This window comes from Patiria miniata, unplaced genomic scaffold (assembly GCF_015706575.1).
Source record: "Patiria miniata isolate m_02_andy unplaced genomic scaffold, ASM1570657v1 HiC_scaffold_10, whole genome shotgun sequence".
Taxonomy (NCBI): Eukaryota; Metazoa; Echinodermata; class Asteroidea; order Valvatida; family Asterinidae; genus Patiria; species Patiria miniata.
Window position 1 is genome coordinate 21,107,355 of NW_024037048.1, and position 288,358 is coordinate 21,395,712.

A 288,358-nucleotide genomic window follows, 5' to 3' on the forward strand; every position below is an offset into this window, starting at 1 on the left:
TGTCAATCACACATCACCGACTCGCTTCATATTAATGATATGAAAGCAATGTTAATGTCGTTGAGGATAAAAACTAGTCACCGAGATTGAAATGGCCGCTTCTTATTGGTGGATATTGTATGGATGTCGGTGACACATCCAAATATGGAATTTATGATTGACACACACAATCTGTCAGTCACAGACCACTCACTTGTGGTCACCGACTTGTCGTCACCAACTTGTCACCGACAAACTGTGATTGGTGGATAGACAAGTGACGTATACACCGGCCGTGATTCATTCAATGTACAGTTGGCGCTTCAGTCTATTAAATTGTGTGGATATATTCGGGATTATGAGGAATTAAATCGTACTCAAGCCAGCGGAGAAACTTGGGTTTAACTTGGGGTAGAGCACCTGAGGTGCGTGTTTTTTTTTCAAAGGCTGCACTAAATGCAAAATAAACGTATTATTACAGCTTACAGTGAATGTTTTAATTCAGGTTTTCAAAATGGGGCGGGGGAGGGCTGGGGCCGGCTTCCACAGGGGGTGGGGTATATGCCCCGTGTCCCCGTAGTTATGCCCCTGAGGTAGGCTTTGCTCATTGATTGGGACTTTGAGGAAATAAAATACAGTTAAATAAACTTCCATGAACTTTACGCATCATATACGGCCCGTGTATAATCGTGGCCTTCTAAATGTGGAAAAGGTTTTTACACTTGAATATCTCCCAGTTCGAATAATCATTTCCAGAAATGTTAGAATGTATGACCGGTGATGATGGACTTAAAAAGCAAACGTTCACTACCTAAAGTAATGACACAGTTCCAATAAAGCATGTTAAGTGATTTAAACGAGAAAGGCTTGTATGGAACGACCAGACTTCCTACATTTGCTAGTTTGTGGCCTCCGCATAAAGCGCACGATTCACCCTGAACTAGCCCTGGTGATATCCGGACAAATCATACCAGAGTTTGCCATTCTGTATTGCGAACCACCTCGATTTATAATAATCTCTGAAGCAATGACGTAGCGACGATGGGGGTGGGTGGGATAGTTGAACGACCACATGCCCCCCTTCCCCCTCCCCTCCCCCATACCAGTGGGACCATACCATACAAGTAAATGACAAAGCCACTTGTCTGGGGCCTTACATGGCCTTGTTCCGAAGCCGGGCACGAAGCCTATGTTTACAAAACGACCGAAAGTCATCGAGGTCATGAGACATACCGGCGTTTCTCAAACTCCGGCTTCGTTCCGTAAACCGGTTTCGGGCATGCGGCTTGGCAATAGAGCTGGATCCGGTATTGGAATGAAGCTAGGATTTGGAAAACCTCGCTTGTAGCTCACTCGACGTGTGTCAAGTGTTCAAAACGCCTCGCTGTTTCGTCCCTCGGTTAACTGCCGGCGCTTGTCAGGATGACCTTGTGGAAAGGCTACAGTTAGGCCTCTTGACCAGCAGAGGCAATCTCTTGTTCATATTTGCGGAGCCACCAACTTGGAAAGTTTGAAAAGCTGGGGTGGAGGGGGTTGGGCTTAGACGCTACCTGTCTATTGAGGGCACTGTTCCAAAATGCATGTATACATACCCGCGTACTATAGCTATAGTGGTAGATAGTGGTAATGACTTGAAATAAAAGACATTCTTATTAAAAATAACACTCAAAATATTTTTGATTTTATTTCTAGAAGATAACATGCTTTATACTTGGTGCACATAATCATGGTCTCAAGACGTATCTGCGTCGTTTGGAATGCATTGCGTAACCAATGTGTCTATGTCGAAAATTGCACAACGAACAATGTCCAGCTTTCGTTTCAGGTAGATTGCGAAATCAGAAATCGTTGCTTTTCGTTTGATAAAACTGCGCAAGAAAAGAAGGGGAAACAAAATAATTCCTTACCATATAAGGTTATATGTGGTTGATATTTAAAAAACAAAATGGGTCGATGAATGTTGATCGAAGCTTCTCCTACTTTCCAAGGAATGTTTGCATAATTGTTTTGGAGAAAAGTTTTTGTTGTTTGCCAAATTGAATTAAAAATATGAGGCTAAGGCCAAAAAAAAAGTCTCCGGTTTCTGGTATGCGCGCGTCGCCGTAGCCATGCGCGTTGGCAAAATGAAAAAGTTTTTTTTTTTTGATGAAACATGATGTCTCAAAACCGCCAAACTCCATTACGGACACACTCTCGCAAAATGTGGTCCAGCAGCTTTCTATACAAAAACCTCGTTGTCTTGGGGTTTTGTACGTAAACCTTATCAGTCAGCCGATCACGCTCAATTGACTTCGGCCAAACCGCAGTCCCATCATAAGAAATAAGTTAACAATGTTATCCGAACCATTTTTTCCGAGAGTGTGTCTCTAATTGTTGATGGGCTTTTAAAAAGAACTTTTGCAAATGGGAAAGACACTTTGGAAACATCCAATCAGTTTGAATATGCTTCATGAATTTCTGAATAAACGAGCACATTTTTTAACAGTATTTAATTACCATTATTTTTCGGTGTGGTGGGGGGGGGGTGGCTGTGGGGGGGGGGGGGGGCTAAACAGAAGATATATCGGAATGGCGCAATACGACCAACAGCGGGCGCAATAAATTTGATTAGGGTTTCAAAATTTCTACGCGTCCGCGTCGTTAATTTGCATAAAAAGTGCCCCCCCCCCCCCACAATATTTTGCAAAAAACGAGACCGTCTTGTTTAAAAATCGGTGGAATCGTGCGAATATAGCCGAGGATCATCTCCCTAGCTTTTGGGCTATTATCTAAGAGCAGATTTGATAAAATTAGGGTCCAAAATGGGTCCTATTTGCACGAGAAAATCATGTAGGAATGACACTGGTAACTTTAGCAGTATGCAGGCTCAGCATTACCGGCAGGCTTCAAGCATTACGGACACACTCTCGCAAAATGTGGTCCAGCAGCTTTCTATACAAAAACCTCGTTGTCTTGGGGTTTTGTACGTAAACCTTATCAGTCAGCCGATCACGCTCAATTGCCTTCGGCCAAACCGCAGTCCCATCATAAGAAATAAGTTAACAATGTTATCCGAACCATTTTTTCCGAGAGTGTGTCTCTAATGTCACTGGTTTGACTTGAATCCTGCTGCTGCACAATTTTAACGTGTTTTTAGATTGGGTTATGGTCGAGAATAAGCTTTATGTGGCCTCTCTGGACTCCCATATATTTACACTAAGTTTACTCGGGCACCATTTGCAGTCATCAGCCGACATTTGAACCAAAAAAATCAGGTAAAAAAAAAAAAAAAAGCCGCGCCGCCGCACCACTTTCTGGGCAAGCTCCATACCAGAAACCGGAGACTTTTTTTTTTGGCCTAACCTCTTGTATTTTTTTATTGAGGAAAAAAAAAATCTAAATTGCCTCAAAGTTGTTGGAAAACTTGCAAAGGGATCCCGGAATACATTCTAACTTAATGCAACAGATATTTCTTCAGTTATCTTGTGGAAACCGAGTGTGAAAGTTGACTCAAAATTGTCCGTTATTTTTTGCGTTAAACCCACCTACATTTTGTGGATGGAAATTTGTGTCCTGGACGAAAAGATAATCTTGATCAAAATCTGTAGCAAAATCGCTACATCAGCGGGAAAAAAAAATTCAGTGTGTGTGGAAGCATTGAGCGTCTGGCCGTACTACAGAGCTTGCGATAGTACTGTACGGCCAGACGCAGTCGGGCTAGACTTTGACTTCAGTTTGCATGGACAGTCCCTAATTTTCGGGCTAGGTTCAACTAAGAAAACACGCCCAGCAAATAGCAACTCACTGTGACTTTATTTATGTAATACAAGTGCCTTTCTGTCTGTATCCTATGGTTTTTAATAGAAATTGATGACGTGCATGCCATGAGCAGCCAGTGATGCAAGACACAGAGTCAGAGGAATGCAGCATATGATGCAATTGATGGCAGTACAGATAGCAGGTTGATCTCCAATGGGGAGCAGACATGGAAAGAATGTTGCAACCTGACGCCACTTCAGCGGTACAAAGTCTATGGTGAGTCAAGAAAATTGAAGTATTTCCTAACATTGAAATTGGGAATGTTTCTTAGTCCTAGATTCATGTCTTATCATCATTTTTTCAATGACTGTCCTTCATTGAGATGATATATGAAGAAAACGGCAGTGTCAGGTCGCAAAATTGTTTTCGCAGGTTTATGCTTGTCCGAAAATTTGGGACTCTCATCAATACTGTGTTTTGCATGTTTCAGAGCACTCCATGCCAGGTCCCAGTAGTGTGGGTTTATTATAGGACTGCAGGGTATGTTGGCGACACAGATTTTATATTTCGGTTCCAAAAAGTTGATCAAATGAGTGGGTGCGTTCCGGGCTTTCAAGAAGCTTTTGAGGAAAAAAACTACGTACGCTTTCTTGACTGGAAGTCGAACCAAATAGCTGACGCCTATTATTGCAACTCTGCAACTTGAGTATCATGCTTGTTGGAGTTGTTGGGACTGTTTATGAAGCTCGATGGAGGTATTTTTACTAAAACCCTGAAATATATGTTACTGTCCCTGGGGAAAACTTAGTCTGAATAAAGCAAAGATGTCAGTGATTTTTTTTGTCAAAACGAAGATTCACATATTATAAATTATTTCAGAATTATTTTTTTTTATGATGTATTTAATCATCAGGATTCATTTGATGACTGAGCCGCCATAGCAGCAGATCACTGACAGAACAGCAGCAGCGATACAAGGGGTCTCAGCTGTCCGATACAGCAGAGAGGAAGACAAGCTGAGACAAAAACAAAGACAATGACACAGGATGAGTATCTACAGTTGTGTAACAAGGTGCTTAGTGCAAGTCTAGGGACAGTAGTTGACTCAGCTGGGATCCATGGAGGACATGCCGTGACTGTTTCATCATGGCAACTCAGTCTCAGACAAGATTGTTCCAGGGGCTGATGCGTTACATTATGTTCAGCGAGGATGCTGCCGAGCTGTGGGGGTTTGTACGCTCCGCGCAGCTGCTGTGGCATCCAGACTGTTTCCTGCAGAAATTTGATCAGCAGGTTGGTGGAGACAGACAGGATAAGATCATCGAGAGGGTCACCCAGCTATCACAGGTGCTGAACCATGGATACTGGATTGCAGATGCTGAACCTGTTAGGATACTGGATTGCAGATGCTGAACCAGTTAGGATACTGGATTGCAGATGCTGAACCAGTTAGGATACTGGATTGCAGATGCTGAACCAGTTAGGATACTGGATTGCAGATGATGAAACAGTTAGGATACTGGATTGCAGATGCTGAACCAGTTAGAATACTGGATTGCAGATGCTGAACCAGTTAGGATACTGGATTGCAAATGCAGAACCAGTTAGGATACTGGATTGCAGATTCTGAACCAGTTAGGATACTGGATTGCAGATGCTGAACCTGTTAGGACACTGGATTGTAGATGCTGAACCAGTAATTAGGATACTGGATTGCAGATGCTGAACCAGTTAGGATACTGGATTGCAGATGCTGAACCAGTTAGGATACTGGATTGCAGATCCTGGACTGAATTGGACTGGTCCTGCCTTCAATAAACATCCATGCGGTTTAGATTGTTTTGCATGTTTAGTAACTCAGAGGAATGTGGTTTGGTTATTCACTCAAATATTGTGCTCCCTGTAATTCCTTTTACCAAGTTTTCAGTTACTTGCTTACAGGCAATAAACAGTCATTGAATGATGCAAGGTTGGGTATGGGTGCATCGTACCCATCGATTGAACACAGCCTCAATATCTCTCACTTGAATATAATTTTAAATTAAAGTCTGAGAACAGTTGAGAAGAGTCGTTGTCATGCCCTTTGTTGGTCCATGCGATCCTGGGTCAATGTTAGCTGTTATTTCAGTATATTTCAGTAATCCTATTTCCTTAGTAGGCGTCTACATACATGAAATTTAGATTTTTTTATAACCACAGTCTGTGCAATTACTGAGACTCCGACCCCCAAGAAAAGTTCTTTATTGCTGTATATTCAAACAATACAAAAAGTATGCACTTTTGCATGAGAACAACAAATTTGGCCCATATTTGGTTATGTAATATACTTAGATTGTCATTATATGTAGCCCTAGAATAAGTCAGTTCTTGTAGGGAAAACTGGTTCCCGATATCCCTGTCAGAAATGATAATGCAGGCAAACAGTCTCGTGTACTCAGTAGGGAAGGGGACCTGTTTGCATGAAAAAGCTACCAAATTAAATGCTACTTGTTCCGAGGGTTTTAAATGTCCCAAAACAGAACAAAAGAGTTGTTTTCTTCTGTTAAAATAACAAAAAGATGGAAAATTGGTAATTGGAAAACAAAATAATTTGTTGATTTTGGACAATGAGTCATCTTTAATGCCAAAACCCAGTTACTAGTCCTTATCATTGGTTCTTTTAAACTGTACGCATGCAGTACTGACATGCGTGAAATGTTTTGGTTAAAGGGAATGTACAACATTTGCCTTTGCTGCAATTTTCAAAAATAAATGGATTTGGAGGATTATTATGTTATAGCAAATATTGTTCAACTGACTTGTTTCACGTTTTGGGCTTGTATATGCTGGAAAACCAAGAAAACCAGTCATGTTCATGTAAGTCTGGTTCCCTGAACCACTTAAGATGAAGCAGAGCAATAGGTAGACTTTGGGGAATTGTAAGGTCAGAGAATAAGTTTAGAAGGCTTGTACCCTTTCACCATTGTGTAATTCAATTGCAACGATAACGCGAATTAACTAAACATGAAAAATTAGGAACTGTTTTTAAGCCACTTTTTTCCCAATGCTGGTTGGCTAACCAGTTTTGGAAAAATACACTTTTTCTTGAAAAATGTCAGCACACCAGGAGCCATGATTTACAGGATGCTAAGCTTAAGACTTTCATTCCCTAACAATCCAGTGAAGTATTTCGTGAAAATTTGACCATGTCGTTTTTTATGCTTGGAAATGTTGTATCTTCCCTTAAAATATGTTTCATTTTTGCAATAAAATGCTCTTCAACTATTTCAATAATAACACAGTGCAGTGATAACTATGTGTTAAGTTTCATATAAAGTGTTAAACGCAGTTGAAAGAATTAAAAATAAAATAATTTTCAGAAAGAAACTCCAAACTTGTCTCTCCTATAGTTTTCAATTTCATGGATGGAGGATTAAGTATATATTAAAAAAAAGAATATAACTAATGCAATTTTAGTGTTTATATTTTTGATGTATTTGATTCTGAAAAACAAAACTTCACTTTTGTTAAAAGATAAGTTCGCTAATTGTTTGGGGGGAAGGGAAAAAGTAAAGAGAAAATTTAGTAACAATATAATCATGGTGGGATTCGAACCTGAGTCGCCTGATCGAGAGTCCTACGCCGGTCCAGCAGACCATTAACGCGCTCAAATGCACTACTAGATCTTTTTAATTATAACTGTAACATAGGCTTATCGTGGCTTTTCACGTTGACGCCCATGCACGCTTAGACGTACATCGCAGCCTGACGATGTAAATCTGCTCGTTTGATTTGGAGTGTAGCTGTTCAAGTTGATCGAAATTTATTTGTTAAAGGGTAAAGGGTGTCAACTGAACTAAAATCGTGAACTTCAATGAAATAAAACTCGTACAATCCTTGGTTTCAGTACGAAACACACGTGCTCAACGGATGCAGAGAAGCCCATTTCCTTTGTTAAATTCCTTTGTTGAATCTGGCGTTAACAATAAAATGTTTCCATTGAGGCGAAAGGATTAAACGCCGCGATCTTTTTTCACGCTTGAGTGTCTCTGAATGGGGAATATTGAAGCGGAAAATCACGAATTACAGCACTTAGGCAGCATTTTATCCCACATAATGATACTTTTTGAAGAGGAAATTGCATACTAAATATAACTATAGTTTCAAAATTAAAAAAATCGCCGTATTTAAAAAGTCGAGGTAATTTTGTTGGAAAAATTTCACCAAAACTTTCCTCGTCTTAACGTAGGCGGCGCTATATATATTTCATTCTCGCACGTGCACCGTATTCAGAGTTGGCTAGCGCATTAGCGTGTGTGTATGGCATTGCAAGGGGATGGGGGCGGGGCTGGCTGCCTGTTTTGTATACATGTACGGTTTATAACCCTTTTATTTAAAAAAAAATATTTCTCCACTTACGACTTTTAATAAATATATTTCGCTTGTTCCCCCTCCCCCCCCCCCCCATCTCATACGACAAAACAATTCCCGCCTCCCTCTTGCTCATGTGTATACCGGGGCCCTTTTATTAATATCCTTATACGCGTCTCTTTTGTTCCATTAAAGTTGACTTTTATTCAGATTGCATTTTCATTTTTTTCACTGACTTTAATTATCTATTGTTATAGTTGTAGACCTATTCAAATTTAATTCGTGAGATAAATTAAAATTGTGATGCTAGGATAAGATTGGGTAAACGGGTGATACACAGATCGGGCGGCGGCTATCGCGCTAACAATGCGCGCACTGAGAATGAAATATATATATAGCGCCGCCTACGTTAGGATGAGGAAAGTTTTGGTGAAATTTTTCCAAAAAAATTACCTCGACTTTTTAAATACGGCGAATTTTTGCATTTTGAAACTATAGATGTATTCAGTATGCAATTTCCTCTTCAAAAAGTATCATTATGTGGGATAAAGTGCTGCCTAAGTGCTGTAAATCGTGATTTTCCGCTTCAATATTCCCCATTCAGATGCACTCAAGCGTGAAAAAAGATCCCGGCGTTTAATCCTTTTCCCTCAATGGAAACATTTTATTGTTAACGCAAGATTCAACAAAGGAATGTAACAAAAGAAATAGGCTTCTCTGCATCCGTTGAACACGTGTGTTTCGTACTGAAACCAATGATTGTACGAGTTTTATTTCATTGAAGTTCACGATTTTAGCTCAGTTGACACCCTTTACCCTATTCCAATTAAATTTAGATCAATTAGAACAGCTACACCCAAAATCTAACGAATGTTTTACATCGTCAGACTGTGTTTTACGTCTAAGCGTGCATGGGCGTCAACGTGAAAAGCCACGATAAGCCTATCTTACAATTGTAATTAAGCAGAACTAGTAAAACATTTGAGTGCGTTAATGGTCTTGTGGACCGGCGTAGGACTCTCAATCAGGCGACTCAGGTTCGAGTCCCACCATAATTATATTACTTTTTTTTTCTTACCTTCCCAACTTTTTATAGCTCCATGCCCAAACATAAATTTACTGAACATATCTTTTAAATAAACTGAAGTTTTGTTTTCAGAATCCCAAACAAACTACCAAGAAAACAAACAAAACAATAACAAACAGGTATTTTTTTTCACTTTTATTTATTGTGATGATTTAATCATCCCTTTATTCAAAGAACTATGCACAGCATTTCAACAATATTTTTAAGTACACATTTACTTTTAAAATTCACCTACACAATATTTACACTGCAAGATAAGATTTATCGGACTTGAAGGGAATGTACAACATTTGCTTTTGCTGCAATTTTCAGAAATAAATGGATTTGGAGGATTAGTATGTTTTAGCAAATATTGTTAAAATGACTTTTTTCACGTTTGGGCTTGTAGATGCTGAAAAAGCCAAGAAAACCAGTCATGTATTTGCAGTCTGGTGACCCCATTTATAAGATAAAACGGAGCAATTAATAGACTTGGGGAATTGTAAGGTCAGAGAATCAGTCTAGCAGACTTATACCTCTTCACAGGTGTGTAATCAATTGCAAAGAAAATGCGGAATAAATAATTATAAAACAATTGGGAGAAATTTTTGAAAAATAGCCAGTTTTCTCCAATGCTTGTCGGCTGACCAGCGTTGGAAAAGTACCATTTTTCTTAAAAATGTCAGCACATTAGGAGCCACAATTTTACAGGATGCTTTAGACTGTCATTCCCCAACAATCCATTAAGGTATTTCGCGTTAATTTGATCATTTCGTTTTGTGATGTTTGCAAATGTTGTATCTTCCATTTAAAGAAAGGCAGTAAACATTTAATGTTTTTACAGATGAAATAAAGAAATGAAGTCAGAATATCACACAATATTGGCAAAGAATGTTGCAACCGATTGAGCTGTCCGCTTTGCTTTCGAGACGGGAAATGGGAATCGTTATTCGTTTTCCATTTTGCTTTCGAATAGGGAAGTGGGAATCGTTATTCGTTTTCCGTTTTGTTTCGAGTCGAGAAATGGGAATCGTTATTCGTTTTCCGTTTAACTGTCGAATAGGAAAGTGGGAATCGTTATTCGTTTTCCGTTTGGCTGTAGCTGTCGAGATAGGATTTTGGATTCGAAGTCCGTTATCCTATTTTGCGCGGGAAATTGGAAATATAGTTATCCGTTGTTCTTTTTGCTTAGGAATTGGGAAATGTGTTTCGTTATCCGTTTTTCTTTTTGCTTCGGAATAAGCCATTTGCGAGTTAAATTTGAATAAAATCTGGAACGCTGACTTAATACAATGCTTTGCACGTTTTAACCTAGCATTCTCCTGACCAAAGAGACTGTTACTATATCACATGATTCGGGGCAAGCCTTACGCTAGCAACCCCCAGCTCCGGCATGGTCTGGTGTCTTTGTACCATTCTCACCCATTGTGAACAATGTACTGTAACTATGCAAGAGCTTGCCCCGAATCACGTGATTAGCAACAGTGTCTTTGGTCTGGAGAATTCAAAGTTAAAATGTGCCAAGCATTCTGAGCAAGTCAGTGTACCACATGTTTTTCAAATGTAAATCCAAAGGGTATAGGTTACTCGCAAATGGCTTATTGGGGAAATGGGTTATTAAAAATTAAGAATAAGGGTTTTGAGAATGTACCGTGTACCAATAATGTTAATTAGATATCTTTTTTTTAACAATTCCCCCCCCCCAATAAAAATCATGTTGCAGGCCTATTGCGCTTTTAATTTGAATGCGTTATTGAATTTAAGTTCTTTTTCTTTGATGACTTAAAGACATAAAATGAAAACAGGAATAAACTTTTGAAGGAGAACTAATACTGGGACAAAGGAATTATGTTGTGACGTCATTTCATTCAAATATATAAAATGTTTTATTTCTAATAACATATTCACATAAATTTAAAACAAGAAAGTAATAAAATTAACCTCTGGTGGTCTTTAAGCGATTTGTAAAATACAGGGGCAGTAAAACAATTGCAATTAAGCAAATTAGCCAAATTCTTCTTCTTGTCAAGTGCAATAAATTGGCCGGCAAAACTCAAAATCGGCATTTTTTGGATTTTGCAGGCTTTTGTCACCTCGTGAAAACATTGTCGATTTGTTATACACCATTCTGCGGTTTTCTTACATTTCTCATTCATAAAAACGACTACACTTCCAAGTTGCTCTAGTGGCTTATTTCCGGACCATTGACGATGGGCCTACACGGGCTTAAGATTTTATTTTGTCTTTCCCCCCCCCCCCAAACAAATATTTTAATGCCCCCAATTCCCATAACTTTTTTGTTTAGAGTCTCTGAGTCACCCTGTATAAACCTAATGCTTTCCAATGCTTCATGAAGTCATAAAAAAACAGGCTGATACAAAAAGATAAGAAAAACAATTCGGTTTATAGGCCAAATTTACACCAAAATATAGCATATAAGGTGATTTTTTGCTTTTGTTTTACAATTTTGCCGTTAAGATGATTTTCTTTGTATACATGGTTATTTACTCCTATAAGAATCTGTTGCTTATTATTGAAAGCTGAACTGCGTTGCTTGGAATTCACTTCATGAATATTCATAACCCGGGAATATCAGCCCGGGAATTGGCCGCCATTTGCCAGGAAACTTCTCCCGAACCCTTGTCGGGGTTTAGGATCTGGCATAAACCCCAACCGACCCTGCCCACCACCGACCTTCCCCCCGCCCTTAAACCTTCCCTTCCCCCCGCCCCCTCCACCCCCACCGGATGGCTTCTGGAACTTGAACTGATTCAAATTAGTAGTCTGGTGTCCGGCTCCACTGTTGAAGTTGAATCCGTTTGAGGCGTTGTTGCTGTCGCTTCCGTCGTTGCCTTTTCTCTTGTTGGATGCGGCGCGGACACGTTTACTCTTCGTTGGGTTGTTGTTACCTTCGCGTTTTCTCTTGCGCGGCGCTCGTTTGGACGATCGGCTATCTGTGCCGGCATTTGTGGCTGTGTTAGCGACGGTGTTGTTGAAATAAACCGAAGAGGATGGATCAGAGCTTGCAAAATCATCTTCCTCTGTAAACCAATAAAGTATGCAAATAAAAAGCGAATAAAATGTGTGCTCGGCAGGTTTTAATCACTCGTTTTAAGACCGCTTGGAGTCTGGGTGCTGATAATTACCCGAGCCGAAGGCGAGGGTAATTATCAGCACCCAGACTCTAAGCGGTCTTGATTAATACCAACCAAACACATATTTATTCCCATTCATAAATACCTTTTCGGTCAAAAAAATCTAAAGTTTTCGGTAAAAATGAACCCCGATCTTGTTCAACAAGTTCACTTCATGTTTTTAGAAACACCCCTCTAGCTCAATAATGGAGTGTCCAGCTGACGAGTAAGATGTAAACAACTCCTTTGACATCACAGCAACAGCGCCGAAAAGCATGGACCATTTTAAATGTTTAAAGAAGTGCACTTTTCGGTAAAATTCACCAAAAAGGGATGCCAATAAGTTTTCAAACACTTCAGAAGATTAGAAAGGATCCGAAAATGTGTTCCTAAGAAAAAAAAACACTTCTGGGCCCTTGAAGTACAAATAATCGCAAAAAAAAAAAGTATCCCTCATCAGAATTGGTCAGTGTTTGATTGATTTTCAAATTACACTCAACCTAGCTTACCTTGTAACATATCCGGCAGGTATTTGGTGATCGTCTCCAGAAATCGCTGGCCGAAACGAGTGGCTTTAGGAACGGTCACTCCGGTCAGCTCCACCAGTTCCTCTTTGGCCATCGGCAGCTGGTCAGCCATCTCTCTCAACGTCTCATCTGACAAAAATAAAAAATCACAAGTAAATAATTGACTCGGCGTTAGCCCGCCTGCTTTTGGGTTATGTACATTTTTCACTGTGATTTCTGACCCTTTATATTATCATTTGTCATAATATTTCTGGTACTGAAACAAAGGATTCCTCCAAAGCGCCCTAGGCACTGTAGCTCGCAAGCCTGAAGAAACCTGTGGAGAGAAGACAATGAGAAGAAATTACAGTTTTTAGAAGTGGGAGGAAAAGCCCAGGAGAACATTCTGAGGAAAACCCACGGAATCAGGCAGGGACTGCAAACCCAATCCACATGTTGGCCCAGGCGGGATTCGAACCCGGGTCACAGCGGTGGAAGGCGAGGAAAGTACCGCAACGCCAACCTGACTCCCCCGAGTTTGCCCACGGTCACCTGATCAGATGCAGTGATCTGATTGGTCAAAGCGTATTGTTTGATTAATTGATTGATTGATTGATTGACAAGTATGCATGGTTCACTATGACTAGTAGACCCCTGGAAAATTAAAACCGAAATTTAATTTTGTTTTACCGTTGAAGACGTTATCAGGGTTCATGTTGCTTTCCACAGCTATCTGCCTGCGGATGACTCGTAACTCATCCAGGAGTTTCTGTCTCGGTGCGTTGAGGGCCTCGTTTGGAACTTGAGTGGACATCTGCAAGGCTTTGGCGGCTTTGGCGTTGGTCAATTTTAGTTCCATCTGAAGAAAAAAAAATGGACATTTTTTATGTCTGAAGCGATAAAGTTGCTCAAAATGTCAAGTGCACGATAACTTGTTGAGGTTTCAGCTCAGGGATACTAGTATTTTGAGAAAAAGGCAAGATGTCTGCAGGGTTCGTGAAATCAGCTGCCCGACATCCAGGGACAACAAGAATATTTGGTCGGACAACCAAAAGTTCAAGGTTGCCAGCCCGACGTGCAACTACTTTTTTCACCAATACTCACACATGTTTAGTCCATGGAATTTTCTAAAGTTCCAGAATCCCATACATCGACCAATAATCATGATAATATCAACATTTTGTACTCAAAATTGGTTGGTGAAATACTGAGGAACTTTTCTTTGCCCCATGAAAGTTTTGGAGAAATTTGCTGGCTAAAGAGTGAGTGAAGTCGGCCTGATCTTCTTTTGCATCGTTTGGAGCACTTAAGGTCTGTCCTGCTTTATGTAGGCAGGGACAACTCGGTCGTTAAAAACAGTCGCTTGACTGATTTTGACTGACACGACAACTTGGCGCAGAATGCATGTTTGCATGAGAACATTTCTGCATTTCATCAAGGTTTTAAAAAAGTATCTACGAGAAGGCTTTGAAGGCGCACCTTTGAACGTCCAGACAGCAAATCGAAGGCCTTCGGTCCGACTTTGACGTAACACAGCGCCTGATCGTGAGCTCCGATCACCAACTCTTCCCGCAGTAGTCCATCTAGGACCATCTTACGAAGAAGTCTCTCGCAGTCGTGACGCTGATAATCCCGACCCTTCATCAGGTTGTAGATCGGGCTGCTGGCGTGTCCGTTCTGAGTGACCTTGGCCGAGTTACTTCCTGTTGGGGTAAGGAAATCAAACAAAAGTGCCGTAACTGCTTCCAATTTCACTGGGGTAGTCCTTTCGACACTGGGCGGTCAACTCGATGCACCGCATCGGCTCAGTGAGTAAACTATAAAGTAACCTCTGTCACAAGCCAATGTGGCCGCGCCCATTTCCGGTTTCATAATCATGAAATGACTGAGGATATTTCTATTGCCCCTGGATGAGATGCTTGTCCATCGCAGGTTACTCCCCAGCTAATGGCGGTACCCATTTATATTCCTGGGTGGAGAGAGGCAAGTGGGGTGAAATGGCTTGCCCAAGGACACAACATATGGCCAGGAGACTGAGAATATTTCTATTCCCCCTGGATGGGATGCTAGTCCATCGCAGGTTACTCCCCAGCTAATGGCGGTACCCATTTATATTCCTGGGTGGAGAGGGGCAAGTGGGGTAAAGTGGCTTGCAAAAGGACACAAAATATGGCCAGGAGACTGAATATTTCTATTCCCCCTGGATGGGATGCTAGTCCATCGCAGGTTACTCCCCAGCTAATGCTGGTACCCATTTATATTCCTGTGTGGAGAGGGGCAAGTGGGGTAAAGTGGCTTGCCCAAGGACACAACATGACCAGCAGCTAGATTTGAAGGCGATTTTAACATAAACTCTTTTTTTGCTGTCCCCACATTGAGGGCAAGGTGGGGCGGGGGAGGGGGAGTTGGATTTTTTTTTTTTTGGGGGGGAGGTGATTTGGGGGGAGGGGGCAAGGGGTAGGTGATGGGGCGGGAAGGGGGGTATCGTGGTGCTGTTAAGCAGAAATGAGGGAATTCGTGCAGTAAGCACAAATAAACTTGGGACCAGTCAAACACAATAAACACTGCATGACACTATGGTTGGAACCCGTTTTGTGCTTATTTATTTTTTCCCTGTTTAGCAACTTTCTACGATAAGCAGGAATTGTTTACCCATGAGTACATCAGCGTAGTGATTGAGGGTGAACTGGGGGGCGTATCGTCTCTTGTATCCCCTGCCTGATGATGACGGAGCTCCATCGATCTGCTTAGCAAACTCCACAATCTTCTTAGCGATGCTGGTCATGTCAACAGTGGAGTAGGCACTCTGAATGAAGGGAAAGAAATGTGTTTATTGCAACTGGTTGTGAAATTGGATTAATTAACCACAGGTATCATGGTGCCGTAGAGTGCAGTACTATTCAATAAGTCCATCACAAGTCCATCACAAGTCCATCACAAGTCCATCACAAGTCCATCACAAGTCCATCACAAGTCCATCACAAGTCCATCACAAGTCCATCACAAGTCCATCACAAGTCCATCACAAGTCCATCACAAGTCCATCACAAGTCCATCACAAGTCCATCACAAGTCCATCACAAGTCCATCACAAGTCCATCACAAGTCCATCACAAGTCCATCACAAGTCCATCACATGTTCATCACACGTCCATCACAAGTCTATCACAAGTCAACCACAAGTCAATCACAAGTCAATCACAAGTCAATCACACGTCAATTGCAAGTCCATCACAAGTCAATAATAATCATTCACAAGTTAGCACACATCCACCACGAATCAATCTCAAGTCAATCACAAGTCCATCATAAGTCCATCATAAGTCCATCACAAGTCCATCACAAGTCCATCACAAGTCCATCACAAGTCCATCACAAGTCCATCTCAAGTCCATCTCAAGTCCATCACAAGTCCATCACAAGTCCATCTCAAGTCCATCACAAGTCAATCACAAGTCCATAACAAGTCCATCACAAGTCCATCTCAAGTCCATCACAAGTCAATCTCAAGTCCATCACAAGTCAATCACAAGTCCATCACAAGTCATTCACACGTCAATTGCAAGTCCATCACAAGTCAATCACAAGTCAATCACAAGTCCATCACAAGTCCATCACAAGTCAACCACAAGTCAATCACAAGTCCATCACAAGTCCATCACAAGTCAATCACAAGTCCATCACAAGTCCATCACAAGTCCATCACAAGTCCATCACAAGTCGATCACAAGTCAATCACACGTCAATTGCAAGTCCATCACAAGTCAATAATAATCAATCACAAGTCAGCACACATCCATCACAAACCAATCTCAAGTCCATCACAAGTCCACCACAAATCAATCTCAAGTCCATCACAAGTTCATCACAAGTTCATCACAAGTCATCACAAGTCAATTATAAGTCAATCACAAGTCATCACAAGTCCATCACAAGTCAACCACAAATCAACCACAACGCATCACGAGTCATCGCAGGTCAATCATAAGTCAATCACAAGTCCATTCTAGTCAATCACAAATCCATCACAAGTCAATCACAAGTCATCACAAGTCAATCACAAGTCATCACAAGTCCATCACAATTCAACCACAACGCATCACGAGTCATCGCAGGTCAATCATAAGTCAATCACAAGTCCATCACCAGTCAATCACAAGTCATCACAAGTCAATCACAAGTCATCACAAGTCCATCACAAGTCATCACAAGTCCATCACAATTCAACCACAACGCATCACAAGTCATAACAAGTCAATCACAAGTCATCACAAGTCCATCACAAGTCAATCACAAGTCAATCACAAGTCATCACAAGTCATCACAAGTCAACCACAACGCATCACGAGTCATCGCAGGTCAATCATAAGTCAATCACAAGTCCATCACAATTCAATCACAAATCAATCACAAATCCATCACAAGTCTATTACATGTCATCACAAGTCCATCACAAGTCCATCACAAGTCATCACAAGTCCATCACAAGTCCATCACAAGTCCATCAAATGTCATCACAAGTCATCACAAGTCCATCACAAGTCCATCACAAGTCCATCACAAGTCCATCACAAGTTCATCACAAGTCCATCACAAGTCAATCACAAGTCCATCACAAGTCCATCACAAGTCCATCACAAGTCAACCACAAGTCCATCACAAGTCCATCACAAGTCATCACAAGTCCATCACAAGTCAATCACAAGTCAACCTCAAGTCATCACAAATCAATCACAAGTCACGAAAAGTCAATCACAATTCCAAAACAAGTCATCACACGGCATCACAAGTCATCACAAGCTAGTCTTATGATCATTCTGATTTGACCTATGATCACTTGTGACTTGGGAGTGACTACCGATTGACTAGATACTACTCACCCCAGACAGACAGTTATCGCAGGCAGTCTGTCGATTCTGCAGACACTTTTCCTTGGTGTAAGTTGTTTCTCCGAAGTAATTCAACAGCTGCACGCGTCGACAATCCACGCTGTTCTCGCAGAACTGCACCATGCGATACAGGTTGTCCAGATGGACTTTCGTCACTTCATAATTATTGTCTCTATCACCTGTTGCGACAAAAGAAGGGAAGTTGACCTCCAAACACAAGTACCCCCTCAACGGTAAGAAAGGGAGAGTTGGGGGAGACCACTGGGAGAGACATTTGTAGGCAGTGCCAGCCACGCGTTAGCTCACGCAAAGACGTGAAAAAAACAGAATTAGCCGTGCATACTTCGCGCCATATGCGCGTGAACCAGTGTGCGCACGCGCTGTGTCACGCCACTTTCAAAAATGGTCAATAGCGCCCTCTTTTGTTCGCGTAAGGAGTGTATGCGTCAGCATTGTCCATGAGTCCATCACAAGTCATCTAGTCCTAAATAAAGTCAGCAAGTTCTTCAAATGAACTTGACAACGGGATTCCTTTGTTATTGTTCGTCCAATGTTACACGATCCAAACTGTGATTGGACTTATGATTTTTTGACAATGGACTGATTGTTTGTTTTTGAATTGTTTTTTTAAAGGGAACAAATGTGTGCTTGGCCAATTTTAAACACTCTGTTTATGACTGGTTGGAGTCTGGATGCTGATAAATCTTCGGCGTGGGTAATTATCAGCATCCAAACTCCAACCAGTCTAATAAAACCAAAGTTTAAAAAAAAAGAAGTAAAATATTAATAAATTTTCAACAATTCTGTTCAACAAATCACCCCTCTAGCTATGGAATGGAAAGGCCCTCTGGTAAACAACTCCTTATATGGAGATTGGCGCACATGTTGTGCGTACTGCGTGATGCCGCGCAGAATGCAAATTTACCAAAATTTAGTGTGAATTTAGGACTATGAAATACTGACTCACTGGTAGTATTGTGCATGCCTACGTGATGATTGTGAACGTTCAACCAATAAAACGGTGCTGGCACCAGATTTCATAGGGGTCCGAATTTCATGTGACACTAGAAAATTGTTTAAGACCGACCAGCCGGTCTTTTTCAACTGTTAGAAACTGGCCACGTGACGGGCTCTTGACCAATAGGTAATTCATAAATGTGGATTCAAAACAGCAGGCTTTTGAATTTTTTAACTTTGAAAAAAATGTTGTCCCCCCCCCCTCAAAAAAAAAGTAAAAAAAACAACAACAATTTGATTAGGTCAGGACAAAAAGTTGCCTAATTAAAGGGGAAAAACCCAATATTCCTCTTCGAAATGAACTAGCAGGCCATAAACAACACAAAGGGTCCCATTTATAAAAGTAAATTAGCAAAACAGATTATTAGGCCTTGACATTCTTAGGATTAGGCCCCCAAAAAGTCTCTGGTTTCTGGTATGGAGCTTGCCCCAAAAGTGGTGAGCAGCATCCCCCCCCCCCCTATTTTTTTCCTTCCAATGTCGGCTGATGTTGCAGATGACGCTTCGATCCCCTTAAAACTCTCAAAAATAGCCTTCGGGGTGGAGCTTGAGGTGACCTCAGTAAGGCCATAAGGCTTGAGAATTTTGCACCCACTTACGATCTCGACCGACACAAACATTCTTTGGGAAATTTAGATAGTCAAGACAAAAATCAGAGAAAACAGTAATGCCAGACCATACAGCGACATCGACATCGACATCGTGCACGTGCTGCCCGGCTGCTCATTAGTCTGCTCCCTTACATATTGCGCTAATTAAAAAGCGTTTACAGGTTCCAGATACAATACCACCGCTCCCTCAGTCTGGCTTCCAGATGCACAATTACAAAATTACAACACCGTCTGCAAATGGCGCCCGACTAAATTTATAGTGCAAAATATCGGAGCCCAGAGAGGCCACATAAAGCTTACACTTGATCGTTACCCCATCTATACCAGGGATGTGAGTAACCACTGATAAAATATAGCTGAAAACAGCTGAAAGCGGTGTAAAAAAAGCTGAACTTTGGAAATCTCCTATACTTTTGTACACAGCAAGTGAGGGAAAAAAGCTGAAATCCAAAACAAAAAAAGCTGAAATCAGCTTTTAAGCTGAGATTTCCCACCCTGCTATACGTCAAAAATTGTCCAACAGCAGGACTCCAGTTAAACCACTGAGTTTGGCGCTTTTTTATACATCATCATCTTACATGGCTACAGCGATGCGCGCGCAGACCAGAAACCGGAGATAAAATGTCAAGCGAAATGTTGAAGTTTGCTGTAGCATCAAGCGAAAGAAATCCAAAAAAAACCCAAGAAATTTGTGAGTTGGAGAAGAACTGTTTGCTATGTTTTTGTGGGAATCCAAGACCGTAGAATTCAACAACGTACCTTCCACCATCCGGCGTAATCTGGTTACGTCTTGATAGGAGTAATACAAGATACACTTGGCGAGCTCTCCATCTCGACCTGCCCTCCCGGCTTCCTGGTAGTAGCCTTCCATCGACTTGGGTAGAGAGTAATGCATGACGAAACGTACATCCGGTTTATCTATCCCCATACCGAAGGCTATGGTAGCACACACAACCTGCAACGAAAAACGATTGCAGTCACGGTATCAGCTTTAAAAGGGAACTGACCTATCGCCGTTTGTGAGTTAGCCACGCCCCTTGCACAAACCTGTGGTGTTTCTGAACACTCAGTTTCGTTTGTCTCAGATTTTGTGCGTTCCGCGTCCATTTGTATATCTTGTAATTGGACAATATTTCACAAGCTGCGTTGACGCGATTCTACCCAGGCATGCAACTTTTCCTCGGATCAGCTGATTTCCTCTTTTTTCACTTCCCATGTGTGCCATTGAAAATAGAAAAACACTGTACAAAGTCTTGGAAAGATTTGAATTTGCTCTTTTTTGTGACTTCCCAGTTGCATGCCTGCCTTACCGCGATAGGTAAATAGGCCCATACAATGTTTGCTTTCCCTGTTATTTTCAGAAATGGATGGATTTCGGGGGGTTCGTATTTTTGTAGCAAATATTGTTACACTGACTTCTTTGACATTTTGTGTTCGTAGATTCTGGAAAAACCAAGCAAAACAATCATGTTCTTGTAGTCTGGTTGCCTGACCCCACTTAAGATGAAACTGAGCAATTTATGTACGTCAGGGAATTATGATAAGGTCAGGGAATTATAACAAGGTTGGGAACCAGTCTACCTGTCTTGTACCCATTCATAGGCGTGTAATCGATTGCAAAAAAAATGCAGACTCACTAAATATGGTAAACTGGGAGCAGTATTTGAAAAATGCCAGTTTTTTCCCAATGCTGGTCGGTCGACCAGCATTAAAATTGATACAAAAAATTAAAGCATTTTTCTTGATTTCATGATTTCACAGGATGCTTTAGACTGTCATTTACTAACAGTCCAGTAAGGTATTTCACAATAATTTGGTACTTTTGTTTTTTTGATGTTTGCAAATGTTGTATATTCCCTATAAATCACTTACAAATTTCTTAACACAAGTTTGGGAGACGACTTTGAAACTAGTTAGGTTGTCTTATAGCATCTCATTGATTTTGATCACTTTCAATAGTTAAACCACTCAAAATCCAAAGAAGACTGTTCAATACCTGTTTGAAATTTCAGCTCAGTGGATATAACATTTTTCAGGAAAAAGTGACAAACACACAAGCTTTTGGTCACAAATCATTATTTTGTTAACCACTTCGAGCCGGAGGCCGTGATAACGCGCACTGGCTGTTTTTATACACAGGCACGGCTGACGGGTTAAGACGTCAAGATTGCCTCGACTCGCCTCCGGGTGACGTCTAAACACGCTAATCCCTCGTGCCTTTTGTACACACATACATAGTCTGTGGAGGCGGACCGTGTGTTGATATTGAACTTGAATATGAGGTTGCGGTAAGCAATATCGTGCAAATACTGCTCAAAATGACTCTTGCGAATCAGTATTTGTGGCGTTTGGCTATATATCAAAAGTTGCCTGCTATATTTTGCCTATTTCATAAATCAAAATTTGGCGGCAAAAATAATCTTGTTGCCCAATGGTTAAAGACCATTTACTTTTAATCTTTCTTTTCTTCATTTACAATAATAACACCACTCAAAATCCAAAGAAGAATGCTTAAAACCTAACCTGTTGGAGTTTCGATCAGTTCAGTGGATATTAAACCTTTTTCCACCCCCCCCCAATTTTTTTTTTTTTAAATGCACGACCTTTTGATCACAAAACAAGATTTTGTTAACAGCTCATTTTATTCTTAATTTCACTGGTTCCCTGCCAGCACTGGTTCCATGCCTCCTACAAACCTTGAAGTTTCGATCAGTTCAGTGGATATTAAACCTTTTTTCCAACCCCCCAAAAGTTGTAAAAAAAGCAAGACCTTTTGATCACAAAACACTATTTTGTTAACAGCGCATTTTATTCTTAATTTCACTGGTTCCCTGCCAGGACTGGTTCCACGCCTCCTACAAACCTTGTATTCATCGCTGATCCATTTCTCCTGTACCCTCGCTCGGTCCGAGTCACTCTGGCCGGCGTGGTAGGGACACGCCTTGATTCCGTTCCGGCATAAATCTTCGGCCGTCTTCTCGCATTCTTTCCTAGGAAAATAAAAACGAAATATGGTGAACAAAATACCGAAGACAAAACAATGGATACAACACTGGATTTATTCAGGATACTAGTGGCCCCTGAACATGGTTTGCAGTTTTGCAGTAGCTGTGGGAACACTGAAATCCTAACTCAACAAGATTAGAACTGCTTCTATAATTTCCATATTGCAAACAGCAGTTGTAACTTGACACACAAGTAATGATACCAGATTGACCATGACTGGCCCCTAAACATGGTTTTATGTCAATTATTATTCACAACAAAAACTTTCTTTTTTTCCCCTACAAATGTCACACATGAAACAGCGGTATACTTTCAGATAATATGGTAATGATACCAGATTGACCATGACTGGCCCCTGAACATGGTTTGTGCCAATAAGCCAGTTCCGCATTCCAAAATAGTCTGGTGCACAGCAAGATTCCACTTTTTTTTTTCGGGATAAACGCGGCAGATGAATGCACACAAGGCTATGGGGGACGTGGTAACCAAATCTGCATTCTATGTAAATTTTCGTGCAATCAAAAACAGATGGAAATTTTCGTTTGTAGAAAAGTTTGAACACACAAGACACCTAAAAACACTTCGCTGTCCAAACTTTTTTTGCAAAATGTTACTTCAAAACACGATGATCTCTTCAATTTTGCTGGTACATATACCTCGATATGCTTTTGCACGCATACGATGAACTTTTTTCCCGAAAGAAAAATTGGCAAGTCCTGATGTGCACATGCGCAGATTGACCATGGCTGGCCCCTGAACATGGTTTGTGTCAATTATTAATTTTTTTTTATGTTCTAAAAATGCCACACATGAAACAGCGGTGGTACCTTGAGAAGCAGTAGATGATGCCTGACTGGCCCCTGAACATGGTTCGTGTCAATTATTACTCACAACAAACTTAATTTGTTCTAAAAATGCCACACATGAAACAGCAGTGGTACCTTGAGAGGCAGTAGATGATGCCTGACTGGCCCCTGAACATGGTTCGTGTCAATTATTACTCACAACAAACTTAATTTGTTCTAAAAATGCCACACATGAAACAGCGGTGGTACCTTGAGAGGCAGTAGATGATGCCCGACTGGCCCCTGAACGTGGATTGTAGTAGCTGCGTGATGTGCTGAATCAGTTTACGAGGCTCTTTCTTTTTGACAGAAAACTGGAGATTGCTCCGATCAAAACTACGAGTGAATCTGAACAAATAAAAGAGACAATAAAATACATTAAATACATCCTTGGAAATGCCCCTTTGTATCCCATTTAACCTTATTTGCAATTTTCGTTTTGCCATTTCCAAGGGTATTTCAGGCATGCAACTGCAAATTTAGAAAAAAAACGAGTAAATTCCAAACCACACAAGACTTTGTACAGTGTTTTTCAATTTGTAATGGCATTCATGAGAAGTAAAAAACGAGGAAATCAGCGGATCCGAGGAAAAGTTGCATGCCTGGTATTTTGGTGCCTGTTTGATTTTTATGCAAATGCAAATTTCCATATTCATGAGCAAAAGTGGATGTCATTCCAGGCAGAAACCCCAATGTTACATCTATTTCAGCATCAAATGTCAGAATTTTTGGATATTTTGCTGTCGTAAAGTGTCTTTGCTTTTGCTTTGGTGATTCGTTGTTGTGTCACTAATAATAATAATAATGATAATACCGGAGTCTTATATAGCGCACATACATGTATCTACCAACAATGAGGTACTCAAGGCGCTGGAAATTGTGTCCATTATTAATGACAGGTAAATGAAGTTTATGAGAAATATGAGACCCATTATGTAGCACCTTTATAAGGGGTTTACAAGCTTATGTGCTGCGGTGCATATTGCAGCCACTGCCAGAAACACCGGGGCAAACCCCTTCTCTTAGCGATAAGTGTTGCTGGGTTCTTTAACGTGCATTACACAACACACGGGACCTACGGCTGTACGTCCCATCCGAAGGACGAAGCAATAATGGTAAAGTGCCTTGCTCAAGAGCACAAGCACCATGTTCCCACGGTCAGGATTTGAACCCATGCACCACGGCACACGAGTCGAACACCGTAACCATTGGACCACAGCACCCTAGTAAACAATGAGCAAACTTCACACAAATGTTTTTCAATGAGCAAATTTTTGGGTTCACATTGTCAATGGATACCCTTAAACTGAGTGTCTACCTGAATTGGCATCACAGTTGGCCGCAGTTGTCCGGAAAAGCACGAACATTTTAAAAAGTGCATTTTTCAACCAAAACGGGATGTCAAATAGATTTCATACATTTAAGAGGAGTAGAAAGTTGCACAAAATGTGTTAGTGTTTATAGCCCAGTCCATCACAAGTCCTCAAAACGCTATCAAAAGGTCCCGTCACACTGTCGCATTCTGGCAATTGAACTGAAAATTGACTGAAATGCGGAGGGAATGCAGATGACGGCGTGGGGACTCATTGAAACTAGTTGAAGACTTCAGAGGAACTCCAAGGGCTTCGCTGAACGCCAAACTGCGGCGTTCGTTTTGGACATGCACAAAAACAAACGCCGCGCCTCGGCGTTTTGACCAGAACGTGGTAAGGACCCTGCACAAACTCCTCGCAAACGACCGTGACATAATGGCAACGCGCAGGCAGATGGGAGCGACGTCGTGAGAACTCCACGGATGTGCATGCATCAGGATCGACTGCACGTCTCCTCGAAGTCTCCTGCATCTACGGCGTTCAAAATGTGAAGACTCAATGACAATCGCCAATTTTGGCCCGAGTATCAATACACGCCGTGCTTCTGGCTGCTGACGTCACACATACATTTGAAGGTTGCATCAAGCGCGCGATAAGGACTCCAAGAACTTCGTACAAACTTATTGGACGCCATGAGGACGTAGGGAGGATGCAGAGGACGCCACGAAGACTTCAATTTAGTCTTCAATGGAACTCATAGAGAACACCGCAAGGACGCTGAATCCTACATCTTAGTGGCATTTTGTGGCATTTTAAACAATTTCAACAACGCAAAATGAACGCCATGCATGGACGTGACAGTGTGACAGGGTCTTTAGTCATGGCTATGGCTTACATCTGTGGCTTTGGCATTGCCAGCTGGTGCAGTATATCCTTCTGTACTCTTGGGGTAGCCGTAGCCGTTAAAGCCATGACGGGGACACCAGGGAACTTCTGGCGCAGCTTGCACAGTTTCTTGTAGTCTGGGCGGAAATCGTGACCCCACTGCAAAATTGAAATGACAAATTCCGAGATTTGAGGAAAATGATCCTGCAACTATTTCATGACTTCAAAATTTCAATGAGCGTCATCAATTAGATGACGTAATTCCACTGACATACAATTGAACTTGGCTTCATGCGTCATAGTTCAGACTTCTCATCACATCTGCGACTAAAACACTGTGGTTTCTTTAGGGACTAAGCTGTCATGTCTGTTTGTCTTGTTTGTTGATGGCTGTCTGTCTGTCTGTCTTGGCTGTTTGTTAGTTGGTCTGTTCATCTGCTTACTTGGCTGACGCAGTGGGCTTCATCGATGACAAATCGAGCAAGCATCTTCCTGTGATACAGATGCTCCATGGCCGAGATGAGCTTGGTACTTGCGCTGATCTAAAATCAAAATCAAAATCAAATCAATCAAATCAATCAAATCAATCAAATCAATCAAATCAATCAAATCAATCAAATCAATCAAAATCAAAATCAAAATCAAAATCAAAATCAAAATCAAAATCAAAATCAAAATCAAAATCAAAATCAAAATCAAATTCAAATTCAAAATCAAAATCAAAATCAAAATCAAAATCAAAATCAAAATCAAAATCAAAATCAAAATCAAAATAAAAATCAAATCACTCTTGTTGCAATGGTTAGCCTTTGATCCTAATACAATAATGATTAGGTTTCCTGTCATTGGAAAAAAAAGATAATGCAAAAATGTTAACAGTGGATTTTACTGACATTTGTTGACAGTTAAAATTTGCAGGATCAGTGGTTTACCTTCTCCGGAGTGACATAGAGCAGCTTGACTCCTGGGTCTCTAAGAGACAACTGACGGTAGATGGAATCCACAAAATCCGACTTCAATTCACCAGATAAATGCGCAGCAGGAATCTAAAGAAACAAGCAAGAAATCAATGACAACCCTCCAAGTGTTTGATCAGTCACAGACAGTCAAATAGTCCTTCCACTTTCCAGCCATGCATTTGACTTGTGAAAACCCGTCAGATCACATTTGTGTAAACACTGTGACTAGTCAAATTCCATCAACGGACAAAAGATGTATCTGGTAGGTAAAGCTGGTATATCAATCGCAACCAGTCAAAGCACGGCTGTATGAAATAAGCCTCTGTACTGTAATTTTCAAGTTACGGCTTTAAACACAACCACCGTTTTAAAGTTCTGTCCATGGATCACAAAAAGCTAAGTGTTCTTTCAGCAAAACGAAACCAAATCACATAGGGATGTGAGTGAATTGTTTTTGTTTTGCTAAGAGAATTTTTTTTTGTGACCCGTGGACAGAACTTTAAAATGGTGTTAAAATTCTGTAACTTGACAAGTTTTGAATGATTCCTGTACCAAAAGAAAGCTTATGAATTGGGCTTTCATATCCTACATTTTGAAAGTGGTACGTGCAGAACTTCCCAACATTTGGCATTCCTTTTTTTTACTCGCCCTGTATGTGCGTAGTAATGATGTGCAAACCCGACCCGAAACCAAAACCGACCCGACCCGAAACCGACTTCGGTTTGTCCATCTTTTCAGTCGGGTCGGGTCGGTTTTGGTTTTGCATTTTCATTTTCGGGTTGGGTCGGGTCGGTTTAGCCATCTTTTGAAAAAAACGAAATAAACCAAAACATTTCAGAAATGTAGGTGATGCAATATTATTGACAGTCACTGTGACCGCAGCCCATAGTGTGGTGTGGCCACCGAGCGCACTATCAAGTTCCCACGGTATTAATTTCCTCAGTCGGATGGAGCTGACAGTGAAATAGATACATTGTAACAGTTTTCATGATACCGCGTGATGATACCATGTGTTTGTTCAATAAGCGGAGTTACTCTCGATCAACCCACCGAGTGTGACAGAGAGAGAGAGACGATGGTTTTGCAAAAGAATTCATGCCACGTGGGTAAGGGCAGGCACAAAAAAAAGATCACTTTGTCCAAGCCAGGTATTCGGGGGGTTTTTTTCGGGATTTTTTCGGGTCAGGTCGGTTCGGGTCAGTTTTACCTTATTTTTTGTCGGGTCGGGTCGGGTCGGTTTGAGGGAGTTAAGATCGATTTCGGTTCGGATTCGGTTTATATCTCTAATGTTTCGGGTCGGTTTGGCCTGGTCGACCCGACCCGATGCACATCATTAGTGCGTAGTTGTCTGGTGTGCGAACATTCAAACTGTCAAAAAGCGATTTGAATTTTAGGACAGGCCTAAAGTTTGGTTGAAAGTTTACCTCCAAGGAGACGAGTCGCTGGACCTGGTCTTGTATGAGTGACTTGAGTGGGGAGACGACGAACGTTACACCGTCCGTTAAAACGCCCGGCAACTGATAAGTCAAACTCTTGCCTCCACCTGACATCAAAACAATAACAACAAAACAATAAACAAATACGCCGGTGAAGGGCAAAACCTAATTTGATTTACATCACCCAACGCAAAATTCCATCTTACGAATAGTTAATGCGGTACCCGCTGCTATGTACATCAGATTCGAACCGGCCACCCGATCCCGTTAGCTCGGTGGTCGAGTGGTAAGACATCTGCACTAGAAAGCAGGAGGTCGTGGGTTCGAGTCCCACCCGAGTGATTTTTTTCCAACTTTTACTCGGGAGGTAACACTGTGAGTATACAGTGTTTACATGTATATGTCAAACCTCATTTGAAATGATGAATTTACTGTACAAAACTGATTTTATTTTTATGTTGATTGGTAAGATGGAGAATTGAAAAGGGGCATGGCATGTGCAGGAAAAAAGGGGGGGCTTGGAAGATGCTGACCTGTTGGCATGAGAACGAAGCAATCTTCACCGAGCAGCGCGGCGTTGATAGCTTCGAGTTGCTCAGGACGGAACTGATGCAAACCAAACGTCTGACGGAACACCTTGAGCAGTTCCTTGGAGTGGGGGAAATTGGTTCCACTGAAACGACTGTGCCGAATGGAGACTGAACAAAGAGAAATACATTCCAATCATGAGGATTATCCTCATGTGATCAATTTGGGAACAGGAAATTGGGGAGGAGTCAACTTATCTGCATTTTACAGATTTTAAGAAAGAGTGGATCGTTTGTGCGTATGTTTCGTTTGAAGCAACAAAAGTGCTCAGAATCTAAAGACGGTGCTTAACAACTAACCTGATAAAGTTTTAGCTCTGTGAATGCTGTATTCCGTGAAAACAATTATCTAAGATGTCAATTTCAATTTAAAAATCACCGAGTCCACAGAGTCAGATTTTGAATTGTGCCCGAAATCAGCATGCGGGACACGTTCTCATTCAGCTTATTGCTCTACGTGATATCACGCACTGAACCGACGAATAACAGTAACCACGCGCACATGTGCGTCGTGACAATGTTGCGCACACCCATTCACGGATTCGCCCAATTACAAACCAACTACATGTACTAACGGACATTTCCAAAAATGCGTCACTTGACACATCTTTGGAAATGACCTTCTTTGATTGTTTCTTCAAAATGACAGCGTGCCAGAAGGAATAATTTCACAGGGAGTTCAGTGCCATTACTATCTTTGAACAATAGTTTGGCCAGTGAGTTTATAGATAGCTGCAAGACTCTACCATTAACCCTCCTGCTATTTAAACAGTCACAGACAGTCAAAATTTCCATCCACTTCCCCTGCCATACTTTTAACACCGGCTAGTCACCAACAGTCAGATCATGTCAAGCAAGCGCTGTGGCCAGTCAAACTCAGTCAACAGACCATGAACAGACAAAGCTGGCAAGTTGTGGGCACAGCTGGCTTATCAATCACCCACAGCTAAATCCTAGCTGTGCCAAGCTACATAAACAATCACAGCCAGTCAATCCTGCTTTATGTACTGGCAGGCTGGGAGCTCTTAACTGTTGAAAACAATCACTTGATTGGTTTTGACTGAAAGGACAACTCCGCACAGAATGAATAGCATAGGAGGGTTGATGGAATATATCTGACAAGAACCAACCTTCAGTTGACAAGAGATCAGACGCCCTTTGTACAGTACTTGGTTTGAATTTGTGGTGCTGTTTGACCAGTTGTGGTTGGGGTCTCTTCTCTGAAGAAAGTTCGAGAGGTTTCTTCTTGTTCCCAGTAGTGAAGTTTGGTGCTGTGGTGTTAAAAACTGATGCGGTTGGCATGGCAGGAGAGTCGTCATAGAAACCGTCTCCGCCAAAACCGGCATCGGGGGAGGCAAATCCGGGGCTTATCTTACTGATGGTGCTGGGAAGCGTCCTCTGGAGTGGGGTGGTTATCACGTCTTGTTTAAGGGGGTTCGTCACCTGGGGTGGGGGTACCGTGCTGAGGGTTCTGTTAGTTGTGTTTAAAGGCGTCACTGAGTTCTTCCCGGACGAGTTGCCAGTTTTCGACTTGAAACTGAAGGCGTTTTGGTTTGGCATCCTGGTGTTGGACGTGTTTGGCGTCTGGAAGGGGAGACTAGCGTTGGAGGGGTCAGGAGGTCGCGACCTCGCATGGATGATGGGGATCGCGGATTCTTGGTTGGTTAACGGGCTTGTTGAAGTCTGGCGATTGGTTCCCGTGCTGAGTTGTCTAAGCTTGGCTTCGGCTTGCTTCTGTTTGGCTTTCATTCGTTTCCTTTCAACAACAACAAATTCTTAAAAACTGATCATCAGGACAAACTTTTTGAAAGTACAGGGCGAGTCAAACAAAGTGAAACCCAAATGTCCGATTATTGTTTTAGTGAAGTTCTGCATGTAGCACTTTCAAAATCTAGGACATGAAAGCCCAATTTATAAGCTTTCTTTTAGTACAAGAATCATTCAAATCACTCATGTACTTTTCATAACACAACCAAGTTTTGAAGTTCTGTCCACGGATTACAAAAAAAAGTGTGCGTTCTTTCATCAAAACGAAAACAATTCACATGCACCCCTATATGATTTGTTATCATTTTGCTGAAAGAACACTTACCTTCTTGTGATCCGTGGACAAAACTTTAAAATTCCGTAACTTAAAAAGTACATGAGTGACTTGAATGATTCTTGTTCTAAAAGAAAGCTTATGAATTGGGCTTTCATATCCTAGATTTTGAAAGTGCCACATGCAGAACTTCACTAAAACAATGGTCCCGACATTTAGGTTTCATTATTTTGACTCACCCTGTATATTTTTTATGAGAATCATCAACTACAAGGCAAAGGGCTTCTGAAGTTGATGACAACGAGCAAGACTTAATTTAAATCTGCTTCTGATATTTTTTCATCTGACTTGGCTACATTTTTTTGGGGCTGTTCTTCTCGGATAGTGCTGGGGGCGAAACGCTAAGACGCGTCTTAGGAAGGGTTACTCGTCTTAACTCACGACTCGTCCTAGGATTGATTTCACCAAACCTAAGACATGTTCAACACTTCCTTAATTCCTTAGCAACACGGCTGAACTTGTCTTAATCTAAGATCAGTCTGAGGGTCGTCTTCTCTCATTAATGCATGTGTTAATTTGTATATCGTCTGGAAATCCTTACCATTAACCCTAACCCACCTCACTCCTCCAAAATCCTCCTGGCGGTTTTGGAGGATTCTAGAGGATTGAGGATGAATGGTGATTGAATCAAATGAGGATTCTGGAGGATTGAGGATGAATGGTGATTGAAGCACAAGAGGATTTTGGAGGATTGAGGATGAATGCATTTTGAGGCAGGACTGTCTGATGATTTTGAAGGATTTGGCGTTGGTTATCCTTCATTTAAACACGAGTGCAAAGTTTTGGGATGAGGAGGATTTTGGAGGATTGAGGATGAATGCATTTTGAGGTAGGACTGTCTGACAATTTTGAAAAATTTAGGCGGAGTTGCAAAATTTTGGAGGATTTTGGAGGATTGAGGATGGTTGTAAGCAACAAGGGCCTAGGGGGTTAGGGTTAATTAACGATGAGTGTAGGCCTACAGTTACAGTTTCAAGAAAAAAAAAACGTTGTAGAAACAGATCTAAAAAGATTTCTGATAGGTGGGTACTTTAAAAAAAAAAATAGCTTGTTTACAACATTTATTATACGATTATACGCCGATACCCAGTTGATATTTCTATATAGAGTGATGAAATGGGGAGCAAGAATGACTCTATCGTATCTTGTGTAGAACTTCCTTGCATGTGAAATTGATTGAGGAGAGTCACTTTTTTCAGGCGAAAGTTGGTTTGAGCGTTTCTTTTCAACAACTGTTTCAATAAGCGGTAAAAACAAACATGAAACAGCCATCGAATTGGTAGTTTTGATGCGTCTTGCTTAAAATGGGTTTAGTGAAATCGGTCTCAGGACGTGTCTTAGCTAAGATCAAGCTCAGAGCGGGGATTCATCTTAAGTCCTAAGATGAGTCGCAAGATAAGATGAGTTTCGTGAAACCGGCCCCTTGTCATTGAGTGTTTATAAAACAACACTGGTGAAGTGAAAATCCACTATTTTGCATCATTCTAATGTTAAAAAAAATGCTTTCCAAATATGTTACGATTTTTTTTGGAAGACTTTTTTGAAAACTTTGTAATGAACAAATAATGAAAAATGAAAAGTACTGAATAGTATACCTGAGTGATAATAGAGGTTTGACGTGATCCAGTCTGCCGCCCTCTGTTGGTGAGACTAAGGCAGTGTCTACGTTGTCGCATATCTGCTCCATGACGCCAAACATAAGTTGCTTTAGGCTGTTGAGCCGTTCCTGTAGACTAGCCACTGAAATCTATCAGGATTAACAGATTTTTTAAAAGGCTAGAAGTATACAGCGCATCTTTAACAAAATATAGCACTAGCAGTCAAATTTTTTTTTTCAGAGGAAACTACATTTTTTTTGTAAAACTATTTTCCATGAGATGATAGAGGGCTGCTTCACCCTTGACAGGGTTGTTGTTCTGTGTGATTTGGACCGTTTGTTTCAAACTTACAGCAAAGCTTGTAAAGACTGTCAAAATCTGTTTGGGCAACTTTCATATTTCTCACAACATCTTTTGGTACTTTAATGCCTTTCATTAGATGCCACAGAATCTGAAAAAGTGACCCAACCCTTCAAAAGCAAGTTAGGGTTACTTAACCCTTTCGTGCCCACATTGTTTATTGACTTGGCTCTCCCCAGGACCAAATTGTTTGCTCAGTCCTGCGGAAATCACTAGAGCGTGAACAAAATGACCACAAGTCCAAAACTCACTTTTTTCAATCCAGATTTTCACTGCCAAGGAGTGATTTAAATCATAGGTGTTGTGTGTAAAGTTTGTTCATTGAACTTTACTCTTTTATCTGATGTAAAAATGAAGTCCACATGTGTAAATATAAGAAAGTTATGCCTGTTTGTTCATCTGGTTCCATTTATCAAACTCCAAGCCATTTTACCACATGACCAAATGGCACTCCATACCTCAATTTGTGAGTGGATACTTCTAAAGCACTTTTCTCATTTTTTTGTTATGGCAACACTATGAATAAACTACACCATTAGAACGATCCGAAAACACTCTTTCAGCTGGTATATGGTTGATGTATGGACGGCCAAACATATCAACATGCCGCCTTTCTGAAAAGTAGTGAATATATCTGTGTTGAGGGTGCTCTGTGTGTGGTTTCCTGGTCGACTAAAGTCGCCCATGGGAACCAGCAGGGGGGTACTTCTTGTCGACAAAAGTCGCCCATGGTAACGAAAGGGTTAAGCTCAAATTCCAAAATGGAAATTAAAAGATAGATAAAATCATCTGTCATTTGTGTATTTGTTTTGTTTGAAGCAACAAAAGTGCTCCATATCTAAAGACGGGTGCTTAACAACTAACCTGATGAAGTTTTAACTCTGTGAATGCTGTATATTCGGAGAAAAACAATATTCTAGGATCTCGATTTCAATTCTAAAGTTGCCAAGTCATGTTTTGAATTGCGCCTGAGATCAGCGTCCGGAACACGTTCTCATTCAACCGATTGCAGCTACGCGATATCACGCACCGAAACCGATGAATAACGGCAACCGGGCAAGGGTGTGCATCGTGTTAAAGCTTGCGTGCAGCCATTTATGGATTCGCCGAATAACAAACCGACCACACATTTCCAAAAATGTGTCACTTGACAGATCTTTAGAAATGGCCTTCTTTCATTGTTTTCTTCAAAATGACAGCATGCCAGAAAGAATAATTTCACAGGGAGTTTATTGCAAACCCCGTCTTTAAACCAAGTAAGGTTTTCAACAATAATTTGGTGAGTTACTTTTTGGATAGCTGCAAAAGATCTACTCTACCTTTAAAGCAAAACGTAAACAAACAAAAACGAGTGTTACCTCTGAAGGTAATGGCTGCATCGTTGGGTGACTGGTATAGAAGTTCTCATCATGAGAAAAGCTGAATCACATAAAATTAAGAGAATTAACAGCAGATTAACGATCTAAATTTGTGTAGTTTTTAGTTATTCAGTCAGTTATTTGGTTTATGCTGATTCCTTTAGGCCAAAAAAAAAAGTCTCCGGTTTCTGGTATGCGCGCGCGTCGCCGTAGCCATGCGCGTCGGCAAAATGAAAAAGTTTTTTTTTCAATAAAAGATGATGTCTCAAAACCGCCAAACACACCGGTTTGACTGGAATGCTGCTGCAGCACAATTTTAACGTGTTTTTAGATTGGGGTATGATCGAGAATAAGCTTTATGTGGCCTCTCTGGACTCCCGTACATTTTGCACTAAGTTTAGTCGGGCACCATTTGCAGTCATCAGCCGACATTTGAAGCAAAAAAGTCAGGTAAAAAAAAAAAAAAAGCCGCGTCGCCGCACCACTTTTTGGGCAAGCTCCATACCAGAAACCGGAGACTTTCTTTGTTGGCCTAATCATGCATGCAACTGGGAAGTCACACAAAACAAAAAAATTCAAATCTTTCCAAGACTTTGTACAGTGTTTTTCTATTTTCAATGACACACAGGGGAGGTCAAAAAAGATGAAATCAGCTGATCCGAGGTAGGCTTGTACGGTATTGCCTTGTACTATACCGTGGTATACCGTGACAAAAAAACCGCGATATTCACTAAAACCGCGGTATTATGTTAAGTGGGGTATTAGTTACGTCATTATCAGAAGAAAAAATAACTAACCACCAGGCACCACGCGCCGAGTTGATAAGCCGCCGGCGCAGCATAAATCACGCAAATGCTTCACGCCGCAAATCTCCTACACTAAAAGTGTCTTGGTTTCATTATCAGTCCATTTGTTTGTAAAAACAAAATATCATTGTAACAGATTATTAAACACGGGAAGCTTACTTTTTGTGGTATTGCATTTTCGAATTTGTAGGTCATTGACTTGACAAGGTCCACTAAAAAATAATGCAGATCGTCGACCGATGCCAGAGGCCGACCACGCGACGATCCCCAGATCCTAGCGAACGTATGCTTTTCAGTTGGTATCCATTGTGAGTGACTCAAAAGGCTCATGCAATTTATGCCGGCCACCAGCGACTCCTTACGTGCTTCGCCGGTGTCATGTGAAAATCGGACTCCTATAAAAAATATCGTACTCCTTCTCACGTGATCGGTCCGTGATTGATAATAGTAAACATCACAACGTTACGCATGCGCAATTGTGGACGCTGAAATATGAAGTTGTCGGTGCCGCGACCTTCATAACGAACGGACCAATCATTCCAAAACATGAATGGAAAATGTTTCGAGCGCCGTTTTAGATGGCCAATCAGCTTGATCTACACAGTGCGTGGGAAAAAGCACGTGCAATTGTGCTTGAGGGGGCGCGGCCCAGCATGACGGGCGTAGCTTTAGGTGTGATCGTGCGGGCATTACGGGGGGTTTTCCCACGGTGAGAAATCATGGCTCTTGTATTACGCTTTCTTTTGGAGTATTTTCTTTTCTGGATTTTTATCTGGACGACTCGGCATATTCAGGCGAGTCCCTTGCCTTTGAACGTCGGTACCGATGAATAACTAACGGACCAATCGAACCAAAACATGAATGAAAAAATTGTTCCGAGCGTGGATTTAGATGGCCAATCAGATTCTTTTAAAAGGGTGTTTGACCATTTTTCATCTCACCATCGTCGCGTCTCGGTAAAACCTTCCAAAAAAAAGGCGAGTGCGGACACGGCTTTAGATCGATAAATGCAGTGGGTGGGGAAAAGCACGTGTTCCGACTCTCTCTGTGCGGAACCAGTGTGGGACCACGTGTATGCGTATCATGCACTGGCATGTACGGCCACGCACATGACGCAGGAGTATTCGGGGAATTTCGTAAACACTAAAGTGTACGCTTCCAGATCGTACAAGAGTTTTTACCCACGATGAGAAATCATTCGTTGGAATATTTTCTTTTCTTAATTTTCCCGGACGGTTCACACTCGCTGCATCGTATATTCAGGCGAGTCCAGATTTTTTTTCCTTTTGCGCGTCGGTGCCGACACTGCTTGATTGTACATTTATTCCCCAGGCCCATGAGACATCATGATGGCTTTGATATTGCGATTTCCTTGAAATATTTTTTCTCATTTTCCCCGGATCGGACGGCTCAGCATTGCATGTGAATCCAGGCGTCCCTTCCCTTTGCACGTGCATCTCGCACGCATATAGCACTAGACTGAAGCCTGCAAGTTTTGGCGGTCATATAACCAAGATTGACACGGTTTTTTTTCTTGTTGCTGATATTCTTTGCAAAAATTACGCATGATGATGTAAGATTTCTCTGAAACAACCACGGAGAAACAATTAAGACGACCAGTTTTTGTCACGACCGTCAAAACATTCCCATGTGTAAAACATTGTTTGAACTTTCAGTGAAGACACTTTACACACAAAGAAAACCGCAAACACGGCGGCGTTAGCAGAACTTCAAAGGCCTTTGTGGTATTGCAGCTGCCGAAGTATCAGGTTTTCTAGTAGAGCTTGACAATTGTGTTCAATCTGTCAACGGTAATTGACAATGCAGACATGAAACTGGATGCCTGAAACCACAAAGAATGGAATCAAACATGTCAAGGAGGTTGCTTGTCTTTCTGTTTGAAAGGCTTTTGCGAAGATTCTGAACACTAAGGAAGAACACCGCGGTATTGAAATTCCATACCGAGTTCACCGGTGTTTCGGTATTCATGAATCATTAGTCGGTGTTAGTCGGTTATTAAAAAAAACCTTGACTATCCGGTTATACCGAAATACCGTCCAAGCCTAATCCGAGGAAAAGTTGCATGCCTGCTTTATTCTTATTGGAGAAACCAAATGAAAAATCAAATTTGTGACGTAAGTAAGTATTAAAGTATTCAAGCTGCGAATTCGCAAACAACAGAAAACATTTTGCAGTGAACGATTCCCAATATCAAATTTGCTATATAAACTTTTCATAAACTTCTTTCCGAAGTATCGGAATTGATTTTGTTATTCATTTTTTTTTTAAATTAAATTTGGTAGTTATATTTGATGAGAAACCTATGGGTCTTATTTTGGTCAATTTTCGGGGACAGATATACAGACCGACCGTCCGACCACCAAGTGACAAGCAGAAGTTTCTGCCACAGATTAAAAAGGAAAATCGGTGTCAAAATTTGGATGCAAAATCCTGAAGAGCACATTCAGGTAGAGGCAAAACAATTTTTGGATTTATAATCCACAAAGTGGCTCTGGCAGGAATCGAACCAGGGACAACTCACCAAGCTTTTGAGTCAGCAGCTGCTGGCGTTTCTGTTTCTCTATCGCCACTGAAGGATCCAGCTGATTCTTGATTAATCCTCATCTCTTGAAGCGACTGCCTCGGAGCAAGGGCGCCCTCTGGAGTCTGCGATGGGAATTCCTCCATGAAGTAGTCGTCCTCTGGTTCGGTGGGATCCTGAGCAGTGAATGATGGGAAGGCATCGTCTGGATCCGAGTAAAAGTCGTACTCCGAGGGCGGGGGTGAGGGGCTCGGAATATCAATCAGATCGTCGGGGTCCTGGGTAACTGCCTCATTTTGCGTCTCCTGAAAAAACATCCCAATAAATTAAAGTTGATAAATTCAAATAATTTAAGGGCCCATTTCATGTAATTTAATTATGCAATCCTTGAAATTGCACCTTTGTGTCCCATTTAACCTTATTTTCAATTTTCGTTTTGCCATTTTCAATGGTATTTGGTGCTGTTTTGGTTTTTTGTGCTAATGCAAATGTCCATATTCATGAGCAAACCTGTGATGTCATTTCAGGCAGAACTTCTATGTTACAGCTATTCAAGCACAAAAAGTTGCTACAAATTTTGATATTTTGCTGTCATAATTTTTCTCGATTATATGTTGTGTAAGTACATGGAGTCCAATGAGCAACCCTTTCGCACACATTTTTTCAATGAGTACATTTTGGGTTCACGATTTGAACAGAAAACCCTAAACTGAACAGTGTCTTCCTGAAATGACATCACAGCAACAGCGCCCTCAGTTGTCTGGAAAAGCATGGAACATTTTCAATTAAACAAATAGTTCCCTACATTTAAGGGGAGTACAAAGTTGCACAAAATTTGGCAACTTTCATTTTCTTGAACATAAAACTGGAAACACAGTTTTCAGGGTTACCACAAAAATCTGAAAACCAAATTCCATGACTTTTGCAGGACATTCAAGGACTAAACTATGATAATATCCATGGCATTTAGCGCCATTTAGCAGAGACAAGTTGCTTGGTATTATTACATCAAAAGCGGCCCATCAAAAATAATCCTTGTTTGCTCTGTATATATTTATGACTTTTCCATGACTTTTTTATTGTCCCCAAGTTTCCATGACTTTTTTATTGTCCCCAATTTTCCATGACTTTTTTATTGTCCCCAATTTTCCATGACTTTTCCATGACTTTTTTATTGTCCCCAATGTTCCATGACTTTTCCATGACTTTTTTATTGTCCCCAATGTTCCATGACTTTTTTGTCCCCAATTTTCCATGACTTTTCCATGACTTTTTTTTATATTGTCTCCAATTTTCCATGACTTTTCCGTGACTTTATTGTCCCCAATTTTCCTTGACTTTTCCATGACTTTTTTATTGTCCCCAATTTTCCATGACTTTTCCATGACTTTTTTTATTGTCCCCAATTTTCCATGACTTTTCCATGACTTTTTTCATTGTCCCCAATTTTCCATGACTTTTTTTATTGTCCCCAATTTTCCATGACTTTTCCATGACTTTTTTATTGTCCCCAATTTTCCATGACTTTTTTATTGTCCCCAATTTTCCACGACTTTTCCATGACTTTCCAGGGCTACTTCTTTTTCCAGGACATTCCATGACTGTGGGATGCCTGATACTTTACTTTTTTTGACGTGTTAATAACTGTGAACCTTAAACAGTCATAAATTGTCAACGGAATGCCTGACTGAAGTGCAATAAACGTTTTTTACAAGAATGACTTTCTCTTTCCTAATACCTGCAAAGCTTCACTTCAGCCTCTGCACGATTCTGTCCTATTTTACGTCCCACAAGTTATCTTTGCAATAACCCTACTGATTCCTAATGTACCAAAATACAACACCTCAGACTATGATTATGATTATGATTTTGATTGATTGATCGGACTTACCGTAAAGAATTCACAGGTGTCTGGCATAAACTTCAGGGTGTTCGTTGAGTATCCGTGCAGAGCTGGGTCGCAATCCATCTCGTCTACAACATCAAGTTTAGTTGCATAAAAGTGACAATGCTCAGGCTGAACAAATTCTTCTTGCAAGAAATTACACAAAAGAAATTACATGAAAATGAATGAAACTGCTGAAAACTGCTCACTGACTGGATTGACCTGAGATATACATGTACAAATCAAGAAATTGAAACGGCCTGATATTTTAACCTTAGCACATGTAGCAAGGGCTTCTTCAAAGGCAAACGGCTTTTGGCTCAAGAAGGTCCTGCTATTTAAGACTGAAATATTTGGCCATTTAAATTTTTTGAAAAGAAACTACACACAGCAATGGGTCAATATCGGCAATTCCCAACACAGGTGCACCACCAAGAGTTTGCCCCGGAGAGTTCATTTTCAAATAAACAGTCGACAAAAACATGGCCGTGATTCGAACAAATGTCAGTAGACAACTTCAGGAATTTTTTTTATAGATCGGGGCAAAGCATTCTGTCACCTCACAGAAAAAAAAAACACCATTGTGATAAAAAGAAAAGAAAACAATAGTTGAATCATAAGCTTATGAAACAACTGACTGGACAAACTAACAAGTTTAAGTGTCACGCGCTGCGAATGTGTCGACCTTCTCCCACAATGCACTGTGAATAATGAACGCTCCGTGGCAAACTCTTGGTGGCGCACTGTATTGGAAATCCCCCAAACTGACGAAAGATATTGGCAAATAAACCAACAGTTTTAAGTGTCCCGCGCTTGGAATGAGTCGCCCGTCTCCCACAATGCACTGTGAACTGACTCTGTGGCAACTCTTGGTGGCGCAATTGGGAATCGCCGTATTGACGAAAGAAATTGGCCAATGAGCAAACTGGTACGAGGAAAAAATGATACAATTTTCGAGTGACTTACTATTCTCTTTGTTTTCATCTTCGTCGCTCTCGTCTGTTATCAACGCTGCTTTGTGTCGTCTGCTGAGTCGTCTGGATCGGTTGATTGGTTTGTCATCTATATATTGAAACAAAAACTCAAATCTCAACAGGTTGAACAACATATCTTTCGCATGATGCTCGTATCCCCAATTCTAACAGACATCGTCAGCTTCTTTGAAATTACTGGATTTAGAAGGGCTATTAAGGTTAAACTGAAGAAAAGGTTTGGCTTTTTATAGAGAGTCTCACAAGTTGGAGGGTAGTAATGTTCAATTCAACGGCCCACGTAATATAATTTTTTTTAAGGCAATCTTTGAAAATGCACCTTTGTGTCCCATTAAACCATATTTTCAATGATTGTTTTGCCATTTCAAGGGTATTTTGGTGCTTTTTTATTTTTATGCTAATGCCAATTTCCATATTCACGAGCAAAAGTGTCATTTCAGGCAGAAACCTCAATGTTACAGCTATTTCAGCACCAAAAGTTACCAGAATTTTGGATATTTCGCTGTCGTCTTTTTTCTATTCTTTGGTGATTCATTGATGTGTCAGTACATGGTAGTAAGCCAATGAGCAAACTTTTCTCATAAATGTTTTTAATATGCAAATTGTTGGGTTCACAATTTGAATACAAAACAGTGTCTTTCCTGAAATGACATCACAGCAACAGCGCCCTCCATTGTCCTGATAAGCACGGAATTCTTAACAAAAATGGTTTAAAGAAGTGCATTTTGCAATAGAATAACCAAAATGGAAAATAGTTTTCATAAATTTTATAAGAGGAATAGAAAGATGCACAAAATATGTGATGCGATCAAGCTAAATGAGTCGTTTGTCGACCCTGGTCAATTTTTATTTTTACACTTTTGAACAGAGCACAATCTCAGCATTACTGCTGTGAAAACCGCATGCTGATACCATCTTTAGTTCAAAAATTATGGAAGTCTGAACACCAAGAGATGTGATGAAGTGATGTGATGTAGTGGCCCTATTTTGGCCTGAATTTCCAAATGAAAGTTCCCGACAAACAACTCATTTAGCTTGATTGCACCAAATATGATCCTAAGCAAAATTCACTTCATGGATCCTGAAGAAAATTCACCTGCACTTAGGACCTACACAACGTTAGGCATTAAGAACAGCGGGAACCAGTTGCAAGCTATATACATTGCATAACATTTTAACTGGTAACCTATTTTGCTAAGTGAACATACTCTGCGCTTACCAAATTTCTTTGGTAAGCAATTCTATGATTTTTTTTTCGAAGGAATGGGCTGTATTTAATAACGACAGCAACAAAAGAATTCAAAATTTTCGTTTTCTAACCAGCGTTCTCGTCACAATCCGACAGCTCCCGCAAGTAGTCCGGACTAATGGTTGTCACTTCTTGTCTTGTAGTTTGTCCTGCGGGCTTGCCAATGCTATTGGTCAAGTCGATGCATTCATAACCGTTCCAATCTCCGGCTTTCGTTCCTGATGAGGTTTTAGGGTTCCAATCTTTACTCTTGACAGCTTTTGGACTGTGCTTCTTCTTTTTATCTGTAAATTGGAAATAGCGCTCAAGTATTGCGAGGTGACAATGTACGGCAAGATAAAGACAAGTTGAATTTAGGGATGAAATGTCGTGAATAGTAAGTTAAGTCTGTCACGAGCCAATATGGCCCATCAGGCCGGCGTTTATCTGCAGTTTCAGTAGCATGAAACGACTGAGAATATTTTTACTCCCATTGATGGGATGCTAGTCCATCGCAAGTTACTCCCCAGCTAACGCTGGTAAATTGTATACTCCTGGGTGGAGAGAGGCAAGTGGAGGTCAAGTGGCTTGCCCAAGGGCACAACATATGGCCAGCAGCTGGATTCGAACCCCTGACCCTCTGATCATGAGTCACGAATCCTACCCACTAGGCCACACTCCCCAACAGTCCTGAAAGAGTTTTAAAAATTCCGTTTGAATTCCGCTGTTCAATTTGGATTTTGAAAATTGACCAAATCAACTAAAAAAAAAAAAAAAGGCCTTCCATTTTTTGTGACACAAGGTAAAGTGTTAAAATATTTGAAACATACACTAATTTGGTCCGAGTCTGCATTTACTTGCTAGTGGTCTTCTTGGTTCGTGAAGGGGCTACCCATTCAACAGAACGGGGAGTTCCAACCAAGTTTTTTAACCGTTATAGTTTTTGTAAAGGCCCAGTGGTCACTGAATCCTGCAAACTATACCCAGTCATTGGGAGGGCATTGCATGTGGCACCTCACCCGTCACTTTTTGTTGGCATGACTGTGAGCTGGATGGGAACTTTCATTGAAAATCGGATAACCGTTATTCAGTTTGAAAAAAAAACTTAGGAGAACCAGATTTAGAAATGTCTGATACTCTGATTCTCCCACATATAATCCTGAAGCAAAGTAAAGAAATAATTTGATAAATGTAAAAAATAGAAAGAAATATAAACCATGACAAGACCAGTTTAACAAGACCAGTTTAACTGGTCTTGTCACGGTTTATATTAGTAGCAAGCGTTGACATTGTCTTTTGCGCCTATCGATTTCAACCAAACTTTGTCAAAAGTATCAGTAGCCCAGCCCAACATCTCACATGACACAACTGGGTCAGAGGTGAGAGAAATGATAGCTCCATCCCATTCAGAGAGGCCTCTCCTATAGATTGGCTTGTGAATAAAGAATGTGCGTAGGAACAACACATTGAGTTATTCGATGGTGTGACATTGTGTGGTTCATTTCTTCAATTGAGACACATGAGGGGGTCTTCAAAATTGGGTAGAAATAAGAGGGAGAAATCAAGGGAAGTTTTGACCGTAGCCAAGTTTACCCAGGCAGTGGGGTGGGTTAGGTTTTACCTGAGGGCAATAGCGGGAATGCATTTTCGTCCCTTCGGGGACTCATCAGCCGCTAGATTCAAAAGAATCCGTAGGTATGGGTCAGTGAGTTAAAAGGAACTCACTTGGAGGAAATTCCGTCAAAATTTGTCTGATAAGTGACACTTACAACTTCATTTGGATGAGATTGGTTCATCCAAGAGTGAAATTAGGATGTCAAAAGTATTGTCGTTCTCAGATAAGTGGAAGACTGGTTGGTATAGCCGGGTTGGGAACAAAGTTGGATCTTGTTCTTACCCACATTCTTTATTCACAAGCCAATCTATAGGAGAGGCGTCTCTGAATGGGATAGAGCCATCATTTCTCTCATCCATCCTGGGGTCACTGGGGTCAAAAGGCTGATATTTTTTTATTTTTTTTTACGCAAAACACTACTCCTGCCAGAAATTACATAGCACAATCACGCGACTCAGGCATCAACACGAATTCGTTGGCCCGCAGCTTCCGAGATATTTCCGATCCAGCCAGTAAAGCAACACTTGGATTTTATACAACACAGGAATATTTTCTATTTTCCAACCTGTTAAAGGGGATTCGAGGAAATCATCCAAGTCATCGAAATCATCGGGCAGCGAATCTTCAATGATGAACAAGTCGTTCAGACCACGGGACTTTGAAGAATGCTGATCAGATTGTTGCCTGTTATTCCTAGGGTTTTCCAAAATAAAAATAACCAAAGATAAATTGAATGTGCTGAGGCATATTACAACAGAAAAATTGGGGTGCAACTTATCAAAAGCGAAACGGTTGTGTCGAAATAAACCAATATGCTTACTCTATCTGTTCGTACCTTCAAGTGTTCAAAACGGCGATTATAGCAATAATCAAATACATTAAAGCTGCATGTACCTGTGCCCTAACAAGCATGAATATTTTAAAGAGGTTGTGGAATGCTCGAAGACATTTCCGTCATTTTTCGAGTATATGTAGCCTAAGGTGTGATGAAATAAAAACGACTATTGTTTCTGTCATAAAATGAGTACAAAAGGTACTTTTGAGAGCTGTTTTTCAAGTCCTGTTATGCCTGTTTCGACCCGAACTAGCAATTTGTGTAAAAGTCGTCGTTGCGGGCAGCAAACAAAACACAGTAAATCGTGACGTAATAAACAGGACTCCCGATACAGAGTAGCATAAACGAGTCCTGTTTATTACGTCACGATTTACTGTGTTTTGTTTGCTGCCCGCAACGACGACTTTTACACAAATTGCACGTTCGGGTCGAAACAGGACCTGAAAAATAGCTCTCAAAAATAACCTTTGTACTCATTTCATGACAGAAACAATAGTCGTTTTTATTTCATCACACCTTAGGCTACATATACCCCAAAAATGACGGAAATGTCTTCGAGCATTCCACAACCTCTTTAAGGGGATTTGTATTTTTGGTAACAAAATTTACTTTTAATAGCACTGAATACTCCCCTCAATGTGTGTTTACTAAAAATCGTAGAGATTGTTGCAACCTGACGCCACTTTCTTCATCATAAATTATCTCAATGAAAGTCAGTCATTGCAAAACTGTTGAACAGATATGAATCTGGGACTGAGAAAGTTTTCCCATTTTGTTAGAAAAAAAAACATTGAAAATGCACTTGACTCTTTGTAGACTTTGTACACAACCAAAGAAGTGGCATCTGAATTATGGATCTCCTACTGTCACAATTTTTTATTTGTTTTTAACAAAACAAGGTTTTCACATTTTTTCATTCTAGAACTGGTTATGACAAGTGACTGCACTACATAACGGAAAGATTTCCATATACGAAGTTCACTCAACACTCTGTGTACAAACCCTATGAGAGTGGACTGAACAATTCTAAGTGTTTTCTAAGAAAATGCTTGTATTTTCTCACTGCTCAAATTGACTTTGATGACATGAAATTGCTATCCGGGGGCTTGTTAGTCAATACAGAGGAAAATTAGTGAACTTCGCATATGGTAATCTTGCCAAATTGTATGACCACATGGCGATCGTGTACTGTAGGACCCCGTTCCCTACAAGAGAGCAAAATCTACTTTAAATTTATTTGACTTACCAAACTAGTTGGCGACATTAAGAATAAACAGGTCCATAGATAGAGGGCAGGATTGTGAATATTTGAGCGCAATTTGGGGGTAAAATAGCAATGAGGACGACAAAACGCAACACGAAAATAAAGCTGGCACTCATTGCCATGACATCGATGTACCGTGAACACGCATTAAATCGCATGGCACCAACCGTAAACCGCGTATGAAAATTGCAATTTCTACCCCAAGAAACTCTTCAAATTTACACAAAACAGTGTCAGTAAGGATTGAGAAAGTCTGCTTTAGGCTGAAAAGTTCATTTTTGAATGATAACGAGCACACTTGACTCTTACTTGATCAAAACTAAAGAGGGGTCTTCACTACACGATGGCCAATCACGTTATCATTGCTGTACGATTTACCTCGAGTTCTGAGGTGTATATGGTTGAACAGACGCAACAGGTTTTGAAGTCTGTGGAGGGGATGTTAGAGCATCGGACGATACAGGCAGCTTGGGTAACGCTGAACCCGCAGCCAAGCTGGAATGTTTAAACTCTGTCGCTTTCCCAAAGTTGTTATTGGTGGACAGGGCTTTAAGGGGGTGGGTCATGGTTGCTTTAGAGGGGGGTTGGAACCACGACGTTAAGGAGGCCTGCGTTGTGGAACATGGTGCCTGTGTGGGGGGGATGACTCCTGATAGGGGCGTCTCACTGGAATTGTTCGCTTGTTCTTGCTTCTGTCTTGCGCTACGGGAAAGCTTGAATTTGAAATTTCTGCAAATGAAACAAATACAAAGGAATAGGTATTTGAAAAGACAAACTTTCTGATTCTTAACTGTCTTTATTTGGCAAAGCATCATGACCTAGGAACATTACAATGACCAAAGTTTCAAATATAAAAAAAAAGGAAGTGGCTATCGTTAGGACAGCTGTACAAAGTTGTAAATATTGTCAATGGTTTATACAGCATTGTAAAAACACAATCCAAAACCAGCCACCCAGAATGCTTCGGTAGCTTGATTGGGTCATGGTTTATACGTTTAATGAGCTGGGGTTTTTAAATATAAAAAAAAAAAATGTGTTGTACATGTTTATATAGACTTCTTAACTTTTATGTTTTTAATCAACACATTCGTTTTATTAAAGTAGATTTCATTTTCTTCTTCGTATTAAATCTGTGACTTTGAGTGAGTTTGGAAGATTTTTTTATTAATAACTCAATCAGTCAATAGCCTAAGGGAAATCAAATCTGAGAACCATTCGGTTGAATGACAGTCTGCATGGTTCCGGTCTGGAACCAGACAGTTCGTTAAATGAACATAATGAATGATACTTCATAGCGCAACTAAAAGTATCATGTAAAAATCACGTGACGGCTGCCATCACGGCCATACCTGATTATGACGATAGCCACTGCAAACAAAAACAGCATTTTTATCCATAAACATGATTAAAGGTAATCCTTACTTTTAGGACCCGTTCCTATATAAGGTTACAAGACTCACCAAAACAGCTGGCTAAATGACTCTCAAAAGTGACATTCTGATATTTCTTGTCTTATATCTGAACAGTAGGCCTACATGGCCTATATCAGCAGGTTTGTTTGTGGAAAGAGGCTGGCAGGGCTTTGATTTATGAGGGAAATTAGGGGGGTAAAACACGGCAATGACACATTGACAAACAGTAAACAGACTCAAAAACCAAGATGACAAACTGCAAAAAAGGTAGGAAATAGTCACATGTTCTTTGAAAGTGATTTCAAAATTACAACGTTAAAACATTCATCAGAAGATAAGACTTCTTTAGCCTGCAAAAGTCACTTTGGTACTACTGGTCAGTTTATTGCAAAAATGCAAAATTCAGTTTTGAACAGAACTTGTGAAAAATAGAGGTGTCCTAATTCTAAAGATAAGGATTAGGACTATAGTACCATGATAAATTGTCACGAATGTTTCCAACAATTTGATTGAAGATTATGTTGTATTTACTCATAATTTAGTTGGCAAGCAGAACTTCCCCTCCCCCCCCCCAAAAAAAAACAACAACAAAAATACATAAGGGGCGAAATTAGTTAAGTTTAGGCTACAATATCGAATAGGGGGCGAAGTGTCAAAAAAGCACGAAAAGAATTTTCAAATTTGGCGCTGTGTGAAAGCAAATTTAATCGAGACTAGAAACAGATTCTAAAGCCCATTTTTCAACTGGAAAGTATCTAAATTGATGCATTAACAATACGTTATGTCATTCAAAACTACCTTATTAGTAAACAAGACAACATTTACCCAAAAATTTCAAATTGTAATGAGGACACGGCAAAAACATACCTCATGTTGACGAAAATTTAGGCGCTATGTTTCACAAGTCAAAGGTCATTTCCCACAATGCTTCGTAACTTCCTTTTCGTGGGTTGCCCTCAAAATACCTCAGTAAGAAATGTGAACTTGACTTTAAAATCCGTCGATTTTCTTTCAATCCTTTGATATTTGTTCCTTAAAATGAATCATATTTAAAATTAAGTGTATGCACTTCTATAGAGTCACAGTTTTTATCCATTTTCCTGTGTATTCTTGTGATTAATTTAATTTTGTTGTGAACGTTTTGGAGCCGATATGTGAACGAAAATTATCGTTAAGCATTTACGTGATCATCAATCAGAACTCCAAATGTTGTGAATTTCAAACTATTTGCACGGTTACCAAAAAGAAGTTTTGTTTCATTATTGTGAAAACACTGTAAAAATAGATTTAACGGTACAAATTTGCCCTGGAAAAGTGGATGTCCGGATACTGGGCATGCTAGGCAAATTTGCAGCCAGCGCCAGTGTGCTCTTTGCAGCAATTTATTTGGCTATAGGCCTAGGCCTACCTAATTAGTATAAACCATGAGGCCATGCTCGCTAACGGGGCTTGTGTATTGGAAAACAATCCTTCATATTGTCAGCTGTTATTTTTACAACCTATTTTTTTTCTTTGATCATTCATGATGAGTAATTTTTGGGAGTAATTGCAGAATACCCCGCCACTCGGAAATACACCCCTAAAATCACTGGCTACGAGGTTGGAATCACTGCAAAAGAAACAATTCAAGTCCATTGCCAGCTACGCGGAAACTGAGTGGGGGTCCATTATTTGAGAACGAAGCAACACAAAATGAATGGGAGTTGCTTGCTGAAAAAAGTCCAAACCAACCACCCTGTTGGCGGCTACGACTAAGTACGAGGCTACGGAGTGGGAGTCCCCTTGAATATGCTTGAGAACGAAGCAACACAAAAGGAATGGGAGTTGCTGAAAAAATTCTAAGTCCAAACCAACTACCCTGTTGGCGGCTACGCGGTTACGAAGTGGGAGTGCAATGGAGCATGACGCATAGTACATACAAGTAGCGCTGAGAATGTTTATTGAGGTCAATCAACCGTGACCTCGTAGCCGGCTACGAGGTGGATAGATCGAGTGGCGGGGTATCCTGCAATTGTGCCAATTTTTGTTTAAATGGGAGGGGGGGGGGGGGACGTGGTGTGCAGGTGTCGGGAAAAAAATGTTGCAAATGTTGCCTACCTACCGGGGCAAGAATGTTGCAACCTGATGCCACTTCTGCGATTGTGTACAAAGTCTATGATCATGAATTCATGATACTTGATGGAGAGTCAAGAAAATTTTCTAAGTTATCATAACAAAATTGGAAATTTTTTTCAATCCCAGATTCATGTCTTAAATCTTAATCTTATCATCCTTTTTGCTATGACTGTCCTTCATTGAGATGATATATGAAGAAAAATTGTGGCGTCAGGTTGCAACATTCTTTCCAATATAAAATGTTATTACGTGTGATATATAGGCCAAATGAATTCATCCTAATTGAATTGTAATAAATTGAATTATTTTGATTGTAGATATGGCAATCCGGCATGACATGTGTGTTGGCCTCAGCAAAGGCTTCAAGACGACCAAAAATGTAGTCAAACCCAAGAAAAAGGGGGTGAGTGTACTTCGTCATTTGCAGCTTTGATGCAGTGTCACACTACATTAAAGGGAATATACAACATTTGCAAACATCGAAAAATAAAACTACCAAGTTTTTAAGAAATACCTTACTAGGATGTTGGTAAATGAGAGTCTAAAGCATCCTGTAAAATAATGGCACCTGGTGTGAAGTCATTTTCAAGAAAATTGTATTTTTGTATACATTTCCAACGGTGATCGGCCGACCACCGTTGGAAAAACCTAACTATATTTCAACTACTGCTCCAAATTTACCTTTTTTCAGTCCAAATTTTGTTTGGTATTGGTTACATGTTCATGAACGGGTGCAGGCCAGCTAGACTGGTTCCCTTACCTTACAATTTTCTGGCAACTATAAATTGATCCATTTCATCTTTAGTGGAGTCAGGGAACCAGACTACTTAAACAATTTTGTTTTTCTTGGTTTTTCTAGCATTTTTGAACATAAAACTTCAAACATGTCAGTGTAACAATGTTTGATCTATTATACTAACCCCTCAAATACTCCATTTCTGAAAATTACAGCAAAAGCCAATGATGTACATTCCCTTTAATAACGGAGGATTTTTCAGGCAGTGGTCACCCCTCCAAGGACCACATTCAAGAAATAACAACTTGGATGCAACTTCACTCCTGCAAAATCATCTGTTATTTTTCTTGAATGTGGTCCGTGGAGGGGTGACCACTGCCTCAATCCTGCAAAATCCTCCAGCAATCACTGTCAATATGTTAGGCAGAGCCAGTGACATCCTGGAGCAGTGCGGAGGATTTCATGTATAATCTAGGCCTAAATTTATGCACGGCTGAGCATAAACAACACAAGGTCCGGCCCAAGACCTTGACACAGTGCATCCTCCGAAATCGGCCACATTTTTGCCATATCGCCTCAATCCTGCGAATTCCTCCATTTTGCAAAAAGAATTTTGGAGGATTTGAGAAGATTAGGGTTAAAAATATACAATGGTACATATTTTTTTTTAGAAAGATTTCCATTATACGAAGTTCACTCAACACCCTGTGTACAAACCCTGTGAGATTGGACTGAAAAATTCTAAGTGTTTTTCTAAGAAAATACTTGTATTTTCTCACTGCTCAAATTGACTTTGATGACATGAAATTGCTATCTGGGGGCTTGTTAGTCAATACAGAGGAAAAGTAGTGAACTTCGTCTATATGGAAATCTTTCCTTAGGAACTTCAATTTCACGAAGGAAATTATTGTTTTGTTGCAGCCACGCAAGCACGTCAAATTTGTACGTGATCTGGTTCGTGAGGTCTGTGGCTTTGCGCCGTACGAGAAGCGCTGCATTGAATTGCTGAAAGTCAGTAAGGACAAGAGAGCGCTCAAGTTTTGCAAAAAGAGAGTAAGTGACTACAGTATTTTGCAAAGCCACGTCGGAATTACGTGACTACGGCTTGCAAAAACACATGCACTATGGAAGCCACTTTCCGTAGACTGCACCACTGCTAGTCGTAGCCTTAATTCGGACATGGCCATACCCAGACTCAGACTGGGACCGTGAGTGCATAAAAACGTGCAAAATTACTACTGATGTTTTTTTACTCACCATTCGGCTAATTAATGCCCACACAACACATACATCGAAATGCTTAAGTTTCAAGCATGTCACCTGCAAAATTTGAGACCTTCAATTCAATTTTAAGGCAATTTTTTTGGCAGTTCAAAAACCATCCACGTCATTCTCCATGCTTTAGAAATGGTGGTGTGATTCCCAAGGTATTCTGGGTAGGTGTAGGAAGAGCCTTCCAGCTCACTTGTTTTTTAATCGATGGCCAAATGAACATAGCGCCCTCTGTTAAAAAATGAAACATTCTGCATTCACTCAGATCATCAAGAGGGCGCTGTTTTATCTACACGATGAAAATGTTTTAGCTGAGGAGTCTTTTGCACAATGCATTGCAGTACACGTCAACGTGATGTTTTTCGCTTTTGGATTTCGATAACTCCCTGCAAAATTAGAATTAAACGCTGAAATTTTGGTGATGCAATGCTCACAACAGCAACTTTGCAGGGCAGAAGTTTCGGGGATTATTAATGAAACTGTAGTGAGTAAGAAGCTTGCACATTTGATTCACACTGGTTTTATTATGCAGCACAAACTTTTGCACGATATGGATACCTTAAGTTTTGGGACTCTCATAGTACACAGTATTGAGAGTCCCAAATTTTCGGACTAACCCAGACTGGGACCTTAAGTGCAGAACAAACATGCTTAACAAAATCAGGCAAACTCACTTTTTAGCCCCCCCCCCCCCAACAAAATTCTCAAAAATTGTCATGAGGCAAAGACAAGGTCCTCGGTATTTCACCAGCCAAGTTTGAGGTCTCAATTCAATTTTTAAAGGAGACTTTTCTTCAACGTGTTGCAGCTTAGAGTGAAGCCAAGTGATTTCAATTTGAAGCCTAAGACTAGACTGGTGCACGTCCAACCTTTTAAAAAGATTGACCCTTCAGTAGTCTGGTGGCAGGACTATAGGAAATGTGTGGAAATAAAGCTAGGTACCAGATGTTTCTTTTGACACAATCGATTGATGCAGACTTAAAGGGGTGTAGGACTGGTTGTTTCAGGTGCCAGTCTATTTTCTTGTCATTGCATGTTTTCAATACCTTAAAGAGGTTGTGGAATGCTCGAAGACATTTCCGTCATTTTTTGGGTATATGTAGCCTAAGGTGTGATGAAATAAAAACGATTATTGTTTCTGTCATAAAATGAGTACAAAAGGTACTATTGAGAGCTGTTTTTCAAGTCCTGTCATGCCTGTTTCGACCCGAACGTGCAATTTGTGTAAAAGTCGTCGTTGCGGGCAGCAAACAAAACACAGTAAATCGTGACGTAATAAACAGGACTCCTGATGCAGAGTAGCATAAACGAGTCCTGTTTATTACGTCACGATTTAGTGTGGGTTTTTTTTGCTGCCTGCAACGACTTCTTTTACACAAATTGCACGTTTGGGTCGAAACAGGACCTGAAAAATAGCTCTCAAAAGTAACCTTTGTACTCATTTCATGACAGAAACAATAGTCGTTTTTATTTCATCACACCTTAGGCTACATATACCCAAAAAATGACGGAAATGTCTTCGAGCATTCCACAACCTCTTTAAGTTCTGGGACTCTCAACACAGTATTGAGAGTCCCAAATTATCGGACTTGGGCTAGCCCACTAAAATAATGTGATTTTGTTTTGTTGATTGGAAATATGAAGAAAAAAGTTCACATTCGGTTGGATTTGAAACCGTTTTGTTCAAAAATGGTGGCAGCATAATCAACTGATAGCGTCGCGATCAACCGATCACACACATCGACCGATCGTGCCCAACATTAATTTTCACTTGGACAAGATTATGAAGTCCTTTCTGAACAACTGCAACAGTGGATCTTTCGATGTAGTCACTCCTAATTATTTCAAATGTTAGACGTTTCATGTAAAATCTTCAGAGTTTGGCGCAACTCAGAAATGCTTTGCAACCATTGTAATAATTTTGCCCCGTTTTTTTTTTTATTCCCGTCTTGTTTTGTAGCTTGGAACGCTCCGTCGCGGACGGAGAAAGCGTGAGGAGATGATTGCCGTCATCGCTGCCCAGAGAAAGGCGCAAGCGGGCGCCACACAAGCACAGACCACTGCTAAATAATCATCTTTAAAAACATGAAAAAAAACAATGGCATCACTTCCGGCATCTTAATAAGCAAATAAGTCAAGAACATTAGGCACAGACAACTTTTTGTGGAAGAACTTGAAAGACTCTTAAGTAATCTCATACAGCTAGATTTTACTGCAGTTCATTGTTTTTGCAAAAGCTGACTTGATGATCTTCATATCTTCCGAAGTCCTGTTTTACATTAATTAGTGAACGGGTTGTTATATTGAAGTTGAATAAAGGAGAAAAGTTAAAAGCTGGAAGTTGCAAAACATAGCGTCACTGTATTATTATTGAAAGTCATGTTTGCTGTTTCTGTGACTAAAAAAAAATTCTGAAAACCAAGTCATTTGAATTCAGTAGATTGGGGTCTTTTATTGGTTATTGCACGAAGTCATAATGTACATGCAAAAAGCGATATTCAAAAAACAAGTATATGTTTTCACTCCAATGTAGAAAAACATTAAAGAGTTCACGACACAACCTTAAAAGTCCAAAATATTTTTCCTGCAATGCTGCGGAAACTCTCATGATATACAAGCCATCTAAAAGAAATGAGTTATTTAAATATCTTGCAAATTTTTAAGACGTTCAAAAGCTATACTTTTTCACTCGAAGCAATTTGTGTGCTTGAAGACAGATTGTCCTTTTATTTTTTTTAAATCACAAAATGCAGGTTATGAATGTGATAAAGCTAATATACAACATTTGCAAACATCAAAAAACAAAACTACCAAATTATTATGAAATGCTTTACTAGACGGTCGGTGAATAATAGTCTCAAGCATTCTGTGCAATCATGGCACCTGGTGTGCTGTCATTTTCAAGACAAGTGGAACTATTGTATCAATTTTTTTTCAGATACTGCCCCCAATTGACCAAATTTAATTAGTCCACATTTTTGCAATCAGTTACACATCCGTGAATGGGTGCAAGCCAGCTAGTCTGGTTCCCTAACCAGACAATTCCCCGATTTCTATACATTGCTGTTTCATCTGAAGTAGGGTCAGGGAACCAGACTACAAGAACAGCATTTTTTTCATTTTTTTCAGCATTTATGAACACAAAACTTTAAACAGGTCAATGTAACAATATTTGCTATAAAATACTAACCCCCAAATCCATCCATTTCTGAAATTTACAGCAAAAGCAAATGTTGTTTATTACCTTTAAAACACCATAACTAATTTTCCTTTAATTGGATAGAAATGATGAATAAAATATAATCATAGCACAATTTGGAATTACTTTGAAGTGATTAATCAATTTTCGTGCAATTTCAGAAGAATAAAAAAAATGGTTACAATATCAAGAATTTGAAAGCCTTTACAACAAAGCTTGATGAGCTGCCCTTTATAAACAAATGTCCATATTCAGTATAAAGATAAACTAAATTAATATAGAAATATTATTTTCCTTCTATTTACGAAGCAGAAACTATTCCAATAATGGCAACAATTTAAGGTAAAAGTTTCTCCATTAGTTCTCGGAGAACTGTACCTTAACTTTTAGCACACTAACTTTCAACTACTATTAAAGCTTATACCTTTTTCGTAGAAGACAATAGGTCTCGTTCAAATGACGTCATTTCCTAACAGACCATCTACGTGCATCGGCATTTTGAGCGTCAACTTGCATAACACGCTTCGGCTGCGTCATATTTATAACACATTTCGAGCAACAAGCACGCGTGTTTGGAACATTTTCAACACTGCGCAATGCGTGCTAGATTGTGTAAAATACGCAGTTGCAGTTCTCCTACAGAGATGGCCGTCATTGAGCGAGCTCTATAACGACATCTTTTCAGTAAAAGAGTGTCCGAAATATTTTTTGTAATATTGGTCTTGCCCTTTACTAAAACAATTTCATGAAGGCAAAACCCATGAAGTCGAACCTGTAACAGAAACTGAAGCGCAACTGCAAAACATCAACTACGTAGTACAGAGTGCGCAAAAGAAGTGCAACATTCAGAAAGCCAATAATTAAAACTGTTAACATTTTTTTCCTTCAAGGAAATTATATATTACATTAAAGCCTGACTATTTCTCCATCCACTCCTTCTTACCTCATTCCATTTAGGTCCCTAGATCCAGAAATACAATCAGTTAAGTGAAAGGGTGTAAATTTTACTTGGGCCACTCTCACCTGGACTTGCTGAATCTGGGTTAAGCATTGACTAGGCAATGAAGTTGGTGACATCACAGGTGAGAGTGGCCCAAGTCAAATGTACACCCTTTTCATTCCATTGATTGTTTTTCTGGATCTAGGGACGCAAATAGAATGGGGACAAAAGGAGTGGATTGAGAAATAGTCAGGCTTTAATGTAATATATAATTTCAGTGAAGAAAAAGAACATTAAACAGTTTTAATTTTTGTTTTCTGAATGTTGCACTTTTTTTGACACACTCTGTATAGAAAAAAATCCACTAAATATCTCTCCATTTCAAATAAACAAAACAAAAATACCTCTGAAAAGAAAATCACAGAAGAAATTTAACAGACATACCCTGTTCACTAAACACTCTTTTATAAAACAAGGTTATCCTTAGTCTACTATAATATCCATTTGAATAATTGGTCTTTGGTTACTACAGTAAATTGCAAAATATTCCAACAATTGCAAAATATTCCAACAGTTCATTTCAAATAGTACAAAGAATTCAAGTTTCGAGAAATCGTTTTCTTAGGTTCATTATTTACAAAAAGGCGGAGAATTACACCGAAATGTGTTCAACTTGAAAACATGCTCGTTATTCACATTCGGAACGTTATTCAATGGAAATATGTGCACGAAAACTATTTACAAACAACAGATATACAAATACATGAAATAGTTTCTCGGAAATGTATACACACTGTACACATCGGATCATCTTGCATTTTTATTTTTTTAGACAAGGATTTTGATAATACGTTCTGTCCACTGCATGCGCAGGCTTGTCAAACTTTGCCTCCCTTTGATCCAAAGTTGTAAAATTTCCATTTCTAAAGCTTTGTAATTCATGCGTTGAGATTTTTTTGAAGGTTTATTTCTCCGGAAAATCTGAATCTGAAATCTGGACCATAAAAAAGTCCCAAAATGTCCTGGGTCTACAAGAGTGACTGTAACGATGTCCGTATGTTCGGCGGTAGACCTGCATTACGAAATGCCATTTTATCAACGACTTTGTATTAAACTGAAATATTTACAACCACCTTAAACAGTTCACAAATATATATTCAGGCACAAGTACTGATTAACAGGAAAAATAGTAGAAATAATTTTAAATCTTAGGAAAAAAAAGAAGACATTTACTATGATTTAGCTCTCAAATATTGATTGATGTTCTCACTTTTAACCACTTCGCGCCGGGATTATTTTTGCTGAAAATTGTGATTTTTGCAAAAGGCAAAATTTTCCAGCCAACTTCTGATATACAGCCAAACGCCACAATGGTGATTCGCAAGAGACATTTCAACAGTATTTGTACGATATTTCTTGCCGAAACCTCATATGTTTCAATACTCCGGGGTTTGCACTGGAGCGTAAATTGTACAATAGGCCGTGCGCGACGGCCAATTCAAGATCAAGACACGGTCTGCCTCCAGACTTCACAGACTTTTGTGTGTGTGTACAAAAGGCACGAGGGATTAGCATGTTTAGACGTCACCCAGAGGCGAGTCGAGGCAATGTTGATGTCTTAACCCGTCAGCCGTGCCTGTGTATAAAAACAGCCAGTGCGTGTTATCACGTCCTCCGACGCAAACTGGTTAATATTTTTTTGACTCGTTTGCAGTAATTGGCTTTATTACTGCACAGACGTTCACTTCATTTCATTCATGAAAACTGATTCAAATCGTGGTTTCTGACTTTTTTTTTTGCAATATTCTTGTTAAATGCGCAGGCACATTATTCGGATGAATATAATTTGGAGAAGTTCAAAGAAACTTTGTGCCCAATTCATCGACTTTGATTAAATTTAAATATTAAACGGTGCACACCATTTCTTTCACTATAAATAACTATCATATTGATAAAATATAAAAAAATATTGAATATTTTAATGATTAGAATTATGACATGACCCTTGACCTGTAAGGTCAGAGGTCAATTATAGCGGTCAAATACATAGTATTAATGTCTGGAATATGCTATCGTGGGGTTTAGGACCCCGTTCCATATAAGAGAACAAAAAACACTTTTATGTTTTGGGACTTAATACCTTAACATTTGGTAATGATACAAGCAGGAAAAGTCACTTTATGTGTTTGGAATCATCGGAATAGTTCACTCAGATACCAATTGAAAATCTGCAAGCTTAATTTTGTGGAAAGAGGGCAGGGTTTTGATTTATGAGGAAAATTACAGGGTTAAACAGTGACAAAGACAACCTGCATGACCCCCCCCCCAAAAAAAAAATTACCAACACGGGGACAATGTCTCCGAGTGCCAAAAAAGGTAAGACATTTCCTTCAAAAGTACTTATCAAAATAACAAAAAACATGAGTTAAACAAAAAAGATTGCTAGATACTGCAAAAGTCCATTTGGAATTGACTGTCATTTGCAAAAGTCGTTTTCTAACGGAACTTGTAAAACAAAAATTGGAAGGTGTCCTAAACTACATGATTACTTTAATATTGCAATTACCGACATAGATAGTAGAATCAAAACAAATTTATTGGAAGGAAAGTTTCAAAACTAATCTGACATATTTATTGATATTCAAATTGAATAATTTATCAGGGATATAATGGAATAGAAATAACCGTTCACAGAAAAGTGAAATATTTCAAATCTGAAAAGGCAACAGTGTTGCCATAGTAACAAAATTGTTTACGGAAAGGCCATACAACAGCAGCAAAATCTATACAAAAATTTGGTTTATTTACAAAAATCTCCATTTTGGATTTCTCAACTTAACGGCGAATACTCTCCATCGTACTCCGGAAACCAACTTGCCGGGTACCAATGAATTGGTTCCGTTGTGTTGTAGTAGTGGCACGCTACCAGCTGCAGTCGCGTGATCGGAGACGATGAGATGTTATCTTTTCTTCTTCGGGGAGTCTGGCCGTAAATTCTCCGGTCTCAACTCCTGGTAATGTTTCTGCGAAGTAAAAAATGTAAAAGGAAAAAGGTTTTAATGGGAATTCATAAATACTTAAAGACAGTTGGGCCATTCCCATTGGTCGAGAGCCTGTCACGTGGCCGGTCTTAAAAAGATGATAAAGACATGGCTGGCTGGTCTTAAACAATTTTCCGGTGTCACATAAAATTTGGACTCTTATGAAATCTGGTCCGTTTTACCCTTTTATTTGTTGATGTTCACAATCTTCACTTAGGCATGCCAAATACTACCGAAGAGTCCGTATTTCATAGTCCTAAATACACAATACAACACAGCTGCATTCTGCGCCACATCCCGCAGTACACGCCACACTCTCGCCAATTTCCATATAAGGAGTTGTTTGCAATTACTCGCGATAGTTATACCATAACCTAATTAGAGGGGCGTTTAAAAACATGAAGTAAATTGTCGAACAAAATTGTTGGAATTTTTTTTTTTGGGGGGGGGCTTTTTTGTTTACTCTTTGATTAAAAAGGTATTTATGAATGGGAATAATTATGTGCTTTCCGGTTTCACATGAAAGTTGAACTCCTATGAAATCTGCTCCCTTTAACTCTTTTATTGGTTGAATCAACACATGTGACCAGTCTCTATCCTAATATAAAAGGCATGCGCAATACTACCAATAAGTCTGAACTTCATAGAGTCCCAAATTCACACTACACCGGTACCGCTGCGTTCTGCGCCACATAACGCAGTAGGTGCCATGGCACCCACCAATCTCCATATAAGGAGATAGTAAGTACTACTCACGTGAGGCACATACCATAACATATAGCTAGAGGGGTGTTGCACAAAACGAAGTATAAGTGTTGAAAGAAATCGTTGGAAGTATACAGGGGGTTTCAAAAAAAGGAAACCCAACTTCAAAGAATGAGTATGGACGGACGATATGTTTACTGGCTATAAAACTGGTATCATCTGAAAGCGTAATCTCTATGCTTTTCAATGATACCGTGTTTAGGTTTTCTGAGTCATGCATCACTGAGCACTATTGTCTTGAAAACTGGATGCAAAGATGCAGATGGTTCACTTTCATAAAAAAAAAACACATGGCACGGTGTGCCTACTGTTACGAAAATGTCTGTGAAATGGCTTGAATGTTAATCCTCGGGAAAATGGCACTTTGTTTTGAACGTGGCTTGGTCAAAACGAGAAATTCATGACAAACAATAAAATCCAGTTTTGAAACCAACCCGACTTGTTTTGGGGTTTCTTTTTATGCACTCGTGTCTTCTTCTTGGATACTTATTCTCATGCACACCATGCCTATTGTGTTTGACATGAAAGTGAACCAACTGCAATTTTGCTTCAAAATCTCATGACAGTGGCGCTCAGTGATGCATGACCCTGGAAATGTAAACAAGGTATCATTGAAAAGCATAGAGATTACGCTTTCAGATGATACCAGTTTTATAGCCAGTAAACATTTAGTCTGTCTATACTGGTTCTTCAAAGTTGGGTTTCCTTTTTTATTGAATACGTCCAGGCCCCAAGCCCATTTTAAGCGTACTTGTTTAAAGCCGGCCAAACGCACACCTATTCCCTTGTTTCTAAACTGCACAATTGGCGTGGATCTAGATTCACTCTTAGAAACTTTTTGTGACAAAATTAATGGACGTTTTACTAATCCCAGCAAAAAAAGAGGCCTCTTTGTCTCTACCAAGTTTCACGGAGCGGCTAAGCACACAAAGTATTTGCTTAGCAGAAACAGGATACCAGTCAAAATCTCACACAATTATATTGCTTGTCACCGGTTACCAGCTAATTTGCATATAAATTTGCACAAGCAATATTTTCTGCTCCATGAATTCGCTAACTTTTTTTTGCATGTTGATCAACTTTTTTTTCCTCGTTATTTGAGCTCAAGTGAGGAGATTTTGAAGATGCCGGAAGACTTACGAGTTGGTTGTCTGAGGGTATTCTTGATAGGAAGTCCATGAGTTCATTGTTGGGGATCGCGTGAGGCTTCCGAAGCTTCTTGGTGAACTTGTTGATACCTGCGAGGAAAAAAGACCGAAATATAGTTACCCTGGGAAAATATGGCCCCAACCCAATCCCAACTCCATCCGACCTCAGAAAGAACAAGAAAAAGTCAGTGATGTAGTCACGTCCATCACAAGTCCATCACAAACCCATCACAAGGCAATCACAAGTCCGTCACAAGTCCATCACATGTCCATCACAAGTCCATCACATATCCATCACAAGTCAGTCACAAGTCCGTCACAAGTCCATCACATGTCCATCACAAGTCCATCACAAGTCCATCACAAGTCCATCACAAGTCCATCACATGTCCAACACAAGTCCATCACAAGTCCACCACAAGTCCATTACATGTCCAACACAATTCCATCACATGTCCATCACATGTCCATCACAAGTCCATCACATGTCCATCACAAATCCATCACAAGTCCGTCAAAAGTCCATCACAAGTCCATCACAAGTCCATCACATGTCCATCACAAGTCCATCACAAGTCTGTCACAAGTCTGTCACAAGTCTATCACAAGTCCATCACATGTCCATCACAAGTCTATCACATGTCCATCACAAGTCCATCACAAGTCCATCACAAGTCCGTCACAAGTCCGTCACAAGTCCATCACAAGTCCATCACATGTCCAACACAAGTCCATCACAAGTCCACCACAAGTCCATTACATGTCCAACACAATTCCATCACATGTCCATCACATGTCCATCACAAGTCCATCACATGTCCATCACAAGTCCATCACAAGTCCGTCAAAAGTCCATCACAAGTCAATCACAAGTCATCACAAGTCATCACAAGTCCATCACAAGTCAATCACAAGTCATCACAAGTCCATCACAAGTCCATCACATGTCCATCACAAGTCCATCACAAGTCCGTCACAAGTCAATCATAAGGCAATCACAAGTCATCACAAGTCATCACAAGTCAATCACAAGTCATCACAAGTCCATCACAAGTCCATCATTAGTCCATTACAAAGCAATCACAAGGCAATCACAAGGCAATCACAAGTTCTCCAGTCCCAAGTCAACTCACAAGCTTTCAAATGAGTCCGTCACAAGTCCATCACAAGTCGATCACATGTCCATCACAAGTCCATCACAAGTCCATCACAAGTCCATCACATGTCCGTCACATGTCCGTCACAAGTCCGTCACAAGTCCGTCACAAGTCCGTCACAAGTCCGTCACAAGGCAATCACAAGTCAGTCACAAGTCCGTCACAAGTCCATCACAAGTCCAACACATGTCCAACACAAGTCGATCACAAGTCCATCACATGTCCATCACAAGTCCATCACAAGTCCATCACAAGTCCATCACAAGTCTATCACATGTCCAACACAAGTCGATCACAAGTCCATCACAAGTCCATCACAAGTCTATCACATGTCCAACACAAGTCCATCACAAGTCCATCACAAGTCCATCACAAGTCCATCACAAGTCCATTACATGTCCATCACATGTCCGTCACAAGTCCGTCACAAGTCCGTCACAAGTCCGTCACAAGTCCGTCACAAGTCCGTCACAAGTCCATCACAAGTCCATCACAAGGCAATCACAAGTCCATCACAAGTCCATCACATGTCCATCACAAGTCCATCACAAGTCCATCACATGTCCATCACAAGTCCATCACAAGGCAATCACAAGTCCATCACAAGGCAATCACAAGGCAATCACAAGTCATCACAAGTCCTCCAATCCCAATGAACTGTGACAAAGACATTCCTTTGTAATATTGTTCATCCCCTGTTCCTTGTGACTTGACTTGTGATTATGTTGTAACCGACTTGTGATGGTCTTGACTATGATGTTGGAATGAAGCAACTTACCCCAGGCTAGTAGCAGTAATCTCAGCGGTATTAGGTACAGGATGATGGCAATGATTAGGAGGGCGATGCAAGCCAGATAGGACAACCAGGGCACGGTGTAGTTGAAAGTACTGGAAAGAACAACAAATGAAAACTGCATTCAAGACAAATTATTTCCCAGCTAATGTGTCCCTGCTCGTCTTGCCCTTGATGTTGCTGTCCAGTTGCACCTTGGGCAACGGCCTGTCACCTGGACCAGGCCTCGTGGTCGTCCCGGCTTACCTGGCTTAAGCAGGTTGCAGATGCTGTGCAGCTGTCACCAACTGAGTGCTGCTTGCCCTTGACCAGGAAGGTTGTAGGTCACTACTACCCACTGATGGACAAGTGCAGCATGGGCCAAGTTCGCGCAAGGACTATAGTTGACCAATGGTTAACTAACGTTTGACCGAACTCTGTCTAGTTGACGGTGGTTGACTACGCTAGTCGACTATTTGAAACCAGCCTACTGGGGTTGGTTGCTTTGCTGGTAACCAATAGCCGCGCGCATTCGTAACGCTAGCAGAGAGCCAGGATCCAGAAGTTTTACGATGACATTTTGACCAGCGTTTGACTCGACTAGAGACGTTCGCACGTTGCTATTAGTGCGCAGGCGTAAGGTACGTCACAAATAAACCACTAGTAGACTAATGGTCCTTGCCCGAACTTGGCCATAGTAGTACCAGTTTTGTGTCATGTCGATACAGTGTGGCTACGTGGAATCATTCAATGGACAACAGAGGGCGCCTTGTAAGTACCGTATTCCTGCCCCGAGATGGAGCTTGTGGAAAGATTCCCATATCTGGCCGTCACTTGTCACCCTGTGCACAAATCCTATGAGACTGGCCTGAAAATTTCTAAGTGTTTTCTCAGTAAATACACGTGTGGTCTAGCGGTGGAGCACAGGATTCGTGATCGAGAGGTTGTGGGTTCGAGCCCCGCCGTGGCCATGCGTGTTGTGCCCTTGAGTAAGGCACTTTACCTCAATTACTCCTCTCAACCCAGGTGTTAAATGGGTACCGGCATTATTCAATGCTGGGAAGGTAACAGACTCGCTTTGGAGGAGGTGTGGCGATCCCCCACAGCAGCAGCATATGAGTCTGGCCCAATCGCTAATGAAAGAGAGATGGGCACTCCGTTCCTGTGAATACAGGTTCGTCCCCTTTACCTTTACCTTTACTTCACTATTTTCCCTGCTAACTTTGACTTTTTAAGTATCACTTTCTGATGGCTCATAGGTCACTGAAGGAAGAAATTAGTGATGGCCAGATATGGGAATCTTTCTGAGCTTGTTTTGGCATAAGAAATGATCAAGATCTTGCGTGTTATTGCTTGGTGCAACTCACTTTTTGACCCTTTCTCCAAGGCACGCCACGTCGTCCAGCGTGTTCTGTATCGTCTGACAAACCTTCTCTATCGTATGAAGCTTCTCCTTAAATGAACTCTTGGTGGCGCCCTCCTACAAAAACAAAAACACAATTTCATTTTATCAAAATTGAACGTACGGCTAGCTCTTAGTCTAGGGGACGTGGCTTCCATAGGCACGTGTGTTACTAAAAGCCGTAGTCAAGTTATTCTGATGCGGCAAAGACTGTGCTGGTCTGTTTTTGTCATTGGTGGAGGAAATCAAATTTCAAAAATTGGTTTGTGGAAAACCAGGTTCTTCTGAAGATGGTCAGACCCGAACGTTGAGTTTATACCTCTGGTTCTTTTCAGAACCATTCTCTTAGTTGTGAAATTATTCGCACATGGTGTTTCCGCAAACCTTTCATTCATTAGACTCTACTGTAATTGTTGCAGAATGATTGAAATCAATTTTGTGCCTCCACCTCAGGTGACCCAGGTTCGAATCCAATCCAGTGCATTAATGAAAACAAAAATTGCAAATGGAGACCTGATATTGTTGATTTACCCTTACGTGGCGCGGCCCCAACATGGCGTACTTTGATTTTTCGCCTCCAGTGCCTTGTTAGAGCAAACTTGTTACTTCAAATTTCACAGTGAGTGAAATTTCATCAAGCTCTAAACATTGAACATTCCCGTTCATAAATCTTCAGTTTACATACCTGCTACAATATTCCAGAGAAAATTCTATTTTGGCGTGATTCTTAGATTTGTTTTTCGAAGTGCACAATGAACCCCTTTTAAAATTCGCCCCAAAATACGAAAATACTTTGCTGACAAACTGGTTGTTGCGTATGTGAGTGAAGATAATAATGATCTATCAGAATTTATCAACTTTCAAGAAATTCTTAGACGTTAATGTGGGATTTTCCGAGATTTGTTCAAGTGCGCCACGTTAGGGAACACTCGGCCGAATTTGTGTCCAATTTTCGGATGCCACTGTTTTTGAATTTCGGATATAATTTCATGACACTGAAATTGTTCGCAAAGGTTCAACAGCAGGCATTATTAAGGCTATAGTACCAGTATTTAACTGAATGAATTTGAAGTTTTCTATGCAGAGGTTTGGCAACACTGCATGAGGAAAAGTCGGGAGAACTGTCAAAGTGCGCCACGTTTAGGGAACACCACTATATGTCCTTCAATGTATTTTCTCAAAATTATTTCAGGTTTGTTGAGGTGCAATATAAACAACAGTTAAAAGGGGATCAGCTCATAAAGAAAACATAGAATGTATACCAAACAGTATGAGAGTTCATCATCAGTGATTCTATGACAAATGTATGAGTATGGCTAGGCACTGCGCCCGATCACCCAGCTACTATGTGTACTCAGCACTGCACCAACAAGCAACAGAAGTTTGGGCAAGATCGTTGGATAGCTTTTCTAAAAGATGAACGTTGTTCCAGTTTCCATTCAAGCAGAAAATTTGTGGTTCAGGTGGGGGTGGGGTTGGGGTGGGTAGTGGTCAGGTGGGGGTGGAGTTGGGGTGGGTAGTGCACTGTCGGGTAGGGGTGGGGTTGGGGTGGGTAGTGGTCGGGTGGGGTTGGGGTGGTGGTCCGGTGGGGGTGGGGTTGGGATAGGTAGTGGTCGGGTTGGGGTGGGTAGTTGTCGGGTGGGGCCGGGGTTGGGGTGGGTAGTGGTCGGGTGGGGGTGGGTAGTGGTTGGGTGGGGGTGGGGGTGTGGTGGGTAGTGGTGGGTTGGGGTGGGGGGATAGCCACTATTTCCTCGCAATGTACATGAAAAATTGCAGCCTATGTAAACATCTAACTATAATTCCAGGAATCTGTGTGTGTGTGTCTGTCTGTCTGTACTTCGATTATCTCCAGAACTAGACAATCGGCCGGTGTATTGCTCGGGACCCGAGAATGTGCAGTGCCAAGTTTGAAGTAGTTTGGATGAGCGGTTCTCGAAAAAGCTGCAAAAACACAGCAATACCAGAGGCCTAGACCATGCAAACGTATACAGACCGCACAGGCACTGCTGCACATTTTCTACCGCGCCACGGGTCCCACGCGTGGAAATGGTGGTTGGCTGTATGGGCTCCACCATTTCTTCTGGTGGACCATTTCTTCAAGGGGGAAGATTGCGCAATGAAGAGGTGGGCATCGATAATTTTTTTGATGGGGACGATCGCGCAACAGTGAGGTGTAGATACGGCATGCTGTTATACAGGCTTATCGTGTTCGCGGGTCTACCTGGGGCCTAGCAATTTGCCCGTTCCAAACAGGCACTTTTTGAAGGGGAAGTGCACTAGCCGACCCAATTTTTACTAACATTGTGTATATTTTCCTGTCCAAGATTAAAGCAGTCGGACATGGTAACAAAAGACACTTTTTAAAGGTAAATTTAGAATGAAAAAAAAAAAGCATCCCAAAAACCAAAGCACCCTTCTGGTAGAAGTATCCACCCAGGAGAAGTTAGAAATAACGGGAGGGAAGCATTGAGGAAAACAGCGGTCAGCTTTTGGTTTACTTGTAGGGTAAGCGAGGGGAAGATATCTTTAAAAACAATATCATGTTTGCTTGTAGACGGTTACCAGTCCCAAAGTATATCCAAGCGTGCGTGATGAGAAATGGAAACATACAGGTTTCATAATCACATCACGGAAAAACGATCATGAAAAACCATGCAAAAAAACAGGTTTTTTATTAAATTGTTTTCTTTTCCATCAATGGTGAGTGCTTGATAATGGTCACACAATGGCAAGATTTGTTTAGATGATACATGTATCTACAACTTGGGTCTTTTCCTCTATAACAGGCGAAGAGAATTAAAAGCATTGAACAAAATATTATGTTAAAAGGGAAGATACAACATTTGCAAACATCGAAAAACGAAATGATCAAATTATCCTGAAATACCCTACTGGATGGTTAAGGAATGACAGTCTAAAGCATTCTGTAAAATCGTGGCTCCTGGTGTACTGACATTTTCAAGAAAAATCTTATTTTTCCAACGCTGGTCGACGGACCAACGTTGGAAAAATCTGGCTTTTTTTCAGAAACTGCTCCTTAATTTTCTTTTCAACCGATTAGACACCTCTGAAGGGGTAGAAGCCTGCTAGAGGCTCTGACCTTAAAATTCCCCCAAATCTATAAATTGCTCCGTTTCATCTCAAGTGGGGTCAGGGAACCAGACTTCTAGAACATGATTGCTTTTAGCCCAAAACGTGAAACAAATCAGTTTAACGATATTTGCTACAATATACCAATCTTCCAAATCCATTTATTTCTGAAAATTGCAACAAAAGCAAATGTTGTACATTCCCTTTAATAGCTACTTTTTTGCTAAAAGCTTGCATCTTTTAAACTTTCAACTGGGTTTTTAAAAGTACTCAATCATTGAAATTACCGGAAGTTCAGATTTTGAGCTGAAACATACCGTTTTACTGACTACATTGTTAGAATGAGCAAAAAAACTTTGCATTATCCTATGTCCCAAACTACCTGAAAAACTCTAAATTTTGACTGCTTTTTTTTGGCTTTCATCTCCAATAATCTCCACATACCAATGTGTAAAGATCAAAAGTTCCACTATGCTAAGCCCATTTCAGAAATAGTCCACACAAATTTCGACGACGATGAATTTTAACCTAAAAAATAAATTTTAATGGGTGCTATGAAAATGAGTGCAGTTGCAAATATCATGAAACTGTTCGTGGTCTGTTTAATAAAAAAAGGTTTTAATGTTGATATGATTTTGTTTAAAATAGTGAAAAACTTGAAAATTTAGTCCGTAAAAAGTGCTGAATTAATTAAAGTTGCTCACACACGTGTAAACAACAACGCAACGAAGACAAGAACCAACCAAAGCACAGAATTAATATCAATAAAGACCAATTACAAACAAACAAACGAACAAACAGATATTCAGATTTCAAGTATTTTCACCGAGTTGTTCTCTGTAATTGAATAAACAACCCTTTAATGCAAAAATCTTTTTCTTGTGCAATTTCAGACGTGTTTCTTTCCCTTAAAATCACGTGCTCATAACATCTGTGCAAAATGCTGATTTCTGAAAATGGATTGATTTAAATATTTTAAAGATCCTTCATTTAAGAAAATTCCTACAATTAATGCATGCAGTAAAAGGCAAGTTCAATCACGGACCACAGTTAACCATAGTATGACTAACTCTGATGGAACGCACGCTAGTCGCCGATGGTTGGACTAGTCTAGCCGACTATTCAGGACCAGCCTACCCTGGCTTGTCGCGCTACGATTTATAGCTGGTTATCAATAGCAATTTCCATAGCATAGCTGAGGGGACCAACTATCAACAAACATGGTGAAAACGATACTGTGGGCGCTAAATTTCACTTTCATTGCATAGGTTTTCCATGTTTTTTACGATCATGTCACTTTTGCCAGCACCATTGTACAATAATAATGGGGATTTTGTAACATGTTCTAATTACAAAATCGCTACTATTTGTGTTGAATATATATAGAAACGGAGTCCACTCATAAGTCCGACACCTCATAGGTCCGACGCCTCATAAGTCTAACGCCTCATAGCTCCGACGCCTCGTAAGCCTGACAAATTAAAGGCTTTATTTTTTCAACGCCGGACTTACATGTATGAGGCGTCGGACCTACGAGGCGGGTAAAAATAAATTTTATGCCGCATAAGTCTGATGACTCATAAGTCCGAAATTTCATAAGTCCAATGCCTCATAGGTCCGACGCCTCATAAGTCCGACGCCTCATAAGTCTAACGCCTCATAGCTCCGACGCCTCGCAAGCCTGACAAATTAAAGGCTTCTTTTTTCGACGCCGGACTTATGAGGCGTCGGACCTATGAGGTAGGATAACTAAATTTTATGCCTCATTAAAGTCTGATGCCTCATAAGTCCAAAATTTCGGACTTATGAGACATCGGACTTATGAGGCGTCGGACTTATGATACGGCCCCACAGAAACAACGAGTGTTGATTATTTGTGCGACCGCCATTTTCTGACGGTTGTCTGCATGACAATAGTTCAATTAGAGTCATCATCAAAGGTACGCCACCAACCAAACACTAGTTAACCATTGGTCCTTGATCGAACTTGCTCATACGGTAGCTGTCCACCCAGAACCTGACTGGAGTAAATTAATCAATACCACCACCAACAAACAAGCCAATCAAACAGAGGATCTTGCCTAAAGGCAAAAACTCAAAAATAGAAAACACGTTTCAAAGAGTTCAACAAACATTAGATTTGTTGGGTATTTTCCATATGTGGTTATTTTTAAGTGTTGATAAATCATTTTTCATGCTGTACATTAATTAGTGATAATTTGTAGACAGAACCAAAACTTTAAAAGAAATATGAAGAGTAGAAAACTGTTCAATGGTTAGACACAGATTCAGAAGTTGTCAAATTTGGATAATTTTTCTTTCATAATTGAATTCAGCTTTTGAAGCAAATTTTTAATAAGCCTGCTCTAATTAAACAAACTTTATGATTATCTATGCCCAATTTGTCAGTTCAGTGCTAAATGCACCATGTGATCCTCTTCCGTATTTAATTTGAAGTAAATTTGCTCAAAAACTAAATGTTTAAAATTTTTTTTTGAAATAGTGTGACTCAGAAAATGAAATGTGACACTCATTGGGTTTTGCAGGATATTGTATGATGTAGTAATTTGTAGGATGTTGTAGGATGTTGCAGGCTGTTGTGGGACATGTTGCACGATGTGGGTAAGTGTTGCAGGATGTTTGTTGCAGGATGTTGTAAGGCTTTGTAGGATGTTGCAAGGCTTTGTAGGATGTTGCAGGATGTTGTAAGGCTTTGTAGGATGTTGCAGGATGTTGTAAGGCTTTGTAGGATGTTGCAGGATGTTGTAAGGCTTTGTAGGATGTTGCAGGATGTTGTAAGGCTTTGTAGGATGTTGCAGGATGTTGTAAGGCTTTGTAGGATGTTGCAGGATGTTGTAAGGCTTTGTAGGATGTTGCAGGATGTTGTAAGGCTTTGTAGGATGTTGCAGGACGTCGTAGGAATTTGTAGGAAATTGCAGGATGTATGATGTTGATGGAATTGTAGGAAGTTGTAGGATGTTACAAAATAGATGTGGGACACTTCAGGATGTTGTTCAAATTTGTAGGATGTTGAAAGATGTTGCAGGATGTTGTAGAATGTTGTATGATGTAGGATTTTGAAAGGTTTAGGTGGTTAGGCTTTAGAAGCACAGCACTATACAATGAATGATTGAGCAAATGATCACGAATGACAGTGGGGGTGACATTTGTTCATTCTATCCAACGTTGATGTCGACACTAATGCAATGTGTGTATGATACATGATGTACATGAAGACTTTGTGATTGCATCTACAGAATAAAATACTGACTAATGATAATCGGACATCACACCGAATTGAGAAGAGTGGATACTGCGTTATTGAGTAAAAATCTTGTAATTGTAACGGACCTTTTCAGCTTTGGCCACACTTTATGCTCCGCCCATTTTCAATTTGTTTGACTGAGCTATTATGGTCACCTGATAACAAGTTGTGTTCTTATTGGTCAATATGCACTGTTTGTAGAGTTTGATTGACAAGTAGGAAGGGTCCATTCTAAGTTGGTAGGGGTGCAAGTGCAATGTTGCAATATTCTAATCAGAGTTAAGACACAATCAAAGGGTGACTGTGAAATCGTTTCATTTTGCCATGCGTCACAAAAATGATTAGTCTTATGATTGCCATGGTAACTATAGGCTCAACATATTTCCACAATAATGGTAAGGAACACAAGCAATACTCAACGAAGTTGTGAACAAAACAATTTTTAATTTCAAATTTGGCAAACTTACGTGTAATTGTCAATTTCTTTTTCTTTTTTTTTGTGGGGGGAAGTGCGTTTGTGGTGGAGATAAAATGGGGGCTACATCATATATGCAAATTATATAGAGTGACATCATATATGCAAATTAGATGGTGCCCTGACCAAAATTCCCTGGTCCCTATTGATTCTATGAGTTTAAACATCGACTTTGTGATATCGATGAACGTGAGCACACACTGAATCTAATGTACAGCATGACGAAATGATCATCTACAACATTACACAGCATTGATTCAAAATGCAATGCAACGAAGACAATGGAAAAAGTCTTGCAATAGAACGTCAGTCAACGAGAGGACTTTTATCTCCAAAAAGAAAAATCGCAGTTAAGAGAAAGTGTAAAGCGCATGAAGACAACTAGTATGAAACAGGACTTAAAAAATGCAGTAAGCTGGCTGCTAAGCTGGCTGCTTACCTTGCGTTTCTTCTGTTTTAAATTCACATTTTTTTGAGACAAACAAAAGAAAAAGACAAATCACAGATGGAACTTTTTAACAGACGTACAAAAGAATAATTACAATAATTCAAAAGATTTTTCTACACTGACTTGAACTCTGGATCTTTCAATATAGGTTTTCCCAGCCAATTTCCTAAAATGTTCATTCACTTCTGATAATCGGGAATTCGTTTTCGCCCGAATTTGAATGCACGTCTTTAATCCCATTTCAATTCAACAAAGGTTCAATCGTTTCCATTGTCCGTGCATTCCGATCGGTTTTGAGAAACAGATGGCCAACTACGTTACCTGTGCATTCATTTACGCAAGCACATCTTTTCTAAATTGATTTCAGGTACAGCTAATTTGATTGACGGTTAATGAAAAAGAAACCCTTAATTGTATCTGGTGTCGATGGCATTAAACTAACAGTGAAATAGAACGGTGAGTGTTTAAAATCGCCTCCTAAAAGCGAAAAAGAAGTCTTGTAAACAAATCTGAATGAGATTAAACGAAAGGGGCTGCTCAATCACTTAATTGATTGAACTGAAATGGAATCGAATGCTCTGGTAGCGAAAATGAAACACGTGTTCAGAGCAATTCTCAACTTCAGACAAAAATGAATGACTGATATTCAGAAGTGAATGAACATTTTAGGAAATTGGCCGGGAAATCCTATATTTTTAATATTTTATGTTCAATGCAGAAATACATTCCAGAAACAACCAACAAAAAATATAAGCGTAGATTTTAACAGTAAACATCTAAGTGTACATGTACTTTGAACCTCCATGCTGAAAACGATCGAAGATTACGTCAAAACTCATTCCTTTTGAAGATGCATTCTCAAAACAAAACAAAAATCTAATCAACAACTCAACCAATCAAATGAAAGCTTTTAAGTCATGTGACTTTTAGGTCATGTGACCTTACCTTTTCCTCCTTCTCAGCCTCTTCTTCATCCTCGCTCTCAACATAATCCTGAAACAAGCATGAGAGATATTATCGCTACAAATATATCCAGGATTCCTACACAAAGGCTCTTCTGATATTGGTCCATGAAATTAACTGTTCAGAAATACCGGGAAAAAAACAAAAAAAATTGTTTAAATGATATTGGTTTTTTCGCCCCCTCTCAACAAAAGTAGGGGTTGATTTGACGGTGGAGATGGTTGGGTAGTGGAGGGGCAAAAAAATATGAAAAAAAATCATTCAAAAAATTGTTTTTGACATGTAATTTTTTTTTACAATTTTATTCTATTTTTACCTACAAATAAAGGCCAAAATAGAGCACTGGTAAAATTAATTAACCCTTACTCTCTGAGGGTAGTTTACTGCATGTCAGTTGGTTATGCCAATGCCCTCCAGCTGCAGTTTATTGGCAGATAGTTTGTCTTAACAGTGAAGGCTCCAATTGGCAAGAGTTGGAGGCCCTGGAGGGTGCCTGATACTGACCAGCTGGGGGCACTCACTTTGTTATCAGAGGACTCTCATTGTTCTCTGTGGCATGTATTGGAGTGCCTGTCCAGTTACCCTTGAAATGACATGGCAGATATTGGAGGGCCATGCAAAAAACATAGGAGATTTTCTTGAGGCACATATTGGCATGCGTTGGAGGGTCTAGTAGGGTAAGGGTTAATGAAATAAATTGTAATGCTTATATAGCACTTTCCATTGTATCAACAATCTCAAAGTGCTTTAAAAATTATTACCCCGTTCATCAGGCCATGGGACCACACGGCAGCCGATATCAGCGCTCAATCGGTCCTCGACCCTCACAGGTACCCATTCATACTCCTGGGTGAAGAGAGGCAATTGTAGTGAAGTGTCTTGCCCAAGGGCACAAACACCTTGTTCCTGGCAGGGTTCGAACCCACCACCATCGTACTTAAGTCGAACACCGTAACCACTGGACCACAGCATTTTTAAATACCTCCCCACAATGGAATTAGCAAATATTTTTGAATATTCGGCGACTCACGTCTTCCTCCACTGCTTTTGTGAATTTCTCGGTGATGCAAACCTCGACGTACTTCCAACCGAAGAGAAGAAGAATAGAGACGGGAACCATGTATAACTCAAAGTTCCAGACGATGATCAGATAGGACTGAAATCAGGGGAAAAAATAATAATCACATTAACCTCAACTCCCTAGGCATTTTTGCTGGGATGCAACCTCAATCCTGCAAAATCCTCCAACTGCCTCTGTGTAAAAATGGCCTACAGCCTCAATCCTGCAAAATCATCCGTTATTTCTTGAATGTGGTCCTTGGAGGGGTGACCACTGCCTCAGTCCTGCCAAATCCTGGGTCAATTCGAATGCAGTGTTTTGTAATACAACAATAGCCGGGCGCATTATCGCGTAACATGATACAGAGCGTGTGACACAGCTTTTTTTGTATCCATTCCCTATGACGCGCAACGGGTGAATGACCGAAGACTCCATTTAGAAAGCACCCGCTGATTGGTCAAATTTAGAGGTCAAGAGGCGGTTTCTTGCCTAATTAATCAGCAAATCTGCTCACATATTTGCCGTGTTCTATTACATACACCAACATATTACTGCTTTTATATCATTTTGTTTTTAAGAACATTGTTGCGAGAAAGAAATAAATACCCCTGAAAAGTTGACTTACGGCAAACGCGATGGTACTGCGTGCTTTGCTCTCCCACTGAAAGCAGCTGTTGATGAATTTGGTCGTGTCGAGGATAACACCGATGAGTCTGGTCACTCTGGACAGGTTATACTGTAGAACCTACGACAGGATAAACCAGTTCAACATGGAATCAACTGTCGTGTCAACACAGAAAGGGACCCAACCCGAGACTTAACGAACAATGTAGAGTGTTCTATTAACCAAGTTATTGAGAATGTTTTTAGCAGGCTTCCGATTTGTCAAAAATATTGTAATGTAAACTGGGCTTCAAGAGTTCTGAGTCTCACAAACGACAGTGTCGCAGTGTGTACATATCCTGGGTGGAGAGGGGCAAGTAGAGTGAAGTGGCTTGCCCAAGGACACAACATATGGCCCGCAGACGGAGAATATTTCTATTCCCCCTGGATGGGATGCTAGTCCATCGCAGGTTTCTCCCCAGCTAATGCCGGTACCCATTTATACTCCTGGGTGGAGAGAGTCAAGTAGGGTGAAGTGGCCTGCCCAAGGACACAACATATGGCCAGTAGGCTGAGAATATTTCTATCCCCCTTACATGCCTTAGATGGGATGCCAGTCCATCGCAGGGTACTCCCCAGCTAATGCCAGTACCATTTATACTCCTGAGTGGAGAGGGGCAAGTAGGGTAAAGTGGCTTGCCCAAGGACACAACGTATGGCCAGGAGACTGAGCATATTTCTGTTCCCCCTGGATGGGATGCCCGTCCATCGCAGGTTACTCCCTAGCTAATGCCGGTACCCATTTATACTCCTGGGTGGAGAGAGGCAAGTAGGGTAGAGTGGCATGCCCAAGGACACAACATATGGCCAGCAGACTGAGAATATTTCTACTCCCCCTTAGATGGGATGCTAGTCCCTCACAGGTTACTCCCCAGCTAATGCCGGTACCATTTATACTCCTGGGTGGAGGGGGGCAAGTAGAGTGAAGTGGCTTGCCCAAGGACACAACATATGGCCAGCAGCTGGATTCAAACCCGACCTTCCGATCATGAGTCACGAACCCTTACCACTATAGGCCAAACCCCACAAATATTTTCTACACTTAATAGGCATAAGTGTGCTTTGCTTCATGTAATTTTAACTCCAGTTGTTAGATTTTGGTGGTTTTTGGGTGTTGGCGCGAATATTTGTTTCGATCAACTTACCGAGACTTTGAACTTTGCGTCCTGTTCCAGGTATTTTTCTTCCCTGGGGTTGACTGTTCTGACCGCCGCTTTGATCTGAATATAGAAATAATACCATGAAAATGAAAAAAGAATGAAGAAATTTCAAACAATACAAGACTTTGTACAGTGTTTTTCAATTTGTAATGGATTCACGAGAAGTAAAAAAACGAAGAAATCAGTGGATCTGAAGAAAACTTGCATGCCTACATGTATGTCGACACATGTCAATACCTCGAGTTCAAATGCAACGAGTGCTCTAATGTTCAACGTTTCAAATTTTGAAGATAACTTTTTGTATATTTTTTTTTGTAACCCCAAAATCATAGCTGCCAACATTTCAAAATCCCAATTAGTAATCAACCCGCGCGGTCATTTTCAACTTCTCGTTTTATCAAAAGCTTTACCAACATCGAGTACAGGTACATGGTTTACATGTACACATACATGTGCATACCCTTCTTGTTGTGAATAATAATGTACTGTAGGCCAAAAGATAATTTAAAAAAAAAAAAAAAAAAATATTTTTTTTTTTTTTTTTTTTTTTTAATTAATTTTGTTTTAATGTCTGTATTTGTTTGTTGAAGTCAAATAAATAATAACATCAATAACATGTGCGCATATTTTTTTGGAGATGCAATCATGCATGCTATCGATGTTGAGTTTCGAGTTCGTATCATGTTTTTACACACAATGATCTATGGCCACCGTATGCAATAGAAATATCCCGCCAACATACCTTGCAAACGCATGCTGATTTATCTTTTCTGTCCGCTGTGACAAACTCAAACTCTATTACCAATTATTCCAACCATACTCTTATTAAATTCCATGATTAAAATCTCGCACTGATGGGTCTCATCAGTGACTCATAAGCGACTAAATGTGCTCACGATCGTCACTGAAAAGTACTCACATACAGTACACGTACACAACCACACATCCACGAGATGCACACAAATGACACACCATTGAAAAATATTTTTAGTCTGATCCTCAAGTACTCCACTGCGCACACTGCATTGATGTCTATCAGGTGCTTGACTGCATTCTTATTAGACTTGTCACCAGTCCATCCATTATTGCGACATTTCGCCAGAAGTTTTCGGTCAAAAACGATACTTTACATTTTTTTTTTTTCGTTAGGTAGAAAATGGGAAATTCGTAATTTTTTAGTGGCAAATCGTATTTTCGTTATTTAACAAACAATTCGTAATAATTACGAAAAAATCGTACTAGTTGGCAGCTATGCAAAATTCTTTTGGTTCTCCTAACAGGCAAACGTTTTTGAAACAACATGACAATTTTCTCAAAAGACCTCATTTTTCCACACCAATATACAAAATGGACTTGTGATGGACTTGTGATGGACTTGTGATGACTTTTGATGACTTGTGATGGACTTGTGATGGACTTGTGATGACTTTTGATGACTTTTGATGACTTGTGATGACTTGTGATGGACTTATGATGAACTTGTGATGACTTTTGATGGACTTGTGATGGACTTGTGATGGACTTGTGATGGACGTATGATGACTTGTGATGCACTTGTGATGGACTTGTGATGACTTATGATGACATGTGATGACTTGTGATGGACTTGTGATGGACTTAGGAGGACTTGTGATGACTTGTGATGGACTTGTGATGGACTTGTGATGACTTGTGATGACTTGTGATGACTTGTGATGGACTTGTGATGGACGTATGATGAACTTGTGATGACTTTTGATGGACTTGTGATGGACTTGTGATGGACTTGTGATGGACTTGTGATGGACTTTGATGACTTTTGATGACTTGTGATGGACTTATGATGAACTTGGGATGGACTTATGATGAACTTGTGATGGACTTATGATGACCTGTGATGACTTGTGATTGATCCATGATAGACTTGTGATTGACTTGTGATAACTTGTGATGGACTTGTGATGGTCTTATGACCTGTGATGACTTGTGATGGACTTGTGATGACTTGTGATGGTCTTATGACATGTGATGGACTTCACAAGCACCATGGCTATGACCCTGCTACTCACACTGTTGAAGACAAAGTCCATCTCCAGTAAGATGGCTCCTTTTGCTCGTCGCCTCATCTTCTTGTCCTTCAAGGCGTAGTATTTCCTTTCCCCATTCTTAACCTAGAAGATAAAAGACCGTCATTTGTTTCGTTTCCCAACTGTTGAAGATACCTCATTCCAAAATAAAAGATTAAAATTTAGCGAAAATGCTGCAAAATACTAATTAATTGGGTTGACCTGAAACATACAAATCGAAAAAGTTGCAGGGCACAACGTCTCAATGTTAACAGGAACTTTCTCAACTGCAAAACGGTAAGGCAAAGTTTAAAGGGAATGTACATCATTGGCTTTTGCTGTATTTTTCAGAAACTGACTATTTGAGGGGTTAGTATAATAGATCAAATATTGTTACACTGACATGTTTGAAGTTTTGTGTTCGAAAATGCTGGAAAAACCAAGAAAAACCAAAATGTTCAAGTAGTCTGGTTCCCTGACTCCACTAAAGATGAAATGGATCAATTTATAGATGCCGGAAATATGTAAGGTAAGGGAACAGGCTAGCTGGCCTGCACCCGTTCATGAACATGTAACCAATAGCAAACACAATTTGGGCTGAAAAAAAGGGTAAATTTGGAGCTGTAGTTAGAAAATAGTTAGGTTTTTCCAACGGTGGTCAGCCGACCACCCTTGGAAATTTATACAAAAATACCACTTTTCTTGAAAATGACTTCACACCAGGTGCCATAATTTTACAGGATGCTTTAGACTGTCATTTACCAACATCCTAGTAAGGTATTTCATAAACATTTGGTAGTTTTGTTTTTCGATGTTTGCAATGTTGTAATTCCCTTTAAGCCAATGTTTTTGCAATTTTGTTGCAGAGGGAGAATTCCACCGGGATCCATACCAATTCTCTGGCCTTTCCAAAAACTGCCTGTCCAATAAATGCCTGAAAATTCTGGTGGTACAGTATAATAGTTAATAGACTGCGCACTTTCGGGGGTTAAATTGAGCCAAGGAAAAATGGTAACTTACCCTTAACAGCGGGATCTCAACTTTGCCAAGGAATTCAGGACTGCCGTGTTTGTCTTCGTCGTAAACCGTCACCTCCAGTATGGAATGGATATCCTTGGCATTGCTGTAAAAAGGTGACAAATGACAACAAAATAAACTCTTGAAAGGACAATGCATTACCGAGAATTTAGAGGAATTTCCTTAAATCTTGAAGCAAGTTTTAAATTCATGAAAAAGCAGATTGTCTTATTTATGATTTGGTGCATTCAAGGCTATTCACACTACAGCACGTCCAAAAATACCCGCAACATTTTTTTTTGGCGCGGCTCTAGTGTTGCCGTGGAAACACGTACCGCCATGATTGTTATCATCATTTTAAAGCTTGGAATCCTAACTTTATCCCTGGTGAGAATTTTCAAAAGGGTTTTGAAATGATTTGTGTTCAAATAAAGGCATGTCAAAAACAAACTCAACCGATTTCAAGGAAAATCAATCATACGCATTTGTTTGTAATGTGGACATGTTTCATCAATTTGGAGAGAAGCAATTTTAGTTAAGTGTCTTGCCCAAGGGCACAAACACCATGTTCCTGGCAGGGTTCGAACCCACGTACCATCGTACATGAGTCAAACACCGTAACCACTGGACCATGGCATTAAATCTTTTATGAGGATTTTGGAGTAATGATTGAATGATTTCTATTTGTCTTGTAAAAACAAGTTGTTAAAAATTACAATAACTTTAACAGCTGTAAATGACAGGAGGAAATGGGGAAATGGAAGATAAATTTTGAACAGTTTAGAGCTCCAAGTTGGTATGGAACAAAAACCTTGACTAATCCTGCTGGAAGATCCGGGTTCACTGTTTGTCCCGGAAATAAGACGGAAATCAACGGAAACCAACGGAAACCAACGTGGGAGGAAATCACCAGGTGGGTATCACGATAAGATCAACAAAAACCACCGTAAAAAGCCCAAAATGAAAAACTTGATGGGTTATTCTATTTTGACAAAGGGGTGTCGTGACTGACGTCTGAAAAATTTCACTAGTTTCATCTGTTTATTTTCAAATAAACCTGCACAAGAAAATTAACCTAAGCAATCCCGACAAAATGAAGGCACTCAAAAAGAAAAACCTTAAAATGAACTTTTGTAAATTTATGGTTCCGATCATATCAAACCCGATGCATAGATGTCCACCCCCCCCCCCCCCTTCAGCTAAATGTGGCTATCTTCAAGTCTGGTTCTAAACTATAAAGTAGAGTGACTATTCGGCAGGATTGTCACACCACCTCATTTCATCGGTGAGTTGGGACATCTTTTCTTCTGCTACTGAGCCGAACTTCACAACAGAATCTCCCAAGATGAATTGGGTGAGTTTTCAATACAATTAAGTCAATGTCAAGAACTGGAATCACAAAAGTCCACAAGAAAGAACTTGCTATGAAAAAGAATCTTGAAGCTTAAAAAAAATCAAGAACAAAAGTTTGCGCATATATACAACAGGGGAGGTAGACAAAACAAAGTGTTCCAATAGGTAGCCAGTGAATTCATACAGCATGTGAACATTTCTCAGTTGAAACTATTGTCACTGCTTTGAGATAAATGCCAGCCTGATGGATCACATTGGCTCATGACAGACTTTACTATTATTTTCTCACTTGTTCGACGTGACAAAGTCTTTACTCAGTAAAATTATTAAAATGAAAGTCAAAAAGAAAGTGTGTACATAAATCCTACATGTTTTTGGTGTTTCACCAAATCTGACTTTCAGAGAACACATTTCAGTTTTTTGTCACCCAAGTCACTGAAATAGTTTTTGGATCGAGGCTTATCTTAAAAAGAAAACTTTCTAAAAAGGAAAGTTTGAGAACTGCTTTGTGATGGATAATTTTAAAAACATTTTTCTTTTAATCAATTTCAGGTGAAATTTCTACTTCCACTTGTGGTTTTGACTTTGAGTCTTCCTGGCAACGGTGCACGCGTAGACATAATGCAGACAGCAACAGATACCCCACTAGGACAACAATCCGACATGGACCTCCCAAAGGGCTGTAACACCTGCTGTCACGTGATCGTAGGTCCTCCAGGACCGCCGGGGATTCCGGGCATCCCCGGAATTCCAGGTCAAGGACAGAAGGGGGAGTCTGGTTTGAAGGGGGAGATTGGAGAGACAGGACCAGCTGGGGAGAAAGGAGATCGGGGACCTCCAGGAAAGCTTGGTCCTAAAGGAGCTCCTGGCGTCGGTCTTCCAGGAGAGGTCGGAGCAACCGGAGACCGTGGCAGCAGAGGTGCTCCTGGGGTAAATGGGGCTAAAGGTGCCCCAGGAGTTGGAGAGACGGGAGCAAGAGGGCCGGTAGGACCTACGGGGGATCAAGGAGCAACTGGTGGCAGAGGGCCTCAAGGAGTTATTGGACCTGAGGGGAAACGTGGGCCGCAAGGACCTCCAGGATCACAAGGAACTAAAGGTGATAGAGGTACCCTAGGACCTAGGGGCTCAAAGGGCGACCGTGGCGTATCAGGACCTGCAGGACCTAAAGGGGCAATGGGTGGGAGAGGCTCTACGGGTGCTACAGGACCTAAGGGAGATCGTGGGATGACAGGACCTAAAGGGGCAACAGGTGGGAGAGGATCTACAGGAGCTACAGGACCTAAGGGCGGCCGTGGGGCGACAGGACCTGCAGGACCTAAAGGGGCAACGGGTGGGAGAGGCTCTACGGGAGCTACAGGACCTAAGGGAGATCGTGGGACGACAGGAACTAAAGGGGCAACAGGTGGGAGAGGATCTACAGGAGCTACAGGACCTAAGGGCGGCCGTGGGGCGACAGGACCTGCAGGACCTAAAGGGGCAATGGGTGGGAGAGGCTCTACAGGAGCTCCAGGACCTAAGGGCGGCCGTGGGGCGTTAGGACCTGCAGGACCTAAAGGGGCAACGGGTGGGAGAGGCTCTACGGGAGCTACAGGACCTAAGGGAGATCGTGGGACGACAGGAGCTAGAGGGGCGACTGGTGGGAGAGGCTCTACAGGAGCTCCAGGACCTAAGGGAGATCGTGCGATGATAGGACCTATAGGACTTAAAGGGGCAAAGGGTGGGAGAGGTTCTACAGGCCCAAAGGGGAATCGTGGGGCAACAGGACCTAAAGGAGCCACTGGCAGTGCAGGTCCTGAAGGAATGAGAGGTCAAAAAGGGGAGAATGGGCATCGTTTCTTCAGGCATGGGGGTTCAGACCCATGTGAATATTGTTAATTTCAACATTTAACAGGATCATTTCCTCCAACAATGCTCACCTCACCACATAGGGATCAATGTCACCCATTATTAAACATTTTTTAACAAACTCACCATTCTGGGGGATACTAATGCTTTATGCTACTATTTTTATGACATAGGAAAATTTTGATAAAAACAACAAACCTCTATCCTCACAATATAATACCGAAGACCAAAATACCACGGTTCCGTAAAGTTCGCGCATGTGCCGGGCATTCACGCGCAACTGCGTGTCAGTTCTTGATGTCGGTGACGACACATACCCATCTACTCCTGGTTGGAGAGAAGCAATTGATTAATTTCAAGTTGACACTGAAAACCGGGGGGCCTTAGTGCGGTCTTTGAGTGGATTAACAAAAAGAAAAGGTCCCCAACAGCATAGCACTGACAGACGTGGTCTCAATTCCAATTTTGAAATTATTCAGTTAGTGTAAAGCGTCCAGCCTAGGGACATGAGTGCGCCAAACTATACTCACAATGTGAAGACTTTGCCCCATTCTGGGTTGAGGGTCTTGTACAACGTCTGGGTCTGTAGTCTACTGTTGACTAACTCCAGCACACAAAATGGATCGCTCTTGCCTGAAAATAAAATGTTAATAAAATCTGAATTTGTTGATGAGCAGTATGTAAGTGGAATCCAGCGACTAGAATTAGAAACCGAAGCTGCGGTGGTGTAACGCTAATACACGCATGCTGCACATGTTTTTAAAGATAAGACACACGCGCATCTTGATATTCCAATTGGTCAACGGAGCCTCTTACTCCCGGAGCACGACTTGTACGAGACTGGTACCACTTCAGAAAATAGCTGCTGCCAGAATTGACTATATCTATAATTAGTTTCTAGTTTTAGGAGGAACTATACCGGTACATGTAATTTCGTAATATTGACCTGTTTGTTCAAATTATATTTACGAAAATAACGCCATATAATGTGTATAATATGTATCATCGGCAATGTTAGGCCAAAAAAAAAAAATAGTCGGTCTCTGGTAAGACCACAGTTTCGGAATTGATGCGGCAACGCAGCTTTTTTTTTTTTTTCAAGCTTGGATTGTACAGACAAGGTGGGGTACTATTTTGCTTTTTTTTTTGTGTCCTCATGTACATTGGTGTCCTCCATAATTTGCCTTGGTGCCCTCGATCATTTGCCTTGGTGCAAATTCCCATTCCTTGGTGCTCTTTGGTAAAAAAAAATTGAGGAGGTGCGGCAATAGAGGGCGCTGTTGGAGCTACCGCGGAACATTTTGGAAAAAAAAAAAGATTGATGCGCACGATTAAAATCGACGCGCGCGCTGACCACAGACCAACTTATTTTTTTTTTTGCCTTAAATGGATTTTTCTTCTACTAGAAATGTTCAGTTTTTAGAAGCAAAAAAAAGAAGAAAATTTGACACAAAAATTTCAGAGACTAAAACCAATATTTTGAGCAATCTGACACAGATAAGGATCCAATTTCATTAAGGAGAGAAATGTTCTACGCACCAAATATATTTGTTTAGTTAACACAGGTTACCAGTCAAAAAGCCATGCTAGGTATATTTGATGCAACTGGTACTCGGCAGATTTCTGCTCAGCAAACCAATTTTATAAGCATATTTTTTATTTCTGCTTAGAGGACCAATGCAATGTAAATTTTTTTAATGTAATCCTTGAAAATGCACCTTTGTGTCCCATTTTAAAACCTTATTTTCTATTTTTTGTACCATTTTCAATGGTATTTTGGTGCCTTTTGGGTTTTTTTTACGTCAATCCAAATTTCCATATTCATGAGCAAAAGTGTGATATCATTTCAGGCAGAAACCTCAATGTTACAGCTTTTTCAGCACTAAAAGCTGCCAGAATTTTGGATATTTTGCTGACGTAAATTTTCTTTTCTATGGTGATTCGTTGTTGCGTCATGAGCAAGTTTTTCTCACAAATGTTTTCAATGAGAAAATTTGGGTTTCACAATTTTAACAGAAAACCCCTCAACTGAACAGTGTCTTCCTGAAATGACACCACAGCAACAGCGCCCTCAGTTGTCCGGAAAAGCATGGAAATTTTATTAAATGTTTATGTAAAAAATGCCCTTTTCAATAACATTAACCAAAAAGCGATGTCAAACCGCTTTTTTTGTCACAAGAGGGCGCCAGACACTCACCTCCCAAGTCAGCTGAAGCCAGTCCTTGTGCTTTAATAACTGCACAGAAAAAAAATGGAATTTGATTTATAAAAATTACTTAATTTTTGTTATACTCTATAAATGTATACATGTAGGCTGCTATCATGTTAATGGTGATTTCAATAAAACATTCTTTTCCAATATTTACTTTCAAACTCACGGAACTGACTAAAATTTGACTCTTTTTTTTTCCAAATTGGAGTAATACTCACACACCTTATTCATGAGGATGCCATTTTGGTCGTGTTCCCTGAATGTATTTTATAAATTGTAAACTGTTGAATGGGATGGTGCCAGACTATTTGTGCATTCCAAATCTCATTTTCAATTTGTTTTTTAATTTGGCTTACACATCAGGGTATGTTTTATCACAAATTTCAAATTATTCATCACAGCAGACTGCTATTAATGTGTAATTAACTTTTGTCTCATTAATTTCATTTCTATTTGCAAGTTCCAAAAAATGAAGATTTTACGTCGCTTTCAATTTCATATGGCCGACACATGAATAAAGCCTACACTTGTGACAGAAAGTCAAAGAGTGAATTTTTTTAAAAACAATTACTAAAAGATTACAAGATACAATTTAAAAATTCTTCATCTATTTTCTGGGACTGATTTTAGAAAATGTAAATACCGGAACTTATTCATTTATTTATTTATTATCCGCATCCAACAGCAGAAAAAGACCCGCCAATTACAGGACTGGGTTAAAAATATTATAAAATCATAAAAAAAAAAATTAGAAAATATGAAAATGTTAAGTTTTTGAAAGTCACTGATGTCAGTAAATACACAAAAACATAAAAGTCAACAATGACTGGCTGGGGTCAGATGACCTTCGCACACCACGACATTTTGTAATTTGTATCCATGGCAACATGTTATGCATGATGGGATGCACTATGGGAGGTATCGTTGGATGTAATTGGCTATTGAGTTATTGGACTTACAACTTGCAATCAATCAAAAACGCACCTGCCGTTGGTCACAAGGTCATTGTGTTGATGGGGGGGGGGGGGGGGGGTAGTTGGCACAGTAGGTGGGGGGAGGTGAGAGAGACTGTAGGGTGAGGGGAGGGGGTAAGTGAACAGGGGTTGGGCCCACTGAATGTGGGTTGGGGTGGGGTATAAGTTTAGGGTGCAGGTATACCAACTCACATTAACCCTTTCCTTACCATGGGCGACTTTTGTCGACAAGAAGAACCCCCCTGCTGATTCCCATGGTCGACTTTAGTCGACCAGGAAACCACACACAGAACACCCTCAACACAGATATATTCACTACTTTTCAGAAAGGCGGCATGTTGATATGTTTGGCCGCCCATACATCAACCATATACCAGCTGAAAGAGTGTTTTCGGATCGTTCTAATGGTGTAGTTTATTCATAGTGTTGCCATTACAAAAAAAATGAGAAAAGTGCTTCAGAAGTATCCACGCACAAATTGAGGTATGGAGTGCTATTTTGGTCATGTGGTGAAATGGCTTGCAGTTTGATAAATGGAACCAGATGAACAAACAGGCATAACTTTCTTATATTTACACATGTGGACTTCATTTTTACATCACATAAAAGAGTAAGGTTCAAGGAACAAACTTTACACACAACACCTATGATTTAAATCACTCCTTGGCAGTGAAAATCTGGGTTGAAAAAAGTGACTTTTTGACTCGTGCTCATTTTGTTCACGCTCTAGTGATTTCCGCATGACTGAGCAAACAATTTGGTCCTGGGGAGAGCCAAGTCAATAAACAATGTGGTAATGAAAGGGTTAAAAACTAAAAATTTAGTTTTGCATAAAAATCTGAGGATTGTTACTTTCATACAGTACATATTTTACAGAAAGCTGGATAAATATCGGAGTTCTGATAATAGAACATTCCAATGATGAGAGTGATACGGTAACCATGGTAACATGAAGCATTACCTTTGACCTGAAGCCAGCCGACATCCTTCAAGTCTTTCAAACTGTTCAGAATCCCCTGCAAGACACAAAATACATCACCAACTTTGTCAAATTTGCCGGCTCCAACTGCTCATCACGTCTGAGCAGTTTCTGTTTAGTTAATACACAAAGAATAGTGATCGTGTAGTTTCAGACGCCATGATTATTGTACAATGGTGGCAAACGTGACAGAATCCTAAACTAATGTAGAAAAACTATGCAATAAAAAATGAAATTTAGCACGCAGTTTTCGTTTTTCTGCCATTTTTGTTGACAGTTGGTCCCCTTTGCACTATGCTATGAAAAATTGCGATTGATAACCAGCTATAAATCGTAGCGCAACCATCCGCGGTAGGCTGGTCCTGAATAGTCGACTAGACTAGTCCAACCATTGTCATCTAGCGTGTGTTCAATCAGAATTACCGAACTATGGTCAACTATGGTCCTTGATCGAACTTGCCCCAACCTCGTCCCCAGCGCTTACTTTATTTCCAACACGGTTTCCAATAGTAAACCCTGGATAGGAAACTTTCTTCCTGTATCCTGATTCGATACCGCAATTGGCTAGTAATGGATTTTTATCGTGTACTTGGTGTTGTTATTCACAACGTGCAGTACGTGTTTTCGCGATCATTCGTCCACGCCTTCTCGAAAATATTAATTTCCTTTCCAATTTGTTAATATTAATATGAAATGTGATACTGCATATTGTTTCGTTAAGATCGTAACAGTTTAATTGAATAAAAATCGTGTTTTCGTAACTCACGCCATGCTCGCGCTGCTACGATTTGACTCTGTTTTTACCCCAGACACCGCATACAAAAACAAACGCTAATGTAACGCACATGCAGGCAACAGACTATTCCTCATTTGCATACGTGTGCAAAAATCTTGCACATGCAAATGATCCAATACCAGGGTGAGAGAGCAGGTAGTGATGGGCGCGTACTGCTCGACAGCCTGGGTACGAGGTTGAACTTGCCCCTTGTTGCTAGGCTAACATAGCGCCCTCTTTAGTTCCACAAAGTCCAGCCCAATTGCCTGTAATAGTACTTGGAACAACGATACAGCTATACTCACATATTTTTTATACAGCATCCTGTCCGTATTTGGATCGTGCTTGAAGTTTGCGAGATCTGAGATGCTCTCCGTTCCAGACGTTCCTGTGATGGTCAGTAGAAGGGACAACGTCCCCGCTCCGTCTTCTAGCTCCAAGTCGCAATGATGGGTCTCCTCACGATTCAAGGCAGATATATCAATCTGACTCCTGAAGTAAAGGACAACAATTACCACATTCAAGGACTGTGATTTATTCCCCCTTAAAATTGATTGGCCAAATAGGCAACATTTATTTTTGCTGTAATTTTCAGAAACAGATATATTTGGGGGTTTGTATTTTATTGCAGATATTGTTACACCGACCTGTTTAAGTATTGTGTTCGTTGATGCTGGAAAAAAACAAGAAAGAAAATGCTGTTCTTGTAGTCTAGTTCCCTGACCCCACTTCAGACAAAATGTAGCATTTTTAGACGTCGGGGAATTGTCAGGTCGGGAACCAGACTAGCTGGCTTGCACCAGTTCATGGATATATAACCGATTGCAAAAAAAATGCAGATATAACTAAATTTTTTAAATTGGGGGCAAGTATTGGAAAAAGTCTTCATTTTTTCCAACGATGGTCGGCTGACCATCGCTGGGAATTGATACAAAAATTCCACTTTTCTTGAAAATGACAGCACATCAGGTGCCACGATTTCACAGGATGCTTGAGACTATTATTCCCTTGCAGTCAAGTAAGGTATTTCATAATAATTCATCGCTTTTGTTTCTAGATGTTTGCACATGTATGTTATATATTACCTTTCAATTAACACATCTCATATCTACCACCAACTACATGTAACTTGAAATTTAGAACAACTATCTGCAACTGAAGTACAACAGAAAGCAATTCGAAGGTTACCTAATTGTCCAAGCCTTGATTGTAATTTTCCTCGAATTCCAAACACTACCAAAACAGTGGAGATGCAAATTAATAATAATAATAATAATAATAATGCGTATTTATAAAGCGCACGTATCCACCATTATTGGTGCTCAAGGCGCTACATCATTATTACCCTGCTCATTGGGCCAATAAAACATGCCAAAGACAATCTCAGCTCCCTGGGGAGTATACAGCTCCATGCTGCCATTTTGGCACAAGGCAGCTACAATCAATCACAATAATCATCTCTACCCTCACAGGTACCCATTTACTCCTGGGTGGAGAGAAGCAATGAGTGACAAAGTGCCTTGCCCAAGGGCACACGCACCATGACCCCAGGCTGGACTCGAACCCACAACCTGCAGAATTACCCGCAGACCACGAATTCAATGCTCCAGACCACGAGGCCACTGCACTCCACATTATATCAACACGACTTTTTTAAAGCCTCCCTTTTCATTTTTGGTCTGGAATCTCGCCTGCGACTCGGTCCGTTTTTAGAAACAATTCACCAGATGATATCAATCTGCCCTGAAGTCTGTTTTCTTTGAGATAATCTTGTTCACATGATTCCCCACTCTTCGTGCTTTATCCCCACTTGCCTCTCTCCACCCAGGAGTATAAGTTGATACCAGCATTAGCTGGGGAGTAACCTGCAACGGACTAGCATCCCATCCAGGGGGAGTAGAAATATTCTCAGTCGTTTCTTGCTACTGAAATGGGCCACATTGGCTTGTGACAGACTTTTTACTTTTTACTTTTTACAGAGAGAGCAGTTTTAAAGTTGACGACTTAATCGTTGCAGCACGATGCTTATCATACCTGCCCATGATGTCGTCCCTTGAACCGACATCCTTATCCCAAACGGAGATCTCCAACGTATTAGTCTGGTCCTCAAACAGCCTCACGTCAAACTGCTCCATCCATTTGGGATTCAGGGTACCTTTTTCTGTCTACAAAGTTTTAAAAAAAAAAATCATTTAACAGAGGATAAAAGTTCTGCAATAACTCATTTTGAGAAACTACACGACTGACCGACTGGCACAAGCAACTTAGCCTGGTTGTTGGCTGGGGACAAGAGCCGGGCAGTGCTGTTGTATAGGATTACCCCGTAATTGGCTCAATCCGGCCCGTTGTGCAGACCAGATGCATGAAAAGACGTCCAGTGAATAGCCGTTCTGGGAAAGAAGGTTGCAACCTGACACCACTTTTTTCTTCGTATATCATCTCTATTTAATTTTTGTGTAGACATTTCGAGCATGGGTTGGCAGGCCTTAGGGCTACAGTGTTTTAGTACACTTTTGTTTACCCCGGCCGGTTTGGAATATTATATTGTTTTTGTTTTCTGTCCCTCTATCTCCTCTCCCCTGTCAAACTGTCCACCCTCCCTCCCCTCCCCCGACTCCTACTCGCATTCTTCAGTCTTGTCTGGTCTTACTTTTCAATTTCCAATTTTTGTTTACTTTTTAATTTTTATTTGCTTTGTCATTGTACTTTTGTTCATTTGTTGGCCGAATAAATAATAATAATAATAATAATAAAGGTTAGCCAGGTCAGCCATTGCAAAAATGATGATAAGACATGAATTTGGGACTGAGAAACGTTTCCAATTTTGTTAGGAAATACTTAGACAATTTTCTTGACTCTCCATGGATAGACTTTGTACACAACCGCTGAAGTTGCGTCTGGATACTACATGTACATACTTTCCCCACTCAGAATCAATTGAATGGAATCATTTGCACTCTGGTACAAACTGAACAGCTTTTACCTCGTCTTGTTTTACGGATTTTTGGCAGAAAGTTCTTTTTGGAAAGGGAGTAAATTTACGGAAAATTGTTTACCTTGCTTTTGTATTTTTCGCTGCCAAGTTTGAATTTGACGTAGGGATCACTCAGACCGTTGTCGTCCATGGGGATTAGATTCTTTCCTTCCAAGAGCGTGATTGTTACGATGCCGTTCCAGAGCTGCGATTTCACCTTCCGGGAACCGGACGGGTTCTCGCTTTTCCGTCGTTTTGATAACGTGTTTGCCTGCAAAGCAATGGACAAACAGAATTTATAAAAATACATTATTCACGATCAAAACACATCCAAATGTGATGAAACTCTGAACATTTTAAAATCTTCTTTTCATTGAAGTAAAAAAAAAAAAAGCGCAATTTACATTTTTCTTCAGACTCTGAGTTTAAAGTTAAACTTTAAAGCAATTTCTTTAGAATAAATTTTCAATAAATGTGAAATGTTTTTCTTTGTAAATGTTCTAAATTAATTGTTTTGTTAATTAAATATTTTCATTAATTAACCCTCCCTCTCTGGCTGGCAATTTCAACAAGGCCAGCCCAGCAGTCAAAATAAATCAAGTGACTGTTTTTAACAGTTGAGTGCTCCCTGCCTTCATAAAGCAGGATTGACTGGTTGCGATTGTTATGAAACCTGATAAAGCTGTGCTTTGACTGTAGGAGATTGATAAGCCAGCTGTGCCCACCAGTGACCTGCTTGTGTCTGTTGATGGATTTTGACTGTCACAGTGCCTACAAGAATATGATCTGACTGTTGGTGACTAGCCTGTGTCACAGGCATGGCAGGCCTAGGGGAACAGGATTGAACTTTTGACTGTGGCCTATCAAGCAAGAAGGTTAACAAATATACATTTATTGCAAACAGTCATGCTACCGGTAGGTTGAATATTTGCCTTATATATGCACGAGTCGGCCATATTGAATTGAAAGTGAGGTAAAATCTTAATTTTTGGAACTTGCGAAGAGAAATGGAAGCAATTTAACAAATGAATTCCAGTGTGCTTCAATGAATAATTTAAAATTTGTAATTAAACATTCTCTAACGTTTAAAGCTAGATTTAAAAAAATGATAATAAAATAAGGCTGCATTATGCCTGCATAAATAGTCTGGCGCCATCCCATTCAACAGTTAACAATTAATGAAATACATTCAGGGGACTCGACAAAAATGGCCAACTCATGCTTGTACTTGATGCAACTGAAATTCAAGCGAGAAATTCAAGCAATGGGATTAATTCTTAAACTTGTTGACCAAATTGTGTTTTCATGTTTTCGCCTCCGTTCAGCAGTCACCGACGTCTTTTAAAAAAGTTCATCGCCTCACTAATAATGGCTCGGTACTGAATACAAATGCTGCACAAGGACTCATGGGAAATAAAGGACACCAGTTGGAAAGCTATTAAGAACAGACCATGTCTTCTGGATGGGGCTAATTTTCCTTGAGAAGTTGAACGACATCTTTAAGTGATCACGTTACTCCAGACTCTAAATTTCCCACGGGATATATAATAGGAGACGATGGAGTGCTGTTTCTCATACTGGAGATGGATCGTCCAAGTTCCAACAACCCAAAAAACAAATAAATGCAGTGAAAATAAACCTGAGATGCTAGCTTGTCGTTCTAAAGAGGTTTACGTCTGAATAAAAAGGATTGCCATATGCACATGTGGATCGTTTCAGTTGAGCGTAATAAGGCTTATTTCCCACGGTAACATGCATTAAATGTCAACCGCCATGGAACGATGCGCGACTATTACAAGATGCAAAAGTTTCAACAAATGTGTATCTTGCTTCCAATACGGCTAAGTAAAAAATAAACTAGTTTCTCAGTCCTCCTGCTTCCGTTTTTTTTCCGGCTGAATCCTTTATTTTTAAATCAATCATTTGCAATACTGTTAGTTACCAAGTATTTTATGTCCTTCCAGCAAAATGTAGTCATGCAGTCAAGTTTAAAATCTGTTTTAAGGCCTACGACTCAGTTTTGACGCAAAAGTAACAGCAACAGAGTCAAGAAGATGGAAAAATCCATCTTGAAAAATCTGCCATCTTGAAAAAAGAAGAAAAAGGGTTCCTCTTTCCTACCTTTCAAAAAGTCTGGATGAGATTTTGCTTTTTTTTTTTTTTACTTGGCCTTAACCATTTTTTGACACAAAAAACAGCATCAAAAACAACACAATAACTTGATAAAACTCTGTAATCCTTAGGTGTTCGAACCTTCCATAGGTTTTATTCAAATACAATTTAAAATGATGATCCTTTCTTTTGCTGTAACGAAAGGTATATACCGGTACAGTCCATCATTTGCATCTAAAAAGCAAACTTGGTTTAAAGAAAGTAATGGCACAAACTACCTGCGATATTATTCTTTCTGGCACGCTGTCATTTTGAAGAAATCAATGAAAGAAGGCCTTTCCAATGGTGCACCTAAAGACGCATCGTTGGAAATTTTTGTTAGTAGTTCATTTTTTTATTCGGCGAAGCACGTACAAGCATTGACACGAAAAACACACGCACACTGTTGCTATAATTCGTCAGTTCAGTGCGCGACATCGTGAAGCTACAATTGACTCAGTGAGAACGTGTCTCGGACGCTGAGTTCAGGCCCAATTCAAAACATGACTCAGCAACTTTTGATTTAAAATCAAGATCCCAGAATATTGTTTTCTCGGAATATACAGCATTCACCGAGATGAAACTACATCAGGTTAGTTGTTCAGCACCCTTCTTTAGATTTGTTGCTTCAAACGAACATAATGCACAAATTACAAATGATGGATGCTACCTTTACATGTAAGAGTATGCAAGGTATTTCAGTAACATTGTACACTATGAATCAAATTCACGCTTGCTAAAATGGCGTTTTGCTTGGGCATGTCAAAGAATTACACATGATGTATGTCATAAACGTAACCAAAATTTAACCCGCTTGAGATATTCATGGATTTCAGTGTTTTTTATTCTACTGTTGGGCTTCGATCCGCAAGGAGAATACAAAATTGTTCATAAATATACATGTAAGAAGCTTTGATAATAATCTCGTCATTTTTTATCTTTAGATGTGTGGATCACAGCATGCAGCACTATGGCTTAGGGTCAGCATAAAGATGAAACACAACGCTTGAACGAATCAATAATATTATGATAGAGCGCATACTAGGCTGGGTCGGCAATTTGTCATAATGTCAACGTGGTACCACACATGTTTATCATTACATGCCATTATCAGACCATAAACCATTTACACTGTGTACATGCCCTTATTTTATAAACAGAGGATCTTTTACACAGCAAATGGGAGAGTCTTATGTTATGGGCGGCTGAAATCTATTTATTTAGTTTTGAAGACTATAAAACCCAGAATATAAATTCACAGCAGATTTCATCATCATCATCATGTCGGGGTCGCCTGGGTTGTGACGACATCACAGCAGATTTACTGGTACCGGTAGTACATGTATACATTTTGTACACAAAGGTTTTTAAAACGGTCATTAACGGTATAGTCCATCATTTGTAATTTGTGCATTTTGTTCGTTTGAAGCAACAAAAGTGCTCAAGATCTAAAGAAGGGTGCTGAACAACTAGCCTGATGAAGTTTCAGCTCAGCTTCAGCTGTATATTCCGAGAAAAACAGCATTCTAGGATCTCAATTTCAAATCAAAAGTTGCTGAATCATGTTTTGAATTGGGCCTGAATTCAGCGTCCGAGACACGTTCTCACTGAGCCCATTGCAGCTACGCGATGTCGTGCACTGATCCGACGAATTGTAAAAACCGCGCGCATGTGTGTCGTGCTAATGCTTGCGTGCGCTTCACCGAATAACAAAACGAACTACTAATTTGAATTTCCTACGGTGCTTCTTAAGAAGCACCGTTGGAAAGGCCTGCTTTTGTTGATTTCTTCAAAATGACAGCTTGCCAGAAAGAATAATTTCACAGGGAGTTTAGTCCCCTTACTATCTTTCAACGAAGTATGTTTTTCAACAATAATTACGCCAGTTACTTTTTGGATAGCTGAAAATGATGGACTCGGGCTTTAACCATCCTATGCAAACAGTCTGTGCCAAGTTGTCTTTTCAGTCAAAATCAATCAAGTGACTGTTTTCAACAGTTAAGAGCTCCTAGCTAACATAAATCAGGATTGACTGGCTGTGACTGTTTATGTAGCTTGATAAAGCTATGCTTTCACTCTAGGTGATTGATAAGACAGCTGTGCCACCAGTTTCCTGCTTTTGTTGGTTGACTGAATTTGACTAGCCAGAGTGCTTGCCTGGAATATGAACTGACTGTTGGTGACTAACCTGTGTAAAAGGCATGGCAGGGGAAGTGGATGGAACGTTTGACTGTCTGTGACTGTTCAAACATTAGGAGGGTTTTAATCAGCAATGAAATTCAACTTCGAAAACAAATTCATTCACATTTTTCCCACCCAAATCTGCCAAAATTCAATTCTAAACCTTCGCTGAATTTTGGTTGCACGCTTGCCTATTAAAGATACTCGGGAATGTATATAACATAGTACACTACAGATATAAACATTGACCTAGTAAAAACCAACGATGTTTATTGGTACATGTTTACAGTCTTTGGACTACTTCAATTTTTTTTTTCTCCCATCTGTCATAATTCAATTCTTTAATTTTTGCTGAATTTGGGTGTGTGTCTACCCGAGAAACGTGTATAAATGCACTGCAGATATAACTTGGACTGGTACATTGTACAATCAGCAACGTTTATTCACATGTACGTCACCGACTTCACATTGGTTGTTCTGTAAACATGTCTGTCGACAGATCAATGATGTAATTTGTTTCGACAGCAGGCCTAATAATGTCTGATTCGAGTCCAGGCAGACAACGTGCTCCATCATAGCAACCTCAGGTTACATGTACATGTACGTCTGGCCTTGGTAATAGGGCAAGTGAATGCTGCACATGGTGTTTTGAACTTGAACAAGACGAACGATGTAATTATGTGCCAGCGCTGCACGGTTCACCGCAAAGTAATCAGATTACGAAATGAATTATGCAAATGAGTATACACAGTACATTGTCTCGCGAGGTAACATGAAGATGTGACGAAGTGGTAGGCAAAGATGCAAATTTCATGTAATTGACAAATTTACAACAAGATTGGACTAATATTGGACCACTAGTCACAAATATCTAATACATTTCAGAAATTTAGGACTTTTTTTCAGAAAATATTCGAACAATTTGCAGTAAAAACAAAAAATGGCAATTTTTTTATGAAATTTTGCTGACAAAAAAAAAAAAGATATTTATTTTTAGCCCCAAACTTAAATACTGCATGGTTTTCAAAATTCCAATCAAACGCTTGAGTTTCCATGTATTTCGCTTTCCACTTCGCATTTCTTTTTCTTTTCCAAAGGTCTCAAGAATTCAACAGATGATATCCGAACTTTCCTACATCTTATATCTTATCCCCCTCAGGGTACATGAGTAATATGACACTCCGTAAGCATTCAAGCAGCCACGACAATATCGGGGACGGTGATAACGTCACACGCTCAACAAGATACATGCTCCAATTTCACCGTCTGCCGGACATCTTCGCAGATATATCATGTCAGCTTTTGTTGATGCACAGTGCAGATGCATGTAACTCAAGACAGTTTTGAAAAGTGAATTATCTTGTCCAACCAGACAACAGACAGCTCTCCATGGTAATAGATCCGAGAGTGTTCTTGCTTTCTCAGGCATTACCCCACCCTGAGACAACTTCTAGAAATGTTTTTAAATAAATGTTTTTGTAGTTTACATGTACATCATGCCTCGACACTGAATGTACATGTACATGTACATGTACACACCTCAGATGAAATGATTTGACGGGTTTTGTCAAGCAACATTCATGTCATTCCAATGTATGCATGGTATGGGTGCAGTTTAACGTTACAAATACACATGTGCATGGTACAATGTACATGTACACGTACATGTACGTGTACATGTATGGTACAACGTATGTGAGGGTGTACTACAGAAAATGTGATTATAGGTCCATAGAGCAAGGAACAGATGCTCTATAGGCCTGGCCAACGTGAAGACCTATTTTAATTATCTTAATTCAATTTTCTAATCGGCAGGTGTTCAGATCCTGGTACATGTTCAGTACACAATATACCGGTAGTCTGGAAGTTGATACACTTACAATGAACCTCGTTTGCAGCAGACTTAAATTACGCATTAGCTAACCCTCCTACTATTTAAAAAGTCACAGACAGTCAAAATTTCCATCCACTTCCCCTGCAATACTTTTATCACAGCCTAGTCACCAGCAGTCAGATCATATGTCAAGCAAGCACTGTGACAAGTCAAACTCAGTCAACAGACCATGAACAGACAAAGCAGGCAAGTTGTGGGCACAGCTGGCTTATCAATCACCGACAGTCAAAGCAAAGCTGTATCAAGTTACAGAAACAGTCACAGCAAGTCAATCCTGCTTTGTAGGCTTGGGATTCTTAACTGTTGAAAACAGTCACTTGATTGATTTTGACTGAAAGGTCAACTATTAAAAGAAATATCAGCAGGGAAAATGACAGTAAATGAACAATTTATCTAACGTCTCCTGACGATGACTAGAGCAGGCTAGTCGAAACGTTGAGACCAAAGACAAGTTCTTTTAGAACTTACAGCAGGACTGTTCTAAACAGAACAATAAACTACTTAGCAAAGTTGATAATAAGCAGGACAAGTTCTTCTCAGAACTAATATCTTCTAAGCAGTAGTTATTACCACATGGTGTTACCGCAAAACCGAAACGATATCTAACTTCTTTTAAAACAAAATATAGGTGTACATTCATCCAATTTTTATATTTTATATATGAAGTAATGACAAAAACAGGACCAACGCTTTTACTTTGCCCCAGAAAAAAAAATCTTTAGTATTAGTGAAATATTAAAATCAGTGAGCATGCGATTTTGTTAAATTTTGCACTCAATTACAGCTGCCTAAACCATTTACTGTAGCCCTGAAATGTCATTAGCTTGAGAGCAAAATAACACAGTCTAAATCTCGGAGTCAATTTCAGTTGAACTTAAGCAAGCACTTTTACCTAATTAGGGAGCAACAGGAGTAACAACAACTGTCGCTCATAAGTGACATGATTTCGTGCCAGGAATTTGTTACTGGCTGACCGACTTCAAAATAATGAGTGCCTCATATTGGTTGGCTCGTATGTACAGGCCGAGTCAAAAAAAGCGGAACCCAAACGTCACAAAATATATTTCAAATTTAAAAAAATATGTAGCACCAAAAATAATAATGACCGGAAAGCCGTTTCATAAGCTACTTTTGGATGAAAAAAAAATGAAATTGCTCAGAATATCACCATTTCAACACAATGACCCTAAAACCTCATTTCCAGAATTGCCATCACAATTGTCTTCAAACATCACCAGCGAAATAAAACATTAGTTTAAAAGTTAAACATATTCTAGGGAGTCCTTTTGAAGGCCCATCTTTTGAAGAAAAAAAAGTGGATTTTATAAATCATATTGTTTGCCTCAGCAGGTTTGTCAATAAATGTGTACTTACTGTTGTTGACAGTTGTTGAAACAAGTATTCTGTGTCATTGTTTTGGTTGTTCCAAACAGTCAGAACACAACATAAATTGTTGTGTTTTTGGACGAAATAGGTTTAGGGTCATTGCGTTTAAATGGCGATATTCTTAGAACGCATTGAGCAATTTCAGTAATCTTTTCATCTAAAAGTAGCTTATGAAATTGGCTTTCCAGTCATTATTATTTTTGGCGCTACATTTGTTTTTAAAAATATGAAATACATTATTGGAATTTGGGGTTCCGCTTTTTTGTCTCACCCTGTATAAGGCCTGATCTAAATTACTTGGCCACAGCTACATGTACATGTAACAGTCACACACGCGTGTATTGCAAGCCACAGCCACGTCATTCAGTTGCGGCTTTAACAATGAACACTATCAACATGCAGCTTATTACCCAAGGGATATTACATGTAAGAGGGCCATATATCATGTATATCTACACCTACTGGGTGTCAGACGAGACCGGTGTTAGCGGCATGACACCTACGGTATAGGTGTGACCGGGCTAAAAACATGTCAAGCGTTGAGCTGGCGACAGTATTCCTAAACAGGCACATTTAGTGAAGCATCCACTTCTAATATTGCCTCGGGCAACTGTTAAAAATTGCCGTCAAGATATACAATGTATACCGGTATGCACACTCCACTTGGAATGTTTCTATTAAATTTAACAACATGCTCTCACACCCAGCTCTGGGCGAATGTGCAGTGTTTTTTTGGGGGGGGGGGGGAGGCGGGTTCAATGTTATTTTGGGAGAAAAATAAAACCAACTTTGAGGACCTCAAAATTGTCCAGCACTGTTTGCATCATTTTTGTACTTTTTTTTTTAACAACATGGCATTATTATGTTTAGGTGTTAAACATTTCTTGATCCTAACACTGGTGAAACCTGAATTCAGAAGGTTTATCCATTCCTATTGGTCGACAGCCCGTCGCGTGGCGGGTCTTAAAGGGAATGTACATCATTTGCTTTTGCTGTCATTTTCAGAAATGAACTACCGGTATTTGAGAGGTTAGTATAGATCAAATATTGTTACACTGACATTTTTTAAGTTTTGTGTTCGAAAAGGTTGGAAAAACCAAGATAAACAAAAATGTTCAAGTAGTCTGGCTCCCTGACTCCACGAAATATAAAATGGATCAATTTATAGATGATAGAAAATTGTAAGGCAAGGGAACCAGTCTAGCTGGCCTGCACCCGTTCATGAACATGTAACCAATAGCAAACAAAATTTGGACAAAAAAATGGTAAATTTGGAGCAGTGGTTGAAAAATAGTTAGGTTTTTCCAACGCTGATCGGCCGACCACCGTTGGAAATGTTTACAAAAAAAACATTTTCTTAAAAATGACTTCACACCAGGTGCCATAATTTTACATGATGCTTGAGACTGTCATTTACCAACATCCTAGTAAGGTATTTCGTAAAAACTTGGTGGTTTTATTTTTCGATGTTTGCAAATGTTATATAGGCCTATTCCCTTTAAACGGAGAAATGGCTGGCTGGTCTTAAACACTTTCCAGTGTCACATGAAATTTGGACTTCTACAGATGAAATCTGGTGCCAGCACCGTTTTGTTGGTTGAACGTTCACAATTGTAGGCATGCATTATACTACCAGTGGGTCAGTATTTCAAAGTCCTAAATTAAAACTAAACCGTTACATCTGCATTCTACATGGCATCACGCAGTACGCGCGACGCGTGCGTCAATCTCCATATAAGGAGTTGTTTACCAGAGGGCCTTACCATTGTATAGCAAAGGGGGAAATATTGTTGATCGAAATTGTTGAAAATATATAACTTTGGACTTGTTTTGACTTTGGCACCAAAAAGTTCTGATAATTTTTTTGACCGAAAAGGTAATTAAGGGAATAAATAATGTGCTAGGTCGGTATTAAACACTCTGTTTAAGACCAGTTGGAGTCTGGATGCTGATAATTTCGGCTCAAGTAATTATCAGCATCCACACTCCAAATGGTCGTAAACAGAGTGTTTAATACTGACCAAGCACATATTTATTCCCTTAATTTTAATCGATAAATTGTCACACTACCTCAGAGGTTATATGAAGGAGGAGTTATGAATGACGTACATGTACATGTACATGTAGGCCCATATACATCATGTACATGTACGTACATGTACCTATGAGTAAAGATGTCTTCAATCTAAAAAAAAAATATAAAAAAGTAACAAAAATGTCAATAAGCTTAATATAGGCTTCGGTATGTAGGAGGATACCCGCAGTTAAAAATTCGCCTGAGGACCTATAAAAAATCTTGCTTAATCTGATTACAGCGAGGCAGCATTCAGATGCAATCAACAAATTGTTGAAACTTAAAAGCCTCAACTCCACGCTACCGTGAAGGAAGAATGTGGGACGAGATCTTGTTATGGAAAGAGAGGGGGAAGCGATCTGTCTGTTTGTCAGACAGCCGTGGACTAAACAACTTCGTTCCGTCTTTATTTACAGTGAAGGTTTCATCAGATGAGATCATTGTTGTGGACACGGTGAATATGTTGGCTAGTAGAGAAAAACCTTGAGTGCTGAATTGACAAAAACGGCAAATCCAATTTGGTTCACAATTGTGACCTGTTCTGTCAAAATCAGACTTTTCTGGGCATAAGGTCAAAAATGAGATTTTTGCATATTGTTAAAAAATGTTCTTTTCCCTTTTGATAGGTGGTTTAATTTTTGAAACTGGTCATTCCTGGGCAGAGTTATGCTATTTTGAAGTTCATTGTGTCGAACAGTAGACAACGGAGAAAATGGCCACAAACGTCACAAAACAGTAATTTCTTTAACTGATTTACCTTTAACAAATCATCAAAAAATACTCTATTTAGTGTTCAAATTAAGATTTCAAACTTTTATAGTATATTTTAGACATGTTCAGGATTACAAATATGCAAAAAATTGAAAATACGAAAAAAATCACCCCCACAGCGTTTTTTTTGGCCCTATCTCAATTTCAACCTCTGCCCAGAACCGCCTGCTTTTGACAGAACAGGTCACAATTACGAATGTCGTATACAATACAAGTGTAAAATTGGGTTCTGGTACAATGTATACTTGAGATGATAATCAGTTTCAAACCGAGACAGAATTACGTACAGGGATGTGTATTTAATAGCTTTTTGATTTCGGTCATCTGAAATCTGGACCCAAGTATAATCAAGAAAATATAAAAATACCGGTATCTAGCAATTATCAAAACACATGAAACAAGTGCAAATGATAAATCTTATAGGCTGGTATTTTGGACATATTTTTTGAAAGTTTCATGTCCATTATTTGTACCATTTTGAAGAAAAGCACCAGCAAAGAACACACGCTAAAAAAAACTCTGACCACGGTTCTCAATTTCAAATCAAAAGTTGCTGAATCATGTTTTGAATTGTTTTGAATTGCAGCTATACGCGATGTCGCGCACTGACATGACTGATCCGACAAATTATAGCAACCGCGCGCACCTGTGCGTCGTGCCAATGCTTGCGCGCACTGCGCCGAATAATAAAACGAACTACTAATTTAAATTTTCCGTTGGAAAGGCCTTCTTTCCTTGATTACTTCAAAATGATAGCTTACCAGAAAGATTAATTTCACAGGGAGTTTAGTCCACTTACTATCTTTCAACCAAGTATGTTTTTCAACAATAATACGCCAGTTACTTTTTCGGATGGCTGCAAATGATGGACTATAGCTTTAAAGGTAGAATACCGGTAGATCATTTGCAGCTTTACAAAAAGTAACTGACCAAATTATTGTTGAAAAGCATACTTGGTTTAAAGAAAGTAATGGCACTAAACTCCCTGTGAAATTATTCTTTCTGGCAAGCTGTAATTTTGAAGAAAACAACAAAAGAAGGTCATTTCCAAAGATGCGTCAAGTGACGCATTTCTGGAATGTCTGTTAGTAGTTAGTTTGTAACTGGACGAATCCGTGAATTGGTGCGCGCAAGTGCTGACACGACGCAGACGCAAGCGCAGTCGCTATTATTCGTTGTTTCGATGAGTAACATCACGCAGCTACATTTGGCTGAATGAGAACGTGTCCTGGATGCTGATTTCAGGCACATTTCAAAACATGACTTGGCAACTTTCAATTGAAATCGAGATCCTAGAATATTGTTTTCCTGGAAAATACAGCATTTGAGTTAAAACTTCATCAGGTTAGTTATTAAGCACCCGTCTTTAGATTTTCAGCACTTTTGTTGCTTCAAACGAAACAAATGCACAAATGACAAATGATCCACTCGGCCTTGAACACATACATGTACCAGTACATGTATACATTGTACATGTAATTTGCTACTCTAAGTATTATTTTCAGCTATCAACGAAAATTGAGTCCCCAGATGAGACCTGGGAATTTTATGCAACAAGTCTGACTAGTCCCTAGTTTCCACAAAGCTTGACAGATCAAATTTAGACTGATTCTGATCTAAAAACCAGTACATCCAAACTAGCCATGTTCTGCCGCAAAAAAGCAATTCATGTACATGTATGTAATGGATATTCCTTGCTTATGAATTATGGAAGATTATTGTACTTTGAATTACAAAAACATGTGTAGTACACTCTACAGCCCTGTAACTAAAATCAAGTTAAATTGTGTTTATGAATATAACGAAAATTAAACTGCTTTTCAGAGATCATTCAAAAAGTCTCATATTTTGCAGTGCAATACAGACAAAAACACTCGAAGCAGTGTGTACAAATCAAAGAAAAAAACATTACTTTAGAGATAATAACCTTTCAACTTTATTTTTCTGCTTTGTACATGCAGGGTGTTTCAAAACAAAATGTAGCATTCAATCCTTAAATATGAAAAAATACTAGCACTCTCTTTTTTGCAAAATGTATCTATAGATTCTGAAGGTGTAGTAAATACTCTACACAATGGTCTTTATCCCATCTCATTTGGACATCCCAGTCCAGAGATACAGCTAATTAAATGAAAGGACTTGAATTCCAAGTTGGGCCACTTGGTATCTAATGAAAGGCATTCAACATACCAAGAAGGTCAAGAAAGTGGCCCAAACAGATTTTGACAGTCTTAAAAAGCTTTGCCGTAACTTTTAAACAAAACGTCCAAATCACACAGAACAAAAATCCTGTAACGGGCTAGGAAACACTTCTCACGGTAAATTTGTTACCAAGAAAAGATTTACTTTCCTCAGAAAAAAAAAGAGTTGTTTGACAGTAAGCATGCACCGTCGATATATCGATATAACTCGATTATTCAATATTATTTTGATATACATGTATCAATATCTCCGATAGCAATTTTTTAATCCTATCAAAATATCAAAACTTTCGATATTGAGGAATCGAAATATCAAAGATGCGTCAGATTATCATCAAAATAAATCTCCTGTTTGTGCTTTCACTTTGTGTTTAACGTTTGCTGCATAATAAAATAAAACTAGGCGGCAACTTGTGCTTGTGACTCAAAATATAAACATTGCGAAATGCCAAGCGGCGTCGTTTTGTGCTCTGCGTTCGCTGAAATTTGCGGTCTCCCCCAACGTAAAACCTGAAAAGAAACCACCATTCTGGACAAACTGTCAGTGCTGAGATTTGTTTTGAAATGTTTAAACAATATGCTCCAGAGAAAGCCGTGGAACATTGGGACTTAAGATTGTTCGTTTTTGGGGGGGGGGGTTTCATCAAAGTGTCATCTTTTTGGTCATTAACTTTTTACATGGGATAATCGATACATCGAATATTCTCGATACTGTTTTTCCGATATCGATTAGGCCAACCAAACAAAATACCTACCTACCCTATTCTGACAGCCCCTACCCTAAAAAAAAAAAAAGAACACCCAAAACCATCAATTTCTACCTTTTAACCTTGACTACACGCAGACGCATCCATACGATTGTACACAAAACAAATTGGCCAAAAAAAATATAAAAATTCTACCTACCTACCCTATTTTCGAATGCCATGTAATCGGAAGCAGAACTTTTGTTTTTTGGCCTTATTGAAAATTCTGATATCGACGGTGCATATCTGACTGCTACATTCATTTTTAGACACCCTGCACATGAAGTATCACCATAATTTCAAAGCCTGTATTCCCATATTTTTCACAGCCTCTCTCGGCCTACTGGCCTTGTGACAATTTAGCACGGCCATTGTTCTATAGAAATTGCTCTAACTAACGAGACGAGATAGATGATTCACTGTCATTCATCCTGCATGGCTAATTACGTCATTTGTTTTGTCTGACGGTAATACTTACCATCAAGGCCAGAAATTAGATAGTATGGCCTGGGCCCGATTTCATGGTTAAACTTACCACTAGCAAAAAATACCTGCTTACTGTAGCAAAAAATTGTTTGCTTACTGTAAGCATATTTCATGGGTTAGCGAGGAATTTTGGCTTCTGCGCATGCATACAGCTTGCAGCTAAGGATTCTGTGCTTACAGGGTTAGCGCAGATTTTTTCTGCTAGCGCTGTTAGCATAAAATGGTGATTGTAAGCGCGAAATGCTGTGGTAAGCAGAGTCTTGAAATTATGGCCTGTTAACCACGCAAATGTCTTTATCTGAAAATCTTACTTAGCATATTTGTGAGCTAAGCATGAACTGGCCGAGTACCAGTCAAAAGCAATGTACACTGCATGAGATTCTGGCTGGTAACCCATTTTGGCTAAGCAATACTTTCAGTGTTTAGCAGTTCCATAACTTGATCCCTTGTTTTGCTATGAAGGATTTTCTGTGAAGCACCTTTTTGAAGAATGGACTGGTCCACATTTGACCATTAGCCCCGCCCACCTGGCCAAATATCTTCATCTGATTGGTCAATGTGCACTCTTTGATTGACATGCAGGGAGGATTCATTGGCTATCAGGGAAGCCGAATTAAAATCAAACTCACCCGGATGCTCTCCTTGTCTTCGGGCCGTTTGACCGGCGAGATGATGAAGTCGACCAAGATGTGGCCGAGAAACTCCACACTGCTCGCCTCCTTCAACTCCAGTTTCTTCTCATTCAAACTAGAAATAAATCACAAATTATAAAAACGTAAATTCAATATGATGAATTCTGATAAATGCATTCTTATGTTTACTGGTTCTATTTTCTTTCTTGAAGGAGTATGAACGCAAAAATTCAAAGATTTTTTCGGAAGCCTATTTTTCTTTTTTCTGATGCAATTTTATGATCTTGGGCAGTTAGGGTAGAATGCCACATTATATGTAAACAAGCTGTAACAGCTCCCATTAAATGTAATACAGGGTGAGTAAAAACAAACGAAACCCAAATGTCGGGACCGTTGATTTAGTGAAGTTCTGCATATATGACCCTAATTGAGACGAAACGGAGCAATTTATAGACGTCGGGTTATTGCAGGTCATGCAGGGAACCAGACTACCAGTAACTGGCTCGCACCTGTTCATGGATATGTGGACTATATTTGGTAAATTTGGGTCAGTATTTGAAGGGGAAAAAAAATCTTTTTTTTCCAATGATTGTCAGCTGACCATCGTTGGAAATTGATTCAAAATTGTTCTTGACAATGACTGCACACCAGGTGCCACGATTTCACAGGATGCTTGAGACTATTATTCACTTACAGTCAAGTTAAGTATAATTTGGTAGTTTTGTTATTAACTCACAAGTGTTGTGTACTGGCTTTCTAATGGTATAAAATAAACTTGAATATTTTATAAGATGGAATTTTTGCGTCGGGGTGATAAATCAAATTCCCCCCCCACAGAAGTGTGGGACGAGTCTACGAGTGATACTTACCCAAATAGCTACTACATATGCATATTTATTCAGCCGACAGGCTCAAACGCTAAAAGATTTAATCAACCACCGAGCGCCCTCTCGGGGCCTACCCATCATGCTACGTCATGAATCCGCCATTATACTTCCTCTTTTTTCTCGCGCACTAAAGGTGAAAAACCATCGTAACGCGAGCCGAGAGTGGGGAGGAGGGCGGGAAGCTATTTGGGTAAGTATCACTCGTAGACTCGTCCCACACTTCTGTGGGGGGGGAGTCTACTTCATTCACTTACCCAAATAGCTACTACATATGCATAGAGTGGCACCGACAATCGGTGGCTGGGTAGGCGAGACGCCCTGAAATCAAATGGTTAAACAACAGTATATATATATATATACATAATGATTTAGACCATTTAGATTGAATATACATGTAAATGTATTACCTGTTTAGTTAGTCTCCTGGTCAGGCCGGGAAGAACTACTGCGCAGGGTAGGGTTCGTAGACGAGGACTGGTGTTGTGTCAGTACCGTCTTCCCTGTGTTCCCTCCAGTCTGGAGTACATCACGTAGGTAGCAGGATGTGAATGTCGTGGCAGACTTCCAGCATGCTGCTTGAGAAATCTCTGAAATAGGGACTCCCCTAAAAAATGCCCAGGACGCCGCTACGGCGCGTACGTCATGGGCTCGGACAAGGCCTTGGACAGAAGCATCCTTTTTGGATGGCCAGTCCGCATTAGCAAATTTGATAGCAGCTACTACCCAACGCGCAATGGTGTCCCTTGAGGCGGGGCCATGTGGCTTTATGGTTGTAATAAAGAGCTGCATGCATTTATCCCTGAGTGACTTAGTGCGTGCCAAATACCATTTTAGGGCGCGCACTGGGCACCATAATTTGTCTGAGGGGATAGAAGAGGTTGACTCTATTTTTGGGAGGAAAATATCAGGAGGGCTGAAACTTGCCGTCTGATTTTTCGTCAGGAAGGACGCCTTTGGGATCAGGCGAACCCCACCTGGTTCCCAGCGGATATGTCCCGAATCTAAAGTCAACGCATGGATCTCGCTGCTACGCCTAGCGGTAGCCCCTGCGAGCAGGAAGGCCAACTTTATAGATACATGAATGAGGGGTGCTTGGCCCAAGGGCTCGTATGGAGCCTTGGCCAAAATGTTCAGGACCTGACCTAGATCCCAGGATGGGACCAGTTTCCGGATTGTAGGTCTCTCGTTGAACATTCCCCGGAGTAGGTTAGTGATTGCAACATTAGAGGAGATAGATGAGCCATCAGCGAAGCCTTTGTGAATTGCTGCTATGGCTGATCGATAATTTCGTATCGTTCCTACTGACAAATTGGCTCTGAACAATGACAGTAGGAATTCCGAACAATGGCTTAAAGAAGCACAGAGCGGATCCACAGCCTGTTCTGCGCACCACCTACTATAATGTCGTAGTCGACTGTCATAGATTCGTCGTGTTGAGAGATGACGTCCCTTTGCGGCCAGAGCTGCAGCGTCTTCAGAAAGACCTGCTGCTCGGTAGGCACGCTTGACAGTGGCCAGCACGCTAAGTGGAGATCTCCCGGAGATGGGTGTCGTAACCGGGACTGAGGTTGAACAAGTAGGTCGTGACGATCTGGGAGGATTAGTGGGGAGCCCACTAGGAGCCTCACCAGTTGCGGAAACCAGGGCTGACGCGGCCAAAAGGGGGCGATCAGCAGGATCTTGCACCTGTCTCTCTCCAGTTTCCCGATGACCTTTGTAAGGATTGAGATCGGGGGGAAGGCGTAAGCGAACATGTTTGTCCAGTCTATTGATAGTGCGTCCGAGGCCCATGCATGAGGATGATGGGCTCTCGAACAGAACACCGGGAGCTGAGTGTTGATTGCTGAGGCGAACAGGTCTATGTGTGGACGACCTAGGATCGAGAAGATCTGATGTACGATCCTCCTGTTCAATGACCACTCCGTGGGAACTACTTTGCCCCTGGAGAGAGAGTCCGCTATGTCGTTTTCCGCACCAGGAATGTGAATGGCACGTAGATCGACTTTGTGTCTGATTAGCCACTGAAACATTTCCCAAGTCTGGTAGCACAGCTGGGGTGATCTTGTACCGCCCTGTTTGTTGATATATGCTACCACTGTCGTGTTGTCGGTCTTGATTAGAACAGACCGACCCACTACGTCTGCCTGAAAGTGGTGTAGGGCATTGACTACAGCCTGGAGTTCTAGAACATTGATATGTAGGGACCGAGTGTTGTCGTCCCAAGTGCCTGCAGCTTGTCGAGGGGGAAGGGAGGCTCCCCAGCCCTCGTTGGAGGCGTCGGTGGAGATTATGACGTGAGGATCCCCTCTGGGGAAGCTCCGTCCGCACCGAATGTTCTGTTCCAATAGCCACCACCGAAGGTGTGGCCGAATGACATCGTCGATCGAGACCAATAGAGAGATTGGATCTGTCTTTGGTCTGTAATGTGCCAGAAGATGCATTTGCAAAGGACGCATCCTCAGTCTGCACCATGGAACCAGGTCCACTAAGCTGGCCATGAACCCTAGAAGTTTCAGCCAAGCTCGGGCTGGAGCGACTTGAACGGATAGGAAAAGTTTGACGCACTTCAGCAAGTTGGTAACACGTTCCCCTGTGGGGACGGCTATGCCCCTGCGTAAATCGATCTCCGCTCCCAGGAAAGTGATTTCCTGGGACGGGATTAGGTGGGACTTCTTTTCGTTGATGATGAAGCCTAGCCTCGTCGTCAACGTATAAGTATCCCTCAAATTCTGAGCAGTCTGGCCTTCTGATTTTCCCACTATCAGCCAGTCGTCGAGATACATAAAAATCATTATGTTTTCTCGTCGGAGACGTGAAGCCACTGCCCGCACAACCCTGGTGAACACTCTTGGCGAGGTTGATAGCCCGAAGGGAAGGGCAGTGAACTCGTAAGTGCGTCCCTGATACCGAAAACGAAGGAATCGGGAGTGTTCTTGGAAGATGGGGACGTGTAGGTATGCGTCTTTTAGGTCTAATGACGCTCCCCACGCTGGTGTGGGTAGTGACTCTAGAACTACATGGAGAGTTTCCATTCGGAAACGTTTGGGTCTGACAAACTTGTTGAGCGGTTTCAGATTGATTATCGGCCGCCATTCGCCAGCCGCCTTCTTTGGTGTTAGAAAGAAGGAGGACAGGAAGCCTTTGAACTGCTCCATTGGTGGCACCAAGCGGACCGCTCTCTTCTCGATGAGGGATGAGATCTCTTGTTCGAGAGCTAATCGTTTGTCTGTGTTTGCCGGAACCGGTGTTTCGCGAACACATATTTCCGACGGAGGGGTGCTTGTAAATTCTAGTTGATAGCCGTGGCTGACTATAGAAAGCACCCATGCGTCGGAGGTGATCTCTCTCCAGGGCCCTACAAAATTTCTGAGACGACCCCCGACGGGCCCCAGTGTCGGGGTCGGCTCGGTAGGGGCGTCACCGACGCCACCCTGAGCGGGGGGCCGATTGCCCACCACCACGTCCCCGGCCGCTAAATTGGCGTGCAGGGGCAGAGTAGGGGCGTGGAGCTGAAACCATTGCACCAGCTGATGCCTTGGCCGTCTGTTGGCGAAAAGGCTTGAATGGTTTCTTAAGGGCAGGGCGAAACGAGGGAGCACCCTTCGTTGCCTTCTTCCCCGAGAACTTGGGCTTGTTAGTGGCTGAAGGCTTCTTCAAGCTCAGTTTGTCTGCTGTCTCAATTCGTTTGGCTTCAACTTCCAGAATTTCCTGGAATTTGCCTCCGAAAAGGTCTTTGCCCATAAGAGGAAGGTCTTCTAACTTCTTCTTAGCGCCCTCGTGTGGTATGTAAAGTGCATCCATCACGTTAGTCCTACGTGACTTGGCAGACAGGATAGAGATTCTCGTAAATTGGTCTAGAGAGAAACGGAGTATTTCGTCCAGACACCGGAAGGCCGCTGCTAACATATCGGCTGGAATTTGTGAATCTTCCTCACATGCGCAGACGATATATTCAGATAACAGAAGTAAAAAGGCGCTTGTTTGTGATCCAAATCTAGCTGCCTCATCGACCTTCTTCATTGTATCCTCCATCTTTGCTCTAGTCTTATCGACAAATATTGACTTGGTCGGGGCTTTGCCGCTATCTCCAGTCAATTTGTCCTTGGCCGTATCCGGAATAGAAGGAACCGTAAAGAAATCGTTTCGGTCCTTTTCTGGAAATTGGAAATAGGCTGCCGACCTTTTGTTGAAAGCCGTCCATTTCTTTGAATCGGCGATGCGTTGTATGCGATCGGTGCATAAACGATCCACCGGCATAGTTGGGAAAGCTGGATCCCGAGGTTCCTCCACGCCAGTCCGGCGTTTGAAAGAACGACAGGTGGTCTCTGGTTTACTGCTCTCTGGTAGTTGCAGTACCCGAACCATATCTCTTTGAACCAGCCTCAGCTGAGTCTCAAATGGTGAAAAATTGCCAGGGTCAGTGGCCTCATCATCCCCAGAGCGCTCATCTTGTGAGTGAGTGGAAGGGGGGTGAGTATCATCGACATCTATGTCAGGAGCATCTTGAATAGAAGTGCCCAAATTCATAGATGGGTGTAAGGAAATGCCCGCCTGTGATCTCGGGGGCGCCCAATCGCGGCCCGGAGTAGGTGGATTATCTGAGCAGACACTGATGGCAACCCCAGGATCTGGGGGCCCAGTGTGTTCCCCTCTCATCCCGCCCGAAATCGGCAGGATTGCGCCCGGATCCGGCTGAATTAAGCCCGGATCCGGCCGGATCGCGCCCGGATTCGGCCGGATTGGACCCGGATTCGGCCGGATCACACCCGGATCCGGCAGGATTAGACCCGGATTTGGGTCCGGAAATGTGGCCGCCGGGAGTGACCTTTGAGTCACCATTGGGGCCGATCTCCATTGTTGTTGTTTAGTGAGGGCTGCTAGCGAAACGTTGATGTCCTGGAAAGCTTTTAGAAAGATTTCTGTGGATACACCTTTGTTTTTCTTTTTCCGATGCGTCGACTTACGGGGGGAATCCCCTGAAGAAGACGGCGCGGCCTTGTGTTTCCTTTTCTTGCTTGGGTGACTTGATTCACTGGATGAAAACTCCGATAATACCCTGGGAATTCCGGAGCATTGATCGAAGAATGATGTTGACTGCGAGTCCGTGGCCCGAATTGGGGGAGGAGGCAAGTCAGTCACCGCGAGTCCTGCCCATTCCGCACGGGTGGAAGCAGGATGCTCGGAGCGCGATGAACGCGCAGACGGGGCCGGTGAGGATTGAATCCTTTTACCGCTCCGTGACTGGTCGTCCCCGAAAGTTGCTGGAGCCAGCAGACCGGGGGGACGAGGCGAAGAAATTCCCGCGAAACCACGGGAAATCGACGCCGGGTTGCTAGGTGACGCCGGCGTAATCGAGCGATTATTGGTCCCTTTTTGGGTCTTACCCTTGGGACCGCCGGTGGCCTTTGATGTGGCCTTTTTAACCGCGGAACCCTTACGGCTGGTCGCCTGGGGGGCCGTGGTTACACGGGGAGTTTTATCCCCGGTATCCTCACGGTGTTCCATACCGTAGGACGTATGTTTGATGCCGGTCAAAACGCGCAAACACGGGATGACCGTTACAAACTGCGGCGATGTCCCTGCGTGGGGACTCACTGCTATCTCGTCTTTTCGTACTATTGTACTACTGAGATATATGCAGTTGAGAACAGCCGAGGGGAAGGGAACGACCGCTGGTCGTTGTACCCCACGGAATTTCTCTTTACACGCCCGGCGAGGCGGCCGAGGGAAGTGAACGGCCAGCGGCCGATATACCCACGAATATCTTGCCGCTATCTCGTTTGTCACCGCACTACCGAGATAGCTTAGGACGGATGAGGGGCAGGGAACGACCTCTGTCGATATACCCGACGAAACGTCCTCTTCTAGCTTACTAGCTCCCCGAGCTAGCTGAAACAGTCAGGGGGGAAGGGAACGACCTCTGTCGATATACCCCCACTGTACTCGTCTCGCTAGGCCCTAGCCCACCGCGAGCTTAGGGGAAACGAACGGAGAACAGGGAACGGCCGAAACCGCTATATTCTTCGAAACGTTTCGCTAGTCCCCTGAACGGCCGAAAGTCTGACTTCCGGAACAGGGGCCCCACGTGTGGGGCGACTAGCAGACCTTGTGGAGAATAACCGCACTTCTCTCCGGGGATATACGACGCACTGTCTCCCCTAAAGGTCTTTACGGATTTCTATGGAGTCGTAAAATAAATGCACTGCTTTTTTTTTTTTTTTTTTAACAAAGAAATATTATTATAAGATAACTGTACAACAGAAATAATAATAATAAATCAGGAAAGCCGACTCGGCTAAAAAGGGATTGCACTCGATCCCAAAGGGAGAGCCCACGATGCCTACCCGGCACTGGGCTAGCCCCGCGGTGCCGACCTGGCCCGCCGCACGCGGTGTCAGACAAAGGCTGAAAAGCCTGCTACGCCACGTGAAAGAAAAACGAAAGCAAAATGACTCCAAAATCACTCCAAATGAGAACTACTTAACTCAAAACAAACTCTACAGATTCTACACAACTCACTTGGTTGATAAATTCTATAAAACAGAAACTCTTAAAGCGAAAATCGTACAAAAACTCGTCAAAAGGCGAGAGCAAAAATATTTGCTTCTGCACGATGCCGTCGCTAAGAAAAAAAGAGGAAGTATAATGGCGGATTCATGACGTAGCATGATGGGTAGGCCCCGAGAGGGCGCTCGGTGGTTGATTAAATCTTTTAGCGTTTGAGCCTGTCGGCTGAATAAATATGCATATGTAGTAGCTATTTGGGTAAGTGAATGAAGTAGACTATAGGTTTTTGCCGTTCACCGACGTTTAAACACTGTATACTCAGTGTGTTACCTCCCAAGTGAAAGTTGGAAAAAAGTTTTGCGGTACCCGCTACTACATGTATGTACATCAGATTCGAACCAGCCAACCGATCCCGTTAGCTCGGTGGTCGAGTGGTACGACATCTGCACTAGAAAGCAGGAGGTCGTGGGTTCGAGTCCCACCCGAGTGATTTTTTTCCAACTTTCACTCGGGAGGTGACACACTGAGTATGTACAGTGTTTAAACGTCGGTGAAGGGCAAAACCTATAATTTGATTGAACATTTTAATTCAAACCCACAAACTCCCACATGTGAGATGTTTTGATGTTTTTCAAACTGCTGACCACCGAGCTTGCAAGGGTCATCTGGTGGCGGGTTCGAATCCCACTTTGCCGACTTACCATTCTGGTTCCAACGACATCAGGTCGATCCTAACCGACCCCATCGGATCGTCGGAGGCGAAGCCCCGATCTCGATCCAGAACGAAGATATCCAAGGGCTTGTTGATGTCGTCGATTGGAAGCGTGAATTTCTCGTCCCATTTTGGATTGAGATTCTTGTAGATGATGGTGCTCTTGTACGCTGTCTTGCCTGCGATACGAAACTTGACATAAGGATCGCTCGTACCTACATGTATCACATGAAAGAAAAATGAAGGATCATTTGCTTTTAGTGCATTTATCACAAAATCTGAAGACGTTTCATGTCAACTCTGATCATTAACCCTAACCTTCCCCAATCCTCCAAAATGCTCTTTGCAATAGCCTGCCCATTTGACTGATCAGAGAGTTCCCACACAATTTTGTTCAACATTACAGCTCTGGAGTGTTTTTGTAACGGCCCAGTGGTCTTTGAATCCTGCAAACTATACCCAATAATTGTGGCAGACAGTTTATGTGGCATCTTTTTGTTGGCGTGACTGTGAGCTGGATGGGAACTTCCAGTGAAATCGGATAAACGTTTTCGGCTTGAAAAAAAAATTAGGTTTAACTGGATTTTGAAATCTCCGATTTCTCCCCCAGCTAGACTAATTTTGATACAAATTTACAAGTTGCTGTCCCCTTTACAAAAAAACCCATTAGTTCCAGATGACACGACTTTTAACATCAATGTAGCCAACAAAACATTTGCATAAAAACCCCCTTTGAGTTGAATTTCAATAACCGAAAAATATTCAACCTGCAAAACATTTCACCCACTTTTCTAGTTCAAAGCAGCTGTTTTATTGTGTATTTTTTTTTTTTTTTGCAAGCCGGTGTCCAGACACTAAATTGGATTTATTCTGTGCCCCGAAATTAATTACTGTTCTCCTGTGTTTAATCAATGTTTGCCATTGCACCAATATTAGATATGCAAGTAGAACAACTGTACAAGCTGATGAGGCTACATAAAGGCCCTCCAGGGGAATAGAAATTAAACCATCAATCATGAACTCAATCGGGATTTGCCATGATAGTGTACAGTGTACAAAAATGCGAAGGTATAAATAATCATTTTTTTGATTAGCTGTTTTTTTTTAATGAAATATCTATTTAAAAAATGCATGCCTTTGGGAAATGAAAAAAAAAAGTAGAAACTGTTGTTTTTTTGAAACTCCAAAGAAAATTTGAATCCTGTTTAGTTATGGAATAATTACTTATTGACATCACGTAACATCGACATGTTGCATGCATTTGGGAAATGAAAAAAAAAAGTAAAAACCTTTTTTTTTTAGAAACTCCAAAAAAATTTGAATCCTGTTTAGTTATGGAATAATTACTTATTGACATCACGTAACATCAACATGGTGTCAATGTTACGTCCAAATGTTATATATATATATGTACTATTTTTTTAATTTCTGTAAACATTACCCAAATTCAATGTATGTACTTCTTACTATACATGCAACACACTGAGGAAAAGCTTTATTATTATCGTTTCGGTTTGAGAAGTTAGATATCGTTTCGGTTTTGCGGTAACACCATGTGGTAATAACTACTGCTTAGAAGATATTAGTTCTGAAAAGAACTTGTCCTGCTTATTATCAACTTTGCTAAGTAGTTGTTTTTTTTGTTCTGATAAGAACAGTCCTGCTGTAAGTTCTAAACGAACTTGTCTTTGGTCTCAACGTTTCGACTAGCCTGCTCTAGTCATCGTCAGGAGTCATCGTCAGAACCCTGCAAAGCCTCAAATCTTATATAAGCTTTATTATGTTAGTCAGGTATCAAATGGAGCAGAAATGATAACTTGGTTGTAGAAGTAACATTGACACCGTTACGTCAACCTTAAGTTATTGTTTCTGATATATATTTTAACCTTGACTACAGTATATCAAAACAAAAGCTTTTCTTAGTGCATTAGGTGTCAAGTTAAAAATATGCTATGTCAGTTTGGGTATTATTTTACATAATGGGTAAAGAAATGGCAAAATTAGAATATTTGGATGTACATGTACTTGTACACTGTAACATTTACACGGTGTCAATGTTACGTCTGAATTCACACGTTTGCTCATATTTTGGTAAAAGCTACTTTCAAATGATTTCAGCTTTTCTTAAGTATTGAAACACCCTAAGACTAAAATTATGTTAAACAGTTGTTTAATTTATACATCAATTGATCAATACTTTTGATAATATAACCAAATATTTGGATGTAACACACGCTGTGTCCCAACCAGGTGAAATGACCCATACATGTACAAATGTAGGAACCAGTCTTTTAAAGAGGTTGTGGAATGCTCAAAGACATTTCCGTCATTTTTCGGGTATATGTAGCCTAAGGTGTGATGAAATAAAAACGACTATTGTTTCTGTCATGAAATGAGTACAAAAGGTACTTTTGAGAGCTGTTTTTCAAGTCCTGTCATGCCTGTTTCGACCCGAACGTGCAATTTGTGTAAAAGTCATCGTTGCGGGCAGCAAACAAAAAACAGTAAATTGTGACGTAATAAACAGAACTCCCGATGCAGAGTAGCATAAACGAGTCCTGTTTATTACGTCACGATTTACTGTGTTTTGTTTGCTGCCCGCAACGACGACTTTTACACAAATTGCACGTTCGGGTCGAAACAGGACCTGAAAAATACAATGTACATGTAGCTCTCAAAAGTACCCTTTGTACTCATTTCATGACAGAAACAATAGTCGTTTTTATTTCATCACACCTTAGGCTACATATACCCGAAAAATGACGGAAATGTCTCCGAGCATTCCACAACCTCTTTAATACAGAACAAATCTGTTTATTGAGCGAAGGTGACCCAAAATAATATGTTCGGGGAATATAATCTAATTTGTGAAGAGCCCCAATACTTACCGCTTCTGTCTCGAATGGCAAGATCGACTCCCTCCTTGAGATGAACCTCCAACTGGAAGAAGTTATACTGTTGAGCTAGCGTCTGCCACGATTGAGCGACTTCCCCCACCGGTAAGACCGTCACGGGGAGGTCGTTGCCGAGACGTTCCATCTCCGGCATGATCCCGTTAACCGAGCTGTTACTGTTGGTGTTCAGCGTCGAGTCCGGCCCACCGGGGCTAGGTATGTACCCTTCATCGACGCTGTTTGGACTCTGCACCGACTCGTCTGACGTCGCCGATTCTCGGGTTGGGTTGGCCGACTCTTGGGACTCCTGCGATTTCTTGATTTCTAGCAGCCTCTGCCGTATGACTGTCGGCTGTTTGAGCAAGGAAGAACGGAAACAATAATAATTGTATTATTGATGATGACTTCCTCGAAAACGTATTTCCTGAAATATGACACATGTAGTATCAATGAAAGTAGCAAATCAGTATTAGTGTTTGCAAAGACATGTGGTATGCCGCAGTGTTACATGAATTCAGTTTCAGAGTAAACACCTCAAATTTTCTTTTACTTTCAGAGATTATTACATTTCTCCAAAAATGTCTGAGAGATTGATTGAGAGATTGATTGAGAGATTGATTAGGAGATTGATTAGGAGATTGAGAGATTTCTAAATCCCCTTCACTCAAAAATACCCACCGGTAACAAGCAAAAACAAATTCTCAAGCATTTTATTTAAATTCTGAATCATGTCTAAAAAAAAAAAAACTTCAACTGCCAAATGTTTTTGTAAACATGAACATGTTGAATTGCGACATGTCTACATTTGTACAAATGTACTTTAATGTAAATTACAGTACATTCAAATGCATACAATAAGGCATGTATTGCACACATCATTCAACTGTGATATATTTATAAATTAAATGTGTATACATGTACGGTACATGTACAATGTGAAATTGTACAATCCAATTTTCATTTTGAATCGATAAGTTAGAATTTTCTGCAGTGAGCCAAAAGCAGTCCAGGGCTCCGTGTGCCAACAAAAGAGGGCGCGTTTTTATCACTTTTGAGAGTTCCATGGACGGAACAGTCACAGCATGTGCGTACTGTACTAACTGGTCGCGTGCGAAAAACGCCCGACTTCCTGAATGTACATAGGGATGCCAAAGCTATTGGCCACAGCGTCTTCGCGTGAGCACCAGGGGTCGTCGGCACGTGAATACCGGTACGTTCGAATTTATCTTGTGATGTTCTCCCAGATTAATCCCAGCCCGCATAATTTTGGATTATTCAAAGTACGCAGTGGATGGACTGGGAACCAGTCTGGGTCTCCCCTAACTGTCCTCTGCTGGCTGTTGAAGGAGTATTTGTGCACGCTGAGCCCTTACATGTACATGTACCTCATGGATGCATACCTGCAAATAAACTCCCATAGACACTAGTGCTAAATGCCCATACTTCAAAATTCTTTTAAAAATACTCAAAACTCTCACAGGTATTCAAGCTGCACAGAAAAATGATAATCAACATGTCATCTTTCGTTTTCTTTTCAATTTTTGGTGGGTTGACCGTTGACTTTTCGAGATATTTTCACCCAAAGAAGACGACCCCTATTTTCCCCAAAGCGGAAAAGTAGCCATCTTGAAAAACGATCCCTCCACAACATGGCAAAATTAGCGCCACTTTCGAGCCCAATAGCATCCAAAATGCTCAGAATTGGAAGCCCCAAGTCTGGGCCAGAGGTTCATTACCATATCTCTTCAATTCCCCAATTTTACGGCGCTCAGAACTCTCTAATATAGAATATTTTGAGGGTATAACTTTTATTCATGAGCTTGGCGGATCGATTTACCGGTGTGCACCCTCATATACTTACAATGTCAGTACCGGACAGCTATTTGTTGGTTAAACTCTATCCCAACATTTCCAAATTATACTCGATCATACAATGCAATCTATACATGTAGCTCTAGTACAGTACCAGCACAAAAGAACAAAGTTAGCAAATAGAAATAGAAGTTTCTGAGGTGTCAGTTTTTTCACAGCACACTGCCAGATGTACCATGAAGGAATAGACCATGCAATGCATGTTCCAGATAACACTGACTTACCCTGCCCTGAAGCAAAACAAACACCGCTCTAATTGACACAGCGCACACCTCTAAATTCCAGGCCGTGTGAAAGATCCAACGGTCCCAATTATTTTTGCCCATCGGGTGTAAGAAACGCAAAGGTGTAAAAAGCACAGCTCATTATCGATGCACCACGTGAAAAGAACTCAATGGAATGTGACAATAACTGACCAGAAACAATCGGAGGACGGTAAAACCCAACTACAATATTCATTAAATGTGAGCTGCATGATCAGTTACACCTCTATGTTCCGACACCCCTATGTTCCGACTGCACATATTTCTAACCCTAACCCTAACCCTAACCCTAACCGGGAGTAACACAATCTAGGTTGTCGGAACATAGGGTGTCGGAACATAGAGCAGTCACCGCATGATCGTATGCACATTAATTAAAAAACGGTTTGTCAAAAAAAACCAAAAAATTAAAATATGCTTTAAAGTTAGAATTGAGAATTTACTTGAAAATGAAATTTATCAATCATCATTTTAATACGAAAAAATGTATCAAATGTAAGCTTACGTACAGAAAAACAGTGTTTGTAAACAAAACAAAACCAAAATTGGTTTCAAGGTAGATTTGAGAATCAGTTGAGATTCGAATTTAACATCCATCATTCATTAAATGCTAGCTAAATTGCAGAAAAACAATTTGTCATCAAAAAAAAAATCAAAATTGATTTCAAGGAAGATTTGCGAATCACTTGCGATTGAAATTTCATTGTTCATAAAATGCTAGCCAAATTACAGAAAAAGAATTTGTCCAAAAAAATTCAAAATTTATTGCAAGGAAGATTTGCGAGCAGTTGAGATTTAAATTTAACATCCATCGTTCATAAAATGCTGGGTAAATTACAGAAAAACAATTTGTCACAAAAAAAAATCAAAAATTGATTTCAAGGAAGATTTGCGAATCACTTGAGATTCAAATAGAACACCCAACATTCATAAAATGCTAGCTTAATTACAGAAAAACAAATGGTACATTACATGTAAAACAAAAGATCGAAAATGATTTAAAAGTAGATTTTAGAATCACTTGAGATTCAAATTACACATCCATTGTTCACAAAATGCAAAAACCTTTATGTATGTAAATTACAGAGAAACAATTTGGCCAAAAAAAAAAAAAAATTGATTTCAAAGGAAGATTTGCGAGCACTCGAGATTGAAATTAAACATCCATCGTTCATAAAATGCTAAATTACAGAAAAACAATTATCACAAAAACCAAAATTGCTTTCAAGGTGGGTTTGAGATTTCCTTGAGATTAAAGATTGATCATTTTAAAATATATCTTGCATAGAAGGAACGGTAGAATTAATATCGCAATAATACTGCGTAAATCAACGTACCGGTTTTGTTGAAGACGCCGGCCGAATACAAAATGTGAGTTATCATTCCTCCATGGTACACTGCAGTGTACGGCACGTACAATGTAGCGTGCTAAACGGTGAATCACAGCGGTGTGCAGCTTCCACACAAGAGCCAATTTGAAGAGTGTGTGTATTTATGAAGGCACTCGTAGCATGTACAATGACCATTCACAAGTTAAGGGTGGGATATGGGACAGGCTTTCAACACTAGAGGGCAGTATTTCACTTTCACTGAAGCCACGGTTGCAACTGTCATTATATTGATTCAAGTCGTGCTAGTGGTTCCAAAGGGCAGTTTGCTTATATTCAGAAAATAGTTTTGAAAACGTCAATAATTCAATTTTTGATATCACTGGAATAACCGTATATTTTACGCGTAGCATCTACGGGTATATGTTCTGTTCTGAGTTTGCAAGCAATCTTTGTGTATATTTTATTTTTATATTTAAAAAAAAAATATATTTCTAGCCATATAATAGCCTTCATGTACTTAGACTAATAACAAAATGGTCTCTCAAAGTTGCTGAAACTAAAGGATTTCTAAAAAATTGCCTCATGATTTTTTAAAACGTCTAAATCTCAGATCCTCAAAATCTGTAAAAATTAATTTCAGGAATTGTCACTTCTTCTGTTAAAAAAGGCAAAATTGGGCTGGAGCAGTTGTAAACAAGAAATTGATAGCAAGGCTCATAATCATATGCAACGCACATTTTTGTGGAAATTACATTAAAAATGAAAATATACCTCGTATTTTTTTTTAATTTACTTCAAAACCTTTTTATTTCATACAGGGTATATAAGTCTACACTATTGATTTTTAATTTTTTTTTTACTACATGACAGTTATATGAAAATGTGATGATGTGTGCGTGTTATTTAAAGGGAAAATACAACATTTGCAAACATCAAAAAATAAAACTACCAAATCATTTTGAAATACCTTGCTGGACTGTTAGTGAATGACAGTGTAAAGCATCCTGTAAAATCATGGCACATGGTATACTGTCATTTTCAAGAAAAGTGGTATTTTTGTATCAATTTCCAACGCTGATCGGCCGATCAGCGTTGGAAAAAAACTGGCTTTTTTCAAATACTGGCCCCAGTTGACCATCGCACTTGTTTGCAATCGATTACACACCTATATGAACGGGTACAAGCCAGCTAGACTGGTTCCCTGACCTTACAATTCCCCAATATATGTAAACTGCTCTGTTTCTTCTTAAATGGAGTCAGGGAACCAGACTACAGGAAAATGATTGTTTTTCTTGGTTTTTATAGCATTTTCGAACCCAAAACCTCAAAAAAGTCAGTGTAACTATATTTGCTATATATTTCCAACCCCCCAATTCCATCCATTTCTGAAAATTACAGCAAAAGCAAATGATGTATATTCCCTTTAAATACAATTTCACAGCGTATGATTTAATGGCAATTCAGCATATGTGTACACACCTGTTTATGTGAATAATTATCATGTGTTTGTATATGAATGTACCGTAGTTAGTCAAGTGTAGCAAACTATTCGTGCATGTACAAATGTACATGTAGGTACGTGTAGTACACGTACATACAATGTACATGTACATGTAATGTATGTACCATACAAACTACATATGAACACATCTGCTGAATGCATACATTGTACATGTACATGTGCAATTGTGCACGAAAATATGTAGGCCATTCTTTCTTTTAAAAAACCACTTGCACAATGTACTACATTAATTTACAATTTTAATTTTTATGATGAAATCAAGAAAACTTAAGAGTGCTGGGACGGTTTGGGGCAGTATAAAGGAGTACATTATGGCAGGGCAGTTTGGGGCGGTACACCATATTGTCGGTCGCACCACGAACCGGCGTATCTCAATTTTTTGCCAAATTGAGGTTTTTGTCATTAACGTTATTATTTCATCAAAGTGCTCATTCTCAGAATGTTTTATTCCGATCGGAGTTCTAATTAACTAAGAAAGTTAATTAGACTGTGCGGCCTATCTCTAAAATAAAAAATGCTGCACCACGAAGTGGCGTATCATACACGAAGTGGCGTATCGCGATACTCCGCTTTACACGCTAATTCCCATAGTGCTATGACGTCACCAAGCAGCGTCGATACGAAAAGTGTGAAGTTAGCGTTTTGCGAACCGATGTACATGTATCTCCGTATCTGGCACACGGCCACTATTACGCGCGTTGTATGACATGTACATGTACGATAAACATGATAAAAATCTGTTTCACGAAGTGACGAGTATCTTGGGAACTGAATTTCTCAAAAACTAAGCAACTATTAGATGCACACGGATTGCATACAATAAAGTTTAATCTATAATTTACAAGCAAAAATGAAACAGTTTGAAATCTTACACGGAGTATATGAAATGAGCCTACAATGACCAACTTTAAATCGGTTTATCTCAAAACTAAAAAAAAGTGCAACTGACGATACATTTTGTATACTCATGGATTAACAACAAATTCATAAATACCTCAGACAGTTTAGCTATTCCTATTGGTCGAGAGCCCGTCACGTGGCCGGTCACGTGGCCTTTAATTTAACGGATGATAAAGACATGGCTAGCTGGTCTTAAACACTTTTCCAGTGTCACATAAAATGTGGACTCCTAAAAATCCAGTGCCTCTTACCATTTCATTGGTTGAACGTTCACAATCCATCACGTAGGCGTGCGCAACACTAGCGAGTCAGAATTTATAGTTCTAAATTCAAAACGCAACGCCCCAGGTGCGTTCTGCGCGACATCGCGCAGAACATGCTAGTCGCGCGCGTCAATCTCCATAAAAGGGTTGTTTACATCTTACTCGCCAGCTGAACACTCCATTATTTTGCTAGAGGGATGTTTCAAAAAGCATGAAGTGAACTTGTTGAACAAAACCAGGATTATTTGAACGAACTATTTGATTTTTTTTACCGAAAAGGTATTTATGAATGGGAATAAATGTGTGCTCGGTCAGTATTTATCACTCTGTTTAAGACCGCTTAAAGTCTGGGTGCTGATAATTACCCTCGCCTCCGGCTCGGGTAATTATCAGCACCCAGACTCTAAGCGGTCTTAAACAGATCTGATAAAAACCTCCGGAGCACACATTTATTCCCTTATTAATTTATTTTCTCAATTCTTTAAAACCCGAACCCTCAAGTAGTTCCCCAGGACTACCCTGTCATCCAACAGAGTCTGACGGTTCGACATATGAGTTTCCTACTCAATCCAACACAGTCCCACACAACCCAACTTGCCAAGGCCAAGTTCGGGCAAGGACCATTAGTCGACTAGTGGTTGATTTGTGACGTACCTTACGCCTGCGCACTGGTAGCAACGTGCGAACGTCTCTCGTCAAACGCTGGTCAAAATGTCGTCGCAAAACTTCTGGATCCTGGCTCTCTGCTAGCGTTATGAATGCGCGCGGCTATTGGTTACCAGCGAAGCAACCAACCCCAGTAGGCTGGTTCCAAATAGTCGACTAGCGTAGTCAACCACCGTTGACTTGACAGAGTTCGGGCAAACGTTAGTTAACCATTGGTCAACTATATAGTCCTTGCGCGAACTTGGCCCTTGTTGCTGGGTATCTGAAAATATATAATGACTGGCATGCTCAATCCAACAGAATCCAACTGTGCCTTATTTTTTTCTGTTTGTTGCTGGATCCAACAGAGTCCTACTTCATGTACTTGGCGTTATTTACTAGTACCCAACAGAATCCGACTCTGAATGTTTTCAGTTGCCTGCTGAATCCAACAGATTCCAACAGGAATACCACGTCCAACAGGACTCAGCGGGTATGTTAAATAGTTGGATCCTGTTGGATTGAGCAGCGTTGGGTTTTACAGTCACATTTCTTCACACTGCTGTACAAAGCTGTACACAAACCAAATGGCTTCAAACAAAAGTCCAATTAGCAAGCCAACTAGTTAACGACAGGGAAGTTCAATGCGTTGCCATGGTAATAGAGTGCATCGGTCTGACAGTACTCTGAAAAAGGTCTTGAAACCGTGGCAAAGTACGGGGAATATTACCAGATACAATATACAGCTAAAAGAAGCAGGAGTACGCAATAAGCTTGAATTCTGGGGAATAATTTTAAACAGGAATAGGGGCCTATTATTCTAAAAGCATAATCTTGTACATGTTCATGTACATGTACGGATACAGAAAAAGCATCTTTAACACTATCCGCCCTGAATCCTTCAAAATCCTCTTTGCCAAAGTGGAGGAATTTGGAGGATTGAGGTTACATGGCAAAAGTGCGTCAATGATTTTGTATGATGCACTTTGTCAAGGTCTTGGGCCGGACCTTGTGTTGTTTTTGCTCAGCCATGCATAAATACATATACCAGTAGGCCTGGATTATGCTTGAAATCCTCCGTACTGCTCCAGGATATCACTGGCCAAGCCTCAACATATTGACAGTCACTGCCGCAGGATTTTGCAGGATTCAGGCAGTGGTCATGCAGGCACCCCTCCACGGACCATTTTCAAGAAATAATGGAGGAATTTGCAGGATTGAGGCTATATGCTTTTCTTCCATGAGGCCAATTGGAGGATTGTGCAGGATTGAGGCTACATCCTAGCACAAAGGCCTAGGGAGTTAGAAAAAAAAGATGTCGGTGTGCACTGTACTAAGAATGGTTTAAACTGCCACAGACCCCAGTGATAAAATGTACGGTATGCCCACCTCTGAAAATCAGGAAAAATACTCACAACTCTCCAAGGTGTTCAAGACACGCCAAATTAAAGCTTCTTTCATCACCTTTCATTTTCTGTTCAGTTTTTTTGGGTTGACGAATGACTTTTAGGAAGAAATTCCATCCAAAGATGATCACCCCTAATAGTAGTCCTGAAAGCCATCCCCATTTTGAAAAATGATGCCTGCACTCCATTGCAAAATACATACAGCTGTACATACTGTAGAGCAATTTAAGGGCCCAAGTTCATCCAAATTTCACAGAAATGTACAAGCTGGCAGTCCTGTGTCTTCCACCCTTCTGTTTTTTTTTACAAAACCTCAAGTTCACAGCCCTACAAACGCTCTAATACCGGTACCTGAGAATTTGAGAGCATGCAAATCGTGATTTGGCTGGCGTACAATGTAGGCAATATCAGGTCTAGAGCCTGCACCCATCCCGGACCATACTCAGTACATATACCAATGAACAATCATCGTGGCCCCCTTGACGAAAGCATCGTGCCAGCTAATGTTCAGTAGCAGCTTTGAAAATTGTCAAAAGTCTAAGCAAGCTACCGGTGTATGTACATTGTGTGTACGTGTACATGTAGTCCGAAAGTGCAGAAAATTATTCAATTGATTCAGAATGCCTATTCAATGGAATTTTTTTTCATGCATTTGGTCTACACAATGCATGGGCTGGATTTAGCTATACTCATTGGTATTACAGGGTAATCCTATACAATAGCACTACCCGACTAACAGTCACTAAAGTCAGTCAGATACCTATTACACAAAGGAAGCTAGGCTAGCACTCTGATTCCAGAAAATGCACACGGTATCCAAACTGTTAACATGTTTAATATGAACAAGACCAATTTAACAAAGCATACCAGTACCAACCAACGTTCGTCTATTGGTCGACTAGCCCACGCATCGGCAGTGCAATTCACTTACCAGAAAGCTCAGCCCCAGTAGAAAGTCTACCAAAGTCATCTTCTGTCACAACTCCAACTACAATCACCAAAATATTTTTATCATGTCCACATTGTTTGAAAATAAAACAAATGACAGCAGAGTTAGCGATTCACACTTCGTCCAATCAATCCCGTATCAAGCTAGACTAGACTCGTGCATGATGTCACGTGCGGACTACCAGTAAAAACAAAAGCAACTCAACGGAACATTAATTTCACCAGGGGCGTCCAGAGAAAAACCAGCTTCAACAGCGATTTTATTACCAGTCAGAGTAAAATGCTGGAACAAAAATATTACAACTACACATCTGTTAGCTCCATCAGGTTGATATTTGCATTATATTTGCATACTGGGCAAACGTCAAAGTTACTGGTTGAAACACGATTTGCATGTATACGCAGTACACAATTTGTGTTTGCTGTATTTACGTTGAGTAAAGAATCATTATATTGAGTAGATATGATCTGAAGGTTCATCTTTTGGAAATGCCACGTTTTGTTCAACTACCGTACAATACTAATTATGTACGCATGCTAACGTAGGCCAATTAGGAAATGTGTGTATAATATTATACAATGCATTTTCTGTGATAGACAAAGTTTGTACATTTTAAACAGTGTGTATAATGTACAAGCAACATGTACATGTCCTATGCTTCGGTTTGTGAATGATTTGCCATAGAAAGGACCAGATGTTTGTTGCATAATCAAACTTAAAGGGAATGTACATCATTGGCTTTTGCTGAAATGAACTATTTTCAGAAATGAACTATTTGAGGGGTTACTATAATACATGTATATCAAATATTGTTACACTGACATTTTTGAATTTTTGTGTTCGAAAATGCTGGAAAAACTAAGAAAAACAAAAATGTTCAAGTAGTCTGACTCCCTGACTCCACTAAGGATAAAATGGATCAGTTTATAGATGCCGGAAAATTGTAAGGTGAGGGAACCAGTGTAGCTGGCCTGCACCCGTTCATGAACATGTAACATATAGCAAACAAAATTTTGACTGAAAAAATGGTAAATTTGGAGCAGTAGTTGAAAAATAGTTAGGTTTTTCCAACGCTGGTCGGCCGACCACCGTTGGAAATGTATACAAAAATACCATTTTCTTGAAAACGACTTCACACCAGGTGCCATAATTTTACAAGATGCTTGAGACTGTCATTTACCAACATCCTTAGAGTAAGGTATTTCGTAAAAACTTGATAGTTTTATTTTTCGATGTTTGCAAATGTTTTATATTCCCTTTAAAGGAAATATATACATTTGTACCCCTGGTAAAACGTTTACTTTTGCTGTAATTTTAAGAAATGGATGGATTTGGGGGATTTATATTTCTAGCAAATATTGTGACACTGACTTTGCTTGCAGGTTTTTTTTCGTAGATGCTGGAAAAACCAAGAAAGCATCTTGTTCTTGTAGTCTGGTTCCCTGACCCCATTTAAATTGAAATGGAGCAATTTATAGACGTCAGAGAATAGTAAGGTCCGGGAACCAGTCTAGCTGGCTTGTACCCATTCAAACTGTGTGTAATTGATTGCAAACAAAATGTGGACTTGTTAACAAAATGTGGGCAGTATTTGAAAAAAGCCATTTTTTTTTCCAAAGCTGGTCGGCCGACCAGCGTTGGAAATACGTACATGTATGATACCAAAAAAATACTACTTTCTTGAAAATGACAGAACACCATGTGCCACGATTTTACAGGATATTTCATGTATTTAGACTGTCATTCACAAATAAACAATCCAGTAAGAAATTCCATAATAATTTGGTAGTTTTGTTTTTGTAATGTTTGCAAGTACCGGTACGTGCATGTTGTACATATGTATTCCCATATGAACATACATGTTTTGTAAATTATGCATAGTTTCTGAAAAAGTGTTCAATATTTTTTATACTTTTCCCCCAAAAAATTAACGTTGTTAAATGATACAAATAACCTGAAATACACGCAATCTGTAGATTCATAACAATCAAGACTTTTTACTACAAATTTGGGGAAAAAGCTGTAAAACTTAATGTAAATTGAAGCAATAAACAAAAAAGATCCTTAAGACTGTCCAAAAAATAATAAATTCTCGGTGGTTTTAACACGTTTAATTTTTTTAAACATTCGAGCTTGATTCAAATATTATAGATGACAAAATAACTGAATTTACATTATGGATTGACAATTTTCGGTGGACAAGAATTTCATGGCATTAATAACGTCTGGCCAAAGTAGCCATATGTTGATGGTACGGTTGAGCAGTGTCATCCCGTCGTCCAATAATAATTAGCCTTGTTATTCAACAACTTTCAACAAGTCCGATAAATCTCCTTTTCAAAGATGCATGCCAGTAGTCTAATAAAACGAATAAATTTGGTTGTTTTGTTGAGTTTAGTTTTTTTTCTCAAAAAAGTGATGGTGAAACATTTTTGATTTGAAAAAAATGCTAAACATTACAATGCCAAGCAAATTAGATTTTGGTGAAAATATAGTAAAGAAACATAATCTCTAATCGATGTGGCCTCGGATCTCTAATCACTACAAACCATGCTTCAAAATTGGCGTAGTGCTTCTTATCCTTCATATAGTGACATGTGTGAGGAAAAAAGATTATGTTTCCGAACTCCAAAGCTTTTCTGCCAAGATCACAATCCAAATTAATTATTTAAAAGATGCTGGCGCTTTTTTTTTACTTTTAATTTTATTTGTCCTACTTAAAGTTTTATAGTTGTTGATCACTGCTAGTGACTTAACAGGCTAGAGTCGATCGTTTGCAGCTACCGATATAATCCAAAAAGTACGGTAGCTGACAAAATTATTGTTGAAAAACTTACTTGGTTTATAGATAGTAATGACACTAATCTCCCTGTGAAATTATTCCTTCTGTCATTTTGAAGAAAACACTAAATGAAGGCAATTTCCAAAGATGAATCAAGTGACACATTTTTGGAAATTTCCGTTAGTAGTTGGTTTGTAATTCAGCGAATCTGTTTGGGTGCGCACAAGCGTTGCCACAACACACACTCGCACAGTTGCTATAATTCGTCGGTTCAGTGCGTGACATCGCATATACCGGTAGCTGCAATCAGCTGAATGAAAACGTATCCCAGACGATTTCAGGCACAATTCAAAACATAACACTGCAACTCTTAAGTGAAACCAACATTTAAGAATATTGGTTTGTAGCCTAAAAGTACAATGTACAGCATTCACTGAGCTGAAACTTCATTGGGTTAGTTGTTAAGCACCCTTCTTTAGATTTTAGCACTTTTGTTGTTTTAAAAACGAAAAAATGCACAAATGACATGATACACAAGTTTGTAACCTTTAAAAGAAATAGTTACACAATCACAACATTCTTGCAAAAAAAGTTGGAAATAGGAGGATTTTTTTCAATGGATGGTCAAACTACATGTAATCACAGCTGTTCAACTTCAAAAGTGTGAATTTCATATTTTTTTATTTGTTAATTATTTTAAGTAAATAAGTCATTTCGAGTTCAATAGATAATATCACAAAGGCAAACAAACTGTGGAATATACATGTACATGTACATGTACTGGTACATGTGTACACATGGTGCCCTGGATAAAAATGACCCGCATTAAAATAAACACTTATCCTTCAAAACGACAAAAGATGGAAAGGGAATAAAATGTCAGTAGATTTTTAAAATGAGAATAATAACTTCTGCTGGTACTGTATCATTAAAACAGGCAAAACAATTATTCCATCAATAGTTTCTGTCGTCAATTCACAAAAGTACATCAAATAGAAAGCTGTTAATTCTCCCAGCTAATTAAAAAATATTCACAGTTTATTCTTCACTTTTTTGAAAAAAATGCTTTCAAAAAGAAGTAAAACAATTTAGGCTTATTTTCATGCTGGACTTTATTCTATCCAGTAATTTAAAGAATTAATTTGTCCTTACATCAAAATTTAAAAAATATGAATCGGATATGCCAGTTGTGCAAGAACAAATCAAATGAACTGATTGAAAACAATTGCACAAATGAAAAAACATCTTATTTGATTGTGAAACACTAAAAAACAATCATCATTTCAGATGTCGGCCTTTCAATTTTTATTTTGAAATTCCAGATAAACTTTGCCTCAGATGTCATCACGCATAGGCCAAAAAAATTAATAGTTCTGCTTCCGGTTTCCCTACAAAATGTACCTACCCTATTCTGACAGCCCCTACCCTAATTTTTTTATTGGAAAAATGAGAAAAAAACACCCAAAACCATCACTTTATACCTTTTTCCCTTGACTACACGCAGATGCCTCCATATGATTGTACACAAAAAAAATTGGCAAAAAAAAAATGTCCCTTCCTACCTACCCAATTTTCAAATGCCATGTAATCGGAAGCAGAAGTTTGTTTTGGTTTTTTTGGCCTAAGCCTAGTCCATTATATAATACTCACCTTCTTTACTAGTGGGATAATCCAGACGTCACTGTAACCGTGGCAACCAACTTCAAAATTGTAAAACCCGCATGTCAGCTAAACTACCGTACATTTCGACCCAAACTACAAAAACATTATGAAGTCGGCACAATATTTCCAGGCGTAGAACAAGGAAATAGACAGTTCTGATGGACGAAGACGATTTGCGTTTTTCTCTCACTGTGCTAGCTAGTCAATTAATCCAAAACATAAACCAGCACTATTTTCTTTTCATCAATTGACGTCTTGTGCACACACACTGCACAAGAGTTTACATGTACCGGGTACAGTCTGGACTGGCCTGAAACCGACTGAGCAAACATCGATCTTAAAAGCTTTTTATCCTGTTGGCCGACAAACACACGCCTCACAAGTCCCCTTTGAGATGCCCGAGGGTCCAATTTCACGAAGACATTCAGCAGAATAATACCGCTTACCAAAGTTTTGTGTTAAGCATACCGTAGTAGCAGCAAACCGGTTGAACTCAATATACATGTACATCCAATGCAATTTTAGCTGGTATCCAGTTATTGTTAAGCAAATAATTTCAGCGCTTAGGAAATATCTTTGCTTAATTTGCTCCCCCCCCCTAACCTTTCTTAAGTGGGAAGCAGGTCTCTAGTGAGTTTGCTTGAAAATTCCCAAGTACTACATAAGCTGTGAACAGAGAGTCTCAACATACCAGTAGCTCCCAATCTGACAATTTATCCTGTTGGCCGACAAACACACGCCTCACTAAGTCCCCTTTGAGATGCCGGAGGGCCCAATTTCACGAAGACATTCAGCAGAATAATACCGCTTACCAAAGTTTTGTGTTAAGCATATAGTAGCGTAGAACCGGTTGCAGTGAATATACAATGTACATCCATTTATGCAATGTTAGCTGGTATCCAGTTTGTTAAGCAAATAATTTCAGCGCTTAGGAAATATCTTTGCTTAATTTGCCCCCCCCCCCCTAACCTTTCTTAAGTGGGAAGCAGGTCTCTAGTGAGTTTGCTTGAAAAAAACCATACTACATAGGGCCTAAGCTGTGAATAGAGAGTCTCATGTATGTCTCTAGAGATACCACTGTACCAGTAGCTCCCAATCTGACATTAAACGTCTGAAGCTAAAAGCATTCCTCGTGTTTACAGATGCGACAAAGTGGACATCAGAACGGAGGGAATGACACTCCACATCATCTAATTTGTTCCTGTCGCTGAGAGGTTTTTCTCTATCAAAACTGGTTCGGGCAATTGACAAATTGGCTGACATTTAGACAGGATGGGGGAGGAGGGCAAGGGGTGGAGGGGGGGGAAGGGGTGGAAGGGGGGGGGTGGAGGGGGGGTGGAAGGGGGGGGCAAGGGGAAGGGGCAAGGGATGTGGGCCAGGGGTTGGGATGGAGGTGAAGGAGGGGGGTGAGGATATCAGGGATGAAAGAAATGTTAAGGGAGCACTGACCAGTCTTTTCAGGAAGCACTCAGGAACCTTAGAAAGCATTTGTACATGTAGTGATCGGGATGTACATTTTGTAAGTCCACTCTGACATGCCTGAAATTTGAGGTACCGGTACTGTACGAAAGAGACGTACATAATGCACAATTGTATGTTGCCAATATGTTATTTAAATTTGAGGAACGTGAAATCGGTCAGTTGTGCGAGGACTTGTAACTCCACCCCAGGTGATGACATTTTTCTGAATATTAACAGTGGAAATATCTTGTCTACATGTACATTTTTAAGCAATTATTTATCATCTTTAGGTTATAAATCGTGTGTGTGGGCCCCTCTTTGGTTTTGACCAAATTAGAGTCAAAGGTGTTTTTTATACTGTTGTAATTCAAAAATTACCTTTTTAACCTAAAGCAGACTAATTTCGCTTATCATTACACCTTATTTGTAATTTTGAACAGTTTTTGGCGTAGAAATTACAATTTTCGGGAACAGTTAATAGTTGGTGTTGTGCGATTCAGTGCGCCATGCTCATTCAGGGCTCATTTGCCATCTTTATTTTCATGAACATTGCGTTTTGTCATTGTTATCATCATGTTACCGCCAACATTCCCTAAAAAAATTCAAAACCCTGCCCTCTATCTATGACATACCCTGAATGTTCTGACTGTCACCAACTAGTTTGGAGAGTTAAAAAATTAAAAGTGGATTTTGTTCTTTTACAGGGAACGGGGCCCATCACCAACTAGGCCTAATCCATAAAGATTGTAGTTCTTTTTTAATTAAAACAACAAAAACATGTACCCGGTTGTGACGGTACTTGTACATGTATAGCTACATGTAAAGGTATCGGTATCAATATTAAACCTTGGATCATCTTTGTCCTTATTGACTTAAAAACATGGCCTATTTTTAGCCGAGGGAGCTTTTAAAAATTGAGTAACATCAATTTTTACTCCAACAAATTGATGAAGATGTTTCTCCTATTTTGGTAACTTTGGAGAGGTGTAGAAATAATGAAAAGAATTCAAACAATATGAACACAGAACTTCTAGAGCTTTCTTTGAATTTAAAATACCTTGCAGATTAAAAAAAAAGTGAAAATTTGTCTGATATTATTGGCTGGTGGGTGTTTGTGCACGCACTTGTAAATAAAACAAAGTTTTCCATTTTGACCACAAGAGGGGGCTATTTCATTTTTTCAGTACGTACATGTACAATCTTTCAGCTGATGATGAGAAGCAAATGGTTGCAGACCAGTAAATAAATTTCCATAGACCCCAATAAAAAAAATACTCACAACTCTCCAAGATGTTCAAGACGTACCTCAAATTAAAGCTTATTTCATCATCTTTCGTTAAATTTCCGTCCAAAGATGATCACCCCTTAATCACCCCATTTTAAAAAACGATGCCTACACTCCGTTGCAAAATAGAGCGCTTTAAGGGCCCCAATTTCATCCCAATTCCACAGAAATACAAGCTCACAGTCCTGTGCACGGCTTCCACCCATATTTTTTACAAACCCTCAAGTTCATGGCCAACAAAATGATCAAATATTGAAGAATTGAAGGTCATGCAAATCGTGATTTGGCCGTATCGTGACCGTAGGCAATTTCGGACTGATTTACTGGCCTGCAACCAAATGATTGTGTACATCCGTGCAGAACTTCAATGTAATTATTCCACAGAATCTTGCAAATAGAAACCTGCTGAATTCACATAAAATAACACAGCAAACCAATAAATCCAACAGAAATTCTTTATTTTTTGGAAAATTTCTAAGCCAGTTTTCTGTTCCTAAATATGTAACTGTATACAACTGCATGCTTGTCAAAACCTGTACAAGTCGATTAATTGACACGAATGTACCCTGAATGCACCATAACCAAAACAACCGCTCTTAATTACGCTGATGAATTTAATACCACTGTCTCTGGAATGGACAGCTCGTCCTTGATTTTAAATTGCATCCTTCAATTAACTAATGGCCATTGCAAGCTTGAAAGCCTTGGCGGTGAAACAAAAACGCGTAGAGCAATGTTTAGAATAATATGATAATCAGCACGTTCAGGAAGAAGAGATACCTCATTAAAATTCTGTGTTTTTAACAAATTTCTCTACACACAAAAACTTTCTTCACTGAATGTTTTCAATGAAATTTTGTACAGATAGTTCGGTACTTCAACAATTTCAAATCAAATATATTCAGTGTGTGCTAGTGCTACCGGTAATATCATCAGCAAATTTATACGTAATTAACGGTAATTACACCGGTACAACATTTGCTTTTGCTGTAATTTTCAGAAATGGATGGATTTGGGGAGTTAGTATTTTATAGCAAATATTGTTACACTGACTTGTTTGAAGTTTTGTGTTCGCAGACTATTGGGAAAAAAAGAAGAAGAAAAATGGTGTTTTTGAAGTCTGGATCCCTGACCCTACGGTACATGTACTTCAGACAAAAAGGAGCAGTTTATAGACATCGGGAATTGTCAGGTCAGGGAACCAGACTAACCGGCTTGAACCCGTTCACGGATGTGTAACAGATTGCAAACAAAATGTGAACTAACTCACTTTAGTAAATTGGGGGCAGTATTTGTTGAAGTCAATATTTTCCAAGGATGGCTGGCTGACCATCGTTGGAATTTGTTCCAAACATTCAACTTTTCTTGGAAATGACAGCACACCAAGTGCCATGATTTCACAGGATGCTTGAGACAGTCAAGTATTAGATACAAATGAACATGTATTTCATAATAATTTCATAGTTTTTTGTACAGGTATGTTTGCAAATGTTGTATTTTACCTTGACGAAATCTTAGGCCAACAATACTTTCGTAAGTCGTTTTGTATTTTTACTTCTGCAGGGGGTAATTATGAATGGAGCCATGAATATGGAATGACATCATTAACATGTATGTAAATTTATGCAAATTATCAAAGTACTTACTGATTCTTCAAGTCGTGATATTTCAACTTCTTCTTTCTTCGCTGCCGTTCCTTTAGCTTTACGGTGAAGTTTCTGATCCTCAAACGAGAGACTTTTCTTCTTCGCGTTTCTTCTGCTCTTTTTCAAACCCCCGTTCATCATCGCCGATAAATCCGTCTCGCTGTGACAGGTGTTCTTGGAAGGAAGACTGGACCCCCGCGGGAGCGAGGTGTAGTCCGAGTCCGAGTCCTGCGACAGCTCTGATTGGCTGAATGACAGACAGGACCCGCCCACGTCCTCCGTTGATTGGCGGTCGCGGGTGTTGCGGAAGGAGTGCCACCGTCGGACCGGGTTGGTCTTCTTCTTGAAACTTTTCCAGAGACTCCGTCTCTTGTGTCGGTCCAAGGCGGGCTGCGACTGCGCGGAGGTTAGGGCGCCCTCGGGTGGCTTGTCTAGCTCATCGTTGCTGGACATCGTCACATCCTCTGAAATGTTGAAACAGAACTAAATAAGACTGGCCTGAGCAGTAAAGTGTAAGATATTATTTTTGAAAATGTAGCACACAGGTTATTGTTGATGTACCAGTACCCTAACGTGGCGCACGCCCCGACATGACACACTTTGATTTTTCGCCTCTAGTGCCTTGTGAGGGCAAAATCGTTACCTCATATTTCAGAGAAAGTGAAATTTCATCAAGCTCTAAACATTCCCGTTCATAAATCTTGAGTTTACGCTTCAAAGTTCCTGAGAAATTTACTTTTGGAGAGATTTTCAAATTTTGTTTTTGAAGCGCCCAAAAATAAGAAAATAATTTTCTGACAAATTTGTTGATTGCGTATGTGAGTATATATAAAAATAATTAATCAGAATTTATCAGTTTTAAAGAAATTCTTAAATGTTAACTTGGCTTTTTCCGAGATTTATTCAAGTGCGCCACGTTAGGGAACACTCGGCCGAATTTGTGCCCAATTTTCGGATGTCGCCGTTTTTGCATTCCGTACTAAATTTCATGACACTGAAGTTGTTCACAAAGGTTCAACAGCAATCATTATTAAGGTAATTAGTTCCAGTATTTAACTGAATGAATTTGAAATTACTCAACAAAGAGGTTTGGCAACACTGCATGAGGAAAGCCGAGGGAAACGTTAAAGTGCGCCACATTAGGGAACACCACTATCAACGGAATCCTTTGGGGTATACTGGTACATGTAAACACATTTCCCATAATCATGCACGCCTAAATATTACATTATTCTGTTACATCAAGGACAAACTTGATGATCCACACTATTCCACAGCACTTAGCAGCCAGACGACTGCTGTTGTTACGGCTGGCTAGGTAGTAAAATACGACATTGAGATGACTATTAAGAGGGTTACGAATTGTGCTGGTTGAATTGTTGTGGTGACACTACATGTACGATGTACTTTCCTGACTAGAATGGATGGGCGGGGACAGTGAGGTGTGGGGGGGGAGATATGGCCAAACTCACTCGTCTCTGTCCTTATCCCATTCCAAATAAGTATAAATTCAAGCCAAGCCCTGGATATTGGTAGAACTACAGGTTCATGTAGCAAATCATGTTGCCAGCGTGCTGAAACATACATTTAACGTACTCTACATTTAACTCTCATGCACTGAGACTGTATCTAGATTTTTGTAATCAATGCAAAGTCCATGACAAAAACAAATTTTTGAATGATTTTTTTCTTCTTCATAGTTTAGCAAAGGGAAACAATATGAACCAATGACAAATTCAGTGGCAGCCATTTTCTGCGTCGGCACCAGGCTTGTGCGAATCGCGATCGGGGATTACGCACGCAATCCAGGCACATTCGACCAATAGGAATACCAACATGCGCACGCGCCTCGTCTTTATAAGAACGCGTGCAGCATGCACCGCAGTAACGCCTGCTAATTCTGGTCGCCAGATTCCACTAAACTCAACTCAGTGACAGTTGTTGAAACGAAGGTCAGCATCATAGACACACATGTGGTGCTGATAAATCTATGACCTTTGACCTATTGATTAATCAATTAATGACCAATATACGCCCTTGTGTGCAGCAGTAATAGTATTTACAGTAGCTATTGAACTTGTGGTTTATCACATGGCTGGCACGCCGATATATGTAAATAGGCAGATTTTAACGATTTGATTTTAATCTCTCGTTTGCTTTGAGTTTGAGTGTTTTCTGAAATCTTATCATGGACATGGTGGACAGGAAACAATCTACGCTGTTTATACAACAAACAGTCCCGACTCCATCAAAGTCCTACAAAAACAATAGTTAGAGTTTGATGGATTTGGAATTTAAAAAAATATCGATCTATTTAACCACAGCACACATTCAGGCTGGAGATTTTTAAGTCCCTAACTCCCTAGGCCTTTTTGCTAGGATGTAGCCTCAATCCTGCAAAAGGCCTCCAATTGGCCTCATGGAAAAAAAGCATTTAGCCTCAATCCTGCAAATTCCTCTGTTATTTCTTGAATATGGTCCATGGAGGGGTGACCACTGCCTGAATCCTGCAAAATCCTCCGGCTATGACTGTCAATAGGCTGAGGCAGAGGCAGTGACATCCTGGAGCAGTGCGGAGGATGTCAAGCATAACCAAGGACTAAATTTATGCACGGCTGAGCATAAACAACACAAGGTCCGGCCCAAGACCTTGACACAGTGCGTACTCCGAAATCAGCAACGCACTTTTGCCATGTAACCTGAGCAATCCTGCAAATTCCTCCAATTTGCAAAAAGGATTTGGAGGATTCAGGGCGGTTAGGGTTTTAAAAAACTTTTTTAAAGATTTATCGATAGAATATTTTTTTGAAACAATTTAAAAAGATTTTCCATTTTCCACATCATAAATATTTATTTGAATTTTTATGGATTGGTCTTGAAAAAGTTCAAGAAATTGCTGGTTGCGCACTACATGTACATGTGTATCCTGTAAGGCGGAGTAAAAAAAATTAAAAATTCTCGTCCGGGCCTTTAAAAAAAAATGAAGGATGCAGCTTTTTCCTTTCTTTTTTTTCCCAAGATGGCGGTTGGATTCTTCCATTTTGTAGACTCTTTTGCTGATAATACAAAATTGTTTCCACACGAGCCATTACCCTTTCTACACAGCTATAATTTTGTCAGAAACAAATAAAAAGACAAACTATTGATTGACAAAATTGAGCAAATGTATGAAATTTAAAGGGAATACACATCATTTGCTTTTGCTGTAATTTTCAGAAATGGATGGAATTGGGGGGTTGGAAATATTTATATAGCAAATAGTTACACTGACTTTTTTGAGGTTTTGGGTTCAAAAATGTTATAAAAACCAAGAAAAACAATCATTTTCCTGTAGTCTGGATCCCTGACTCCATTTAAGAAGAAACAGAGCAGTTTACATACATTGGGGAATTGTAAGGTCAGGGAACCAGTCTAGCTGGCTTGTACCCGTTCATAGGTGTATAATCGATTGCAAACAAGTGCGATGGTCAACTGGGGCCAGTATTTGAAAAAAAAACAGTTTTTTTCAACGCTGATCGGCCGATCAGCGTTGGAAATCGATACAAAAATACCACTTTTCTTGAAAATGACAGTATACCAGGTGCCATGACTTTACAGGATGCTTTACACTGTCATTCACTAACAGTCCAGCAAGGTATTTCAAAATGATTTGGTAGTTTTATTTGTTGATGTTTGCAAATGTTGTATTTTCCCTTTAAGAAAAAGGGGGGGGGGGGTGGAAAAAAAGGAAGCAGGCAGTGAGGAGAAACTGTATAATTTTTTCACTTGGCCTAACTTGTAATTGTTTTTTGATACACATCTGATGAGAGTACAAATGAGGACATACATGATGTTCAAGCAAAGAGTCACTGTTTTACCAGGCTACACGTACATTTTTCCAGGCAAGCTCTAAGGCCAAAATCATAAAAAAGCAAGACGTCTATGACAGACTGTGTACAATGTACATGTACCATGGCTGGGGGTATTATATTCCCTATTTTATTCTACCAGCACACTTTATCCAGGTAGGCCTATCATTAACATTCCTTTTAAAGGTAGTGTCCATCATTTGTAATTTGTGCATTATGTTCGTTTGAAGCAACAAAATTTTAAGTGCTCAAGTTATAAAGACGGGTGCTGAACAACTAACCTGATGAAATTTCATCTCAGTGAACAGTACTGGTATATTCCGAGAAAACAATATTCTAGGATCTCGATTTCAAATCAAACTAGCTGCCGAGTCGAGTTTTAAAGTGGGCCTGAATTCAGCGTCCGAGACACGTTCTCACTGAGCCGAATGCAGCTACGCGATGTCGCGTCGTGTTAACGCTTGCACGCACGCTTCGCCGGATTAAAAACCAACTATTAACCCTAACTCCCTAAGCCTTTTTGCTAGGATGTAGCCTCAATCCTGCAAAATCCTCCAATTGGCCTCATGGAAAAAAAGCATATAGCCTCAATCCTGCAAATTCCTCCGTTATTTCTTGAATATGGTCCATGGAGGGGTGACCACTGCCTGAATCCTGCAAAATCCTCCGGCTATGACTGTCAATAGGCTGAGGCAGAGGCAGTGACATCCTGGAGCAGTGCGGAGGATGTCAAGTATAATCAAGGACTAAATTTATGCACGGCTGAGCATAAACAACAAAAGGTCTGGCCTAAGACCTTGACACAGTGCGTACTCCGAAATCAGCAACGCACTTTTGCCACGTACAATGTAACCTCAATCCTGCAAATTCCTCCAATTTGCAAAAAGGATTGTGGAGGATTCAGGGCGGTTAGGGTTAACAGAAATTTCCAAGAATGTGTCTTTAGACGCATCGCCAGTTCCTTTTTGGATAGAGCTGCAAATGATGGACTATACATGTACATTAGCTTTAACTCTATGCTGCAACAAAATTGCAACATACCCTGCAGTTTCAAAACTGTTTAATTCATAACTGCAAAAAAGTGCATCTATCAGACACAATATTTGTTCTATTTATAATATATGGAACAAATTATATGAATGGCTCGTTAAAGTTAGAGTAGATTTACAGCTATCCAGAGAGTAACAGACCAAATTATTGTTGAAAAGCTGACTTGGTTGAAGATAGTAATGGCACTAAACTCCCTGTGAAATTATTCTTTCTTGCATGCTGTCATTTGAAGAAAACAAAAAAAAGGTCATTTCCAAAGATGCGTCTAAAGACGCATATTTGGGAATTTCCGTTAGTAGTTTGTTTTTAATTTGGTTGTAAGTACGGTACATGTGTGTAAGCGTTGACACGATGCACATGCACGCACAGTTGCTATAATTCGTCGGTTCAATGTGTGACATCGCGTAGCTGCAATCGGCTGAATAAGGAGGTGTCCAAAACACTAATTTCAGGCGTAATTCAGAACATTACTTGGCAAGTTTTGAATTGAAATCGAGATCCCAGAATATTGTTTTCTCGGAATATACAGCATCCGCAGGGCTAAAACTTCATCTCAGGTTAAATGTTAAGCACCCTTTTTGAGCACAAATTTGTTGCTTCATGCAAACAAAAGAAATTCACAAATTACAAATGATACCTTTTTTAAAACTTGAATTTGGGACAGCCTATCAATACATGCACACATTTATACACATGTACCAATACAATTTCAAATACAAAGTATCATTTATATTCTCTGTTCATGCTCTGTGTTGGTTTAACACAAATTCATTAAAAACATCTGAAACAGCTGTGTTTGTCCATGTGACAATCACATTTCTTTTTATTCTTTGTCATGCTCTGTGCTAACACACAAAAAGGAAGAATACATTTCTGATTTGAAAACATAAAATTGATCAACTGAATCTACTCACTACTCCACAATTCCGATCTTGTACTTTCTCGGTCATATTCCTCCATCTTAGGGCACTTAAATTAACGACTTGGAGCCAGCGAAGCGCAACGTGTGCACGACTAAACGTGTCTTCGCGTCACCTTAACGACGGTGCAGGAGACTGAGTAATGTTGGCGTGACATCGCGAGCTATACGTGAAGGCGTTGTGTTTGGTAATTAATAATTCACTCCGTACGGAGAGACATTACGTTGGGTATCTCTGTACAGACACTAGCCCAGCGGCACACACGAAGCATAATTTCTGAACTTTGGTCGGACAGGGACCACCATGACACCAGATTTCAATTCACTTGGTAATGTCAACATGTGGGTAGGCACCCATGCTATTCAACATTCTGAGCCTCTTTTGTGACGATGTTCAAGCTATTGAACTTCAAACTGAAAGGTGTCCTCAAGTGATAAGCATTTTTGTGTCAACAATTTATGAAAAGATTATTCCGTGCAAACGGTGCAAATGATATCACATTCTAGGCATTTTCAGATAAGGAATTAAGTCAACTTAAGTTAAAGGGCTCTGGGTCAAAAATCATGCTATTAATAATTTAGAATTGATAACTTTGTTGAATTATAAACTTAAATCAAACGTTTCACTTTTATTCATCTGTAGATTGGCATTTGCAGAATTGGAATCTAGCCAAGGTTAGGGTCTGAATAAAAAATCAAAGACATTACTAATTGTATTACATAGTGCCCGTATTTTTTGAATAATGGGTAAAATGTGTAAAATTAAAAAATAACATTTTGACACAAAAGATTTTTTAGCTTCATCCAACTAATTCTGCTTGAAAATGCAATTCGTTTCGGTATTTTTTTTTAACAAATATTGGAAAAATCTTTGTGTTTGGTTGGCCCATACACGAACATGAATGAATTCCACCTATTTTATGCATTATGCACATTAACATGAATGCATTTGTGCGTCCTACTCGTTAAACACAGGACCTTGGGTTTATGTACATGTAGATATTATTTCAGCGCATTACGGCATAGCCACCTGTTTTACATACATACATCAACAAGCAATTGGAACAGACTTTTGAGTGGTTATAGCCATCTACATACACAACGTATTGTGCGTATGTATCCTACTATCTACGTGTACGTGAATTACAATGTACATATAATGAAGAGTGAAAGTGATCAATTTGCTAAAAAACTTTCAAGATAATTTTATTATGTAGTTGTCAGTACAAATTACATGTATAAGAATTACGGTCTGTACATGCAGTATACTGGGTGGGAAAAAAAACAAAAAAACGAGATATTATTGCTAATTGGAACAGAAGTAGGGCACATGTGAATCAAAGGGAGATATCCTCTGTTAGGGTTGAATCTCCTCTTTAAAATGACACCCTGATCATGTCATTACATTCACGGTTGACTAAGCAGTGACCAATTTTATGCAAGGGTCTTTTTAGCGGCTTGCGCCACTTTTCATGGTGAAATCTCTTTTTCCCCCACCTGCCTTGATTGGCAACAGCCTTTCACTCTGTGACAATTGACACAACAAAAACCACAACCAGACCAAGTCATGCACATGATGTAAAAGTCTGTTCTTATAATGCATAACTACTCAATGTGTGACTGTCAATTGAGCAGGATTCCCATTATTTTGTTGAACGTCAGTTGGTGCATGGAGCATTTTAGCATGTGGAACACCCATTTGTGTGCAGTACGGTGCTAGCCCCAATGCGAAATGTGTGACCTTGTGACCCAATTTTCCATAACTGGGTCATTCTAAAAATGTGGGGTCCAAAGTGTGACATTTTTCCCGTCCCTGTTAGGCCAAAAAAAAAAAATAACAGCGTTGCTGTTGAAACCCCTCAGCCAGAGTCAAGTTATCATCCGGAATCCATTAACCTTTAACTCACGTGGTGACCTTGACCTTTGGCCTTTGACCCCAGAACCAGTCCCAACATGCCTGTACCAATGGGAAACCCCCTACCGAAGTTAGACACCAACATTTCATTTCTAACTCAAGTTATCATTCGGAACCATTTACATTGAACTCACCACGGTGACCTTGACCTTTGACCTTTTGACCCCAAAACCAATCCCAACTTGCCTGTACCCAAGGGCAAACCCCTACCTCAGTCAGACACCAAAATCTCATTTCTAACTCAAGTTATCATCCGGAAACCATTTACCTTTAACTCACCATGCTGACCTTGACCTTTGACCTTTTGACCCCCAAACCAATCCCAACTTGCCTTCTCCCAAGGGGAACCCTCTTCCAAAGTTAGACACCAAAATTGCATTTCTAACTCAAGTTATCATCCGGAAACCATTTACCTTTAACTCACAATGGTGACCTTGACCTTTGACCTTTTGACCCAAAAACCAATCCCAACTTGCCTACTCCCAAGGGCAACCCTCTACCAAAGTTAGACACCAAAATCTCATTTCTAACTCAAGTTATCATCCGGAAACCATTTACATTTAACTCACCACGGTGACCTTGACCTTTGCCCTTTTGACCCCAAACCCAATCCCAACTTGCCTACTCCCAAGGGCAACCCCCTACCAAAGTTAGACACCAAAATCTCATTTCTAACTCAAGTTATCATCCGGAAACCATTTACATTTAACTCACCACGGTGACCTTGACCTTTGACCTTTTGACCCAAAAACCAATCCCAACTTGCCTACTCCCAAGGGCAACCCCCTACCAAAGTTAGACACCAAAATCTCATTTCTAACTCAAGTTATCATCCGGAAACCATTTACATTTAACTCACCACGGTGACCTTGACCTTTGACCTTTTGACCTCAAAACCAATCCCAACTTGCCTACTCCCAAGGGCAACCCCCTACCAAAGTTAGACACCAAAATCTCATTTCTAACTCAAGTTATCATCCGGAAACCATTTACATTTAACTCACCACGGTGACCTTGACCTTTGACCTTTTGACCCCAAAACCAATCCCAACTTGCCTACTCCCAAGGGCAACCCCCTACCAAAGTTAGACACCAAAATCTCATTTCTAACTCAAGTTATCATCCGGAAACCATTTACATTTAACTCACCACGGTGACCTTGACCTTTGACCTTTTGACCCCAAAACCAATCCCAACTTGCCTACTCCCAAGGGCAACCCCCTACCAAAGTTAGACACCAAAATCTCATTTCTAACTCAAGTTATCATCCGGAAACCATTTACATTTAACTCACCACGGTGACCTTGACCTTTGACCTTTTGACCTCAAAACCAATCCCAACTTGCCTACTCCCAAGGGCAACCCCCTACCGAAGTTACAACCCCAAACAACATTTCTAACTCAAGTTATCATCCGGAAACTAAGCTGCCCGGACGGACGGACGGACGGCCCGACATACATCCGGACGGACGGACGCCCTAGGCGATGACAATACCCCTCGAGCCTCTCGGCTGAGGGGTAAAAAGTCTCCAGTTTCTGGTATGCGCGCGCGTCGTCGTAGCCATGCGCGTCGGCAAAATGAAAAAGGTTTTTTTTTCAATACAAGATGATGTCTCAAAACCGCCAAACTCACTGGTTTGACTGGAATCCTGCTGCTGCACAATTTTAACGTGTTTTTAGATGGGGTTATGATCGAGAATAAGCTTTATGTGGCCTCTCTGGACTATATATTTTCCACTAAGTTTAGTCGGGCACCATTTGCAGTTATCAGCCGACATTTGAAGCCAAAAAAAAAAAAAAAAAAAACAGGTAAAAAAAAAAAAAAAAAAGCCGCGTCGCCGCACCACTTTTGGGGCAAGCTCTATACCAGAAACCGGAGACTTTTTTTTTTGGCCTTACCTTGGTACTTTGTAATTTGCCATTCAAGCATCATTAAAAGTGACTTCAAATGATTGTTTATTTGTTGGGTAGGTAGTTTGCTATTCATAATCACTCTTGGAGGATGACTGCATTAAGGAGTGCATCAGAATTATACAATCATACTCATAGATGTCAGATGTAACAGGGACGGAAAAAAAGAGGACCCCAAATTTATAGAATGACGCATCTGCAATCAACTGGTAGCTATGTTACGCCCAAACTATGGTATCGATCCCAACTAGTTGGAATCGTCCCAATTATAGTTAGACGGTCCCAACTGTAGTTCCACAGTTGGGCTGGCCCAACTATAGTTGGGAGTCATCAAGGGGGCCCATCTATAGTTGGGCCATTCCAATCTGTTTATTTTGCGATGTCCCAACTATAGTTTACATTGATGTACGACTATAAAACATTCCCTACAACTCTGATACACGTCTGACTTTACTTGGGACCAATGAAATTAGCTATGGGTGGGGCCCATATCTGGGCCATGCCAATCTTTGAATTTTGCATAAAAAAATGTCGCAGGACTATAAAAACCCAGCTGGACAACTCATCCAACTAGGCAGTACCACGTGGCCGGCCAGCCCTGCGGCACGCGTGCACGACGAATACATGGTGCCAGCGCCGCGGAACATTTAACACCCTGTATCGAGCGTCCGGCGCAACTCCAGTCCTAACTATAGTTGGGCCGACCCAACTGCCGCACTCTAGTTGGGACAGTCCCAACTATAGTTGGGACCGATGCGATAGTTGGGGCGTAACAGCTACATGTATAGTCAGTGGGGACCTGAAACACGACTTGTTGCCAGGGCCTAATAGGGACAAGGTGATTGATTGCCAAAAACGGCATTTGGTAAAGTTTGTTACTAACTAACCAACCAAACCAATGGAGGGACATGAGGAGAGTCAGGTTGGCGTAGTGGTAACTTCCTCGCCTTTCACGGCTGTGACCCGGGTTCGAATCCTGCCTGGGCCAATATGTGGATTGGGTTTTCAGTCCCTGCCTGATTCTGTGAATCTGTAACTTCTTCTCATTGTCTTCTCTCCACAGGTTTCTTCAGGCTTGCAAGCTACAGTGCCTAGGGCGCTTTTGAGGAATCCTTGGTTTCATTACCAGAAATGATTAATAATAATAATTATATAACAGTAGAGCTGCTTTCCCACAGCTGAAAGAGTTCTCTGTTTTATTTTTTGCTAATTGACCTGTGGCTGAAGCCAATATGCTAGAGTAACAGTGGGCCTAATTGACGATTCACTTCGTAGCTTGTGGTTTCGCCTGTGATATGCAAATGGTCAGGTGATTCATCTTTCATGGCCAGAGTCATTTACATAATTAATCACTAATCTTATAGTTTTGCTCAAATGTTGGCATTGGACCTTGTGAATTTCTCACAGTATGCATGCAATTTAAAGGCAATATGGTACAAGCCTGTTACATAAAATCCATCAGAATTCAACTAAACAGATGAACAAAATTCAACTATAATTGCCAGGCATTAGATCATGTAGGATGCCGTAGGGTATACATCGATCAACTTACCACGTCCCATGCAGCATTCTTCCGAACTACGCCTCCCAACTATAAAATTCATGCCGACTGAAATTTAATCCTATCAAATTGATGCACCACTCAGATGGAGGAGTTACAATGAACAAATACGATAATGTGTCGCCCTTTAGCTAAAACCACTTATTGATTGCATTGTAAATCGATTGTTATATTTGGCTAGCCACGACCTTACATGTACATCACACTAAAGTAAAATTTACATAATTTTAAGCTGTTGTGATCATTGTATGGCATATGGCCTTTTATTTACAATTTTTTTTTCAGGATTTTTCTCTATATTTGTTCAAGTAACCAACACTAATTTGACAACGTCCTTGAAAGAACTACAAATAGAAACACTGACATAAACATAGTACTCCGAGTCTGACAAAAGAACTTAGACTCTTTAGCCTTTTGAAAGATGATGTACTGGCGTGGAATGAAAGTGAGGCTATGTGTGCAAAGAAAGACTCCTTTTAATGTTATTATGTAGGCAGCTGCATGTTAGAATTTGTTGAGTAGCAAAAAGCCTGTGCGCTTATTTGGGAACAAAATCCACTTTTAAATTATTTGACCTACCAAACTAATTGGCGACATTAACAACATACAGAAATGTCATCTACATTGTAGATAAAGGGCAGGGTTTTGAATTTTTGAGGGAAATTTGGGTGTAAAATTACAATGACAAAACGCGCGATGTACGTTAGCATGCAAGTTGCGCTACACGGCACCAACCGGCCTGTAAACTGCGTAGGAAAATCGTAATTTCTACCTAAGAAACTGTTCAAAATTACAAAAAAAGTCTCATTGACAGAAGTTTGCTTTAGGCCAAAAAAAAAAGTCTCCGGTTTCTGGTATGCGCGCGTGTCGCCGTAGCCATGCACGTCAGCAAAATGAAAAAGTTTTTTTTTCAATGAAAGATGATGTCTCAAAACCGCCAAACTCACTGGTTTGACTGGAATCCTGCTGCTGCACAATTTGAACGTGTTTTTAGATTGGGTTATGGTCGAGAATAAGCTTTATGTGGCCTCTCTGGACTCCCATATATTTGCACTAAGTTTAGTCGGGCACCATTTGCAGTCATCAGCACACATTTGAAGCAAAAAAATCAGGTAAAAAAAAAAAAAAAAAGCCGCGTCGCCGCACCACTTTTTGGGCAAGCTCCATACCAGAAACCGGAGACTTTTTTTTTTTGGCCTTAGGTTGACAATGTCTTTTTTTAGGAATAAAAAAAAATCTAATTTGATCAAAACAAAACAGGGGCCCTACACTACACGATCGCCATACAATACCTGTACACATACATTTAATAGCACAGCTGCACAGTTTTATTACCATCATTGCCTTCCAAAAATAGAATTGAGAGAATGAACATTATTACATGTAGGTGGGGAATAGGCAATAAGTCTGGCCAATGTTTGCTCTGTGATATTATGTAACAGGAATGTGTAGGAAATGTGTATTTACTTTGCTTTTAAAACGCAGCAAGGAATGTTTGTTCGGTTTCTTTTGTGTCGGTTGAGCCAAGTGTTCAATATAATGTGGAGTTAGTGACTTAAAAAAAAGCATATAAATCTGCAACGAAAATTTTATATATTGGAAAGATTTCCATATAAGAAGTTCACTAATTTTCCTCTGTATTGACTAAACAAGCCCCCAGATAGCAATTTCATGTCATCAAAGTCAATTTGAGCAGTGAGAAAATACAAGCATTTTCTTGGAAAACACTTAGAATTTTTCAGTCCACTCTCATAGGGTTTGTACACAGGGTGTTGAGTGAACTTCTTATATGGAAATCTTTCCAAAATATTTTTTCAGTGCCACAAACTAATTTTTAATCAACATATTACAAAAATTGACGCGATATCCAATTGGACGCACTGCCAATTATCAACGTAGAAGTAGAACAAGTAATCTAAACAGAAAGAATGTTGCAACCTGATGCTGCTTTTTTCTTCATATATCATCTCATTCTCAATGAAGGTCAGTCATTGCAAAAAATGAGGATGAGACATGAATCTGTGACTGCGAAATATTTCCAATTTTGTTAAGAAATACTTGGAAAATTTCTTGACTCTCCATAGACTTTGTAGTGACATGTACATGTGTATATAATTAAGTGTTTGTTCTTTTAGCTCCAACAGGCGTTCCATACAAATAAGTATGTTAATAAGTTTTGGTTGCCATAGGCACCGGAGTTCACTCTCGCTGTGCTGCGTTTGCGCAGTGTGACATGTTGGTGACCTTTCACTTATCGTTTTCATTCTGCTTTGTGCAAGTCTTATTCCAACGTTGAAAGTTTCCTCAACCAAGTTTTACTCAGTCAATTGATGTGTGCTTAAACCTACTGACTTTCCAGAAGTTTGTTAATCATTGGATAGCAGGTGCATGACGAACTTGTGAGTTTTGAGAGCATTAAAACTTGTAAACAACCAACATTTTGTGTGCCGTTTTTCACGACTTGTAAGAACAGACACGAGGCTTGATAAACAGTAGTAGAACTCATTTCGGGAGAAAACACGAATTACTACACTGGTGACCCTGTTTTGAACAATCGTGACCTTCTGCACAAGCCATGTCTGTGGAAGTTAAACCTGATGGGACAGAGGGTACACCGCCTCCAACTCCACCTCCCTCTAACCCATTTCAACCGCCTGTCATGCCGATGCAAGCTGCAGTAAGCCTCAAACTCCCTCCATTTTGGCCTAACGACCCAACCCTGTGGTTTACCCAGGTGGAGGCTCAGTTTGTCATCCGCCATATCACTACCCAGGAGACTCGTTTTGCCTACGTTATCGGATCTTTGCAACCGGAGGTCGCACAAGAGGTGCGGGATATCCTGATTACACCCCCATCCACGGACTGCTACGATAAGCTGAAATCTGAACTCATTCGTCGCACTTCAGTTTCTGAGCAGAAACGATTACACCAGCTGCTTACTTCAGAGGAATTGGGAGATCGCAAGCCCTCGCAGTTGTTGCGGCGCATGCACCAGCTTTTGGGGGACAACAAGCTGGAGGAGAGGATTTTGAAGCAGTTGTTTGTACAGCGACTTCCCCACACCGTCCAGTCCATTTTGGCCTCCACAGCGGACACTGTGGGAATTGGAGCACTGGCAGATTTGGCTGACAAAATTGTCGAGGTGTCGGCCCACTCTACGCCGGCATCGCAAATTTCCACGGTTTCTTCACCACCCCTCCACCCCCCGCAACGACACGCCTCCCCTGAGGTACTCACTCTGCACGCAAAGGTTGATGACCTGACTCGGCAAGTGCAGGCCTTGACTTTTCAGCTACAGGGCATGCAGCGACAAGGCCGTCCCCGCTCTTCCTCCCGCAGTCGACCCAGACAACGTAGTCCAACCCCTTCTGCGGATAACCAGCCATCCGGTGACCGCCAATGCTGGTATCATTGGAAGTACGGAACTAATGCACGAAAATGCACCAGTCCTTGTTCGCGACGCACAGAACCACAGCGGAACCAGGAAAACGGCCAAGCCAACGACTAGCGGCGACAGGTCGGTCTGGCAGCGATACAACAAGTCGCCTCTTCCATGTAACTGACAAGGCCACAGGCACTCGTTTCCTAGTTGACACCGGCGCTGAGGTGAGTGTTTTGCCACGCAGTCACAAGTCACGAGCTCAACCTACTTCTATACAGCTACAAGCGGTCAATCACTCACCTATTGTAACTTACGGCGAGAAGTCTCTGACTTTAGATTTGGGACTTCGCCGAGTATTCCGTTGGGTTTTTATTGTTGCCGACTTGCCAACCCCTATTATTGGAGCTGATTTTCTTCGGCAGTTCAACCTACTAGTCGATGTAAAGAACCAGCGACTTGTCGATTCCATAACTAGTCTTGCCATACAAGGAATAATGTCTGGTACCCCGTCCGCGAGCCCCATGTTTGTGAATGCAGCTTCATCACAATACGACGAGCTCCTTAGCCGGTATCCCGATGTGGTGCGTCCTGTGTATAAGCAAACGGAGGTACAGCACAACATCACGCACCACATCGAAACTCATGGCCCCCCGGTTGCGGCTAGACCCCGTCGACTTGCCCCGGACAGACTACCACTTGCCAAGGCTGAGTTTGACCATATGCTTAGCCTTGGAATTGTTCGCCCTTCCAGTAGCGAATGGTCCTCTCCGTTGCACATGGTGCCTAAGTCAACTCCCGGGGATTGGCGTCCGTGTGGTGATTACCGCGCCCTCAACAAGAACACCATTCCGGACTGCTACCCAATTCCACACCTGCAGGATTTTTCCTCCAACCTTCACGGGTGCACGTTGTTCTCCAAGATTGATTTGGTACGCGCCTACCATCAAATACCAGTGGAACCAACAGACATCCGTAAGACTGCCATCACTACACCGTTTGGATTATTCGAGTTTGTGCGCATGCCCTTTGGGCTCCGCAATGCGGCACAGACTTTCCAAAGGTTCGTCGACGAGGTAACCCGTGGTTTACCATTTGTCTTCGCCTACATTGACGATCTGCTGGTAGCGAGCTCATCAGAGGCTGAACACAAAGAACACCTTCGACTCCTGTTCGACCGCCTCTCGCAATATGGCATAGTCATAAACCCCCACAAATGCCAGTTCGGCGTGCCATCCCTCTCCTTCCTCGGTCATCTCGTCAACCAGCATGGAGTCTGTCCTTTGCCTGACAAGGTGCAAGTCATCAGAGATTTCCCGGAACCGGCATCGCTGAGTAAGTTGCGGGAATTTCTTGGCCTCATCAATTTCTACAGGCGTTTTGTTCCCCACTGTGCAGACATTCTCCAGCCCCTGACCGACCTGCTCAAGAACAGGAGGAAGAAAAACGAGCCGATTCAGTTAGGGCCGAACGAGCAGCTCGCTTTCGAGCGTGTGAAAGCTGCATTGGCCGACGCAACACTCCTAGTCCACCCACAGACTGACGCACCGTTATGCCTTTTAGTCGACGCATCGGACAAGGCCGTGGGCGGTGTTCTCCAGCAACACGTCAAGGGTGTTTGGCAACCACTGTCGTTTTTCTCCAAGCGCCTCCAACCAGCGGAAACCCGCTACAGTACTTTTGGTAGAGAGCTTTTAGCTCTATACCTCGGCATCAAGTATTTCCGACACATGCTGGAGGGACGGACATTCCGCGCTTACACTGATCACAAGCCCCTTACGTACGCCCTACACTCCAAACTAGACCGCCATTCTCCTCGGGAGATTCGACAACTTGACCTCATATCCCAGTATACCTCGGACATTAGACACATCAGCGGCCATGATAATGCAGCGGCGGATGCACTCTCTCGTCTGGAGGTTAATGCCTTACCAACGAACGCGACTATCAATTTCGACGCCATCGCTCAAGCACAGATCGATGACGACGAGTTGAAACATCTCCCTGACACCTCTCTCCAGCTAACTGCCGTCCCCCTCCAGACATCGCAGGGTACCATTCTATGTGATACCTCCACAGGGACGCCTCGACCCTTCATCCCAGCCCCGTTTCGTCGAACAGTTTTTGACGCTTTGCATGGACTGTCGCACCCTAGTATCAGGACCACACAGCAGTTACTTACTGCACGGTTCGTGTGGCCTGGTATTAACAAAGACGTTCGCGCTTGGGCTAAGACTTGTCGCAAGTGCCAACAATGCAAAATTCATCGCCACATCAAGTCGCCACTTGGTACGTTCTCCACACCCGACGCACGATTCTCACACGTACACATCGATTTAGTCGGTCCCCTTCCACCGTCAGCCGGACAGTCCTACCTGCTTACGTGTGTGGATAGATTTACACGTTGGCCGGAGGCGATCCCCATTCCTGACATGACTGCTGAGACTGTGGCCCATGCATTCGTTACCCACTGGGTTTCTCGGTTCGGTGCACCAGCTACCATCACCACCGACAGAGGACGCCAGTTCGAGTCACGACTTTTTCGAATGCTCACTGACATGCTCGGTTGTCAACGAATTCACACTACATCATATCATCCTGCTGCAAATGGGATGGTAGAGCGACTACACAGACAACTCAAGGCATCGCTAAAGACTCATGCTAACCCACGTTGGACGGAATCTCTTCCCCTCGTCCTGTTAGGCATCAGAGCCGCTATCAAGTCAGATATCGGTTTCTCTCCAGCAGAAATGGTGTACGGTACCACAGTCAGGCTGCCTGGTGAGTTTATTGTGCCTAGCAATGATCATGCTGAGCTCGACCCCAGTGTGTATGTTCACAGGCTGCGTTGTCACATGCAGGACATTCGTCCCACTCCGCCCAGGCCACAACAGCGACAATCACACATTCCAGCTGACCTAGACAAGTGCACACACGTTTTTGTTCGGCATGATGCAGTGAAAACACCCCTACAACCTCCGTATGATGGACCATTTCGCATCATCAAGCGCGCCAGCAAATACTTTGTTTTGGACCTCAACGGCAGACGGGATGCGGTTGCCAAGGATCGTCTGAAAGTGGCGTATCTTGATGACGACTGGACAAACGCGCATTCCCAACAGATTCGCGAGAACACACCCGCAAGGACTGTTTTGCCAGAATCACACCCCCCATCCACAGAAACGTCGTCTTCCCGACAGATTCGCGAGAACGCCCCCGCGAGAACTGTTTTGCCGGTTGCACAACCCCCATCGCCAGAGACGCCATCTCCTCCACAACGAGCCACCAGAGCTGGTCGACGAGTTCACTGGCCAGCCAAATATGAGCAATTCGACTGTCACTGACTGTTATTATCAACTGCTTGTATCGATTGTTTCATTTATCTCTTACAATCTAGAGGGGAGCTACTGTAGTGACATGTACATGTGTATATAATTAAGTGTTTGTTCTTTTAGCTCCAACAGGCGTTCCATACAAATAAGTATGTTAATAAGTTTTGGTTGCCATAGGCACCGGAGTTCACTCTCGCTGTGCTGCGTTTGCGCAGTGTGACATGTTGGTGACCTTTCACTTATCGTTTTCATTCTGCTTTGTGCAAGTCTTATTCCAACGTTGAAAGTTTCCTCAACCAAGTTTTACTCAGTCAATTGATGTGTGCTTAAACCTACTGACTTTCCAGAAGTTTGTTAATCATTGGATAGCAGGTGCATGACGAACTTGTGAGTTTTGAGAGCATTAAAACTTGTAAACAACCAACATTTTGTGTGCCGTTTTTCACGACTTGTAAGAACAGACACGAGGCTTGATAAACAGTAGTAGAACTCATTTCGGGAGAAAACACGAATTACTACAACTTTGTACACAGCCGCTGAAGTAGCGTCAAGTTGCAACATTCTTTCCAATCCAACTTGCAACTGCAAGCACAGCCCTGCAGATTTTAAATTCCCTTACATTTTCCAGAAATAATGTTGCATCCTTATTACGCCACTTTTTTCATCATATATTGCTATCTCAATGAAGGTCAGTCATTGCAAAAATGTTGAAAAGACATGAATCTGGGACTGAGAAACATTTCCAATTTTGTTAGAAAATACTTTGAAAATGCACTGGACTCTCGATCTCTATGCTCCATTGACCATTCACTTTGTACACAACCAAGAAGATACTAATTTCCTTCCCATTTTCCCTGTATTTTTGTCACAAATAAAGTGAAATACATTTAAATCAAGATGAACTCAAGTTTACACACAACAAATAATCATAATTGTGCTTTAGCGCTTTCCATCGTATCAACGGTCTCAAAGCACTTTACAATTATTAATATTAAATTATTACCCTGTTCATCAGGCCATGGGACTACGTGGCAGCCGATATCAGCGCTCAATCGGTCCTCGACCCTCACAGGTACCCATTTATACTCCTGGGTGGAGAGAAGCAATTGTAGTTAAGTGTCTTGCCCAAGGGCACAAACACCATGCTCCTGGTACGGTTCGAACCCACGCACCTTCGTCATGTTTGTACATGTACATGAGTCAAACACCGTAACCACTGGACCATGGTGTTCTACAACGGTAAAAAGACCAAGAGCCCAACACTGTACAGACTTGCTCAAGCCATGGAGGAACATACACTTACCTTTAAGTTTTACGTTTGTTATTACAATTTTTGGCACTGGAGACTCCATAGCAATACACTGTGCACGACCGGCCACGAGTAACTCAGTGATACTCAACTCGGCAAGAAGTTTGCCAAAACTTTGTCCAAAATGCAGCCTCAAAACCACGAAATCCTAAAACCTCCCCCATGTTGATTGCTCCCTGGAACCATTTCCTTGATGTAACCTACACAATCGTCAAGTTTTATGTCTTCTTAGTCTAGCAAATGATTCCGTTTTTCCACTAAGTAAGTGACGCATATCCTTGAGTTTTTGCAGTGTTACTTCAGTGTATTTGCTCAATGAACCAAAGCGCGCGCTTTGCAGTAAACACAATACACGCATTCATCAATGCACTGCTACACATCGAATTACCGGGGGAAAAAACTCACGTTTTGAGGCCTTGACATCCATGTACATTTGCCGTTTAATCATGGACACTTCCTTCAGCATTAACGAAAGATATCCATTTCCGTATGAAACCTGTTGATTTCTCGAGTACTTCTTTGTTTAAGTGGAATATCGAGCCAAAACTCCGTATGTTGATGAAACTGATAGTAAATTAAATCCCCCGGTGATCGATTCACGAAGGAAGAGTTTATTTTAGATAAAGGGGTTTCCAAACATTACAAAATTATAAAACTATTTTATAAAATACCGAAACATCATTATTTCTTCAAAAATATATTAAGGCAATTATTTATCAGTTGTTCAGTCATTTTTTATCAATCGGTAAAATAACTAACCTGTGCATTTGGCTCATTCAAGATTTTATGTTCGACATTTTACATAGCATCCACCCCTTTCGGAATGTTTGATAATGACAAAACGTACTTCGAAAGTTTGAAAGTTCAACTCCCCTAATTAAAGAAATAAGATAACAAAAAGTATCGAAACATTCTTAACTTTATTAATTAAAAAAAATTATGACTAACTCTGATTTCAAACACTAGAAACTATTTAACAAACTTCTGAGCCCCGTATAGCCACCTTTTATATATACATGTAGATATAAAAAAGTGACCTATAATTATATTTCATTCATAAATACCTCAGACAGTTTAGCCATTCCTATTGGTCGAGAGCCCGTCACGTGGCCGGTCTTTAAACGGATGATACTGGTCTTAAACACTTTTCCAGTGTCGCAATGAAATGTGGACTCCTAAAAATCCAGGGACTCTTATCGTGTCATTGGTTGAACGTTTACAATCCTCACGTAGGCATGCGCAACTCTACCAGGGAGTCAGAATTGTATAGTTCTAAATTCAAAACGCAACGCGCCAGGTGCGTTCTGCGCGACATCGCGCAGCACATGATACGCGCGCGTCAATCTCCATAAAAGGGTTGTTTTATATCTTACTCGCCAGCTGAACACTCCACTATTTTGCAAGAGGGATGTTTCGAAAAGCATGAAGTGAATTCGTTGATTTTTTTTTACCGAAAAGGTATTTATGAATGGGAATAAATATGTGCTCCGTCGGTATTTATCACTCTGTTTAAGACCACTTAGAGTCTGGGTGCTGGTAATTACCCTCGCCTCCGGTTCGGGTAATTATCAGCACCCAGACTCTAAGTGGTATTAAACAGAGTGATAAAAACCTCCGGAGCACACATTTATTCCCTTAATAAAATAAGATGGTAAAATAACACATTCAAAATTATATTATCAGTTTGAATAGAACACACCATATGAAATCACGAAAGAATGTTGATTTACCAATGTTCATTGTTGGGATTAAAAATGGACAGAAGAAAAAAATTAATGGTTCATGTCGATTTTGTTATAGGGGGAGGTGGGTCGTTCGTCCCCGCCTCCCCCCACCTATCCTAATAAGTGGAGGTGTATCTTTCTATACAAACATTCTTCCAGTTCCCAAGTATAGCAACGGAAGGTTTTTTTGTTTTACTCTTGTTTACCCATAAAACACTTGAATCTCAAATTTGTTTCGGCTCGTTACTTATGAAGTCGACCATCACAACTTTTCTTGCGATAAATGCGACGTGATGTTTTAGTAAATTTCTCGAAGAATTGAATTTTCTTGATGCGCCGTTATTTTGTTATAGCGCCCTCTTGTGGCACAAAACGACTGACTCACTGAGACCGCATGATCAAGCTCGATTCCTAACAAAAATTCACGATGTATCCCGGCGGCGGACAACCGATTTTGGTCCTTAGTAAGTATATTTCTTCGGATTTCATTAAAAGCCCAGATTAAGAAGGAATTCGTGAATTAAACACTGGAATTTGATTGTGTTTCAGATCAAAATACGAAGCGAGAAAGTGGTCGGAAAGTGCAGCTTGGCAACGTAACGGCAGCGAAGGTAAGTCGGCAATGGAGGACGCCATTTTGTAAAAATGCACATGGCGCGCCTGTGATTAATTCCCCAAAACTATCAAATGAAAATAAAGATTACGAATACAAATTTATTATCGGTATAGTTGTTCAATCTGTTGTGTCATTGTTATAATTTCTTCCACGGGTGTTATATTTCGGAATGTCTTCAGAAAAGGCTAGGGACTCGTCAATTTTGCCCATTTAATTTGTGTGTAGGCCGTTGGAATATTCTGGAACACTCGTATGTTTGTACACAACGAACTACATGATCATGATGTACATGTTTCCAGACGCCACTTCTTTGGTTGTGTACAAAGTCTATGGAGAGTCAAGCGCCTTTAAACAAGTAGTTTCTTATAAAATTGGAAAAGTTTCTTAGTCCCAGATTCATGTCTTTTTAACAGTTTTTGCAATGACTGACCTTCGTTGAACTAATGAAAGAAAAGTGGCATCAGTATTCAGGCGCATGTGTCATGCAACATTCTTTCCAAATCCAAGAAATGTATGCCTATTTTATAAATCACTTGTTTTCATTTTGGTATAAAAATGTTTATAAGTACATAAATGAACATAAATTAAATGGCCAAGAAGAATTATTGGAAGGGGAAAAGGCTCAGTTAATGAGATTTTGCCCTCAAGTTTATTTTTAGCCATGTTAGCTATTGAGGAAGTTTAGTTATAAATGGTAATAGTATCTTAGGAGTGCCGTATCTTAACTCAATGGTAGTATGAATAATTGATTATTTTAACTCACACATTGACATGAGCAGATGAGTCATTGTGTTCATTTTTGAAACACCATTGATGTTATTCTTTCCAAATTCAAAAATGCAAATTAGTTATGTAATTTATGATCATTTGTAAATTTTGGAAGGTCCTTTTAAGGTGCAGTTTGTTTTAGTCCTTTACATAGTTGGATTTGGTTTGTTTCAGTAGGTGAAAGGTAAATTTGAAACCTTACAAATTCTTTGTATTTGTATGTTTTTTTCTTTTTAGACAATTGCTGATGTTATACGAACATGTCTGGGACCAAGGGCCATGTTAAAGGTAAAAAGATTTGTAATTGTTTAATCTTAGGATGTAAAAGGAATAGAGGTGATCTGGACTTAAAGCAGCAACCTCTAGATCACCATTCCAGAGGGCTGAAAGCAACAGGTTGAAATCCTGTTTCGTTCAGATTCTTCCTTTAATTATAATACTTTGGGATGAGAGTTGTCATGATTATAATTTCTGATTTCATGATTTTTTGGTCAAAATTTTTGGTTTCAGGATTTTGTTTGTCATGAATTTGCCTGTTTTCAGGGTTTTTTGTCAGGATTGTTCCTGGTTTCTGTATTTTTTATCAGGATTTTTTTCTGATTTCTGTTTTTTTTTTGTCAGGATTTTTCCTGATTTCAGGGGTTTTTTTGTCTGGATTTTTCCTGATTTCATGATTTATTTGTCAGGATTTTTCTTGGTTTCAGGATATTTGTCGTCAGGATTTTGCCTGTTTTCAGGTTTTTTTTGTCAGGATTGTTCCTGATTTCAGTTTTTTGGTCAGGATTTTTCTTGTTTTCAGGAATTTTGTTGTCAGGATTTTGCCTGTTTTCTGGGTTTTTTTGTCAGGATTGTTCCTGATTTCAGTTTTTTTGTCAGGATTTTTTTTTGATTTCAGTATTTTTTTGTTTGGATTTTTCTTGGGTTCAGCTTCTTCTTTTTAAATTTAAAGAGTACGCAAGTGGAAATTGCTGTGCGACAATGTGACACTGCCCAAAACGAACGGCAGGGAATTCCGATCGCAAAGTGCATATGCATGCATGGGAGCATGCGATTCAAATTACCCGCGCTTTGTTCGACACTGTGCAGTCGATAGGGACCAATACGGGCATACGTATGTGTGTTTGCGCTTTCAATGTAAAATTTTCAAACTGCATCATTTTCCACAAACCGTTGTCAATCTTGGACGATTTACAGTCTTTGGTAGTCAAAATGTGGCTAACAACATTTCCCAAAGGTGTGTATAAATGAAGTTATCATCAGACTTTCACATTCAAATTGATGGTTTCCCCAAAGAGTATGGACTTTTCTTCTTCTTTTTTTGCGGTATTTGTTTCATTTTTTGGACAAACATGTCATATTTCTAAATTTCATGTATTTGAACTCCCTCAAGTTAAACCAGACTTTCTTTGCATTTTTGATAAAGTTTTCAGGCCAATTTGCATATGCATGTACGCGACATCATTCTCGTGCGACAATGTTGCATGTTTTTCTATACTTACATGTACAAACATATCGTCAGAGTTTTCACAAAGAGACAATTTTGGCCACGGGGCGTTGAAACATAGTTTTGATGAAATCGACTTTAAAGTTGAACCCTTTTTAAACTGAAAATTTCGCCTACTTTTAGAGGACATGTTGATTATTTTTTTATACTGATAGTAAGCTGAAATCTCACACTTACACATTGTACCAATTGCGAGTCAATAGACCAATTAATTGCGGAGCAATTAACGTTCATAGTCAATTGTCTCTTCGTGAAAACTCAAAATTCCACAGGCGATTGGTTTGCAGGGAAAATTGGCAATGATCCAATTGTCTCTTCATGAAAACTCAAACTCTCCGCTATCCAAACACGCACAAATTGTCTCTTCGTGAAAACTCAAAATCCCACACGCGCTTCGTTTTGCCCGCACGCGTCGTTTTGCTTGCGCGCGCTCGAAAATTGTCTCTTCGTGAAAACTCAAAATCGCACACATGCGTTATTTTGCCCCATAGAACAACGTGCATTTTTGCTACAATTGTCTCTTCGTGAAAACTGAAAATACGACTTGGGTGAAATTTCCCTTTATTGATTCTCATGATCTCAATGATTTCATCTGATTTTGACAAAATAAATTCGCCAAGATGTCCGTTGCAATACACTTAATCAATTTCGGCCCAAAACAGAATTTCGAAAATATATTGATTTTTGCCAAAATTGTCTCTTCGTGAAAACTGTAACGATATGATTGATACTGATAAGATGCGCGACCTACAATGTAGTAAACATAAATGTAAACATGCTCATTGATTTGTGCATATTTATAAAAATGTACGACATTGTCGTGCGACAAAGTTGCGTACATGTACATGTATGTGTGGAAAAAACTCACAAATTTGCTTGAGTATGAACCACTGAAACATACAACATGTAATTGTCACAAAACATTTGTTTAAATGATTGACAATACTCAAATATTTTTAATGTATGTAAGGCCCAAAAAAATAATAAGTCGGTCTCTGGTCAGCGCGCGCGTCGATTTTAATCATGCGCGTCGATTTTTTTTCTTCAAAATGTTCCGCGGTACTTCCAACAGCGCCCTCTATTGCCGCACCTCCTCAATTTTTTTTATCATTTTTTTTTTTTTTATCAAAGAGCACCAAGGCAAATGATCGGGAAATAGCACCAAGGCAAATGATCGAAAGCACCAAGGCAAATTATGGAGGACACCAATGTACATGAGGACACCAAAAAAGCAAAATAGTACCCACCTTGTCTGTACAATCCAAGCTTGAAGGGAAAAAAAAAAAAAAAAAAAAAAAAAAAGCCGCGTCCCCGCGTCAATTCCGGAACTTTGGTCTGACCAGAGACCGAATATTTTTTTTTTTTTTGGCCTAATGTGAACTATTTTTAGCATTCCACTGCATTAGCATAATGTTCATTAATTTTTCAGCGTAATATCTTTTGTTGAAGGAAAAAAGATTACAGCTCATCAATATTTATTCATGAGCTCTAGAGGACTATTTGTTGGTTTGTTTGAAAAAAATTTATATTTTTTCATCCGGTGTGGAGCAAAAATTACTAAAAGGGAATATACAACATTTGCAAACATCGACAAATAAAACTACCAAGTTTTTACGAAATACCTCACTAGGATGTTGGTTAATGACAGTCTAAAGCATCCTGTAAAATTATGGCACCTGATGTGAAGTCATTTTCAAGAAAATGATATTTTTGTATAAATTTCCAACGGTGGTCGGCCGACCACCGTTGGAAAAACCTAACTATTTTTCAACTACTGCTCCAAATTCACCATTTTGTTCAGTCAAAATTTTGTTTGCTATTGGTTACATGTTCATGAATGGGTGCAGGCCAGCTAGACTGGTTCCCTGACCTAACAATTTTCCGGCGTCTATAAATTGATCCATTTCATCTTTAGTGGAGTCAGGAAACCAAACTCCTTGATCGTTTTTGTTTTTCTTGGCTTTTCCAGCATTTTCGAACACAAAACTTCAAACATGTCAGTGTAACAATATTTAATCTATTATACTAACCCCTCAAATAGTTCCTTTTTAAAAATAACAGCAAAAGCCAATAATGTACAATGTACATTCCCTTTAAAATCATTATATAATTATCAGTAAATTCTGATTAAGAAATAAAATTGATATCACTCAGTAATATGTCACAGAGATGTCATTAAAATTCGTATTTATTGATTTTTTTTCGCGGAATATATTTAAAGATGCATGCCCCATGCTGTAAAAAAAAAAACCCAGATTTTTATTCTCTTAATAAATTTTTCATTTATAGGCCTATGTTTTGTTTAAGCCGGGGGAAAAAAATGCATACTTTTCCCCATGTTGGGTTTTGCAACCATCTGATAAGGGATTCCATTTGCACACAAAAGACCCTGCCCTGTGAGAGCCAAGTAGTTGTCGGACCACATATAATTAGAATTTGGTAAAGAAATAATTAAATTACTAAACGTCGTTAGATTTTTTTTCATTCGATGTCTCATTCAGAAGTGAGTAATTTTTATTTTGCTAGGAAAATAGCAATTGAAAAAAACCAAATCTATTTTTCAGGGTCAAAGTCGAAATAGCACGTAATTTGATTGAGGTGGACAATCGAGTAACAACACAATAAACAGCACTTGTCCGAATTTCTTTACCTACAAAATGCTGAATATTTTGTTAGTTTGGGTTCTTATTGAGAACTTTTTGTGTACGGTCATGCTTTGTATATATTTCACTGCCAATATACAGGGTGAGTAAAAAAAACGAAACCCAAATGTTGGGACTATTGTTTTAGTGAAGTTCTGCGTGTAGCAGTTTCGAAATCTAGGATATGAAAGCCCAATTTATAAGCTTTCTTTTAGTACAAGAATCATTCAGATCGCTCATGTACTTTTCAAGTTACGGAATTTTAAACACAACCACTGTTTTAAAGTTCTGTCCACAGATCACAAAAAAAGGTGTGCGTTCTTTCAGCAAAACAAAAACAATTCACACACATCCATACACTGTACATGTTGTACGTGATTTGTTTTTGTTTTTCTGAAAGAACACTTACCTTCTTGTGATCCTTGGGCAGAACTTTAAAACGGTGGTTGTGTTGAAAATTCTGTAACTTGAAAAAGTACGAGTAATTTGAATGATTCTTGTACTAAAAGAAAGCTTATGAATTGGGCTTTCATATCCTAGATTTTGAAAGTGCTACATGCAGAACTTCACTAAAACAATGGTCCCAACATTTGGGTTTCGTTTTTTTTTTTACTCACTCTGTATATTCATGGTTGATTATTCTGTTAGTGCTTAATTCTATACAGAATGTATACAGTCAGCAGACAACGATGTATAATAATCGCTTTTGTAGAGTGAGCATTCATCACCCATGAATGGCACACTACCCAGTGTAATGACCCTTCTACCATTTAAAAACGGCCACAGACGGTCAAAATTTCCATAATGATACCGGAGTCTTATATAGCGCACGTATCTACCAACAATTAGGTACTCAAGGCGCTGGAAATTATGTTTATTATTAGAGACAGGTAAATGAAGTACAAAAGAAATAGGAGACCCATTATGTAGCACCTTTATAAGGGTTTGCAAGGTGCTGTGGCGCATTAAGCAGCCACTGCCAGAAACACCGGGGCAAACCCCTTCTCTTAGCGATAAGTGTTACTGGGTTCTTTAACGTGCATTACACAACACACAGGACCTACGGCTTTACGTCCCATCCGAAGGACGAAGCAATAATGGTAAAGTGCCTTGCTCAAGAGCACAAGCACCATGTTCCCACGGTCAGGATTCGAACCCATGCACCACGACACACGAGTTGAACACCGTAACCATTTGACCATAGCACCCATCCACTTCCTATGCTATACTTTTAACACAGGCTAGTCACCAGCAGTCAGATCATATGTCAAGCAAGCACTCTGACTAGTCAAATTCAGTCAACAGACCATGAACAGACAAAGCAGGCAAGTTGTGGGACAGCTGGCTTATCAATTACCGACAGTCAAAGCAAAGCTGTATCAAGTTACAGAAACAGTCGCAGCCAGTCAATCCTGCTTTAGTACTGGCAGGCTGGGAATTCTTAACTGTTGGAAAAAAGTCATTTGATTAATTTTGACTGAAAGGACAACTTGGCACAGAATGTATGTTTGCATAGGGGGTTAACCTACTTAACACCCGTCACGAATTCCTCATTATTGCTTGAACGAAGGCCTTTATACATCTTCATTGTTGAATTTGTTCAAATAGGAAAATTATGTTTATTCATGAGAAAAGAACAATGGCGTCACATCGTCGTTCTTATTAAGTCAATTAGCTACAAAGAATTTAAAAGAACGGCAGTCATCGACCTGCCACAGTAGCCTAGTGGTTATCAAGATGAGCTATGGATTAAAAGATCCCTGGTTCGAATCCTACTATGTCTATGTCTGAGAAAAAACAATAGTGTGACATCACTGGAGGACGATACATACATGTACGTGTACATGTAGGCAGACATAATAACCAATAGTCTAGAATAATTGAGCACGAATCAATTATACATGTATACAATGGTATCTACTAAACAACATACATGGCAAAGTCGAACCATGAACACATATCGTTACATGTACATGCATATTTTGTTCATGTGGCATTGCATATTATCACTACGCAGCTACCAATGTGCTACAAAACGACTCAAGTTTAACATAATTCCCACCAATTTGGCACTCACCGTTGCTAGCAAACCCCGGCGGGCTGAGGCAGCATATCTTGGCCGATCGACTAAAGGCCATTTTGACTGTCTCTCCTCACCGCAGACGACCAATAACATCCACCCAGCGTTGGTTATTGTTTAGCCATGCTGTTTTAAGTCCTCCATCGTAAGATCGGGTTTCGGTGGCCCTGGAGCACGGTTCATCTTGAGTGTGCCAGTATGCCTACACACATCGTTATTAATTCAATGTTTGTCAAGCTCAAGGCTTGTGTGTGAAGTATTTCCCGGCGCGATGGCATTGACAAGCAGAATTTTAAATACAGCGGGTAGTTGACTGCTTAATGGCAGTGATTAAGCACAGTGGTTTGCAGATGGCATAAATAACGAGCTGTGGGGTCAAAGGTCACACAAGCCTTGTATATTATTCAAACATATCGGAGATTTCTTGGCAATACAAGCTTTAGACTGTTCACCAGTGTGTCAAGTTTAACTCACGTACATGTTCAGCTGTATGTAGTCGTACAGTATTGATCGCCTACATAATTAACGTTGAGCGCTCACGGACAACGCACCCAGAGGCTTAAATGTATAGTTAAAAAGACATTATGCTAAACATGAGACGCTCTTGTCTCCGGCTAAGATGCGTAGTTAGGCAACGCTCGAGAACATTCAGAGCGGAGATGTAAACAGCTGCATTTCAGTAAAAAAGAGTCGAGAATCTCAGACGATCCAGCTGACAAAATGAGTCTTAATTAATTAAGCACATTACTGCGAAATTACCCATACAAAAATCAATACAGAATTTTATTTGATAACAATAATCAAAGCCAATTTTGAGTTCAGTTCATAAGTTAGCTCTGAAAAAAAAATATTTTGATTAATAACCAAAAGAGTGTTCCTTTGGGGTTTAAGAAGAAATTAGAGCTTTTTCATAGTTTCTTATGATTCTTTTAATTAATAATACTTTTAACTCTCCTATGCAAGTATGCATTCTGTGCCTAGTTGTCCTTTCAGTCAAAATCAGTCAAGTGATTGTTTTCAACAGTTAAAGGCTCCCTGCCTACATAAAGCAGGATTGACTGGCTGTGACTGTTTATGTAACTTGGTACAGCTTTGCTTTGACTGTAGGCGATTGATAAGCCAGCTGTGCCTACCACTTGCCTGCTTTGTCTGTTGACTGAATTTGACTTGTCACAGTGCTTGCTTAAAATATGATTTGACTGTTGGCATGGTTGGTGACTAGCCTGTGTAAAGGCATGGCAGGAAACGAGGATTGATTTTTTGATTGTCTGTGACTGTTCAAACAGCGGGAGGGTTAATCCAATTTTTTTGATTGAAAAGTCACAAGAATTGGTTTTTGAGTTTTCACGCTTTTTCGTGGTGTGTTGTAATCTGCGTACGTTATTGTATCCCCATATGTTCCGATGTCCAAGGAAAAAATGCATTCGATAATATGTTTAACTTGCAATTCTCCATGTACATGTAACGTCGAATATTCCAAGACAAACATTGCCAAATCTTTAATCTACACCATAAAAAAAAAAAAAGTTTTTCAAAAGAAATTTAAAATTGGTAACAAAGTCTGTCCCTTTGGTTTTATTAACAGATGTTGATGGATCCCATGGGTGGTATAGTCATGACTAACGATGGAAACGCTATACTCAGAGAGGTAAGGGTGTTATTGTTTAAATCAATATTTTGCATTTTGAAATGTGTGCATTTGGTATGTTTGTCTTGTTTTGTTTAGAATCCCATATGATGACCGGCTCCACAAAAAAAAGTATTTTTTCACAAAAAAAAGTGAAATTGAGTTATATGCATGGTTGGAAAGCCCACAACGTAAGCTTTCATTTGGTATATAATAGAGCTCCATAGCCCCTCCTGTTCGGGAGAGATGACATATTTGCATATTAATTACTTACTTGGAGTTCAAATTGCACAACTGAAAAAACAGGCTTTGAAAATAGCTGGCTTTGTTGTAGAACAACAGAACACCCTTTTTTGTGGAGCCGGTCACATATGCTTTGCATTGTTTGTTTATTTGATCGGTTTGTCATGTTTGTATGTTGTTGTATTGTTTTCTGGTTAATTTTTTTTATTTATTTATTATTTCTTAATTATTTGTTTATTCGTTTCACTTGACATCATAGCAAGTTGCAGTGTATCTTTTTTTTTCTTCTAAAGGCAGAAAAACCTCAATACACAATGTGGGTTTGAGAAGTAGATACATTAATCATTTCAATTGACAATATTTTGGATGTCTAGCGTGCCCGATCAATCGTACAGTCCATGTAACTTGCATGTTCTGTGGCATTTGTCACAACCAACATTTAACTTCTCTCCCAAAAGTCTTTGGGATACCCCCAAACATTCAACAGAAAATGAAAGATGATGAAATAAGCTTGAATTTGATGTGTGTCTCAAACACTTTGGGGGCAATTCCACGGTTACTCACGTTACATTTTCGTAATGTGAGTAACCGATTTTGTGCGTCTTGTTTATCATACATAACACATGTTTCTGGATGTCATCTTTGGTGCTTAGGTAGGTCTAGGTCTACTCTATCTACCATGGGGATAACAGTTATTAGCCCTAACTCCCTAGGCCTTTTTGCTAGGATGTAGCCTCAATCCTGCAAAATCCTCCAATTGGCCTCATGGAAAAATAGCATATAGCCTCAATCCTGCAAATTCCTCCGTTATTTCTTGAATATGGTTCATGGAGGGATGACCACTGCCTGAATCCTGCAAAATCCTCCAGCTATGACTGTCAATAGGCTGAGGCAGAGGCAGTGACATCCTGGAGCAGTGGGGAGGATGTCAAGTATAATCAAGGACTAAATTTATGCACGGCTGAGCATAAACAACACAAGGTCCGGCCCAAGACCTTGACACAGTGCGTACTCCGAAATCAGCAACGCACTTTTGCCATGTAACCTCAATCCTGCAAATTCCTCCAATTTGCAAAAAGGATTTTGGAGGATTCAGGGCGGTTAGGGTTAAACCTTTTCAGTAAGGTAATTACAGCCCAAGGAAACTCAAAAGTACATGAAAAATGTAACGTGAGTAACCGTGGAATTGCCCTTTGGAGACTTGTGAGTATTTCTCCTGAATTTCGGAATTGGGCATATTTATCATGGCTCCATGGAAGTTTATTTACGGTAGCAGACCGGAAAATAAACTTCCATAGACCCCAATGGTAAATGCTCCCACTTCAGAAATTCGGGAAAAATACTCACAACTCTCCAAGGTGTTCGAGACACACATCAAATTAAAGCTTATTTCATCAGCTTTCATTTTCTTTTCAATTTTCGGGGGGTCAACTGATGACTTTTAGGAGAAATTTCCATCTGAAGATGATCACCCCTGAAAATAGTCCTGAAGCCCATCACCATTTTGAAAAACGATGCATACACTCCATTGCAAAATAGAGCGCTTTTAGGGTCCAAATTACATCCAAATTACACAGAACTGCAAGCTCCCAGTCCTGTGCACGGCTTCCACCCATATTTTTTTACAAACCCTCAAGTTCATGGCCCACAGCATGCTCAAATACTGAAGATTTTGAGGGCATGCAAATCGTGATTTGGCCGGAGTAGGCAATTTCCGACCGATTTACTGGTCTGCACCCTTACTAGTCTGCAACTGTAGACGTCCAATATGGCGGGCGTGTATGTGGCCACTGGCCTGTGACATTGCGTGAAACACCTCAGTAGCAACTACCCACCCAACAAAGAATGATTCGTTTGAAGTCATTCTTCATGATACTTGAATGGCAAATTACAAAGTACCAAGGTAAGGCCAAAAAAAAATAAGTCGGTCTCTGGTCAGCGCGCGTCGATTTTAAGCATGCGCGTCGATCTTTTTTTTTTCCAAAATGTTCCGCGGTAGCTCCAACAGCGCCTTCTATTTCCGCACCTCCTCAATTTTTTTTATCAAAGAGCACCAAGGCGAATGATTGGGAAATAGCACCAAGGCAAATGATCGAAAGCACCAAGGCAAATTATGGAGGACACCAATGTACATGAGGACACCAAAAAAGCAAAATAGTACCCACCTTGTCTGTACAATCCAAGCTTGAAGAAAAAAAAAGAAGAAAAGCCGCGTGGCCGCGTCAATTCCGGAACTTTGGTCTGACCAGAGACCGAATATTTTTTTTTTGGCCTAACAAGGACAGGAAAAATGTCACACTTTGGACCCTCAATTTATAGAATGACCCGATTATTTGTGTTTGATGTGTCTGATAGATCACTGTACAGCATCCGGCAGCTAAGTCCATGATTGAGATCAGTCGCACTCAGGATGAAGAGGTTGGAGATGGAACTACATCAGTTATCATCTTAGGTAAGACCAGATGTCTTGAAATCAAAAGAAAGATGCCAGTTTCTGATAAGCGGTCATGCTAAGTACCATCGATCTCAGAATTTTCACTAATCTATATATCGGAAATCCAATATCGAGAATGATAGAATTTGATGTATCGATTATCCCATGTAAAAGTTAAAGACCATAAAGATGACACCTTGATTTTAAAACAAAATCTGAAGTCCCATTTTTCCACAGCTTTCTCTCGGGAGCATAGTGCTCAAACTTTTAAAAATAAATCTCAGCACTGAGAGTTTGTCCAGAATGATGGTTTCTTTTGAGGTTTTACATTGGGGTAAAGCGCGAATTCCAGCGAACGCAGAGCACAAAGCGACGCCACTTGGAATTTCGCGATGTTTTTATTTTGAGTCACAAGCAGAAGTTGCCGCTGAGTTTGATTTCATTATACAGCAAACGTTAAACGCAAAAACGGGAGATTTATGAAATTGAAAAGTCCAGATTTTACCGAGCGATAATATTCCTCACATTTCACAATTTAAAGCCACTCAATATTTGTTTTATATACAACTGACATATAGATCCTTGTCATTTGATTTACAGTTGAAATAAACTTCCATTTCAATACAAAATTGGTGCGAAATGTACTTCTCTCTTCCAAACCACCCCTTCACGAAATGTTTGAACCCAACTCTGTAGCTACTGGCTCTTGGGAACAATACGCGCAAGGCTCAACGTGCACACCAGCATGGATTTGCACACAGACACCGCGCCATGGAACAACAATGATCCTAACTGTTCAATAGTATTTCCCATTCCCTGTGGGCGAATGGGACTTTTTGAATCCGGCGTGAATGGGAGCAATAAAGAATGTCACGTGATGTGAGTTCCACAAATGAGAAGGATCTGTATGTCAGTTGTATAATGATACGTAGTGCACCTAGTCAAATTAGCCGTGTGAATTAAATGAATTACAAATGTTGTAATTTGGTTTCTTTAACCCTAACCCCCTAGGCCCTTGTTGCTTACAACCATCCTCAATCCTCCAAAATCCTCCAAAATTTTGCAACTCCGCCTAAATTTTTCAAAATTGTCAGACAGTCCTGCCTCAAAATGCGTTCATCCTCAATCCTCCAAAATCCTCCTCATCCCAAAATTTTGCACTCGTGTTTAAATGAAGGATAACCAACGCCAAATCCTTCAAAATCATCAGACAGTCCTGCCTCAAAATGCATTCATCCTCAATCCTCCAAAATCCTCATGTGCTTCAATCACCATTTATCCTCAATCCTCCAGAATCCTCATTTGATTCAATCACCATTCATCCTCAATCCTCCAGAATCCTCATTTGATTCAATCACCATTCATCCTCAATCCTCTAGAATCCTCCAAAACCGCCAGGAGGAATTTGGAGGAGTGAGGTGGGTTAGGGTTAATTAAGGAACTTAAGTTGATTATGGCAACTTCTTTATTGTTCTCCTTGTAGCTGGGGAGATGATGGCCGTGTCTCAGCCGTTTCTTGAGCAAGAAATGCATCCTACCGTCATCATCGCGGCTTACAGAGAAGCTATGGACGATATGCTGGACATCATGAAAAACTCATTCAGGTAAGACGGTCTGGGGTTCACATCCAAACGTTGATTGTACAGTAATTCTTTTGTACCATAAATCAGGATTTTTTAAACCAGTTCGCGTCGGAGGACGTGATAACAGTACTGGCTGTTTTTATACACAGGCACAGCTGATGGGTTAAAGAGGTCGTGGAATGCTTGAAGACATTTCCGTCATTTTTCGGGTATATGTAGCCTAAGGTGTGATGAAATAAAAACGACTATTGTTTCTGTCATGAAATGAGTACAAAGAGTACTTTTGAGAGCTATTTTTCAGGTCCTGTTTCGACCCGAAAGTGCAATTTGTGTAAAAGTCGTCATTGCGGGCAGCAAACAAAACACAGTAAATCGTGTCGTAATAAACAGGACTCGTTTATGCTACTCTGTATTGGGAGTCCTGTTTATCACGTCACGATTTACTGTGTTTTGTTTGCTGCCCGCAACGACGACTTTTACACAGATTGCACGTTCGGGTCGAAACAGGCGTGACAGGACTTGAAAAACAGCTCTCAAAAGTACCTTTTGTACTCATTTTATGACAGAAACAATAGTCGTTTTTATTTCATCACACCTTAGGCTACATTTACCCGAAAAATGACGGAAATGTCTTCGAGCATTCCACAACCTCTTTAAGACGTCAAGATTGCCTTGACTCGCCTCTGGGTGACGTCTAAACATGCTAATCCCTTGTGCCTTTTGTACACACATACAAAGTCTGTGAAGTCTGTGGAGGCGGACTGTGTGTTGATCTTGAATTGGCCATTGTGAACGCCTTATTGTACAATTTACGCTCCAGTGCACACCTCAGAGTACTGAAACATATGAGTTTTCAGCAAGAAATATCGTACAAATACATGTACTGTTGAAATGACTCTTGCGAATCAGTATCTGTGGCGTTTGGCTGTATATCAGAAGCTGGCTGAAAAACTTTGCCTTTTGCGAAAATCGAAACTTTTCGGCAACAATAATTCTGGCACAAAGTGGTTTAACGATACTGTTTTCTTTATTTTTACAGCAAAAAGGTTGACGTCACCAAGCGTGATGAAATGATTCAAATCATCCAAAGCTGCGTTGGAACAAAGTTCATCAGCAAATGGTACGTTTTAAAAAAAAATATGATTCCGATTAAATTTGGAATATTTTGAGTATTTGTGACGATAAGTCAATGGATTATTGTCGAGGAAGTCATTTTGGATCTTGTTCCCTGTATCTATTTTATGAATTGTCAACTGTTGAATGGGATGGTGCCAGACTATTTTATGATTGGAGTGTGTTTCAAGCCTCAATATTTTTTTATATGTGGCTTAAAACATATCACAAATTTTAATTATTCATCAGAGCAGACTGGTATTAATTCGAACCGAACTTTTATTTTATTGCTTTCATTTTTGTTCGCAAGTTCCACAAATGAAGTGTTTACCTCGCTTTCAATTTAATATCGCCGACTCGTGAACAAAGTATATATTGCCATCATGGGATTCATGTTGGACATCTGTGAACACATGAGGGCGCTGTTGTCAAAAAAAATTATTGGAGGCTGACAAAGGCCAAGTTCGGGCAAGGACCATTAGTCGACTAGTGGTTGATTTGTGACGTACCTTACGCCTGCGCACTGGTAGCAACGTGGGAACGTCTCTAGTCAAACGCTGGTCAAAATGTCATCGCAAAACTTCTGGATCCTGGCTCTCTGCTAGAGCTATGAATGGGCGCGGCTATTGGTTACCAGCGAAGCAACCAACCCCAGTAGGCTGGTTCCAAATAGTCGACTAGCGTAGTCAATCACCGTTGACTAGACAGAGTTCGGGCAAACGTTAGTTAACCATTGGTCAACTATAGTCCTTGCGCGAACTTGGCCAAATATTACTTTAAATCACTGACTTTTTAAAGGCAGAGTATACTGTTTGTCATTTGTGCATTATGTTCGTTTGAAGCAACAAAAGTGCTCAAATTCTAAAGACGGGTGCTTAGCAACTAACCTGAGGAAGTTTCAACTCGGTGAAAGCTGTGTATTCTGACAAAACAATATTCTAGGATCTCGATTTCAATTCAAAAGTTGCCCAGTCATGTTTTGAATTGGGCCAGAAATCAGCGTCCGAGACACGTTCTCATTCAGTCAATTGCAGCTACACGATATCACGCGCTGAATCAACGAATTATAGCAACCATGTGTGCGTTGTGTCAACGCTTGCGCGCGTCCATTCACCGCTTCCCGGAGTTAAAAACGACTGCTAACAGAAATATCCAAAAATGCGTCTTTAGACGCATCTTTGGAAACGACCTTTCATTGTTTTCATTAAAATGACAGCATGCCAGAAAGAACAATTTCACAGGGAGTTTAGTGCCATTACTGATCTTTAAAGCAAGCGTTCTTTTCAACAATAATTTGGTCAGTTACTTTTTGGATAGCTGCAAATTATATACTGTACCTTTATTAAGCATACCTTACACGAAATCATTAGATTCAAAATTAAGTAAGATTTGAAATTGTCTTTTTCTGCGTTCAAATAAGACTTTTATATTGTTTTTATTCTATGTAGGGGCACCTTGGCTTGTGACATTGCTTATAATGCCGTTACCAAGGTAACGCTTGACGAAAACGGGCGTAAGGAGATTGACATCAAACGATATGCCAAGGTGGAAAAGGTAAAAACAAAATTTTTGTGTGAAAACTGTAGTTCAGAACAACCAGAAAACCTAACTTATTTGAAATCTAGTCAAATTTTTTTTTGCCATGGGGTGGGTGTGGCTCAGCTGTAGAAGAAAGATGGGGGGCATGGAGGCAAACTACGTCGCTTGAAAATGACGTTATATATTATTTTTTAATTTTTCAAATCTTTTTTAGGTTCCTGGTGGAACCATTGAGGATTCTCGCGTCTTGGATGGCGTGATGTTTAACAAGGACGTTACCCACCCGCGTATGCGTCGTCGCATTGAAAACCCTCGCATCATGCTCCTAGATTGCTCTCTGGAGTACAAGAAAGGCGAGAGTCAGGTAAGACATGGTTAAAAGGTGACACTGGGGGCGCTGTTTATTCTACAAAGACGTCACGCACCCACACGTGCGTCGGCGCATTTATTCTTCAAAGACGTCGCGCACCCACACGTGCGTCGACGTATTTATTCTACAAAGACGTCGCGCACCCACACGTGCGCGACGTATTTATTCTACAAAGACGTCGCGCACCCACACGTGCGTCGGCGTATTTATTCTACAAAGACGTCGCGCACCCACACGTGTGTCGACGTATTTATTCTACAAAGACGTCGCGCACCCACACGGGCGTCGACGCATTTATTCTACAAAGACGTCACACACCCACACGTGTGTCGACGTATTTATTCTACAAAGACGTCGCGCACCCACACGTGCGTCGGCGCAATTATTCTACAAAGACGTCGCGCACCCACACGTGCGTCGACGTATTTATTCTACAAAGACGTCGCGCACCCACACGTGCGTCGACGTATTTATTCTACAAAGACGTCGCGCACCCACACATGCGTCGACGCATTTATTCTACAAAGACGTCACGCACCCTCACGTGCGTCGACGTATTTATTCTACAAAGACGTCACACACCCACACGTGCATCGACGCATTTATTCTACAAAGACGTCATGCACCCTCGCGTGTGTCGACGCATTTATTCTACAAAGACGTCGCGCACCCACACGTGCGTCGACGCATTCATTCTACAAAGACGTCACGCACCCACACGTGCGTCGACGCATTTATTCTTCAAAGACGTCGCGCACCCACACTTGCGTCGACGTATTTATTCTACAAAGACGTCGCGCACCCACACGTGCGTCGGCGCAATTATTCTGCAAAGACGTCGCGCACCCACACGTGCGTCGACGCAATTATTCTACAAAGACGTCGCGCACCCACACGTGCGTCGACATATTTATTCTACAAAGACGTCGCGCACCCACACGTGCGTCGACGCATTTATTCTACAAAGACGTCGCGCACCCACACGTGCGCGACGCATTTATTCTACAAAGACGTCGCGCACCCACACGTGCGTCGGCGCATTTATTCTACAAAGACGTCACGCACCCTCGCGTGTGTCGACGCATTGAGATCCCTTGCATCTTGCTCCTAGATTGTTCCTTGGGGTATAAGAAAGGGGAGTCTGGTAAGACATGGTTAAAATGTGACACTAGGGGGCGCTGTTTATTCTACAAAGATGCACGCACCCACACATGCGTCGACGCATTGAGATCCCATGCATCATGCTCCTAGATTTCTCCCTGGAGTACAAGAAAGGCGAGAGTCAGGTAAGACATTGTAATAAAATCAACACTAGGGGGCGCTGTTTATTCTACAGAGACGTCGCTAACCGTCGTATTCGTCGACGCATTGAGAAACCTTACTTCATGCTCCAAGATTGTTCCTAGGAGTATAAGAAAGGAGAGTCGGGTATAACATCGTTAAAACATGACACTAGGGGGCACCGTTTATTCAACAAAGACGTCGTGCACCCACATATGCCTCAACGCATTAAGAACCCTGGGGGCGCTATTGATAACTTAAAAGTGAATGACACTCTATCACAGACTTTGTTTTTTCTTAATTTCCAGACGAGTCTAGAAATTAGCAGGGAAGAAGACTTCACCCGCATCTTGCAGCTTGAGGAGGAGTATATCCAGCGTGTCTGTGGGGAGATCATAGCTCTCAAACCGGACTTGATTATCACAGAGAAGGGGGTATCGGGTGAGTTGGCTTGTCTTGGCACTAAGTCAAGTTAATTGATTGATGCACCTGTTTGGCACTGTACTACATGTACAGCGTGTGTCAATAAAAACGCAGGATTCAAAGCGATTTTTTTTCTGAGAAAATTATGCTACTGGTGTTCCTAATTTGATAAGGATTTGATTGTCCATAATTTCATCTTTGACAAGATTTTTGTTTGGTGGAATTTGGACTTTTGGTTCAAAAGTTATGTCAAGTTTTGTGAAGCCCTTCTGAAGCAGGTTGGTCTGATTCAATGACCTTAACACAACGACCAGTTATGTACAATGCAGGTATGCATTGAAGACAATTAAACCAGAGCAAAACTTTCTTTGAAACAACTGATGATAAGTATCACTTAAATTTAATAACTGGACTATCATTGTTTCAAAGCATCACTTGGGCAATTATTGACTAATAACATTGATTGTGGACTAAAGGATTATGTAAGCCTAATCCTGCCACACATGTCCTTCTTTGTGATCCACAAATACTTTCACCTGTACTGAATTCAAACCTTTCATTAGGTATGTGTGATTTCACAAATCAGACCAGCTTGGAATTTATACCCCTTCTTCAATGTACTCTATCTCTGGACAGGATTGTCCAAATGAGATGGGATAAAAAGCATAGTGAAGAGAAGGAAAGGTACTTTGAAAAGAGGGTTAACATTATGATGAATAGGGGTGGTTTATATTCTTAATATTTTTGTTTCTAATCCTGCGTTTTTATTGACACACGCTGTATATGTAATGCATTGTGTTTATTCTCTAATAAATCCATAAAATCATATAGTGCTGGGATTAATTGAACTGTGCTTGTACAGGGTGAGTTAAAAAAAATGAAACCCAAATGTCGGGACTATTGTTTTAGTGAAGTTCTGCATGTAGCACTTTCAAAATCTAGGATCTGAAAGCCCAATTCATAAGCTTTCTTTTAGTACTAGAATTATTCAGGTCACTCGTGTACTTTTCAAGCTACGGAATTTTAAACACAACCGCCGTTTTAAAGTTCTGTCCACGGATCATAAAAAAGTGCGTTCTTTCAGCAAACGAAAACAATTCACACTCATCCCTATGTGATTTGTTTTCGTTTTGCTGAAAGAACGCTTACTTTTGTGGCGCAATGGTTACAGTGTTCGTGGGTTCCAACCCTGATGGAAAACATGGTGCTTGTGTTCTTGGGCAAGACACTTTACTACAATTGCCTCTCTCCACCCAGGAGTATAAATGGGTACCTGTGAAGGTGGAGATCGGAATGCGCTGATCTTGAGCTGCTGCAGAAACTGGTCTCATGGCCTGATGAACAGGGGTAATAATTGTGGAGCGCTTTGAGACCTTTGGTATAAAAACTGCGTAATCAGCACATTAGTTCTAATATTATACAGGCATGCAACTTTTCCTCGGATCAGCTGATTTCCTCTTTTTGTACTTCCCATGTGTGCCATTGAAAATAGAAAAACACTGTACAAAGTCTGGGAAAAATGTGAATTTCCTCTTTTTTTGTGATTTCCCAGTTGCATGCCTGATTATAACTTCAGTCTCTTGGAAGATGATTTCGATTTGAAACGTATCGTGTTATTGTTGTACTTCTGTTGGTGTTTTATCTTTTGGACTTGTTTTTTTACCCATACAGACTTAGCCCAACATTATTTGGCTAAAGCAAATATCACGGCAATCCGACGACTACGAAAATCAGACAACAACAGAGTAGCGAGGTGAGTTTCGCAATTGAACCTTTTTTGCCTCTGTCAAACCATTTATATTAAAGAAGTTCTTCAGATTTGTGTGAAAATGGGACCAAAAAAAATGTTGTTTTCTCTGTGCATACACTGGGCCTCTGATGGAAATGTGGTTCTTACTAACACGTGATGGCACATCCGCGCTGTTTCTTTAAATCTTACTTTGGCAAAAGGTTCAAACACTTTTACTCAGATTTTGTGTATACTGTACATAGGCAAAAGATTCAAACATCCCCTGAACAAATTCCGTCATCTGTGTGGTGGGTCGTTGATCACATGTCATTGAATTATTCGTCCTAACCCACGGCCCGACCGCGCCGCAAAAATAGAAGTTCTATTTAGCAGTAAATAGAAGTTCCATTGCATGGTCACATGATTGGTGGCTCTGACCAGATGACTAACATTTATTCAAGCATTGTATAAAACCAACAATTCGTCGCGTCCATGCAACAAGGTCGTATCTCCTAAAATAGCGCGTGATGTCGTGAACTTGAAACGAGAGTTTTCAATGTCAAAAGTTTGTATCTCGATTAAAATAACCCGGATGTACACACAATGTCAGTGGACGTCTTGATACGCAAGATACGACCTCGTTGCACGGAGCTTTTTCATGCGAGATACGACTGTCTTGCAGAATGGCGTTGCACTGACACAAGGAATGAATGTTTCAAATTTTGTGCAAGGGAAAGAATAATTTCGTTCGGTGACAGATGGAATGTTCCATTCCACGAGGAAAATTATTCTTGCCATTGTACTCAATAAACGTGACCTGTTCTGTCAAAGTCAGACTTTTCTGGGCATGAGGTCCAAAACGAGATTTTTGCATACTGTTAAAATATGTACATTTTCCTTTTAAGAGGTGGTTTAATTTTTGAAACCTGTAATTCCTGGGCAGAGTTATGCTATTTTGAAGTTCAGTGTGTCGAAAAGTAGAAAACGGAGAAAATGGCCACAAACGTCACAAAACAGTAATTTCTTTAACTGATATACCTCAACAAATCATCAAAAATACCATATTTAGAGTTCAAATTAGGGTTTCAAACTTTTATAGTATATTTTAGACATGTTCAGGATTACAAATTTGCAAAAATTAGAAAATCGAAAAAAATCAGCCCACAGCGTTTTTTGGCCCTATCTCAATTTCAAACTCGGCCCAGAAGCGTCTGCTTTTGACAGAACAGGTCACAAACATTAATTATTTGTGTAGTGTATTAAGTATAACGAAATGTTTTATTCCATTGTCTTTCAACAGCAGGCAAAGAGCCAACCATGAAAGCAAGTCATTTATTCGTTTGTTTTGTCTGTGATTGATACTCAGAGCCTGTGGCGCTACCATCGTCAACCGTACTGACGAGCTGAGAGAGGAAGATATCGGAACGGGAGCCGGGCTGTTTGAGGTCGAGAAGATCGGGGATGAGTAAGTCAAGGAGCTTGAGTTGAACTTTGCGTCGTCAAAGCTTCTCATCTGAAATCAATATTTTGTTTTTCTAAAAGGCCGTGACATGAATTTTAGTTATGAACACATTTTGGGCAACTTTCTACTCCTCTTAAATGTATGGAAACTATTTGACATCCCTTTTTGTTAAATTTTTGGAGAAGTGCAATTCTTTAAAAAAATTAAATTGCTGTGCTTTTTTGGACAACTGAGGGCGCTGTTGCTGTGATGTCATTTCAGGAAGACACTGTTCAGTTTAGGGTTTTCTGTTCAAATTGTGAACCCAAAATTTGCTCGTTGAAAACATCTGTGAGAAAAGTTTGCTCATTGCCTTATTGTCATGTACCAACACAACGATGAATCACTAAAGACAAAATTTACGACAGCAAAATATCCAAAATTCTGGAAACTTGTAGTGTAACACAAGCTGTAACATTAAGGTTTCTGCCTGAAATGACATCTCACTTTTGCTCATGAATATGAAAATTGGCATGAGCATAAAAACCAAAAAGGCACCAAAATACCCTTGAAAATGGCAAAACGAAAATTGAAAATAAGGTTAAATGGGACACAAAAGTGCATTTTCAAGGATTGCATTAAAAAATTAGTGTTTTACACGGGAATCCAATTGAAACAACTGTTCCATTCTGCTGAAGGGGTTACAAGAATTTTTTTCCCCAGAAATTATGTTAAAAACACAAATTGTTTTTATATGTCTAACAATATTTTACCCATGTTAAGAAATGTGGGAATCCAAAGGCCTCTACCATTCTACTGAAGGGGTTTACCAGCATATTCAACATAATTTGTATCCCTTTGTTTACAGATATTTCACCTACATCACCAAGTGTAAGAACCCAAAGGCCTGTACCATTTTGCTGCGGGGTGCTAGCAAGGACATCTTGAACGAGGTGGAGAGGAATCTCCAAGATGCGATGAATTCAGCTCGTAACATCATAATGGAGCCTTACCTGGTACCCGGCGGTGGCGCCATTGAAATGGCACTGTCTCATGTAAGTGTGTGATTCCCTGGTAACCATGACAAGTCTTACACATATATGCTGCATTTAGAGAATGAGTAATTGGTGCTGATAATGCATCTTAAGCACATTTACTGGGTAAATCATATGTTAATCACCAATCATATGTCCATAACAAGTCCATCGCAAGTCCATCGCAAGTCCATCGCAAGTCCATCACAAGTCCATCACAAGTCATCACAAGTCCATCATAAGTTCGTCGCAAGTCCATCGCAAGTCCATCGCAAGTCCATCACAAGTCCATCGCAAGTCCATCGCAAGTCCATCACAAGTCCATCACAAGTCCATCACAAGCCCATCACAAGTCCATCACAAGTCCATCACATGTCCATCACAAGTCCATCACAAGTCCATCACAAGCCCATCACAAGCCCATCACAAGTCCATCGCAAGTCCATCGCAAGTCCATCGCAAGTCCATCGCAAGTCCATCGCAAGTCCATCGCAAGTCCATCACAAGCCCATCACAAGCCCATCGCAAGTCCATCGCAAGTCCATCGCATGTCCATCACATTCAAATCCAGCCTGCTGGCCATATGTTGTGTCCTTGGGCAAGCAACTTTACCCCACTTGCCTCTCTGCACCCAGAAGTATAAATGGTTCCAGCATTAGCTGGGGAGTAACCTGCGATGGACTAGCATCCCATCCAGGGGGAGTAGAAATATTCTCAGCATTTCATGCTACTGAAACTGGAGATAAACGCTGGCCTGATGGGCCACATTGGCTTGTGACAGACTTAACTTTATAAAGTCTTAACAACTTGTCACTCAATCCTGACACAGCTATATCTACTGTTATCTTTCTCTCCTAGGCATTGACAGAGAAAGCCAAGGGTATAACCGGTGTCCAGCAATGGCCGTACCGCGCCGTAGCCTCGGCATTGGAGGTCATCCCTAGGACTCTTATACAAAACTGTGGAGGGAGCACAATACGTACACTCACCGCACTCAGGGTAAGTCAGACTGCATCCGAATCCTAGATTTTGAGCACTTTTGTTGCTTCAAACAAAACAAATGCACAAATGATCTACACTTGCTTGAATTAAAACCCAGCATTCCGTGGGCAGTAAGCCATCACTAGATATGAGACTTCATATGAGACTTCACTCATTTTGAGTATTCATCAATGTAAAATCAAATTGTTAATGTTTGTGCCGTTTCAGGCTAAGCACGTTGAGGCCAGTAACTTTGCCTGGGGAATCGACGGTGAGAAGGGAACTATTGTGGATATGGAGGAGAAGGGAGTCTGGGATCCGTACGCTGTCAAGGCGCAGACTTACAAGACGTCCATTGAGGTAAGATATCCATTCCATTTCAATTCTCACCGAACAAGTAATTAGTAGAACTACTTTAACATGTGGTAGCTACTAGCATCAATAGCGCCCTCAATGATTAACCAAATGCAATGAACCAACCAGCCTCTTTAATGAAGACCGCCCTCTGTTGATTACTCCCACAAACTGAAGTGTAAAATAAATTTTTGTTCTTAGAAGTGCATTACATAATTACAGTTATTAACTTTTTTCATTCAATATGGGACATGAAATTTTGTTGAACATTTAGTGTGGGGTGCTGTGGTCCAATGGTTACGGTGTTCGACTCGTGTGCCGTGGTACATGGGTTCGAATCCTGACAGTGGGAACATGGTGCTTGTGCTCTTGAGCAAGGCACTTTACCATTATTGCTTCGTCTTTCGGATGGGACGTAAAGCCGTAGGTCCCGTGTGTTGTGTAATGCACGTTCAAGAACCCAGTAACACTTATCGCTAAGAGAAGGGGTTTGCCCCGGTGTTTCTGGCAGTGGCTGCAATATGCGCCGCAGCACCTTGTAAACCCTTATAGGTGCTACATAATGGGTCTCATATTTCTCATAAACTTCATTTACCTGTCTTTAAAAATAAATACATAATTTCCAGCGCCTTGAGTACCTCATTGTTGGTAGATACGTGCGCTATATAAGACTCCAGTATTATTGTATTATTAAGTAAAAATCTGAAATTTAATAAATTGAAATTTCAGAACATCTCCTGAAATAGGAGATGAAAATGTACACAGGTTTTTTTCTCCGCTAAGTGTCCGGAGAAAAAAACTTGGGGGGTACCATATTTCAATAGGGGACGCTGTTCAAATTCAACGATTTTTTTTTTTTTTTTTTTTTACAGAGCTGGTTTTTTTTTTTTTTTTTTTTACCCCCAAAATCCCCCCTCTGGATCCGCGCCATGTTCTTTCCGATTAACATAATTTCCCTGAAAACACATTTTGTAGGCCTTTATAATGTTGCCACCATTTCAGTCATGTTCCCTGTATCCAATAACAGTACTGAACGATGATGGTTTTTTTGTGCAAAGAGGAACCAGACTATTTTTCCTTCCAGCCTCGCTTTGGTTACATTGATTTGAATGGGAAAAAAAATTCAAGATGGCCGCAACATGATAAGGGTCTATTTGGCACTTTCCAGGATGCAGTGTCCATTAATAGCACTGTCATCGTTGTGTAAAATGGCACCAGAATTCAATAGTGAACTACTGAACGTTTTCTCAAAAGCAAAATTTCTGAGCACAGACACATTGTGCTATAAGCTAAACCGGTAACCTGCCAACAATGCCCCGTGATTTATATAATTTTTTGACTGGCTCCCTGCATCTGCCCGCTTAATAGCAAGCACATTTGCAAAGTATTTATTTCTGTGGCCATAAAGCTCAATGAAATTAGACCCGCATTTCAATTGAGTAAGAGATCAGAGAATAGACGCTCCTATTACGTAATGGATGATATTTTAGGAGATTTTATTTCGTAGGACCCAGCAAATGTATTTTAACTGCTAAGGCGATATTAGAAACTGGTTATTTTTATCCCCCTAGCTTTTAAAGGGAAGATACAACATTTGCAAACATCAAAAAACGAAATGATCAAATTATCACGAAATATCTCACTGGATTGTTGGGGAATGACAGTCTTAAGCATCCTGTAAAATTGTGGCTCCTGGTGTGCTGACATTTTCAAGAAAACAAGTATTTTTCCAATGCTGGTCGGCCGACCAGCGCTGGAGAAAACTGGCTTTTTTTTTCAAAAACCGCTCCTAATTTTTCATCTTTATTTATTCCGAATTTTCTTTGCAATTGTTTATACACCTGTGAAATGGTACAAGCCTGCTAGACTGATTTTCTGACCTACATTGTAATACAAATCTCCAAAGTCTATAAATTGCTCCGAGAAGCAAGTCAGTTTAACAATATTTTCTATAACATGCTCCTCCAAATCCATTTACACATGTATTTCTGAAAATTGCAGCATAAACAAATATACTTTCCCTTTAAAGGGAATGTACATCATTGGCTTTTGCTGTAATTTTCAGAAATGAACTATTTGAGGGGTTACTATAATAGATCAAATATTGTTACACTGACATGTTTGAAGTTTTGTGTTCAAAAATGCTGAAAAACCAAGAAAAACACAAAGGGTGGAGTAGTCTGGTTCCCCTGACTCCACTAAATATAAAATGGATGAATTTATAGATGCCGGAAAATTGTAAGTCTAGCTGGCCTGCACCCGTTCATAAACATGTAACCAATAGCAAACAAAATTTGGACCGAAAAAAATGGTGAATTTGGAGCAGTAGTTGAAAAATAGTTAGGTTTTCCAATGGTGGTCGGCAGACCACTGTTGGAAATTTATACAAATGACTTAACACCAGGTGCCATAATTTTACAGGATGTTTTAGACTGTCATTTACCAACATCCTAGTAAGGTATTTCGTAAAAACTTGGTAGTTTTATTTTTCGATGTTTGCAAATGTTGTATATTCCCTTTAAGCCAAGAAAGGGGATCTTGCGATAGTGAATTCCTTATGTGTGTCCGTGTGTTCCATTAGGTTAACTGTTTAGTGCTGTCTTATGAAAAGTCAGACTTCAATCTCAACCAAACTTTATGACAATAATCTTTGGATACGGGACTTCAGATGACATTTGAGGTCAAAGGTCATCTGGGGGTCATATGGGGTCTTTGTTAAAGAGGTTGTGGAATGCCCGAAGACATTTCCGTCGTTTTTCGGGTATATGTAGCCTAAGGTGTGATGAAATAAAAACGACTATTGTGTCTGTCAGGAAGTGAGTACAAAAGGTACTTTTGAGAGCTGTTTTTCAGGTCCTGTTTCGACCCGACCGTGCATATTGTGTAAAAGTCGTCGTTGGGGGCAGCAAACAAAACACAGTAAATCGTGACGTAATAAACAGGACTCCCGATGCAGAGAAGCATAAAAGAGTCCTGTTTATTACGTCACGATTTACTATGTTTTGTTTGCTGCCCCCAACGACGACTTTTACACAAATTGCACGTTCGGGTCGAAACAGGACCTGAAAAACAGCTCTCAAACGTACCTTTTGTACTCACTTCATGACAGACACAATAGTTGTTTTTATTTCATCACACCTTAGGCTACATATACCCGAAACATGACGGAAATGTCTTCGAGCATTCCACAACCTCTTTACGTGAACTGAAAAGTGTGCTAACTAAACTAACTGACTGTAGAAATACTGCCAGCAAGTTTAACTCGCAGTATTTTTAGGGTGTGTAAAATTAAGACTGGCTCTGAAGTTTGAGACTGCGGCTAGCATTAACACACGATCTATGGGAAGGGGCTGCCATAGGCTCGTGTGAATTATTGCTTGCCGTAGCCACATAATTCGGATGCGGAAATAATTGAGATGTTCTGTTGAATCACTTGATAGGGGTTTCAAATGTCAAAGGCTTTGGTGTGAGCCATGATGTTATGGATCACTGCACATATAGCCTTCAGAGGGAGTCTAAACCTAATTGATAATATGAGTTGGAAAAAATCATTAGCATGGGCACACTATAGGACAGTAAATTTTGACCAAATGTCAAACTGTACACTGGTTTTCAAACTTAACCCTAACCCCCTAGGCCCTTGTTGCTTACAACCATCCTCAATCCTCCAAAATCCTCCAAAATTTTGCAACTCCGCCTAAATTTTTCAAAATTGTCAGACAGTCCTGCCTCAAATTCGGCATTCATCCTCAATCCTCCAAAATCCTCCTCATCCCAAAACTTTGCACTCGTGTTTAAATGAAGGATAACCGACGCCAAATCCTTCAAAATCATCAGACAGTCCTGCCTCAAAATGCATTCATCCTCAATCCTCCAAAATCCTCATGTGCTTCAATCACCATTCATCCTCAATCCTCCAGAATCCTCATTTGATTCAATCACCATTCATCCTCAATCCTCTAGAATCCTCCAAAACCGCCAGGAGGATTTTGGAGGAGTGAGGTGGGTTAGGGTTAACGGTTCACTATTCTGGTAGTTAAAGGGCCCATGACGTTGAAATTAACTTGGGAACATTTTTTGTGCAACTTTTTACTCCTTTTAAATGGATGAAAACTATTTGACATCCCGTTGGCAGAATTACTGGTTTCAAAATTTGCGTGGGCTTGAACTCCTGAACGATCAACTCGGACATTTTTTGTGGCATAGCGGTTATGTAATAGGAGCTTAATCTCCAACTGAATGAAGATGCTGGGTGTCGCGGGCCGTTCAACCCAGACTCAAAGTCATCAAACTTTTGAATACATTTATTTCATTTCTAGCAAAAAAAAGTCAGGGAAGAAATAAGCTACAAAGCTTGAACATTAAAGGCAACGCCATAAATATAATATTGACATTCTCTGTTTTTAAAAAAAAATCAAATATTGTACAATTCTTGAGCGAAAAAAAATTAATATTTTGGGGAACCAAAAGGTTCAGAATATGTTGCTTTAAGAAAAATTGTTTTAAAAAGGGCTATTTCTGGTTTAAAAAAAGGTCATTTCTGATTTTTAAAAAAGAGGAGAGATTTGGGGTTTTGTTGACCAAAGTTCTATATGTATGTACCGTATATGTACATCTGCAGCAAAGCTGCATGTTCTTTTTTATCACGATTCATAGAATGCGAGTGTACTGGTACTAAAGTGTAATTATGTCGTTTGATATGGTTCACATGACTTCTATTTTGAGAACATTGCTGTTTCACTTGAGTACATCTATAAAAAAAAAAGATGGTACAAATTTCTCGTGTTATGAGTCTGCTATATGCACATCATTATGTAACCCTTATGTAATCCCTATTGAGTATGTCAGCCATTCAACCAAAAATAACCCCAGAAGTTGAGTACTTTCTCCAAAAAAAAACTAAAAAAGGATATGTTTCTATTTTTTGACACATTGCTGTTTTACTTAAGTGAATCTGTAAAAAAAAGATGGTACAAATTTCTCGTGTTGCGAGTGTGCTATTTGCACATTCGTTATGTAAGCCTTCTTATGCAATCCCTATTAAGTACATAAGCCATTCAGCCAAAACAAAATCAGAAGTTGAGTACTTTCTCCCCCCCCCCCCAAAAAAAAAACCCTAAAAAAGGATATGGTGTACATTGTTTCTATTTTTTGACACATTCCTGTTGTCTCACTGGGGTCCGCTCATAAGTCCGACGCCTCATAGGTCCGACGCCTCATAGGTCCGACAGAATCGCATCCCCTAACCAAATAAAGGCCCGTAAGTCCGACGCCTCATAGGTCCGACGCCTCATAAGTCCGACACCTCATAGCTCCGACGCCTCATAGCTCCGACGCCTCGTAAGTCCGACAAATTAAACGCCTCGTTTTTCCGTTGTCGGACTTATGAGGCGTCGGACTTATGAGGCGTCGGACCAATGAGGCGGAATAAATAAATTTTATTCCTCATAAGTCCGACGCCTCATAAGTCCGAAATTTCGGACTTATGAGGCGTCGGACCTATGAGGCGTCGGACTTATGATACGGCCCCGTCTCACTTGAGTGTTCGTGTGAAAAAAATAGGCATGCAACTTTTCCTCCGATCAGCTGATTTCCTCTTTGTTCACTTCCCAAGTATGCCATTGAAAATAAAAAAAAAACACTGTACAAAGTCTGGGAAAAAATTTGAATTTCCTCTTTTTTGTGATTTCCCAGTTGCATGCCTGATTTCAAAAAGGTGGTACCGGTGCATTACAATTTCCTGGTTTTAGAACATTCATTATGTAATTTGTAAGAGGTAAAAACCATTTGGCAAAATATTTTTTCAGAAGTTATTAAAGTGGGCCATTCCCCACTAATTTAAAGAGGTTGTGGAATGCTCGAAGACATTTCCGTCATTTTTTGGGTATATGTAGCCTAAGGTGTGATGAAATAAAAACGACTATTGTTTCTGTCATGAAATGAGTACAAAGGTTACTTTTGAGAGCTATTTTTCAGGTCCTGTTTCGACCTGAACGTGCAATTTGTGTAAAAGTCGTCGTTGCGGGCAGCAAACAAAACACAGTAAATCGTGACGTAACAAACAGGACTCGTTTATGCTACTCTGCATCGGGAGTCCTGTTTATTACGTCACGATTAACTGTTGCCCGCAACGACGACTTTTACACAAATTGCACGTTCGGGTCGAAACAGGCATGACAGGACTTGATAAACAGCTCTCAAAAGTACCTTTTGTACTCATTTTATGACAGAAACAATAGTCGTTTTTAGTTCATCACACGTTAGGCTACATATACCCGAAAAATGACGGAAATGTCTTCGAGCATTCCACAACCTCTTTAAGATAAGTTTATGGATGTTGCATAATACAGGGGAAAAGATGAGCCAGTGTTTCCTTTAGTTTTTCCTATACCTTGCTAAGTCAAAAGTGTCTAGGACAAGACAAGACAAGACAAAAGATGATATCTTTTTATTTTAGAAAATAACAGGTCTTTTTTCTGTTACGGACAGACACACTGCAAGAAAAAGGGTGCTTAGGACAAATTCAGTTTCTAATAGGCACTTTCATTTGACATCAACCAATTTACATTGCTATCAAGCAAAAATATAATAGTTTTAGCGCTGACTTCAGGGTTATGATGTGATTAGGGTTACGTACGAACAGAGACAGACATTTTGTGACAAATGTCCAGTCTGTTAGTACGTATAAATCCTGATTCTAAAATATCAAATAATTCTTCACATTGGCTCTGAGTTTTCGAGTTTTTGACTGATAGCATTCCTCCAGGGTACATCTTCGTAGATAAGACGAAATTAGGGGATCATTAAATGCTATGCTTACTTTGTGACTTTATCTAAAATGCTCGTCCTTCGTTACGTACGTAATAATTTTAAAAACAATATCCACCATATTTTCTAAAATACAAAACCAGTTATATCCTTTGCAGGTGAGAATATTTGTTCAAAGCTCGCAATGTTTACAGCAAAAATTGAGAGACCAAGATCCTAGTTCTATTGTCAAAACTCAAAAGGTCTGGGTTTGGGCTCATGAGTGTGGAATTGCCAAAGTACCTCGTCCAAAAAAGGCAAGAAAGAAAAAGAAAAATTGACAGACTGCATTTTTGGAATTGCATGATTGTTATTCCATTCCCAGAAGCACCCAACGCATCCACCCACACGAACCCATCATTAAAATGCTTTGTCGGACCTGTCATATTCCGCTCGACAGCGGCCGGCCAGGGTTTTAAGGCTCGAAATGTCAGATGAATATTATCATGATTACCCCAGAGCTTTAGGAGTTGGGTTAGCAAGGATTTCTCCACTTGACATTCACTGGGTCGAGGCTGATGAGACCCTCAAGGATTTAGGGTATTCTTGAGAGGTTTCGGGTTGGAGGGAGAAATTGAAATGGGTGTTTGACTGTAAACAAGGGATTGTTTTTCTTGCCCACTGCTATCACCAAAATGAAAAACAATACTCAGTTTTATATTATTTTTACTTAATGACTCCGTCAGTCAACGACATGGTCATTCTGAGTGCAAAAGGCTGGCCCTTGGGTTAATCAAACTATCACAGAAATTAAGTTTTTTAAATTTTATTTTTTTTTAAGATCGTGGTGGATTGTGGTGGTTATTGTGTTCATATTCTTGTAAATTTTTTAGTTCTGTCTGTAATAACGGAAAGTCGAATATTCGATCTTCCACCAAATATTCGAATAGCTTTTTGCTGGTTTGAATATTCGAAACAAAAAAACTATGCACATACATGTTCACACACTCTTGTTTTACTATACTCCAGAGGACAATGTTTTGTGTTTTCCCTTTGTCCCTGTAATATAACACTCTCCCATAGACTAAGCACACAAACCTACTACAGAGGACCATTTTGAACAAAAGACCCAACTCCCGAGGACTGAAAGGATCTGTTGTTCTCCCTTTGTGTGTCGGTCCTGGGGGGTTACGTAAAACAAGTACACATTCCACTGTGATGTTATTTTATCATTAAAGTTGCAGCACTTTATTGTCAGGTGCGACTTTTTTGTCGACGGTAACTTTTTTGGTCAACGGCGGTTCATTGTTCACAGCAGTTAAGCTGGCTCAATCCCTTTTATAGTTATAACATATTTACTGCAAAACACTCCAACACCTCATATCGATCGCCACACGCAAATTTGTAATCGGCACACTCTTCGTGCCACTTTTTACCAGCGCAGTACGCAGTTGCAGCTTGCTGTTTTGAATATCCGAATATTCGGTTGAGTGCAGTTTTGAGTGATCGAATACCAAAGTATTCGAAAATGGACAGCCCTAATAATTTTCTTGAACGTGGAAAAGTTTTCTTGTAATTTGAATTTTTTTAAAGAATTTTGGTTTAAAAAGGATGTGTTTACAGGCAAGTATAGTCAGGATTTGCTGAAGTTTATTTAATCAGAAAAACAAAACTGAATGTAGGCTGGGGAATGTTTAAACCTTGGATTGGGGGACACTTTTAAACAAAGCCCTTTGTTTCGAAGCTTTAGTGTTGAATTTCTTTGAAATATTAGCGAATCTACAAAAATCCCAAGCTGGAATTTTTGACGAGCAAGCTTCTCTCATAGATCCAAGACGTGTCTGAATTTACTTGTCTACGGTTTGAAATTACACACGAGTCTATAGGAAGTGCAGCCGCTTCCATACGCACGTGTGTAATTTTAAGCCATCAGCTGCGGCTTAGAATAACATACGATGCGGCTATGGAAAGTGGCTTAAGCCCCTTCCCATAGACCTGTGTGTACTAATAGCCGGCTACGGCTTAGAATAACATATGCGGCTATGGAAAGTGGCTTAAGCCCCTTGCCATAGACATGTGTGTACTAATAGCCGGCTACGGCTTAGAATAACATATGTGGCTATGGAAAGTGGCTTAAGCCCCTTGCCATAAACCTGTGTGTACTAATAGCGGGCTACGGCTTAGAATAACATATGCGGCTATGGAAAGTGGCTTAAGCCCCTTGTCATAGACCTGTGTGTACTAATAGCCGGCTACGGCTTAGAATAACATATGCGGCTATGGAAAGTGGCTTAAGCCCCTTCCCATAGACCTGTGTGTACTAATAGCCGGCTACGGCTTAGAATAACATATGCGGCTATGGAAAGTGGCTTAAGCCCCTTGTCATAGACCTGTGTGTACTAATAGCCGGCTACGGCTTAGAATAACATATGCGGCTATGGAAAGTGGCTTAAGCCCCTTCCCATAGACCTGTGTGTACTAATAGCCGGCTACGGCTTAGAATAACATATGCGGCTATGGAAAGTGGCTTAAGCCCCTTGCCATAGACCTGTGTGTACTAATAGCCGGCTACGGCTTAGAATAACATATGCGGCTATGGAAAGTGGCTTAAGCCCCTTGCCATAGACCTGTGTGTACTAATAGCCGGCTACGGCTTAGAATAACATATGCGGCTATGGAAAGTGGCTTAAGCCCCTTGCCATAGACCTGTGTGTACTAATAGCCGGCTACGGCTTAGAATAACATATGCGGCTATGGAAAGTGGCTTAAGCCCCTTGCCATAGACCTGTGTGTACTAATAGCCGGCTACGGCTTAGAATAACATATGCGGCTATGGAAAGTGGCTTAAGCCCCTTGCCATAGACATGTGTGTACTAATAGCCGGCTACGGCTTAGAATAACATATGCGGCTATGGAAAGTGGCTTAAGCCCCTTGCCATAGACCTGTGTGTACTAATAGCCGGCTACAGCTTAGAACAACATATGCGGCTGTGGAAAGCGGCTTAAGCCCCTTCCCATAGACATGTGTGTACTAATAGCCGTAGCCGGTAATTGAGATGAAGCCGTAGCCTCTGTGATTTGCTCAAGGTGTCATAACACTGTTCGTTGGCATCCCAAACCATGTCTCTTCTCAATTACTCTTGTCTTCCTAGTTCCCCGAGGTACCGGTATTCTTCGTGAGCTGACTCTGTCTTCTCTATGGGGGGGGGGGGGACCGATGAATTGTAAACCACAAACTGCAAATCTGTTATGCGAATGCATAATGAGAGCATGGTTGTCTACATGCATTGGGAATGACCCACGGGATGGATTAGACTTGTATCAGTCCCCGGTTTTCTCCGGGTGTTTGTAGGGATTAGGTTGCTTCATCTGGGTCAAGTGATTGTCGTGGTAACGGTCGTGCCGGCCTGGCGAGATGTCGTGCACTTTGGCCATAGTGGTGTATTTGTAATCAGAGAAAACTGATCTTCCAGAATTAATTTATTGTGATAAGAGACGGGGTGGGTTATATCCAGAAAAAAAAAGTAGGAAAATGCCGAGTCATATTATTTGGCTCTTTGCCAACACGAAGGACTTAAAATTGACGTCATCCCGTTGCAAAAGTCCAACTAAAAGTCATCACTTAGGCAAATAAAAAAGTTCTGCTTCCGGTTACCCTACCTAAGTTGTGTACATGTGTACCCTATTTTGACCTTCCCTACCCTCAATTTTTTTGGGGGAAAATGAGGGAAAACCCCCGAAAACCATCAATTACTACCAATTACTCTTTACTACACACAGACACCTCAATATGATCGTACACACTCAAAAATTGCCCAATTTTTTTATTTTTTTTTGCATTGAATGAACGATTTGTCAAGCACCTCAGTTTTGTAATGTATGCACAAAAACCTTAGTATCAGATGCGGACTGGGTCGAGTTTGTTTGATTAGATTTAGCCGGCGATCCTTGGGATAACAATATTCAGTGTGACATGCGCAGGGTACCAGCAGATTCTGTCCGGGTCTACTTAACTGATAACCTTTCAAGTCGCTTAGCCTTGATGGGTTGAAAGTTCGCACTTTGACTGGTTCATTATGCTACAATGAATGATAGCAAAGTCTGTCATGAGCCGACGTGGGCCTTCGGGCCGGCGTTTATCTCCAGTTTCCTTGGCCTGAAACGACTGAGAGTATTTCTATTCCCCCTGGATGGGATGCTAGTCCATCACAGGCTACTCCCAGCTGATGCTGGTACCCATTTATAAATACTCTTGGGTGGAGAGAGGCAAGTGGGGGTGAAGTGGCTTGCTCAAGGACACAACGTGTAACCAGCTGCTGGTTTGGAACCCCTGACCCTCTGATCATGAGTCACGAACCCTAATCACTAGGCCACACTCCCCTTCAGTGAACGGTAGAGTGTGTAATTACAGTGGTTTGGATACTGATAATTATAGAAAATGGCTGTCAAAAATGGGTAGAAAAATGAATGATTTCAACTGCTCCCAAATCTATGAAAATCCTTCGATCTATGAAAAAAACCATCTATCAAGCTCTATTCCTTGGTCCTGTAGTAGTTTGGTGGATTCAAAGTGAGTTGAAAGATGAATTTAACAAATTACTGAAAGTAAGGTTGAAATATGAATTATTTCAACTGTTCCTGAATCTATGAAAATCCTACAACATCTGTCAAGCTCTATTCCTTGATCTTTTAGTAGTTTGATGAATTGAAATTAGTAGAATATTGACGAATCCAAACAATTGCTTCATTATAAAAATTATTTGAACTGTGCCTGAATCTATGATAATCTTATAACATCTATCGAGTTCTATTCCTTGATGAATTTTTTTTAAAAGTGGCCCAGCAGACCTTGTTGCTTCAAAAATGAAATCTATATTTCATAATTTTCTAAAATCTGTTGGGTTTTTGTAAATAGTGTAACCCAGGGAAATCTGAAACGATGTCTGTGGTTTTTTTTAATTTTAATTTTCTACAAGAGGAAAAATGATTTTTTTTTGCTAGCAGAGAGGTGTCTTGACCAGCTGATACAGATGTACCTATAATTAGATTTTAGTCTTGATTGATATTTTAAGTTGTTCGTATGTTTCACGACGTCGCCCCGAACCGTCTGTGTCTAGCTATGAAAAAGCTCTTCTATTTCTGTATTTCGACACCTGTTTTTGTCGTAATCACCGACTGTGTGAATTATAACGTTGTAATAAAGACATCGAGCAATCGTTTATTAGTCGCGGAGCACAGGGAACGAAGACAGACCAATCATTGAAGATGTCTTCATGTTGACAGCGTTCGTGTCTCTGGGGAAAGCAAGGCCGGTTTTATTTTAAACAAAATTGGCTTTTTGAGCCAAAAATCTGAGAATCTGTGAATGATTAAATCTGTTAAAGGGAATGTACAACATTTGCTTTTGCTGCAATTTTTGGAAATAGATGGATTTGGAGGATTAATATGTTATAGCAAATAATGTTGAAATGACTTGTTTCAAGTTTTGGGCTTGTAGATGCTTGGAAAAACCATGAAAACCAATCGTGTTCTTGTAGTCTGGTTCCCTGACCCACTTTAGATGAAACGGAGCAATCATGACTTTGCGAAATTGTTAGGTCAGAGAATCAGTCTAGCAGGCTTGTACCCCTTCACAGGTGTGTAAACAATTGCAAAGAAAACGCGGAATAACTAATTATGACAAATTTGGAGCAGTTTTTGAAAAAAAGCCAGTTTTCTCCAACGCTGGTCAGCCGACCAGCGTTGGAAAAATACCATTTTTCTTGAAAATGACAGCACACCAGGAGTCACAATTTTACAGGATGCTTTAGACTGTCATTCCCTAACAAACTAGTGAGGTAATTCGTGATTATTTGATCATTTCGTTTTGTGATGTTTGCAAATGTTGTATCTTCCCTTTAATGACATCAAGGGTGAATTTCCTTGCGACAGCTAGGATATTACCATGGTTACGCGGTATTCAATGATGGCTATTTTAGACCAACATACCTATTTGAGTCTTGATTGACGTTGGCAATTCGCCAGAAAAATAATGGTCTTTTAATTTGTCTATCTGAAGGTTAATTCATTTTGTGTGATAAAAGTGAAGTACTGTAAAATGTCGTTGACCAGACAAAAAAAACCGATAGCAATTTGTCTTTAATAGGACTTGTAATGGGTCATTGACCATGTTTTATGTCTGTGCTCATAAATAAACTGACCGCTCTAAAGTTTAAAAGTGATGGGCCTTTGGAATTTGAATATTCATAAACTAATCATCGGAGGTTTGATTTGAAATATGGGGTGAATGCACTGCGACATTCGTTTTTCCCATTTTGTTTTTTTCTTTAAAGATAGAGGAGATCATTTGTCATTTGTGCATTTGTTTCGTTTAAAGCAACAAAAGTGTTCAAATCTATAGACGGGTGCTTAACAACTAACCTGATGAAGTTTTAGCTCTATCAATGCTGTATATTCTGGGAAAACAATATTCTAGGGTCTCGATTCCAATTCAAAAGTTGCAGAGTCATGTTTTAAATTGCGCCCGAAATCAGCGTCTGGGACACGTTGTCATTCAGCCGATTGCAGCTGCGCGATGTCACGCACTGCACCGACGTGTTCATCGTGTCGACGCTTGCGCGCACCCGTTCACGGATTCGCACACTTACAAATCAACTTTTAACGGAAATCTCCAAAACTTGTCTCGTCTTTTGAAATGGCACCTGAGGAATTTTTGTTTTAAAAATTGTGTTTTTGAAATGAAATGTTTCTGTTCCTTTCAGACGGCCATGTTGTTGCTTCGCATCGACGACATCGTTTCGGGAACAAAGAAAGCCTCGGGAGGCGAGGGAGCGGGCATGGCCGCGCCGACGACCGGTGCCGCAGGGGTGGAAGGCATGGAGTAATCCCATCATGCATCTGGCTTCCTGCTATGCGTTGTGCTCTCAGTGTAACCAAACCCGTCAACTTTAACGTCACTCGTTTATAGTGCATCTATATACTAGGTCTTGTTCCCCGCCTTCTATGTGGGCGATCACATTGGGTGGGATATTGCTCATTGCCACCATTCCTTTTCAGTTTGTTATATAAAAATTCCACACACTCTAAATTTCAAACCTTCAAGAAACACACTTATATTGATGATTTCCCATAAACTTTTAAACATTAAGATTATCAATTTCTGAACATCACCCATATTCCACTTTTTTTTTTTTCAAATTCAAATTTCTACCTATTTAAAGAAATTTCAAACAAAAAAAGATTCCACACTCCAAATTATGCATATTAATACTGCACACACCTTGATTTGGAAAGAATGTTGCATCCCGACGCCAGCTTTTTCATCATAATTATATCATCTCAGTGAAGGTCAGCCATTGCAAATTGTTGAAAAGACATGAATCTGGGACTGAGAAACATTTCCAATTTTGTGGGAAAATAGGCCTACTTTGAAAATGCACTCAATCGACTCTCCTTCGACATTGTACACAACCAAAGCAATGGCATCTGGATACTGCATTCTTTCCCGTTATTTTGTTGTTCATGTAAATTGCCATGTCGTGGTGACAAATTGTGTAGTTGGGGGGGGGGGGGAGCAGTATTTGAACATGACCAGAAATTCCTTTAAAACAGCTGTCCTAATCAAAGTACCGCTTTGTAATGCTGTCGGGCATATTAGAATTGATATGTGGAGTATAACACATATTATAAGCACTGTGCTAGCTTTGAGCGATACAATCAAAATGACAGCCCACTTCAATGCTGGATAGAACGCTTAATAATGGAGGGTTTAACATGTAAAGTAATTACTGTAGCTTGCCGTGTCGTCATTTAGGAACATGTAGCTGGAGTATCGCCGTTGTTGTGTGTTGCCACGGTAACAGAAACAAACCACCGTTACAAGTCTAAAATACCTTTCAGAATTTGTTGTGGGTTTGCCAAAAAAAAGAAATCCCAAACACTTTATTTTCCTCACTTGGTGATTACAACTAACTGTTTTAACCATTTTTGACAAATAATATTTGTAAACGGAGCGTCAACTTTTGTTTTATGTTGCCACGGTAACCAGTAAAAACAAACCACCAGATATCTTTAATTTTCCCATTATATATGCTTCATGATATTTTGTGGTTGGTTGGCGGGATAATCCTCGAACTCTCGATTCTCTTCACTTGTGATATTAAAATTAATTGTTTCTGAGAAGCACGGTTCGTTATTTTTTGGTACTATATTTAGCTTGTTTAACCTCAATTTGCCCGGGGCTGCTGAGCGGACTACAAAGGAAAATCAATAAATGTATTAAAGCGTTTGGAAATTCTAGCAATTTGATCTTTTCAGTGGCGTCGTAAGGACCAATGTTTTGGTGCAACGATCATGTGATGACAGGTGTTATGTTAACAGGTTTTCTCCGTAATGGGCCCAAAATAAAACATGGCATAAAAGCACTGGGTACATCTTTATAATGGGATGATTGTGTCTGGAAGCATGCCATTTGGTATGAAGGTAATGTGTACTTTTTTAGTAAATGATAAGTCGACCTTGACTAATGGCTAGCATCAGAATGTCATGGCTGTGGCTATGTCAAGGACTTCATCAAGTACTACATGGGAACTTGCTGACACAGCCGTAGCTCTGAACAAGTAGCTTAAAGAGGTTGTGGAATGCTCGAAGACATTTCCGTCATTTTTCGGGTATATGTAGCCTAAGGTGTGATGAAATAAAAACGACTATCGTTTCTGTCATGAAATGAATACAAAAGGTACTTTTGAGAGCTGTTTTTCAGGTCCTGTTTCGACCCGAACGTGCAATTTGTGTAAAAGTCGCCGTTGGGGGCAGCAAACAAAACATAGTAAATCGTGACGTAATAAACAGGACTCCCTATGCAGCGTAGTATAAACGAGTCCTGTTTATTACGTCACAATTTTTCTGATTTTACGAAGAACCCGACGACTGTTGATTTCAATTATGCGCTCGCCGACCAACAAATTACTCGATGAATATCAGTTTTCTAAACATATAAACGCACATTACAAAAGAATGGGAGTTTGTCATTATGATATATTTGGGTCTACTCTACAGTAAAAAAATATAAAAAACAAAACGACTTTCAGCATTCCACAACCTCTTTAAAGGGGCATTACGCCCTGCAATTCCTACAAATTTCATGTTTGCATTGTTTACTTATAACTGTTTTTAAGGTCTGGTTGAAAGGAAACTAACCTAATGTCTTACTGTTCCCGAGAAAAGACACCCCCCCAAAAAACCCTGGTGGTTTACATCGGACACACCAGAGCACGCGTACGTTTTTCCCTGAATGATACAAGTTGTGTGTGTCACATAAATTGGACACAACACCAATGTTGTTTCTAACATGTAGGCAGAAGGCGACCACTGCACAGATGGAATCACAACTGGCACTGAACAGCTCGATTTTTCGGGACAACATTGTGACCTCCGAGATTCATTCTGGCATGGTTCTCGCAGAATATTTTACTTAATAAATGCTCTTTCCACTTAATATCATTTCGTTTTAAACCCTTTCGTTTGGAGCCCAATTGGGCGTATTTCAGGCTGTAATGACCCTTTAATACGAAGCTATTTAGAGCCAACCTCGTCCCCAGGGTGTCCAGCAGTATGCGCCCACCACTACCTGCTCTGGAAACGAGGTTGGAAATAAAGTAAGCACTGGGGAAGAGGTTGATTTTAGAACAGAAATTGACAGTGCTGAAAATTAATGATTGACAAAAAATGGTTACCATGGTTATAAGAATATGAAACTAATATTCTTTAACAGGCATGCAACTTTTCCTCCGATCAGCTGATTTCCTCTTTTTCACTTCCAATGTGTGCCATTGAAAATAGAAAAACAGTGTACAAAGTCTTGGAAAGATTGGAATTTCCTCTTTTTTGTGTGACTTCCCAGTTGCATGCCTGCTTTCAAGAATATGAGCTCCACACTTTCATTTCCTAGAAACACAAAGTGAAATACAAGTATCAATGAAGCCAGAACATTTTTTTTCTCATAATTCTCTGAATTTCATTCGTGTTGCATATTATATACATGTACATTGAATATTGCCAGGGAAATGATAATTATTTGAAGTTTGTTGGGGTCATAGGTCAGGGTTTTATTAATTATTAACCCTGGACACCCACTCAATAAGATAATTTGTTTGTACCCAAATATACTGGTAGACATTGTCATTGATGTGCATCAAGCGGTTTTTCAACATAAACATGATAAACTTTGGCCCTGTATGCAAGCTATCCACTTGTGAATATATTTTGAGATTTTTTTTTTTTTTTTACTGATATCACCTTTTTGGTTGTGTCCTTTAGGGATTTTCGCATATTTTTTTGAAGTTCCAATTTAGATTTGGTATCCATAGCAACCGTTTATTAAAAAGGTTGTAAAACTGTTAACCGTGGTGTCACTTTTTGTTTCTGTCAGTATTGCAAAAATAAATTTGCTGTGTCGAAACCGAACATTTCTGGTGATTTTATAATTTATTTTACGTTTTTGTTATCTACCTTTGCTGTTCTATTTTACGAATTGCAGTGTTTGTTTGAAAAATGCATGATTATGATTCTTTGGGTGACTGTAGTTATATTTAATAATTCTCCGCTTTTTTTCCAGTTGTATCGTGATTTTTAGCAGCGTTGCCCTTCAAATGAACCCAATCCCAGTGGATAGAGCTAGGTTAAATTGTTGCCATAGAAACGGGTATCTATTTCCCATCATGCCTTTGTGCCACGGTCGTGGGATCGTGTTCAACGCGTGGCTAGTCAAGCGTGAGATGATTAGGCGCCAGGCTCCATGAATATTTCAGCTCATTTTTAAGCAAGAGTCAAAAAGCCGATGGGTGTTTGTTGCTTTCACAGAAACGCAATTTTTTTCTGTCTGAATGATTATTTTCAGTATGTCAGAAGAGGTATTTTCAGAGCTATTGTTCTAACTTTATTCGGCCCCTATAACGAATGATTGTATTTAAGAATTAAATAGTAGGGCAGATAGGGAAATATTTGGGGGGAATTGTGCCTTTGATGATACAAGCATGGCATTTGGCGCACAGTCAGAGTATGTCATGAGAAAGATATTTGGCCATAGGGCCATCGCAGATTTGTCCTTTGAAAAAAATATCTAGGTAGAATAACAATCAATTTTCAAAATGGCTGCCATTGCTTGTTATTCTACCTAGATATTTTTTTTAAAGGACAAATTTGCGATGGCCCTACAGCCAAATATCTTTCTCATGCTCTGACTGTGTGCCAACTTCCATGCTTGTCATCAATGGCACAATCCCATCGCCTATCTGCTGTATTAAAAGCGTGTATTTGACACTTGACAAACGCACAGAAACGACTTTTATTCATGAAATATTAACATACAGCCCGCGTAAATCCCAAACGCCATCATAAAAAAAAAACAGTTGCTATTTTTTTTTTATCCCAAAAGAACGAGTGCGTGTGGGTGCGTGATAAGTGGTCGATGAATGGGTGCGCGTATACAATCCACGCGTGTGGTCGTGTTGCGTGAATATGTATGCTGTACGTAGATATAATACACTGGCTAGTCGTGGATACAGGAGTAGGGTGATGTTAATGATGCAGCTTAATGTGGTTCCTTGAGCATCAACCGCGACTGAGCTTTTGTCTTAAAACCTCCCACAGAGTCTAACAGTTACACTTATTTTGTTGGTTTATCACTGATACAGACATTGCTTTATAAAAACACGGCTTTCGATGGATCGTGGGGAGCATTGTCAGGGTGTGTGTCAATCGAAGTGCTAGGGTATCTGTCAGGATGGATGGTTCAGGGGTGGGGGAGGCGTGGGGGCACGCGAGCAACTCCAACGGACTAGACTACGCGGCTCTGCTGAGGATTCGACACAGGTAATTTATTAATTCTCGAATTTGTGAATGGAGGTTAGGTGGCGAGTGTAGGGATTCGGTAGCGTAGTGTGTGGTGTGATTGGGATAACATAATTGGATTTGGTTGCAAAATGAACACCGATTTTGCAAATTGTCCGTTGAAACTGATGATGAATTTGAATGCAAGCGAACTAGTAACTGTTATGAGTGATTTTAATGCAAATATACTGTCATTCAACTTAAACTTGTAATGTTTAAACCTTCCTTTTTTCATGAATGATTATCAATACAACGGTTTTGTTTTTGGTCGTGATGTTTGAACTTGATATCAATTATAAGAGACAAGATTTCAAGTAAAGTTATAATTGCATCCGAAATTTCCATTATTCATTTTAGATTAATAATAATTAGAAAAGTGGCTAAAAACACGTATCCACCAGTATTGGTGCTCAAGGCGCTACATCATTATAACCCTGCTCATTGGGCCAATAAAACATTCCAAATACCATCAAATACCATTGTTTTTATTTTTTAAAAAAATATATGAAGTAGTATTTGTAAAACAACATTCCAGATTTAGATGTGGCATCTCTTAACATGCTCAGAAATTAAAATATCAACTCTAGTTATTTGTGTAAGGCCTTCTTATATTAATGTGTATCTTGTTTTAGTTTCGTTTAACAACATTATTTTTAATCAGTCATTGCGAGATTTGTGCATGTTGATGTATTTTATTTATTTCCCGGAGGTCTCCACTTTTGTGTTCTTTTCTTTTGTAAAATTAATCATTAGCCTAGTTCTGCGCATACGTTTCGAGGTTTTTTATCGGCCACGACAGACGAGAATGCGGATCAATAATGCGCATTACCCGAAATCGATATCTCCATGTTTTACGAAAAACCTAGAAAACAATGTTCCAGGCACTTCAGAAATACGAAAATAACCCTCGCTATTAAAATTTGTCTTGTCGAAAACAGGATTTTTAAAAGTGCACAAATTTACCATGATCACACTTTGCATGTTGTGTCGATGTACTTTTTCAGGAATTTATGTGTAATGTGTTGAGGGTATTTTTATCATCGTTGCTGGCAGCATTAAACATTAACATTTTTGTATGGCGTGAATTGTGCAGTACATGAAATGTACACAGAATATTAACGAACTGTAAAACATCTGTGATGACATTGTGCAGTTGAATCAGCATTGACGATGTCATCGAGTTGGAAAATTAAAATTCGAACGGGTTTTTAAGTTGATCGGTTCTTTCCATTTTGAAATTTTTTGGCACATCGTGAGATTTAAAGTTGGTAGGCTTAGGCCTATACACGCGCTTTCTCAAAATTTTGATTTTCTTTTCCGAACGACATTTATGTCCAGTGACAAATACATTTGCTTGTTTGTTTTGCAGGCCTTTATACAGTTTCAAAAATTGGTTTGAAATGGCGCGCTGCAGTTCAGAAATTGCGCACATTCTTCAGAACGAATTTGGAGCGTCCCGCTCTTAATTCAAACTGAGTTGAATTAATTAATTGATTACTTGTCATTGGAAAGCTTATAACTAATGTAATGCCAGTAAATTATCCATTCGATCTGAAAATCTATTTTCTATTTAAAAGCACGTATTATACACCAACTTTAAGCTGAGAATTATTACAGTCTAAAATGTCTCAAAAAGTCTTTAAAATGTCACAGTTTATTCCTTCATATTTCAGCATTAAAAACACTGAATTTGAAGACGATGAAATTAAGCTTTTCGATTGGAAGAAAAATGTGGCAAGTTCTCACCGAAAAACATAAATTCCAGGTAAAACTCAATTGCTAATCAGGCGACGAAACTATCACAGACCTACGTGCCAAACACTTGAAATTGATCGTCTAGACAACTGATAGTAATTAAACCTGATGAAAGTAACCAATCGTTCATCTTGAACTTGCACATAATCTTTGGAGAAACAATAAGACAATAACACCTGACCAGACAACCAACAGATAATCAAGGCCGACGAACAGACAGTCACAGTCTAGACGATAGTACGACTGAAAAAATAGACACAAAGTAAACAACACAACGAAAATGTCTGTTTACGTATCGTCATTTTATGTGCATTTTGTAATGTAAAACCAACATCTGGTAGTTCAGTTTTGAAAAGGTTATCTGTAGTTGATGTGTCAATTGCAAGCTAGACATGTCAGCTGTGTTAAGGTCTGGTCTGGTTTTTGCATTACGTCAAGGCGACAGTTGAAAATGTCTCCCAAAAAATTCGATTTGAACAACAGAGAACAACTGGTTGTTTAATCACATTTTGGTAAAATATTACTAGAAATTAAGGTCATTATAATTCTCTGGCCTGTATTTTCTAATGTGAGTAAAACCACGCATGGAAATCAGACTCAGTGAGCATGCGCAGTCGTCAAAGTCGTCTGCCTTTTATAGTACACTTTTTTGGCTAAGCATTAACCGTTATTGTACATAAATCCGATCATGAGCATCTAATGTCACGTAAAACTGTGTTGCAATAGAAAAGTGCTTAGCAAGAAGTGCTAATCAACAAAGTAAGGTATAAACATTGGTTAGCAAATCTGTCCTTCAACTTTCCATGTTTTCTTGCTTAAACTCTGCTGTTGTCTGAACAGTCACAGACAGTCAAAAAATCAATGCCTTCCCCTACCATGCCTTATACACAGGCTAGTCGCCAACAGTCAGATCATGCTTATAGCAAGCACTGTGACTAGTCAAATCCAGTCAATTGACAAAAAACAGGCAAGTGCACAGCTGGCTTATCAATCACCTCCAGTCAAATCATAGTACCATGGTTATACATAAACAGTCACAGCCAGCTAATCCTGCTTATAGTTTATGTAAAGGCAGGGAGCACTCAACCGTTAAAAACAGTCACTTGACTGGTTTTGACTGGAATGACAACTTTGCACACAATGCATGTTTGCATAGGAGGGATTTATTAATATTAGCGCCGATTAATTCTCTGTTGTAGTTTTCAGTAGAACATAAAACCGCCATTATGGTTCATGATGGTCACGTGACTGTATTTATATTTCGGATTCTCCTTAAGTTTTGGGAGTTTGACCTTTTTTTACCCTGAGTGTAAGTAAGTTCATTCATCTTTTAGACCTGGTTCACCAGCAGTAACCTCAGCATGTAATCACATCAAAAAAGCATTTCAGCGTCGATTGTGAAGGAAACAGTATTAAATTCATCTTCTACCCCAGACCCCACATCCAAGTCCGGATTAGTAAATGTCTCATGTTTCACCTTAACAACCAGACGACTCGAAAAGAAGACACAGCCGTGACGTCACCGATGCACTTTCCTTTATTGAAATTTCTCCACTTTTTTCCCAAAGAGGCAACATTACTTTGAAAGGAAATGAGATATTAGACGCTGCGGTTTTTGTGGTAGGGATTATTGTCCCTTTTTTTGGAAAGTATTTCAGGAAATTGCAACGACTGAGCAATTTTTTTTTAACTTTTTTTTTTTTGGGGGGGGGACTGTTTTTATCTGAAGTATAGCCGCTTGTTTATTGGTGATTGTTGTCTGGCATGATATACTGACTTGTTCTTCTGCAGGGTGAGTAAAAAAAAAAAACGAAACCCAAATGTCGGGTGAAGTTCTGCATGCAGCCCTTTCAAAATCTAGGATATAAAAGCCCAATTCATAAGCTTTCTTTTAGTACAAGAATCATTCAAATCACTCATGTACTTTTGAAGTTACGGAGTTTTAAACACAACCACCGTTTGAAAGTTCTGTCAACGGATCACAAAAATGTTCGGTCATAAAAAGAAAGCAAACGTGAATGTTTTCGTTTTGCTGAAAGAACGCACACTTTTTTGTGATCCGTGGTCAGAACTTTAAAACGGTGGTTGTGTTTAAATTCAGTAACCTAAAAAGTACATGAGTGATTTGAATGATTCTTGTACTAAAAGAAAGCTAATGAACTGGGATTTTCTATCGTCGATTTTGAAAGTGCTACATGCAAAACTTCACTAAAATAATAGTCCCGACATTTGGGTTTCGATTTTTTGTTACTCACCCTGTATAATAAGCTTCTCGTGGTCACGTTCAATTCAAACGACATTTCCCTTAATATTGCACAAGCATTGTCCTGCAAGCGTTGTTTATGTATTTTATTTTCACTACAAAATTTCTCTTTTTGTGACTGTTGTCATTCATTTCAGTCATTATTGCTGCTGAAACAATTGGATTTCTCAAGTAAAATGTTAATTTTTCACCGTTCTGACATCGGTCTATACAGGCAAGTAAAACTTGATCTAGTATTTGCATGCGCTATTTAACTTCAGCTTGAAACGTAGACTTTCTATCAGTCCCGATTAGTCCGAGAGAATGTGCCGATGCACGATTGTAAATGGGGAAGGGACTAGAGTTTAGTTCAGTCTATGCCATCGACACCGTCTGAAGTAATCCAATAGACTGATTACATTGTAAAGGCTAGGTACTTGACCGACATCTCCCGGTCTTGGATGTGTTCTGTACTATAATTGGATTTTCCCAAGATTGGGGATCATTTCTGTATAATGAGAAGCGAAATTGAATAATGCTTCTGCCTTGTATAATGAGATTTCGCCCTGTACTTTTTTCCAAGATTCCGGATCACAGAAATCTATACTGCATAATGCAATTCAATCGTATCTGTAATGATAATATTCCGAACATAAATAATGTTCATGATCCACGTTGAATGAAACTTCATCAAAATTCCGTTTGCTCGTAAATTTGCAGGCTGCATATTTTGTTTATCATAAAAAATATATAAAAACAACAGCTGAGATGTTTAAACTATATTTAAAAAAAAAAGTGTAGGCGAAGTGAATGCATTTTGTGCATTGAATATTTACACAAAACAACCGCAATATTTTGACATGCTAAAACATATGGTATTGTATAAATACCGCGGGTGTTAAAATTAAAATCGGTCAAATATATTAATGAAAAATGGTATTTAAAAACATTCCAAATATAAGCTGATATGCATATGCACAAATTCTGTTCATTAACAAAAATTACCGTCGGGAAAATGAATTATTTTGTTTTACCGTGTTTTTTTAAACAAGTAATACAATACGCGGTGTGAGTTCCACCCGCGTTTTGTGGTGAGCTTATTAGCATTGTTAATGACTAAGCTTGTTCGATATCCATTTATATTTAAATCACCATATCGTGAAAAAAATATCGGATATCGCGATATTATCGTGATGACGTCATTTTTCTATTCATGGAACAGTGAAAAAAAACACAAAAAAAACACAGGACCGAAGTCACGATCCACTGCCGCGAAAAAAACCCAATACGTCCTGAACAAAATCGTCAACTTTATTTGACTAGAGTCTCATTTACTTTGCCAATTTAGGTAGAAAACAAATTCCACATTCAAATATCGAAAACAAAATTACCTTGAAATGTTGGATAAAAGTGTGCAAATAGAAAACCATATCGAGGAAAGAACGAAGCACTAGCACGCAATGCATCCCCACGTGCACTCGTAGTACAGCCCATACCATTTGCAGTCAAGGGTGTGCTTCATTGAAAACAATTTACCAGTATTTCCACCTTTTCAAAATTACAAACAATATTTTTTTTAATGGAGTCCGAAATATTTCCTGGTTCAGAAAAAGTTCTTCATCGTTACAAACTAACAAAATATTTTTTTTCTAAAGATTTTTTTCCAAAAACGATGTTAACTCCAAAATGAGGGTGAAGCACCCCTTTACAAAAATTAATGGATCAGTCCAATTTCTTGTGACGCATTTTCTGTTCTGTGAACGAAATAAAAGGCACGATTTAACAGTTCGAGACACATGTAGTATGAAACTACGGACTCGTTGGTAGTATTGCGCATGCGTGGGGGCCGCACACGTGCGCATCTATATTGTTTCGGTGGAGGCGATGGACGACAGGGGGGCCGGGGGGGGGTCGGACATTGTTCTTCCGGCCGCTTTCACTGCCTAGCCAGACAAGCTGCCGAGCGGCAAACAACAAGGAGCTAGCTATCTAGTAGTTCTGGACGGCAAGTTCAAGGGGCTGTCTGGAAATGATGATGTGGTGATAATAAACAACATTTTCGACGTGTGATACAGGCAACTGGCGGAGAGTCTACTCCCGTGTTTCAGTTGGGGGAGAGGAGGGGGTTAATCATCGGACCATAGTAAAAAATAAAATCCGTGTTTTTCTCAGCGTACATGGGAATATATTCCTCCATGATTCTGTGAACGATGTTAGTGTGGTTATGATACTGCAAGACAATCCAGTGGGTCTGCGTCTGCTTATAATTCCCGGATTACTACAATTAATTTTAATAATGGACGCAATTACAAAATGCATTTCTGAAACAGTAATTTAATGCAACCAAAGATTGACAATTTCAACTTTAAAAAACAAAAGGAAATCGTTGAAATCCAGTGTCATATCCGTATAGTACTAACAAAATCAGGAAGCGATTCAAGCGAACACCAACAGGACCACCTTAGGGATCAGTGCTTTGAAATATTTATGGCCTCATCAGTTTCTTTTTTAATGGTACCCAATCAATAAATTGAAAACTTTATTTACAAATGTCTAAAACATTATAATCACAGAAGGATGTGAAATGTAATTGTTTGTTTGGACCTCTAAATATCTAACAATAAGGGCAATGAAGTTGAATATCATTTCCCCCCAAAAAATCTATATACAAGTACAAGAAAAGTAAGTGGGAGCCGACGACATGGCCGGACATAGAACATTATCAAGTTTCTATTGTTATGACCCCGGATTCTGAAAAAAAAGACCTACCGAATCGAATACTTAACAAGATGCACATGCAGCAAGATGGGACCGTGGGAGGATTATAAACAGATTTCAATGTTATCATCCGACAAGGGAATTGCGTGGTGGCTAACTTTAATACCTCGAACACTCTGCTCTGAAACATCTGCATTTACATTCACATTACGATGCGATTGATATCGATTGTATAAATTTGGTGGATCTGGCGACATCCAAAAAAGGGTTAAAATGCGGCACTATGACAGCAAGCAATATTTCCAAAATGGTTATGGGTGGGGTAGAACCATAAACTTGTGCCAAAACGTGAAGTTAATATCGGTATTCACAAGTTGCGAGCTAAGAAAACAAGCATGTTTACTTTTTCTGGCTTTAAGAGAGATCTCTGGGGGGTCACCACATTTCCTGCCGTACTGAACACTCGCTCTGACGGTGAGCTGGTTGCGCATATGCATAGGTATTTCTTGGCAAGTTTTGCCAAGAGCGGAAAGGATGATTGGTGTTCCCGCCACCAAATCAACGGACTTGTATCACCGCCGACGACTTCTACTAAAAGGTAGCGTTCGAGTTCTCTCTCTACCCTATCGCGAATTGGCATTGCTGCCAGTTCCGCTGGTGCTGGACCGATAGCAGCTTTGCCCAGGATGCTCCCCAGCGTGCGACGTTTTTTCTGTGGTGGTGGTTCGACATCTTCTGAAGTTGACGCACCGACATCGTCACGAGGAAAATGTCCGGCGGCTTCAAGGTCGGCGATTTCCTGTATTACCAGATCCTTTGTGTGCTGAAGATGCTGTTCTTTGATGGGATCCCCGCGATAACGAGGATCCAACAGTGCAGAGTTCCGCATCAATTGTTGGGTCGCGTCGCGGTCGTACTTGGCCTCCATCTTGGCCAGGACACTGCGTTTGATGGAGGCTGTCATCCCCTCCTCCTCCGGTACTTCCAGTAGCACATCGTCAGCGAGATGGCGCATCATGGGCAGAAGAGACGAGACGGTCACGTGCTTCTCGCCCGACATGATATCAGTGAAGTCCGCCAGAGGCTTGAGGGCCTTGTTGACAGCCTCCATCACGTGGATATCTTGCCATGATGGGGAGAGATGAGAATGATTCCTGTCCTCACCAAGGACGCGCCGAATAGCTGGGGCCTGCTCCAGCAGTCGCTCCATCATCTTCTGCTGTGATCCCCAGCGAGTCGCACAGTCCTGTTAGAATAAATAGATGTACATGTAAAATGATATCGGCATGTTTTGTTTCACAGTGGTTTCTCTGACCCAAAAAATAATAAAACAGTACAAGTTGTACTGTTTTATTATTTTTTTCTGTACAACGTGATAACGATGATCGTGCAGGTGTTTTGCGTGTTTTTACAAAGTGTTTTTGAAACTAAGGGGGAAAAAGACAAATTAAAGACTTCAGACTATTTCGCCTTTCTAATAACATTTTTTTTTGGCTGATTTAATTAATTATTTTAAGTTAGGCCTACAACAGCGCCAATCATATTTTTTTTTAATGTCTTATGATTTATATTGAGAAAAGAAAAAAATGTACCTTGACGAGAGAATGAGTAGGCAAGTTCAGATCCGCTTGGGCTTTCTTCAAATCACGCTTCTTGAGCCAGCTGTGGGAGAAGCAAGCTACAATGGAGTGACAAATCCCGATGGCCCGTGCAGTGTTTGGGGTGTCGTTGACGGAGTTAGTGACAGCCAAATGGAGGTTGTGGCCAAAACAGTTGAGCCACGGCCATCCGAGGTCCCTAACTGCTTTCACAATGTTCGCTCCATTGTCTGTTGTGATACATGCCAGCTTTTCAACTGGCAGGTCCCACTCCCGCAGGCCGGCCCTTAGTGCTTCATTTAGGGTCTCGGCTGTGTGGTTGTCAGGGATGAAAGCTGTCTGAAGACACCGACTTTTGAGTTCCCAGTTATCAGTTATGAAATGAACCGTTAGGCTCATAAATGGAACCATCGTATTACTAGACCACATGTCAGTGGTAGCAGAGAAAAAATCTATGCTGCGGAGCAAACTTGCCACTTCCCCTCTCACTTTGTTGTAGAGCTCTGGTATGGCCGTGTTGGAAAAATACTTGCGCCCTGGCAGCTCATATTGCCGATCGAAAGCAGCAAGCATCTTCCGAAATCCTTCCTTCTCCACTGTGTAGAAAGGCAACATTTCTTTGCCGATGAAGTGGGTGACGGAATTCGTTAGTTCTCTCCATCGGGGGCTATCTTTCGGGTATTTTTTCCCTCTGGCGAACGCCTCAGCTATGGTCGATTGAGGGCTAGGGGCCTGTGGCGTTGTCGACGGTCGTTGCCGGATCGTTGTGCTGTATTCCAGCGGATGTTTTGTTTTGAGGTGCGACATCATGTTGGTCGTATTACCATCTTTTACTGCAACTTTTTTTTTGCAAATTCTGCATGTCACCTCATTTTCTTTTTTTATTTTGCCATCATCATCCACTTCGAGCCCGAAATGGACCCAGACGGCAGATGTTACTCGCTTTTTTGAGATCAGGCGCGGTTCGTTTTCCATGTCGAAGATATAAGCTTAGCCGAAAAATGAAGATGAGAAAATCAGAAAATGTTTGTTCCCGCTGAAGTTGTACCCTTATATACGGTAGCGACCCTCTACCAAAAGCGTTGGACACTTGGACTTGGATGTAACATATTCTACCATTTTCGGTCAACAAACCTAATTGAAGTTGACTTTAAAACATACCAGCAGGCTATGCACAAAGTAGTTTATGGACTGCTAAACAATTAATCCCTTGTTAGCCTCTAACTTTATTTGGGTTTTTTTGGTTTATTAAAATTTTCTCGGAGACTCTGCAGACGCCACCTCTTCAGATCCAATCACGGAAATCAAACAATTCCGAATTCCCACATGACATAACCTCATCTAGCGATTCCAGCCCACCCTACCCTTCAGGGAAAGGCAAGAGGTTTAGTTTGAAGACCCCAGAGAGGACGAACTGATTTATTAGTTCAACTTAGCTGAAACGTGAGAGCTAAGTTAGCTCTCACGAGAGCAAACAAAAATAATTGTGAAATAACTATCGCCAAAAAAATACAACCAATGACACCGAATAATAATAAAACACGAAGTATTTATTATTTTTATTGAAATGTTATCAGCGAAGTTGCAACAAATTATATGAATAGACAGACAGTTTTACATATTAATTCTTCCCAAAACAGTCCCTGACCACATACAATTTACACATATAGGCCTATACAGTGTGCAATGCATTCCGTATTTGTAATAAACATTTAAAACAAATCGTCAGTACCTTTTAAGGACTTTAATAATAGTCTGAATACAAACGTGAACTTCAGCAATTTATTGTATGCGCATTGCGCCCTTGCTGGACCAGCGGCCAAACATGTACCATATTAAATTAATGGGTGGCCGATTATTTAATCGGCAGTACAGTGTCACTACTGCACTGGGACGGAATTCCGACACAGACCGTGTGTTGTGTGTCGTGTGTACCGCGTGCAAGACGCAATTGTCCGTGATCCAATGGTTCAATGCACTTATGCACGTCCGTTAGTCAGTTGGTTCCGCCCCTTAATAGGTAACAATATCTTGCGGTACAATGGGTAAGAGTGATTGTGTGGTTTGTGGTTTTTCGTGGGAGCGCTTTGGCGGTCACAAAAACATTCAATTGGTGACTTCAAAACATGGTTACCAAAGCGGTAATACAAAGGATACCGCGATATTTTTCGGCATATCGAATTCCACGATATGCCGATTTTTTTTTCAGAGATCGATACGATTTCCGATATGAAAAACTAATCGAATTATCGTGAAATATCGTCATACCGAACAGGCTTATTAATGACTACCCTGGATGAACGTACGCGCGCCGGCCGGCCGGCCGGCACGCGTGCACTATGCATGCCGACCTAGCTGCCTATGTATGCTTTGCAACGAGAATATTGTAATACTCTGTCCACTAACAACTACAAAATTGCGATGTTTACAAGGATACAATCTGAATTCCTTTAAAATATAGTCAGTAACAGAGTTTTATCGACATAACGAGCTGTTTATAGACAGAAATAAGTTTGTTTTTTAAAAATGCATAAATAATTTATGCAAAACCTAATTTATTTTAATGTCTGTATTTCAGGTCGAATTTTTTTTGTGTATTTTTTTTGCAGGGAAATTTTAAGGTAATAAAACCAAAATAAACTTTACAGACAAGTCAATCTATATCGGGAAAGCTAGTATATAGGCCTATTGGGATTTGTAAAAAAAAAAATTCCGAATATAATTATTAGATGAAAAAGAATATGTTTTGTAGGGGCAAAAATGCACCCTGGTTTTGGCTTTACAATCTGAGCATACAATGGTTCCCATTATAATTAAGCACATACGGGTGAAATTTTTTAATTGACGGGGAGATTTTCTGGACTGTTTCATACTAGCTGCTCGCCGTTAGGGTGTATTCACCGTATATGCATGTGACCCCTGGCTAGAATTTAACACCGAAGATACCTAGGCACTAGGCTCCCCGTATCGTGTGCATAAAACCACAGGCCTTTGTGAATTAATTTCTATACCCTCATTTCTTCTGCATACATCTTCAGGGCTCAAAGACAGAACACTCCATCATATCATTAAACCAAAAATGCCTGGTAGAAGGCATTGAACCACGTTGCCAAGCAACAACCAACCTCCCTCTACGCCATATCGTTACGAGAACAGCTGGTCAGTCACAAAGGGATAGAACAAAAGGAGATGGTGGGAGATGGTGACCATTGTTGGGTCGTGTACGTGCGGTTTGAGGCCGCGTGATGGTCCGATACACAAGGCCAGTTCAGATGACCAAGGTCACACGAGAGACAACGAGAAAGCGTGGGAATTGAAAATTGTCCTTGCCCTTTCTTTTCTGGCAAGGGTTCGGACCAGTGCTACCGTGAGACACGTGCATGTGAATCACGTGGGTCCGTGTGAAATTAATTACCGAGACGTGAAAGAACTTGTACGGTGGAAGTAATGACAATTCTGGAATCTTCTGGAATTTCATTATCGTGGTTGTTTTTTCTCCCTTTTTTAAGTGTCGTTTCATTTATTTTTTTATTGATGTCAGCAGACTTGTATTCGAGTCACCATGACTCCGGAGTACGAGTTTCCCCGAGTCCGAGTCCGAGTCACGGAAAACGAGACTCGAGTCCGAGTCACGAATCACACAAGTCTTGTGTTAGATGAGACGTGCACAATCATGAAGAAGTAACAAATTGATAAGTTAATTTCAGATCTGCAATGTACACAAAGATTTTAAACAATAACGAAGTAAACGGACAATATTGTGTGTTCGTCATCTTCTCGCCGGAATACTCTTAGTTGTACCAGCATCTACAACACAAAACTTTAACTTAAATCAGTGTTACAATATTTGCTAAAAATACTACCCCCCCCCCGCCCCCCATTCCATCTAAAATTAAAAGCAAATGCTGTATATTCCCTTTAACGGCAAAAGCATCGGGTTGACTGGAGGGCCATAAATTGATCAGATCAATAGGCCTAATTGATATCAGCCACAATTCTCTAAAATTCTCTTTAAAAAAATACATGATTGTATACAAGTCCTTTATATCTTCATGTTTGGTTTAACTCTTCATTAATATCCTCTACATGAACATGTCACAATTAAAACAGCGCAGAGGTGTAGGCCCCGCGCATATAGTCATAGTGCTTATATCACAATTCACGAACAATTTTACACTCAGATAGTTATAAGCCATGTTTGACATTGAAAACGGCAATTTGTCATTAAATCATTTTCAATGATGTTTATGGTAAGACTGATTAACTTTAGTGCATTCAGCAAGCCAAATGGCTAATCATTTTTCTGTTGCATGACTGATGTAGTATCCAAAAATCTGCGTAGGCTGTTTTGTCATAATTAATTCATAAAATCTGCACTGTCCTTTCCCCCCCATAGCTATATATCATACGTTCTCATTTATCATCATTATCCTACAGGCCAAATATTATATCGCCAAAAAAAATTGCAATGAAATTGAGTTTAATGGACGTATGGCAGAGAAGGCTATCCAACGATTACAAGTTTATTCCATTTTGACCTTTGACCGTTACGTTTGGCATGGCCGTAGATTGAACTCTTGGACTGAACACGGACTCGGCCCAATGTAATAATGCTTGAGACCAGACTATAAACCAATATATAATATTGAACTGGTCAATAACAATTGACCATCTGGTGGCTGTCAATCAAATTTAATATTCATCGACCATTAGTTTGAGATTAAAGCTTTCTTTGACATGCTGTGACCTAGAATAGACACTGAGGTTGAATCTTAGTGATTTATTATCCAAATACAATGCGACGTGCCCATTTGAACCTTAACAAATTGATTAGAACATTTCCAAACTGCAGTTAATTTGCCAAGAGTGCATGGCATGGGCGTCGCCAGGATTTTTTCTAGAGGGGGGAAAAAAATTCTTGTATTTCTCAACACATTCTCGATTTATCAGTTTAGGAGGGGGGCAGGGACATTTTGCCCCCCCCCAACTCATTTTAAATTTACACCACTTTGTCTTCGCGCCTCTTTTTCTTTTCTTTTTTTTTCTTTTTTTTTCTTCCTGTTTGTTTGTTTGTTTTTTTGCTTTTCCGGGGGGGGGGGGGGGGCAAGTGCCCCCCTTGCCCCCCCCCCCCCCTCGCGACGCCTATGGTGCATTGGCCAATTTCAAACACCAAGCGTTCTTGAAAAACTGTATCTGCTGAGCCGCCTGTGCCTCTACGATAACACAACTTTCAAAATTTCCTCATGATATTCTCGGTATACGGACTTTCCTTTCAGGCCAAGCTTTATCGGCGTTTGTGGATGGATGACTGATAGGGAAAGCTGTGGGGAACACTGCGGCGCGACAACATGTGTGGGCGCGATAAAATCGGGACAACGACGTGTGATTTAAAACTGCTTACGAATTAAGGAAGTGGTGAACGTTTACTTTGTTTGTTGCACATAAATGTGAAGAGCACGTTTACTTCCTTAAACCGAAACTCGGTTCACGCGAAACAGAAAACAATATCCGCATGTACACCTGGGATTTTTCGAAGAAATAAAAACATGAATTTCAGGCCAAGTTGTAAAGTCATTGCTTGGCAGTTTGCCAGCGAGATGTGTCTGTTCTAATTTCAACCGAGCACAATATTCCCATTGATAGTTGTGGGCAGACGTTCAACTCAAGAAAGTGTGCGGCGGATTAAGCAATCAATATCCCCATGGCAACAGCTCGTTAGAAATTCCATCTTTTGTGTCTAGAAGAGCTACTCGCCACAGTAGCATTTCCTCAGGCAACGTGAAGACGCACATTCTCTTTGTTGTTCTTTTTTTTACCTGGTACCTAGATACGCTGTCGAGATTTGAACCAATCAGAAGAGCGTATTATTTGGGGGATGTTCACCAACCAATCAGAGAACTTCTTGATAGAACAGGTGGCACGCGACTTGGCGCGTGCCAGGTGATTGTGAGCGACAAAGGTCGCATACTTTCATATATAGGCTTCTATTGTTGTGCTGATAATGAGGTTGTTTACAAAGAGACAGCTTCGTGGGTTTGGCATTCATAAACAAAATGTCAAACAACCCAGTTGAGGCTTGCAAAGTAGGTTTAAGCATTTGTACCCGGATATTTAGTGGCCTTTTTTCCCCGAAGAGGTATGGTGTAAGATAAAGAACAAAGCTGCACAACTTGTTTTATCCGTGTCAATGCTTTTGCACCGAGAGAAATCTAATGTTCTGCGGAAACAAGGTCTGATATACCGGGAAAATATTGTTGGATGACAGTTTGGGAAGTGTTTGCATAAATTTGGTTGATATTTGAACAGCTGTTTCACCTGGTCTGTACCATTCAGGATATGTACGTGTCATTGTCGAGAACCCTGCGCATAGAATAGCGCAGAGCGAAGTGTCGGGTATCTAGTAGTAAACATGGCCAGGGTTAACGGTCACTTTGTTGACACGCAAGGTCGAATATTACACAATTAATGAAATCTTATCCTATTTTTAAGTTTGTGACCAGCTGTTTTTACTATACACCCACCAGTCAGCAAGCGAGCGAATCACTGGACAGTTATAAAGTCAGTGTGCGCATCTTTGTTTAATAAGTATATAAAGAATTTTAACAAATTCTCAAGATGGAGTAATCGTATGGAATTATAGTAAAGATGTCTGTATGATTCGCTTGCCAAATCTAGATCAGATTTATCATCTATGACAGCTGTCTGACCTTTTCTTAAGGCCAAGAAATAGTTCTGCTACCCTATAACCCCTACGAGGCTGCCCCTACCCTAATTGTTTTATTGAGAAAAATAATGAGGAAAACAATACCCAAAACCATCAATGTCCACCTTTTACCCTTGCCACACACAGACGCCTCCATATGATCGTACACAAATCGGCAAATTCCCCGCATACCTACCCTATTTTCGAATGCCATGTAATCGGAAGCAGAACTCTTTTTTTTTTTAGCCTAAGCATGGACAATTGAACCATGTCCTCCTCCGAGTTTATTATTTACCGGAATCAACTCCTATACATGTATTTCTTACTTCGATATATCAGATGTCGCCCTAAGCTTCGCAATGTTCTAAAATAGGAAAATAATAATAAATGAGTGCATAACCGCCCAAGTCCCCCCAAAATAGACTTTACCCAGACGACGTGTTTGACTTTATTCCATTTGTCAGACTTATTTTCTGAAACTAGTCAGATTTCGGTAAAGCAGTTGTTCATTAGCAACCCACGCAGAGATCGTATAACATCTGCCAAGAACGGACCGCACTCGCTTATTTCTGTCCGATTTCATTTTGTGTCTCGATTTTTGTTTTATGGATTGACATCGCCCACGAAGTGGTTTTTATGCAGGGTACGCCACGAGTATACAGAAAAGAATACTGCGGGTGGCATACCATGCTTTTTGAAAGTTACATTCCGAGAAGTTCCTTCGTGAAACTAGAGTAGTTTAGGTGGGTGAGTGGCCCCAGAAATTCGCGGAAACCACGCATGGAATTCAGCTTCTGTTTTGCTGTTATTTTTTTCCGGGGTTTGAGAGGGGAAGTTGTTGGTGTCAAGGAATGAACGACGTTCATTGACATCAGGAAAGCGGAGTCTACTATTTCATTATTTCGTTAGCTCAGTTTAGCCTACCAGGCATACGTACTGTTTAATTCAACTGACTATACAAGTTGCTTGCGTGTTAAAGGTCTCAAATTTAATTTATTTCATGTACCGAACTTCTCAGTGTGGCCTGTTATATATGTATGTACTGTTTAATGTCATATGTTTATAATTGCCAGCACATAATGTTAATAAAACAATTCAGTTTGGGGGTTATAGAAAGTAGGCATATAATCGTTCGAATTCTTGGTATTCCCTTTCGACGCCTGTGGCAAAAATACTGGTCGGGTGTAAAACATGCTCGGCTTTGTTCTCATAATCCAAATATGGCCAGGGTCCAAAAACGAGGGTGCCAGTTAGGGGACCCCCCACCACACATTGGCTTATCACTGAGAAACGAAACACCGGCACGCGACCCCACGTGGTTGGTAACAAGCCAACGGTGGATTGGTGGATGACCAGACAGCTGCGCGACGCGGTTCGGCGATTGGTCGGTCGAGCGCGTCGGTGGCTCCGCCCACTCGCGTGCTGGTACGTGATGCGCGTGCTCAATGTATACAGACTTGTCATTGTCTGAGTGGTTCAGGTTGAGTTGGTGTGTAGTTGACCAAGTTACTCCGTTCAGGCAACACCACATTTTTCATGTCTTGAGGATGTTCCCCGAAGAAAGAATACATCTTCAAACCGCCGATATAGCTACCATCATGGATATACTGACAAGGAATACCAAGAACATCATCGTGCGAGCTAAACATTGGTAAATATGGGGCTAAAAAGCGTCGTGGTTTGCTTGAAAAGTGTTGTCTTGGTTTGTACGGACTGGCCGGACGCTGGCCGGCAAAAATGCCCAACCCTGGGAATTTCATTGTCTGGATGACCCGTGCGTTGAGTGACCATTGAGAATACTACGTCCATTGACTGGCCTGTGCCACATAGAAGTGAATGCGTGAAAAACACTATATGTACTAACGATTGAATTCTTTATTGCAGTCGATTTGTCAAGCAACTTGGCATATTTTTGAAATCGTTCATTAAGAATAATGGACAATTATTCTGCCTTCATTTCGGAGATTGTGTCATTATGGCAATAATTCCAATTTTATATTTTGGTGGAAATTTATGTGAATATTTCATTTCATTTTACCAAGTGCATTAACTTGATAATGTGCTTTTCAAGGCGGCGGACCACCCACATTACATGATTAATATTAACTCTTTCCCCGAATTTCATTTTTCTCCTCTGTATAACATTTCACTCACCAGATGTGTCTTTCGTAATGGCGAAACTTGACACCAGTTCTGCATAACGTTATCACGCAGTGTTTTCTTTGTATTGTGTTACAGCTACTCTCGGAAGATTGTAACGAACAAGAGATGCGACTATTGCAACAAGTCTATGTTTCTCTTGGCCCTAAGGTGCAAGGATTGCAGGTAAAGACCAGAATTTCTTATTTTAGTTTTTGGAGGGGGGTGGGGCTTTTACCCCGCCCCTCGGAAAGAAAATGGCGTAACATTTCCTACAAGTCACTAACTGTACACATAATGACCACTTCCTTTGCAATCAGCTAAATCATCGGCGACCTTACCGTAATTATACAGCTCAAATTGAAGTAAAACCATTCAAAGTGCTGCATATTCATGTGAATGTTGCAAAGCTGATTTTAATTCACCCTTCTTGAGAGAAGGCTAAACCATTCGACTTCGGTCAAATTCAGTCGGTTGCCATGGGGACACATCTTTAACCTAGAAACCTCATTCTCCGTGTCAACTTGCATTCGGTGCTCTCAAACCAGTGAATTTAAAATACATGAGAGAGCTGACATGTTTCTATCAAGTTTCCTGTGGCATTGTCAAGAATTACCCTCGATTTTTTTGGTCTTCTCTCCTTTCACAAAGGTTCAAATGTCACCGAAAGTGTGCCCAGAATGCCTCGCCGCGCTGTGTTCTCAACTTACCGGGTCACAAATTTCAAGGTAAGCCAGGCACTCGATTTACGGTGAACTTTGGTCGAACTGTTCAACTGAAAAAAACACGAGATTCTCACTTCCTCATGATTGTACTTCTATATTCGTCTGGACAATATTTTGTCTGACATATTATGGTTAGCTCATTACCTTTGAAACAAATTGTATTTTGCTAACTTTTTTAATAGTGAAAATTGTCACGCACCACTTAAAATTAAAAGAGCATTTCAAATCTAAATGACATATATTTTGGGGGAAATAAAAAGATAGAGCCACATATATGAGTTGGTTTTTAAAATTAAATTTTCCCCTTATTGGTTGTTGAAATTATGTTTGGTATTCCGTTTATTATCCACTTCCTAGTTGCCTTGGTAACAGTGCTGGCATCATGGTAATTCATTCTTCCCTAACAACATTATGATGAACAGTTTTTGTATATATTAAATTCAATATTTCCATGTTTCCATAGCAACCACAAAGGATGTAGTTCTCCCTTCATGCCGAGGGACTTTATTCTCAATATTTGGGTTTCCACTGTTGGCCATCAATCACTGTCTCTTAATTTTAAGAGATGGGCGATCAAAGGTTTATTTACCCTTTCTATTAAGAACATTGTCTGAAAGGTACAGTGGGTTTTTTCCATCTGTGTTGCCATGGGAACGTAATTGTTTGATTTTATTTGTTTGGTGTAGCTTCATCGAAATCTAGGCAGCATTCGCGACCCAGGAATCGAGCCGTGCAGCTAGCGCATCAGGCAGAGCCGTCATATGAACCTATGTCCACTTCATCCACACCGCAACATCACCGGGAGGGTTTGTCTCGTTTCCAGCAGTGCCAATGCCCCGCTGTGTGTGGACTCGATGCGGCCGATGTACGGCGCGCCAGTGACTGCGACGCGTGTAAGAGACTACAGGCCTCACCCCCGGACAGCCCGAAATACACCATGGGCGCTAGGACGCGCTACTCCCCGTTACCACCTTACCAAGATCACGCTAAAACCGCTCACTTGGAAACTGTTCCAAAAACAGAGGATCTAACAAACCAAAGCCCTGATTACCATGGCAACCAAATGACATCAACTCCCAAGCGACCCATCATTAAGACGCAGTTAGTGCAAGAAGGAACGTCTTCAAATGTGTCCTCCGTGTCTTGCGGTTATTATTCCTACACCTCGGAATGTAACTCGGAGGTTTTCCAAGCTCAGGAGGAGGACCAAGCGTGTCTGTGCAGCTCGGGTCACGGGAGGGCCACGGCGGAGCTGAGCCGAGCTGAGAGGCAACGGAAGTGGAGCCGGGGTGAAAGGTCCAAGACCGTGGATGTGACTGTGACCAGGAAACGTGATGCTGAGATGGGGAAATCTTTGATCGCTACTTGGCCGCCACACGGACATAGTCACATCAAAGCAGGTAAGATCGCTGCCATTTCCTTGTCTAAACAACAGTTTTGTGTGTTTCTAATATAGCATAATGTCCTACATTGATGTCAAACTTTAAGGCCTATATCTCGACTTTATTAAACGTTAATAAACGTTACCCAAACAACATTACCAGCAAACAGCTTGTTTATTGGAAAGTGTTTTATAGTAGAGTTGAAGTATTCTTGTTTCAGTTTAGTTTATTTATCAGGACCCTTGGAGAATTCTTAGACCGAAAGCGGGTTCTGCTTATTGAGCTATCTCCAGGGGTAGCTTCTAGACAATAACTGGGCACGATGCGTGGTCACTCATGTAAACGGTCGCAACACGCCGCGTGGTCATGAATGATGCTCCTAGACCACGCCAATTGAAAAACTTCTTTAGTCACGCCCATTGATTGACTTGTTTGTGTACATTTTCATCGAGAAAGCCGCATCTTGTACGGCACTTATCATGCAAATAAGCTTTTGCATGAACCATTTTCTTTATGCGTGATTGACAAGTCGGACTAGTCCACGCATGATCATGTAATATAACCGTTTATGGAAGAAGTGAATATAATACAGCCTATAACTTGTTATAGAAGTTCATGTTCAGTATATAAAAACTAGATTCGGCATGACAGTACAGAGTGAGTAAAAAAAAAACCACCCAAATGTCGGGACCATTTTTTTAAAAAGTGAAGTTTTGCATGTAGCACATTCAAAATTTAGGATAAAGCCCAATGCATAAGCTTTCTTTTAATACAAGAATCATTCAAATCACCGATGTACTTTTCATGTTACGGAAAATTAAACATATGACACCGTTTTGAAGTTCTCTCCACGGATCACAAAAAAAGGTGTAATCTTTCAGCAAAACGAAAACAATACTGTCAAGAGTTTCAAAACATCACAGCGGTCATTATGTCTCTTTTGCGCAGCCAATATAAGATAATAATTAACCATCCTTTATACGATCTGTTTAAACGCAAACTTTTCCTAAATCAATACCATCTCCATAAATGGATATAAAAAACTTGACTAAAATTATACAAAACCGTGGGTTTACATTCGGTGAATAGGGTGCCATTTTGTGAACAGATAAAGGTCGCCAGCTGACAGATCTAAACTGGTCGTCATGGAATTTTATGAGCAAGAAACAAATAGAATTATTTCAATCAGATAATTTTTGAAGCAAAATTCACATATTTACACACGGTATACTCGTACGTTTGGGGTGTAAGTTCACAAATAGTATCAACTAGCTCTCGTGGATATCTGAAATAGAATAATATTTCTGAACACGTAAAAGGAAAAATTACCCTTTTTAATGCAAACTATATCGTAATTTCTAATGAACGAGTAAGATTTTGTAGAAAAGTCATTAACATCGTGTATTGCAAGTGTGGCGATCGACGATAACTAGTTTAAAACCTTTAGATGACTAGTTATTTACTTGATTAAGAGTGAGTAATAACTCAAGTCATTCAACCGGGGTTATTGACTCGGTTGAAGAATAGACGTGATTCAAGATGACTTTGTGGGGTACAACACTCCAGATCGCATTCCATTACAGAAGCCGATTGAAGTGATAAGTTAGGCCGTGTTTTGTGACTCAGTGTGAATGGCGAATTCTCGGTACCCCAGGCACTGGCTCGTTATACAGTGACTCATAGCCAGTCTAACTGACCGGTCAAAATGTACGCATGGCCACGTACGCGTACTACAGATCAAACTTTTTTGGATCAAGGCAAGGCGAGGAGGGGTGAGCGGGGCATGGGTGCATTCTCTCCCTACATTTCTCTCCTTAACAAACCCAATTCTTCTGACACTCATTGCAACATGACAACAAAAATTGACTAGAAAAAGACTATCTATTTGAATGAGCTCATACTGGCGCCATTTTCACGATATTAAAATAGTGGTTAACATTACATAGGGCCTAAAGGCATTTTTCAAACTAATGGGATGTAAACATGAGAATGGCCATGAGGATTGTACAGACATTTTATCGATTAATGCATCGATTTCATGACGAATGTTACTCGTTTACATGTATGCATAGGGTCTACCCGATGTTCCCTAATAATTTCCCCCCAAATTCTAGTGGGTTAGGGTTGGGGAACCGTAGGTATTAGGGAACATAGGTATTAGGGAACATAGGTATTGAGGAACATAGGTATGCACCCGTATGCATGCACCCGTATGTATGCAGTGTGTATATTCACAAGTTATATCGTCAACGCTGCGTGTTTCACGTACAAATTCATATTTTTTCAATGAACAGCTGTTTTATAATTTGACATTTGTTCGGCTATAAACGTCAACGACTATTTCAATACAAACCCAAAGATATATAGGCCTATCATTTTCAGGCGTTTAAAAATACATTATGCATTATTCACATCGATAACAAGTCTAGGCGTTAGCTATTTAAGTTCTGCTGTTTCGTTTGTTTCTAATTCAATCATTTTTATCAGTGTTCGGGCCGTATCTGTCACTAATCTCTCTGTTTGATATAGTATGACGACAGTTCGGCACCATTTTTCTATGCACAGCCTACCCGCATATTTTGGTTTTAATGCCATACTTGTCTAGCGTCATATACGCACGGAGTTGGGGCTATATTTAGCTGCCGTGACGTCTGTCGGCGGCCTGGTAGTTGGCACGGATCAATAAATGGTTTTGGCGCAACTTGTGGAGCTTTCTCACGAGTGGGGTTCAGACATTGAACACGCAATTGACTTGTTCAAAAAAAGGAAAGAAAATGTTGAGAAATAAAGAAAAGTACATGCATTTATGACGATTTATTCATGCATACATCTCGAGAAGTCACTTTATAAAATTCGATCCCCTTGCTTTTCAAAACTGAAATCGATTTTCTTTCCAACGAATTATTTATTGAAAAACACAAAATATATTTCACTTTTAGGAATTCGGTTGCGGTTTGCGCCTCTAACTAAAAGAAGATCCGCAAATTGTTGGAACAGTATGATTTTTTGTTTCAATGTGTAAATCCAAAGTGAGTAGGCCTAGGCCTATATGTCTCCAGAAAAAAAAAACATTTAAAAAATCTTTTTTTTTTCAGAATTAAACTCAAAAATAGCATGGGGGTAGCATCTGTGACCTTGCTTACAATTTTATTTCTTTTGCTACATTCCTTCCAAATTTTCAAATCAATTTTGTTTTGTATTGACCAGATGCAGTACCCGAGTCAATAGATGACGCCCATCGAATGTGCGATTCACTTGCTGCATCGAGACACGCAGGGTAAGTTACCATAGTAACCAAACTGAAGAAGATCCAACATTTTCTAAATTTTAACATCACTTGTCTATTAAAGGTCGAGACTATGGAGTAATTTATTCCAAGTCGCAAACTGAAAGAGTAAAACCAGGCATTATATTCAAACAGTCGGTTTTATTGAAAGAGAGAAATATCCAAACGTTGGCGTTCTTGTTTATTTACACGTGGGCGATTTTATTTTTATCATCTTTATAATCATTTTTGTCTGATAATCAGATGCGGCTTCCAGGTTTATCTTTGGATTAATATTAAACTGAGAGGTCAAAATAAATAGAACCCATTTTTTTGCAGCAAAACAAATTTAATGGTATTTTCCATTACTTTTTTCCCCGAACGAGTGAACAAAGGCTTTATCTTATGATATAAAAGAAAAACATTAGAAACTGTTTCATTATTTCTTGTAATGAAACCAAGGATTCCTCAAAAGCGCCCCAGGCACTGTAGCTCGCAAGCCTGAAGAAACCTGCAGAGAGGACACAATGAGAAGAAATTACAGTTTTAGAGGTGGGAGGAAAACCCCAGAAGAATATTCTGGGGAAAACCCATGGAATCAAGTAGGGACTGAAAACCCAATCCACACGTTAGCCCAGGTGGGATTCGAACCTAGGTCAAAGCGGTGGAAGGCGAGGAAAGTACGGCTATGCTTCGCCGACTTGATTCAACAGACATGGGAAATAGCATCTGCAGTATTTTTTTTTAATTGGAAAGACATGTTTTATTGTTTTCCCTCAAAACACTACATGTTGTACATGGCGTGGAAATTTAGCTTTTCGTTCCAAACTATCATATTTCTGAAACGACGCTAATTCAATTTGCCCATTTGTTCCGCTTCAGATCACAGTGCGTCTATAATGCATGTGAATCGATGAATAAGTCAATGTCGTTGTGCTAGACGTGTGTTCTCCGATGTGTATTAATACAGTGCTGCTATTATACGCTTCTAACTCACAATTGTTTTCATCGAATTTCAAGAAATTTTACGAGAAAACAAACAGAGAAGAAGATAAAAACAAGTGGTCGTTAAGATAAAATTCGCCCTTTGCACTTTTTTGATAACATAATCAAGATTTGTGTATAGGATAAAATGTACAATATACTTTTTCCCCAACTTTCACTTGGGAGGTAACACTCTGATAGGCCTTCAGTGTTTATACGTCGGTGTAAGGGCAAAACCTAATTTGATTTACAGTATAGTTAACGGCACTTTATATGATTATATTCTTTATCTTGTTAGTGTTTAAAGTCAATTGGTTTTGTAATTTCTAAAGCTGATTCAAATCAATTTATGTGTGTATTGATTTGGATGATTTCTTTGATTTTTGTTGTTGTAGTGGTGTCGATCATGATATCAGAGAGGCAGTCAAAGAATGGTCGATACCTCATGAGAATCTCAAGTATGGTATCTGTCTACGCGCCGGCCGCAACGGATCAACATACAGGTAAAGTTACTCCACAAAACTCTCACACAATCAATATTTGTGTTTGCTCATAGCAGTTTTAAATTTGTCCTTAGTTCGAAATCAGGTGCATTTTAAGACGAAGAACTGTAGGTGCTGAAAAATGGAATCATTTATTGTAATAAAAGTTTTTCTTTCGGAGATAGATTTCGCTTATTCAAAAAAAATTGTCTAAATGTTTCGTTTTTGAAGCTATTAGACTTGGACATGGTTATGGATCGTACTTTTTTTTATCCCCAATATTTCTTACAACAACTGTTTCACCTTTGTGTTTTATACAGGGTGTGTCAAAAAAAATAAAAGAAACCCAAATGTTGGGACCATTGTTTAGTGAAGTTCTGTAAGTAGCACTTTCAAAATCTATGATATGAAAGCCCAATTCATAAGCTTTCTTTTAGTACATGAATCATTCAAATCACTCATGTAATTTTCAAGGTACAGAATTTTAAACACAACCACCGTTTTAAAGTTCTGTCCTCGGATCACGAAAAGGTAAGTGTTCTTTCAGCACTAAAATGAAAACAAATCACATTTAGGGATGTGTGTGAATTGTTTTCGTTTTGCTGAAAGAACGCACGTTTTTGGTGATCCGTGGACAGAACTTGAAAATGGTGATTGTGTTTAAACTTCCGTAACTTGAAAAGTACTTGAGTGATTTGAATGATTCTTGTACTAAAAGAAAGCTTATGAATTGGGCTGTCATATCCTAGCTTTTGAAAGTACTACACGCAGAACTTTACTAAAACAATAGTCCTGACATTTGGGTTTCGTTTTTTACTCACCCTGTACAGAATAACGTGTAGCTCATTATAGAAATCAATGATAACAGACAGCTCAACCGACAGACGAACAGACGGACATCATTGTCTTATTTGCCTACTTTCATAATTCTCATCAATAATTTGTCTTGCTTCCTTCAGGGGTAACTGGCACGGGGAGGTCTTGATCCACACAAGACTTCACGTGGAGGATGTAGATGCGTTCCTTGAGGAGGTATCCGTTTTGAGTATGATCAGACATGAGAACATCGCACTGTTCATGGGAGCATGTATCGACCCACCAAACTTAGCCATCGTCACATGGTTAGTTACAATTACAATATGGGCTGTTCATCTTCTCAGCATTAACTTGGAATTGTAAATGCTTAAAAAAGTGCGCTTTTCAATATAATTAACTAAAAAGGGATGTCAAATCGTTTTATTTTTAAGAGGAGTAGAAAGTTGCACAAAATGTGTGCCCCAGTAAGTTTCATGTCATGGACCCTTTAACTTTTAAGATATCGTTGCAAGGTGGTTCAAAATTAACTCTGTAATCTGTGACTCTGTTTATCTCCTCCTTTTCTATTTAACCCCGCCCAGTATCCAGAAAGGCCCTCCTTCTTCAACACAAACTCATAACAGGAATCTAATTATTACTTACAGGATACTATAAGATATAGTTTCAAACATTGCTCACAATCATTTTTGAATGCTCTGTAATCTGTGACTCTATGTAACTCCTCCTTTTTCTGTTTGACCCCGCCCAGTGTCCAGAAAGGCCCCTCCCTCTTCCAGCACATACACCTGAAGCAGAGCAAGTCCCCGATGCACTCACGGATCCACATCGCCCGGCAGATTGCCCAGGGGATGGGCTACCTACACGCTAGGGGAATCGTGGTCGGGGATCTCAACACGAAGGCGATCTTCCTGGAGTCCAAGGTCAAGCTGTGCCTGACAGGCTACGATACGACTGACGGCATGTGTGATAGGTAGGTCAGAGATCATCATGGCGTCACTAGAGATTGGACATCAAATCATTCTGTAAAATGAAAATTAAGTCAAATCGTCAAAGTAGACCACGAAGGGAAACCTGACTACATTTGAACAATCAGTTTATTCTGCGTACGAACTTAATTGTAATTTATTCATGATGATCTTGTACTTTCATCCAATTAGAGAGGACTATGCCTCGGTACCCCAGGGTCACCTGACCTACATAGCTCCTGAAATCCTACGAAGCATCCGGGTGCAACCACCGTACGTCATTGAGGCAGAACCGCACACCATGGAGTCCGATGTGTATGCCTTTGGGTAAGCATGAAAAAAATAATACTCTCGATCATTTGAATAAGCTTGTAAAGATTTCTTGCCGTAAACTCCTGTGGTTAAAAAAAAATCATCCGATTTTAGATAAAGTTTTAGGAACTTTGTTTGAGGATGTATGTACTTTTTCAGGTAGTGGAAAGTTAAACTACATGCATAAGGAAGTTTATAAATAATCATTGTTACATTAAAGTTTTCGTATTCTTTTCTGTAACCAATATTTTTGGGGTTTGTTTTACAGAACTGTGCTGTACGAGCTGTTGACTTCCCAGTGGCCGTTTGCCAGCACCTTCGCTTGTACGGACAGTGTTATATACCGTGTGTGCAATGGGAAAAGAGCATCATTGGCTGGTGTCAAATGCGTCCCCTCTGTGAAGGTAACAGCCAAAATCATGAAATTTCATAACTGGTATTGAAGTATGCGAAATGAGACTTTTCTATAGTGTTTTAGCAACTTTAAGCAAAAAATAATGGATTTTTATTCTTACAGCGAACTCCTGGGTTTACTTTTCATTATTGAATACAACAACTTTGGGTTTGTACTTCACAAGTACAGAAATTGTCCATGTTTTTAATAATTTGTTATTTTTTTCCTTCAGTGTTTAGTTGAGGAGTGCTGGTCACATGTTCCGAACGTGCGCCCGACCTTTCAAGAAATCGTTGAAGAACTCAATCAGCATGTAAGTGTTGTTTGTTAATATGACTACAAATTATGTTTGACTTCAATATTTTCAGTGAATTGTCATGTATCTTTTCTCTAGAAATATTACACTATTCAGTTAACCTGGCATGGTATTTAGTGATGGTGTAATGAACATTATTTAGCCGTGCATGCATATAAGCTAGATGTTTTTAATTCATTCATCACATAGATTATATTCACATAAGCGCCCTCCATTGAACACCGTGCGCCGAAATAAACGACCTTCAAAATATTTAAACATTTAAACACCATATTTTACCTGCACAAAATTCAAACGAATGCGAAATAAGTTCGTCTGCACTGTTAGTTTCTGGTTTATCGTTTGAGGTCGATAGATCTTGGAGATACATTTTTTGTTTATGATGTAGCGATTTCCAGGATTCTTTTTTTTTTATAAATTCCCAAATATTATTTTCGAAAAAAAATCTTTCGTCTATTGGTGGTATAGCCACAGTTTCGTTAGCTTTCTATCCTATGTGCAACTTTCGAATGATCATCGTAACTCATTATGCAAAACACAGAGGTCATCTAAGGTCACGTTATCACCAAATATAATCCTGACAAAGAACCAGTTACATGTATAAGGACAAATCTCTTTGTTCCAAAATCGATCAGATATTAATCTTTTTATTCCTATACTATTTCGATGATGTATTATTTCACTTCATAATTTTTTCCCACGCTAGGCGGCCTTGGTGAATATGAAGCACAGCCTGTCGGAACCAGACTTACTGAATCGCATCGGGAGACCTTGGTAGAGTCAGTGACCAGACCTGGATGCAAATCGGGACCTACCGTGTGAGGGCGCTCCAACTGGTCTCCAGGTGACACCAAGAATTTGCTGATTAATTATCTGCAAGATAAATTGGTGGAAGAATGAAAACTTGCCGGCCATGCAATAAGACTTGATTGGAATACAATCGCTGTACGTTCACGCGGAAGGAAAGAGAATTTGGGATGTAGGAGATTTGCAGTTTATAACACACCTGTAGTCATGGCAACAAACAATGCAACAAATCGGTGCTGGTTCACCCTGTGTATTTAAGAAATCGTTGAGAATCGCTAATCGTAAGAAAACAAAACGGCAGAGCTATGGCAAAAAAGTTAGTCTGTTTTACATGACTCATGAGACGAATCAAGTTTGAAATGTAAACACTACTTGTTTATCATTTATTTATTATGCCTAGTTATTTTTTTTCATCAAAACATGGACCTTAGTGGATAATTATTAAATAAATTTGACAATAATTTGTCAATCCGTCCACACAAAAGACAATCTCCAATCCCTAAGAAATTCTGCGTAGTTCGTGGACATCCTAGCTTCGTATCTTGCGTCACTGCCATTGTAAAAAAAAATAAACAACGAATTTAAGTTTTTTTGAAATTTAATTTCATATTCCGACTGCAGCTGGTGGTGCGTGGTTACTTAGGCAACGTGTATTCATTATTTTGGCATTATTGCTCAGTTTGACTGTGCAACGATTCGTGTTAAAAAATGAAGAAGAAAAAGATTTGTGTCCGCAAAACCGCCAATTTCGCCCAAAATAATGAAGGAGTTATCTAGGTCGAATTCAGTGGGACGTACGTTTAAACAATTTTTCAATTTCAGAAAAGAAACGAACTCTTCAAAAACCACATCCCAACCCCAGTATAGGAAACAAAGGTTTAAGGTTTAATTTAATGTTAGGCCAAAAAAAAAATACTCGGTCTCTGGTCAGCGCGCGCGTCGATTTTAATCATGCGCGTCAACCGATTTCTTTTCTTCAAATTAACACGGAAGCTATTAGCACGGAAGCGCCCTCTATTACCTCATCAAATTTTTGTACCAAGGAGCACCAAGGAATGGGGAAATTTCACCAAGGCAAATGATAAAGGGCACCAAGGCAAATTATGGAGGTCACCAATGTATGAGGACACAAAAACGAAAAATAGTACCCACCTTGTCTGTACAATTCAAGCTTGAAAAAAACAAACCGCGTCGCCGCATCAATTCCGGAACTTCGGTCTGACCAGAGACCGATTATTATTTTGTTTTGGCCTTAAAGTTTGATAATATCCAGAATTCAGTAATGATAGGTACAACGATGATGTATTTTTCAATATTCATCTTGATTTTGTCTGCAATAATTATCTACAAAACTCGAGAAGACAGTTAATCTCAATATGCAATTCCGTATACATTCCTAAGGATGGACCAAGGACAGAACGAACTGAAATTGAATGGAGTTGTTTTGAAGTTAAACAAACAAGTTGAAAAAAAAAGGTTTCATTCGTGAGAATATGATTGGAAAAAAAACTTGGCGAACGATGTTTAAAGGATTAGATTGTGCAATCGTGTAATTAGTCGACATGTATTTATGTAATTATTTCTCGTGTGATGTATATAATGGAATGGTTGAATCGAAATAGTAATAATGTGCAATGCTATTATTGGATTTCTTTTTATTTCACGGTGACCGATTTCTTGGTCCGTTAATTTGGGTGCCTTTTGCTGTAGTTCGTGTCGAAGAAGTTACCTGTACTAGAATTGAAATTGATAAGTGAAATTGACATTTATTCGTCCAACAGCTTGAACAAAATTAACATAACCACGACACAATACTTCAACTTCATCTTACGTGTTCTTTTGACATGCAAACTCATGGGAAAAAATTGAAAAGTTATGCCTTCGTTTGTATGCAAATGGCGGCTTATAATTACCACAATAACAATATTAATCCTTTTTTTCTTTCTTTTTTACTTCTTTGTTTTATTCCCCCACTTTTTTATCATTGCATTTTGGCAAGATGTTCATGTTTATTAGTAGAATTTCAATTTAATATGTTGAATGTGAAATACGAAAGACCTGTTGGCTACAGAGGGTGATTCGTGACCGGATGCTGGAAATAAAATGCATTAATTTCTACAATTTGTATCCTGGTGTTTTTTATTTTTAATTCTGTTCTACAAATATATCATAATTGTCTTTGTGATGTAAGGAATTTGAAAGCAATATTTGATATAATTGTTATTTTTTATAAAGGGCGAAATTTCGGAGACAAAATCATTCAAAAATATGATTATATTAAAAAAAATATTCTAACATTAATCGTCCAAATTCTTGGTTTGCTTCATTGAAATATACTCATCTTGCTTCGGGAGGCATTTACGAGTCGTTTTGCAGGGAATAATGAAACAAAATTTTGGGGGCAAAATCGGTCATAAATATGACACCTCCCCCCCCCCCCCCCGAAAATCAGGGTGCTGGGGTCCCTAAGGTATCTTTCCAGCAAGTTTGAAGCAATTTGATTTTTTTGGGCCAAAATTGAAAAAAAAAAAAAGTGTTAGCATTACATTTTTCATAAATTTGGCAAAATGTTGACGTTTCTCCACACAATGCAGAAATCCCTTTGGAAGTAAGAGGAGCATCAATCAACATTCAAACACCCAATATTTTACGGATTTGTTTCATTTATACATTTATTTTCAAATTTAACCATATGGGTTCAAATTATAAGTAGGCCTACCTGGTGTGTTTTCGGGATGATGTAAAAAAATCTTCAGCATTATCAGGTCTTCACAGGCTTAGAAGTTCCTTGCTGTTTTCTTTCATCTAGGCTTATTTCCTCCCCCCCCCCCCCCAACACACACACCCCGCCCATTTTGCTGGTACCCGGCAAGAGGTCGGGTGGTACGAGTACGAGTAAACCTAGTCTGGTTCCCAGACCTGACAATTATTCCCGACGCTCACGTCTTAAATTGTAAGTCAGGCAGCCTCCGTGGCTAAAAATAAATATGACGACATTAATGGCCCTTTTTCAAAGCACGGCTTCGTTTCCGATTTCGCTTTATCACTTGTAGCTTTTAATGTTCTGATCAAATCTTTAAATAAATCACTTGCTTCGTAATATCATACAGTTATGATAATACAGTTTGATGTTTTTGTAATAACATTGAGTAATGTTGATCTGGAATCTTCAAAATTAGGGAACCAAATACATGTAGCACTGTTAGCAGGCGGAGCCGAATGAAGACCGAGTTTTGGAAATCTCGGTAACGGTCGTCAAATTCAAAATTGTACATGACGCAGCAAAAAGTTCGCCCGTACGATCCGAGTATATTTGATGCACAAAATCGTCGTTGAATTTCAAGTTTTCTAAATTGAAACAATGAATATTAATTATCAACTCGTTTTAAGTAAAATTAATAAGCAATTAGCAGTTAATTAAACCTATATTATATACTCGGAAATACTCGGGCGCTATCCGATTGTCGACGAAACGACTTCGGCAAACTTCGGAAATTTTCGGAAAAAGGAGGAATTCCTCCCGTTTTAGTCCCCAGTGCTTACTTTATTTCCAACCGCGTTTCCAATAGAGAGCAGGTAGTGGTGGGCGCGTACTGCTCGACACCCTGGGGACGAGGTTGACCTGACCTAAGATTCATCAGGAATAGTCGGATACAGAGAAGCGAGGTTTTGAAAAAATTCCCCAAACCACTTGTACGGCACGAGGAAGGATGGATGACTCATATTTCATCAAAAAATTGCAAGAAAAAAAAATCTCTGACTGCGATTTCTGGCCTGAAAACAAGCCCTCTGTTTGCGGCTACCTTACTGTAGGGCGCCCCCAACGGGCGTTAATTGAGTTTTTGCTCCTTCCGACCCCAAATTACCCCCCCCCCCCCCCCTTGTTCGCTCGAAATTGCTGTGATCGGACGACGGTCCATCGGCCCTTTTCAGATTTTGGGCGCATTTGTTGCGGAACCGCCATTGGTGACCCCTTTTGAAACGCCGCCCCCCCCCCCCAGGTTCCGCCCCCCTGTAAAAAACCACTCCGCAAACATTTGACAACAAACGATGGAAGGCGCCATTTTAAAACTACAGGTAGCAGACCAGTAAATAAACTTCCATAGACCCCAATGGTAAATGCTCCCACTTCAAAAATTCGGGAAAAATACTCACAACTCTCCAAGGTGTTCGAGACGCACATCAAATTAAAGCTTATTTCATCATCTTTCATTTTCTTTTCAATTTTCGGGGGGTCAACTGATGACTTTTAGGAGAAATTTCCATCCGAAGATGATCACCCCTGAAAATAGTCCTGAAGTCCATCGCCATTTTGAAAAACGATGCCTACACTCCATTGCAAAATAGAGCGCTTTTAGGGTCCAAATTACATCCAAATTACACAGAACTGCAAGCTCCCAGTCCTGTGCACGGCTTCCACCCATATTTTTTACAAACCCTCAAGTTCATGGCCCAAAGCATGCCCAAATACCGAAGATTTTGAGGGCATGCAAATCGTGATTTGGCCGGCGCAGGCAATTTCGGACCGATTTACTGGTCTGCACCCCGGAATCTTTTGGTCTGGAAACCAGACTGGAGTAAACCGTCCATGTATGGGGAACCAGTTGGGGAATCGGTTTCCGGGGAATCCCCCTTTACGTGTCGCCATTGCCCAATTTTCCGGGGAATCCCCCTTTACGTGTCGCCATTGCCCAATTTGCCACCTCCAATTGCAACGACGTCACAGCCGTTTTACGGTAAGCACTTGATCTTTTATCAGGTTTATATCACCAATATAATCTCAACAATTGTTTCTAAATTCCGTTGAGTCAATTGGCTCAATACTCAGCCGAAATCTGACAAGTGACATAATGTAAAGTAGTATACAACATGGAGAAACAACTTTCTCTACCATTTTTAAATGCCAGTAAAATAGTATGACTTGAGAATGAATGTGGATTTCATTGTTAACATAGCCCCACTAGTGTGGCCGTCGGTATGCTGCGCTGAACCTCTGGCCACACACCGTGGTACCGCGCGCTACTGAGGACGAAGTTTTCATAAAATTCAGGGCAGTTTCTTACATTTTCAGTTTCTTACTTTCTTATGGTTGTATTCTATGATGTCTCACCTATCACTTCTGGGATGCTTAGGTCTAATGATGTTCCATTTTCCGAGATATTCTTCAATCTTTCTGGAGCCCATATGCACTCGTGAAACGTCTGGTGGTGGCAGCCATTTTGAATGTGACAAGAGATGACCTCAAGCTGTGACGTCGCGTTTATGCAAATTGCTTGTCGAGCGCGCGAGGGCGCGAGTTGCAAATGCGACGGCTGTTTCCTGTGCCGTAGATCCTGAATAGAGATCGGTGCACGTGGCCCCCCTGACGATAAATGCATGGTACAGGAAACAGCCGTCGCATTTGCAACTCGCGCCCTCGCGCGCTCGACAAGCAATTTGCATACACGCGACGTCACAGCTTGAGGTCATCTCTTGTCCCATTCAAAATGGCTGCCATCACCACACGTTTCACGAGTGCATATGGACTCCAGAAAGATTGAAGAATATCTCGGAAAATGGAACATCATTAGACCTAAGCATCCCAGAAGTGATAGGTGGAGACATCATAGAATACAACCATAAGAAAGTAAGAAACTGAAAATGTAAGAAACTGCCCTGAATTTTATGAAAACTTCGTCCTCAGTAGCGCGCGGTACCACGGTGTGTGGCCAGAGGTTCAGCGCAGCATACCGACGGCCACACTAGTGGGGCTATGTTAACATAGATGTTATTTAAAAAAAAAAATGGGGGGGGGGGTCAAAGTCTGTGGACAATTAAAACTTTTGGTTAGTGAATAATACTATTATACCAAACAAAAATGTTTTTAAAATGTTTGCAATTTTTTTTATTATTATTCCAGGCAAGTATTCTTGGCTGATTATAAGCAAACGTTTAGTTAGGTCCTTATTTCTTAGGATGTGATGTTTACACGTTTACAAATTACATGTTAAAAATTCTCAATTTCTCATCGTTTAAACAAACTTAACTCGAATATAAAAATAAAAATGTAACAATGTTATTCCTCTAGTCTATCTGCTATATGGTGGCCATGGAGTGCATTAGCCCCACTAGTGTGGCCGCGGTATGCTGCGCTGAACCTCTGGCCACAGACTGTGGTACCGCGCACTACTGAGGACGAAGTTTTCAAAAAAATTACGGTCAGTTTCTTACATATGGTTGTATTCTATGATGTTTCATCTATCACTTCTGGGATGCTTAGGTGTAATGATGTTAAATTTGCCGAGATATTCTTGAATTTTTCTGGAGCCCATAATCCATATGCACTCGTACTCGTGAAAGCAGCCTCTATACGCATCATATTTCCCTCGAAATGATGATGACCCATTCCTTGACAGCTAGTTGTTACTGCAATTGCAAAACACTCCAGCATTTTCATAATATCCATCACCGCACGTGGCTGGAGTTACCCAGCCCTGAATTTTATCATTGGGTTGTCATGTAGGGCTGGAGCTAATTTTTCACGTAACCGAGCAGCGTAGGCAGGTCCCAAAAAAATTGCGAACATTTTTGGAAAATGTTCAAGTTTGTCCCTGTTACACACTACTTGCAACTGCAACTCACCCCAAACTTGCCTGGAATAACCATTACACAGGTCCTTGAAGTAAAACACGATCCACGATGAAGATTCAGCCTACAATTGCAGTGAAAAAAAGGAGGAATAACCGCTAACCTGACAACCTTGCTGGCATGGCCAGGACCGCAATTGGTTTGTGCACAAAAAAAAATTGTGTACAATGAATGGCGGTCGATTATCAGGCACAGAGCGCTGTCAACTACTCGTTTTTGCCGGCTGCGCTGGCTGTTGGCGCATGACGTCACGCGGAAGCGTAACACCCGATGACTGTTTCATGCACTATCTGTTGCGGTTCCAGTACCAAAGCTGTGATGCGAGTGGTAAACCTCATATTCAAAACATGACTCGGCAGCTTTTGAATTGAAATCAAGATCCTAGAATACTGTTTTCAAAATACGGCATTCACTGAGATGGAACTTCATCTGGCTATAGTTATTAAGCACCCATCTTTAGATTTTGAGCACTTTTGTTGCTTCAAACGAAAAAAATGCTCAAATGACAAATGATCTACCCTAGCTACCTTTAAAGATTGATAACACCCATCTGTTCTTTATATTCATGCAAGCAATATTCTTAACCACCATACTTTTTTCAGATGGACATTCTTCAGATGTGCAAGGGTAGAAGCCAAGATGCGAGCCTGGCTTTCATCTTTATCCTCACCCTTGCTGTACTGCAAACCCAAACTCAGGTACACAGAAACAATGCTCCAACCCAACATGTTTTTTTTGTCCCAGACAGTGGCGTGGGGAGGGGGGGGGGGGGGGGGGGGGGGTGGGGGGGGGCGTGGGGAGGGCGCGTGGGTGGGTGGCGTGGGGGGGGGGGGCGACAGCCCCCCATGAAACCTTGTCGCCCCCCAGTCGCCCCCCACTGAGATTTTGAGTTTCTAAAAAAATTATCATTGATCTACATGACGCCCCCCATGAAATGTTCAAGCCCCCCCAGCCCCCCCCCCCCCCCCCCCCACTGAAAAATTCCTGGTTACGCCACTGGTCCCAAAGGCAACGGTGTACATTGTAACTAGGGTTAAACTTCAAGGGGGGCATTGGGGATCACCAATTTTACAAAGGGGGCAACTTTTGGTGCTTTTCAAGGATTGCATAAAAAGTACATTGCATATATTTTTTGTGCTTTACCTACATGATTTTACTTGTTATCTTTTTGAGACCAGAGGCATCAGTCGCTTCTCAATTTTGTTTTATTTTAAGCGCTCTGTGGTGCGATCTCAGGCAATTTCTGACCACTTTAACCAATGCTTTTTTCTTGAGCAAAATATAATCATTTAATCATCATTTTCAAGGTTTCGAATCATTGAATCGGCTATTCTGGGCTATATATACAGGCGTGGGGTTCGGTGCCCGCTTACGGGCCCCGAAATTCGTTTGGATTTTAAATGCTCTGTGGTGCGATCTCGGGCAATTTCTAACCACTTCAGTCAATTTTTATGCCCCGCGGCGAAGCCGAAGGGGCATACTGTTTCCGCCTTGTCCTTCCGTGGGTGGGTGGGTGGGTGTGTGGGTGTGTGTGTGCGTTCCTGGGTGAGTTTGTCTTACATACGCAGTGTGGACTTCCGAACAAAAGACGTCCACATAATGTAGGTAGCACCGACGTTGTGTGGACTTACCCCACGTCCACACAGTGTTTCCCCATTTCTGGAAAACAGGTTTAGAGGCATTTTTGGGTTAGGTTTATCTGTAGCAGAATGAAGAGAAACACTAAAGGGAATCATAGAAAAAAATTGGGTTGAAAGAGTTTTCACAGTTTGAGAAAAATGATTTTTTTCACTGGTTTTTCTTAACTACACGAAAGCAATGGAAAGTCCACACTAGTCATGTGAAACAAGTATGGGTGTGTGGGTGAGTGTGGGTGTGTGTGTCCGGACAAATCTTGTCAGCGCGATAACTTGAGAAATACTTAACATATGAACTTCAAATTTGGTTTGTGGATTGTCCTTGGTAATCCTAAGAAGCCTTTTGCATTTGGGGCCGAAAGGTCAAGGGTCAAGGTCACAGTGGCTGAAACAATAGAAATTTTGTCAGCACGATAACTTGAGAAATACTTAACATATGAACTTCAAATTTGGTTTGTGGATTGTCCTTGGTAATCCTAAGAAGCCTTTTGCATTTGGGGCCGAAAGGTCAAGGATCAAGGTCACAGTGGCTGAAACAATAGAAATTTTGTCAGCGCGATAACTTGAGAAATACTTTACATATGAACTTCAAATTTGGTTTGTGGATTGTCCTTGGCAATTCTAAGAAGCCTTGTGCATTTGGGGCCAAAAGGTCAAGGGTCAAGGTCACAGTGGCTGAAACAATAGAAATTTTGTCAGCGCGATAACTTGAGATATACTTTACATATGAACTTCAAATTTGGTTTGTGGATTGTCCTTGGCAATCCTAAGAAGCCTTTTGCATTTGGGGCCAAAAGGTCAAGGGTCAAGGTCACAGTGGCAAAAACAAAAGAAATTTTGTCAGCGTGATAACTTGAGATATACTTTACATATCAACTTCAAATTTGGTTTGTGGATTGTCCTTGGCAATCCTAAGGAGCCTATCGCATTGGGGGTCGAAAGGTCAGGGTCAAGGTCACAGTGGCTAAAACAATAGAAATCTTGTATTTATTCTGAGATCATAGGGATTAGGGATTAATTTATATAAAACCTACAGAAGACACTAATGCTGTCAATGAACGTTCCATTTGACCAAGGTACATGTAAGTTGATGTTAGAGTGGTGTTATGTCATGGAAACAGTCACGGTTGCGGGGCATTTGTGTTTGTAAAAACACCTGACTTGTTTTTGTTTTTTTTGGTAAAGATAATCGTTTAAACATCATTTTCGAGGTTGAAGTCATTGAATCAGCTATTTTGAGCTATAGGCGTGGGTTCGGGCCCGCTCAAGGGGCCGGGCCCCAACAAAATTTACATTGTAGATGCTCTGTGGTGCAAGAGATCATCATTTAAAGTGTCACGTACTAGTCACGTACTATCAATCAAGAATCATTTTTTTGAGTTACATTTTTGATCGAGTGTAGAGCTGACGAGCGCAAATCAATAGGCATATTTTTGGAACTACTAATAATCTGGCTATAGTACATAAAAGGGCCCTATAAATGAGACTCACGAGTTCTTGTTGCTTAATGTCCCCTGATTGACTGGTGATTGAATTGTGATTCAACATTTGATTGACATGTAATCTACTTAAGACTGATTTTGTGATTGAATTTGGATTGACTTCTGCTTGTAAAAGTTGTGATTGATATGTGATTGACTTAACATGTATGATTTTTGTTGTCTTTACCCACACTATAAAGGCACATCAGACTACTACTGAGTCACCATCAGGTAATGAATTATCAACAGGGGATGAACCACAAAATGGTGAGTTATTTTCCTCACATTTGTGACATTGAACAAGGTTGTACTCTGTTCATTCAAACTCTCTGCAAACTATGTGCTCTCATTGGCCATGCTAATCATTACGCAAGGACATGTACGTGTGCCATTGATGTCTTCCACCCACATTCAGATCTGTTCATCTTGGGAATGACCTTTATGACCTTATTCTGACATAGTTGTGTCGCCTAAACAAAGTTTTTGGAGACACAACCAGTCCTAAATTCTGCGTGACCGTAGACCCGGTTATGTTAAAGTTTTGAAAAAAAAAAATTATAACTTCTACATGCTTTCATGGATTTTGATGAAACTTGGATGCAGTGACCCTTGGGTGGGAATTACTCAATTCTTCATCAGATTACTGAGGTCAAAGGTCATGTAGGGTCATTAGAGGTCATTGTTCATTATTATCCAGAATTTCATGGATTTTTATACAACTTGGATGGAGTGATCCAATTAGGTGTGGGGTTCATCACTAGTCTGGGGTCATTTGAGGTCATTGTTTTATAATTGCCAAGACTTTTTTTTAAGAACTCAAAACATATAGGGATCGACCATGGTAAAAGGCAACACATGTGGTCCGCAAACAATTTGTTTTACTCTCATACGTTGGTCTTTTGATATATTGTAGATAAATAGTTAATGTTTTTGATAATGTACTAAAAAAAAGAAACAGAATTTCTTGTGATCTGTAGTAACATTTAGATTCCAAAATCCATCCGTTTGTAAAACTAAGTGGAACAGTTACATGTATATCACATAATGTTGTCATGGAAACTGGCTATATCTAGACTTGTACATGACGACAGGCAAGATTCCCAACTAATGACTGAGTTGAATTCACCATGACAACTATTGTACATTAATTGCTTCTCCTTTCCCTTTTTGTTTTGTGGAATAGCACCTCCTGTGATAGTCTCACCTCAACCTGAGCCTAAGGTAAGTTGAACCATGGGGTAAGTAAGTTGAGCCACTTACCCACTCTAACTGGCCAATTGAGTTGAGATATTAAAATACTGTGCTTCTCAGTGTTAGTGTGACCTCCTTCACTAACCAAACTCCCTAGCATGATTTATTAGGAACCATACCCATCCTGGCAAATTCCAACACCATATGGGAAACTGCACGTATATATTTCGGACTTTGATTCTGGAGGTGTGTTAACTGTACAGTTAAGGGGTACTGTACCCATCCTGACAGATTCCAACAAAACAGGCCGTTGGGGTTTGATGGGTTTGTCTTCTGTGTATAAATAGGGTTAATTCCTTTCTGATGTGCATGAATAGCCAGTTAAGTTAAAGGTGCACATGGTCTGAAGAAAAACCAAAATTTATCCTCAAAACTGAAACGTCTTTGAAAGGATAAGTGCCTTCACAGTTTCAACTCATTATAGGTTTTTTTTCTAATTTATAGAGATCATGAGATATTGGGCTATTATCATGAAGACAGGGGCCAAGTTCGGGCAGGGACCATTAGTCGACTAGTGGTTGATTAGTGAAGTAACTTACGCCTGCGCACTAATAGCAACGTGCGAACGTCTCTAGGCGAACGCTGGTCAAAATGTCATCGCAAAACAGGATCCTGGCTCCCTGCTGTACGTTATGAATGCGTGTCGCTGTTGGTTACCAGCGATGCAACCAGCCCCAGTAGGTTGGTTCCAAATAGTCGACTAGCGTAGTCAACCACCGTCGACTAGACAGAGTTCGGGTTAACTTTAGTCGAACAATGGTAAACCAATGGTCAACAATAGTTCTTGCGCAAATTTACCCTTTGATGTGCTGAACATGTGTCGAAATGGTACACTTGGCTAATTAATATGAAAGAGTAGGGTGGGGTAAGTTGAGCCAAAAATGGGGCAAGTTGAGTCCTGGATCAATTGTCATCACCCATTCCATATTTGAGTAATAAAAAGTACATTTTCGTACTTCGGTGTTTCCATTTTCATTCAGTTTGAGTGTTAGTTTGACTATTGTACAATTTAACTTGCCCATTTAACTTAATGTGTCTGTATATTTCTTCCCTTTCTTATTACGGTGTTGAAATCCGTAACGTGCCCCACTCTAGCTCCAATGAATGGGCTAACCCCGGCCCGGCATTGTAGATGTATGAAAAGCCTGCCATTCAGAAGCCATTCCGAAATCAATTGAATATGGACAGGGCTCTCACTGCCTGGATAAAAACTGGAAAGTTATCTCAAATGATTTTAAATTTGGACTAACTTTGGACCCTGGCCAATTGCTCGCCAAGGGGGGCCTGGCCCCACCAGCCCCCCCCCCCCCCTTGGCGACGGGCTTTCAGTGGTCTCCTGCAACTCTGTCTTTGTAACTACTGAAGGAGTGTTAGTGTGCATAGAATGCTGGCTATAAGTATTTATATTTATCATTTGAATGTGAAAGATTTTAAAAGATGTAGCACAGGAATGATTTTGGTTTCTGGTGATGTACCCACAGTGTTGTATGGATGCTGATTGTCAACGTTATTGTAACATTAAATGCACTCAACATGGATGTCTTCCAGATACACAGAAAGAAGGTGAGTTATGTGCTTGACATTGGTGACGTTTCTTTTTGACATTGAACAAGCTCCATAAATATTTCATGTCCTCTTTTCATATAAAGATGTATACCCGTGTTATTTTTAGTTCTGCTTCATCCCCCAAAATATATTTCTTTTCTTAACGGCTTTTTTCTAGTTCACTTTTGAACGAGACACTTACCCCAAAATTAGCCCATATTTAGTTAGAGCCTGAAAATGCATCCTTGGTGACGTGCTTCCGGAACTGTATAGGAAAAGTAACGTGAACAAAATTCTAAAATTCGCAATTATTTTTGGTACGTTGATTTCCTTGAGAAAATCACCGGCAGGAAAGGTGGCGATTATCGGGGAAAAAATGAAAATAAAATATGAGACTAAGATGTCTTTTAGGATATAAAACTTTTGGAATAAACTTGAGGGAATCATAGTGTTTATAATAAAAATCTAAAATGACCACTGATAAGGACTATATACATGCCAGCACGACTAAATCTAGAACCTATCAGCTGTAGGCAGGTAAATGGCGTCGTTTTTTGTTCTCACGCAAGTACGCAATGTGAAAACAAAGGTAAATGAGCACGGAGACCTAGTAACAAACATGCCAGCTGTGAAAGGTCCTAAAGTAAAATGCAATTTTTACCTATCTCCAAGTAATTTTTCATTATTTTCTTCTTGAGAAGATAAAACCGCTAGAAATTAATATTTATACAAATTGGAATTATTGGCTGCCATACAATAGACCATTATCATGTTGCGGCCATCTTGTTTTTTTTCCCATTCAAATCAACGTAACCAAAGTGAGGCTGGTGAGGCAACGTAACCAAAGTGAGCTTTTGCACAAAAAACATCATTCAGTACTGTTATTGGATCATTGTACAGGGAACATGACTGAAATGCCGGCAGCATGATAAAGGTCTATAAATCCATTCTCGTGGGGTAGGCTGGTTCCCGCCCCACAATCAGTATCAATAATCAGGATCATTTTGCATTTTCAATAAACTTTAATTATATCTCCCTTTTTTTTTCTCCCTTTTCTGTTTATTTGCCTATACAGTTTTACACCAATCTAATGATATAAAAGACCAGGTAAGTGTAATTCTTCTTGTGATCCTTAATTATCATGTAATTCTTCCATATTTGACTGATTGACTGACTAAGTGCCACCTGTTACACTTTCGCGTATCCTAATTCCTTATGAGTTCCTTATCAAAATTTTTCAATACGCAGCCGTACGCGACGCACATCTAGCGCACAAGTAACGAATTCAGCGCATCCATTGCGTATGAGATTCCGATGAGTTGCGTATGCAGAGCACAACATTATTTTTCGGGCTGCGAATAGGTCAGTATGGAGTGCGCATGCTGAGCGTATTCCGGACGCACCCGACTTATGCCGACCGCATGCCTGACGCAATACATCGGCATTCGCTATGAGTTCGTTCAGTGTGCGTTGTATCTGCGCTGCAAGCACGCTATATACGTCCAATATAGGCGGCTCATCATGCTGACGAGGTGCGTGCCGGGAGGTCAGCGTATTATCGCGTATGAACTGCTTATCCACCACGAACACATAGCGTACTCGTACCGCGCTCGACCGATGTGGGACCGATGCGCTGCGTATTTATAACTTATGACCTGCGTAACAGCGTACGCAGTGTAGTTTTGTGCATGCCCAAAACTATCCTGCGTACTGGGCCGTACCGTGCGTATGCCTGCGTACATAAAACTTACATAAAACGATAGAGATGCATATGAGTTGCGTATTGTGCGTACGACTGCGTATGAAAAAAAATGTCAATGCGCAACTCATAAGGAATTAAGATACGCAGAAGTGTGACAGGGCCCTAACTGGCTTAAAGTCATGATAAATTTCAGTTGTTATTAAAGATTTTGTTAAAGTCTAAAGATAAGTAGGGACTGTTTTTTTTGTGTGTGATCTACCAACAGTGTTGTAGTACTGGAGACAACTTTGAAAGTACTTCAAGCAGTGGGGGTCTGGGAATAGTGAATGGAAGTAAGTTATGCCATGGGGCTATGTGCTCTACATTAATTTATGATATACAGAGTGAGTAAAAAAGAAAGCTGCCCAAACGTTGTCCCCTTTTTGTTTTTAAACAGGTTCGGATCTGCACGTAGGGCTTTCCAGATCTAGGGTATGAAAGCCCAATTTAATGATAAGCTTTCTAGATCTGTTAGTTAAAGAATCATTCAAATCACTCATGTACTTTTCCAGTTATGTAATTTGAAGACAAACACTGTTTTTTAACCTGTCCATGGATCATTTTTAACCACTTTGGACAGGAATATTGTTGCAGAAAATTTCGATTTTCTTTCCAAAATAGGCAAAATATAGCAGACAGCTTCTGATATTCATGTACAGCCAAATGCCACAAATACTGATTCACAAGAGTCATTTCAACAGTATATGTACAATATTTCTTGCTGTGCAACGGAGAGTAAATTGTAGAACAATAGACCATGCACAGAGGCCTTGTTCAATTTCAACTCACGATCTGCCTCCACAGACTGTATTTGTGTGTTCGAAACAAACAGGGATCTAAGTGTGATTTGAGACGTCACCCGCAGGCGAGTTGAGGGTTTTAACCCGTCAGCCGTGCCTGTGTATAAAAACAGCCAGTGCATGTTAAAAGTACATGAGCAATTTGAATGATTCTTTCACTAAAGGAAATTAAAGCTCATTAATTGGACTTTCATATCCCAGATCTGGAAAGTGCTACATTTAAATATAGGGGGCACTATTTGGGTTTCCCTTTTTTTGTCTCAACCTGTGTAACAGGCTCCATAAATATTGAATGTCTTCTGTTCATTTAAACTCATCAGTCTCTGGAAACTATGCCCTCAGCAATAATAAGGTAATTTATTACACAAGAACACAAGGGCCATTTAGGTTTTGCACCATATATATTCAGGTGTATCCATAATTATTGGGATGTATCAACATAATGTCACTCTCATTTCAAATCTCCTAATTTTGAAATATTTTGCTGATGTTTTTGGTATATTAAAGTTACTAACAACTGATTTTACCATCATATCTAAATACAACGGTCAGCTGCAAATCCACCTGTTTGTATAATTCACTAGAAATAGCCATTGTATGAAATGATTGTATTTCACAACAGTCAAGGTTCTCAACCAATGAATTTAACTCACTGTATTGATATACATTAATTACTACTCCCTTTCTTTTTGTTTTGCTGTGTAGCAACTGATGTGACAGACACTCCAACATCTGTAAGTGTAAGTCTTGCTGTCTGCTTCGTGATTTTTTCATATTTCCTCTGATTCATTGGCTGGCTGAGTGATTAACACTTAACATTGCTTAATTGTGACCTGCAGGTCGTGTAATGTATTGAATTAACCTGCAGTGCCCATGCATTTGCTAATTTAGCTGGCCTTTATATGTTTCATTTCCTTATATAGTGCCACCTTAAAGCTACAGTCCATCATTTGTAGCGATCCAAAAATAAATCCAAGTATTTATTATTGAAAAACATGCTTGGTTTAAAGATAAAAATTAGACTAAACTCCCTGTGAAGTTGTTCTGTCTGGCAAGCTGTCATTTTGAAGAAAACCGATGACATGATGTATCATCCCAGCATCAAGTCATTGGTTAACCGGACTCTAGTACAGAGAGCCTTTGATGTCTGCAACCAAGACAACTTCAAGCATGAACTCAAGCACATCCAGGCATCACTACAACGGAACGGCTACAAACTCAACCGCATCAAGATCAGCAAGCTTGACCAATGGGTCTCCTCTACCCAAGGTCCTTCCACAGTCACTCTTCCATACATAGGTCCAGCTTCTCATCATCTCCAAAGTATCCTCAGACAAGCCGGTGTCAAGGTGTACCACTCATCTGGCAACAAGCTCCAAGGCAGCCTCCACACTCATAAGGACAAGCAGGACTCCTCTTCCAAGGCGGGAGTCTACCGCATTCCATGTGAATGGGGCAAAGTCTACATCGGGGAAACCGGTCGGAAAGCTTCCCACTAGGCTCAAGGAACACAGAGCACATGGACGGCGAGGGGATTTTGACAAATCGGCCATTGTCAAACATTCCCACATCAACGACCACAAAGTTGATTGGGATGCGGTTGAACTCATCGCACCGATCCAGTTCTGGCATCCAAGACGCATACAGGAAGCCATCGAGATCCGCAAGCACAACACATATACCTTAGGTCCTCAGCTATATATACCTTAGACTGATGGGTCTCCTATACCCTAGGTCCTTAACCTTCACCTTAGACTGATGGGTCTCCTATACCCTAGGTCCTTAACCTTCACCTTAGACTGATGGGTCTCCTATACCCTAGGTCCTTAACCTTCACCTTAGACTGATGGGTCTCCTATACCCTAGGTCCTCTCTCTACTGAGACTGCAACCTACTGTTCCACTTCAGTGGGCACCTAGCTTGCTCTGGGGCTACTTGGCATCCACACAGGATGCAACTTCACACTTCACCGATTTTGCTTTTGCTACTTAAGTATTTACTTTCTTAGAGTTTAGCCACTCTCCTGAAGACGGTCAGAGCATACTGAGTTTAGCCACTCTCCTGAAGACGGTCAGAGCATACTGACCGGAGCGTCGAGTTTATACCTCTTTCTTTTCAGAACCATTCTTTGAGATGAGAAATTATTCGGACATGGTGTTTCTGCAAACCTTTCATTATTTATAAGTCTTGGTCCCGACTGTGCATTTATATGTGCACATCTGCAGTGAATAGTACTGCCGGTACTCCAGTTAATACAAAATTCTGACAAAACAAACATTTTGGCTAGGTTAGGCAGAATTTTTATTTAATGAGGGTCAACTACAGTAAACTCCGGCCAAGTCGACACCGTACAACTCGTCAAATCGCTCAAGTCGGCCGTCTGAAAGTCCCGATTGTCTGTAATGCATTTCCATTGCATTTTTATGCCCCGCGGCGAAGCCAAAGGGGCATACTGTTTCCGCCTTGTCCTTCCGTGGGTGGGTGTGTTAGTGGGTGGGTGGGTGGGTGGGTGTGTGTGTCCGGACAAATCTTGTCAGCGCGATAACTTGAGAAATACTTAACATATTAACTTCAAATTTGGTTTGTGGATTGTCCTTGGTAATCCTAAGAAGCCTTTTGCATTGGGGGCCGAAAGGTCAAGGGTCAAGGTCACAGTGGCTGAAACAATAGAAATTTGTCAGCGCGATAACTTGAGAAATACTTAACATATGAACTTCATATTTGGTTTGTGGATTGTCCTTGGCAATCCTAAGGAGCCTATCGCATTGGGGGACGAAAGGTCAAGGGTCAAGGTCACAGTGGCTAAAACAATAGAAATCTTGTATTTAATCTGAGATCATAGGGATTAGGGATTAATTCATATAAAACCTACAGAAGACACTAATGCTGTCAATGAACGTTCCATTTGACCAAGGTACATGTAAGTTGATGTTAGAGTGGTGTTATGTCATGGAAACAGTCACGGTTGCGGGGCATTTGTGTTTGTAACACACCTGACTTGTTAATTTCTAAGTCGGCTTTTATAAGTCGCCATTTTGCTCAAGTCATCGTGTTACTCCCCTTCCCATAAAAAGCATTGCAAACGTCACGTGTCATGTGGTTGCGAAGGGCGATTTGTAAAGGTTACGTACAATGAAACTACATGTACATAGACATGTTCACGTTGGCGGGTGAAATGTTTGAAAATTAATTTCTCCAGTTTGGAAGACCGTATCTTCATGCAACTGTCAGGATTTATTTCCCTTACAATAATCCAAGTATGTGCTAAAAATCGTTGTGATATGTTCAATACTTTTTGTTGAAATTGGAAAAAATAGGCCGCGCTACGTGCATTTTTGAAAGCTGTAACACTGACGTTTGCATTATCTGTCAATCTTTTCAAGCCTCACGAAGATTACTAAGGCTCCTTTCCATTGTAGTGTCAAGGAAACATTTGGAGAAAAGCCTCCTTCACAAGTTATTAATTGATAAATAACACCCTTTTTGCCGGCTTCCATTGGTCGATACCGAAACCCACGCCAAAACAGGCCGAGTGACGCAATTGAATATGCTTATCCACCATACGTTATTTTGTAGCTTGGCCGAAATCGGTCAACCGTAGTGCTGTTGAACATTGAACGTGGGTTGAGACGGCAGAAAATCCTCGTCGAAATTTTCCATGGAGTCTGCTTCTACTAGCGTTTGCAACAACTGATTTAAGCTGAAATTCGGAAATACCAGATGATATACTCCTGATATAACAACTTAGAGAAATTCCTAGAAATAAAAATAAATACATAGATTTGGGGAAGTTTTCAAACGATTTCTTCCAGACTTGAAGGTCAGCTATACCGGTAACCAGTACTGACGTTTCGGCATTGACGACGGCGATTTTTTCACTGACATAAATTTTAGAAGTTCTTCTTCAGGTATAATTAAACATTTCAATCATACCGAGCATATTTTCTGAGAAACACAACATTCAAAAGGCCATGTTTTTTTTGTGGTGCATGAATTTCACTGCACTGATAATCGGATTAGCTTTCCTTAATAACTGGAAACGCTTTGCCTTAGTAACCACATGACTGTTAAGGAGATAAACCCAGGGAAACCGAAGCCATTAGTGCAATGAATCATGTGCAAAAGGCCATTCATGTAAGTCGGCAAAATGACGACTTACAACAGATGTTGGCAATTAGCGTAAGTCGTCATAAATTTCTGGGACCCGAAAGAGCAAACTTGGCCAGAGCTTACCGTATATTAATATGGTCTCGCCTGGACTTTATTAGAGGAAAGAGACTGTCCAATCAGTATGTCTGTAAGTCTGTATGTTTGTATACAGTATTAAATGTACAAGGTGAGTAAAAAAAAAACCCGCGAAACTCAAACCTAAGAAAAATATATATTTCATGTTTTACAAAATATGTAGCACCAAAAATCCGTTTATTGAGTGGTCGGGCACAACCAAACAACTGTTTAGAATTGTTCTGATAAATCTTCTTCGGTTCTTTCTTTCTTTCTTTCTTTTTTCCGTACAATAATTCTTCGCGGGGTTTTCTCCCAAATGGTTTATGGTATACCTGTAACTTTCAAAATATGTCGACCCTTATCCTGAGTTATACATATTACGCTGCGTCATGATAATGTCATCGGGGATCAAATTGCAAGCGATTTTCGTTGAAAAATTTCCATCTTCTTTCACCTATAACTCTTGAACAGAACAAATTAATCATGTTCATTATGACGTATCAGATAGACCATTAATTGATAAACATTTTTTTGTCATGTATGTGAAGTTGCTTGACCTTTACTTCCGTGTCAACCGGCCGGAAGGTCAAACTTAGGTAAATTTAAAATCCAGACGGAACCTTCAAAATCAAAACGAACCAAATTTCTTCCAAACCATTTACGGGATTATGATAAAACCTGGTACGAACTTGATCGCCCGTCTGAAGAAATTTTTAAAAATATGACGTCATCGATCATGATGTCATCAGGCATCAAATTACAAGCAATTTAAGGCCAAATTCGAGAAAATAGTTTCAGCTATATCTTTAGAACTAAATAGAGTATCGCGTTCTTTTTTCGTGAGATTGTAAATGATGCTTCGGGCAACAATTCTTATTCCCAGGCACAAAACCGCTTGACCTTCACTTCCGGTGTTACCGGAAGTGCATTAACAGTTGAATATAACTCGAAAGCGGAAGCTTTTTTATGTAAGCACATAAATCCTTTTTTTAATTCAAAAACCATCCGTCCAAATTATTGCCCCGTGTTTTTTTTTATCAACTATATATAGTTTCAAAATTATGATGCAACGTTTCAAAATGATGACGTCATCAGACCGGACGTTACTGTAGGGAGAATTTGAAAAAGATCATTTTATTGGCGAGCTGCGAAGCAGATGCGAGCCTATGTAATACCAATTTCCGTCTGTCTGTCCGGGCGCCCGTCCGTCCGTCCGTCCGTCTGTCTGTCCGGACGTCCACGTTCAGATAAAAATGTTGAAGTTTTTGGTTCTAGTTAACTTGGGGAAAAAATTAAATGCAGCTGTCATGTATCATCTCTATAACTTCAGTTAGGTTCATATCATTGCAGTAAATTTTATGATTTTATTGAGGAACTTTAATTCAAGGAAATTGTTACATGTACATGTATACTGGTATAACATGTATGTGTGTGTATACCGGTATAACATGTACACTATGCATTTTGGGGATGTGCATGAGCTTCTGGTTTGATCTTTTAGTTTATGGGGTTGGAGTAGGGATGGGGTAGGGAATGGTGGGGTGAGGTGGGTTGGGGGAAAGGGTTGGAGTTAGGGTTTGTGTGAGTAGGATGAGTAGGGGAGCTAGGATGGGTGGGGCGGGGTGGGTTGGGGTGGGGTTGATGTGGGGAGAGGGGTTTGGAATACCTGCCGGTTTGGGTGGGGTGGGGATTTGTAGGGGTGGGGTGGGAACAGGTAGGGAGAGACAGGTAGGGGGAGACAGGTATGGAGAGGATGGGCATGGATGTAGGGGTTGGGTTAGGAGGGGGTTGGGCAGGGGGAGGGATATAGGATCGGAGTAGGGGTTGGGTTGGGGATGTGTAGGGGTGGGTAGGGATGGGTTGTTGTAGGGGTTGGATAAGGGGAGGGGGCAGTATATAGGGATCAGAGTAGGGGTTGCATGGGGTCAGGTGGGGATGTATGGGTGGGGGAATGGGGTGGGCTGGATATTGGAATTCGAGTAAGGGTTAGGATGGGGATGTGTAGGGTGGGTAAGGACAGATAGGGGAAGATAGGGTAGGTGGGTGTAGGGGGTTGAGGTAGGGGAGGGTACGGGTCAGGGGAGGGGGAAGGAGATAGGGATTGGAGTTTGGGTGGGGTTGGGATGTGTAGCTGATAGGGTGGGGATGGTTAGTGGAGGATGGAATGGGTGTGGGTAGGGGGTTGGGTGGGGGAGTGGGCGGGTTGGGGATGGGGTAAGGTTTTGGGATGGGGTAAGGTTTTGGGGAGGTGGTGATTGTGCTGTGTCTACATGTACATGTATACCCTTTCTTGTTCTTGCATGGTAATACAAGTATGGGGAGCAGAAGACACTGTTGGGGCTGCAAAAATTCACAACTGGGTCCTAATTACCCTAGCAATGGAAAACTCCCCCATAATACAGTGACGGCTAACCTATATACACATGTATTTATTAGGTAATCTGGTGACTTTTTATGTTGACATTTAAAAACTGACCCCTACACCTAGGCACATCAACAAGAATCCTGATCCCCATCATGCCCATCCTCAACCCTACCTTCAGCCTCCCTTCCTGCATTGGACAGCGAGCCATGGCGGCTTCGCCGTTCTAGTTTATTAAATTCAATCATTTGACCCCTGTCTATGACTTTGTTTGTAGCCCAAATAAGGATATCCGTTACAATGTTGACCTTTGGATCTTAAAAGCTGTGACGTCATCAAGTTTAACCCTGTATTACGCTGCTGAGTCCAGTCACAATTAAGTTCATTGCAAAATTTATTTAGTGGAACGATCTGTGACAAAAGCAGTCCTTGGTATAATTGATGTTCATCTCTTGTTGTTTTTAACCTGATTTGTGACTTATGATTGACTTGTAATCTACTTGAGACTGAATTTGTGATTGATTTGTGATTGACTACTGATTGCTTTCTTTGTCTTCCCACAACAAGGGTCAACAGACAGATCTGAAGACTTTTACTAGTGCGTCACCCAGTAATGGAGCAACAATAACGGAGAACAAAGGTTAGTTAAATGTGCTCCACGTGAAATTGTGACATTTTGTTGTGATATTGAACAAGGTTCAAAAATATTTTGTGTCCTCTGTACATTGGAACTATCTGCAAAGTGCAAACTATGCTCTGAGCAGTAGTAATGTCATTTACGTATACGTCTTGCACCACATTTTGTGTTTTTTCATTTTGGAATGAACTTCGGACCTTCCTCAACATAATGTTACTCTCATTTGAAATCTCGTTTAGAACTTACAGCAGTACTTTAAAAAGTGTGGGGTTATCATATCATTTGGTTCCCCCCCCCTTACTTTTTTGTCTCCGAATAAATATCCTACAGTTTGATTTTATAGCTCAGGATAGCTGATTCAATGACTCCAAACTAGAAAATGGTGTTTGTATGATGACATGGTGTACCAACAAAATTGGTTAAAGTGGTCAGATATTGCCTGAGATTGCACCACAGAGCATCCAGATGATCCAAAATTTTCCGGGGCCCTTAAACCATGGTCCCGAACCACACACAGTTTTAGGGCTTCGCGCTATATGCGCTCGCATTTACTTTTGATCACATATTATGTCCCCCCCCCCCACTTTGCCTTCGGCGTATAGCAGAGTTGCTGACTCGAGTCATGTGACTTGGACTCGAGTCGGACTCGAGTCGCTATTTTTGTGACTTGTGACTTGACTTGTAAATACCAGCCTTGACTTGTGACTTGACTTGGACTTGCAAACAATGACTTGTGACTTGACTTGGACTTGCAAAAAATGACTTGTTACCAACCCAAGTCAGACGCTACTCGATTTTATTTTAATTGAAGTCGCCCATCACAAGGCCCAAAAGGCCACTCAAGGTGTTTATAAATGCAGTTTATAGATGCAGCGAGAAAGTTTCATTCCAGAAAATAGACCTCAGTGACTGAATCCAGTAAAATGAATAGTTCCCACTAGTTTCAAAAGTTTTCAATAAGACTGTCACAACAAACTACAGTTTTCAATGACCAAGTCTCTTGCTTAATGTAATGGTTGAACAAACTTTGAAAGGAACCTTTCATGAAAAGAAAGCATGCCTTTGTCAATTGCATGTAAAATACCTCATAGCTTAACCCATTGGTATAGACGTTTAGTATACATGAACATTTTAAAAGTTGCTTAAATCAGTGATGTAACAATAAACATCTCTGTGTGGGTGCAATCACATCCACACCATGACCTAGTGCTTAAAGGGGTCATATAATAATTTGTGCACCTTTCTACTCCTCTTAAATGTAAGAAAACTATTTGACATCCCTTTTTGGTTAATTTTCTTGAAAAGTTCACTTCTTTAGACGTTCAGAATTTCTGGACAGCTGAGGACGCTGTTGCTGTGATGTAATCTGGGAAGACTGTGTTCAGTTTAGGGGTTTCCTGTTCAAATTATGAATTTTAAATTTGCTCTCTGAAAATATGTTTTGAAGAAGTGTTGCTCATTACTGCCATGTGTACTCACACAACAACGAATCACCAGAAAACCAAAAATCTACGACAGGAAAACTTTTGGTGCTGAAGTAGCTGCAACATTAAAGGTTTCTGCCCGGAATGACATCACAGTTTAGCTCATGAATACGGCTATTGACATTAGCATAAAAACACAAAAGGCCCCACAAAAATGGCAACACGAAAAGTGAAAATAAGGTTAAATAGAACACCAGGATTTTCAAGGATTGCATTTTAAAAAATACACTGCATGACCCCTTTAAGCATCAGCATGATATTTTCTGCTATAGTAATCACAACTTTTAAACTGTTCAGCAGCATTATGAAATTGGGCCCAGGTATGTTATCTTGGGAATGAACTTGACAACTTTATTGTGACGTAAATCTACTCTCTTATTTTGGCAGTATTTTATCATAAAGGAATAAAAAAATAATCAAAAGAAATCTCTTGTTTTGAAAATATTTCTCTTGTTTCATCCAAAAATGCGATTTCAAGAATCGTTGTCATAAATGTCTTCAAACATCACCAGAGATAAAACCTCAGTTAAAAAGTTAAAAATACTCAACAAAGTCCTTTTGAAGGCCTGTCTTTTTAAAAAGTTTTCATTAATTATATTGTTTGCCAAACCAGGGTTGTTAATAAAGATATTGTGTACAGTTGTTGACAGTTGTTGAAACAAGTATTCTGTGTCATTTTCTTTGTTGTGCCAAACAGTCAGAATACACACTAAACTGTTTTGTTTTTGGACAAAATAGGTTTTAGGGTCATTGCCTTTCTCTATGCTGTTACACAGATATACATTAAATTTGTTTGCCTCTCCTTTTCCTTTTGTTTTGCTGTGTAGCAACTGATGTGACGGGCATTTCACCATCTGTAAGTGTAAATCTGGCGGTCTGCTTTGTGATTTTTATTGTTTTCATTCCCTTTCTCACTGATTGACTGGTGGATTGACCGACAGTTGTGACCTGAGCGTGTTATCGTATTGAATAAGCCTGCAGTGGCCATGAATGTGCTAATCTGACCCTATGTTTTGTTTGCTTTTAGTGCCCCCTTGAAACTTTTGTCGCCCACACTTTTAGCGCTAATTGCGCCATTATTATTAAGTCTCGGGTTGCAAGCTATTAATGTTATGAACTTTGACAAAAACATTATTTTGTAATTGTTCATATCTTGTCGCTTGTGACCTGATGGACTTGTGATTGACTTGTGATGGACTTGTGTTGACTTGTGATGGACTTGTGATTGACTTGTGATGGACTTGTGATTGACTTGTGATGGACTTGTGAGGGACTTGTGATTGACTTGTGATGGACTTGTGATGGACTTGTGATGGACTTGTGATGGACTTGTGATTGACTTGTGATGACTTGTGATTAACTTTTGATTTATCTCCTGTTGCTTGTGATCTAACTTGATCATAAATAATTGAATTGTGATTACCGGGTAACATGTGATTGACCTGTAATCTACGTGAGACTGCATTGACTTCTGGTTGATTAGTGATTGATTTGTGATTGTTTTGTGTTGTCTACCCACAACAAGGTTCAAAAGCCAGACATTGATAAGCGACCCAGTGATGGACCATCATCAACACCAGAGATTACTTCACCAGAGATTATTACACCACAGAATGGTCAGTAATGTGCTCAACATACAAGTCTGAAAAATTCTCTGTTCATTTAAATGGGCGTTAGGGCCTGAAATCCCTGAAAATTTCATGTTTTGGATTGTTTACTTATAAACTCAAAGGTCTGGTTGAAAGGAAACTAACCTAATGTGTCCCTGGTGCCCAGTGTGTCCCCCATCTGAGGATTCCCAGTGCCCCCGGGTGCCCACCCCCCCCCCCCACCCCCCACCACAAAGTCTGAAATTTGCCGCTTTCCCCGCAAATTCCCAGTGCCCCCCCCCCAGGTGCCCCCTCCCCACCACAAAGTCTAAAATTTGCCGCTTTCCCAGTGTCATTTTAAAGTAATTATTTTTGACTTCCCCTACTGTATGACTTTATGAAATGTTAATAAATTGATAAGCAAAAACAGCACCCTCTAGCATCAAAATAGGTCCAGCCCCCTCCCCCCTCCCCCCTCCCCCCTCCCCCGGCACCTCCCTCCTGCACCTCCCTCCTCACGCCCAACAAAGACAAGTCAGGGGTGTGAAATCTCCGCTATTTAGCGGATTTCCGCTTTTTTGTTCAGCGTGCCACATTTTGTTTTCCGCTTTTTTTCTTCCGATGGTCCAGATTTCCCCCCGCTTTTTCCCCCGCGCGTAAGCATTTATTTTATTTCTGTTTATTTTATTTTCCGCTGCCGCCGCCGAACGCACGCGATCCACTCTCTACAACATACACGTAGCTCTGGGATGGAGTGCGTGCAAGCGAGTATTCAATGTACATGTACATGTACATGTAGATGTACATGTACATTATACATACGTAGTACGTGTGTACTATACGATGCCATGTGCATGCATTTTTCAGCTCGAAGCCGCGTGTGTACACAACGTGTAAACAGCATCCGGGGAACCAACAGTCATTGCACTGTGATTGGCTGCAGATAAATATGAATATTCACACATACATTTGTACGCCATGAAGCGCGTTGGGACCCTTTGCGGCCGTTCTTGTGTCTATGCATGTAGTGACACGCGATGATCTCCACAATAACTCGCTGTAAACATCTTCTTGTTGCAAATATAAAGCCTTGAAATAAGACTAGTAAATTGTCGCCGTGCCGCGCCGGTAGAGGGCATCATGCGGGGCAAAGTTCATGTGTGCATTATCCTGCTGCGTATTCTGCTGCATATACAGTACGTTAGTGTGTCGTTTCAGATGTTTCGAACGTATTTTTACATTATTAATTCCGCAAGATGTTAGTGCAACACAAATGTGTTATTATCCAAAGAGGTTTGGAGTTTGATACGGACATTGACAAGACTGATCCTCAGGTTACGAATCCGTGGAAATGGATTTGGATGGAACACATGGTTAATGGGCAGAAATTAGGCGACTCGATCAGAAGCCGGGACTCGCGATGACGATGTGTATCATCTGCAGTAAGGAGTTAAAATATGGAAAACGTGGTCGAATTTCCCAGTTTTCATATACAAGTTTGCCATTTAGGCAGTTTCAAGCCAATATGAAGGAAAAGTTTACTTAAAAACATGCATAAATTGCAAAACATTTTCGACCAGTAGTTGGCCCAGGCATGCCAGGAGGCTTTAAAATGCACCACAGAGCATCTACATTTCAAAAAATTTTCGGGGCCCTTGGGCGGGCCCCGTACCCCACGCCGTAAGGGCTTCGCGCTTCGCGCTCGCAGGTTCGTTTATTTACAGGTTCAGCTATTTTCAATTATCTTTTTTTGACTCCACTCACACCCCTGACAAGTAACGATTCAGCCCTCTGTCGGCGGCCCGGCACTGACGTTACACAGCCCCCTCCGAGGACCGTTGTTCGTCCCTGAGCAAGGCGGCGCCTCCGCTGGGGTATACGCTTGGGTCTCCTGGTCTCCTCTGTGGTCTCCTCTGGGGTCACCTCTGGGGTCTCCTCTGGGTTTTCCTCTGGGTTCTCCGCTGGGATCACCTCTGGGATCACATCTGGGTTCTCCTCTGGGCCCACCTCGGGGTCTCCGCTCCATTGAGTCCCGTGCGGAGCAACTGCGCCGGCTCCTCTCCATTCCTTTCGTGGGGAGCAACTCCACGGCTCCACGCCATTGACTCCCGTGCGGAGAACCTCTACCGGCTCCGCTCCATCAACTCCCATATGGAGCAACTCCACTCTATTGACTACCATGCGGAGCAACTCCATCGATTCCCGTGCGGAGCAACTCCATCGGCTCTGCTCCATTGAATCCTGTGCGGAGCAACTCTACCGGCTCTGCTCCATTGATTCCCGTGCGGAGCAACTTCGCCGGCTCTGCTCCATTGAATCCTGTGCAGAGCAACTCTACCGGCTCCACTCCATTGAATCCCGTACAGAGCAACTCTACCGGCTCCGCTCCATTGAATCCCGTACAGAGCAACTCTACCAGCTCCGCTCCATTGAATCCCGTACAGAGCAACTCTACCGGCTCCGCTCCATTGAATCCCGTACAGAGCAACTCTACCGGCTCTGCTCCATTGATTCCCGTGCGAAGCAACTTCGTCGGCTCCGCTCCATTGAATCCCGTGCGGAGCAACTCTACCAGTTCCGCTCCATTGAATCCCGTGCGGAGCAACTCTACCGGGGAACACGCATCTGGCGCTTGTACATGCGCGGAACAGAGCTGTTTTCGAAGGGAAACGTGCGTCTGTTGTATGAATGCGTGTCACGGGGCTGCTCCGGAGGGAAATATGCATCCGGTGTATTGGTGTCTGTGGAACAGAGCTGTTCCGGAGGAAAACGTGTCCGTTGTATGAATGTGTGTGTAATGGGGCTTTTCCCATCGTGGGCCCTGGCACGTGTGTTGATGCGGGGCGTCTCCGGACGATCAAGAAAAATTCCAACTCAGAGTCATCCAACGTGACAAACGCTTTTGCTGGCCATCTCAGATACTAGGTTGGTCTACGCTCTGTGAGGCCCTGATCCAGGGTGCGTACCCACCGCGTGGCGAGTCGGACGCCAGACTAACTTGACCCGGTGTATTCATGGCGAAAAACACTCCAAATTCTACCTGTTTTTCCTCCATCAGACATGCCACGGCTGCCACCAATGTAACGTTGACCGAATTCTGGGTTGTCACACGCCAGATGAGGGAAACCACAGACACTATTCTTCAGGGTTTCAGGGCTCAATGGCCATTTATTCTTGCCACTTTCTTTACACGAGACTCTCTCTTTATACAACTCACAACAAAAAGGACGCTACACAAAATGTCACACTACTGAGTCGGCGCAGTCCGGCAATGGGTCTCCCTGGCCCAGCAGCAGGGGCCCCAACGCTACCTTTGCACCGTGGGTCCATGGTGGCGCCCTCTGCCGGCGGCCCGGCACTGACGTTACACAGTCCCCTCACGAGGCTCTCTCTTTATACGACTCACAACAAAAAGGACGCTACACAAAATGTCACACTACTGAGTCGGCGCAGTCCGGCAATGGGTCTCCCTGGCCCAGCAGCAGGGGCCCCAACGCTACCTTTGCACCGTGGGTCCGTGCTGGCACCCTCTGCCGGCGGCCCGGCAATACTTTGGACATACAATACTTTGGACATATCTTCAGCTGTGATGGGATCTCACCTGATCCAAAGAAGGTTCAAGCTATCCAAGATGTGTCTGAGCCTCAAAATGACTAGTCACTTCTTGCAGTCGTTTTATCCCTGACCTAGCTACCATCTCCGCACCCCTAGGGAAGTGACCAAATAGACTCAGTCCCTTGGTCATGGGGTCCCGAACAAAAGCAGGCTCTCGAGCAAGGTTTTATAACCTTGTCCACGGATCACAATAATGGTATAATTTCAGCAAAACAAAAACTATTCCCATATATTCACCATGATTACTGGCACTTATCATAACATTTCAAAACCTGCTGCTTCCAATGTTACAATAACATGGTTTACAATATCAAGAGTTTATAGTCCTGTCCTGCCTTCTACTTGGCTACTTCGGAGACTTATGGCATTATTCTGATATCATTTTCAGGATATGACTGGTTTCATTTTTTTATTAAAATATCACGTACCTTAAATGTGATCCGTGGACAAGGTTACAAAAAACGGTGTTTGTGTTAAAAATCCCATCACTGGGAAAGTACATGAGCGATTTGAATGATTCATTCACGAAAAGAAAGCTTATTAATTGGGCTTTCATGTTCTAGATCTGGAAAAGGCCACATGCAGATCTTCTTTATAAAAAAAAAGGGGGGGGGCACCATTTTGGTTTTCCTTTTTTGGACTCACCCTGTAGTGGACACTACACGCACTCCACTGCAAATGTCGCCGCTTCCCAACAGTCCATGGTTGGAGGTCCGTGTTGACTTCTGCAACCTTCAACCATGAACACATCCTGGTCGTCATTGATGACTACAGCAGGTTTCCAGAGATTGAAATTGTCTCATCCTCATCAGCTCGCGCATTCCTCCCTAAACTCGATCGCAACGTCGATCGGTGTGCCTCAAGTCAATCGTGGAGAGTTCTCCAACTTTGCGGACTACCTATAGGCTTCAAACACCACAAATAGTCACGCCACAGTGGCCATGCGCAAATGGAGAGGTTGAGCGGTCATTTAAACTCTAAAGAAAACGTATCGCACCGCCATTGCTAACCATAAGCCATGGAAGCAAAGCCTCTTCAGTTCCCCAGCAACTACCTTCCCCGTATGAGACAGGTACACCTTCAGGTACAGGTACACCTTCTGCAACACTTCTCTTCGGTAGAGCAATGGGGACTCGCCTTCCGGGGACTACATGCACAATTCCAAGCCCCAGTGCCAAACACAAAGACAAACATTGAAAGGCTGCCATGAAGGCATACTCGGACAAGCATGAACATGCCAAACACACAAAAATAACAGTGGGTGACACTGTTCTCATCCGCCGCAATGGTATGGTTGCAAAAGACCAAACACTATATCACCTTCAACCCTACACCGCCACCGACACGCTCGACGCGGGTCTCACAGAGGGCTCGCAACATTTCTCGCTTCAAGCGCATCAATGATCAACCTCAACCATCACATGACTCAGATGAGTCTGACCTGGATGACATGTCTGATACACCTACCCAAACACCCAATCAAGCACCACGCAGAAACCCACCTCGAGCACGCCACCCACCAGCGCGTTTCAAAGACTATACTGTGAAATGTGCCCTTGATCATATGGTTTGAACAGCACCCCCATATGAGGATAATGTCCATGTGCCAGCCAGCCAGTTCCCACCCCCCCTCCATTTTTCATTTTTAAGGAGGCCAGGTGACCAGTAAAAACACCTTGTATACATTTCAGCACTGATGGGTGAGTGCCCATTTCATATCTACCCCCACCCCACCCACAAACTCTCCCAGCCCCACCCCCACCTCCAAACTGTCACCCAAACCCCCACCCAAACCCCCACCCAACACCAGTGGCGTCACCAAGGGGGGGGGGGGGCAGGGGGGGCACGTGCCCCCCCCCCCCGGAAAACCTAGTGCCCCCCCCCCCGAGTGCCCCCCCCCATCAAATGCTGGTGCCCCCCTATCCTCTGCAAAATTCTGCGCGTTGTTAAAATCATTACCTCAAAAATAGCAATTTCTTGAGATATCTTCAGATCGAATTTAGCATCAAATGTGGCACCATTTTGCATCTAGCCCATCCTCCGTATGCGAAAATTTTCCAAAGGGGAGGGGGGCACCCCCTCCCCTTAGACCCCTCCCCCAGGCGGCGATCCGTGCCCCCCCCCCCATCAAATGCTGGTGCCCCCCCTGTGCCCCCCAGACTGAAAAGTCTGGTGACGCCACTGCCCAACACCACCTCCACAAAATAAAATTAAATGACCTAAGCTTGCTACGCCACTACCTTAGGATTTTACACCCATGACAACCAAAGATATTTACTCGCAGTAACTGCTGGTGTCCCCCCTGTGCCCCCCAGACTGAAAAGTCTGGTGACGCCACTGCCCAACACCACCTCCACAAAATAAAATTAAATGACCTAAGCTTGCTACGCCACTACCTTAGGATTTTACACCCATGACAACCAAAGATATTTACTCGCAGTAACAGCGATTAGTAATTGTTTTCTCCTTTTTCTTTTTGAAATTGCTCTTTAGGACAAACATCACCACTTCCGAGATTCGAACAAGTGCTACTTTGCATCTGCGTAGGATTTCTTTTTCTAATTTTTTGCCTGATTTTGGCATTCATTTTGGTCTACTACATTAAGCGCTCTAGAAGAGAAACAGAAAGACAGCCATTGCAAAGACCACTCCAAGAGTATCCAAAAAAGAACCTGACAGAGGATTGTAGGCCACGTGATCCAGAAAGGGGAGATGGAGGAGGTAAGGGTAGGCTATGTAGCTATACCCCTTTCAGACTGGCATACATTCTAGAGGGGTGCGAGGCCAACATTTATTTAAAACCACTCAAGTTGACCTAAAGTATTTTTGGTTTCGGTTAACTTTATGTAGCTAGTATTCCCATTGACTGTTCTAAAGACTGCAACAGTTGTTCTTGCGCTTGTAATTACTTTGTATCATTTCGAACATTGAGCTTGATTCTAATCTTCAGAATTTTTTTTTAGGCTAACTGGACGTGGATAATAGCCTGAGCTGAAGGCAGGGGTCATTTTCCACGACCAGGCACCTAGCTGATTGTAAATGTACTTGTTTAAAGGGGTAGTGTCCTGAAATCGCAGATTTTTGTGGCTTTTCCGCAAACTTGCGGAAAAGCCTTTGTTTTTGTTCTGATTCTTTCTTCTTCCTCTTCTTCTTGTTCCACTCCGAAATCCCATAGACTGTGAACTCGATTTTTTTGTCCCAGCCACTTTGGGCATTCAACTTTGTCAACATCATTCAAAGTAAGGAGATGCATATTTAGCAAAGTCGTGTCCCGAAGAGTGATGTCATGATGACATCGTCATGGGTCATGTGACATCATCTTAAAGGTGCATATTTTAAAGGCCTTTATTTTCTGAAGGCCTAGAACTTTAAGTCCAATTGGGGTGAAACTTGGTATGTAGGTAGACCGGGATGTGTCATAGGTAAAAATTGAGGCAACGTTATGATGATGTCATCGAGTGATTTTATATGGATTTTTAAATTTTTTGACCTTTAAGCCATATCTCATCAACAGAACAAACTAAATTCAAAATTCTTTTTGTAATGGGTGTGTTAGGTCATGCGTATTTGCACAAAAATGTGAAAAGTGTGTGACGTCATGATGACATCATAAAAAAGCAAGTCCTTAAGTCACATATAATGCAGTCTGATTGTCTTGAAACTTGTTGGGTAGGTAGATACTGTTACTAGTATACAAAATCAGAAGTAATGTCATGATGATGTCAACTGATTTTTAATTGTTTTTCACCTTTTTACATTTTTCTTCTACAAGCAAAATATGACATAAAATGCAATCTGATTGACTTCAAACTAGGCACAGACAAAGACCCCAAGATTCAGTTGGCCCCAGACAAGTGATGTCATATGTCATCGATGGTCATGTGATATCATCTTAAAGGTGTATATTTTAAGATTTTATATCCAGAGAACTATACGTTGGATTGGGTTGGAACTTCATATGTACATTGACAGGGACATGTTAAAGACAGAAATTGGAGTGACGTCATGACATCATCATGCGTCAGACGTCATCTTATAGGTGCATATTTTAAAGCCTTATATCTTGAGAACTTAGTCTTGGAAGTATGCTCTTGCGTACAATTTACCAAATGCATATAGACAAAATAAACATGAACTTTAAAAATATAAAATGAGGAAAAGCCCTATGTTCTGTTCATCGAACAGACATATTTCTAGTTTATTTTTAAGATGGGTTACTTAAATCCTATTTCAAAAGTGTAGTTGAAAGGAAACTAACCTAATATCTCACTGTTCCTGAGAAAAGATAAAAAAAAAGAAAAAAATTGTGGCAAACACATACGTATTTCCAGCCGTAAAAATATAAGTCTCCTTCTACCCCAGCTTCTGTGTCTATGATTTCAGACCATTTATAACCATATGTGTGAAGGTCTCCGACCAATAGGAATTAGTAAACTTGTCTGTTTATTTAAGTGTCATTTTATCTTGGTATAAGGGCATGTGCTTAAACCATGTGGAAGAATCTCTTTTGAGAAGGGTGGCTCTGAAAAGAAAGAAAGTTGGTTGCAAACTCGATGTTCGGATTAGTACATTCAGAATCTCCAGGTTTGTCTCCTTTATGTCTTGAGGTTTTTTCTCAGGTTTAATATCTTAGTCATTTTATCCATCGGTTGTAAAACTTATTAATTCACAGTGGACAGGAATTCGAAGAATAGAACATCACAAGATCCGGATCCGGCAACAAGGTTAATTTCATTCAACATATTTAGTAGTGAATTATCAACTTTTACTAAAGGCAAGGTTTTCCTAGTTTCTGTAAGATCATTTTAGACACTCTGCCATTGACCATCCGATATTGAGCATCCTTGATAGACCCTTTGCATTTCAGCTGTAAGTCTCCGGTTTCTGGTATGCGTGCGCGTCGCCGTAGCCATGCACGTCGGCAAAAGGAAAAAAAAAAATTTCAATAAAAGATGATGACTCAAAACCGCCAAACTCACTGGTTCGACTGGAATCCTGCTGCTGCACAATTTTAATGTGTTTTTAGATGGGGTTATGATGGAGAATAAGCTTTATGTGGCCTCTCTGGACTCCCATATATATTTGCACGAAGTTTAGTCGGGCACCATTTGTCAGCCGACATTTGAAGCAAAAAAAAACAGGTAAAAAAAAAGAAGCCGCGTCGCCGCACCACTTTTTGGGCAAGCTCCATACCAGAAACCGGAGACTTTTTTTTTTGGCCTTAGTGAGGTACATGTTTTCATTCCACGGAGATATGCATGAGTAGATGTTGTGTGTTACAGAATTAAAACAACAATCTCAAATTGATGGCTTAATGCAAAGGATCAATGGTTTCTCACCACAATAACACTGTGAAGCCCCCAAATCTAGAATTAAGAGAAATTTAATTCATGGGTATTAAATTAAAGGCATAGGCCTATAGGATTAATTGCTTTTCATGCATTTGGTTCGTTTCCAATAACAACACACATCAAAATCCAAAGAAGAATGTTCCAAACCTAACCTGTTGAAATTTCAACTCAGTGAATATTACACTTTCCATGCGCAACCTTTTGATTGTCAAACACAATTTTGTCCATATGGCTCTTTTTATTTTCAAAAATCAGTCAATTGACTGATCATTGGAAATCGTGTACATTTCTTGATTTTTCTCTGAATGATAGCAGTGGACTGATTTCAAGGGGCTGTTTTTTAAATAATAATGTGGTTGGTTACTTTTTGGATAAATGCAAATCATCTATTATTTATAATATTTCCAATTTTTTTCTCGAAAACATGCCCTTGTAAATTTCTCTAAACAGTGTTGTGACTTGCCAACGTTGTGGAGTGACAGTGCCAGGTGTCAGAGCTGTGCCAGAGAATGAGGCCTTGGGAGGACATAGTGAGACACCTGAAGAATCGGAAGTAGAACCAGGTGCATGCGCTACTCCAAATGGAGCAGCTGCTTACGACCAGCCCCAAAATCAAGACTCGTCTCAGAAGGCTACAACTGAAATGAACATCAGTGTTGTTGGACATAAAAATACGATATTCATCTCCACTGCAGATGATCATCAGTGCCACGTGAATGACAGCTTCAACAGCAGTGACTGTGACACTGGTAATTCTTGTGTAAAAGCTAGTTCGCCTTACAATTTTGCCAACCCTTGCATTTTATGAAGACTTTTATATGAGAAACTTGTTGAGAACCTTAATGCATTGTGGAAATTGGCTTTAAAAAAACCCTGAAAACAAAATAAACAAGGAAAAGTATACTACGACAATGTTGATTTTCAACTGCTTGTTCGATGATCAGAATATGTGAGCATTTGTTTTTATAACCCTAAAAGGGCCGGGTTATTTTGACCATCTTTCGGCTGGGGTGGGGGGAGGGATCTCGGCCATCAAGTGCCAAAAAATTATGTTACTCTGTAAATGCATAGAACAACTTATCATGAACATACCCCAGACATTTCATGACTATAGGTTAAAGGGTTTTGGAATAACATGTATGTTTTTTAATTATCCATATGCACGAATGGTCATTCTGCTTTGTGTACACTGCGTATCTGTGGAAATTCAGTTTTCACGGCACATAGCGCTGGAAAAATTTTATGTAGCAGTCACTTTAGTGCACATACATGTAGTTGAAATATTTTCTAAGATAAGCGGGAATTTTTGAAAATCAAGTTTTGTTTAATCTGATTTCCATCTGTTATGCTTTTTTTCAGTGAGCGAGTGAGAGAAATTTACCGGCCGTCAAATTTCTGATCAATGATCTGTAGAATTCATCTTGGATATCTTGTGAGGGACACTTGCACTTTAAGACTGGTAATATGTACTTACCCTTATATTTTCATATTCTCTGTTTCTAGGAAAATACAACTACACAAACTGAAATCAATATAATGTACATAGAATCGATAGGCCCAGAATTGCCTACACAGACAAAATCACGATTTGTTTGCCCTCAATTTCTTTACTATTAGAGCATTTTGTGGGCCATGAACTTGAAGGTTTGTTAAAAAAAAATGTGTGTCAGCCATGCACAGGATCAGAGGGCAAGCTCATATTTCTATGAAATTCACATGAAATTGGGCCCTAAAATTGTTCTATTTTGCAATGGAGCGCAGGCATACATGTACGCGTAATTATCACAGAGGTATATGACAGGCTATTATTTATCAGGTCTGCACCATTATGCTGATTCACTAAGTAAATAATTCACAGTACTATGCAAAAGTTTTCAATTGAATTCGTAAGTCTTTCATTGTTAAATACAGAATGTATATTTTTGAAATAGTTCTTATATTTTGGGTTTGGGCATTGGATATACAGATTTATTCAATACATCCTAAAAAAATGTCAGCTTAGGCCAAAAAAAAAAATAAGTCGGTCTCTGATCAGCACGCGCGTTGATTTTAGTCACGCGCGTCAATCCTTTTTTTTCTTCAAAATGTTCCGCGGTAGCTCCAACAGCGCCCTCTATTGCCGCACCTCCTCAATTTTTTTTACCAAAGAGCACCAAGGAATGGGAAATTGCACCAAGGCAAATGATCGAGAGCACCAAGGCAAACTATGGAGGACACCAATGTACATTAGGACACCAAAAAAGCAAAATAGTACCCCACCTTGTCTGTACAATCCAAACTTGAAAAAAAAAAAAAAAAAGCCACGTCGCCCCCCACCCGGTTTTGTTGTTATTTCACAAATATTTAAGAGGGTACTCTTAAGGGATATGCTGTTATTATACTAGGATTGTGGGGACCACCGAATGATTTGTTATTTCACAAATATTTAAGAGGGTACTCTTAAGGGATATGCTGTTATTATACTAGGATTGTGGGGACCACCGAATGAAACTCAAAACATTCATTATTATTCATGCACAGTACTATGCAAAAGTGTTCAATCCCTTCCAATTTATATGATGCAGGGAAAACTCAAAGGGATATGAATTAAAATCTTTCATTGTTAAATGTAAAAGGTCCTTTTTTGCAAATCTTCGAAAATTCTCTCTGAAATTGTGCAAAATTTATAATCATGTCCGTTGCATTTCATAGCTAGTTTTTTTGGAGGTATAATATTTGTATATTTAAGGAAGTTCGAAAGGATAAAGGTATACTAATTGTAGTTGTTAAACAGTCCTGAACATTCTGATCTTGTATTTTGTCTATGTTCTAGATTAGTCTACGTAAAGTTAGATGCAGATCTTAAAAGATGTGAAACTAGTATGATAAAAGTATTATTATGTACCACAATGCTAGCTTTTTATTATTTTTTTTAAAGCGAAAAGTAGTATCAAGCTTAGAGTTGTTTTTCTTAATGTAAGTATCATTCAACCAAAAGCAGAAAATTTAACATCTAAACATATTTGTTACAGTATCTCATTGAATGCTTCATTAAAGGGAACATACAACAATTGCAAACATCAGAAAAACAAACCTACAAAAGGCCTTACTGGGACTGTTGGTGATTGACAGTCTAAAGCATCCTGTACAATCATGGCACCTGGTGTGCTGACATTTTCAAGAAAAGTGGTATGTTTGTATCAGTTTCCAATGCTGGTTGGCCGACAAGCGTTGGGAAAAAAATTGACTTTTTTAAATACTGCCCCCAATTCACCATATTTCGTTTTAGACCACATTTTGTTTGCAATCGATTACACACCTATGAACGGGTACAAGCTAGTTAGACTGGTTCCCCAACGTTACATTTCCCTGACGTTTATTGCTCCGTTTCATCTTAAGATGGAGTCAGGGAACCAGACTACAGGAACAATGTTCCAGCCCCCCCCCCCCCCCAGGCAGAGTGACCTTTGCTCCTTTATGAGAACCAATTATAGGATAAGTGCTGGTAAATATCTGAATCCCCTAGGGCAGGCTCCCAAAAATGGTGTGTCCCAACCCAAGTGGCCTATACAGTTGGTCGGGTTGGTCTTAAGAGGAGTGTTGACATCATAATTGTTACTTTAAAAACTAGACAACTTTTTGTGTCGTCAGACATTAAAAAGTTCAGTTAGGGTTGAACCTCGTCTTTAGAATGTCACCCTGATCATGTCATTACATTCACGGTTGACTGAGCAGTGAACAAGAGAATTGCCCCACTTTTCATTTGTGGTTTTTGTGGTGTCATTGTCACAGAGTGAAAGGCTATGGTTGCACATCAAGGCAGATGGGGGAAAAAGAAACCTCTAAAAAGCCTCTAAAAAGCACTCTCATATTTGAGTGCTTCATTAACTCATCAATTTATGCAAATGACAGGGTACTCGGTTTTCATAAGAATTAAATAAAATTCATAATCACCTGACCTCTGATATATTTCTTCCTTAACGTCAAAACAGTTATATTTTTAACAGTACACTGCATTTAGTCTTTTATATTTGTTTACTTGAACTTTTTCAAAAAGAAATACTTTTATTGTTAATTGCTTAAATATGTATGTATATGCTTTTTATATATTTTAAAGATTTTTTTATAGAAATAATAATGTAGTATTACCTTGCTGAAATTCGCAAAATATAAAGGTATGCTTGTTTTGCTGCGGCCCTATTTTGGTAAAATGATGTAAGTCGATTTTTGGGCGATTTTGAGTTAGAGTCAAATCCCGGTAAAGTGAGGGCGCTGTTTCCGATTCAGAAAATATTAGAGTCAAGAAATGAAGCGCTTAAAAGATATTACATGTATCTCACCGTGGAAAACTTAACTAGTGCAGCTGTTTTTTTGAAAAATAATGCAAGTTTGACATACGTGACATATATCTGTGTTTGCAAATCTCACAAACAAGGTAAAATGGTGTATCTTTTACTTACAGCATTTTTGGTAATTAAAGTCTCGTTAATTGTTTGTGCATGTCAGACATACACCATTTTACCAAAATAGCACTTTTGGTTTGAATTCATGCATATCCCATTTGTTTCCCCAGATATGTAAGTAAATTGGGGAAAGTCATTTGCATTATTTTCATCATAAACGAAATTACCCTTTCACAGGCTTAAATGCAGACTGTTTCGTTTTTAAGTCTCTTCAAATGATATGTACACACATACATTATTACTGCGTAACAAATCCAAGCTTTCCATTGGAAGTCTTTTTTAGTAAAATGATGTATCTTCCAAAAACATTTTATATTTCTAGAAATATCCACGAAATTTAGTGAATTATGTAAGAAAACAAAATATTGGTTGCCTAGACATCAGAAAATGACTGCTTCACAGTCTTGAAGACCTAAAGACCAAAACGGCAACATTTCACTCTTTAAATCACTTTTTCTCAAAATGTCCTTCAAGTGAGATACATCATTTTACCAAAATAGGGCCGTTCAGATTGCAGCAGCTGCAATCTGGAACGTAATATGTGTTACAGATTTACTCTGTGTAAAAATATAGATGTAGATCAAAATAATGCAATATTATACATGCAATGTATATTGGGGTAATAATATATAGCATTATGGGGTACATTTTGTATTTTTTATAACCATAAGGCCAAAAAAAAGTCTTTGGTTTCTGGTATGCGCGCGCGTCGCCGTAGCCATGCGCGTCGGCAAAATGCAAAAGTGTTTTTTTCAATGAAAGATGATGTCTCAAAACCGCCAAACTCACTGGCTTGACTGGAATTCTGCTGCTGCGCAATTTCAACGTGTTTTTAGATGGGTTTATGATTGAGAATAAGCTTTATGTGGCCTCTCTGGACTCCCATATATTTGCACTAAGTTTAGTCGGTCACCATTTGCAGTCATCAGCCGACATTTGAAGCAAAAAAGTTGGGTAAAAAAAAAAAAGCCACGTCGCCGCACCGCTTTTTGGAGAAGCTCCATACCAGAAACCGGAGACCTTTTTTTTGGCCTAATGATAGCTGCTTCTTTTTAGAAAAGTAATAGTTTATGTAATGTAATTATTTTAAACAGGGTGTAAGGGATCTTTGGACTTATAGTTGGACAATTATGTGACCCTCCAGCACGGGATTCAAGGCCACATTTTGAGGTGCAATCGACTCTTGTTAACACGACCTTGCCAACTGTTTGTTAGTGGAGTCATCATTCATCATTTCCGTTTAACTTCCATTTTTCCCCACACTGCGGGGTGCCAGTGAGAGGTTGTCTTTCCTTAATGGCCCTGTTCCATGCAGTCTAGATTTCTGACATCCATTGGCGACAGGGGTGTAAAATCTTAGCTTTAAAGCTGATTTCAGCTTTTGTTTTGTTTTAGATTTCAGCTTTTCTTTCAGCTTTTTACCTCACTTGCTGTGTACAAAAGTATGGGAGATTTCCAAAGTTCAGCTTCTTTACACATATTTCAGCTGTTTTCAGCTATTTTTATCAGTGGTCACTCTCATCCCTGTGGCGAGAGGTCTTCTGCCAGTGTCTCATCACAGGTCTTCCGTGGCCTGCCTCGTGCTCTCGGACTGACTATTTCAAAGTTCCATGCTTTCTTCAGGCGATGGCTTTCCGCCCTCGTTGCTTTCCTTCTCAGTGCAAGCCTGACCTCGTCCGTGTTATCTTTATCAGACACATGGACTGCAGTGCCGGTCCCATTCATTGCGCACATATAACCATGGCCTTTCATGTTTGCTAGAACCGGAATTTGTATTAACAGTTTGCATATTATACATAACGAGAGTCGACTGTAGGCCTACATTAATATTGTACAGACAAAACAAAAATACATAGAAAAACTACGCTATAATGAATATATTTCTCTGCCAATGAAGTGAATTTATAGTAGGACTAGTTAATTTCAAGAGGTTTCTCGAATTTAAAAAAAAGTTTCCGAGGTCCGTTATTTGCAAACTGAAAATACTTATAACTCCATCCGATTTTCTCCGATTCCCATATTCTATAAATAATTGAAAAGCTTATTCAGTGCCCCAAATCCACGTTTTCAAAAAGTGGTCCAAGTGAATAGTTTTGTACGTGCTGGAGAGTCGCATAACGGTCACTTCTTTTTTTCATGCAGCTGGTGTTGTTGTATTATGGCAATATTAATGATTGTTTTGGTTTTCAAATGGTTTTAATGTAAAAACCACAAGGGAAGATGTTTTATTACTCAACTATGCAAGTATCGCCTTCTAATTATTATTCAAAATGCTAATTTGTATGTGTATGGAGTTGTACTGTTACATCTGACGTCAACGCTTTTCTGATGCACTCCTCATCAATGTAGCTTGAGTAACTCCAGCTCCAATGCTCATCAGGAATTCGACATATAGAGCTGGAACAAAAACTACGTTGTAGATACTACTGAGATTCTGAGAGGCCCTATCTGTATCACGAAAATGGTCCTTTTTTCCTCTAGTTTCCCAACTCAGATTCCATTAAACATAATGAGGTATGTAAAATGGAATCTGGGTTGGGATTAATAGAGGAAAAAGGATCATTTTTGTGATTCAGATACAGAGAGTCCCGTGTTTTTTTTAGGGCCTCTTAGAATCTAGGATCTACAGTAGCTCTACTGAGTGGAGCGTAATTACGGGTACCCCTTTGTATGGAGGGGTACCCGTAATTCAACGCTCCACTCAGTAGAGCTAGATCTACAGCATAGTTTTAGCTCCAGCTCTATATGTCGAAATCCTGATGAGGATTGGAGCCAGCTACTGGAGGACGACTGCATGGGATAGTAACTCCGGCTCCAATCCTCATCAGGAATTCGACATATAGAGCCGGAGCTAAAACTATGCTGGAGATCCTAGATTCTAAGAGGCCCTAAAAAAATGGGACTCTCTGTATCTGAATCACAAAAATGGACGCTATTTATAGTTGACGTTATTTCCAGAATTACAGTAAATTATGTGTGCAACAAATTAACATGACATTTCAAAATATATTTTTAAGTAAATCATTATTTAAACAGTGCAAACCGAAAAAAAGTTGAGTTGGTTTCATTATCTTTGCTTGTTAGGCGTGGACGCGATTTGGTTGCAGTGATCTTTTAGCCATCGATCATCGCGTGTGACGTCGGATTACCATTCAATGGAACATAAATATGCGAGACAAGACGTCAAGTTAGGTTTTTGATTGGTTGGAAGTCTTGATTTGCATTCTTGATTTGCATACTGCATACAGCATGTTATGGATATGCATCGTTGCATAAATCGGCAGCAATCTTAGGGGTGTGTCTTGTTATGTTAATTTGTTATGATTGCATGAGAGATGCGTGTGCACAAAAGCACACACCTCCAAAATGGCTGCAGTGCAACCATCTACATGTATTTCTGCCCGATCCGCATCTTATGTGGAATTCATTTTGCCTTCGAGAAAGATTCTTCTAGAATCAAAAATTCAGGCTCTAATTTTGTGACTGAAAACATGAAAAGAAAACTAAGAATAATTCTCTAGTGAGGTAATGTCGGCAGTTTATTAGGCAAAAAAAAAAATAGGCCTACTCAGTCTCTGGTCAGCGCGCGCGTCGATTTTAATCATGCGCGTCAACCTTTTTTTTCTTCAGATTAACACGGAAGCTACAACAGCGCCCTCTTATTGCCACACCTCAAATTTTTGTACCAAGGAGCACCAAGGAATGGGGAAATTGCACCGAGGCAAATGATAAAGGGGCACCAAGGCAAATTATGGAGGACACCAATGTATAATGAGTACACAAAAAAGCAAAATAGTACCCACCTTGTCTGTACAATTCAAGCTTGAAAAAAAAAAAGCCACCAAAAAAAAAAAAAAAAAAAAACCGCGTCGCCGCATCAATTCCGGAACTTCGGTCTGACCAGAGACCGACTTTTTTTTTTGGCCTTAACTATAATACACCAACAATCAGAATACGGGTTACCATGGCTACATAGACGTCAGTCCGGGAAAAAGGAACAAAGAACACGCTAAAATCCTTGGACCATAACTTGTTTCGTTCTGTTGTGGGTTTTTTTTTGTGTGTGTGCAAAAGTTGTGGTTTTTACGAAAGTATGCTCTCAAGGGTGGGCTGTTCTAAGAGTTTGCTTAGAAATTTGTCTTTGGCAACTTTGGGTAACCAATTATTTAAATTCAGCAATCTCTTTCTTTCTTTGCTGAGTTATAACTTTCACTTTTGGCACCCAGCTTCCCAAATATGGCGATCATTTGAGTGATTTCTTATTTTTAGACAACGACGTCATGCTTGGAAGTTATACGGGATGTCCCCTTCGCTTTATGTTCACCCAAGCGTGGGGATTACAGTACCATGGCTGTATGGCTCTAGTCTGTGGTGTGATCAGTTACTGACCAATCGTTACAGATTGAAATTGAACTATTAAGTACATGTAGCCTTGAAACAGAAATAGCACCAGTTGTCATGCAGTGTGATATAGTTCACGCTACAAGGAGAGCCAGAAATACGGTATTACCAACTTCATACGCTGTCCATGACATATTTAATGGGCCATTCAGTGGCACGACAACTTCGGCCAGACACCTTTCCGGTTTTTTTTAACCATGTGATGAAGACTCTTCACCAGACTTGGAGCTACATTTTACTCTACAGGGTGAGTTAAAAAAAGAAACCCAAATGGCCGGACCAATATTTCAATGAAGTTTTGCCTGTGGGCACTATTAAAATCTAGGATATGAAAACCTAGTCAGTGAGTTATTTTTTAGTATAAGAATCATTTCAGACCCCTCGTGTACTTTTCAAGTTGCGGAATTTTGAACACAAACTCCGTTTTAAAGTTCAGTCCACGGATCACAAAAAAAAGGTAGGTGTTCTTTCAGCAAAAGTAACTCGCATGCATCCCCATGAGAATTGTTTTCGTCAAAATGGTTCTGCGCCAATCATAGGAAAGCTTTGACCTTCTGTTTACATGAATATATTTATTTATTCGTCGCACGAATGCTGCTTTACGACTTTGTTTACTATTCTTTTCTTCCTTAGATTCACAAAGAGGGTGATAACGATCGGAAATGGAGGCACTTCGTGTTAATGACGTACACGTGAAAAGTAAGCGAGCTATCTTATGACAGCAAGTTATGCAAAACTTTGCAGCATTTAAATAAACACAATATTTTATGGAAACAGATTTTAAGAGAGGTTTAGAACCTTTGTTTATCCTTGCGGAATCTTAAAAGTAAAAACGAGATAACAAGGAATTATGAATGCATATTCCTGTTTGGAATGTGATGAGCTTTTTTTGCTTAACTATACATTTCTTAATCCATTTTATAACATTTTATCTTTCTTTTTTTCTTCAAATTAATCCAACAGTTGTCATCATCTTCATCATATCTGGCCTGGTGTTTGTGTGTCGTCGTGTCAACAGATATTTCAAACGACAGCGACATGTGCTGGTGATGTTGGAACAGCAGTCACGTGACAATCACCATGACAATCGCCATGACAACAATGGAGGTGACTCTGATAAGGAGTTCCCTGTGACTCAAATAACTCAAACAACTGAGTCCGATTTGGGGAGTTATGAGCAAGACCAGGAACCTGGAACCATGGGTGCATTCTTCATTGGGACCTTATTTGACGTTGCAACTTACATGGCCGCAATCTTGAGCGCTGTGTACGTTGCAGCTTTTGCTGTTGTGTTAGTTGCTGTTCCTTCTGTTGCAATCGCTGGGACGTATGTGGTTACTTCTGCTGTTGTTGCTACTTGTCTTGCTGTTGGTATTTTTAAAGTATTTGTTGGAAAAGTTGGCAACACACAGTCGGCTTCTTGTGAAAATTTGACATCTGCTAGTGGTAGTTCTAGTGATGTTTCAGATACAAACCATCACAATAATTATCGGTATTTTGATGTCTCCATGATCACCGAAAATCATGAGGAGGAAGTCATGCTGGGGACTTCACTCCATATTAAAGAGAATTCCCTTTTCCGCACCTCTCTTGGTTTTGTTGCAATTTTTGTTGCCAGGTGTCCGAATATCGTTGTGATTGCTATGGCTACTGTTACGTACACCTCCATCATTGCTGTGCTGATTGCTGTTGTTGCAATGAACGTTGGAAAAGTGGCAGCAAGATTCAATTTTTCCCAACTTGGTTTGGTACGAAATAGCAGCCAACTGGAGTCTATGCGCGAGATGAAACTACATCTGGGTACTGGACTGGGTTGTTGCGTTGTTGTCGCGGTTGTTGTGGGTGCTTATTTTCCCAAAACGGTCATTGCAACTTCTGTGGTTGTTTCCGCTGTTGTTGCGTCCTCCGTGATTGTCTCCATAACTGTTATGGGGAGGCCGGAAACAGACCACGAAACCACCGTGCGGGAACGGGGAATTCACAGTGAGCACCAAAACAATGCTGGCTTTCCCCATAGGAGAGAAAGTGGACTAGAACTCAGAAGATTCGCATCAACTATTCTGATTGATGGTAACCATAGCGTCCGTATTGAAGGAAATATCAATAACTTTGTGAATATTCAAAATATGGAAAGCAGCACTTTGAACTTCGACCGTGTCGTGTCAAACGATAACAGTTATTAATCCGCCAATTAGTTTCCTTCAAATATTGGAACCATAACTGTTACAAATGCAAGGGGACGTCTTAATAAGGGAATAACAGTGTGAGGAGCCGGTCTTCACTGCGTGATAATGACCGTGTTGGGGTGACCGCTGTTAATGGACCAATCAGAAACCATCAACTCTCCAAGGTATTTATTAATGTAATATAACTGTACAGATGGATGCTTCATTGTAGAGTAATTGTTATAGACGATCTTGGTTCAATACTTCTACGCTGACTTTTTTCAATATTAACGTTTAACCTTCGCACCCATACGTTGCTAAGTAAGTTCGCAATGTGAATTATATTCACTGACTAAATTGAGTAAAATTCATGGCGTTGTCAAAAATAGAGCAATAGAGGAACAACTTTTAAAATATTGAAGAGTATGAGAATGAACAGGATTACTGTACTTATACATATCTGTAAATAAGTCACAATATTGAAATTGTTATTTTTGAACAGACTTATTTCTTTGAAACACTCCATTGGAAATAGATACATTTAATGTTTAAAACAATAACTTTAAAGAAAAGTGGAAATCAACCTGTTACCTTCAGACAATTGCACAAGTGAAGAGCTCATTTTGCAAAAACACTTATATGAAAATGATCAATTTTTCACCTTTTGAGAAAATTCGCTTTAAAACAAAACAGAGACCGTTACTTGTGCACAAACTGGGACTGCCCATTAGGCCTACATCATATCGAACTCTTGTCTATTTGTATTTGAAAAATGATTTTAGGTGTTCATGCAAAAATATTAAGTTGGTGGGTTTCTCAAATTTTTTAAAATTGGCTTTTATCTGCTTTTTTCAACTGAGCTCTTCGAATGCTTTGCCTAATTTAATTACATATGAAAAACTTAGTTCAGAAACTGCTTCATATAATTGTTAAAATGTAAATTATTAATATACACAGCAATGTAACGAGGTGGTGTAAATAGCAAATGGTCATTCCACTTGAAGAATTTCAAATTAGCATTGAAAGCGAGGCTAATAATGCTCCCTTTAGGGGATAAGAGTTGAAGGTGAAAGGTTCTCAATGTCCTACAATGGCTTAGCAATGGGAGCCTCGCTTTGGATTCTAATAGAAAATTTGTTTTTGTTTCTGCTGTTAACTTAGTTGGCCGACTTAAACAACAAATTCTTAAAAAATGCAGTTTTATAAAATGATAGTGGGCATTGGGCAAGTCCAAGAATTCGCGCACGCAATGTCTCATACGTAATCAAAGCTTAACCCTCTAAGATATTCATGGATTTTAGTGTTTTTTTATTCTACTGTTGGGCATCTGCAAGGAGAATACCCACAAGAATTATGTTGTTAGTCTCTGCGATGATTATGTAATTAAAGAAAACATGGCGTTACGTATGGGACAAAAAGGGACATTTTCTTGGACTTACCCTGCAGTAGAAGTAGATGCATCTCATTGTACTTATGCTTTTCTCATGTACTGTAAGAACATTTTGTAGATAAATGAAAATGCAAATCATTTTGGAAGAAATAAATATAATGGTTGGCCATCAAGGACACGTTGTCTCAAAGTGTTTTTCATTCATTTTATTATCATTCATTTTTTGAAATGTTGGTGCCCAAAGGACCAAAGTGTTGCAGATATATTTTGCTCAATAGGGCCTCGATGTTGTTTGGTAGCAATGTCCCCTTTTTAAAAACATTTGTGTCCCGACAGCGAATAGCTCTTGTTAAGAAGGCGATAAGAAGTTCGATATGCAAATTAGAACCCCATACTTTTGCTAGGCGTGCATCACTGAATCCAATGCGGCAGCGAACAACACACAACTCGGCCAATGATGTTAGATATGCAAATTATAGCTCCCACTTTTAGGCCGAATATAAAAAAAACATGTTTCTCGTCCGGGATTTTGAAAAAAGGAGGAAGCGGGGCTTTTTATTTTTTATTTTTTATTTTCTTCAAGATGGCCGCCAATTTAAAATTTCCTGCAACCGTTGGTGTTTGCACTGTTCAAAGACACTTTTAAAATGAATGACAAGTTGGACAAGAGAACTGAACATAATTACAGTGTCATTTAGAGTTGTGTTGGTCTACAATGAACAGTTTTTGACCTTTTCGGTGCATTTGACCTTTTCGGTGTTTTTTGACTGCATTTTTCAAAAATAAAAAATAATAAAAAAAATCCAGAAGGCCTCCAAAAAGGAAGCGGGCGGGGACGAGAAACATGTTTTTTTTTTGTACTTCGCCTTAGGACTGAACTAGTAGGCTTAAGTGTCGAGGATTTGTACAACATACTTTGGAGTATATGTGAAGGTAATTTGTAGTTTTCTTCTTATCGAAAAAAACATGGTGTTTTTTTCCAGACCTTGTCTAGCTTATGAATTAACTTTGTAGCTTTCCATATGAAAACATGAATTACCTTTGTAGCTTTCCATATGAAAAAACAAAACACTAAATAAACTTTCCATTTTGACCTTGTGAAAATCATTAACCGGCTTAACTATAGGGCGCCCTCATCTGGGTGCGCGATTGCAACAGATGGGAAATTCCCTTGCGAAAGTTGATTTCGCAGTTGCTGAGATTAGTTTGTTTCCTCAAATTCCTGTTGTCAAATTTGACTTCAAACCCGATAATTCGCGACTGTGCTGCAGATTACTTCGGTAAGTTGTTCTCTTAATGCTCATTCTTATGTTTACCAAAGGAAATTTGATTTTGTTTATGGAATTTCATTCCAATTTTCCACTGAAAAATACCAAAATATCGCATTTTCGAAATCATAGTGCCTAGGCCTACATGTCATACATAGTCTGAGAGTAGGCCTATACTATAGTATTAATATTAGTACAAAACAGTACAACACAAGAGATTATGACTCAGTTGGACTATGCCTATTACTGTGTGACTACATCATTCATATTAAAAAAAAAATAAATAAAGCACCGAAAATATCTCCATAATAAGTCCCACTAACTGGGGTGCTAGAACTCCTTTTTTGACATGTTGGGATGTTAGCCTGTCCCGACAAGCTAACATCCCAACATGTCATAGGACTAATATCGTAAATGTCAACAACAAAAAAGAGTTCTAGCGCCCCGGTCAGTGGGATCTTGCGTTACTTTTATCTTAGAAGTTAGATTATCTATCGCATATATTCTGACGTTTGATTTTGTTATTGCAGATTTGCAGGATTTATAATTTTGGAGAAATAAATATATATTTATATATTTTTGTGAGGTGCAACTACAACCCTCAGAGTTATTTGAATTATTATTAATGTAGGGTCAAAATACACATCCTTTTGATAATAATAACTTGGGTGTCTGCAGCTGCAGTGGTGGCATAGCCATGGGGCGGGGGGGGGGCATTGGGGGGGGGGACAGCCCCCCATGAAATCTTGTCGGCCACCCCAGTTGCCCCCCCCCCCCCCTCCCCTGAGATTTTGAGGCCGCGAACTTACGTGCAAAGTGTTGTGTTAATTATATTTTAAAAAGCGTTTTGTTCTAAATTTTGTAAATTGGTTTCTTTAGCAAATACACTCCCAGAAATGTTTTTAAGTATTTCACCCCCCCCTGCCCGAGTACGCTTTATTTGTGACGTAAGGGGCCATTCAGAATTTTCAATGTTTTAAAATTTCGATCTTTTTTTCCAAATGTGGGTGGGTGGGTCAAGCTAAATAATTGAAAATCGAAATTCACTTTCCATGGAAAAAAGATTTAAAAAAACAAAGAAAGATATATCTTTTGACTTGCCTGAACTACGCGCAAGCGTTCCGATATCGCGATGCGTGTTTCTTTTCCAACTTCGTCCCCTGTATGTACTGTCAGTGGCGTAGCCAGGAATTTTTCAGTCGGGGGGGGGGGGGCTGGGGGGCTGGAACATTTCATGGGGGGGAGGGGGCGTCATGTAGATCAATGATATTTTTTTTAGAAACTCAAAATCTCACTGGCGGAGGCGAATGGGGGGGGGGGGGCGACAAGGTTTCATGGGGGGGGGGGCGCTGTCGCCCCCACGCCCCCCCCCGTGGCTACGCCACTGCAGGTCATACAGTTAAAGTTTATGTGAACTTGTGTGAAAAGTCACAGAAAAGTGACTTTTTATGTTCGTCTGTCGGTCTTGTATGCTGTTATGTTTACTTTTATGTACTTTCAATGGTACTATGTTTAATTAACCTGTTCATTTGGTTAATTAAACTAATAACGCACATATAGTTGCCACATATGGCACTAACAAGTTTGAGGTCGGCAATTTCGTCTTTAACAATCTGGGTACGTCGGGTTACCGTACACACAGTTGTCCTGGAAACAACAGTCCCAAAGTACAGAAAGTCGTACGCAAGAGCTCCCCAGCAAGTATCGCTGACGCCATTATGATTCCAAAATTTCTCACTGTGTCACACAGTGAAATAACTAAACAGCGTCGTTGTATTGTGAACACATAAAAGCATTCAAGTCGCGTTCTTGCACACTTTCTTCATGTCGACATAGATATCCTTGAACCACTGCCCCCGCTTTGCATAACAAGTGCACATGAACGAACGATTCGACTTTTATTCAAAGAAATTTCTATGTACAGTCACCAGACTCTATTCAGTAAAGTCCCCGTCAAAACGAAAGTAAACAATCCACGTGCATAACGCACGGCTACACCATCGTACAGTGTGGCAGAGACACCAACAAGTAACACAACAACTATTTTTTTTTTTTTAATTGATAAATATTCTGATTGAATTTCGTTAAAAGATACTTGTTGGTGAGGTATCAAATATTCTAGCAAATTGATAAAAATGTACAATATTACAATATGCAATTTTGAGGGAAATGGGCAAAATACTGCATAAATAATTTCACTTGATAATATTCACAATACACAAACCGACAATTTTCATTTTCAGACCCACAACGAGAAATATTGTTAACACTGGGCTTATTGTGAGGAGTTGTGCTGGGAATCCATGAAGATGTTATTTTCAACATAATTTCTAAACAATTTAATGGGACATTCCGTGACATGAGCCTTCCAGATGAAAAGTTTGTAAGTGCACACCAATACATAAATTCCCATAGGCACCAAAGATAAATACCCCAATTTAAACAAATCGGGGAACATACTCTGAACCCTCACAGGTGATCAAAACATACATCAAATGAAAGCTGAATTAATCCTCTTCACCTTTTGGAAATCTTTTTTTTTGGGGGGGGGGGGCTTGACTTATGACTTTTAGGTGATTTTTCCCTCCAACGATGATCACCCATCGCCATTTTGAAAAAAAAACAACAAAAAAAACCCAGATTCCTTCCACTCCATATCAATATAGATTCCATTCAAATGTTTTGTTCAGAAATCCAAATTCAGGAACATGGACCCTTCACTTCTACAAATACAGACCCTCAAGTGCAGGGGGCAACATTCTTTATTATTACAGATAAACTAGTATACAAATCGTAATTTGGCCGGATTAGGTCGCGCCTATTTGGGCTGCATCTCATATGTACTGCGATCGGGAAATCTCCGGCGTAATAAAGACTTGAAGAAACTTTATTTGATTTATTTGATTCAATTATTTTATTTTAAATCTTAAAACATAAAATAAAAGCTAAAGGTTGGACAGGCTGCCACGGATATGTAAAAGTAAAAAAAAAAACAATTGTCATCAGACATTTATCCAAACCCCTGCCAATAAAACAGATTTAAAATTCCATTTATAAAAATTAAAGTACTATTGAAAAGTAAATTGTACAAATCATACGAGACGAGACATGACAAGACATAACGAGACGACACAAGATGGGGAGATGAGACAAGACTCTGCAAAAAAATCATAGAGTGAAACATTGGACAAGCCAGACAGATACAAAAATATAAAAACGAACTAATAAATAAATACTCTTACACCCCAACAAACAACAAACAAACACAACAAACAACCAGACTCAATAACGGGAATGAATGACAAACGGGCTAAAAATTTATTACAAACAAAACATAACAAAACCGAAAAACAAAAGCAATCCCATTCCCCAGAGAGAAAAATGCAAACCATAAAAACAAATAACCTAGTTGACATACATAGGTCTACACTCACATTAAATACACACACTAAAGAAACAACAAGAAAATACCCGGGAAAAAAATGAAATAAGACACAATTTTACATTGACGATAAAATAAATATGACTGCAACAATTCCTCCCTCAGTTTTGAAAGAAAAGATTCACAACCTTCCATAGTTAAAACTTTTTCTAATTCTAACACGGTGACTTCGGAGAACATCAATGAGGCAATTGAACAGTTCTCTTATCTTGTAATCCATGTGTCTATCAGTTCTAAGTTTCAAGTGCTGAAACGTTAAAGGCTGTGCGACGGAGCTGCCCTGCAATTCATTCCTGAAATTATTGTTGCATTCCCTATTAGTTCATTAACTTTATATTAGAATCAACATTATTATCGATGATAACGAATTTGGCGGGAAACAGAGCTTTCACACAGTGACTTTACTGGTTTATTTAACTTCGTGGGGATTCCTCCAACGTCAGGCTTTTCCTTGGTTTCAACACCGGTGTCGGAGTCTCACAACACTAACTGGGGGAACCAAGTATGCTAAAGATTTTAGCTGAACCGAGTGGCACGGTGCGAGGTTTCGCTTCGCAGAGACGGCCGGACTGAAGCGGGAGCGGAACGCTACAGTGACGGGGAAGCAACAGCTGGACGGGGCCAGCGAGTTTACCGGATCACACTATAGTTCGAGCCATGGTGTGCATAGTCAACCGTGGCCAGTGGCGTAGCCAGGAATTTTTCAGTGTGGGGGGGGGGGGGGGGGGGGGGGGGGGGGGGGGGGGGGGGCTGGAACATTTCATGGGGGGGGGGCGTCATGTAGATCAATGCTAATTTTTTTAGAAACTCAAAATCTCGGGGGGGGGGGCGACTGGGGGGGGGGGGGGGGGCTGGGGAGGCTGTCGCCCCCCCACGCCCCCCCCCCCCCCCCGTGCTACGCCACTGTGTACTGTACATGTACGTCATGTAGGCCTACGTTTATCCAATCGCTATAAAACTGGACTATTCAACCACTGGACTCCAAGACTACGAGGACCGCAGCCTGTGATGTGATGTCTGCCCAAACCTGATGTTTTCTTTCGCTCGTACTCCCCGCCCTGCAAACAGGGCGGGGGGGGGGGGGGAAACGAGCGAATATTTTTCTAAGCTACCTCACGTGACAGGCACAACATCGTATGTCACATGTCATCCACCTCATCCAGAAAACGACAAAACCACGGTCATCTCTGTGGCTTCCAAAACTGCAACCTGTCATTCCCAACAGCATATCAGCTGGCAAGACACAAAAAAACTGAAGGTCACCAGTGCAAAAGAGGAAGACCGACAACTTCACGCCGTCACTGAACTAGACACACATGTACATGGTGTTCAAGTACATGTACATGCAAGTGCATGTACATGTTCAGTTTTTTATTAATCGAAATTACGGGTGGGTGGGTGGGTCAAAATAATTTGGAAAAAAAGTCGAAATTTTAAAACATTGAAAATTCTGAACGGCCCCTAAATAACACGGGCAAATAGATCTCAACATGTATTTATAAAAAGTAAATGCATTTATTTAAGTTCACAAAAGGTAGGCCTAAGGCTTTTGGTGTTCCAATCTTTCAGTTTAAAAAGTCTATGCTCTCCACTTGGGGGATCATTGGGTTAATACTCCCATTGGTCATGTTTGTGTTCTTAGGCAAGGCATTTTATCATACTTTCGTTATAAATGTATACTTGGGAACATATTGCAAGCCTATTAAGGTAACATTTCTCTGATTTCCTCTTTTTACGTAGTTACGATCAACTTTTCAAAATCATCATCGCAAAGCAATTACCAGCACCTTGCAAGAGCACCATGTCTGGCCAAGCAAATGAGACAAATAGCTGTACTGTAGAGTTGCCGTTAGAAGACACGAATGCTTGTCAGGAAGATCGTCGTCACGGGAACATGTTTTCCAGTACAACAGATCAAGTTATTGGGGGCGACATCTCTTCAGATAATCGGAGGGAAGCTTCAGATGCACCCGGAGAAGAAGATGAAATTGAAGCATTGCCTGATGCTCTCCGCACTGCTGATGATGGTGGCAATGATCCAGCTGACAGATCAGTCGAACACAAGATGGAACCCGAGTGGCACTTGATTCGCATAGCTTACGTTTGTCTGATAGGTTTTATTTCATATCTCATTTTTGAGCTGTTTGTTTTGGGTTATATGTTCCATGTAGATTTTCCTTCGGATGCCTCCTTAACAGCCTCCATTGTAGTTCGTGTTGCTGATGCTGCTCTTATGAGTGCATGTATCTTGACCGATGGCAAAACAAAACGACACTTCAGAGGAGTTTTCTCGGCAATAACTAAGAAGCGAAAACAAGTGTATATTGCTGCTGTATTGTTTTTTAGTGGTTTCATTTGTGTTGCTTGTTTGTTTACTTCACCGATAGCTTTTGTTGCTGTCACTGTTGTAATTAGTTCTTTAGTTTCTGTTGCAATTTTAAAGAAGCCAAGTATTAAAAGGTATGCTTGTAGCCGTGCAGTGGAATGCATTCTACTGATATCAGTAGCTGTGAGTGTATGTTTCTATTTCCTTATGCCGCAGGCTTTTAGTACTGGAGTAGGTTGGTCTGGTGTCGTTTTCATGTTTGCCAGTTTTCTTTTTTATTTAGTTTTTCTTGTTGCATTCATTATTGTTAGTGCCAAGCAAATCTTTTTGTATATTGTCACCAAATTTCGGGATGAAGGAAATCGAAGTGCAAAAGAAGAGGAATGGGGTTATGTTTGCCTGGCCAGCCTCCTTATCGTCGCTGTTTTCATTATTGTATGTTATATTAACAATTATTTTCCATATTTGATAGTTTCTGCTACTGTTAATGCTGTTGTCTTTCCTGCTGCTGCAGTTTGCAGGAAAGAGCAGCTTGCAGCAGTTTTTAGAAGAAGGGGCCCAGAATGTAGGAAAACCACACCTAAACAAAATCTGTCAGTGGTTGACAGAATACTCGAAGAAGGGAGGTTGGAATCTAAAACAAATGCCATGGGGGTTGTCGAAAAAGCACAAGAACTCCCAACAGATCCTGATGAGGCTCCTCAATGTGTGAACATCCAGGGAAATGGCAACAAGGTTGTATCAGTTCCACCTGGGTATCAAGGCAATCTGACTGTCAATTTTTCATAAATACATTCCACATTTGTCCGTTCATCTTCATGAACATAACTGACTCAAAAATGGAAAGACGCTTTTTTGATTTTAATACATTTTTGGCGGACACAAATTACAAGCAAATTTGTTCCCCCTTGTTTTGTGGAACAACGAACAACACAAGTGACAAATTGTGGCAGCAAAGTTTATCAAATATAAAGTGCATCGCATTTTTGTTTGCATTGTCAGAGTCTACCTGAAACTGAGCAATTTATCAACTTTCATAATTTGTAAATAGGTTTAGGTCTGCTCATATTTTGTGGAATTTCGTCTTTAAATTAGTGTACCCCTGAAAGCAAAAATGAAAAAGTAGATAAATATTAACGGCTTTTGGATGCCAGTTGGGAACTTGACTAAATAGCTGTCATTAAAATCTTCTAGAAAACAAAGAAATTGTCGAGACCTTTTTAAACTTTCCTTTTTAAAAGTAATATGTATTAAAACAGTAAACAGCCATCATAGACTTTTGCAGAAAATTAAGTTTCAAGACTTGAAAAGTTGTATGATGTTTCAAAAAGCAGCAATTATTAGTATCAGCTTTATCTTCTTTTGTTTCATTTTTCATGATCATGTGGATTTTTTTCTTGATCATGGTATGTCCCCAGCTGTATATAGCACACAAAACTTGTATGGTGTAATATATTATTTCTCTGGTAGTTATAGTTTGAAGTGTTGACAATTGTGTTGGGGTAGAAAGTAAAAATATAATTTTGCATTTTGCATTAGAATTGTTTGTTTTTACTCAGTTCTTTTCACTTCGTTTTTAATCACTTTGTTCGTGATTTATTACTGATTGCTTTTTCTATCTGACTGAAATTCATGGCGTTGTCAAAAACAGAGCAAAAGAGGAACAGCTTTTAAAATAGTGAAGAGTACGAGAATGAACAGGATTACTGTACATATACAAATCAGTAAATAAGTCACAATATTGAAATTGTTATTTTTAAACACTCCATTGGAAATAGATACATTTGATGTTTAAAACAATAACTTTTAATAAAAGTAGCAATCAACCTGTTCGGCCAAAAAAAAAAAAGGTCGGTCTCTGGTCAGCGCGCCGTCGATTTTAATCATGCGCGTCGATCTTTTGTTTCCCCAAAATGTTCCGCGGTAGCTCCAACAGCGTCCTCTATTTCCGCACCTCCTCAATTTTTTTTTTACCAAAGAGCACCAAGGAATGGGAAATTGCACCAAGGCAAATGATCGAAAGCACCAAGGCAAATTATGGAGGACACCATGTACATGAGGACACCAAAAAAGCAAAATAGTACCCACCTTGTCTGTACAATCCAAGCTTGAAGAAAAGAAAAAAAAAGCAAAAAAAATAAAAGAAGCCGCGTGGCCGCGTCAATTCGGGAACTTCGGTCTGACCAGAGACCGAATATAAATATTTTTTTGGCCTTACCTTCAGACAATTGCACAAGTGACGAGCTCATTTGCAAAAACAGTTATGTGAAAATGATCCATTTTTCACCTTTCGAGAAAATTCGCTTTAAAACAAAACAGAGCCAGTTACTTGTGCACAAATTTGGACTGCCCATTACACCATATCGAACTCTTGTCTATTTGTATTTGAAAAATGATTTTAGGTGTTCAGGCAAAATATTAAGTTGGTTGATTTTCTCCAATTTTGTAAAATTGGCTTTTATCTGCTTTTTTTCAAATGTGCTCTTCAAATGCTTTGCTTAATTTACTTACATATGAAAAAGTAAGTTCAGAAACTGCTTCATATAATTGTTAAAATGTAAATTATAAATATACACAGCAATGTAACGAGGTGGTGTAAATAGCAAATGGTCATTCCACTTGAAGAATTTCAAATTAGCATTGAAAGCGAGGCTAATAATGCTCCCTTCAGGGGATAAGATTGAAGGTGAAAGGTTCTCAATGTCCTACAATGGCTTAGCAATGGGAGCCTCGCTTTGGATTCTAATGGAAAATGTTTTTTTGTTTCTGCTGTTCACTTAGTTGGCCGACTAAAACAACAAATTCTTACAAAATGCAGTTTTACAAAATGATAGAGGGCAAGTCCAAGAAATCGCGCACGCAATGTCTCATGCGTAACCAGAGCTTAACCCTCTTAAGATATTCATGGATTTTAGTGTGTTTTTTTATTCTACTGTTGGGCATCTGCAAGGGGAATACCCACAAGAGTTCTGTTGTTAGTCTCTGCGATGATTATGTAATTAAAGAAAACATGGCGTTACGTGTGGGACAAAAAGGGACCTTTTCTTGGACTTCCCCTGCAGTAGAAATAGTTGCATTTCATTGTACTTATGTTTTTTCATGTAGTGTAAGAACATTTTGTAGATAAATGAAAATACAAATCATTTTGGAACTAATAAATATAATGGTTGGCCATCAAGGAAAACACGTTGTCTCAAAGTGGTTTTCTTTAATTTTATTATTATTCATTTTTTGAAATGTTGGTGCCAAAAGGACCAAAGTGTTGCAGATATATTTTGCTCAATAGGGCCTCGATGTTGTTTGGTAGCAATGTCCCCTTTTTAAAAACATTTGTGTCCCGACAGCGAATAGCTTTTGTTAAGAAGGCGATAAGAAGTTCGATATGCAAATTAGAACCCCATACTTTTGCTAGGCGTGCATCACTGAATCCAATGCGGCAGCGAACAACACACAACTCGGCCAATGATGTTAGATATGCAAATTATAGCTCCCACTTTTAGGCCGAATATAAAAAAAACATGTTTCTCGTCCGGGATTTTGAAAAAAAGGAGGAAGCGGGGCTTTTTATTTTTTATTTTTTATTTTCTTCAAGATGGCCGCCAATTTAAAATTTCCTGCAACCGTTGGTGTTTGCACTGTTCAAAGACACTTTTAAAATGAATGACAAGTTGGACAAGAGAACTGAACATAATTACAGTGTCATTTAGAGTTGTGTTGGTCTACAATGAACAGTTTTGACCTTTTCGGTGCATTTGACCTTTTCGGTGTTTTTTGACTGCATTTTTCAAAAATAAAAAATAATAAAAAAAATCAAGAAGGCCTCCAAAAAGGAAGCGGGCGGGGACGAGAAACATGTTTTTTTTTTTTACTTCGCCTTAGGACTGAACTAGTAGGCTTAAGTGTCGAGGATTTGTACAACATACTTTGGAGTATATGTGAAGGTAATTTGTAGTTTTCTTCTTATCGAAAAAAACATGGTGTTTTTTTCCAGACCTTGTCTAGCTTATGAATTAACTTTGTAGCTTTCCATATGAAAACATGAATTACCTTTGTAGCTTTCCATATGAAAAAACAAAACACTAAATAAACTTTCCATTTTGACCTTGTGAAAATCATTAACCGGCTTAACTATAGGGCGCCCTCATCTGGGTGCGCGATTGCAACAGATGGGAAATTCCCTTGCGAAAGTTGATTTCGCAGTTGCTGAGATTAGTTTGTTTCCTCAAATTCCTGTTGTCAAATTTGACTTCAAACCCGATAATTCGCGACTGTGCTGCAGATTACTTCGGTAAGTTGTTCTCTTAATGCTCATTCTTATGTTTACCAAAGGAAATTTGATTTTGTGTATGGAATTTCATTCCAATTTTCCACTGAAAAATACCAAAATATCGCATTTTCGAAATCATAGTGCCTAGGCCTACATGTCATACATAGTCTGAGAGTAGGCCTATACTATAGTATTAATATTAGTACAAAACAGTACAACACAAGAGATTATGACTCAGTTGGACTATGCCTATTACTGTGTGACTACATCATTCATATTAAAAAAAAAATAAATAAAGCACCGAAAATATCTCCATAATAAGTCCCACTAACTGGGGTGCTAGAACTCCTTTTTTGACATGTTGGGATGTTAGCCTGTCCCGACAAGCTAACATCCCAACATGTCATAGGACTAATATCGTAAATGTCAACAACAAAAAAGAGTTCTAGCGCCCCGGTCAGTGGGATCTTGCGTTACTTTTATCTTAGAAATTAGATTATCTATCGCATATATTCTGACGTTTGATTTTGTTATTGCAGATTTGCAGGATTTATAATTTTGGAGAAATAAATATATATTTATATATTTTTGTGAGGTGCAACTACAACCCTCAGAGTTATTTGAATTATTATTAATGTAGGGTCAAAATACACATCCTTTTGATAATAATAACTTGGGTGTCTGCAGCTGCAGTGGTGGCATAGCCATGGGGCGGGGGGGGGGGGGCATTGGGGGGGACAGCCCCCCATGAAATCTTGTCGGCCCCCCCAGTTGCCCCCCCCCCCCTCCCCTGAGATTTTGAGGCCGCGAACTTACGTGCAAAGTGTTGTGTTAATTATATTTTAAAAAGCGTTTTGTTCTAAATTTTGTAAATTGGTTTCTTTAGCAAATACACTCCCAGAAATGTTTTTAAGTATTTCACCCCCCCTGCCCGAGTACGCTTTATTTGTGACGTAAGGGGCCATTCAGAATTTTCAATGTTTTAAAATTTCGATCTTTTTTTCCAAATGTGGGTGGGTGGGTCAAGCTAAATAATTGAAAATCGAAATTCACTTTCCATGGAAAAAAGATTTAAAAAAACAAAGAAAGATATATCTTTTGACTTGCCTGAACTACGCGCAAGCGTTCCGATATCGCGATGCGTGTTTCTTTTCCAACTTCGTCCCCTGTATGTACTGTCAGTGGCGTAGCCAGGAATTTTTCAGTCGGGGGGGGGGGGGGGGGCTGGGGGGCTGGAACATTTCATGGGGGGGAGGGGGCGTCATGTAGATCAATGATATTTTTTTTAGAAACTCAAAATCTCACTGGCGGAGGCGAATGGGGGGGGGGCGACAAGGTTTCATGGGGGGGGGGTTTCATGTCGCCCCCACGCCCCCCCCCCCCGTGGCTACGCCACTGCAGGTCATACAGTTAAAGTTTATGTGAACTTGTGTGAAAAGTCACAGAAAAGTGACTTTTTATGTTCGTCTGTCGGTCTTGTATGCTGTTATGTTTACTTTTATGTACTTTCAATGGTACTATGTTTAATTAACCTGTTCATTTGGTTAATTAAACTAATAACGCACATATAGTTGCCACATATGGCACTAACAAGTTTGAGGTCGGCAATTTCGTCTTTAACAATCTGGGTACGTCGGGTTACCGTACACACAGTTGTCCTGGAAACAACAGTCCCAAAGTACAGAAAGTCGTACGCAAGAGCTCCCCAGCAAGTATCGCTGACGCCATTATGATTCCAAAATTTCTCACTGTGTCACACAGTGAAATAACTAAACAGCGTCGTTGTATTGTGAACACATAAAAGCATTCAAGTCGCGTTCTTGCACACTTTCTTCATGTCGACATAGATATCCTTGAACCACTGCCCCCGCTTTGCATAACAAGTGCACATGAACGAACGATTCGACTTTTATTCAAAGAAATTTCTATGTACAGTCACCAGACTCTATTCAGTAAAGTCCCCGTCAAAACGAAAGTAAACAATCCACGTGCATAACGCACGGCTACACCATCGTACAGTGTGGCAGGGACACCAACAAGTAACACAACAACTATTTTTTTTTTTTAAATTGATAAATATTCTGATTGAATTTCGTTAAAAGATACTTGTTGGTGAGGTATCAAATATTCTAGCAAATTGATAAAAATGTACAATATTACAATATGCAATTTTGAGGGAAATGGGCAAAATACTGCATAAATAATTTCACTTGATAATATTCACAATACACAAACCGACAATTTTCATTTTCAGACCCACAACGAGAAATATTGTTAACACTGGGCTTATTGTGAGGAGTTGTGCTGGGAATCCATGAAGATGTTATTTTCAACATAATTTCTAAACAATTTAATGGGACATTCCGTGACATGAGCCTTCCAGATGAAAAGTTTGTAAGTGCACACCAATACATAAATTCCCATAGGCACCAAAGATAAATACCCCAATTTAAACAAATCGGGGAACATACTCTGAACCCTCACAGGTGATCAAAACATACATCAAATGAAAGCTGAATTAATCCTCTTCACCTTTTTGGAAATCTTTTTTTTTGGGGGGGGGGGGGCTTGACTTATGACTTTTAGGTGATTTTTCCCTCCAACGATGATCACCCATCGCCATTTTGAAAAAAAAAAAACAAAAAAAACCCAGATTCCTTCCACTCCATATCAATAAAGATTCCATTCAAATGTTTTGTTCAGAAATCCAAATTCAGGAACATGGACCCTTCACTTCTACAAATACAGACCCTCAAGTGCAGGGGGCAACATTCTTTATTATTACAGATAAACTAGTATACAAATCGTAATTTGGCCGGATTAGGTCGCGCCTATTTGGGCTGCATCTCATATGTACTGCGATCGGGAAATCTCCGGCGTAATAAAGACTTGAAGAAACTTTATTTGATTTATTTGATTCAATTATTTTATTTTAAATCTTAAAACATAAAATAAAAGCTAAAAGTTGGACAGGCTGCCACGGATATGTAAAAGTAAAAAAAAACAATTGTCATCAGACATTTATCCAAACCCCTGCCAATAAAACAGATTTAAAATTCCATTTATAAAAATTAAAGTACTATTGAAAAGTAAATTGTACAAATCATACGAGACGAGACATGACAAGACATAACGAGACGACACAAGATGGGGAGATGAGACAAGACTCTGCAAAAAAATCATAGAGTGAAACATTGGACAAGCCAGACAGATACAAAAATATAAAAACGAACTAATAAATAAATACTCTTACACCCCAACAAACAACAAACAAACACAACAAACAACCAGACTCAATAACGGGAATGAATGACGAACGGGCTAAAAATATTATTACAAACAAAACATAACAAAACCGAAAACAAAAGCAATCCCATTCCCAAGAGAGAAAAATGCAAACCATAAAAACAAATAACCTAGGTGACATACATAGGTCTACACTCACATTAAATACACACACTAAAGAAACAACAAGAAAATACCCGGGAAAAAAATGAAATAAGACACAATTTTACATTGACGATAAAATAAATATGACTGCAACAATTCCTCCCTCAGTTTTGAAAGAAAAGATTCACAACCTTCCATAGTTAAAACTTTTTCTAATTCTAACACGGTGACTTCGGAGAACATCAATGAGGCAATTGAACAGTTCTCTTATCTTGTAATCCATGTGTCTATCAGTTCTAAGTTTCAAGTGCTGAAACGTTAAAGGCTGTGCGACGGAGCTGCCCTGCAATTCATTCCTGAAATTATTGTTGCATTCCCTATTAGTTCATTAACTTTATATTAGAATCAACATTATTATCGATGATAACGAATTTGGCGGGAAACAGAGCTTTCACACAGTGACTTTACTGGTTTATTTAACTTCGTGGGGATTCCTCCAACGTCAGGCTTTTCCTTGGTTTCAACACCGGTGTCGGAGTCTCACAACACTAACTGGGGGAACCAAGTATGCTAAAGATTTTAGCTGAACCGAGTGGCACGGTGCGAGGTTTCGCTTCGCAGAGACGGCCGGACTGAAGCGGGAGCGGAACGCTACAGTGACGGGGAAGCAACAGCTGGACGGGGCCAGCGAGTTTACCGGATCACACTATAGTTCGAGCCATGGTGTGCATAGTCAACCGTGGCCAGTGGCGTAGCCAGGAATTTTTCAGTGGGGGGGGGGGGGGGGGGGGGGGGGGGGGGGGGGGGGCTGGAACATTTCATGGGGGGGGGGGGCGTCATGTAGATCAATGCTAATTTTTTTAGAAACTCAAAATCTCGGGGGGGGGGGGGCGACTGGGGGGGGGGGGGGGGCTGGGGAGGCTGTCGCCCCCCCCACGCCCCCCCCCCCCCCCCGTGCTACGCCACTGTGTACTGTACATGTACGTCATGTAGGCCTACGTGTATCCAATCGCTATAAAACTGGACTATTCAACCACTGGACTCCAAGACTACGAGGACCGCAGCCTGTGATGTGATGTCTGCCCAAACCTGATGTTTTCTTTCGCTCGTACTCCCCGCCCTGCAAACAGGGCGGGGGGGGGGGGGGGGGGGGACACGAGCGAATATTTTTCTCAGCTACCTCACGTGACAGGCACAACCTCGTATGTCACATATCATCCACCTCATCCAGAAAACGACAAAACCACGGTCATCTCTGTGGCTTCCAAAACTGCAACCTGTCATTCCCAACAGCATATCAGCTGGCAAGACACAAAAAAACTGAAGGTCACCAGTGCAAAAGAGGAAGACCGACAACTTCACGCCGTCACTGAACTAGACACACATGTACATGGTGTTCAAGTACATGTACATGCAAGTGCATGTACATGTTCAGTTTTTTATTAATCGAAATTACGGGTGGGTGGGTGGGTCAAAATAATTTGGAAAAAAAGTCGAAATTTTAAAACATTGAAAATTCTGAACGGCCCCTAAATAACACGGGCAAATAGATCTCAACATGTATTTATAAAAAGTAAATGCATTTATTTAAGTTCACAAAAGGTAGGCCTAAGGCTTTTGGTGTTCCAATCTTTCAGTTTAAAAAGTCTATGCTCTCCACTTGGGGGATCATTGGGTTAATACTCCCATTGGTCATGTTTGTGTTCTTAGGCAAGGCATTTTATCATACTTTCGTTATAAATGTATACTTGGGAACATATTGCAAGCCTATTAAGGTAACATTTCTCTGATTTCCTCTTTTTACGTAGTTACGATCAACTTTTCAAAATCATCATCGCAAAGCAATTACCAGCACCTTGCAAGAGCACCATGTCTGGCCAAGCAAATGAGACAAATAGCTGTACTGTAGAGTTGCCGTTAGAAGACACGAATGCTTGTCAGGAAGATCGTCGTCACGGGAACATGTTTTCCAGTACAACAGATCAAGTTATTGGGGGCGACATCTCTTCAGATAATCGGAGGGAAGCTTCAGATGCACCCGGAGAAGAAGATGAAATTGAAGCATTGCCTGATGCTCTCCGCACTGCTGATGATGGTGGCAATGATCCAGCTGACAGATCAGTCGAACACAAGATGGAACCCGAGTGGCACTTGATTCGCATAGCTTACGTTTGTCTGATAGGTTTTATTTCATATCTCATTTTTGAGCTGTTTGTTTTGGGTTATATGTTCCATGTAGATTTTCCTTCGGATGCCTCCTTAACAGCCTCCATTGTAGTTCGTGTTGCTGATGCTGCTCTTATGAGTGCATGTATCTTGACCGATGGCAAAACAAAACGACACTTCAGAGGAGTTTTCTCGGCAATAACTAAGAAGCGAAAACAAGTGTATATTGCTGCTGTATTGTTTTTTAGTGGTTTCATTTGTGTTGCTTGTTTGTTTACTTCACCGATAGCTTTTGTTGCTGTCACTGTTGTAATTAGTTCTTTAGTTTCTGTTGCAATTTTAAAGAAGCCAAGTATTAAAAGGTATGCTTGTAGCCGTGCAGTGGAATGCATTCTACTGATATCAGTAGCTGTGAGTGTATGTTTCTATTTCCTTATGCCGCAGGCTTTTAGTACTGGAGTAGGTTGGTCTGGTGTCGTTTTCATGTTTGCCAGTTTTCTTTTTTATTTAGTTTTTCTTGTTGCATTCATTATTGTTAGTGCCAAGCAAATCTTTTTGTATATTGTCACCAAATTTCGGGATGAAGGAAATCGAAGTGCAAAAGAAGAGGAATGGGGTTATGTTTGCCTGGCCAGCCTCCTTATCGTCGCTGTTTTCATTATTGTATGTTATATTAACAATTATTTTCCATATTTGATAGTTTCTGCTACTGTTAATGCTGTTGTCTTTCCTGCTGCTGCAGTTTGCAGGAAAGAGCAGCTTGCAGCAGTTTTTAGAAGAAGGGGCCCAGAATGTAGGAAAACCACACCTAAACAAAATCTGTCAGTGGTTGACAGAATACTCGAAGAAGGGAGGTTGGAATCTAAAACAAATGCCATGGGGGTTGTCGAAAAAGCACAAGAACTCCCAACAGATCCTGATGAGGCTCCTCAATGTGTGAACATCCAGGGAAATGGCAACAAGGTTGTATCAGTTCCACCTGGGTATCAAGGCAATCTGACTGTCAATTTTTCATAAATACATTCCACATTTGTCCGTTCATCTTCATGAACATAACTGACTCAAAAATGGAAAGACGCTTTTTTGATTTTAATACATTTTTGGCGGACACAAATTACAAGCAAATTTGTTCCCCCTTGTTTTGTGGAACAACGAACAACATAAGTGACAAATTGTGGCAGCAAAGTTTATCAAATATAAAGTGCATCGCATTTTTTGTTTGCATTGTCAGAGTCTACCTGAAACTGAGCAATTTATCAACTTTCATAATTTGTAAATAGGTTTAGGTCTGCTCATATTTTGTGGAATTTCGTCTTTAAATTAGTGTACCCCTGAAAGCAAAAATGAAAAAGTAGATAAATATTAACGGCTTTTGGATGCCAGTTGGGAACTTGACTAAATAGCTGTCATTAAAATCTTCTAGAAAACAAAGAAATTGTCGAGACCTTTTTAAACTTTCCTTTTTAAAAGTAATATGTATTAAAACAGTAAACAGCCATCATAGACTTTTGCAGAAAATTAAGTTTCAAGACTTGAAAAGTTGTATGATGTTTCAAAAAGCAGCAATTATTAGTATCAGCTTTATCTTCTTTTGTTTCATTTTTCATGATCATGTGGATTTTTTTCTTGATCATGGTATGTCCCCAGCTGTATATAGCACACAAAACTTGTATGGTGTAATATATTATTTCTCTGGTAGTTATAGTTTGAAGTGTTGACAATTGTGTTGGGGTAGAAAGTAAAAATATAATTTTGCATTTTGCATTAGAATTGTTTGTTTTTACTCAGTTCTTTTCACTTCGTTTTTAATCACTTTGTTCGTGATTTATTACTGATTGCTTTTTCTATCTGACTGAAATTCATGGCGTTGTCAAAAACAGAGCAAAAGAGGAACAGCTTTTAAAATAGTGAAGAGTACGAGAATGAACAGGATTACTGTACATATACAAATCAGTAAATAAGTCACAATATTGAAATTGTTATTTTTAAACACTCCATTGGAAATAGATACATTTGATGTTTAAAACAATAACTTTTAATAAAAGTAGCAATCAACCTGTTCGGCCAAAAAAAAAAAGGTCGGTCTCTGGTCAGCGCGCCGTCGATTTTAATCATGCGCGTCGATCTTTTGTTT

General features: G+C 40.2%; 10 protein-coding genes across 16 annotated transcripts in view; 7 read left to right on the top strand and 3 right to left on the bottom strand.

The window, feature by feature from the left end:
- Positions 1 to 10,995: 10,995 nt before the first annotated feature.
- LOC119739801 (Bloom syndrome protein homolog) lies at positions 10,996 to 47,318 on the bottom strand. 2 transcript variants are annotated; one of them, XM_038214888.1, is made up of 24 exons: positions 47,185 to 47,318; positions 45,284 to 45,634; positions 43,372 to 43,499; positions 41,284 to 41,496; positions 39,938 to 40,033; positions 38,978 to 39,060; positions 37,087 to 37,391; positions 33,739 to 33,799; positions 32,018 to 32,169; positions 29,452 to 30,077; positions 28,268 to 28,432; positions 27,723 to 27,841; positions 26,272 to 26,385; positions 25,783 to 25,881; positions 25,350 to 25,498; positions 23,352 to 23,489; positions 22,154 to 22,280; positions 20,050 to 20,245; positions 17,654 to 17,841; positions 15,426 to 15,579; positions 14,253 to 14,476; positions 13,464 to 13,632; positions 12,777 to 12,923; positions 10,996 to 12,174 (listed from the first exon to the last, which is right to left on the bottom strand). In XM_038214888.1, the coding sequence occupies exons 1-24, from the start codon at positions 47,187 to 47,189 to the stop codon at positions 11,726 to 11,728; spliced, it is 4,458 nt and encodes a 1,485-aa protein (XP_038070816.1). In that variant the 5' UTR covers positions 47,190 to 47,318; the 3' UTR covers positions 10,996 to 11,725. The 2 variants fall into 2 exon arrangements, with proteins under 2 accessions (XP_038070816.1, XP_038070807.1); XM_038214879.1 differs by having other exon boundaries at positions 47,143 to 47,195.
- LOC119739812 (60S ribosomal protein L36-like) lies at positions 47,196 to 52,789 on the top strand. The gene is made up of 4 exons (XM_038214899.1): positions 47,196 to 47,286; positions 48,750 to 48,835; positions 50,090 to 50,221; positions 52,401 to 52,789. Exons 2-4 carry the CDS (start codon positions 48,752 to 48,754, stop codon positions 52,509 to 52,511), a joined length of 327 nt encoding a protein of 108 aa, XP_038070827.1. The 5' UTR covers positions 47,196 to 47,286; positions 48,750 to 48,751; the 3' UTR covers positions 52,512 to 52,789.
- Positions 52,790 to 57,188: 4,399 nt separating this feature from the next.
- LOC119739821 (multiple C2 and transmembrane domain-containing protein 1-like) lies at positions 57,189 to 151,484 on the bottom strand. Of its 5 annotated transcripts, none has more exons than XM_038214910.1 (22): positions 151,301 to 151,484; positions 131,672 to 132,135; positions 113,679 to 114,036; positions 110,780 to 111,005; positions 102,682 to 102,799; positions 88,245 to 88,433; positions 87,223 to 87,353; positions 85,494 to 85,680; positions 84,396 to 84,450; positions 82,446 to 82,484; positions 80,779 to 80,881; positions 77,054 to 77,156; positions 76,037 to 76,138; positions 73,974 to 74,048; positions 72,791 to 72,910; positions 72,136 to 72,261; positions 71,088 to 71,135; positions 70,134 to 70,145; positions 62,830 to 62,942; positions 61,469 to 61,578; positions 59,526 to 59,623; positions 57,189 to 57,602 (listed from the first exon to the last, which is right to left on the bottom strand). In XM_038214910.1, the coding sequence occupies exons 1-22, from the start codon at positions 151,359 to 151,361 to the stop codon at positions 57,540 to 57,542; spliced, it is 2,901 nt and encodes a 966-aa protein (XP_038070838.1). In that variant the 5' UTR covers positions 151,362 to 151,484; the 3' UTR covers positions 57,189 to 57,539. The 5 variants fall into 5 exon arrangements, with proteins under 5 accessions (XP_038070838.1, XP_038070847.1, XP_038070863.1 ...); XM_038214919.1 differs by lacking the exon at positions 151,301 to 151,484 and adding an exon at positions 150,890 to 151,218; XM_038214935.1 differs by lacking the exon at positions 151,301 to 151,484 and adding an exon at positions 137,484 to 137,868.
- LOC119739849 (collagen alpha-1(I) chain-like) lies at positions 78,306 to 80,784 on the top strand. The gene is made up of 2 exons (XM_038214958.1): positions 78,306 to 78,404; positions 78,956 to 80,784. Exons 1-2 carry the CDS (start codon positions 78,396 to 78,398, stop codon positions 80,276 to 80,278), a joined length of 1,332 nt encoding a protein of 443 aa, XP_038070886.1. The 5' UTR covers positions 78,306 to 78,395; the 3' UTR covers positions 80,279 to 80,784.
- Positions 151,485 to 152,970: 1,486 nt separating the features above from the next.
- Positions 152,971 to 191,426, top strand: LOC119739856 (T-complex protein 1 subunit gamma-like). Its single transcript, XM_038214969.1, has 16 exons — positions 152,971 to 153,083; positions 153,169 to 153,230; positions 154,241 to 154,291; positions 161,815 to 161,877; positions 164,455 to 164,551; positions 166,017 to 166,137; positions 167,156 to 167,236; positions 168,678 to 168,783; positions 168,983 to 169,132; positions 170,728 to 170,860; positions 172,514 to 172,595; positions 173,938 to 174,036; positions 174,881 to 175,067; positions 175,905 to 176,045; positions 176,256 to 176,387; positions 189,890 to 191,426. The coding sequence occupies exons 1-16, from the start codon at positions 153,047 to 153,049 to the stop codon at positions 190,010 to 190,012; spliced, it is 1,665 nt and encodes a 554-aa protein (XP_038070897.1). The 5' UTR covers positions 152,971 to 153,046; the 3' UTR covers positions 190,013 to 191,426.
- Positions 191,427 to 202,099: 10,673 nt separating this feature from the next.
- On the bottom strand, positions 202,100 to 204,140 carry LOC119734620 (E3 SUMO-protein ligase ZBED1-like). Its single transcript, XM_038208159.1, has 2 exons — positions 203,325 to 204,140; positions 202,100 to 202,978 (listed from the first exon to the last, which is right to left on the bottom strand). The coding sequence occupies exons 1-2, from the start codon at positions 204,138 to 204,140 to the stop codon at positions 202,100 to 202,102; spliced, it is 1,695 nt and encodes a 564-aa protein (XP_038064087.1).
- A 7,364-nt stretch (positions 204,141 to 211,504) lies between these two features.
- On the top strand, positions 211,505 to 224,741 carry LOC119739866 (kinase suppressor of Ras 1-like). The gene is made up of 12 exons (XM_038214982.1): positions 211,505 to 211,684; positions 212,272 to 212,358; positions 212,824 to 212,900; positions 213,584 to 214,297; positions 217,487 to 217,556; positions 218,924 to 219,031; positions 219,970 to 220,131; positions 220,575 to 220,796; positions 220,984 to 221,118; positions 221,372 to 221,507; positions 221,730 to 221,810; positions 222,520 to 224,741. Exons 1-12 carry the CDS (start codon positions 211,581 to 211,583, stop codon positions 222,589 to 222,591), a joined length of 1,968 nt encoding a protein of 655 aa, XP_038070910.1. The 5' UTR covers positions 211,505 to 211,580; the 3' UTR covers positions 222,592 to 224,741.
- Positions 224,742 to 227,189: 2,448 nt separating this feature from the next.
- LOC119739876 lies at positions 227,190 to 259,121 on the top strand. 2 transcript variants are annotated; one of them, XM_038215003.1, is made up of 16 exons: positions 227,190 to 227,356; positions 228,688 to 228,817; positions 229,850 to 229,945; positions 232,566 to 232,632; positions 233,549 to 233,586; positions 235,098 to 235,179; positions 236,237 to 236,268; positions 237,129 to 237,195; positions 238,408 to 238,442; positions 244,859 to 244,931; positions 247,240 to 247,268; positions 247,938 to 248,028; positions 254,110 to 254,337; positions 256,289 to 256,340; positions 257,418 to 257,716; positions 258,327 to 259,121. In XM_038215003.1, the coding sequence occupies exons 3-16, from the start codon at positions 229,850 to 229,852 to the stop codon at positions 258,335 to 258,337; spliced, it is 1,200 nt and encodes a 399-aa protein (XP_038070931.1). In that variant the 5' UTR covers positions 227,190 to 227,356; positions 228,688 to 228,817; the 3' UTR covers positions 258,338 to 259,121. The 2 variants fall into 2 exon arrangements, with proteins under 2 accessions (XP_038070931.1, XP_038070923.1); XM_038214995.1 differs by lacking the exons at positions 227,190 to 227,356; positions 228,688 to 228,817 and adding an exon at positions 229,560 to 229,574.
- Positions 259,122 to 265,513: 6,392 nt separating this feature from the next.
- LOC119739889 lies at positions 265,514 to 269,541 on the top strand. Its single transcript, XM_038215015.1, has 3 exons — positions 265,514 to 266,057; positions 266,444 to 266,509; positions 266,774 to 269,541. The coding sequence occupies exons 2-3, from the start codon at positions 266,473 to 266,475 to the stop codon at positions 267,991 to 267,993; spliced, it is 1,257 nt and encodes a 418-aa protein (XP_038070943.1). The 5' UTR covers positions 265,514 to 266,057; positions 266,444 to 266,472; the 3' UTR covers positions 267,994 to 269,541.
- A 16,386-nt stretch (positions 269,542 to 285,927) lies between these two features.
- Positions 285,928 to 288,358, top strand: part of LOC119734629 — an 8,881-nt gene continuing 6,450 nt past the window's right edge. The window contains exons 1-2 of the mRNA XM_038208172.1: positions 285,928 to 286,227; positions 286,925 to 287,017. Of these exons, the coding sequence (XP_038064100.1) occupies positions 285,928 to 286,227; positions 286,925 to 287,017 (393 nt within the window). The remainder of the gene's footprint in view (positions 286,228 to 286,924; positions 287,018 to 288,358) is intronic.

Coding starts and splice junctions, on each gene's coding strand:
- LOC119739801 (XM_038214879.1), bottom strand. CDS start 47,189: ATGAGGTATGTTTTTGCCGTGTCCTCATTACAATTTGAAATTTTTGG. Junction 28,433..29,451: donor TGATCTCTTGTCAACTGAAG/GTTGGTTCTTGT, acceptor CTCTTTGTTCAG/TCTCCATTCGGCACAGTCGT. Junction 17,842..20,049: donor ATTACGCCGGATGGTGGAAG/GTACGTTGTTGA, acceptor TTGTCGCAACAG/GTGATAGAGACAATAATTAT.
- LOC119739812 (XM_038214899.1), top strand. CDS start 48,752: ATGGCAATCCGGCATGACATGTGTGTTGGCCTCAGCAAAGGCTTCAAG. Junction 48,836..50,089: donor TCAAACCCAAGAAAAAGGGG/GTGAGTGTACTT, acceptor GTTTTGTTGCAG/CCACGCAAGCACGTCAAATT. Junction 50,222..52,400: donor TCAAGTTTTGCAAAAAGAGA/GTAAGTGACTAC, acceptor CTTGTTTTGTAG/CTTGGAACGCTCCGTCGCGG.
- LOC119739821 (XM_038214910.1), bottom strand. CDS start 151,361: ATGCTGAAGGAAGTGTCCATGATTAAACGGCAAATGTACATGGATGTC. Junction 76,139..77,053: donor TTGAGATCCCGCTGTTAAGG/GTAAGTTACCAT, acceptor TTTATCTTCTAG/GTTAAGAATGGGGAAAGGAA. Junction 57,603..59,525: donor TACCCTCAGACAACCAACTC/GTAAGTCTTCCG, acceptor TTTACTTCGCAG/AAACATTACCAGGAGTTGAG.
- LOC119739856 (XM_038214969.1), top strand. CDS start 153,047: ATGTATCCCGGCGGCGGACAACCGATTTTGGTCCTTA. Junction 168,784..168,982: donor GATATGCCAAGGTGGAAAAG/GTAAAAACAAAA, acceptor AATCTTTTTTAG/GTTCCTGGTGGAACCATTGA. Junction 169,133..170,727: donor ACAAGAAAGGCGAGAGTCAG/GTAAGACATGGT, acceptor CTTAATTTCCAG/ACGAGTCTAGAAATTAGCAG.
- LOC119734620 (XM_038208159.1), bottom strand. CDS start 204,140: ATGATGTCGCACCTCAAAACAAAACATCCGCTGGAATACAGCACAACG. Junction 202,979..203,324: donor CTACTCATTCTCTCGTCAAG/GTACATTTTTTT, acceptor TTATTCTAACAG/GACTGTGCGACTCGCTGGGG.
- LOC119739866 (XM_038214982.1), top strand. CDS start 211,581: ATGTTCCCCGAAGAAAGAATACATCTTCAAACCGCCGATATAGCTACC. Junction 212,359..212,823: donor CTAAGGTGCAAGGATTGCAG/GTAAAGACCAGA, acceptor CCTTTCACAAAG/GTTCAAATGTCACCGAAAGT. Junction 221,119..221,371: donor TCCGATGTGTATGCCTTTGG/GTAAGCATGAAA, acceptor TTTGTTTTACAG/AACTGTGCTGTACGAGCTGT.
- LOC119739876 (XM_038214995.1), top strand. Junction 232,633..233,548: donor AGGGGATGAACCACAAAATG/GTGAGTTATTTT, acceptor TTTGTGGAATAG/CACCTCCTGTGATAGTCTCA. Junction 248,029..254,109: donor GATTATTACACCACAGAATG/GTCAGTAATGTG, acceptor ATTGCTCTTTAG/GACAAACATCACCACTTCCG.
- LOC119739889 (XM_038215015.1), top strand. CDS start 266,473: ATGGAGGCACTTCGTGTTAATGACGTACACGTGAAAA. Junction 266,510..266,773: donor TAATGACGTACACGTGAAAA/GTAAGCGAGCTA, acceptor TTAATCCAACAG/TTGTCATCATCTTCATCATA.